The sequence below is a fragment of the Rana temporaria genome, chromosome 5 (assembly GCF_905171775.1).
Source record: "Rana temporaria chromosome 5, aRanTem1.1, whole genome shotgun sequence".
Classification (NCBI taxonomy): Eukaryota; Metazoa; Chordata; class Amphibia; order Anura; family Ranidae; genus Rana; species Rana temporaria.
The window spans coordinates 277,423,294-277,711,651 of record NC_053493.1 but is presented as its reverse complement, the minus strand read 5'-3'; the positions used below and the strand labels follow the sequence as shown (position 1 = coordinate 277,711,651).

The 288,358-nt window shown below is 44.5% G+C and overlaps 2 protein-coding genes across 2 annotated transcripts; one reads left to right on the top strand and one right to left on the bottom strand.

The window, feature by feature from the left end:
* Positions 1 to 49,753: 49,753 nt before the first annotated feature.
* Positions 49,754 to 93,156, bottom strand: LOC120940820 (cytochrome b5). The gene is made up of 5 exons (XM_040353891.1): positions 92,942 to 93,156; positions 62,104 to 62,232; positions 54,687 to 54,716; positions 53,437 to 53,471; positions 49,754 to 51,088 (listed from the first exon to the last, which is right to left on the bottom strand). The coding sequence occupies exons 1-5, from the start codon at positions 93,065 to 93,067 to the stop codon at positions 51,007 to 51,009; spliced, it is 402 nt and encodes a 133-aa protein (XP_040209825.1). The 5' UTR covers positions 93,068 to 93,156; the 3' UTR covers positions 49,754 to 51,006.
* A 9,165-nt stretch (positions 93,157 to 102,321) lies between these two features.
* C5H18orf63 (chromosome 5 C18orf63 homolog) lies at positions 102,322 to 258,580 on the top strand. The gene is made up of 14 exons (XM_040353890.1): positions 102,322 to 102,492; positions 110,743 to 110,894; positions 111,003 to 111,081; positions 125,379 to 125,435; positions 155,844 to 155,955; positions 158,852 to 158,893; positions 166,291 to 166,367; positions 169,480 to 169,589; positions 191,447 to 191,543; positions 198,132 to 198,217; positions 201,807 to 201,990; positions 208,142 to 208,912; positions 229,827 to 229,916; positions 258,206 to 258,580. Exons 2-14 carry the CDS (start codon positions 110,761 to 110,763, stop codon positions 258,326 to 258,328), a joined length of 1,962 nt encoding a protein of 653 aa, XP_040209824.1. The 5' UTR covers positions 102,322 to 102,492; positions 110,743 to 110,760; the 3' UTR covers positions 258,329 to 258,580.
* The last annotated feature ends 29,778 nt before the right edge of the window (positions 258,581 to 288,358 follow it).

The following is a 288,358-nucleotide window of genomic DNA, read 5'->3' as shown; positions in this document are numbered from 1 at the left end:
GCCTCATATCTAAGGAGTCACTAGGGAAAAGGAAGGGGGAAGGGAAGGAAAAAGAAAAAAGAAAAAGGAAAGGGAAATATATTCTTTTTTTTTTGTGTGTGTGGAGGGGGGGGGAGAGCCGCTGGGAATAAGTGAGGGTGGGGGGAGAATTTATCTCCCTTTTTATTTTATTTATTTATTTATTTTTTATCTCTAAACTTTTTACCTCTCTTTATTTCCCTGGGGGGGGGGGGGGGAGTACGGGATATAGATAGGGATGTTTAAAGTATAATGGTGTGATATAATGTAACATATTGCTAAATGGAAATGTTGAAAAATTAATAAAAATTTTGATAATAAAAAAAGGAGCACGCCAAAATTTGAAGATGCACACATTCAGTGTCAATTCGCCAAATCTCATTGGTTCAACAGACAAATGGCCACATGTGCTATCTGACATCATGGGTGATCAATGTCTGTGTTTTGTGGGAGCAAACCCTTCCTCTCAAATACTTGAGGATCGAGGAGGGGGTTGTACCCACAAAGCAGAGACAATAGATATTCTGTGATGGCAGATAGCACATGTTGGCACACTGTGTGTGCATCTTCAAATTTTGGCGTATTGCTGATTCAAAAATTAAAAAGGGTTGGGGGGGCGGGGGGTGTTTCAGTCTTTGACAAGGCCCATCATGTCAATTATATTTTTATAATTCTGTTCTATGACCATCATCCTTTGCCGCATATTGTCCATCTCTGTGCTGCACTCCAAAATGACATTTCTAACATTCTGTTCCATGACCATCATACTTTGCCGCATATTGTCCATCTCTGTGCTGCACTCCATAACCTGCTGTATAATTATTGCAGCACTTGCATGCGAAAAATGTGCAACACCATCTTCATCCCCTAAAAAAAATTTTTTTTCAAATCAAACATTTTTACTTTTTTCAGGCCTATCTACATATGTTTTGCCCTATAAAGCTGGGGTGACACTGACCTGATGGTGTGCTCATTTCCACCTCCACAATTTCGCCATCTTCAATCACTCCACCTTCTTCCACCACTTCACCCTCATCTTCCACGACTCCTCCTTCTTCAACCACTTCTCCCTCATCTTCCACGACTCCTCCTTCATCTTCCAAAAATTCTAAATCCAAAATTACTTCTTCCTCCTCTCTTCCTTCCTCCTCTCTTCCTTCCTCCTCTCCTTCCACATCCTCCTCCTCCTCCACATGCCGAGATGGACGATTTTCGGCGTGTCTGGCCCTCTCTGCCTCCTCCAAATGCTGGCGTCTTCTTTCCCCTAAATAACACAAAACAAAAGGTAGACTCATCAGCACACAGATATTGGAGAGCAGAAATCGCACACATTGCTTAGAAGAGGCTATCAATTTTTTTTTTTGTCTTCTTCCACCAAACCTACATTTTTAGCAGACTTCTAGGCCAAGCTCTGATCCTGCCCCTTTTTAGCTAAAAGTGACACACATGGATGTCCCCCCTAAACTTTCTTTCTGGGAGACCCTACAAAAAAAGGAAAATTTTTATTGTGGAGACACAGGTGCTCTGCATTCCAAATGGGAAAACAGCTGCTTTATGATCACTGTTGAGAATGAATCCTGTTTGCCTTTCACATTCTCTCAATTTTATTTGTCAGAACTAGCTTTTACACAATGTTTGCAAACAAAGTTTTTGGCCAGTGAGCCATGTTCAGGTGTGTTGTTCCTGGACTAACCTCGCATTTCTGAGAAACGATGTGATGTTACGCGGTTTACTATTAACGATATTTGCAAAAGGTAGGTATTTTCGGTAAACACATACAATTTAAACATGTGTTCAAAAGTACAAGCAGGCCAAGGAGGCAGATGTCGAAATATACATGTCAACACATTCTTGAAGACAATTGCCCCCCCCCCCCTAAAAAAAATAAGGACTTACTTTTCCTCAGAATTTTCAGGATCTTCTTCATCTGATGTGGCTCCCGCAATTTCAAGTCTGACCAACGTTTCCTGAGCTGTTCTTTGGACCTGGTGACACCAAACATGTCTTTCATTCTCCTCACCACCTTGTTCATAATGTGGGCCTTTCTGCGGTTAGGGGTCTTGTATGGCCCATATTCCCCGTCACAGTCCTTCCTCCGCATGATATAAACTAACTCCACCATTTCGTCGAATGCCATATTAGTGGCTTTGTATCGTTTTGGCCTGGATCGGGACGTTCCTGCCTCTGTCCCTTCACTTGCGGCCTGAGAGCTTCGTGCACGCTCGTGTGACATCACCATTTTTCCTTCCCACAGAGATTATGGGCGTGGAAAAGAGCAAATGTTCCGTCATGGGTGGAGACGAGGGCGGCGTTTCAGACATACGCGGAGTGTAGAGAATGCCAACAACGGGTTTACGTAGGTTACGCGGAGACTATTTGAGCGATTTCAGAACCTACACAGTTAACGCCATATTTCCGTTTCACATTGATTAGGGGCATGGCAAAGTTGACGAGGGCGGCGTTTCATACATACGTATAAAAGGCAAACAACGTGATTACGTAGGTTACGCGGTAATTATTCGAGCGTGATAATCAAGGAGCAAGAGAGAGGAAGGTAAGAAATTTCAACATGGGATCAGCAGAGGCCTAGAAAATGGAGAGCCATGGGATGGGGGTTTGGTCTGTTGGTTGCACACTTTTTAAGCTATTATGTCTCTTGGGTACCACAATGGTATTTTGGTATCCAAATGCTTTTGGACACATCACAAAATATAGATGGGAACAATGCTCTACCTCATTTAAATTTTTGTATGGTGTATTCAGATCAGGCCAAGTATTGTTCTGTGTTGGTTGGACAGAGGTCATTAGGAAGTGTCTTTTATGTCATCAATGCTGAGGGGCAGGATATCTACACATGAAATAGTGCCTTGATGAATGCTCTCATTTATAATAATTGTGTATGGTTCTAGATTCCACGTATTTTCTGCAATGTAACCAAAGGATCTGCATGTATAAAATCAATGTTTGGTACAACCAATGGGGCAGAGCTGGCCAGCATTTTTGCAACAGGAGACACTGTGTTTGTATTTATATATAGATCCTACATTTTGGGCCACATATTCGATCAATGTCAACGCTGAGCCTTTTTTAAATCGTGTTTTTTGTTTCTTTTTCTTTTGTTAATCTAGAGTATAAACTAATATTACTTCAATTGACCAAGTAATGGACCTACTCCAGTCACAGGACAATATCCAGCGCTTGTTGGATAAATTTCGCGAAATGCCCATCCTGTGGGATTCAAAGGAGGCTAATTACCATAACAAAGACGTACGAGCGGCAGCACTTGAACAGCTAGCAAGCTACATGAAAACATGGGTGCCAGAATGCACTGCCAACATGGTGAAGGATAAACTTGCCAACCTCAGGGGCACATATAGAAGAGCTTACAAAGCTCATCAAAAACAAAAATCTGGAGCAGCAGCAAGACAACCAAAGGAGCCCAAGCTGTGGTATTTCAAACAGATGGCTTTTTTGCGGGATCAACTGGACGGCAGGCAATCAATGTCAAGTCTGCCTTCCAGCCTTCCCTCCACGCTACCTTACAGCGGAAATTCCCCAGATCCACACAGCCCTGCAGAGTCTGAAGAAGAGGGCCTGGCTGACAGAGACGCAGATCTGCGAATCTTCGATGATGAGGTATAGTAGTTTCCCAAATATTTCTGGGCTACTAATTATTGTTGGATTATTGACTTGATATTGTAAAATAAAAGCCAAGCTGTGAAAAAAAAACAGTCGTGGGCAGACAAATATGTGTCAGGGATGACAACTGCAGGGGTCAGAAGGAGAGTCTGTTCAAGTTAAAATGAACCAAATAAAAAAAAATATATCAAGCATGAAAATGTGTGTGATTTGATTGGGGTAAATATTAAAACATGTCCCTTTTTTTGACACAGGAAGAAGAGACCAGCCAGGAGGTGGCAGCTCCTCCGGTCAATGTCAGCCAGGCGGAAGGGGTCAGTGGCAGCCAGGAGGAGGCCGGGCCCAGTGGCAGCCAGGAGGAGGCCGGGCCCAGTGGCGTACAGCAGGTCTCCAGGCCCAGGACAACCACCACCAGCCAGGTTCCTCCCCTCCAGATGAGGCCACCAGGCCGAAGGAGGCAGTTGAGGCTAGTGGAGGACGCGAGCCTCCGCTTGATACTGGAGGCCAGTGCTATCATGAGGGCCCCCCTCAACACCCCAGAAGCCTACAGTGCCTCCGTGGCTCATGATCTTAACCAAGGGGGGAGGAGCAAAGGAGACTGGCAAAGGGCCTGATCAATCAGGTCCTTTGGTGGATGGAGAGGGACCTGCTGACCAGAGACACTGGGCTATGTGACCCGGCCCGGCTTGCTGAACACCATCCTCCTGCTGCCACATCATCCCCACCTGCAAGGAGCCGTGGACGGGTCCGTGGAAGATCCGCTGTAAGGCAGCCTGGAGGGAAGGTTGGAAAGAAGAGGAGACGGTGATTCCCTGCCTTCCATTTGATTCCCCACAAAAGTCATCGTGTTTGGACTACCACAGCTTGTGTTCCTTTGGTTATGTGCTGCTGCTTCAGATTTTTTTTTGGGTGCCTCCTGAGGTTTGCTAGTTTATCCTTCATCATGTTGTAAACGCAAGTCTGCATGTATTTTGCTATCTGTTCAAGTGCTGCTGTTCTGTTTATTTTGATTTTTTGCATTTGCCCAAATAAATGGTGTTTTGCTTTAAATTCCAACCTTGTCTATTGTTTGTTATACTGTGGGGATTATTAGGCATCAAACATTAAAAACAAATACAATGGGTCAGTTACAAAGGACATAAACTCCTTGGGGGGAGGGGGAAATTTGGTGTGCCAACATAGTAAACAATTTAAAGCGGGAGTTCACCCATGTATTAAATTTTTTTTTTCTCCCCTTAGATTCCTGCTCGTTCGGTCTAGGGGAATCGGCTATTTGTATTAAAATATGAGCAGTACTTACCGTTTTCGAGCTGCATCTTCTTCCGTCGCTTCCGGGTATGGGTCTTCGGGAGCGGGCGTTCCTTCTTGATTGACAGTCTTCCGAGAGGCTTCCGACGGTCGCATCCATCGCGTCACTCGTAGCCGAAAGAAGCCGAACGTCGGTGCGGCTCTATACTGCGCCTGCGCACCGACGTTCGGCTTCTTTCGGAAAATCGTGACGCGATGGATGCGACCGTCGGAAGCCTCTCGGAAGACTGTCAATCAAGAAGGAACGCCCATTCCCGCAGCCCATACCCGGAAGCGACGGAGAGGATGCATCTCGTAAACGGGTAAGTACTGCACATATTTTAAAACAAATAGCCGATTCCCCTAGAGAAAACGAGCAGGAATCTAAGGGGAAAAAGTGCCCTCAAAGGGTAAATAACCAAAAATAAGAAATAAATAAAATAACTTGCCCAAAACCAAAAAAAGAACAAGTACCAAAATGAAGAAAATGGTGACATAACTAGAAACACCTAAAAAAAATTGAGAAGATGAACATTAACTAAAAACAATATTAAAAGATATACATGTGGAGGACCAACCAAAAAAATGCCACGTCTGGGCTAGAAAACATTTTCAAAATATTACATCACAAGCAACAAATGTCACATTTCAGTATGGGACAACTAAGTTGAAATAGCATCAGCAAGAGAACGGGTTTATTCTAGCAAGAGAACAATTAAGAAAACAACGCAATAAACTGTTGTTTATTGCGTAGTTTTATTCATTGTTTTCTTGCTAGAATAAATCTTTCAAATGACGAATGTGCCATATCCCAAAGAAACGCGAGTTTTACCTGAACGAGCGCTCCCGTCCCCTCATTTTGTCTGAGCATGCGCAGGTTTTTTGTACGATCCTTTTGTGTACTAACCAGCGAACATGTCCGAGCGGACAGGATTCCAGCAGGCTGTTTTAAAACAGAAATATTTGCCCGCTGAAAAAAGGCCTGGCGGGCAAATGTACGCTGGAATCCTGTCCGCTCGGACCTACACACGACCGAACATGTCTGCTGAAACTGGTCCGCGGACCAGTTTCAGCAGACATGTTCGGTCGTGTGTACGGGGCCTAACAAGTCACAATACACCCGGGAGGGAAAATGGCTAATTGGGCACAATGTGGACACTTTCACTTAGGGGTGTACTCACTTTTGTTGCCTTCGGTTTAGACATTTATGGCTGTGTGTTGTTATTTTGAGGGGACAGCAAATTTACACGGCTATACAAGCTGTGCACTCACTACTTTACATTGTAGCAAAGTGTCATTTCTTCAGTGTTGTCACATGAAAAGTTATAATATATTTACATAAAATGGGAGGGTGCACTCACTTTTGTGAGATACTGTATATTCACACACACTTCCTTTAAAGTGGAAATCCAGTCTAAAGGCCCGTACACACGGTCAGACTTTTTGCCAACAAACTTCAAAATCTGCAAGTTTTCAAAATAGTCTGACCGTGTGTACGCTCCATCGGACCAACTTTTTCGGGTTTCATCAGACAAAAAGTTTGGTCTGCAAACGGACAAACTTTACGTCAACAAAAGTCTGATGGTGCCTAGTCCGACCGTGTGTACAGCAAGCAATCGGACTTTTGTACAAAGTACAAATGCGTATGCTCAGAAGCAAAGACCAGCTGGAAGCGTTCTGTCTGGTAGAACTAGCGTTCGTATTTGAAAGAGCACATTCGTGACGTGGCAAGTTCTTAAATCAAGAAAAGCAGCGCACATTCTCTTCTTTATAATGTGATAATACTAAAAGCTGCTTTGCTGGTGATACTGACGGAGTAAAAACAAATGTCTTTACTTTGGATTAGTGTATTTTGGTTATATGATTCAAACATATTTTATATTTTTTTTTTGTGGGTCAAGTTAGCACAACCCCATTGCGCAACATGTCTGCTTGATGAACGGACGTTCAGAAACAAACAAAACTGAAAATCGCGAATGCACACAGACGAAACCTCTACTAACTCTCAATTAGCAGAAGGAGCCAAAAGGGTGACTCCGGAGAATTGAACTTCCTCTTTTAAACTCAATACATTGAAACGTCACTACGTCCGTGTTTGTTGCCGAAAAAGTCAGAGTGTGTGTATGCTATGGGTGTGACTGGACAACTCCCTTCAGACAAAAATCCAAGGGAAAGTTTGTTTGATGTCCGACCGTGTGTACGAGACTTAACACTGTTTAAATATGTTCTCTCCCTCCTGCTACCTATCCTGCCTACCCTTTGTATACTTACATATTTTTAAGTTTGCTCTGGTCAAATCATGTGATCATACAGCTCTGGTTCCTCTGTGTCAATAAACTGCAGGGGAGAAGAGGGAGTACCAACAACAGCTGGGATATGAGAGCTTGAGTAACGCCAGACCTCTCCCAATTTCCAACCGGTGTTGTGCTATCTCCTTTCCCCTGCAGCTGCCACTCGCTGGCACAGAGGATCATGTGACTGGTCCAGAGTGGACAAAAAAGAATAAGTATACAGATCTTTTTTTTTACACAGGTTAGGTAGTATAGGTAGCATTTTTATCCTTAGTGGAATTTCACTTTAAACGTAATATTTTCCCAAGAAACCAAAATTCTATTGGTTCTGGTCTACATTATAAAAAAATGTAAACCGATTTTTAGCAAATTATACATTTATTTTCATATAACACACACTCAAAACAAAACTAGTGAAAAGAAAAGGTTTCAGAAGGTTAAACATGTTTTTTATTTATTAGACCGGTTTAAAAGCCTGCTTCTGAAGTATCCATAGGTATAAAGGGCCAGATTCTCGTAGAACTGCGGCGGCGTAACGTATCTCCTTTACGTTACACCGCCGCAAGTTTTACGGGCAAGTGCTTGATTCACAAAGCACTTGCCTGTAAACTTGCGGCGGCGTAGCGTAAAGTCCACCGGCACAAGCCCGCCTAATTCAAATGATCCATGTAGGGGGCGTGGATCATTTAAATTAGGCGCGTTCCCGCGCCGATCGTACTGCGCATGCTCCGTCTCGAATTTTCCCGTCGTGCATTGCGCGAAATTACGTCGCAAGTACGTCATTGGTTTCGACGTTAACGTAAATGGCGTCCAGCGCCATTCACGGACGACTTACGCAAACAACGTAAAATTTTCGAATTGCGACGCGGGAACGACGGCCATACTTAACATTGAGTACGCCACCTAGGGGGCATGTTTATCTTTACGCCGCGTAACTCTTACGGAAACTACGTAAAATCACTACGACGGGCAATCGTACGTTCGTGAATCGGCGTAACTATACATTTGCATATTTTACGCCGACCGCAATGGAAGCGCCACCTAGCGGTCAGCGTAGATATTGCACCCTAAGATACAACGGCGCTGGCCGTCGTATCTTAGGCATGTTTAAGTGTATCTCAGTTTGAGAATACACTTAAACATACGACGGCCTTAGATTCGGACTTACATCGGAGTATCTGCTGATACGCCGGCGTAATTCTATGTGAATCTGGCCCAAAATGTTTAAACACAATTAGCAAAAACAGTAACCACAAATCAATGCATTCCAAAAAAGGACAATGTCATTAATATGCAATGGATGTGTGTGTTTCACATAAAACAGGCTAATTCACATGTTTTACTATTTATTGTACATATTGTATATAATTTTGGTCAAGAAGAATTATGTATATAAAAAAAGGATTACAGGGAAAAAAAATAACAATAATAATAAAGGACATGCTGCATTACAAATTATATTTAATAGAAAGAAATGCCATAAAAACAATACTTTTCCTAATTCTTGTTAAAGCATCATTGTCTAATAACCTACAACATACTATCAGATTTTAGATTTTTAGATTTATTTACATATGGCTTAAGCAGTTTTCAACAAAACAAACCTATTAGGGCAGTTATGAGAAGTCCAGTTCTCCCTGTTTGATTTTGATTTGTACTTGGTTTTAGATTTTAAAGAATTCAACAGAATAAGTGAAAACAGACAAATCTTCACAATGGGCATGCAGATCCACCTACAACTAAAATACGTTTTGGATAGACTGATATTTTACTTCTTAATGATCTAAAGACAGACAAAGGAATTTTAATTGGACGAAGACTAACATTCAGCAAACTAGAAAGACAAGGCTATCAAAAGACAGGTTATTTTGTATGTGAAAGAGCTTATAATAGTTTTTACAGGTGTATTCAAATTACAGCTTTGTTGGAAATGAGTATAGCAGGAATTTCTGCATTTCTTCAACTATCTTTTATATATATATATATAAAACACAACAACACAGGGGCAAATTGGTAATGCTTTGTTCACATATCACCATTGAAAAAATCAGTTCAAAAATGATCTGCAGTTTTTGCGTGGTAAAAGGGCCAATAAGAGAGCACCAATCACTGCACTCTATGTCAGACGCAGCAAAACCGCTACATCTGGGCATGGTCCTTTTCACAGTGCACCATTTATATTGGATCGGTACTATAAGGCTACAGAACGAGACTCTTGATGTGAATGCGGTACTATGAAAGGCACTGCAGGGCATTTGTTTGCGTCAAAACAGCTTTTCTTCCTATATAATTCAACGGAAAGGTCAACACATTTTGCAGCAGGCCAAATGCACATTAGAGAGAGGCTAATGGAACCTGTTATGGAATTCTGTAGGTCTTCCAAGTTTCTCAAAGGATGTCTAAAGAAAGCTGCATTCGCCAACGGACAAGCCCATAGCTTGTCAACATAGGTGTTAGTTATCCAGGAATAGCTGATATCCAAGAAAAATGGAAACATACAAGTGTACTTTACTATGTAAGTAGTAAGAACTAGTACTCTTATGCCTCTTACACACCGGATTTTCAGAGAAAAAAAGTCAGACTGGCTTTTTTTCTAGGAAAGTCCGGTCGTGTGTAGCCTCCATCAGACTTTTTTTCCCAGAAGTCCGACGGACCTTAGATAGAGAACCTGTTCTTTTTTTTTACCGTTGGACTTACAGCGGACTTTTGCAGTCAAAAGTCCAACCGTGTGTACAAGGGATTACAGAGATTTGTGAGGAATTTCATTTAAGTACCATTTTTTTGGTTCCGACTTCCTGGCTTTAAACTTTACATGACACCTGAGTATACTTCCTAGCTGGATAGGCATGAAATCCATACTAACAACATACTTCAATATGCCTGTGCATAGAAGAACAAAAACTCAGCGATCAAGGAAAACTATATACTATACATATTTATGATCACAAAAATTTCAACAAAAGTAACCTTGAATACGAACTGGTGTAATTTGATGTAGAAGTAATGAAGAAGTTTACTATTAAAGGAGTTGTAAAGGCAGAAGTTTTTTTGTTATCTCTATGTATTAAGATAAAAAGCCTTCTGTGTGCAGCAACCGCACTAGCACCCCTAATACTTATCCCGTCTCTATCCAGCGATGTCCACAGGTCACTTAGCCGTCCGGGACGCTCCCTCATGATTGGCTGAGACACAGCAGCGGCGTCATTGGCTCCCGCTGCCGTCAAAGTCAATTAGCCAATCAGGAGAGAGAGGGCGGGGCCGAACGGCAGATCCATTTATGAATGGACACACGGAGCTGCAGCTCGGCTCAGGTGCCACTATAGCAGGCTGCTTGCCCTGGGGGCATTAGTCAGGAGGGAGGGGCCAGGAGCAGTGAAGAGGGACCCGAAAAGAGGAGGATCCAGGCTGCTCTGTGCAAAACCAGTGCAACAGAGCAGGCAAATATAACATGTTTGTTATTTTAAAAAATAAAATACATGAGACTTTACAATCACTTTAAAGATGAAATAATGATGTCAAATATGTATAGGCACACAATGTGGTTTTCAGTCCTATTTCCAGGCCCCTAATCGGATGAATTTTTTACATTGTAAAACAAATATCTACACCTGTGTTTTCTTCTTCATGCAACACAAAAACACCTACAAATAACTATGTTGTCACCTGTTGTTCCCTACTGCCAAATGTCCTTTAAAGCCCAACTCCAGGTAAAGTAAAAATCCTCCCTTGCAGTGGGTCTGTCCCTGCACTGCAAAGATTAAATACTTGTTTGGGTCTAGGGGACAAGAAAAGCAGATTTACCAGATCCATCACTCCCCCTGCAAATCGATGCCCCCTTTGCTCTGGCAGGGGACTGTTCCTTGGCATCCTCATGTCCAATGAAGAGCTTCTTGCATTGGACTTGATGATGATGGGGCAACTGCCATAGGGGAGTACATACCGGCCATACATCTTGCAGCACAGATGAGAATGTGGGAAAAGAGGATCAGGTAAGTAAACTGCTTTACCCTGTCCCCTATATGAAAATAAGCTTTTGAGCTTTACAGTAAGGTGGCAACCCCACTACAAGGGAGGATTTTTTCTTTACATGGAGTTCAGCTTTGAACTATGAGTGAGTGTGTGTACACAAACATTATTCCAAGCAAGATACTTGACACAAAAATTGAGTCCAAAGACTTACTAAAATAATCATTAGTAAGCAATGCTCCAGTGAAAGTTAGTGTTGCTATATTCAGTCTCTAGTTCATGTAGAAGACATAAATACATTCTGTTTTTAAATCACTGGGACTTTAAGTGTTGGACTAAACTCATATTAAAAAAAAATAAAAAAAAAATTATGAGATATAAAAATCCATATCATACATCATAAATACAAAGAATAAAAAGGATGTAAAGTTTAGCTTGCATTTATTCCCATCTAGCCCACCTCTGACTTCAATAATATTTTTAGCTTCTGTGCCATTATGTGTTAATGTCATATGATAGATTTTTTTTTTTTTTAGATGATTATCATTTTTATATGATGTAACAATAACAACATAGGAGTTTTACATAGTTACATAGTTAGTCAGGTTGAAAAAAGACACAAGTCCATCCAGTTCAACCACAAAAATAAAAATAAAAAAACACAGTACAATCCTATACACCCAACTCCATACCCACAGTTGATCCAGAGGAAGGCAAAAAACCCCAGCAGAGCATGATCCAATTTGCTACAGCAGGGGAAAAAATTCCTTCCTGATCCCCAGAGAGGCAATCGGATTTACCCTGGATCAACTTTACCTACAAATCTTAGTACTCAGTTATATTCTGTACATTTAGGAAAGGCCTTTCTTAAAGCAATCTTAAAGCAATCTACTGAGCTGGCCAGAACCACCTCTGGAGGGAGTCTGTTCCACATTTTCACAGCTCTTACTGTGAAAAAACCTTTCCGTATTTGGAGGTGAAATCTCTTTTCCTCTAGACGTAAAGAGTGCCCCCTTGTCCTCAGTGTTGACCGTAAAGTGAATAACTCAACACCAAGTTCACTGTATGGACCTCTTATATATTTGTACATGTTGATCATATCCCCCCTTATTCTCCTCTTCTCAAGAGTGAATACATTTAGTTCTTCTAATCTTTCCTCATAGCTGAGCTCCTCCATTCCTCTTATCAGTTTGGTTGCCCTTCTCTGCACTTTCTCCAGTTCTCCGATATCCTTTTTGAGAACTGGAGCCCAAAACTGAGCTGCATATTCCAGATGAGGTCTTACTAATGATTTGTACAGGGGCAAAATGATATCTCTGTCTCTGGAGTCCATACCTCTCTTAATACAAGAAAGGACTTTGCTCGCTTTGGAAACCGCAGCTTGGCATTGCATGCCATTATTGAGCTTATGATCAACTAAAACACCAAGATCCTTCTCCACTACAGATCCCCCCAGTTGTACTCCCCCTAGTATGCATATTCTTAGAACCCAAGTGCATAACTTTACATTTATCTACATTAAACCTCATCTGCCACTTAGTCGCCCAATTAAACAGAGCAATGAGGTCGGCGTGTAAATTGGCGACATCCTGCAAGGACGTTATTCCACTGCATAGCTTGGTGTCATCTGCAAAGACAGAAATGTTACTTTTGATCTCAGACTCAATATCATTTATAAATATATTGAAAAGTAAGGGTCCCAGCACTGAACCTTGGGGTACACCACTGATAACATTGGACCATTCAGAGTAAGAATCATTAACCACGACTCTCTGAATTTTGTCTTTCAGCCAGTTTTCTATCCATTTACAAACTGATATATCCAATCCTGTAGACCTTACCTTACATATGAGCCGTGTGTGCGGAACTGTATCGAACGCTTTTGCAAAATCCAAATATATCACGTCCACTGCCACGCCTCTGTCCAAGGTTATATTTACCTCTTCATAAAAGGAAATCAGGTTTGTCTGACAACTTCTGTCTTTCATGAATCCATGTTGTCTGCTGCTTAAATAGTTTTTTTCCAGCAAGAACTCATCCATGTGGTCTTTTATTAAACGTTCCAGTATCTTCCCAACTATAGAAGTTAAACTAACAGGCCTATAGTTACTTGGTAACTAGGCTTTATTAGTCCACTTGTGGTACCTGAAAAGTCCTAGTGATTCAAAAAAATTGATACGGGTCTCTGAAAAGGATGTGGTGTCTATGATGACCCATCAATCAGCTAAATAAAATAAAAATAGTAGTTTTTTTATGTAGGGGAATGTTGTAAAGGTTCACTGAAATGGTCTTACCATTAATACGATTGATAACAGTCAACTTCTATTTCACAAAACCAAAAATTTGCAAGGACAGAAGAATAGGAGCTGCTACTGCCAACATATTTTTAAATAGGTTGTCCTGCTGATTTGGCATCACTACCTATTTAGCCCCTCACCTAGAACAAGAACGCATGATGCAAGCTCAATCTTTTCCAACTTTCTGGCTAACGTTTGTTCCAGGTTCCTGACTCACTAGGTATTAATGCCAGAATCGGGTACAGTCATGGAGCCTGCACCTTCAAAAAACAGCTACCACATCTTTCATTCTCCCTTTAGGCTCGGTCCACACTGCAGTGACCTGGAAGTCATGCTACTTACGGTGCAACTTTGCCAGGCGACTTGAGTACTACTTAATGTGACTTGATGTGACTTTGAAGCAACTTTCAGGGAATGCCTGGGTAATCTTCCTGTAATATTGGATCCAAATCGCATCAATTAAGATAAGGATTGAACTTGGAGGCGACTTCCATTAAAGTCTATGGGCACAAGTCAAATAGAAGAAGTCGCCTTGAAGTAGTACAGGAACCTTTTCTGAAGTCGGAGCGACGTCAGTAGTGCCAATTAAGACAGCTCTAATTGACCAACATGGGATATCACATGTCACGTAACTTGGGGGTCTCACAAGTCAGATCCCAAGTTGGGGCAACGTGAACAAAACCTTAGGGGTAAAGGAGAAAGTAAATTGTGCATTAACCCCAGCATCCATTCAGAAATCATCCATACAAATCCAATGACAGTAAACCAACCTGTTCATTTGGGCCCATCAGCCGATTATAGGTTTTATTTTTTAAATCACATTGTGCATATCATTTATTATCTTGCCCAATACCAGTCTACCTATGCTTAACGTGATGCCCTTTTTTCTGAATATACGTCTATTTTCAATAAACTCAGCTTAAATAAAACAAAAAAACAATGAAACCTGTTATGGGTTATTGTACATCCTCTGCCATTACCTTTCCTTTAAAAGCCAAAGCCCTCAATATACAGTATAAATGAGCAGGGCACACTGCAGATATGGATAGATCTGACAGCAGCATTTCTCAAATCTGCCCTCAAGCAGGGGTGCATTTAGGTTTTGTGCTGCCCTAGGCCTGGTAAAACTCGCGCACCCCCTACTTTATATATGATGCACCCCTTCCTTTTTAAGACCCGCCCTGTCATTTTCATGGGAGGACAGAGGGACAGGATAGGATGAGGACAGGGTGGGATGAGCACAGGGGGACAGGATGAGGACAGGATGGGATGAGGACAGGGGGGGCAGGATGGGATGAGGACAGGGGGGACAGGATGGGATGAGGACAGGGGGGACAGGATGGGAGGAGGACAGGGGGGACAGGATGGGAGGAGGACAGGGGGGACAGGATGGGAGGAGGACAGGGGGGACAGGTGGGACAGGATGGGATGAGGACAGGGGGGACAGGATGGGATGAGGACAGGATGGGATGAGCACAGTGGGGACAGGATGGGATGAGCACAGGGGGACAGGATATGATGAGGACAGAGTGGGATGAGGACAGAGGGACAGGATGGGAGGAGGACAGAGGGACAGGGACAGGATGGGATGGGGACAGGATGGGATGAGGACAGGGGGACAGGATGGGATGAGGACAGGGGGACAGGATGGGATGGGATTTTGCCGCCCCCCGCAAAGTGCCGCCCTAGGCCTGGGCCTTGTCGGCCTAGGCCATAATACATCACTGCCCTCAAGCACATGGGTTCCACCCTCAGGAGAGGTCAGCTGATTAGATTGTAAGACAGCAAGAGTGTTTTCACCTATTATACAATAAAGGATAACAGAGTGTGTATGGCATTCAAATATGGATGCCTCTAATGCTGGCTTTGATCTGATAATGCTAGTTCCCTGGCTTCAATAAATTAAAGGTCACTGACCTGGAAAGTGTATGCAGATCATGGCAGTCTGTTCTAAGTTAGGGACTCAGAAGTTGTGAAGCAACTGTATTAGTAGGACATTGGGGAACTAGCAATTTCAGAAAGAAAGGTCAGCAATTATATAAATGGCTCAGATGTCTTAACTGCAATTTATTATCTGTACTCCTTTTAATGCAATTTTAAAGGTAAAAGTCCTGCAGAAATCACATGATGCTTGCTTTTTAGTGTTCAGAAGCTCCCCTGATGTACTTTTGCTTTGTTACTGCGGCCTGACTATCCATGACATTGGCAAACGGTCCTACATTTCACTGGCCAATGGGACTACCATTTGCTGGAGCTTGTCCATGAAATCGGGAAACTCCAGGCCCCAGTAAGAAAGTACAGCTAAATCAGAGGCAGGCACAGAGAACGCACTTCTGACTTATAAAAGGTAATAGCACGTATCTTGTGGTACCTGCTTTAGAACATACTTTTTTTTAAAGTTTAAAACGGACTGCAGGTTAACTTTAATATAAGGGAATCAATGAGAAACAGCAGGAGATGGACTTGGTTGGCACAGTTCATAGACTACATCGGATTTTGCCATCGTAAAATTATGATCTTATTTTTCAGGTCGGAAATAGCATTTCTTTCACAATTCTTGTCGAATATCTTATTCTTCTGCCATGTAAAAACGATACATTAAGGCAACAATAGCAGCTGATATGCCGGGAATGATCCAGTTAGAGTCGGTTCACACTGGGGCGACTTGGGATCCGACTTGAGGTCGCCTCAAGTCGTCCCAAGTCACGCTGTAGAGAAAAACAATGTAAGTGAATGGGAGCGGTGGTAATACACACTACTCAAGTTGCTCCGACTTCAGAAGAGGTTCCTGTACTACTTCAATCCGGCTTGTAGGCGATTTGTACCCATTGATTTCAATGGAAGTCGCCTCCAAGTCTGACCACTGTCTTAACTGAAGCGACTTCCCAGGAAGATAACATACATTTCTCAGGCAAACCTCTCCCCCCCCTCCCTCCCCTAGAGCTGATTGTTGTTTGATTGGCCACTGGAAAGTCTCCTGTCCTGGAGCCTCTGAAAGTCGCGCTGGAAGTCGTGTCGCCCTAGTCTAGTGTGAACCGACTCTTACTCCACCAACTGAAAAAAAAAAAAAAGAGAAGAATTATCAGCTGTTAAAATCAAATACAAAACATGCTGAACCTGCTGGTTTTGTTACCCAGTAGAAAGTCAGGTTTCATTCATTCTAATGAGCCAAGATCTCATGATCTTCAAGATAAGGGCTCTGTTTTAGAACCACCCTTATGTTTGCTATTAGACATCCTGCATTGGATACTGTATAATACAAAATGTCTTCATTATTTTACTTGTGGGCCCGGATTCAGAAAAGAGATACGACGGCGTATCTCCTGATACGCCGTCGTATCTCTGAGTGTGGTCAGTCGTATCTATGCGCCTGATTCAGAGAATCAGTTACGCATAGATATTCCTAAGATCCGACAGATGTAAGTGTCTTAGGCCCCTTTCACATTGGACCTGTAGCCGCGGTGGCGGTATATCGCCGCTAAAAATAGCGGCGCTATACCGCCGAGATTGCCGCGGGAATCGGCTGCTAGCGGTGCGGTATTAACCCCCGTTAGCGGCCGATAAAGGGTTAATACCGCCCGCAATGCGCCTCTATAGCGTTTTTACCGCGTTTTTAATTCATTTCAATGGAGAGGGGCATGGGGAGCGTTTTAATAGCGCTATTTTTACAGCGAAAACACGGCAAAAACGCACCAGTGTGAAAGGGCCCTTAGGCTGCAATTTCAGGCTGGCCGCTAGGTGGCGCTTCCGTATTTTTACGCGAGGAATATGCAAATTAGTATTTACGCCGATTCAGAAACAAACGACCGCCCGGCGTTTTTTTTTACGTCGTTTGTGTTTGGCTTTTTCCGGCGTATAGTTACCCCTGCTATATGAGGCGTAGCTAATGTTAAGTATGGCCGTCGTTCCCACGCCGAGTTTTGAATTTTTTACGTTGTTTGCGTAAGTCGTTCGCGAATATGGCTGGACGTAATTTACGTTCACGTCGAAAGCATGACGATTTCCCGACGTCATTTGGAGCATGCGCACTGGGATATGTCCATGGACGGCGCATGCGCCGTTCGTTGAAAACGTCAAAAACGTGGGGTCAGTACTATTTTACATAGTACACGCCCCCAACCAGCCTATTTTGAATTAGGCGGGCTTACGCCGGTCCAGTTACACTGCGCCGCCGTAAGTTTAAGCGCAAGTTGTATGTGAATACACAACTTGCTGCTCAAACTTACGGCGGCGTAGTGTATCTGAGATACGCTACGCCCGCCTAAAGATAGGCGGAGGTATCTGAATCCGGGCCTTGGACTTTAGTACAGGAATAATTTTATTAATGCAGATTAAAAGCACTGAGCCCATCTATCCCAGGCTTTCACTATGGAAAGAAAAGAAACTCAATAAGCCTTGACTCCAATTTCCCAAATTCTAACCATACTGGGACTTACAGGGGGGATTATTCACTAAAACTGGAGAATACAAAATCTAGTGTAGCTCTGCATAGAAACCAAACAGCTTCCAGGTTGTTGTTTTTTTTGTTAAAGCTTAAAAAAACTGGCAATGACGGCCCCCCCAGCCCCCCCCCCCGTTTTACTTATTAATCTGCTGCGCTCGCCCCTGACGTTCTCTACACCCAGATTGGCTAGATTGGATGGATTGATAGCAGCACAGCCATTGGCTCGCGCTGCTGTCAATCACATCCATTGACACTGCGCGATGGGGGGTGGGGTCGAGTGATACTGTCTGCGGCTACAGCCGCTGGCTATATCACAGGAGCATGCCCGCAAGGACTAACCCCCAGGGGAGAGAGCTCCCATAAAGAGGGTTAGTTCTTGCGGGGAGGAGCAGAGACAGCCGCCGAGGGACCCCAGAAGACCAGGATCAGGGCCACTGTGTGAAAAATTAGGTTCACAGTGGAGGCAAGTATAACATGTTTGTTATTTATTTTTTTAAACAGGAACCTTTAGGCCCCTTTCAGACTGGGGCGTGAGCCGCGGTGGCGGTATAACGCCGCTAAAAATAGCGGCACTATACCACCAGGATTGCCGCGGGAACCAGCCGCTAGCAGTGCGGTATTAACCCCCGCTAGCGGCCGATAAAGGGTTAATACCGCCTGCAATGCGCCTCTATAGAGGCGCATTGCGGGCGGTATTGCTGCGGTTTCCCATTGTTTTCAATGGGAAGGAGCGGTGAAGGAGCGGTATACATGCCGCTCCTCTCACCGCTCCAAAGATGCTGCTGACAGGAGATTTTTTTGTCTCCCGCCAGCGCATCGCCTCAGTGTGAAAGCCGTCCGGCTTTCACATTGAGTCTGCAGTGAAGGAGTTTTTCAGGCGGGATAGCAGCGCTATTTTTAGCGCTGTACCGCCTGAAAAACTCCTCAATGTGAAAGGGGCCTTAGTGTCCCTTTAATTGAACAAGCTGAAGTTAGTCAATCAGCTTCTATCATGCACAGCTGCACCAGATTTTGCACTCTCCAGTTTTAGTAAATCTCCCCCACAGAGCCCACCTTTAATAATCCTTGCCCTTTTAGAACAAAAAGCTGCCCGATTAAAACAAGATTGTCATGACAATTATGTAGGTGGTCTCTGCTGACCTCTCCTAGTTATTTGGCTCTTTTGCTGATGCTTTTGGTTTCAATGATTTTGGAGTTATTGACCAGAAACAAGTACAGAGATAAGACAACTACGTAGTGTTTATAGAAGAAGGCCAACAATGGAAGCCTGTGTACTTTTGTCCATGACTGCGCTATGGCAGGAAAATGTGTCAGTGCTATTAAAGCCTCGTACACACGATCATTCCATCTGATGAGAATGGTCCAAAGGACCGCTGTCATCGGTTAACCGATGAAGCTGACTGATGGTCTGATGTGCCTACACACCATCGGTTAAATAACCGATCGTGTCAGAACGCGGTGACGTAAAACACAACGACGTGCTGAAAAAAACTAAGTTCAATGTTTCCAAGCATGAGTCAACTTGATTCTGAGCATGCGCCGGTTTTTAACCGATGCTTTTGCATACTAACGATCGGTGTTCACCTATCGGTTAGGCGTCCATCGGTTCAATTTTAAAGCAAGTTCCTACTTTTTTGACCGAAGGTTAACTAACCGATGGGGCCCACACACGATCGGTTTGGACCGATGAAAACGGTCCATCAGACCATTCTCATCAGATGGACCGATCGTGTGTACGCGGCCTAATACATAACAGCAGGCCCTGACACACATCCTAATGGTAAGACTATCTGCGACGATTATATGCTTGAAATGGTGGTCAGACAGTCCAATTAAACTTTTCTTCTAAAGAAATTGTCTTGCTGGAAATTCAGGATTTCCATCTGAACTTGTCAAATACATCAGAAAATTGTCTTTTTAAATGTATAGTTTATGTGAGGCATAAATAAGTTTAGCTACTTAAAAATCCTTTTCACGCTGGGGTGGTTTTCAGGTGCTCTAGCGCTGGAAATAGTCTCTGCCAAGCGCCTCACAATCATTCAAGTGTGCCTGAAAAGCACTTTGGAAGCGCCACAACAAGGGAGTTTTAACCCATTCTTTGGGGTTAAAAGCACCCCACTAGTGGCCGAGAAGCGCCGCTTAACCACTTTAGCCCCAGAAGAATTTACCCCCTTCCTGACTAGAGCACTTTTTGCTATACGGCACTGCGTCGCTTTAACTGACAATTGCGAGGTCGTGCGACGTTGCACCCAAACAAAATGTACTTCCTTTTTTTCCCACAAGTTGAGCTTTCTTTTGGTGCTATTTGATCACCTCTGCGGTTTTTATTTTTTTGTGCTATAAACAAAAAAACAAATTTTTTTCCCTCAGTTTAGGCCGATATTGCGTAAATCGCAATAAGCATATGCAATGTAGATCACTGTAATGTGTTAATGGCACATGGCACAGAGATCAAGAGCACCTGAGAGTCTACGGATTGCAGACAAAAAAAGACAAAACAATATAAATACCCGGATTCTCATTCAGTAGTAGTAATAAAGGTTTCCTAGGAGAAAAATAAAAAGCATACCATTACAACAAATACAATTTTTGTTTTTACTAATACAGTGCCTTGCTTAAGTATTCGGCCCCCTTGAACTTTGCGACCTTTTGCCACATTTCAGGCTTCAAACATAAAGATATAAAACTGTATTTTCTTTTTGTTTGAAGAATCAACAACAAGTGGGACACAATCATGAAGTGGAACGAAATCTATTGGATATTTTAAACTTTTTTAACAAATAAAAAACTGAAAAATTGGGCGTGCAAAATTATTCAGCCCCTTTACTTTCAGTGCAGCAAAATCTCTCCAGAAGTTCAGTGAGGATCTCTGAATGATCCAATGTTGACCTAAATGACTAATGATGATAAATAAAATCCACCTGTGTAATCAAGTCTCCGTATAAATGCACCTGCACTGTGATAGTATCAGAGGCCCGTTTAAAGCGCAGAGAGCATCATGAAGAACAAGGAACACACCAGGCAGGTCTGAGATACTGTTGTGGAGAAGTTTAAAGCCGGATTTGGATACAAAAAGATTTCCCAAGCTTTAAACATCCCAAGGAGCACTGTGCAAGCGATAATATTGAAATGGAAGGAGTATCAGACCACTGCAAATCTACGAAGACCTGGCCGTCCCTCTAAACTTTCAGCTCATACAAGGAGAAGACTGATCAGAGATGCAGCCAAGAGGCCCATGATCACTCTGGATGAACTGCATAGATCTACAGCTGAGGTGGGAGACTCTGTCCATAGGACAACAATCAGTCATATACTGCACAAATCTGGCCTTTATGGAAGAGTGGCAAGAAGAAAGCCATTTCTTAAAGATATCAATATAAAGTGTCGTTTAAAGTTTGCCACAAGCCACCTGGGAGACACACCAAACATGTGGAAGAAGGTGCTCTGGTCAGATGAAACCAAAATCTAACTTTTTGGCAACAATGCAAAACGTTATGTTTGGTGTAAAAGCAACACAGCTCATCAGCCTGAACATACTATCCCCACTGTCAAACATGGTGGTGGCAGCATCATAGTTTGGGCCTGCTTTTCTTCAGCAGGGACAGGGAAGATGGTTAAAATTGATGGGAAGATGGATGGAGCCAAATACAGGACCATTCTGGAAGAAAACCTGATGGAGTCTGCAAAAGACCTGAGACTGGGACGGAGATTTGTCTTCCAACAAGACAATGATCCAAAACATAAAACAAAATCTACAATAGAATGGTTCACAAATAAACATATCCAGGTGTTAGAATGGCCAAGTCAAAGTCCAGACCTGAATCCAATCGAGAATCTGTGGAAAGAACTGAAAACTGCTGTTCACAAACGCTCTCCATCCAACCTCACTGAGCTCGAGCTGTTTTGCAAGGAGGAATGGGCAAAAATGTCAGTCTCTCGATGTGCAAAACTGATAGAGACATACCCCAAGCGACTTACAGCTGTAATTGCAGCAAAAGGTGGCGCTACAAAGTATTAACTTAAGGGGGCTGAATAATTTTGCACGCCCAATTCTTCAGTTTTTTATTTGTTAAAAAAGTTTGAAATATCCAATAAATTTCGTTCCACTTCATGATTGTGTCCCACTTGTTGTTGATTCTTCAAAAAAAATTACAGTTTTATATCTTTATGTTTGAAGCCTGAAATGTGGCAAAAGGTCGCAAAGTTCAAGGGGGCCAAATACTTTCGCAAGGCACTGTATCTGGCATGCACAGTACTTCTCCAGTATTCATTAAAAAGATAAAAAAAAGGGGGGGGGATAGCTTACACTATTGAATAGTTTAATATATATACGTGTGTCTACAATAAATGTGCTTAAGAAAACCTGTGGGAAAATAAATGCTCAGTTCACCAGTGTCAACCGCCAACCTTCATCTAAAAATGCTACTGATCAGGTTGATCTTTAAATTTTGTTAATTAGTCATTGACCTGGAAAAGGTAGTTGCAGTATTTTTTGGACTTGTACACTTGTCACAGGTCAATGACTCAAAAAACATTGCAACAATTACTATTGCATGACAGCCAGGCAACTGGAAGTTCCAGAAAAACAGCAATATCAGCCCCTGTATTTCTTTCAGGGTAAGTTTCTTCTAAAACAAGAAAAAAATAAAGTGTAAAAAGTACAAATAAATAGTTATAAGGCCTCATGCCCATGGACACTTTTACAGACACTTTTATGAGCATTTTTTGCAGCTTAAAAACGCCTCTCCATGTTAGTCTATGGCCTCATGCCCACCATGATGTTTTTGAGCTGTAAATGGCATAGCCGTTTTTTAAGCTGCAAAAAAACAAAACAGGACCAGTGCGTTCTGAAGCTCCAGCGTTAGAGCTGTAAAGACGTCAGACTCCGGCAAAGGGTGTTAGGCGCGATTTAACAAGGCTTAAAGCTGTGTTGAGCCTCGTTCTGGGTTTCTTTCTCTATTCAAAAATCAATGGTTCTCTATGGGAGCCCACTGATTTGAATAGAGGTCGCACCAGAAGTTGGATCAAGAGGATCCAACTTGCGGTGTGACTTGTGTGCTGAGAATCTTGAAGGGGAGCGCTCTCTCCCGCTGTAATGCCGTGTGCGCAACGACTTATATAGGCATGGGGCAGAGTCACCGGGTGAGGTCATCTGGTGATCCCGTGCCTTATCACCCAGAGACTCTGCCCCATACGTATATAAGTTGTTGCGCACCACGCACACAGCATTACAGCAGGAGAGAGCGTTGAGTCAACATCGGAAGAAGACCGGAGGGAAGAAGATGACAGGGAAGACTGGGCACCCGCTAGTAAAAGAGCAGAAGATAACGATTGAGCCCGGCAGAACACACCAGAGAGCGGGAGAAGAACCAAAGAGCGGGAGAAGAACCGAAGAGCGGTAAAAGAGGCCGGAGAGAGCGGTAGAAGTCAGAAGAGATCCCCCCTCCGATGTCACATTTAGCACCTTTCAGGGGGGAGGGGAGTACAGATACCTATATAATACGGGTAGATACCTATAATACAGGTATTTGCACCCACTTCCGGGAATAGACTCCCGCGGGAGTCACACTCCTTCGTGTCACCCCCTGCTGTCTTCTGGGAAACCCACTGGTCCCAGGAGACAGCGGGGACCAGTGAGGGTGCGCCACGCGGCTCATGCATGAGCTTCACTTCCTGATTCTCCTCACCGAGGATGGTGGCGGGGGCAGCCGAGAGACGAGCGATTGCTCAGCCTCGGCTGCCAACATCGCGGGCGCGCTGGACAGGTAAGTGTCCATTTATTAAAAGTCAGCAGCTTCAGTATTTGTAGCTGCTAGCTTTTAAAGAAAAATAAATTGGGGTGGACCTCTGCTTTAAATCTCAGTTATTGCTCTCTAGTTGATTACTTGATTATATACTGTTACAACCCGACCCACCTGTCAGCAGTTGATCCTTTGTGTGTGTGATGCCGAGGAGAGGTCAGCAAGCACGATCAAATCAACATTATATGATGATTGTCCAGCTTGGTCTGGTAAGAAGTGAATCTATAGGGTTTTTTTTTCTCCAATCTTCACTATTGGACAAACTAATGGGCTGTCTTTATGCCATTATTTGAATGACTGCTTTGCGCTGAGTGATCTTCTTATATTCCAATTACCATTGGAGATATAATAAACCATTGCATGTTTAGAATGAACTTTAATCCCGATGATTAAGTCCTTTTTATATTATTATCAGCTTTATTTTAAAATGGTATTTGTGAGCATACCATGGGTCATTGCCGGTATATGTAGCGCTGCCTACACAGAATCTAGGTTTTGTGTTTTTTTATAACATTGAGTCTGCTTGCTTTTAGTAAGTGTCTATGGTAGCAGCCCAGCTTGATTTACCTTAAATTAGTGTATTTAATACGCACTGCACTTATTTCGACTAATTTAGCTTATTTTGACTAATTTCAGAAGCGCTCAATAGTTGTAGTACAAGGTTTTAGGGCATCTACAATTATTTTTTCAAAAGAAAAACATAGTGTGTTTTTTTAGTTTTGTTTATGTTGTTGTTAAAGTTATATGTAATAAGCCCTGCCAGATGTCACCCCCCCACAAAAAGGGGAAGAAGGGGAACTCCAGGGCCGCGGTGACCGGCTCATCGCCCCAGCGGCCTCAACTCTCTACTCCGCAGCCGGACCCCGTATTGATTGACAGGTTCCCGGGCCCTATTGGCTGACTTGGAGATGGATCCGGGAGGTGTTCCAGTGGCGGAGGCGCCAACCCAGCAATCGCAAGATAACACAGCCACAATCCTTGCTGCGATCGAGCAGAGTAAGACCTCACTGCTTGTGCGCATCGATCGTCTTGCGGAGGAGTGCAATCTTATCAGGAATGACCTCGACAAAATAAGGGGGAGAATGGCTGAAACTGAGACCAGAATATCCGCTACTGAAGATCTTACTACCACCCATGCCTCCTCCATTGCTGAGCTGCAGCGCACAGTACAGTCCCTTGTCGCAAAATCTGACGACGCTGAGAACCAGCTCAGGCACAACAATGTTCGAGTCCTGGGGTTGCCTGAGAGGGAGGAGGGGGAGCACCCAGCCGAATTCGCGGAGGAGTTCTTCAAAAACCTCCTGGGTCTCACAGATGTCCCTCCCACCTACGTGGTTGAAAGGGCTCATCGGGTGCCCACTGGCCGCGCCATCCCGGGGAACCTCCCCAGGCCCTTCTTAGTCCACTTCCTCAACTATCGGGACAGGGACAAGATCCTATCCGAAGCCCGCAAACATCCCACTCTCAATTACGGCAACGCCTCCATTCTTCTCTTTCCTGACTTTTCGGCCGATTTGCGGCGGAAGAGGAAGACCTTCAACGATGTTTGTAGACGACTCAGAGACAAGAACATAAAATATAGCATACTGTACCCCAGCCGCCTGCGAGTCCAACACAATGGAGCGGTCCGATTCTTTGACAACCCAGCGGATGCCGACGACTGGCTGACCACCTTGCATTGAGGACCCCTCCCTATGAAGCCTTCAGATGCACGAATTTCTTTTATCCTTGCCTGTTACATCCTACAATACATCGTCAAGAGTTTCGCATTGAACCCCCACGGTTCAGCTGTTTCACAAGCAGCGGGAGGCCTGGTGTTTTCTACATATTTAGCGGACTGCTTACCAGGCCCCGCGTGCCAAGCGGGGAATCTCGCCCCCCACCTTCGCCTACTGTTTTAGGCCAACCCAAGCTGGCAACCACTCTGAGGACCTAGGTACAGCACAACGTGTTGTTACCAACTTGTACCAGCTTACCCCCCGGAGAACTCCCACGAGTTCTCACGTGCAGCACTGAACTGTTGCCGAGAAAAGTTTAAGGGGTTACATTGTTATTTTCTGGGTATAGGCCCAATCTGTTCACTCCTAAGTTCCCAGGGATGCCATCAGATAAGGGCAGGGTTAACACCTTGCTGTCAGCAAGGGTTCTTTTGTTTCTTGTTATTGTATGTTTTTTTTTTGTCTGTATGGTTAATGCTTTGTCATGACTCTTCCTACAGAGGGCTTTTTGGATCTATGCAGCTCTTGCTACACACTGTTGACGTCAACACATGTCTCCTTAATGTCATAATGACATGACATGACCACCTTCAATGTCTTATCCTGGAATGTCCGGGGGCTCAATTCCAAATTTAAAAGGGCAGTACTGTTTAAGTATCTTAAATTGCATTCCCCCCACATGATACTGCTCCAGGAGACGCACCTTACGGGCAGTAAACTACTGGCGCTAAAGAAGCCGTGGATCCAGAGAGCCTTTCACGCCTCATACTCCTCTTATGCCAGGGGGGTCTCGGTGTTGGTCAGCAAATCCTTTCCATGTGTAGTGGAACAGATTCACACTGACCCTCAGGGCAAATATGTGTTAGTGGTTTTCACAGTCTGGGGAACGAGATATGTTGTGGTTAGTATATACATCCCTCCTCCCTTCTCTGCCTCCACCCTATACACTATCCTAGAGAGAGTTACCCCATACTGCCCTGCCAAGATGCTACTTATGGGTGATTTTAACGCCATCCTAGCTCCAGACTTGGACAGACCTGTCCCCCCTAAACATTGCTCATCAGACCTATCCACTTGGGCACAAGCAATGGGTGTGTCCGAGGTCTGGAGGTGGAAACACCCCTCGACTAGGGCCTACTCCTGCTTTGTTCCGCCACCTACAAAACGTCCTCACGCATTGACTTAGCTTTTGCTAATCCGTCCATGCTGACGGACGTGCTAGATGCTACATACCTGCCTAGCGGGCTGTCAGACCACTGCCCGCTCCTTCTTACCATCCGCTCCCCCGCCTCCCGAACCTCCGCCCTTTGGCGCCTGGGAACCCATTGGCTCTCCCACGCCGACTTGACTGACTCTATCCCACCTCACCTCACCGACTACTGGGAATTCAATGCAGGTTCCTCCTCCCCTGAGATCACCTGGGACGCCTCCAAGGCCTTCACTAGGGGCCAGTACATCTCCTCAATAGCTGGGATCCGTAGGGAACAGGCCACCACCACAACTGAGCTACAGAGCAGGGTAGATGACCAGGCTAGGGCCCACGCGGCCGACCCCACTGACTCTAGCTTTGATGCCCTCGCTGCAGCAAAACGAGAGCTTCATCTCCATCTGACAGAACTTACTAGGTTGGGCCTCTACCGCAACAAGCAGAGATTTTTTTAACAAGGGACCTCCTAGCAATGTTAGCACAACATGACCTACCCCTGACAGTGATACCCAGCGTGGTGTCTCCTTCGGGTGAATTGGTCTCTTCTCTCCCGGACATACTAGACGTATTTCGGCAATACTATAGCTCCCTCTACACCTCCGTGTTGCCCTCGGACTTCAGGCCACAGGACTTGGTGCCTTGGCTGGACCCCCTGGCACTCGGCTGGTTTTCTGATGCTGAGAGAGAGACTTTAGTGAGACCCATTAAGCCAGAGAAGGTTATGAAGGCCATTGGATCCTTTCCTGCTGGAAAATCCCCAGGCCCAGACGGCCTCCCAATAGAGTTCTACAAAGCACACGGGGACCTACTTGCTCCCAAACTAGCCCAGCTTTATTCTCACTGTCTGACGGAGGGCGCTCTTCCCACATCAATGAGCCACCCACACATAATTCAAATCCATAAAGCCCCTAAAGACCCCACTTCCTGCGCCTCTTATAGGCATATCGCCCTACTTAATGCGGACTTCAAAATTCTTACCAAATTGCTGACTATGAGACTACAACCCCTGTTGCCGTCTGTAATTGAGACTGACCAAACTGGTTTTATGGCTAATAGAGCCACCGATGTCAACCTGCGACGCCTATTTACCAACATACACGCACAACACCTCAATGAAGGTTCCCGTGTGGTGACCTCCTTAGACATAGAGAAGGCCTTCGACACTGTGGAATGGCCTTTTCTGTGGGAGGTCCTCCGTAGAATGGGGTTCCCCATGGTATTTATCGAGTGGTTACAGACACTATATAAGCATCCTACATCGGCTGTCAAGCTTGGGGGGGGGGTCTGTCACAGCCCTTCCCTCTCTCCAGAGGCACGCGGCAGGGTTGCCCTCTCTCTCCGGCCCTTTTCGCCATTGTGATGGAGCCGCTGGCGGAGGCCCTGCGCACCTCCCTGCACATCAGGGGCCTGCGCGTCGGCTGGCTGGAGGAGAGGGTCGCCCTGTATGCAGACGACCTCCTTCTTTTCCTCAATGATGCAGACTCTTCGCTCACGGGGGCACTGCAGATCCTGAACTCCTTCTCCGCTGTCATGGGCCTCAAGGTTAACTGGTCTAAATCTCTTTTGTTCCCTATAGACCCGCAGCCCTCACCACCGCCCCTTCCGATATACCCCTACAATGGGTTGAGAGCTTCAAATACCTTGGAGTGGTGATCTCGAGGCAGGCTTCAGATTTTTTGCCCCTAAATCTATCCCCTGTGGTTTAGGAGACACGGTTGAGACTGAAGGCATGGGAGTCACTTCCCTTATCATTGCTTGGTCAGATAAATCTCATAAAAATGAAAATCCTGCCCAAATTTATTTACTTACTCCGCCAATCTCCACAGTGGATTCCTAAATCCTTTTTCACCTGGCTGCATAGCCTCTTCGCCTCCTTTATCTGGGGGACCCAGTCCCCCAGGTATGGATGGTCAACGTTAACACGCCCGTCCTCCCAGGGAGGTTTGGCGTGCCCTGACCTACATAAATATTTCCTGGCCGCCCAACTAGTTACAGCGGCCTGGTGGCTTACTCCTGACATGACAAACCCCGCTACCTTGGTTAAGGCGGCAGTGGTGAAATCGTTGGAAGCGCTGAAATGTTTGCTTTTTCGCGGTCCCAAGGCCCCATACTCATTGACCCCCTCCATGCGCACCACGCTTCTTGCTTGGGGGTGGGAATTAGAATTGAAAGATACCCTAAAAATGCACTCTCTCCAGCTGCCCCCTTGTGGTTGAACCCCACCCTTGAGCACATTTAAGATTGCCTGAACCCCACGCTTGGACCAAATTTGGTGTTAATTGATTGGTGATCTCCAATCAATATAATATAAATAGAGGGCGCTAGGCCCATACAAAATAAGTATAGTGCCGTGAAAAAGTATCTAATTAGCAATAGAATTGCAACATAGATAACAAAAAATATATATATAATAAGTCCCAACAAATTGCAGTCGGAGCTGCACTTGAAACCACACACAGTGAATTCAGATATGATCAAGTATAAAAATAAAATGAAACAATGAACAAAGTCCAATTGTAATGATACAGTAATTCTGTGAAAGAAGAAATGCCACCACCGCTTCTGTGTAATTTTCAATTCCACCCAAGGTGCTTTAGATAAAGTTTTGCTCTTACCAGAGCTCGTTGACCCCTTTAGTGAAAAAGATGGTCAACTGAGCTTATGCAGGATTGTGCCTGCACACATGTAGATACGGACAGACCACTTTGCAGATTCAGGAACCTCACACGGGATTGTATGCAAAAGAAGAGAGGCCAGGAAGCCAAATAGCGTGATACCGTTTAATTAAAAATTTTAAAACATACATAAAAAACAGCCAAATGGCTCCTTACATTGGGGGGTGCCCACCCGGCACTGAGGCTGCGGACCTGTCACCGCTCAAAGCGGTTCCTATAATGGGATTCGCTGGGGGATGGAAGCCGCCGCTAACATGTTAACCAAACGATCTCTCCGACAGTCCAAAGCACGGGGGGTACGTCACGTGACCAAGCTGCCTCCGACGTACGTTTCGTTATGTTAACGTCATCAGGGGGGCGTGCCTAGTCACAAAGCATGATGGTATATGTAGTCGAGAAAACGCAATGATTGGTGGACTAAAACCAATTGCAAATACAGCCTCGGTGCCGTGTGTCATCCATTGAGTACAACACCGTAGGTAAATTACATTACATTATATTAATCATATCGAACAAGAAATTTAGAGAGATGCACAAAAGTTTAGGATTGGCAAACAACATTAATTCAAGAGTATTACACTGTTGAAATACATATTGGATAAAGTACAGATCTCGCATCCCTCCGGACGTGCAAATTCAATAATCAGTACCAAAAAAACCCAAACCAATACTCAATATAAATTAACTCCACAAAGGTTAGATCGTGGTCACTAAAAGTGACTAATAATAAAAAATAAAAAATCAAATTAGTTAAACCAAAAATAAATTAAGCTGAAAAATTTGCTTATCGTTTGGGTTAACGAGGGACTAGAAAGAGGTATCTTAAACCCTAAAGAGGCGGATTACATTGTTTTACATGCACCTAAAATTCCAGTCTTATATACTCTACCTAAGATCCATAAAAACAAGGTTAACCCTCCTGGTCGACCGATAATTAGTGGAATAGGTTCCCTTTTTTCCCGTCTAGGAGAGTACCTTGATGTTTTTTTTAAACCACTGGTTTCAGCAAGTCCATCTTATTTAAAAGATAGTAGGGATCTGATTGTGGCACTTCAAACTTTACCAGCCACCCAAGTTACCATTATGGCTACTGTGGATATCGAATCCCTATATACAAATATCAAACATTCTGATGCCCTAACAGCCCTTCGATGGGCTCTAGGTAAATTTTCTAAGCTAAAGAAGGTACAAATAAATTACCTGATAAGGGGACTTGAACTAGCGATGAAAAATAATTACTTTTGGGCCAACAATCAATTTTTTAATCAGGTGGGCGGTGTAGCAATGGGAGCCAGATATGCTCCAAGTGTCGCAAATATTGTTCTGAATAAGTGGGAACATGAGACAATCTTTGGAAATAGACCAGAATCTTTGCATTTTTACAAACGCTACATCGACGATATTATTCTTGGGAAGGTTCTGAGGAATCTCTTGAGATATTTATAGCCCAAATGAATTTAAATAACTATGGACTCACCTTTGTAGCTGAAACCAGTAAAACTTTGGTAAACTATTTGGATCTTACAATCAAAAAGAATGACTTGAAATTTGAAACCCTTACCTACTTTAAATCTACGGACCGGAATGGGTTTGTACCCACTCATAGTTGCCACCATCCCTCCTGGATAGGAGCAGTCCCGAAAGGGCAATATATGAGGTTAAAACGGAACTGTGATAATAATGATGATTTTGAGACTCAGGCTAATATACTAACCACTAGATTTTTAGAAAAAGGTTACTCTGAAATTACACTAAACCAAGCTTACAATCAAGTGGCAGTTCTCGATAGACAATCTTTATTGGTCCCCAAACCGAGAAAAGAGTATAAAAATGAAGTACCTTTTATTAGTGGATTTCAAAGGCAATATCGACAGGTAGAAGCTGTGTTCAAACGACATTGGCATATTTTGAGGAAAGACAAAGACCTGATCACATCCATCCCAAAGGTGCCCAAGTTCATCTATAAGAGGGCTCCAGGCCTCAGGAACAAAATTGCTCCCAATGTTCCTGATCCACCAAAGAAATTGGTGACCTTTTTGGATGGATCAGGTTTTCACCATTGCACCAGGTGCAAAGCGTGTAGAACTACACGTAACCCTGGCGACAAGAAGAAAAACATCGAGTTCAGTTCTAATGTAACAGGCGAATCTTTTAAGATCAAACCCCTAATCACATGTGGATCTGATCATGTTACTTATGTGCTCGAATGCCCGTGTCATTTACAGTACGTTGGCCGGACCACTCGCCAACTTAAGATCCGCATTAACGAACACTTAACAAATATTAGAAAAAGTTTCCCTAATCATAGTGTCTCAAGACACTTCGCTAACCATCATGGAAGTGATCCTAGTTTATGCAAGTTTTATGGCATAGACAAAATTGAAAGGAACTGGCGAGGCACCCATATGTTACGGAGTGTTTCCCAGAACGAAATGAAATGGGTACACAGATTACGTACCATGCAACCTTTGGGACTGAATGTGGAGTTGGACCTCAATTGTTTTTTGACTGATGATTGAGTGTTCTCTCCTTTTTTCAGTCTCCAGTTCTATACCCCCCCAGATCCATCTCCCTTTTCCTCATTTGGTTTATCTATGCATAATTTTCGTATTTTCGTTATTTAATAATCTATAGTTGTCAGTGACAATTTAGGATTGTTAGATATCCATTAATTGTTTTATTTATATAATTTATTTTTGCACTCTGGGATTCGGCTGGGGTTGTCTAATAGTTAGATTCTCTTTTTGGAGATCATTATTATATCCAGGTGTTCCATATCTTAAATTGTAGATATGACTCAATCATCTTGAATACTTTTATAATCTCTATTCACTCACATTACACGTCCGGAGGGATCCAGTGACATTCGTGATATATCACCAATGATTGTGAGATAATCCTTCCTACCCTGTTTGAGTCCGGCTTTTTTATATATTTTTTTTTTATATTTATATTTTTTTATATTTATATTTATTTATTTTTGGTTTAACTAATTTGATTTTTTATTTTTTATTATTAGTCACTTTTAGTGACCACGATCTAACCTTTGTGGAGTTAATTTATATTGAGTATTGGTTTGGGTTTTTTTGGTACTGATTATTGAATTTGCACGTCCGGAGGGATGCGAGATCTGTACTTTATCCAATATGTATTTCAACAGTGTAATACTCTTGAATTAATGTTGTTTGCCAATCCTAAACTTTTGTGCATCTCTCTAAATTTCTTGTTCGATATGATTAATATAATGTAATGTAATTTACCTACGGTGTTGTACTCAATGGATGACACACGGCACCGAGGCTGTATTTGCAATTGGTTTTAGTCCACCAATCATTGCATTTTCTCGACTACATATACCATCATGCTTTGTGACTAGGCACGCCCCCCTGATGACGTTAACATAACGAAACGTATGTCGGAGGCAGCTTGGTCACGTGACGTACCCCCCGTGCTTTGGACTGTCGGAGAGATCGTTTGGTTAACATGTTAGCGGCGGCTTCCATCCCCCAGCGAATCCCATTATAGGAACCGCTTTGAGCGGTGACAGGTCCGCAGCCTCAGTGCCGGGTGGGCACCCCCCAATGTAAGGAGCCATTTGGCTGTTTTTTATGTATGTTTTAAAATTTTAAATTAAACGGTATCACGCTATTTGGCTTCCTGGCCTCTCTTCTTTTGCATACAATCCCGTGTGAGGTTCCTGAATCTGCAAAGTGGTCTGTCCATATCTACATGTGTGCAGGCACAATCCTGCATAAGCTCAGTTGACCATCTTTTTCACTAAAGGGGTCAACGAGCTCTGGTAAGAGCAAAACTTTATCTAAAGCACCTTGGGTGGAATTGAAAATTACACAGAAGCGGTGGTGGCATTTCTTCTTTCACAGAATTACTGTATCATTACAATTGGACTTTGTTCATTGTTTCATTTTATTTTTATACTTGATCATATCTGAATTCACTGTGTGTGGTTTCAAGTGCAGCTCCGACTGCAATTTGTTGGGACTTATTATATATATATTTTTTGTTATCTATGTTGCAATTCTATTGCTAATTAGATACTTTTTCACGGCACTATACTTATTTTGTATGGGCCTAGCGCCCTCTATTTATATTATATTATGTCCACATATCACTTGTGTTATTGAGGAGCAGCTTATAATCTATTTATATACACTTATTAATATTTTCATTTTTTTATGTTTTTTAGTTAGGCGCGGAATTTCACCATACACAGATCTCCAATCAATCTCTGGCCCCACTCCCCAAACTGATTTTGGACTTCAACATCCCGCTGAGTTATTTTTTTAGATATTTACAACTCTCCCATGCCTTCGGTCATCAATCCTCCAGTTCCCTCCTCCAGATCGTTCGGTCCTCATTAGAGACCCTCCTCAGGTCAGGGTGTGCAGATAAACCCACCTCGCCACTGTACTCTCACTTAATAATGACCTCCCTCCCTACTCTGGGAAAACTCAGAAACAAATGGCTACACGACATTCCTGACATTGACAACGACGATTGGGATGACATATGGAACTTCCCTTTTAGATCCCTGATCTCCCTGAGAGACCGACTAATACAGTTCAAGATAGCTCACGCGCATACTTTACCCCGCACAGATTACACAAAATGAACCCGTCTCCCCCCCAGGGTGTTGGCGTTGTGGTACAGTACCAGGTGACTTTACCCATATTTTTTGGACCTGCCCAGCCATTGTCGATTACTGGAAGGAGATATTACGGGTCATTACGCACATCACCACCATATCGCTTCAACCCTCCATAGCAGTATGTATATTAGGTCTGTTAGAACAACTGATTCCCACTGTGGCAGGTCGCACCCTTGTCGGGTTGCTTCTCTTTTATGCCTGCAAGGCCATAGCCCTTAGCTGGCGTAAACCTACTCCTCCTCCTCCTCTCTCCCTGTGGAAGCAATTGGTCAACAACAGCCTGCCTCTTTACAAAGATTGCTATGCTAATAGGGGTTGCCCTCAAAAATATGATAAGGTTTGGTCCAAATGGCTGGCGGATGCTTCCACAGCCGCAGACCCACACTCTACTTAATCCTCTGTTCCCTGCTGTTGTATAGAAATCTACGACTGTAATATGAATAGGGTAAGACTCCTGTGCTGTCTGTGAATGGGGAAGGGAGGGGGAGAGGGAGGTGAAGGGAGCACTGCTGCAAACGCTAAGAAGGTCTACCTTAATAGACAAAAAAGAGATAATGAACAGGTGAAAAGTGTCTGCGCTGTGAAAATGTATCACTGGGGCTGTATATGGGTAAAAGGAAAGGGCACAAATAACTGGGCAACCCAAAAAAACAAGTGAAGACAAGTGAAGTGTTACAACATAAACAATCTCTATATATTGGTGGCACATATATGATATAAGGCAGAAAAGTCCAAAGCAAAAAACACACAGTCACTAATAAGTCTGAATCCAACGGATGGATGGAATAAGAGAAAAGATATATCAAACGGTAGAGGACCCAGCAACGAATCTTGTGAGAAAGGCAAGCCGCACACCTCGGAGTGTCACACACACCTCTGGTGGTCCCAGCAGCTCACCTCAAAGCTGACATGTAAAGCCTGATCAAAAACTTGTACACAGGGGTCTAGTCTTGTAGAGGATGCTATTCTCAAGGTCCCAGTACCAGGCAACACATGCGAGGAATAGACACACAGCAAGATAGCGTAATACTGATATGACAGGGAACTTGGCACCCAGCCAGCACTGGATGCACTTACATGAAGTAAAGGGATAAAGAGCTTATCTCCACGAGCAGCGAGCTAGTCAGTGTCCTGCTTATCCTTCTCCTCTCGCTCCGAGTCTTCTGTGTGTCACGCTAGGGGTGCTAGATGACTCCACATTTGGGGTAGGTGACAATCAATAAATCATCATCTCTGGCTTCAAATGTTTCCAGTGCCCCAAACATCTCCTTTCTGCAGTCCGACCGTGTGTATGGGCCTTAAGAGAAGGAAGAGAGAGAAGTGCTGCTGCAGACAGGCACAGTGCTGGGTCGAGAGAGGACTCGGTAAGTGTTGAATGGAGTGGGGGGCATTTGATGGAACAAGTAGTGGGACATTTTTTACCCTAACACAAGGAATACATTAAGGTAAATATGTTTTGACTTTAGACCCACATTAAAGGAAATATTTTTATTTTATCACCACTATGTTAAGGTCATATTTTATGATTAGGTGCCCTTTTTCATTTGTTGGCTGCTCTGTATTTCCTTGGTCTTGTCATTTTAAAGTGTATGTTAACACCCAAAAAATAACTTCTAACTGGTCTGCTCACTTTTGCCTCTTGATCCTGCAAAAAATCTTATAAGATAACTTCATGTACTCTCTGCCTGTTCTGCAATTGTATTTCAGTTTCCTTAGTTGTCTCCAAAAACTAAAGAACACCTACCACCTATGTTCTTGGGGGGGGGGGGGTTCTGCAGTCCTGTTTTAGGGTAACTCCACTTCTTGTCCATAGAAGAGTTTGTAAAAATACATACACATCTACATAATGTATACACACATAGACATACAGTATATCACCAAAGTTAATACACCCCTCACATTTTTGTAAATATTTTATTATATCTTTTCATGTGACAACACTGAAGAAATGACACTTTGCTACAATGTAAAGTTGTGTACAGCTTGTATAACAGTGTAAATTTGCTGTCCCCTCAAAATAACAACACACAGTCATCAATGTCTAAACCTGCTGGCAACAAAAGTGAGTACACCCCTAAGTGAAAATGTCCAAATTGGGCCCAAAGTGTCAATATTTTGTTTGGCCACCATTATTTTCCAGCACTGCCTTAACCCTCTTGGGCATGGAGTTCACCAGAGCTTCACAGGTTGTCACTGGAGTCCTCTTCCACTCCTCCACGAGGACATCACAGAGCTGGTGGATGTCAGAGACCTTGCGCTCCTCCACCTTCCATTTGAGGATGCCCCACAGATGCTCAATAGGGTTTAGGTCTGGAGACATACTTGGCCAGTCCATCACCTTTACCATCAGCTTCTTTAGCAAGGCAGTGGTCACCTTGGAGGGGTGTTTGGGGTCATTATCATGTTGGAACATTGCCACAGTCTCCGATGAGAGGGGATAATGCTCTGCTTCAGTATGTCACAATACGTGTTGGCATTCAGAGTTCCCCCAATCAACTGTAGCTCCCCATTGCTGGTAGCACCCATGTAGCGCCAGACCATGAAACTCCCACTACCATGCTTGACTGTAGGCAAGACACACTTGCCTTTATACTCCTCACCTGGTTGCCACCACACACGCTTGACACATCTGAACCCAATAAGTTTATCTTGGTCTCATCAGACCACAGGACATGGTTCCAGTAATCCATGTCTTTAGTCTGTTTGTCTTCAGCAAACTGCAGGCTTTCTTGTGCATCACCTTTAGAAGGCTTCCCTCTGGGATGACAGCCATGCAGACCATTTTGATGCAGTGTGTGGCGTATGGTCTGAGCACTGATAAGATGAGCCCCCACCCCTTCAACCTCTAGAGCAATGTTGGCAGCACTCATATGTCAATTTCACAAAGACAACCTCTGGATATGACGCCAAGCATGTGCACTTAACTTCTTTGGTTGACCATGGCGAGGCCTGTTCTAAGTGGAACCTGTCCTGGTAAACTGCTGTATGGTCTTGGCCACTGGGCTGCAGCTCAGTTTCAGGGTCTTGGCAATCTTCTTATAGCAAAAACACTAACAAGTCACATTACACCGGGGAGGGAAAATGGCTAATTGGGCCCAATTTGGACATTTTCACTTAGGGGTGTACTCACTTTTGTTGCCATCGGTTTAGACATTTATGGCTGTGTGTTGAGTTATTTTGAGGGGACAGCAAATTTACACGGCTATACAAGCTGTGCACTCACTACTTTACATTGTAGCAAAGTGTCATTTCTTCAGTGTTGTCACATGAAAAGTTATAATATATTTACATAAAATGGGAGGGTCCACTCACTTTTGTGAGATACTGTATATTCACACACACTTCCTTTAAAGTGGAAATCCAGTCTAACACTGTTTAAATATGTTCTCTCCCTCCTGCTACCTATCCTGCCTACCCTTTTGTATACTTACAGTGGGAATCGAAAGTTTGGGCACCCCAGGTAAAAGTTTGTATTAATGTGCATAACGAAGCCAAGGAAAGATGGAAAAATCTCCAAAAGGCATCAAATTACAGATTAGACATTCTTATAATATGTAAAAAAAAAAGTTAGATTTTATTTCCATCATTTACACTTTCATAATTGCAGAAAACAAAAAAATGGCGTCTGCAAAAGTTTGGGCACCCTGCAGAATTTATAGCATGCACTGCCCCCTTTGCAAAGCTGAGACCTGCCAGTGTCATGGATTGTTCTCAATCATCGTCTGGGAAGACCAGGTGATGTCAATCTCAAAGGTTTTAAATGCCCAGACTCATCTGACCTTGCCCCAACAATCAGCACCATGGGTTCTTCTAAGCAGTTGTCTAGAAAACTGAAACTGAAAATAGTTGACGCTCACAAAGCTGGAGAAGGCTATAAGAAGATAGCAAAGCGTTTTCAGATGTCAATATCCTCTGTTCGGAATGTAATTAAGAAATGGCCGTCATCAGGAACAGTGGAATTTAAAGCAAGATCTGGAAGACCAAGAAAAATATCAGACAGAACAACTCGCAGGATTGTGAGAAAAGAAATTCAAAACCCACGTTTGACTGCACGATCCCTCCAGAACGATCTGGCAGACACTGGAGTTGTGGTACACTATTCCACTATAAAGAGATACTTGTACAAATATGGTCTTCATGGAAGAGTCATCAGAAGAAAACCTCTTCTACGTCCTCACCACAAAAATCAGCGTTTGAACTTTGCAAATGAACATATAGACAAGCCTGATGCATTTTGGAAACAAGTTCTGTGGACAGATGAGGTTAAAATAGAACTTTTTGGCTGGAATGAGCAAAGGTACGTTTGGAGAAGAAAGGGCACAGAATTTAATGAAAAGAACCTCTGTCCAACTGTTAAGCATGGGGGTGGATCAATCATGCTTTTGGGTTGTATTGCAGCCAGTGGCACAGGGAACATTTCACAAGTAGAAGGAAAAATGGATTCAATAAAATTTCAGCAAATTTTGGATGGTAACTTGATGCCATCTGTAAAAAAACTGAAGTTAAAGAGAGGATGGCTTCTACAAATGGATAATGATCCTAAACACACCTCAAAATCCACGGGGGATTACATCAAGAGGCGTTTTGCCATGGCCTTCACAATCTCCTGACCTCAACATAATTGAAAATCTATGGATAGACCTTAAAAGAGCAGTGCGTGACAGACAGCCCAGACATCTCAAAAAACTGGAAGCCTTTTGTAAGGAAGAATGGGCAAAGATACCTCAAACAAGAATTGAAAGACTCTTGGCTGGCTACAAAAAGCGTTTACAAGCTGTGATACTTGCCAAAGGGGGCAGTACAAGATATTATGTAAGCAAAAGTACTGAAAGCTGGCCCAACCTATTGAGTACAACTCAGTGCTTAGGATGCTATTACCCAAATATAAGAATTACAATAAATCTTCAAATACAAAAAAAACAAGCAGCTACTTAAAGAAAACAGTCCAATGAAATAAGCAGAAAATGTAGAAACAGAATCGCACAGAATCTGACCAAAATCATGCAGCAGCGCTGCAAACTATACGTTTGTTGTAAAGACAGTGGCCCAGATTCAAGAAGCGGTTGCGCGGCGCAAGTGCTTACTTGCTCCGGTGTAACGAGTGCTCCTGATTCAGGAACCTCGTTACACCGACTGCAGCCTAAGATATGACAGGCATAAGCCTCCTTATGCCTTCATATCTTTGGCTGCATTCTTGCGTTGGCCGCTAGGGGGCGCGGCCATTGTGATCTGTGTATAGTATGCATACTAACACCGATTCACAAAAGTTGCGCGGGCCCTGCGCACGCAAGGTACGGAGTTTCCGTACGGCGACTTTAGCATAAGGCTGCTCCTACTCATAGTAGGCGCAGCCAATGCTAAAGTATAGCCACCCTTCCCGCTCGTGAAATTTGAATTTCACGTCGTTTACGTAAGTGATTCGTGAATGGCGCTGGACGCCATTCACGTTCACTTAGAAGCAAATGACGTCCTTGCGACGTCATTTGCCGCAATGCACGTCGGGAAAGTTTCCCGACGGAGCATGCGCTGTTCGCTCGGCATGGGAGCGCGCCTAATTTAAATGATTCCCGCCCCCGGCGGGATCATTTACATTAGGCGCCCTTACGCAAGGCAAATTAGCATAGCGCCCGCGCAATTTACGGAGCTACTGCTCCGTGAATCGCGGGCAAATCGAAATATTTGCGTGGGCGCAGAGCAAAAATCGTTGCCCTTTGCCCACGCAAATATTGCGCGGTTCTACCTGAATCTGGGCCAGTTAGTGTTAAATGACCAGATTAGGTGCACTTCTAATATGAGTGCTCCATTCACCAAAGATGTTCACCACGTGGGGGGATATGGGGTCCCCTTCGGGGGATACACTCACCAGATGGTAGAAAAAAATCAGCATTCAATACACATCCTTAATCTCCGTCTGCAGTTTACCACTTTCACAGTATTTAGATGTTCAATTCGCAAGCATACAGGAAAGAAAAATCCATATAGAGCAGTATCGTTTTGATGATTTTAATGAACCCCCAAACAGATACCCCCTTATACATAAATGCGTACCATAATGATAAAATACCAGGCATAAATGTGTGCATAAATTTCTCACTGGTTCTGAACCCTGAAGACCGCCACGGATCACTTCCTCTGGCGATTTCCTGGTTCGTTCCCCATGGAACATACACACGTCACTTTCGGTTTGGATGCTGGAGAGTCACGCCCTGACGTGTTTCATCACTTACGGACTTTGTCTGAGGGCGTGACTCTCAAACGCACCAACCGGATTTATACGTTGCAACGCCCGACTCCAATTGACGTCAGACGCGCACATGCGTCATCCGCATCACCGCTCGCATTCGGCCGCGATTGCTCGCTTTGCTCAAGTGAGGGCGGAAGTGCCTCCGTCTCTCTGTACTGCGTTACCAATGCCATGACCTGCTCCCACCATAGGTTACTGTTGCAGCGAGCAGAGGCCGCGCCGCACATCCGGACCTGACAGCACCATTGACTGGGCTTGTGAATTAAGATAGACCATAAAAACAACATTTATTATTGATACAACCTACATATAAAATATGTATGCAAGCTATATACAAATACTTATGCCTCTCAGGTGGTATTAAAAACATAAAAGTAATGTAAATAATCAAGTCCATTGTAAAATCAAGTCCATTATAACATCTGTGACAGGAAGTCAGGTAGATCTGTGGGTGTTGTCACAGACGGGAGATACATTTCTGCCTTGTTTGGACAATACACCAATTATTATCGGGTGTCGGCTGCAGAAGTAGCCAGAAAGGTTTAAAGGTGTTGGAAAACTTCAGCTGTTCAGAATGAGGCAATTAAGACCTCTATAAATAATCCAGATGATTACTACTGATTGCTGCATCCTGAGGCTTTCTGAGTGAAGGAGAGCAGTAGCAGAAATACTTCTGAAGAGGTGAGGTGCTGTTGATTTTTCTGTGTGATAAAAATCAAAAAGAGACTATTGTTTTCTGCTGTAGGACCAGCAGTGTCTGCCCACCACTAGGCTGTGCCAGACTCCATAGATAGGTTCCTGTGTGGTGAAGGTAGACGCCCCAAGTGGCCAGGGTTTATTTTATGTTTGATTTTGTTTATGATGTTTCGATGCTTGCACTTGTTTCCAGCAAGATGGAAGAATAAACCAAAATCTTTGTTTTCAACCGTCTTCGACTGCCTTTCTGTATAGTTCCGTGTGTAGTGAACCCATCCAGAGGGTCACACACCCCCGCTACCGAGCTAACCCCTTACACATGGTGGAGAATGCGGGCAGTCTAGACGGTGGAATCCGGGTCCTTGATCCGTGGTGAGTTGCAGCAGGAACTACTGCTAGCTGTGTGTGGCAGCCAGGTGAACTTCATTGCGCAGAACTTTATTTTGACAGACTGTGTTGCATACAGGTGGTGCACCTGTGAGATTTTTTTTCCTTTTTATTGCTATGAACTGTGTAACAAGCTGCTGTGCATGCGACTGCAAGGATGAGGCAGTCAAAACACAAGAAGTTCATGTTAAAACAAGTTAAAAGAGAAGTGAGCTGAGCGTGGCCTGAGACGTCTCCACCTAGGAGGGCCAGTGGTGTATGAGACTGTGAATGAGTGGTTCAAGTGGAACCAGACTAAAGAGTCGGATGTGGGGCAAAGGGCTGAAATAGTGGCCTCTGACTATATGCAACCCATGCTACCTACAAAAGGAGGTTGGAGACTTCCTGGAAAAATTTGAAAAAGTTGCTGTAAGGAGGAAATGGCCTAGAGACCGGTGGCCAAAATTGCTGCAAACTTTATTACTGGTAGAGTACCGGTCGGTTTACCATTTGATGGACAGTGACCACGATGATTACTGCCAGTTTAAAAAGGAAATCCTTCTTAGAGTCCCCTTCTCAGGAATATTTCGAAAGGTCAGATTATGAGGGTAAAACGCAACTGCTCTGAAACCAGCAATTTCCTCACCCAACCCGAGTTCTAACAGTGAGGTTTGAAGCGAAAGGATACAATCCACAATTCCTCAACAAAATTGTGGAAGAAGTAGGAACTGTTTCAAGAGACCTATGTCTGAAAGAGAAAGAAGATAAAACAGAACAGAACAGAAGTCCACCCCAAAAAATTCAAATGAGTGGAGCTTTATCTCCCAGTTCCATAGCCAATACAAAGAAGTGGAGGCCATTTTTAATCAGCACTGGCACATTTTATTATTAGATAAAAAAACTTGGCCCTCTAATACCTCTAAAACCTCAGTTCATTTATAGGAAAGCCCCCAACCATGGGGATTTAGTAGTGAAGATCTTGGATTTACCAACCAAACCCCAAACATTTTGGGATAGAAACTGATTCTTTGCCTGCAGAAAGTGCAAACCATGCAGAGAAGTTAATCAACTACAAAGGGGACTGGATCATTTTACTTCACCTTCCAATAATCTAGAATTTGAGATCAAGCAATTCATTACTTGCAACAGTAGTTTTGTTGTATACGTCCTTAGATGTCCGTTTGGTCTTCTATACATTGGGCGAACCAAAAGATTTTTAAGAATAGGAATTGCGGAGCACATAAAGAATATTAGAATCGGATTCAAAGACCACAACGTGTCTCTTCACTTTAAATTACAGCATAACCAAGACCCGTCGGGTCTAGAATTTTGGGGGATCGAACATTTGGAACCACATTGGAGGGGCTCACACAGAGTCTGGGAAATATCGAAACGCGAAACCAAATGGATATATACTTGACAGATGTATTAATGCCTAAAGGTTTAAACGTTGAACTGGACATTAACTGCTTTATCAGTGACACATAACTGCCAATTCAATACCTGAACACTGCAGAATATCATGCAAGATTTTAAACACATTCCCCAACTGGTGTGCTTTCGCCCTATTCATATCACCTGTGATTTTCTTTATCATACCTAGCTTTCTACTAGACCAATCTTTGGATTAGACCGAGTTTGAATCACTTGTCTGATCTGAAAATTGATTATTTATTTATATTTATAGTGAGTTTTCACACACACACACATATATATATATATATACACACACTAGCCATCCTAACATTAACCCAGCCTGCCGGTTTTAGAGTAGGAAATTCATCTAAGTACGGATTCTAAATGTGATGTACTCAAATGGTTAACGCTGAACTTATGAGGCAAAGTGAAGGGTTGGAATAGTATCCAGACTCATCGCTTGGTTAATCGGGTCACCATCACAACCTATTAAGAGCACAGGAGAAATCAAGGCTTAGGCAAGGTACTCGTGGAGTCTTTCATTAACCAAAGATGATGTGATCCTCTCGGGATCCTTCTACATTTACCTTTTAGAAGTATACTGATATTTTATATTTATGTTCACATATGCATATATATTTATTTATATCTATTAATATGGATTGAACATTAATATTTGAGCTATTCAGATTGACTGGATGGTTCTACATCAACCATTTATACATATATAGATGAGTGCTAGTTTTTATACAATACATTACGGATGGCATTTTGACCATTTTCTTTATATGCAAGTCTCATGGTATAATGATTACTGAATCCAGTATGATGTTATAATGGACTTGATTATTTACATTACTTTTATGTTTTTAATACCACCTGAGAGGCATAAGTATTTTTATATAGCTTGCATGCATATTTTATATGTAGGTTGTATCAATAAGAAATTTTGTTTTTATGGTCTATCTTAATTCACAAGCCCAGTCAATGATGCTGTCAGGTTCGGATGTGCGGCGCGGCCTCTGCTCCCTGCAACAGTAACCTATGGTGGGAGCAGGTCATGGCATTGGTAGCGCAATACAGAGAGACGGAGGCACTTCCGCCCTCACTCGAGCAAAGCGAGCAATCGCGGCCGAATACGAGCGGTGACGCATGTGCGCGTCTGACGTCAATTGGAGGCGGACGTTGCAGCGTATAAATCCGGTTGGTGCGTTTGAGAGTCACGCCCTCAGACGAAGTCCGGTATTTTATAATTATGGTACGCATTTATGTATAAGGGGGTATATGTTTGGGGGTTCATTCAAATCATCAAAACGATACTGCTCTATATGGATTTTTCTTTCCTATATGCTTGCGGATTGAACATCTAAATACTGTGAAAGTGGTAAACTGCAGACGGCGATTAAGGATATGTATTGAATGCTGATTTTTTTTCTACCATCTGGTGAGTGTATCCCCCGAAGGGGACCCCATATCCCCCCACGTAGTGATCATCTTTGGTGAATGGAGCACTCATATTAGAAGCACACCTAATCTCATTTAACACTAACTGTCATTGCAACAAACGTATAGTTGGCAGCGCTGCTGCAGGATTTTGGTCAGTACAAGATATTAACTCTGCAGGGTGCCCAAACTTTTGCAGACGCCATTTTTTTGTTTTCTGTAATTTTTAAAGTGTAAATGATGGAAATAAAATCTAACTTTTTTTGACATATTATAAGAATGTCTAATCTGTAATTTGATGCCTTTTAGAGATTTTTCCATCTTTCCTTGGCTTCGTTATGCACATTAATACAAATTTTTACCTGGGGTGCCCAAACTTTCGATCCCCACTGTACATATTTTTAAGTTTGCTCTGGTCAAATCATGTGATCATACAGCTCTGGTTCCTCTGTGTCAATAAACTGCAGGGGAAAAGAGGGAGTACCAACAACAGCTGGGATGTGAGAGCTTGAGTAACGCCAGACCTCTTCCAATTTCCAACCGGTGTTGTGCTACCTCCTTTCCCCTGCAGCTGGCACAGAGGATCCTGTGACTGGTCCAGAGTGGACAAAAAAAAAAAATTATAAGTATACAGATCTTTATTTATTTTTTTACACAGGTTAGGTAGTATAGGTAGCATTTTTATCCTTAGTGGAATTTCACTTTAAACTTAATATTTTCCCCAGAAGCCAAAATTCTATTGGTTTTGGTCTACATTATAAAAAAAATTAAACTGATTTTTTAGCAAATTATACATTCATTTTCATATAACACACAATAAAAACAAAACTAGTGAAAAGAAAAGGTTTCAGAAGGTTAAACATGTTTTTTATTTATTAGACCTGTTTAAAAGCCTGCTTCTGAAGTATCCATAGGTATAAAATGTTTAAACACAATTAGCAAAAACAGTAACCACAAATCAATGCATTCCAAAAAAGGACAATGTCATTAATATGCAATGGATGTGTGTTTTTCACATAAAAGAGGCGAATTCACATTTTTTACTATTTATTGTACATTATTGTATATAATTTTGGTCAAGAAGAATTATGTATATAAAAAAAGAAGAATAACAGAAAAAAAAAATAATAATAGACATGCTGCATTACAAATTATATTTAATAGAAAGAAATGCCATGAAAACAATACTTTTCCTATTTTTTGTTACAGCATCATTGTCTAATAACCTACAACATACTATCAGATTTTTAGATTTATTTACATATGGCTTAAGCAGTTTTCAACAAAACAAACTTATTACGGCAGTTATGAGAAGTCCAGTTCTCCCTGTTTGATTTTGATTTGTACTTGGTTTTAGATTTTAAAGAATTCAACAGAATAAGTGAAAACAGACAAATCTTTACAATGGGCAGACAGATCCACCTACAACTAAAAAATGATCGCTTTGGACAGACTGATATTTTACTTCTTAAAGCAGAGGTTCACCCTAAAAAACATCTATATACCATTACATCCAGCATACTTCTGACATCTACAGTATGCCGTCTTTTTTTTTTTTGACGTACATATCATTTTATTGTTATTTTCCCCCCGGCTTTCCGGGTTTTGGCTCCCGTGGGAGTGGGCGTTCCTAGTCAGAGCTTATCATTAAAGTGGAGGTTCACCCTAAAACAATTATATACCATTACATCCAGCATACTTCCAACATCTACAGTATGCTGTTTTTTTTTTTGCCGTACATACCGTTTTTATTGTTATTTTCCCTCTGGGTTCTGGCTCCAGCGTGAGTGGGCGTTCCTAGTCAGAGGTTAGATGATTAACGACTGGTGAAAAACTTCCCCTGGCACATAAGGCGCGTCACAAGTTTTCCGTAAGTAGCCGAACTATATGGCGCCTGCGCAGTCAGCTCTACACGGCGGGCGCAGGCGCCATATAGAGCCGACTCGCAGGTCGGCTACTTACGGAAAATTGGTGACACGCCTTATGCGCCAGGGGAAGTTTTTCACCAGACGTCAATCATCTAACCTCTGACTAGGAACGCCCACTCACGCTGGAGCCAGAACCCGGAGGGAAAATAACAATAAAAACGGTATGTACGGCAAAAAAAAAAAAAAAAAAAACCCCAGCATACTGTAGATGTTGGAAGTATGCTGGATATAATGGTATATAATTGTTTTAGGGTGAACCTCCGCTTTAATGATATAAAGACAGACAAATGAATTTTAATTGGACGAAGACTCACATTCAGCAAACTAGAAAGACAAGGCCATCAAAAGACAAGTTATTTTGTATGTGAAAGCGCTTATAATAGTTTTTACAGGCGTATTCAAATTACAGCTGTGTTGGAAATGAGTATAGCAGGAATCTGCATTTCTTCAACAATCTTTTATATATACACCGGTATATATATATATATATATATATATATATATATATATATATATAAAAACACAACAACAACAACACAGGGGCAAATCGGTAATGCTTTGTTCACATATCACCATTGAAAAAAATCAGTTCAAATATGACCTGCAGTTTTTGCGTGGTAAAAGGGCCAATAAGAGAGCACCAATCACTGCACTCTATGTCAGACGCACCAATTTATATTGGATCGGTACCATTAGGTAGAAGACTACAGAACGCATTTATAGGTGTGAATGCGGTACTATGAAAGGCACTGCAGGGCATTTGTTTGCATCAAAACAGCTTTTCATCCTATATAATTCAATGGAAAGGTCAACACATCTTGCAGCAGGCCAAATGCACATTAGAGAGAGGCTAATGGAACCTGGTATGGAATTCTGTAGGTCTTCCAAGTTTCTCAAAGGATGTCTAAAGAAAGCTGCATTCGCCAACAGACAAGCCCATAGCTTGTCAACATAGGTGTTAGTTATCCAGGAATAGCTGATATCCAAGAAAAATGGAAACATACAAGTGTACTTTACTATGTAAGTAGTAAGAACTAGTACTCTTATGCCTCTTACACACCGGATTTTCAGAGAAAAAAAGTCAGACTGGCTTTTTTTTCAGGAAAGTCCGGTCGTGTGTAGCCTCCATCAGACTTTTTTTCCCAGAAGTCCGACGGACCTTAGATAGAGAACCTGTTCTTTTTTTTTACCGTTGGACTTACAGCGGACTTTTGCAGTCAAAAGTCCAACCGTGTGTACAAGGGATTACAGAGATTTGTGAGGAATTTCATTTAAGTACCATTTTTTTGGTTCCGACTTCCTGGCTTTAAACTTTACATGACACCTGAGTATACTTCCTAGCTGGATAGGCATGAAATCCATACTAACAACATACTTCAATATGCCTGTGCATAGAAGAACAAAAACTCAGCGATCAAGGAAAACTATATACTATACATATTTATGATCACAAAAATTTCAACAAAAGTAACCTTGAATACGAACTGGTGTAATTTGATGTAGATGTAATGAAGAAGTTTACTATTAAAGGAGTTGTAAAGGCAGAAGTTTTTTTTTTATCTCTATGCATTAAGATAAAAAGCCTTCTGTGTGCAGCAACCGCACTAGCACCCCTAATACTTATCCCATCTCTATCCAGCGATGTCCACAGGTCAATTAGCCATCCGGGACGCTCTCATGATTGGCTGAGACACAGCAGCGGCGTCATTGGCTCCCGCCAATCAAAGTCAATTAGCCAATCAGGAGAGAGAGGGTGGGGCCGAACGGCAGATCCATTTATGAATGGACACACGGAGCTGCAGCTCGGCTCAGGTGCCCCTATAGCAGGCTGCTTGCCGTGGGGGCATTAGTCAGGAGGGAGGGGCCAGGAGCAGTGAAGAGGGACCCGAGAAGAGGAGGATCCAGGCTGCTCTGTGCAAAACCAGTGCAACAGAGCAGGCAAATATAACATGTTTGTTATTTTAAATAAAAGTAAAATACATGAGACTTTACAATCACTTTAAATATGAAATAATGATGTCAAATATGTATAGGCACACAATGTGGTTGTCAGTCCTATTTCCAGGCCCCCAATTGGATGCATTTTTTACATTGTAAAACAAATATCTACACCTGTGTTTTCTTCTTCATGCAACACAAAAACACCTACAAATAACTATGTTGTCTACTTGGTCACCTGTTGTTCCTTACTGCCAAATGTCCTTTGAAGCCCAACTCCAGGTAAAGTAAAAATCCTCCCTTGCAGTGGGTCTGTCCCTGCACTGCAAAGATTAAATACTTGTTTGGGTCTAGGGGACAAGAAAAGCAGATTTACCAGATCCATCACTCCCCGGCAAATCGATGCCCCCTTTGCTCTGGCAGGGGACTGTTCCTTGGCATCCTCATGTCCAATGAAGAGCTTCTTGCATTGGACTTGATGATGATGGGGCACCTAACTGCCATAGGGGAGTACATACCGGCCATAAATCTTGCAGCACAGATGAGAATGTGGGAACAGAGGATCAGGTAAGTAAACTGCTTTACCCTGTCCCCTATATGAAAATAAGCATTTGAGCTTTACAGTAAGGTGGCAACCCCACTACAAGGGAGGGTTTTTTCTTTACATGGAGTTCAGCTTTGAACTATGAGTGAGTGTATGTACACAAACATTATTTTTTTTAGATGATTATCATTTTTATATGATGTAACAATAACAACATAGGAGTTTTACATAAGCTTTATTAGTCCACTTGTGGTACCTGAAAAGTCCTAGTGATTCGAAAAAATTGATACGGGTCTCTGAAAAGGATGTGGTGTCTATGATGACCCATCAATCAGCTAAATAAAAAAACTACTATTTTTATTTTATGTAGGGGAAGGTTGTAAAGGTTCACTGAAATGGTCTTACCATTAATACGATTGATAACAGTCAACCTCTATTTCACAAAACCAAAAATTTGCAAGGACAGAAGAATAAGAGCTGCTACTAACAACATATTTTTAAACAGGTTGTCCTGCTGATTTGGCATCACTACCTATTTAGCCCCTCACCTAGAACAACAACGCATGATGCAAGCTCAATCTTTTCCAACTTTCTGGCTAACGTTTGTTCCAGGTTCCTGACTCACTAGGTATTAATGCCAGAATCGGGTACAGTCATGGAGCCTGCACCTTCAAAAAACAGCTACCACATCTTTCATTCGCCCTTTAGGCCCAGTCCACACTGCAGTGACATGAAAGTCATGCTACTTACGGTGCAACTTTGCCAGGCGACTTGAGTACTACTTAATGTGACTTTGAAGCAACTTTCAGGGAATGCCTGGGTAATCTTCCTGTAATATTGGATCCAAATCGCATCAATTAAGATAAGGATTGAACTTGGAGGCGACTTCCATTAAAGTCTATGGGCACAAGTCAAATAGAAGAAGTCGCCTTGAAGTAGTACAGGAACATTTTCTGAAGTCGGAGCGACTTCAGTAGTGCCAATTAAGACAGCTCTAATTGACCAACATGGGATTTCACATGTCACGTAACTTGGGGGTCTCACAAGTCAGATCCCAAGTTGGGGCAACGTGAACAAAACCTTAGGGGTAAAGGAGAAAGTAAAATTGTGCAATAACCCCAGCATCCATTCAGAAATCATCCATACAAATCCAATGACAGTAAACAAACCTGTTCATTTGGGCCCATCAGCCGATTGTAGGTTTTATTTTTGAAATCACATTGTGCATATCATTTATTATGTTGTCCAATACCTATGCTTAATGTAATGCCCTTTTTTCTGAATATATGTCTATTCTCAATAAACTCAGTTTAAATAAAACAAACAACGAAACCTGTTACGGGTTATTGTACATCATCTACCATTACCTTTCCTTTAAAAGCCAAAGCCCTCAATATACAGTATAAATGAGCAGGGCACACTGCAGATATGGATAGATCTGACAGCAGCATTTCTCAAATCTGCCCTCAAGCACATGGGTTCCACACTCGGGAGAGGTCAGCCAATTAGATTGTAAAACAGCAAGAGTGTTTTCACCTATTATACAATAAAAGATAACAGAGTGTGTATGGCATTCAAATATGGATGCCTCGAATGCTGGCTTTGATCTGATAATGCTAGTTCCCTGGCTTCAATAAATTAAAGGTCACTTACCTGGAAAGTGGCAGTCTAAGTTAGGGACTCAGAAGTTGTGAAGCAACTGTATTAGTAGGACATTGGGGAACTAGCAATTTCAGAAAGAAAGGTCAGCAATGGCAATTTCTTTTAAAGGAAAGGTATAGAAAATAGAGAGCTGAGAAAGAGCAAAACAAAAACTCAAATACCGGTATGTGAAAACATGTCACGCTTCGTAGTTTGTTGTCAGGACACCTATACGTACATATCAAAGTTATAAATGGCTCGGATGTCTGAACTGCAATTTATTATCTGTACTCCCTTTAATGCAATTTAAAAGGTAAAAGTCCTGCAAAAATCACATGATGCTTGCTTTTTAGTGTTCAGAAGCTCCCCTGATGTAGTTTTGCTTTGTTACTGGGGCCTGACTATCCATGACATTGGCAAACTGTACTACCATTTCACTGGCCAATGGGACTACCTTTTGCTGGAGCTTGTCCATGAAATCGGGAAACTCCAGGCCCCAGTAAGAAAAGTACAGCTAAATCAGAGGCAGGCACAGAGAACGCACTTCTGACTTATAAAGGTAATAGCACGTATCTTGTGGTACATGCTTTAGAAAATACTTTTTTTTTTAAGTTTAAAATGGGCTGCAGGTTAACTTTAATGTAAGGGATTCAATGAGAAACAACAGGAGATGGACTTGGTTGGCACAGTTCATACACTACATCGGATTTTGCCATCGTAAAATGATGATCTTATTTTCAGGTCGGAAATAGCATTTCTTCCACAATTCTTGTCGAATATCTTATTCTTCTGCCATGTAAAAACGATACATTAAGGCAACAATAGCAGCTGAAATGCCGGGAATGATCCAGTTACTCCACCAACTGAAAAAAAAAAAGAGAAGAAGAATTATCAGCTGTTAAAATCAAACACAAAACATGCTGAACCTGCTGGTTTTGTTACCCAGTAGAAAGTCAGGTTTCATTCATTCTAATGAGCCAAGATCTTATGATCTTCAAGATAAAGGCTCTGTTTTAGAACCATCCTTATGTTTGCTATTAGACATCCTACATTGGATACTGTATAATACAAAATGTCTTCATTATTTTACTTGTGGACTTTAGTTGAACATACAGGGATAATTTTATTAATACAGATTAAAAGCACTGAGCCCATCTATCCCAGGCTTTCACTATGGAAAGAAAAGAAACCCATTAAGCCTTGACTCCAATTTCCCATATTCTAACCATACTGGGACTTACAGGGGGGATTATTCACTAAAACTGGAGAATGCAAAATCTAGTGTAGCTCTGCATAGAAACCAAACAGCTTGCAGGTTGTTTTTGTTGTTGTTAAAGCTTAAGGAGGTTGTAAAGGTTCGTGTTTTTTTTTCACCTCAATGCATCCTATGCATCAAGGTGAAAAAAAAACCCGGCAATGACGGCCCCCCAGCCCCCCCCCCCCCCGTTTTACTAACCTGAGCCCGTTCACCTGCTGCGCTCGCCCCCGACGTTCTCTTCTCCACCCAGATTGGCTAGATTGGATGGATTGATAGCAGCGCAGCCATTGGCTCGCGCTGCTGTCAATCACATCCAACGACACGTGCACTGGGGGGTGGGGCCGAGTTATACTGTCTGCGGCTATAGCACAGGAGCATGCCCGCAAGGACTAACCCCCAGGGGAGAGAGCTCCCATAAAGATGGTTAGTTCTTGCGGGGAGGAGCAGAGACAGCCGCAGAGGGACCACAAAACACCAGGATCAGGGCAAATGTGTGAAAAATTAGCTACACAGTGGAGGCAAGTATAACATGTTTGTTATTTTTTTTTTTAAACAGGAACCTTTAGTGTCCCTTTAATTGAACAAGCTGAAGTTAGCCAATCAGCTTCTACCATGCACAGCTGCACCAGATTTTGCACTCTCCAGTTTTAGTAAATCTCCCCCACAGAGCCCACCTTTAATAATCCTTGCCCTTTTAGAACAATCCAATAAAAAAAATAACTGTAAAAATGTATTCTAAAGCTGCCCGATTAAAACGAGATCGTCATGAGAATTATGTAGGTGGTCTCCGCTGACCTCTCCTAGTTATTTGGCTCTTTTGCTGATGCTTTTGGTTTCAATGATTTTGGAGTTATTGACCAGAAACAAGTACAGAGATAAGACAACCAGGTAGTGCTTTTAGAAGAAGGCCAACAATGGAAGCCTGTGTACTTTTGTCCATGACAGCGCTATGGCAGGAAAATGTGTCAGTGCTATTAATACATAACAGCAGGCCCTGACACACATCCTAATGGTAGGACTATCTGCGACGATCATATGCTTGAAATGGTGGTCAGACAGTCCAATTAAACTTTTCTTCTAAAGAAATTGGGGTTGATTTACTAAAGCTGGAGAATGCAAAATCTGGTGCAGCTGTGTATGGTAGCCAATCAGCTTCAAACTTCAGCTTGTTCAACTAAGCTTTGACAAAAAAACTGGAAGCCGATTGGTTTTCATGCAGAGCTGCACCAGAATTTGTATGCTCCAGTTTTTGTAAATCAACCTCATTGTCTTGCTGGAAATTCTGAACTTGTCAAATACATCAGAAAATTTTCTTTTTAAATGTATAGTTTATGTGAGGCATAAATAAGTTTAGCTACTTAAAAATCCTTATCACGCTGGGGTGGTTTTCAGGTGCTCCAGGGCTGGAAATAGTCTCTGCCAAGCGCCTCACAATAATTCAAGTGTGCCTGAAAAGCACTTTGGAAGTGCCGCATCAAGGGAGTTTTTAACCCATTCTTTGGGGTTAAAAGCACCCCACTAGTGGCCGAAAAGCGCCACTTAACCACTTCAGACCCAGAAGAATTTACCCCCTTCCTGACTAGAGCACTTTTTGCGATACGGCACTGCGTCGTTTGCGCGACGTTGCACCCAAACAAAATTTACGTCCTTTTTTCCCCCACAAGTTGAGCTTTCTTTTGGTGCTATTTGATCACCTCTGCGGTTTTTATTTTTTGTGCTATAAAACAAAAAAACAGCGACAATTTAAAAAAAAAAAAAAAAAACACACAATATCTTTTACTTTTTGCTATAATAAAATATCCCACTTTTTTCCCCCCTCAGTTTAGGCCGATATTGCGTAAATCACAATAAGCGTATGCAATGTAGATCACTGTAATGTGTTAATGGCACAGAGATCAAGAACACCTGAGAGTCTACAGATTGCAGACAAAAAAAAAAAAACAATATAAATACCTGGATTCTGATTCAGTAGTAGTAATAAAGGTTTCCTAGGAGAAAAATAAAAAGCATACCATTACAACAAATACAATTTTTGTTTTTACAAATATCTGGCATGCACAGTGCTTCTCCAATATTCATTAAAAAAGATAAAAAAAAAAAAAAAAAGGGGGAGGGATAGCTTACACTATTGAATAGTTTAAATATATACGTGTGTCTACAATAAATGTGCTAAAGAAAACCTGTGCGAAAAGAAATGCTCAGTTCACCAGTGTCTCATTCACATAGGGTAGGGGGCTGGAATCTGATGGCCCCCTTCTTAAAGGGGGCTCCAAAATTCTGATAAGCCCCCGCGTGCAGACCCCCTTTCCTGACCTGCCTAGCATTAAATTAGGCATAGTAGCGCGAGCTACAGTATGCCTGTATTTATTTTTTTAGCCCCGTACTCACTGTGCAATGGTATAGATAAGATTCCGACTCCCCGCGGGGAATGGGCGTTCCTATCCAGAGGGAGCATGATTGACGGCCGGCTACGGCGCGTCACGCTTCTCCGGAAATAGCCGAAATAGGACTTGGCGCTTCACGGCGCCTGCGCATAGTCTGTGCGCAGGCGCCGTGAAGAGCCGAGACCTACTCCGGCTATCTTCGGGGAGCGTGACGTGTCATAGCCGGCCGTCAATCATCCTCCCTCTGGATAGGAACGCCCATTCCCCGCAGGGAGTCGGAATCTTATCTATACGATTGCGCAGTGAGTACGGGGCTAAAAAAATAAATACAGGCATACTGTAGCTCGCGCTACTATGCCTAATTTAATGCTAAAATGTTGGTAATGAGGGTGAACCACCGCTTTAAGATCCATACCAGACCGAAGGTCTGTTATCGTCTTGGGGGGGAACCTCACGCAAAAAAATAAAATAAATCCGTGGTGTTCCCCTTCAAGATAATCAGCACACAAGTCACACCGCAAGACGGATCCTCTTGATCCGACCTCTTTTCAAATCATTGGGCTCCCATAGGGAACCAATGATTTTGAATAGAGAAAGAAAAACGTGTCTGAAAGCTAGCGAGTCGAAAGATGCATTGAATTCAATACAAAAAAAAAACGCGGAAACAAATCACGTTCAAAACACCGGCGTCTATACTAGCTTTACAGCTCGTTTTTTTAAAACGTCTGTGGGCATGAGGCCTTAAGCTCAACTAATCGAGTATGGCTGTCTTATGTCCTTGTCTAACCGTTAGCTTACAGGTAAAGGTGGACAACTTACTGTAGGCTTTTGAATTTTGGATCGGTCAGCCTAGGGAGAAAGAGAAAAAAAGGAAAATATTAAGGTTTTGCAGCCTGTAGATCTTAGCAGATATGTCTTGTGTTAAACCCCCCCCCAACAATAAAGTGTATTTATTTGCTTTTGATACAAATTATATATATTATATATATATATATATATATATATATATATATATATATATATATATATATATATATATATATATATATATATACACACACACACACACACACACACACACAGCAGAAATGGTTTTGTGGACTGTTCTCTTGCTGCACTGGAATCCCCTGGCAGTTTTGTAAACCCTGCCCAGTTCTCCTATCCGGGCTACAAAACGCATTCTTTATTATAGATAGGAGAGGGTGTGTGTTCTGTAGTCTAAATCAGGAGAGCAGCCTAGGACTACAAGGCTGCTCCTCCAAAGATATAGTATAATGAATGAGCGTTGTCAGATTAGGACAGGAAATGCATTACTGGCAGGATTACCAGGTAAAATTAAACCACACAAAAGAAGTGCACGATCCTTTTTTTTCTTATATTGTCTTGCACCAAAACACATAATACTTTGTCACCATGCATTTTGGCGTGCATTTCGGTAGCTGTGTTAGGGTACCATTAAGAATTAACAGCACAGCCGTGCATTTGCAAAAGGGATGCACTTTTTGTTGCGCATTGCAGGAACACATGCAATTTTTCACACATTCCTGCAACACACAAATGTGAACCTAGCCTTAAGCATGTTGCTTATCAAACTCCTAAGATTTGCCCAGAAAAAAAAATTAATAAAATGTAACCTTGTTCTTTCCATCATAATAAAAAGATTTTCTCTCCCCGACTTCCTCCTCACTCCCTTTCACATTTACAGACTTTTTTCTCATAGTGAAAACTAGGGTTGTCCCGATACCGATACTAGAATCGGTATCGGGACCGATACCGAGTATTTGCGGGAGTACTCGTACTCCCGCAAATACCCCCGATACCAAAATAGAATACTCCCCCCCAAGGATAGCAGATTGGAGTAGACAAGGGGATTATACATTGTGGATCACTATAGAGCAACAAATGTGCCCTGTACCGTTAGATAGGGCAATATGGTGCTATTCTGCGTTACCCCTTACAGTTAAAACTCACCCAACGATAGGACCAACTTTATGGACTGGAAATAAAGTATGTCATAACCCGAATTTCTCAACTAATAATTCCCCCCTCTACCCAATAATAGGAAATCCAGAATTCCAGCCCGGTTTGGAATCCCATATACTCAAGAAATTAAAAGAAAAGGGTAGATTTCAAGCATCCCACTTTCTGGGTGAAAGGGGGTGGATGACAATAGGAGAAATAGCACAAGGGGGAGGGAGCGGTGGGATACCGATATGGCAAGCGCGACAGGTACGACACTTTCTGGAGACTCTGGATGGTGCAGAAAAGTATAAACGGGCACTTACAAAGTTTGAGGAGTATTGTGGAGGAAAGGAACCACTAGCCCATATGGTCTCTAAAATGTATATATTATTGACTGCACCACCAGAAGACTTTAGAATGTCGAGCCTAGTAAAATGGGAGAGAGATTTAGGCCAAGTTTTTTCCCCAATACAAAGCCAAAATATTATAAATTTAGCATTAAATTCTTCAAGATGCACGAAAATACAAGAATTAAATTATAAAATATTAACAAGATGGTACTATACGCCAGCGCGTTTAAACACATTTTTTCCTGAAATGTCAGATAGATGTTGGAGAGGCTGTGGGGAGAAAGGGACAATGCTACATACATTCTGGGGATGTCCAATAATACAACAATTCTGGGAAACAGTACGGAGAATTACACAAGTATTTACGGAATATCATATTCCAGATGACCCCTCGTTTTTTCTACTACATCATGCTGAAATGTATCCGGTGAGATATAAGGGATCAATGATGTGTCATTTGATAAATGCGGCGAAAAGTTGCATTGCAACAAAATGGAAAGACCCCGAGGCACCTCCAATATCTATGTGGCTGAAAAAAGTAAGGAAAATAGGGATAATGGAGAAACTCCTCCCAAAAACAATAGATAAGAAAGAGCAAATTAAAATGATATGGGCACCTTGGGAATTATTTTTACAGTCGGAGGAAGGTAAAAAGCTATTAGGAGAATAAGATAAAGGGTAGTAGATGGAAGAAAGAAGGAAAATAGGAGAGAGAACATTTTGCGCATGGTGGGAGGACAGCGGAGGAGGGGAGGGTTGTATTGTCTTATTAATTTTTTTTTTTTTTTTTTTTTCTTCTCTTCTCCTAATTCTTCTCTCCGGCCTGAGGATATAGACGGCTGGAGGAGGGGAATGGGGGAAGAAGGGGGTCTAGAGGTAGGGATAAGGGGGAGGGAAAGGGGGGATAAAATGAGGAAGGAAGTGCTGCGGGGATAAGGAGGGAATTAGTATTTTAGATAAAGAATAAATGGATATTTAGTGGGAGATGGAATACTCGGGTAGTCTGAAATTTAGTTTAGAAGTAGAAAGTATTTGGTCTATCATAGAGGAATGGATTGAAACTAGTAGTGATACAGATATTATGAACAGTAAATAGAGTTGAAGAGAGAGAATAAATATAATTTCCATATATATGTTGATGTATAGGACTGTGTTTAGTCCTCTTCTTATGTTTCCTGTATCACTTTCTTGCTTTCTGTTTTCTTGGAAAAGAAACGAAATAAAAAGGAAAATTTGAAAAAAAAGAATACTCCCCCCCGCCGCCGCCGAACGAATCCCGCCGCTAAAGCCGCATCCCCGCTTGGTTAACACGGGCGGGGAACATTACAGCATTCATTTGAATAGCTGTAGTATTTCCCGCCGCGCCGCGTAAAGACACTCCCCTTGCTCGGGTGAACTGTCCAATCCCGAGCAAGGGGCAGTGTCTATACGCAGCGCGAGAGACTACAGCTATTCAAAGCTGTAATGTTCCCCGCGCGGCAGCATGTACGGTAAGGGGGGACATGGCTGATTTTTTTTGGGGGGGGGACATGGCTGGTATGGGGAGGACATGGCTGCATATGGGGGGTCATAGCTGGATATGGGGAGGACATTGCTGCATATGGGGGGGACATGGCTGGTATGGGGAGGACATGGCTGGTATGGGGAGGACATTGCTGCATATGGGGGGGGGGGGGACATGGCTAGTATGGGGAGGACATGGCTGCATATGGGGGGGGGGACATGGCTGGTATGGGGAGGACATGGCTGGTATGGGGAGGGGACATGGCTGGTATGGGGAGGACATTGCTGCATATGGGGGGGACATGGCTGGTAAGGGGGGACATGGCTGCATATGTGGGGGGGACATGGCTGGTATGGGGAGGACATGGCTGGATATGGGGGGGGACATGGCTGCATTTGGGGACACATTTAAAAAAAGTATCGGTATTCGTTATCAGCGAGTACTTGAAAAAAAAGTATCGGTACTCGTACTCAGTCCTAAAAAAGTGGTATCGGGACAACCCTAGTGAAAATACCTCTTATTCCTCAGCACAGCCTCCCAACCCCCCCCCCCCCCCGTCACTTTCTGATTCCTTGATTAGACAAGGATGGTGTAGCTCACCCACCTGCTGCCCCCCAGGATATCAACACCACACATCCCAGGAAGTGGTGGGACAAAGAATTGCGCAATTTGTATTTCAAAACGTTTATTGGATTTTACATTCAGATACAGGAGGAAAAAAGCAGTAATCTCGTACATATATTTCTACATACCGGTGATATTCCTTTCTTACTCTCCAAAAGGTACATTAAAAACTAATTTTAAAACATCCAATCTGAACAGAGTAGTAATTTGTAGCATAGGCTATGAATTGCGCAATTTTAATGTGAGGTGTCTGCGCATGCATAGGCTATCCCAAATACATGGCAAAGATCTATACCTGGGAACTAAAGGCCAATCAGTCTAACATCAATAGTTTGTAAATTATTGGAGGGGACCTCAGCACTGCTTCTTTCACTTTGATTCCTTGTGTAGACGAGGATGGCGTACATCAGCCACCTGCTGCCTCCCAGGATATCCACATCACACATCATAGGAGGGGGTGGGACAAAGAATTGCGCAATTTTAATGTATGCATGGGGTATCCCAAATACCTGGCAGAGATATATACCTGAGAACTACAGGCCAATTAGTCTAACATCAATAGCTTGTAAATTATTTTGAAGGGGTGGTTAAGAGACTATATCCAAGAATTTGCTGATGAAAACAGTATAATTAGTAGTAATCAGAATGGTTTTATAAGATCGTTCTAACCAGACCAATCTGTTTACATTCTATGAGGAAGCAAGCTGCAATCTAGATAGGGAGGCCTCTGGATGTGGTATATCTGGATTTTGCAAAAGCACTTGATACAGTTTCCCATAAAAGGTTTCTTTACAAATTGAGGTCTGTCAGCATGGACATACATGGAGTATGTACCTGGATAGAAAACTGGTTACAGGGTCAAGTCCAAAGGCTGGTGATAAATAGTGAGCACTCGGAATGGTCTGGTGTGGCAAGTGTGGTGCCCCAAAATCTGTCTTCGGACCAATTTGGTTACATTTTTTTCATAAATTATATAGAGGTTGACATAAATAGCTCAATCTCAGTGTTTGCTGATGATACAAAACTAAGCAGGGCAATAACTTCACAGCAGGATATAGAAAACTTACAGGAGGACCTCAATAAAATAATGGGGTGGGCAACAACATGGCAAATTAAGTTTAACGTGATTGTAAGGCCTCATGTCCATGGACGTTTTTACAGCCACTTTTCCGATTGTTTTTGCAGCTTAAAAACGGCTCACCAGTGCGTTCTGAAGCTCCAGCGTTAGAGCGGTAAAGACGTCAGATTCCGGAAAATGTGATTTAACAAGGCTTAACGCTGTGTTACGCCTCGTCCGGCGTTTCTTTCTCTATTCAAAATCAATGGTTCCCTATGGGAGCCCATTGATTTTAATAGAGGTCGCACCAGAAGTCGGATCAAGATGATCTGACTTGCGGGGCGGCTCATGGGCGGAGAATCTTGAAGGGGAACCCCCGCGAAAAAAAAATAAAAAAAAAATAATAATAATTTGCGTGAGGTTCCCCCCAGGATGATGCAAAGCCCTTCAGCCTGGTATGGATCTTAAGGGGAAACCTACACCAAAAAAACACAGCGTGGGGGTTCCCCCAGGATCCATACCAGACCCTTATCCGAGCAGTCCGGCAGGTCAGGAAGGGAGGCGAGCGTTGGTTGTCGGGGTCTTCGGGCGGTGGGCTTATCGGAATCTGAGAGCCCAGCACTCCACCCTATGTGAATGAGTATGGGGTACATCGTACCCCTACCCATTCACCTGGTGGAATAAAAATGTCAATAAAAAAAAAAAAAAACACTACACAGGTTTTTAAAGTAGTTTATTAGGCGACTTTGGGGGTCTTCTGCCGGGCACCACCGCTGTCTTCTTTCAGCTCTTTTACCAGCGGCAGCCCGGTCTTCTCCCTTCTTCGGGAGGGTCTTCTTCCGACTTCGGGGGTCTTCCGACTTCTCCGCTCCCGCTCTCCGGTTCTTTTTCTCTTCTGCCGGGCACCACCGCTGTCTCCTTTCAGCTCTTTCACCAGCGGGGCCCAGTCTTCTGCGTCGTCGTCTTCTCTTCTTCAATGTTGCCACAACGCTCCCTCCCGCTGTAATGCCGGGTGTGCGGTGCGCGATGATTTATATAGGCCTCTTATGACGTCACAGTCCCAGCATGCTCCTGGTGGTGACACCACCCTTTATTTTTATTTTAGTTCCCTTTATTTGTTGCCCTTCTCTGGACTCTCTCCAGTTTCAGCCATAGGTGTGCTCAGCCTATTGCATTAGGGCAGTGTTTCTCAACTCCAGTCCTCAAGGCGCCCCAACAGGTCATGTTTTCAGGATTTCCCTCAGATGAAACAGCTGTGGTAATTACAAGGCAGTGAAACTGATCAAATCACCTGTGCAAAATAATGGAAAGCCTGAAAACATGACCTGTTGGGGCGCCTCGAGGACTGGAGTTGAGAAACCCTGCATTAGGGTGTGCACCCCAAATGTATTAAAACAAGGACAGTGTCAGTAGAGCAGTGGACTTGTCAGTAGAGCAGAGGTTGTTGTTAGTAGGGCCGTGGATAGTATCGGTAGCTTTTTATTTTTACCCTTTTTGGGGGGGGGGGGGGCCTTGGTGCATTATCAGCAGGGGGAATCTTATATTTATATATATATATATATATATATATATATATATATATATATATATATATATATATATATAGGCAGAGCGAGGCTCTGTCCCGATAAAAATAGTGTTAAAATGGACACAGGGTATGCACATTTGCTGGGTGCAACTCTACAGAGCGTAGATGTGGACTGGAGGAGAAGACTGCTGGTGCAGCCTTCTCCAGGTTTTGGTACTGTGTCATGGGGCACTGTAGTTTGGAGATTCCACAGTGTCTGGGGTGGGACGGAATCTCCAACCCTGTATCCAGACTTTGTGATTACCAGCAGGGTGTGTGCTCAGGTGAGCACAGCCCTTATAATGAGAGTGTGCTAAGACAGTGTTTCTCAACTCCAGTCCTCAAGGTGCCCCAACAGGTCGTGTTTTCAGGATTTCCCTCAGATGAAACAGCTGTGGTAATTACTAAGGCAGTGAAACTGATCAAGTCACCTGTGCAAAATAATGGAAATCCTGAAAACATGACCTGTTAGGGCGCCTTGAGGACTGGAGTTGAGAAACACTGTGCTAAGACCTCATGGCTCCCAGTTGGAGACAGATCCAGAAATCAGAGAGGCTGTAGGAGACAGCCAGAAAATTGGTAACTGCAAGAGGCACAGCTATAGATGCTGAAGGGAAGCCGCCTATGTTGAGGAATCCGCTGGTCTGGGTGACCAGGATAACGTGCAGAAGTACTGCTACAGAGAGACAGGTGGGCTAGCATTTTCTGTTTGCATCTGATGGAGAAGAACCCCCTGCGTGGGAAACCTTTGATTTAACTTTTTATTTTTTCCTGTTTAATAAAAATGGGCTACCATGCCCTTAAAACATAGTTCCTGACAGGTGCGAATCACTGAAAAAAAAAAAAAAAAAAAAAAAAGCAGCTTACCACGAGAGTTAACAACCCCCAATCTTATATATATATATATATATATATATATATATATATATATATATATATATATATATATATATATATATATATATATATATATATATATATATATATATATATTTTTTTTTTTTTTTACATTATATATACACACACACCTGAAGGAGCTTCCACTCAACCAACAGTTGAAACATTAGGACCATGGACTGGTATAGATTATATTTTATACTCTAGTCTTTCAATTACTACATTTGAATATGAAATAAACATTTTTAAAAAAAGTGCTGCAATTAATAACTCACTGGATGAAGTTCTCCTATAATAAACTCTTTTGACATATTCCTGGCATCTGTGGAATGACCAATGTCTTCAAAGGTCTCTGTTGCATCCCCTCCAGCTTGTTCTCGTAGAACCTCTTCTCCACCTGGATGCTAAAATCAAGTAAAACAAAGCATTCAATCATTGGTTACAATGGAGAGCAAACTAGTAAAAAAAAAAAAATATATAAAAAAAAAAAAAAAAAAAAAAAAAAAAAAAACTTAATGTTGGAGGAAACATGTTTTTGAACTACTGCTATAGCCATGATCTTTGCTCTTGTATATTATGCATTGGCTAATGGACAACCTCAATTATAATCTTTTTTTTCCAAACAGGTTAGAGGAACACTTAAACTAGGCATCAACTCGCAAAGGCAGCAAAATAATAAAATGACTGGTTGGTGCTCTTTGCACATTGCTCTTTGGCACAATTCATAGACTTAGTTGACCTGCCCATGAAAAAGGTACAGACCTGCCTGTGACTATTACACATTACATGCAGTGCTAATCAAATACTTCAGCCATACATACTTTAATTAAATGTGAAATCTAGAAATCCACACATTGTATTCTAAAGGACAGGTACGCAGGAATAAAATAGTCTGTGCCAAGTGTTAAGGGAAACAAAAGGACATATATAATCCTGTAATAAAATCTAATGGTGTATATGTCATATAAAACGGACTCGTTTAAAAAACCATTCAACAAAGAGTGCCATCATTTAGTAAAAAAACAAAAAAACAAAAACAAAACACACACCACACCCAACTTGCAGCTGACCATACTAGTTTAGCATGGGAATGCAGCTGCAGGGGAATGCAGGAATGTATAGCCAGACCGGTTATTTTCAACTTTGTTTTAAATCCCCAATTTAAATCAGACAAAACAAAAAAATATGAGACCCTGTGCAAATACGGTTATCAATTTACTGCTCCGTTTTGAATATCACCAACTCCCCACAAAGCAGATATTTCAGTTTTGGATGAATGCGGTTTAGTCAATTATGGTGGCTTATAAGTTTCTCGGAAAAGCCAATAGTGGCATTTTGTAACAGCAGTTTTTGGCCTCATGCGCACCTTTGCTCCAAGGGAAGGAAAACGCACCTAAAAAACAATAAATTAATAATAAAAAAAAAGAAGCGCAGGGGGCTAGCTCCTTTGCAGCAGTCTGTGATTGCCTGTGTCCCAAGGGTTGCAGGTTCTATCCCGGCGGGGTCCACGCAGCCTTTCATCCTTCCGAGGTCGGTAAAATGAGTACCATTGAGTTGGGTAATAATGACAACCATTATCAGCGCTTGGACACAGTGGCATCGCTGTAATTGGCGCTATACAAGTGTAAACATTATTATTATTATTATTATAAAGCTGCGTTTTGCTTGCATGTTTGGCCAGATTATTAAAGAGTACAGCATGTTACCCCAACATGGTCTCTGAGCAGCAGATACACAATAAAAGCTATATGCATTCATTTTGTGAACAACCTCTAAGTATAGGCCAATTTTCCCTTTACTCTCTCGTTCTCCCCAGCGACCCCACATTGGCAAATTCGATATATTCCTGGATCAACTTCCTACCGAATTTAAGAATTCCAAAAGCCTTGTACACATGATCTGATTTTCCGCGGATAAAGCGTAGGGCTTTTGTCCGAGAGCGTTGGCTGTGAACGTGTATTGCATACTGTAACAGAATGGCCCGGGACACCCAGAGACTTTGGAAGGATGGGGTGTACTCCTGTGCCAGCATCACTAATGACTCTTGGGTCTAGGGTCATCCTGTGCCCCTTTTGGGCATAGGGTGACTGAGAAATATTAATTATAAATGACATGAGATGGGACATTACTGATAATTCATGTTTTGCAGGATATCTTGGAATTTTACAAGTTGTTAAAGTCTGACTCCAAATGGAGTGTTTTCATTCAATGGGGGGGGGGGGGGGGGGGGAGACGACGACGACACATGCTTTTGAGGTGATAATTGCGTCTGCTCCTAGACATTCCATTGTGTGATGCTAATGACACTGTTGATGTGAGAAGCCTATTGATGATCAGGTGTGAATAGCTTATTATTGCGGAGACGGGACGTCTGGGGGATGACTAATAATCAACTCAACTGAATGTCATGGTCTAAGAGAGTGTGTATTAAAGTGCCGTTTGGGTGGAGTTGATTCATTGTTCACTTGGTTTCTAAAACTGTATATAAGAAAGCTAAAGTTACCATTAAAAGTGTTCATACATTTTGAAACCAGTAACAGAACGTAGGTCTCGTTATTTTGGGAAATGAGATGGATCGTGTCTGATGTCTGCTGGCTTGTCGGATAAGCTGACGTGGGCGATGGAAGGGAAATCATAAACGGTGGTGACCGATACACATACAAATGGCAAAGAATTGTTGGCCAACAAACACAAAATTACGTGGTTTTTCAGCTGTTTAGCACCACCCTTTTGGCAACTTTGCGTTTTGGTGAGCATTGCTTCTGAGCATGAGCGTTTGTACTTTGGAGTTTCGTCCGAAGGACTTGTGTACACATGATCGGAAAATCCGACATCACACATTTGTTGTCAGAAAATTTTAAAGCATGCTATCCAACATTTGTTGGCGGAAAATCCGGCAACAATTGTCCGATGGAGCATTCAAACGGTCGGATTTTCCCACACCAGACGGTCATCACACTTTTACAGTCGGAAAATCAGATCGTTTGTACGGGCCTAAAGACTTCAATAGAAAGTGCACAAACCACCAAGATAAATCCCCTCCCTTTGATGGGAGCAGAGTGGGTGGATGACACTTCTGCGTCTGCTCAGTATCTGCAGAGCACACACAGACTGAGCCCATTGTGCTCGATGGGCGATTGGGAGTAGATTGACTCTGCCATCTCTGATCCACTCTGCCTAAAATGAAGAAGCCAGAGTCCTCTTCTAGTTTTTTTTTTCTTTTAGCTGGCCTGATCGAGCCCAGATGTAGGTGGGTGTAAATGGACATAAGTCAGTTTACATAAGCCTGTCAATAGGGATGAATGGACATTCTGATCAGGTGTACCTAATTGGAACGTCCATCTGAAATGGGCTTATAAGTGTCAGTAAACACAAACATTTTATAGAGGGCATTGTCTCTAAAAAGTATTAGCTTTTGCGGTGTGCTCAAAGTTTTTGTGCATTACTCAAATCCTTCTTAGAATAGCTTTTTTATGTGATCTTTCATCTTTTGCGTTTCCACTCTCACTGCGCGGCACAGTTCATCTTGCAAAATAGCGAGAATAGAGGGGTTGGGAGTTCTACATAGCGTTGAGTGTGGTGGGATGCTGGCAGAGTGGCAAGGACGGGTAGTGTGGTGGGTTTGGCAGAGTTTGCAAAAGCTTGGGGGCATTTGGCAGAGTGTTAAAAGCCGGGGGGTGGTTGAAGACCAAATCATGAGGTACAGTGCACCTGTACACCTACTCTGACCAACCCAATGGTCCGGTACATCTCGATATCAGCGGGTAAAAACTGTAAGGTAGCAGTCGTCTCGTCCTTCAACAGCAGTGGCAGCGACTGCCATGGCAAAATGGAAGTCACTACCACAACCTCTACTGGACTGTATCCTGGTTTTCCCAACTGAGCATACGTGAACTTGTTATCAATCATAGTAAATAAGGCAACGAAAACATGTGCAGCAGCAACTTCACATACCACTGCTTTACCATGCATGCATCATTACTGAAATATCTGCTGTTGTCTTTGACAAATCTACACATGTGCAGCTGAAGAACCAGAAAGTCTGATTCTCTACCATGCATGGGTCTTCTGGCATATGCACAAAGCTGCACTCAGTATTTGAGACATACTACCGTGCACGGGTGGGTAGGAAGTGGGGACAAAAGCACGTTCCGGCGGTGTGGAAGTAAACACCATTATTATACACTGTTGCCTAAAATGATATAAGCAAAGAACATACATTGAGATGACATGCACAACCTTAAAGTGCTCTTAAAGTGGAGGTTCATCCTAAAAACGATTTTTTAACATTAGAGCCAGCATAGTAAGGGCATATACTTTAGGCAGTTTTTTTTTTTGTTTATCTCCGTATTTACCTTCATATTCTGATTTGGTCCAGGGCTTCCGCGTTCTGATGACTCCGGGACTGGGCGTTCCTATCCTTCGGTTCGATGATTGACGGCTTGTGAAACAGGCGACCTGTCGCACAACACGCGTCACCAGATTTCCGGAAATAACCGAGCTGCGAGTCGGCACTATACGGCGCCTGCGCCCGCCGTGTAGAGCTGACTGCGCAGGCGCCGTATAGTGCCGACTTGCAGCTCCGCTATTTCCCGACATCTGGTGACGCGTGTTGTGCAACAGGTCACCTGTTTCACAAGCTGCCAATTATCCAACGGAAGGATAGGAATGCCCAGTCCCGCAGTCAACGGAAACCGGAAGTCCTGGACAAAAACAGAATATAAAAAGGTATGTACAGAGAAAAAAAAATAATAATAATAAAACGCCGAAAGTAAATGCCCTTACTATGCTGGCTCTAATGTGTGTAATATTAAAAAAAAATTGTTTTGGGTGAACCCCCGCTTTAACAATCTTCATATTTATTAGAAAAGCCACCGTGTACAAACACAAAAAAATTAAGCGACGTGTTTCAGCCTACAAGGCCTTAGTCATAACGAATTCTGACTAAGGCCCTTTTACACTGGGGCGGGAGGTGCGGTGACAGTATAACGCTGCTATTTTTAGCGGCGCTATACTGTCGGAATTGCCGCTAGCGATGCGGTTTTAACCCCCACTAGTGTCCGAAAAAGGGTTAATACCGCCCGCAATGCGCCTTTGCAGAGGCACATTGCCGGCGGTATAGCTGTGGTTTCCCATTGAAGGAGCGGTAAACACACCGCTCCAAAGATGCTGCTAGCAGGACTTTTGGAGCGGTCCTGCTAGCGCACCGCTCCAGTGTGAAAGCCCTCAGGCGTTCACACTGGAGAAACAGCATCAATAGCACCTGCAAACCGCCCCAGTGTGAAAGGGGCCCAAGACAAACCACTGTGGCTCGAGCACCTCCAAGCTCTGCTGATATGGTGTTGTATGGGTAGTAGCACTGAACCTCGGTTTGAAATTAAGCAAAGAACATGCATGCATAGTTTATCAGCGCTGAACAGATGACTGCAATTTGCTGCTTACCACACCGTCATCATTACAGAACCCTCATAGCTATGATACTGAAGGCCAGGTGTATAATTAAACTTACTTTATTCTACCTTATTTTAATGTCAAATTTTACACTCATATGTACACAAAATATTTAGCTACTGTATAATTTTGACTCACACATCGCTTTTTCAACTTGAAGCCAAGGGCAAAACTAAAACTTAATTTTAATTTTTCTTTTATAGAGTTAAGGATTAGTAGTCGGCAACCACTGACATTGTCAAATAAAGGAGTTGTCCGAGGCTAAAGAAAAAGATCCCTGATAGTAGTATGAATGATTTACACTCCAAGGCCAAGCTGCGTGACTCAGCAAAACTCAAACCATCAAAATTAAAAACACACACAGAAAAGATTAGGCAACATCTAAACCTGAGCTGTCACGTGGTATTAATCTCCCTTGAACTGTAGAGATAACCAGTGTGCCAAAGAACAAAGGTTTAAAAGTATACGAAAAAAAAATTCAACTGAAAGATACACTTTATGGTCGCAGGTGACCCAGTTTATTGCCGATACATTTGATATTCCAAATATTTGTAGTCCACTACTGAGACTTCTAGGTATTATTGAGTATGAAGTTATGAGTAACTAACAATACAAGAATATTATTACGATTACTAGGGTTGTCCAGATACCGATACCAGTATCGGTATCGGGACCGATACCGAGTATTTGCGGGAGTACTCGTACTCGCGCAAATACCCCCGATACCTAAATAGAATACTTTCCCCCCCCTTCCCCCCCCCCCCCGCCGCTGCCGCCGCATCGCGCCGCCGCATCGAGGGACATGGCTAGAGGGACATTGCTGCATATGTGAGGGACATGGCTAGAGGGACATGGCTGCATATGTGAGGGACATGGCTAGAGGGACATGGCTGCATATGTGAGGGACATGGCTAGAGGGACATTGCTGCATATGTGAGGGACGTGGCTAGAGGGACATTGCTGCATATGTGAGGGACATGGCTAGAGGGACATGGCTGCATATGTGAGGGACATGGCTAGAGGGACATGGCTGCATATGTGAGGGACATGGCTAGAGGGACATGGCTGCATATGTGAGGGACATGGCTAGAGGGACATGGCTGCATATGTGAGGGACATGGCTGCATATGGTGGGGACATCGCTGCATTTGGGGACACATTTAAAAAAGTATCGGTATTCGGTATCGGCGACTACTTGAAAAAAAGTATCGGTACTTGTACTCGGTCCTAAAAAAGTGGTATCGGGACAACCCTAACGATTACTATTCTTCTATGTTAGAAAGCAGATTGTTTTCAACTGGATTAAAGTGGATGTGCCATGAAAAAAAAATATTAAAAGCCAGCAGCTACAAATACTGCAGCTGCTGACTTTTAATATTAGGACACTTACCTGTCCTGGAGTCCAGCGCCGTCCGCAGCAGAGGACGAGTCACTCTGCTGCTCCCCCCGCCATCCTCAGTGAGGGAACCAGGAAGTGAAGCGCTCCGGCTTCACTACCCGGTTCCCTACAGCGAATGCGCGAGTTGCGCTGCGCCACTGATTGGCTCCCGCTGTGCTCTGGGAGCCGAGTGTTCCCAGAGCACAACGGGGGGAGGACGGGAGGTGACGTTCTGCCCACAGTTTACCCGAAACTGAGTACTAAGTACTATATAACTGAGTACTAAGATTTGTAGGTAAAGTTGATCCAGGGTAAATCAGATTGCCTCTCGGGGGATCAGGAAGGAATTTTTTCCCCTGCTGTAGCAAATTGGATCATGCTCTGCTGGGGTTTTTTGCCTTCCTCTGGATCAACTGTGGGTATGGAGTTGGGTGTATAGGATTTGACTGTGTTTATTTTATTTTTTTTATTTTTTGTGGTTGAACTGGATGGTCTTTTTTCAACCTGACTAACTATGTAACTATGTAACTATGAAACTGTGTGTGTCCAGAAGTGGGTGCAAATACCTGTCTTTAGACAGGTATATGCACCCCTCTCCCCCTGAAAGGTGTCAAATGTCACACCGGAGGGGGGGAGGGTTCCGATCAGCGTGAGTTCCACTTTAGGGTGGAGCTCCGCTTTAAGGAGGGACCATCTCACGTTCGTCACCTGGAAGGGCCTGGTCAATGCCAATGTAACATTATCTAAAATGACTTATGAAGCCATTTCAATAAAATGGAAAAAATCTAGTGAAGCCGTACAAACTGACATTTAAAGGGGTTGTAAACCCTTGCATTAAGGGGAAAAAACTTCTGGCAGTCACCCGCCCCCCAGACCCCCTGTTTTAACTTACCCGAGCCGTGGAATTCAGTAGGCGGTGACGCACTCTGCCTCTCTCCACGATTGATAGCAGCCCAGCCATTGGCTCCCACTGCTGTCAATCAAATCCAACGATGCGGGCACCGTGGGTCACTTTTTTTTTTTTTTTTTAACATGTTACACCCATATTCAGGTTGTAACATTTTACAAATGCACCATCCCCCACACCCCTCCGATCCCCTGTTTTGACAGCAAGCAGGGGATCTTCTACCCTTCTACCCAGCCATGATTAAGCACTAGCTCAGTGCGAAACGCGTCGGCTGTTCCCCTGTTCCTTTGCTGTGACCTTGTGAAGTGATGTATTTGCTGTTCGTTTGAATAAAAAGACAACCTTTTTGGTTATTGGAGTGCAGCTATCCATTTCCTCTCTTCGTATCTCATGCAGGATCTTCTACCCTTGCTCGCTGTCACAATCTAAAGAATATGCTGCCATGTGGGGCTCTGCCCACACTATTTATTCAGAGTGTTCTATGTATATGAAAACTACAAGTGCCAACAGACTTTGCTGCTGTCGGCACTGTTAAGCACTCAAGGTAGTTTGAGTCTTCTTATCACAGTGTAACTGCCTGCCCATATTGGAAGTAAAAGCTATACAGACAATCTGCAGGACTGTGGCATTACACCCATTATCTGCTGATTGTGAGTGCATTGATTTACAGGTTCCTAAAAAAAGAAAAAAAAAAAAAAAAAAGCATATTTTTTACCTGCAAAGAGAGGTGCATTTATTTTTTTATAAAGGTGAACTTATCCTTCAAACTCCCCTGCATATAAACTCCTGTAAACCCCAATAGTGTGGATGGACACAAAGCCAGAGAGAAGAAAAAAGCTCAAATGCTTTTTTGAGCTAAGGGGTGCATGGGACCCAATGATTCGAAAATTCTAAAACATTTCAAAACAAAAATTTTACTAGCATGTGGCCAAATTTAGTTTTGAGCCATTTCTTTGCCGATGACTTCACTATAGGTCTGTGACAGTCATGTTACTGAACTAATATATACATGAACACCCACACTTATATTCTTAGAAGACTGCATATACAGTACGTCAGTGGGTTCAAAGTCCATGCTCGTCCTGATTAAAGTTACTGTTTGTTCAACACAGACCAGATAGAGTATAAAAACGCCCACATGCAGAAACCATACATTCAAACACGTGAATGCAGTTTGAATGATTTACAAAAATGGCAGCCGCCAATTACAATAAATAGCTTGTAAAGAAGTTAAGGAACAATATTGCTTTCTAGGAATAGCTACATAGAACAGTATACCGTATATACTCGAATATAAGCCGAGGCACCTAATTTTACCACAAGAAAATGGGAAACCTTATTGACTCGAGTATAAGCCTAGGGTGTCCATCTGCATGCCTCACTGTGCACATGTGCATGCCTCACTGTGGCAATGACTAGACTGACATTTAACATGGGAGTCTATGGAAGGGGTGCCCAGCTTTGAAAAATTGGTGCTCCCCACCATAGGTACCCCAACAACAAACTTTGCACACTTATAGGAGGATAAATGGTGCTACGTGTGTGCCAAGTTTGGGGTCCAGGGGACCTACGGCCGGCAGTGGGTCCCCAAAGTCCGGGAGATCAGGCGCAAAAAGGTGACTCGAGTATAAGCTGAGGGGGGAATTTTCAGCACAAAAAAAAAAGTGCTGAAAAACTCGGCTTATACGGTACGTGTTCAGGCCGTATGCCCCGACCGTAGAATTCTGGCATATGGGACATATGCGCTTAATGCATACAGCCCTTAACGCGACTACCGCTAGGTGCAGCATCCAGCTACAACATATTTCAACCTGTTGTAGATTTTGACAGGCTGCTGGCATTGGGGCTGGATGCTGCACTTATGCCTCTCAGATACCTGTAAGGTCAAGATTTGAGGCCAACAGGCCAAACTGCCTATATGCATTAGGCCCCTTTCACATGTACGGATCCCGTGAGGATCCATACATGTGTATCTGCTTTCTCTGCGGGGATCGCTCCGTTGATCCCCGCTGAGCCGGCAGATGACAGGGCGGTCCCTGCAACTGTCTTTTCTCGGCTCTCCCCTATGGGGGGGGGGGGGGGGAAATCGGATGAACACGGTCTGTCTGTCCATGTTCACCCGATCCTCTCTGCAGATGGATGGAAAAATAGGGTTTTCCTCTGTCTGCAGAATCGGAGGATTGCGGACACTGATGAGATCGGGTGTCAGCAGATGTTCATCCGCTGACACCCGCGATCTCATAGGGATTAATGTCTGTCCCTTTTTCATCCGTAAAAGGTGTGAAAGGGGCCTAAGGCCTCAATCTTCCAATAGGTACACCTGCTCAGATGACAACAAGTGTCTTGACGGAAAAAACCTTCACTTTGTAAAGATTTCCTCTCACTGCCTGTTGCATGTCCATGACAGGAAGTGAAAGCAGATCTTCCCAACATGACATAACAATAATGGAAAAGTACCATGTTTGCTATTATCTGACTAAAAGGGACAATTTTCATTGGCAAATGGGTTCTGCCAATTTGCCAATAGTAAGCCCACACCTCTAAAACCAATAGGTGGGGGGGGGGGGCAGCTTAGGTGCGTTGTTGCGATTTCTCAGCCTTCTGAGTAGACATCCTTGGTGTTTAAGAAACCTGCTCACCACTCTCACATAACTACAATCTGATGGCCAAATATTGTAGTCATGAGACTGATGCTGTCTCCTGAGTTTTCCATTATTCAAGCAAAAAGTTTTGTGATTATATTGTGTGTACGCGCAAATCACAAAATATTGGCCTACTGAAATAAATACTGTATTTATTGGTGTAGAACACTCACTTTTTTACCATGAAAATAGAGGGTAAACTGTGCCTGCGTGTTATACTCAGGGGGCTGTGGAAAGTTTTCTTCCTGAAACTTCCCTCTTAAAGTTAGGGTGTGTGTTATACGCCTGTGCGTGTTATACGCCGATAAATACGGTAACTTTCATTCTGACATACATACTGTAAATAAGTTCAGATAAGAAATAATTTTAGTTTTTTTATATTAGCATTTCTCCTCACAGAAAGTTGAAGCTGTGGCTCCCAGATAATTGCAAAGTACCCCAAAAAAATTAACACAAACAGACGCCCATACCCCATCCCTAAACTAAAAAAACAAACAAAAACAAACACACACGAGGCATTTAAGGCTGTGTTGTACAAGGCCCACGCTACAATCTAGCATAGATAAATATTGATATAACCTTGTACTCTACTGAATTTTCTTTTGTACCAAACAGAAGACAAGGTCTCCTCTGTAGATTCACAGTTTTACTTGATTGCTCATTTGATTAGATTAAAATTATACAAGAGCATTTGCAGCATCCTAACCCACCCTGTAGAAATGCATACTTACCTTTATCTGACAGCCACAGCCTCCAATATTTGTTTACATCAAGTGCCACATGGGAACCCAGATGAATATCCTCCGTTGCAGACAACTCAGGTGCAGGCAATGCACTTAGCAAAGCAGGAACACAAATTGTCTCTGGACAGCCGCACTCTGAACAAATTGTAGCCTTTTAGTAAGAGAAGGACAGCACTACAAGTCACAGCAAAATAAAACCTGACTGCTGACGCATTTTGTACTGAAACTAGTGCTTAGTCATAGCTGAGATAAACAAACAAAGAAGAATACAAACATTGGATTGAGACAAGTATTACGCCTGTGGTGGGACAGGGTGGGTTAGGTCAGGTCAGGGTAAAGGGGAACAAGCATGCTTTGTTTTAACCACTTGCATACTGCCTCACGCACGAGTAAGGCAGCACAGTGGTTCTCCTTTGGCGGATCACATACCTAGTACGTGATCCAGCACTGCCGGTTAGTATGTTTTTCATAGAAGGCCCCAAGTACAAACAGGTCTCTAATGTGGTCCACCCCACCCTACTCTCCTTGGCTCCCTACTGGGAAGGGGTGTTACCCACTCTTTCTGGTCAGGAAGGTTTTTTTTGTTAGTTTAATACAGGGTTCTGGATATTAGGGGTGTTCTGGGAAAATAAAAATAAAAAACACACACACCTACAACCCCGAATTCCCAAAAAGTTGTGACCCTGTAAAATGTAAAAACAGAAGGCAAGGATTTTCAAATCTTATGAACCCATGTTTTATTCACAATTGAAAACATCAAAAGTTTAACAACTGAGAAAATATGTCATTTTAAGAAAATAAATTACCAAATTTTGAAATAGTTGGCAGCAACACATCTCAAAAAAGTTTGGACAGGGCAACAAAAAGCTTGAAAAAAAAAATATATGGTACTAGCAAGGAAGAGCTGGAAGAACATTTTACCACTAATTAGGTTAATGCGGAGTTCCTGATTTTTCCTGAAGTTTTCAAACTATTTCAGAATAATGGTCAACACAGGGATCGACAAAATCCGGGTGTTAGTTCGCAATTGCGACAAGAAATTGTGACCTAGCGCCTGGGGAAGCTTAGGCCTGCAGAGGGCCGCAAAGCCGCGGCCTCAATTACCGGCCGGCGCGGGGCGTTACGCCAAGTAACTTGATACCCAATATGTCACACTTCAAAATTGCGTCCGCTCGTGGAATGGCGACAAACTTTTACCCTTTAAAATCTCCATAGGAGACGTTTAAAAAAATTCTACAGATTTGAGTTACAGAGGAGGTTTAGGGCTAGAATTATTGCTCTCGCTCTACCAATCGCGGTGATACCTCACATGTGTGATTTGAATACCATTTACATATGCGGGCGCTAACATAGCTTGGCTGGACGGGGTGCGTTTTTTGGCTGCTAACTTTTTTTAGCTGGCTCCTAGATTCCAAGCAAATTTGTCAAACCCTGGGTCAACATACAAATTGCAAAAGGCTTTAAATGTATCATCATCTACAGTACATAATATCATCAAAAGTAAGAAAAAAATAAAAAATAAATCGGGAGAAATCTCTGTGCGCAAGGGATAAGGCCGAAACACAATATTGGATGCTCATGATTTTTGGGCCCTCAGGCAGCACTGCATTAAAAACAGGCATGACTCTCAGGGTTTAAGAATACTTCCAAAAATTACTGTTTGTGAACAGTTCGCTGTACCATCCAAAAATGCAAAGTAAAGCAACATCAGGCAAAAAAGAAGCCATATCTCAACATGAACCAGAAACGCTGCCGTCTTTGCTGGGCCAAAGCTCATTTAAAAAATGGTCTGTTGCAAAATGGAAAGCTATTCTGTGGTCAGATAAATCAAAATTTTTACTTTTTGGCAGCCGTGGGCACTGCATCCTCTGAACTAAAGAGGAGAGGGACCTTACGACTCGTTATCAGCACACATTTCAAAAGCCTGCATCTGATGGTGTGGGGGTTCATTAGTGTGTATGGAATCAGCAGCTTGCACATCTGGAAAGACACCCTGGGGTTGATTTACTAAAACGAGAGAGAAAAATCAGGGGTAGTTGTGCATGGTAACCAATCAGCTTCTAACTTCAGCTTATTCAATAATTGAGCCGACAAAAAAATAAATATAAAATGGAAGCCGATTGGCTCCTATGCACAGCTGCACCAAATTTTGCACTCACCAGTTTTAGTAAATAAAACCTCATGAATGCTGTAAGATCCAGTAAGAATATCCACGTCCTAAGAGAAGCATGTGCTCAGGAAAGAATGGGACAACATTTTTCTTCCAAAAATCCAGCGAAGGGTCTCCTCAGTTTCCAGATTATCAGTGTTGTTAAAGCGGTTGTAAACCGCATATATCATTTTTTTTTTTTTTTAAACCTGCAAGGCAAAAGACATAATCAGCTAGTATGCACCGCATAATAGCCGATTATGAAATACTTACCTCGGAACAAGGTGAAGAACACTTACCTGGTCCACGCCGAGCGAGATGTCATCTTGCTCCGGCGTGTCTTACGGGTATCGCCGCTCCAGCGCTGTGATTGGCTGGAGCGGCGATGACGTCATTCCCGCGCGGGAGATTTAAAATCGGCAAGGTCCGGCGGCTGCCGGTCCTTTCGCCGTGGATTCCCCCTGCGCATGCGCCGCAGCGGCACATTGCGAGGGGAATATCTCCTAAACCGTACAGGTTTAGGAGATATTCTTTATACCTACAGGTAAGCCTTATTATTGGGTTACCTGTAGGTAAAAGTGAAAAATAAGGGTTTACAACCACTTTAAAAGAAGAGGGGATGCTACAACATGGAAAACATGGGCCTGTCCCAGCTTTTTTTTTTAGATGTGTTGCTGCCATCAGTTTCAAAATTACCTTATTTTTTCTCTTTAAAAACATTTGATATGTTTTAAGTTGTGAATAAAATATGGGTTTATGAGGTTTGCAAAGCACTGCATTCAGTTTTTATGTAGATTTAAACAGCGTCTCAACTGTTTTAGAATGGAGGTTGTACAGTGCCTTGAAAAAAGTATTCATATCCCTTGAAATTGTTCACATTTTGTCATTTTACAACCAAAAACGTAAGTGTATTTTATTGGAATTGCATGTGATAGACCAACACAAAGTGGCACAGAATTGTGATGTGGAAGAAAAATTATAAAATGTTTTTTAAAAGTTTTTACAAATAAATCTGAAAAGTGTGGTGTGCATTTGTGCTCAGCCCCCTACTCGGATACCCCATAACTAAAATCTAGTGGAACCATATGCCCTCCTAAGTCACCTAATTAGTAAATAGAGTCCACCTGTGTGTACTTTAATCTCAGTTTTATATAAATACAGCTGTTCTATGAAGCCTTCAGAAGTTTGTTAGAGGACCTTAGTGAACAAACAGAACCTTGACGGTCAAGGAACACACCAGACAGGTCAGGGATAAAGTTGTGGAGACGTTTAAAGCAGGATTAGGTTATAAAAATAAAAAAAATAGCCCAAGCTTTGAATATCTCACAAAGCACAAGAGGCCCATGGTAACTCTGGAGGAGCTGCAGAGATCCACACCTCAGGTGGGAGAATCTGTCCACAGGACAACTATTAGTTGTGCACTCCACAAATCTGGCCTTTATGGAAGAGTGGCAAGAAGAAAGCCATTATTGCAAGAAATCCCATTTTCAGTTTGCGAGAAGCCATGTTGGGGACACAGCAAACATGTGGAAGAAGGTGCATTGGTGAGATGGGACAAAAATTGAACTTTTTGACCTAAAAAGCAAAATGCTATGTGTGTGGCGGACAACCAACATCGCCCTGAACACACAATCCACTGTGAAACATGGTGGTGGTAGCATCATATTGTGGGAATGCTTTTCTTCAGCAGGGAAAGGAAAGCTGGTCAGTTGATGGGATGATAGATGTAGCTAAATACAGGACAACCTTAGAAGAAAACCTGTTGGAGTCTGCAAAAGACTTGACTGAAGCAGAAGTTTACTTTGCAGCAGGACAACCCTAAACATACAGCCAGAGCTACAATGGAATGGTTTTAGATAGAAGCATATTCATATGTTAGAATGGCCCATTCAAAGTCCAGACCTAAAGCCAATTGAGAATCTGTGGCAAAAATGCTGTTCACAGACTCTCTCCATCCAATCTGACAGAGCTATTTTGCAAAGAATGGGCAAAAAAATGTCACCCTCTAGATGTGCAAAGCTGGTGGAGACATCCCTAAAAAGACTTGCAGCTGTAACTGCAGCAAAAGGTGTTTCTACAAAGTATTGACTGAGGGGGACTGAATACAAATGCACGCCACACTTTTCAGATATTCATTTGTAAAAAAAAAAATTTAAAACCATTTATCATTTTCCTTCCACTTCACAATTATGTGCCACTTTGTGTTGGTCTATCACATAAAATTCCAATAAAATAAATACATTTACTTTTTTGGTTGTAACATGACACAATGTGAAACATTTCAAGGGGTATGAATGCTTTAAGGCACTGTGTATAGGGCTTTAATGATGCTAGTAGTAGATAGTATATTGGTTGATATCATCTTATTAGCACCCTCGATATTGGTTTTATGATCACATACAATATAAGCATAGCTACATCCTGACCCAGGCCTGTTGGCAGAGGCTAAAGTCTGGTGCAAGGCAATGGAAACCCACTCACTTGGCATCTTTTAAAAATGATTTGCGTTTAACTAATATTGCCTATAGAAAGCCATGTTCACCTTCCCAGGGTATATTATATACAGTGGAACCTTGGATTGTGAGCATAATCCACTCCAGGAGAATGCTTTTAATCCAAAGCACTCGCATATCAAAGCAAGTTTCCCTATAGAAGTCAATGGAAACAAAAGATAATTTGTGCCGCATTGACTTCTATGGCATGCAATACCGCATGTGGCCAGAGGTGGGGGGGCGCAGAGAGTCTTGTAAAGGCTCGGGAACAAAGTATTCCCGAATGGCTCCGGCACCCCCGCACCTCTGACCAAATGCGGTACTGCACGCCCCATTAGCTTGAATTCTGCTCTTTTTGAGAGACACTCGCAAACCGAGTCAGATTTTTTGGGGAAAAGTTGCTTGTTATTCAAAACGCCAGAGTTACTCGTAAACCAAGGTTCCACTGTGAGTATGTATATATATATATATATATATATATATATATATATATATATATATATATATATATCTGCTCGCTGCTTTGTGCACAAAAGTCATAGTAGGCATTAGTAGAAACTTGCTTTAATCCTGTCATCAAGAACTTGTCTTACCTATGACTAACCATGATTAGCATGCCAAGTTCACCTTTGTACAGAATACTCAGTTTACAGGTCATGGACTGATGCAAGTCGTGGCCACATTAGGGTTTAATCTTTGTAGTTCTTCTGTAAAGAGTTTGGATCTCTAAAGCAAACCATGTCGCAATACAAGTAAACTGCTTCCAAACCAAAAAATAAATAAAATCCAAAAGAACACAAGAGCTCTGCCACGCAGCTATTATATGATACATTAACAACACAGTTCAAGGAAATCTATATCTCAACTATTTATTATAACTGTCAAAAGTGTGAAACATGAAATGGCAAAAACAAAAATCTGAGTTTCACCCCTGAATTTTACCCTAAATACGCCAACTTCCCTACATGTTTTTCAATTTCCACAAATTTCTTTAAAAATGTTGTTGCGCGTGTCCAATACTGAACCTCTGTTGACTCCTGCAAATTGAGATTGATACCTCAGAGCTAAAATGGCTTTAGCCCCATAGTCATACTTGAGTGTATCATACATAGGCGATTTTGAGTATTTTTTGTGCCCCCCCCCCCCCCCCCCCCCCATGTGCTTTTAGGAGTGACGTACCTTCTTTGTACTGGAAGTATGAGGTAATCAGACTCCAGCAGTAGGTGCGTTTTTAGTGAGTACGCCAGTCCAGAACTGAATTTTTAAGGGCCTGGTACCATTACTGTATCTTGCATACTCAATACTTTAGCCTCCTGGCTTTCATTCTTGCCATCCGGCTTTTTCAGGCCTTGGGTCTGCTCCTCAGAACAAACAGTTTCCTAGAGTTAAGCTCTCTCCTAGCTTACGCCTGATCAGCACCTTGCTGCTCTATTGAGTGAGTGAGAAACTTGTATAGCGCAACACATGCGAACTGAATCGCCTCTGGGCGCTTGGTCTTCATTCCCTGGGCCCTCAGAAGAGATGGGTCTTGATCTTTCTCCTGAAGGCCAGGTGGTTTACCTCCAAATCGGATGGTGGTTGGTAGAGCGTTCCATAGTCTGGGTCCTTGGACCGAAAATCTTCGTTCTCCTTTGGACTTGTTGTATCTGGAGTAGATTTTGATTGGTGGATCGCAGAATGAGATTGGTGTTGTGAGATTTTAGTTTCTCGCATAGATATTGGGGGGCATTTCCCAGAATACACTTATGCGTTACACAGAGTGCTTTGAAAGTGATTCTGTCTTCTATTACCAATGACATCTTGCTACTGCAGACATGCATGCTCTGGCTGCACCCATGCAGCTTTGGACTCCTCCCAGAGGGATGGGAGTCCACCTGACTCCCATGCACAGACTTCCTGCCTGTTGGGTGGAGCCCTGAGCCATAGTCAGAGTACAACTAAATAACCCAACACACAGCTGTGCAATCAGCGTGCCTTTCTCTCCCAAATCTGGCATAAACCAGCAATCTTTCAGGTAGCACAGTGTCCCACCGCCACAGTACCTATTGATGTCAAAGGAGACAAAAAAAGAAAAATGCCCCATTCTCATTTATAGGGCTCATGTACATTTTTGAGCTTCAGGTGTGGATTTAGAGGCACTTGAATGGTCAATGTGAATAGAGACAAATTTAAAAGCATGAGATTTGGCTTGTTAAGCATTGTGGAGATTGGATTTTCGAGCTACAAAACAATCAGGCACCATTTACATAAACATTTTGTGGCTCAAAGCTGGAAGCTCCAAAATCCTCAACATTCAAAATCCCATGCATTTCAGTGGTGGCTGTTCAGATGAGCGCTCAGATGCCTGAAGTTCCAAAAGCTACATGAGATACCTTCAGCAAATTTGGGTGTTTTTTGGCCCCATAGACTTCAATAGGAATGCCTGAAACCGTTTGAATCAAGCATTTTTCAGGTGTATTTCAGGCATTTTTGAGCCTGTAAGAATTGGTCTCCTCCTCCTAGCGCTTTTTACTGGCTAAAACAAAAGCACCTGAAGCTTGAATCCACAAGTAAAAACACTCATATATGCATGCAAAAGCACCTAAAAGATCACTCTGCTCAGGTATGTATGAGGGCTTAGGCTGTCCCTCCTTGTAGACAAGTTCAAGCAGCAATCTCTCATAACCACAATACCTAGAACAGCGTTTCTAAACACTGTTCTAGGTAATGTGGTACAGCTCCCTTTAAAAAAGTATGCAAAATCTCGTGACAGTCCAGTCTAAAATGTAAAAAAAACCTTAACCAGAAAACTGAGCCTGGGACAATGCATACAACCACTTGATGAAATTAACATCAGAGTTCCCCCATTTCATCAGAGACCCCCCCCCATCCTTGAGTCCCCTAATCACATCCAGTCACAGATTTCCCTTAAACACAGTCCCCATCAGAACCCTACCTTTTAGATCCAGCAGAGAGGCAGAAGGTGGGAGGTGAATACCGTCTGCCCTGGATAAGCATCATGTGTTGCTATAATGTTGGAGACCAGCGCACCCGAACCATGGCAACAAAAGACGCATTGTAGCCATAGTGTGTCATTGGTTGTTAAAGCAGAAGAGGCTCGCCCAACCACACCATTAACTATAATAGCGGAAGCAAGCAGGTTGCTTCCTGTATAGCGCCAGCTCCTGTCATGGGCAAAGTGACACCAAATGCACTCTTGCCTGGGACAGCAACAGCCGGCAATACCTGAATAGTAGACTGTTAGTAAAGGTAAGTTTACTACTAAAATTTTATAGTTGAGCATTAAGTGTATATTTTGGCATATGTGTTCTGCAGTGGTTACTGGGCTGCTTACAAACTAATCTGCAGGTGCACCGCAGTGCATCTGTGGGTTACCTGCACTGAGCCATAGACTCCTGTTATTACCTGCACCACACCTGCATAATAAAATAGGAGTCTATGGCAAAGTGCAGCCAACTCGCAGGAAAGCCACAGGTGCTGCACCCTTGGTGTGGGTAAAGCGGAGCGCATCAGTATGAAAGCAGTCTTAGGCCTCTTTCACATGATCAGTCCGACCCAATCGAACCTCTTTGGAGCGGCAACCTCTAATTTGATCTGCTAAAAAAAACAAAAACACACACACGGGAAACCATCCCTTTCTGTCTGGGGAAAATCGGAGGGCCCATAGAGTAGAGGGGGCTGTGTCCATGTCCGCTCTGCCTACACGGACCTGTCATATGCCCACTCCACTTATTGAGGCGCGCAACCGATTACCAAGTCGCTTAAGTGGCCCTCGCTAAAAGGTTGGGCACATCTACCCCCCCCCCCCCCCAGGAAGCAGCTTGCTTTGGTAGCAGACAAAAATGAGAAGGAGCTGAGAGTGCCAGTGGGGGGCTCCAGAAGAGGGGTTTCGGGGGCACTCTGTGCAATACCATTACATAGAGCAGGTAAGCAGAACATGTTTATTTTACGCAAGAAAAATAAAGCTTTTTAACCACTTTTAAAACAGTATTTCAAACCTTTTTTTAGGTAATTTTTATTATTAGAAAGTTTTCCATGGTTACAATACAATAAAGAACTTGTGATATAGACTATACACACACACACACACACACACACACACACACACGAATAAACAGCAACCATACAGTCAGGGAGTCAGCAGTCTCAGAAAAAGAGTTACTATAGATGTAACAGACAAAATAATAGATAAACAGGAAAATCACCATTCTCAGGTGACTGGTCAGCAGTCCGTATAGCCTTCTGTAATAAAAGAGAAGAAAAGGTGCTGCTCATCAACCCAGTGCATTTGTATATAGACAAATGTGGCTTCTACCAGCGCCGTTCCAGAATGCACCGCCCCGACATGTTTCGCCCTGCTCATTCGTCTACATACTAATGCACTGGGTTGGTGAGCAGCACCTTTTCTTCTGTTCGATTATGCTCTGAACCACCGGTGCACTGATGCCAGCTCCCTTTACTGCAACTGGCGGGGAGCTGTCTCAGCTTAGAGAGGCACTGCAAGTTTCATTTAAACATCTGTGATAAGAGTCACACAACCCAGAAGACTGCAAGCCCATAGGTGCCAAACTCTTGCAAGATCTCCTGACACTATGACAACATATATTGTGAAAGACATAGTGCCAGATCTCACGTACCCGTAGACAGGGATCTGACTTTTATATTACATGTTACTATAGTGTTGGGAGATAATGCAAGTTTTTGGCTCTTCAGCTTTCTGTGTTGCATAACGTGTATCCCATGAGGCCCAAACAGAGGAAGTATATGTCATTTTCGTCAATGCAAGGAATAAGAACAGGGCAAAAGGTATTTCCAAAAATATGCAACAGTGTCAAATGAGGTGGTTAAGAGTAATATTATGCAGCGTTAAAAATGAGCTGAAGTGCGGCTTTAACGCCTCCTTTACACGGGTATCTGCAAACAGTGGATTCCAGCAGCAAGAATCAGCAGAACCCTAGGGCTGGGATCACGCGTATATGGAAAGCTGTGCTCGCCCACTCTGTACAAAGAAATGAAAGGCTGAGTAAAGCAGTCACTTTTCGATTGTGTCTGCATTCTCAGCAGCCACTTGTGGTTAGGGCTGGATGAGCAACCCTGGACGCAGGCAGTGCGCTATAGTGTGCATACGCCACAATGCGCTTTTTCATTTTTTTTTAGGCTGGCTGTGTTAAAGGGGTTGCAAAGGTGCAATTTATTTTATCCCTAAATAGCTTTCTTTACTTAGTGCAGTCCTTCTTCACTTACCTCATCCTTTGATTTTGGTTTTAAATGTCCTTATTTCTTCTGAGGAATACTCACTTCCTGTTCTTCTGTCTGTAACTCCACACAGTAATGCGAGGCTTTCTCCCTGGTGTGGAGTGTCGTGCTCGCCCCCTCCCTTGGACTACGGGAGAGTCAGGACGCCCACTAACACACAGCTCCTTTCTCTATCTGCAACGTAGAGAGCGTCCTGACTCTCCTGTAGTCCAAGAGAGGGGGCGGGCACGACACTCCACACCAGGGAGAAAGCCTTGCATTACTGTGTGGAGTTACAGACAGAAGAACAGGAAGTGAGGATTTCTCAGAAGAAAAAAGGACATTTAAAAGCAAAATCAAAAGGATGAGGTAAGTGAAGGAGGACTGCACTAAGGTAAAGGAAGCCATTTAGGGAAGAAAAAATAAATAAAAATGTACCTTTACAGCCCCTTTAAGGCAGTTTAATAAAGATTTCAATAATAAAAAAATATATATTGAAGAAACTCTCATAACATAGTCACAAAATATAGATACATATATGCAAGGGGATAAATGTGAATCATACAACGTGTAATTACAAATACAGTTCTGTAGCAATGTCACAATCTTGCATAATATTTAAAGGGTTAGTTCTCCTATACCAGTGATGGCAAACTTGGTACCCCAGATGTTTTGGAACTACATTTCCCATGATGCTCAATTACACTGCAGAGTGCATGAGAATCATGGGAAATGTAGTTCCAAAACATTTGGGGTGCCAAGGTTCACCATTACTGTCCTATACCAAAAAAGCTGCCTTTGCAGATAAGGGGCACCTGTAGATGAAATCAAACTGTGTATCTCTGACTAAAATTGAATAATGTCCTTGCTATAGGTGTAGGCCATTTACAAACATCATGAAGCCTGACCTGGAAACTCCCAGGATGTTGCTAAGCAAGGCCCAGCTATTACTGTTCACCATCACAGGAGTCAGCTCTAAGGCAGCACACGTCAGAGTTATGAATCGCGGGCAGATTTTCCGCAAATCTGCCCACGATTTGAAAGTGCCGATTTGCAAATAGCCAATCGTGGGACTCCCATTTGAGATTCCATTCATTTGAATGACACCTCAAATCGTGGCGCGGGTCAGCCGCACAATAAAACGCATCACGGGAAGCGCGACGACCAAAAGTAGCTCCTGAACTTTTGGGCGACATGCTTCCCGCGATGCGTGTTGCTGCGATTGCAACATGATTTATCGTGCAACAATCACGGCCGAACCAATGCCGTGATTTAAGGTGTCATTCAAATGAATGCCGTCTCATATGCGAGTCCCTTGATTTGTCATTTACACATCAGCACTTTCAAATTGCTGGAAGATTCGTGAGAAATCTGCCCGCGATTCGAAACACTGAAGTGTGAATGCAGCCTTAAAGTCTGAGTTCAGAGCTACTGCATCAGAGGAAAAAGCGAGCATGTGAGGAGGTTTGAATCAGAGAAAGAGCTCACTCCTGTGATAGTAAATAGTAATAGCTGGGCTTTGCTTAGCAACATCCTGGAAGTTTCCAGGTCAGGCTTCATGAGGTATGTAAATGGCCTACACCTATAGCAAGGCCATTATTCAACTTTAGTCAGAGTTAGGGTTGTCCCGATACCACTTTTTTGAGACCGAGTACAAGTACCGATACTTTTTTTCAAGTACTCGCCGATACTTTTTCTAATGTCATGTGACAGTGGCAGCATTTTTTTTTTTTTTACTATTTTTTTTTTACTATGTTTTTTTTTTTTTACAGTGATTTTAATTTATTTATTTTTTTAGGGGGGGGGGGGGTGAATTGTCAGTGTGTTTTTTTTTTATTTATTTTTTTACATTTTATTTATTTTTTAATATTTATTGCAATTTTTTATTTTAATTTTAATCAGCCCTGTTGGGGGGCTTTGGTGAGATTTCAGGGGTCTTAACAGACCTCTGGCATCTCCCCTTTAGGACAGAGAAAGGGACTAGGGAAACAGATTCCCCAGTCCCTTTCTCAGCAGCTTCAGCTGAAATGAATGGAGGGAAGCTCCTCCATTCATAAACTGAAGCATCGTAAACACAGGAGGTTACGATGCTCAGTTATATGAATGGACATAGTCGGTAATCACCGACTCTGTTCATTCAGAAAAGGTAGGAGCCAGGCTTAGCGGCTCCTACCTCCGCTCTCCCCCCTGACAGATTGAGGGGGGAGAGCGGCACGGACGGGGACAGGAATGGATGGAGAGAGACTGCAGGGACGGACGGACGGGGGGGGGGGGGGGGAGAGAGAGAACGGGATGGACGGACGGGGAGGAAAGAACACTGCATGGACGTGGGGGGGAAGAGAGACCGGAACGGACGGGGGAAGGGGAGGAAAGAACACTGCATGGACGGGGGGGAGAGAACGGGACGGACGGGGAAAGGGGAGGAAAGAACACTGCATGGACGGGGGGGGGGGGAAGAGAGAACGGGACGGACGGACGGACGGACGAAGGGGAGGAAAGAGCACTGCATGGGGGGGGGAGAGAGAGAACCGGACGGACAGGGGAAGGGGAGGAGAGAGAATGGCACGGACGGACGGGGGGGAGGTGAGAGAGCAGCACGGACAGGGGAAGACAACACTCACCATGGGGGATAGATAGAGAAGATTTGCAACTCCCCTGCCTGCCTGCTCAAGTATCGGCTGAGGCATCGGGAGCATTTCCCCGAGTACAAGTACTCGGGGAAATGCTTGGTATCGGTATCGGGACATCCCTAGTCAGAGTTGCAGTTTATTTTTATCAACGGACACCCACAATATTAGCCACTTGTCATCAGCGACATACTAGTATGTCATTGGATTAAGAGAGTAATATCTAGGTGATCGCTGCAGCAGTTTCATACATTTTTTACAGTCAGCAATTTCATTCAACGTAAAACATAAAAGTAATCCTAGCGGCTAAAAAGCCGCTGGATTACTTGTACAGACAGCAGAAGTGTGTCCCGCTCCCCTCCCATGAAATCAGGAATCCGGGCATGGAAGCAACCAATGGCATTCAGTTCCTGGGACAAAGTGAAACCCCAAATCCCACCATAAAAAGGACCAGTCACACCTCATGCTAGCATTTTTTATAAAATAAATAACACAAAATGTAAAGTGCCCCAATCACCCCATACTCACATGCAAATGCATTGCCACTGAAATAAGTGAAAGCTCAAGCGCTAAATGTGCCCAGCGATTAGACATGTTTAGGCGCGTCATGCCCTGTACACACGATCGGACCTTTGTCCGACCAAATTCACATTGGAATTCCATCGGAGGAAAAGAGAACATGTTCTCTATGTAAATTCCGATGGAATTACTCCGATGGGGCATACACACGGTCGGAATATCCGATGGAAAAAGTCCGTCAGACTTTTTCCATCGGAAATTCCGATCGTGTGTACGAGGCATTAGACTATTTTTCTGGCAAACACACCTCCCCTGAAGGCACAAGTGATGGCTTTTCTTTCTATCACTAAAAATCTGTAAACGCCTATGTGTGCGCACATAGACTAAAGGCCTGTACACAAGATCAGAAAATCTGAAGTTAAATTTCATCCGATGAACGATCTGCTGATTTTCTAATCGTTAAAATGCTGCTTTTGACAGCAGATTACAAATTTTCATCAGACAAAAACTTTGTGTCTGATGTGACTACAATGATTTTCTTTTCATTAGTACGGTTTTCTACTCCAAAAAAAAAAAAATCTGAAAAGACAGACTACGCATGCTCAGAAACTAAAGAACACATACAAAACAATTCAACACATTACGTCACTTCCGACGTTGAATTCTGTCGTAGGAAAATTTTGTGATGGCGAGTAACCTCTTCACTTTTAATTTGAGACTAAGGCCCCATTCACACGAGAGGATTTATCCGCGAATACGGTCCAGCGGACCGTTTCCGCGGATAAATCCTCTCGAGGATTTGTGCGGATTTCCATGCGATGGAGTGTACTCACCATCGCATTGAAATCCGCGCCGAAATCCTCTGGCGATGACGTGTCGCGCCGTCGCCGCGATTATGACGCGGCGACGTGCGCGACGCTGTGATATAAGGAATTCCACGCATGCGTCGAATCATTACGACGCATGCGGGGGATCCCTTCGGACGGATGGATCCGGTGAGTCTATACAGACCAGCGGATCCATCCGTTGGGATGGATTCCAGCGGATAGATTTGTTTAGCATGTCAGCAAATATTTAGCCGCTGGAATCCATCCCAGGGGATAAATATCCGCAGAAAAAGATCCGCTGGAGTGTACACACCATAGGATCTATCCGCTGAAACCCATTCGCTGGGATTTATCTGCGGATGGATTCTATCGTGTGTATGGGGCCTAACAGGCAACAAAAAAAAACTGATGAAAATTCGTCCAATAATCTGTTCGTGTGAAAGGGGTGCGTAGAGGCAGAAAAACGCCCTCAAAAGCGGCATTTTCGATGCAAACTATGTATGATGCCTTAGAAATCTATTTGTTTAGTAAAAATGTTCAATCCTGTTCTGAATTTTCTCATCACTGCCGTTAAAAGTTAACAAAAGCAAAATTTTACACCACTAGATATATATATATATATATATATATATATATATATATATATATATATATATATATATATATATTTTTTTTTTATTACTAAACCGCACGTTTTTTCTGCAAGACAATGGCATAATGGGCCGATATGCACTGCATACTAGCACATTATGAAATGCTTACCTTAGAACGAAGCCCTCCCGCGGTGTGCTGTCACCGCTGACAGGGGTTCCATCTTCACCCGGTTTTCCTTCTGAAGAGTTTACTACCACTGTTACCACTTTAGCTCCGGACCATTTGGCTGCCCAAAAACCAAAGCACTTTTTGCGATTCGGCACTGCGTTGATTTAACTGACAGTTGCGCGGTCGTGTGACGTGGCTCCCAGACAAAATGTATGTCCTTTTTTTCCCACAAATATAACTTTCTTTTTGTGGCATTTGATCACCTCTGCGGTTTTAAATTTTTTGCGCTATAAACAAAAATACAGCGACAATTTGAAAAAAAAATTTTTTAAATTTTTGCTATAATAAATATCCCCAAAAATCTATATCTAAAAAAAAAATTTTTTTTTCCTCAGTTTAGGCCGATATGTAAAAAAAAAAAAAAAAAAAACACACACCCTCAATAAGCATGTATTGATTAGTTTGAGCAAAAGTTATAGCGTCTCCAAAGTAGGGGATAGTTTTATGGCATTTTTATTTTTACTAGTAATGGTGGCGATCAGCGATTTTTATCGTGACTGCGACATTATGGCAGACACATCGGACACTTTTGATGCCATTTTGGGACCATTGACATTGCTGTATCAATCAGTGCTATAAAAATGCACTGATTACTGTAAAAATGCCACTGGCAGTGAAGGGGTTAACCAGTAGGGGGCGCTGAAGGGGTTAAGTGTGTCCTATTGATGTGTTCCAACTGTGGGGGTGTGGCTACGTGTGACACGACACTGATCACCGCTCCCAATTACAGGGAGCCGTGATCAGTGTCCGGTCACTAGGAAGAATGGCGAAATGCTTGTTTACATCATAATTTCTCTGTTCTTCCGCTCCATGAGACGATTGCGGGTATCCCCGCGGACATTGAGTCCACGGGACCCGCGGTCGGACTCACGGTGGGCGCGCCCCTACAATGCCGCATTTTAAAGGGGACGTACCTGAACACCCATATGCCCAGCCGAGCCATTGTGTCAGCGTATATTGTCGTGGCCTGGTCGGCATGTGGTTAAAGCAGTATTTCACCTCCTTTTCTATTTTTGGCACTTTTTTTGGAAGGGAGGGGGGAAGTGGGTACCTGCACCCACTTTTGGTGATTCACTGGAGGTTTTCCCCAGCAACTGTCTGGGACATGCTACAGGTCCCAAAAGCCTGTGAAACCATTCACAAAGTGCAGCATGCACAGTGGGCAGCCGGCTGTGAAGTCACAAGGGATCACAGCCATCTGCCCACAGTACACATGCCAGTGCTGGGAACCCGAACACTGGTGAAGAAGCGGCTCAGGTGAGGACAGCGCTGAACCGCAGGTAAGTGTCCTTTTATTGAAAGTCAGCAGCTGCATATTTGTAGCTGCCGACTTTTAATTGCTGTAGAAACCTCTTTAAAAACAGAAATTTCCCAAGGCTGGGTTCACATATATGTAAATTGGATGCGTTTTACATAACATGCGAGTGTGACCGTCTTTCAACGTAGCCGCTTCACACATGTCCGGGGTGGCTGCAGTGCAAATTTTAAAAGGGTCCTGTGCGTTTTTGGGTCTGGTTACGGTGCAAATTCAGGAACAAAAATTGCACCTGAACCAGTGAACAGAAACACACAGAGGACACCAGACTGCAAACCACAGCTGGACCTGTGTGAACCCAGTCTAAACGGAAGTAAAATTTTGACGCTTTTCGGATTGTTAGTATTAAGGATGAGCTCAGGCGTGTTCACAACTAGCACGTGCAGAGCCCGCCAGGAAGTTGGCAATGCAAAGCGCTAATTGCAGGCAGCAAGACATTTTCCCGATGCGTGGCTGCACAGATCGAGAAACGTCTCACTGCCTGCAATTAGCGCTCTGCAGTGCCGACTTCCTGGCGGGCTCTGCACGTGCTAGTTGCGAACACGCCTGAGCTCATTCTTAGTATGATGCTTTCGACAGCCGATTCCGAATATTGGTCCGACAAAAGCTGGATGTGCAGACTATAAAATGTTTTGTCGTACGTGAACTCAACGTCTGATTTTCATTTAATTAGTACGGTTTTCGAGACTACGCATGCTCAGAAACAAAAGAATACAAACAAAACCATTTAACACGACGTCACTTCTGAAGTTGTATTCTGTCATACGAGAAATTTCGTATGGCGAGTAACCTTTTTACGTTCCATATGAGACTAGCATGCTCCAAAAAATAGACGAACGGTCGTCCGAAAATCTGATCCTGTGTACGAGGCTTTAGTCTTACTAATGTATGGCCAGCTTTACTGACCTCCTTCTTGCACTGTTTGGCCAGTTCAAGGTGTATGGCCAGTTTAAATATGACTAACTTTATTAGTTGCATTAAACAGATGGCATTCATATAGTCAGGTTAATTAAGGGGGGGTTGCTTTAACTACTTACGGACCGCCCGCCGCAGAAATACGTCAGCTGTTTGAAGAGGAATACCGTTGTTATCGTAGCAGCTAGCTACCATAACCCCGGTATCCTCTTCTTCAGCGGGCGGGCCACTTTCAGATAAAAGTGGTCTCTGCGGCTGATACGCCGCTTTTCTATTGGCGGTGGCCGTGCCCGCCGACGCTTACCGGAGCCGTTGGCAGCAGCGGAGGCGAACGCGTCTGTCCCCTGCCTGGGTATGGAGGCGAGTGAGGGGGGAAGATGGCCCCCACCCATCTCCATTTTACTGACAAAAAAAAAAAAAAAAAAAAGTTTAGGTTTTTTATTGCATTTTAGTCTAAATATGAGATCTGAGGTCTTTGTGACCCCAGATCTCATATTTAAGAGGACCTGTCATGCTTTTTTTTTAGCTTACAATGGATGTTTACATTCCTTGTAATAGGAATAAAAGGTGACCCAAAAAAAAAAGTAAAAAAAGAAAAAAAAAACATTTTTTTTCGTTTATGCGGTTGTTAACCGCATAAACATATTTTTTTTTTTTCAAACCTGCAAGGCAAAAGGCATAATCAGCTAGTATGCACCGCAAACTGGCTGATTATGAAATACTTACCTCGGAACGAGGTGAAGAACACTTACCTGGTCCACGCCGAGCGAGAGGTCATCTTGCTCCGGCGTGTCTTCCGGGTATCGCCGCTCCAGCGCTGTGATTGTCTGGAGCGGCGATGACGTCACTCCCGCGCGCGCGATTTAAATTCGGCAAGGTCCAGCGGCTGCCGGTCCTTTCGCCGTGGATTCCCCCTGCGCATGCGCCGCTGCAATCAGCGGCGCATTGTGAGGGGAATATCTCCTAAACCATACAGGTTTAGGAGATATTCTTTATACCTACAGGTAAGCCATATTATAGGCTTACCTGTAGGTAAAAGTGAAAAAAGTGGGTTTACAACCACTTTAAAGCGCCTCATTCCAATGAGCTTGCACGCAGAAGCGAATGCATACGAGAGCAGCGTCTGCATATGAAAAAGTGTTTTCAAACCACACGTGAGGTATCGCCGCGATCGTTAGATCGAGGGCAATAATTCTAGCTATGGATAAGCTCCAGCGTGTTCGCATAGTACGCCAGGAAGTCTGCACGGCGCTGCGCTAATCACAGCCAGGGAGACATTTTCTGATCTCTGCAGCCGAGCATTGGGACAATGTCTCCCTGGCTGTGATTATGGCAGACTGGCGGACTCTGCACGTGTACTATGCGAACACGCTGGAGCTCATCCTTAATTCTAGCCCTAGACCTCCTCTGGAACTCAAAACATGCAACCTGTAGAATTTTTTAAACGTCGCCATAAGGGTATACATTTGTTGCTATTCCACAAGCGGGCGCAACTTTGAAGCGTGACACGTTGGGTATCAATTTACTCGGCGTAACATAATCTTTCACAATATAAATAAAAAAAATTGGGCTAACTGTTTGTCTTCTTTTTTTAATTAAAAAAAATGTGATTTCTTTCCCCCAAAATAAGTGCGCTTGTAAAACCGCTGCGCAAATACGGTGTGACAAAAAGTAATGCAACGTCCGCCATTTTATTCTCTAGGGTGTTAGAAAAAAAATATATAATGTTTGGGGGTTCCAAGTAATTTTCTAGCAAAAAAAACTGTTGTTAAAGCGGGGGTTCACCCTAAAATACAACTTTCTACCATGCCATTCAGCATACTAGCGTGAGCTACAGTATGCCTTTATTTTATTTTTTTTGCGCTGTACTCACAGTTTAATCGATTAGTTTAGTTTCAGACTCCCCGCGGGGAGTAGGCGTTCCTATGAAGAGGGGAATATGATTGACGACCGGCTATGGCGCGCCACGCTTCCCGAAAATAGCCGGAGTAGGACTCGGCTCTTCACGACGCTATACGGCGCCTGCGCACAGACTAGGAGCTGACTGCGCAGGCGCCGTGAAGAGCCAAGTCCTATTTTGACTATTTTCGAGAAGCGCGACATGCCATAGCCGGCCGTCAATCATGTTCCCCTCTTCATAGGAACGCCCAGGGCTTTTTTTCAGGTGGAACTCAGTTCCACCACCTCTGGATCTGACCCTTTGGTGCCTGCTCACCACAATCACTTGTAAACACAGAAGTCTGGTTTCTGTGTTTACAAGTGACAGCTCTGTAACCCCCTGAACTCTGCACTCTGTATGTAATGCAATTCTGGTATTTAATGCCCCTTTAAGACCCTCCTACTGTTTGTGAAATCTGAAAGGGTCGTGGTTGAGTTCCTGCACCTATTTTCTGAGAAAAAAAGCTCTGGGAACGCCTACTCCCCGCGGGGAATTTGAAACTTAACTAACGGATTAAACTGTGAGTACAGCTAAAAAAAATAAAAATAAAGGCATACTGTAGCTCACGCTAGTATGCTGGATAGCATGGTAGACAAAAAAAAAATTTTTTTTTTTTAGGGTGAACCCCCGCTTTAAACTTGTAAACACCAAATCTCAGATAGAGGCTCGGTCCTTAAGTGGTTAAAGGCTGTGCATAATCCAAGCTCATTCTGCAACACACCTCATTTACTTCTACAATAACTCACTTGCCAAACAAGTTTAGAAGGTAGTTGGGTCGTTATGATGACTATCAAGGTAACAGCATATTAGCGTGCGGCTTTAATCACTGCTCTACTACAGAAAAAAATATAATGATAATAATACTGTATGCAGCATAGATTGTGAGCGGTGTGTGTTATTGTGGGAAGATCTGCAGGCTCTGTTGTCAGATGCTGACAGACAGGAGACATAGAAATGACAGGTGTAAACAATACACAGGTAATAAGAGGCATGCTGTCCTGTGTGATCACAGCTCCCTCCAGGGTCATCTAGACAAGATCCCCCCCACATACATGGTGGAGGGAGGGTGACACTTGGGTGACCTATCACTGGATCTAATGGAATCCCTCCACCCTATAAACAAACAGAGAGATCCCAGGCAGGCCCACTCACCTCCTCCAGGAACTTGGTGACATCGTACACTTTGAAGTGGAGGATGATCCAGGTGCTCTTACTATGATTGTGTTTCTGTATCTCTTCCAGGGTGTAGTACTGGACTTTCTGCTCCTTGTCAGCCATGATGTATCTGAGACACTGCTACTGATTCCTCCAGCACTCTGCCCTGCTCTGCTCTCTCCTGTCTGCCAGCACTGGAGGTATATGACAGCGGCATCCCCGCATCCCTACAGACGTGCAGGCTGCTCGCCCCGCCCTTTTAGTCATTGCAGGCTGCTAAGCTGTTCAGGAGGAGAGAACCCCTCGATCACAGTGCTGGATGGAGAGCAAGACCATCTTATATGTAAAACCCCAATCCGACCAAATAGGATTTAACCACTTCAGAAGATTTTCCTGCTTAACCACTTCAATACAGGGCATTTTCACCCCCTTCCTGCCCAGGCCAATTTTCAGCTTTCAGCACTGTCACGCTTTGAATAATAATTGCACGGTCGTGCGACGTGGCTCCCAAACAAAATTGACATTTATTTTGGTGGTATTTGATCATCTCTGCAGTTTTATTTTATTATTTTATTTATTTACTTTTATTTTATTTTGCGCTATAAACAAAAAAAGACTGACAAAAAAAAAAAAAACACAATATTTTTAACTTTTTTGCTATGTAGCGCCCCCTTTACTTTCAGTAAGGGCACTACGCTAAAGTTAGTGGGAGAATGAGAGAGGTAAGTTGCTCTCATTCTAAATGTTGTTAAATTTGGCTGTCGCCAAATCCTGGATTGTCCTGTGGGTCAGTCTGTGCGTCCAGAGATATGGTCTCATGTCTGGACGGCAGATGGCGCCAGAGGGATCTGGACGGAGCCGCTTCTTCCCAGCAGCCAATGAGAGGAGTTGAGCCTCGCTGTGCATGCTGGGAGGGGGTATTTCTGTGGCGGAGGCTGTTGTTCTGGGTTTTTCGCGGGTTCCTGGTTCCGGGTGCGGCACCCACCTTTGGGGTGTGCGCACATCGCGGGCCCCACCACTATGGCCTACCTGGCCTGGGGTCGCACGCAACGCGGAGTTCCAGACTCTGGGCCCTCCTGGCCTGGAGCAACTTATGCCACAAAGGGGCCCCAGTGATTTACTGGGTCCCCCTTCTACTTAGAAGATCCCAGGCTGTATGCCGGTCGGTGGGGGATCGGCTTGAGGAAAACCCGGAGGCAGGTTATCCAAAAGGGCTTGAACGAACCATCGGGGATCTGGTGACCGGACATTGACAGGTACACTTGCACTGTCAACCAGTGACCCTGAGGTGATCTTTTGGGAAGATTCGCTCTGCTGTTCACATTGTCAGCATTGAGCCTGTGGCAGAGGTTTCATCTGGCATCCTAATTTAATCAGAGCCAAGTCAGTGGCAGAGACTTGTTCTTCCCAGCAATCTAAAGTGACATCCCGGCTGCCAGGCCTGTGGCAGAGGTCTGTCCGGGGGCACTTCACCCACTCTGGCTAGAGTGGCGACGTTCGTTACAGCTGTAGAGAAGCAGGACTGCTTTTCCTTATCCAAGGCCTGATACTGCAGAGTTTCCTTTATTTCATCAACCTTTACTGTCTACCTCAAGTTGATGTTGGTCGTGTTGGACCAAGAAATAAAGCATTTAGAAAACTTCATCTGCAGACTGGACATTTAATTACTGCACTACTCACTACCTTCACCTAGTCTAGACAACACATCGAGGTAACTTAATACGCCAATCCCAAAACAATCAGCGGCTTCTGAGGAGGTAGCGCTACAGCTATAATAAATATCCCAATTATTATTTTTTTTTAAAACAATTTTCTTCTCAGTTTAGGACGATACGTATTCTTTTTCATATTTTTGGTAAAAAAATCGCAATAAGCGTATATTGATTGGTTTGCGTAAAAGTTATAGCGCCTACAAAATAGGGGATAGATTTATGATTTTTTTTTTTTTTTTTTACTAGTAATGGCCGCGATCTAGAATTTTTTGCGACATTGTGGCGGACAGATCGGACACTTTTGACATATTTTTGGGACCATTGACATTTATACAGCGATCAGTGCTATAAAAATGCTCTGATTACTGTGTAAATGTCACTGGTAGAGAAGGGGTTAACACTAGGGGGCGATCAAGGGGTTAACTGTGTTCCCTCGTGAGTGTTTCTTACTGTGGGGGATGGGACTGACTGGGGGAGGAGACATATGGATGTTCCTACTTACTAGGAATAAACAATCTGCCTCCTCTCCCCTGACAGAACAGGGATTTGTGTGTTTACACACAGGTCTCCATTTTGGCTCTCGTGCCCGTTATCGTGGGTGGCCGACAGCGATCACCCTCGCCGGCCACGCGCTTCTGTTCCCCTGCCGTGCAGCAGGCGCAGCTCTTAAGCGGGACAACGTACCCTTACGTCATTTTGCAGGAACGTGCCACTTTGCCAACGTATATTGGCATGAGCCAGTCAGCAAGTGGTTAATGCCCAGGCCATTTTTTTGCAATATGGCACTGCGTCGCTTTAACAGACAATTGCACGGTCATGCGACCCTGTACCCAAATAAAATTGATGTCCTTTTTTTCTGACAAGTAGAGCTTTCTTTTGGTGGTATTTGATCACCTCTGTGAGTCTTTTTTTTTTTTTGCGCTATAAACAAAAGTGACACTTGCAATTTTGAAAAACAACAACAATATTTTTTTACTTTCTGCTATAAAACACATCCAATAAAAAAAATTGAAAACATTTTTTATTTTTTCATTAATTTAGGCCAATATCTATTCTGCTACATATTTTTGGTAAAATAAAATGTCAAATAAGCGTATATTGATTGGTTTGCACAAATGTTAATGCGTCTACAAACGATGGGATAGATTTATTGAATTTGTATTATTTTTTTTACTAACAATGGTGGCAATCAGAGATTTTTAGCAGGACTGTGACATTGCGGCAGACAGATCTGACACTAAGTGACACTTTTTTGGAGACCAGTGACACCATTACAGTGGTTAGTGCTAAAAAAATGCATTGTCACTGTACTAATGAGACTGACAGGGAGGGGGTTAACATCAGGGGCGATCAAAGGGTTAATTGTGTTTCCCTACGAGTGTTTTCTAAGTGTGTGGGGGGGTACATTTTCTTATTTGAAGAAAGAGATCCATGTTCCTGCTTATCAGAAATACCAGATCTCTCAAAGAACAGCGATCTGCCGTGTTTACACAGGCAGACCGCCGTTCTGCTGATCCCTGGAACCATCGGCGGGATGCAGGCAGACATCAGGTCCGCCGCACCGACTGATTGGCTCCCGCTGTGTCCAATCGCTGTGTGAAAGAGCTTGAAAAAGGTGCAGGCTTTGATTCTCATCATCTTACGGCGCAAGCACGGAAACGCACTGCATCCTGGTCCTGACGTCACTCCGCCTCACGCCGCATCCCAGAATAGACCTGCCGCTTGCGTTCCAGCCCTCTGTCTGGTAGCCACAGTGACACCCGGAAACCCTCGCTTTGACTAGTTTACTGGCACCCCCACATGCAGCGAAGCAATCATCTACAGCTACAAGGGACCATCCACACGAGCTGAGGACTGACCGGCATTTGGACTTCTACACATGCCTGCATACAGTAACTAATATGTGAGTGCTTTAATGCTATTTTACTATTACTATTAAAGTGTACAGTTTTATCTTAGTGGCGCCTGCTTTCTGTTTTTGTCTTGTATCATGTATAGAACCTGCTGCAGCAAAACTGACATTTGTAGAGTGAAAAAAATTATATTTAAAGCGGTTTTCCAGCCTCAAATTTTTTCTTTCAAAAGTCAGCAGCTACAAGTACTGTAGCTGCTGTCTTTTAATAAGGAGACTTACCTGTCCAGGGAGCCTTCAGGCACTGCCATTACAACTACGGGAAACCTGTAGTGGAGCCTTCAGACTTTACAGCCGGTTTCCTACTGCGCATGCATGAGTCGCGTAGGGCTTTTTGAATGGCCTCCTCGTCTTCTGGGAAACACACTGGTTCCAGAAGGCAGCGGGGGAGGAGGAGGAGGGCTCGCTGCAGAAGAGGAAATTGAGTATATATATATATATATATATATAAAAGTTTAGTTTAACCACTTAAGGACCCCTTCACACCGATATACGTCGGCAGAATGGCACGGCTGGGCACAATCACGTACATGTACGTGTCTCTTTAAGCCAGGCCGTAGGGTCGCGAGCGGTCCTAAGCTCCGTGACCGTGCCCGTGAGACCCGCTGACCCGTTCGCCACCGGTGTCGAGCGATTGGTCACCAGAGCTGAAGAACGGGGAGGTGTGTGTAAACACACCTTTCCTGTTCTTCACTGTGACATAGGTAAAGACGATCAATGATGTCACATGTCCAGCCCCACCCCCCTACAGTTAGAAACACACTTGAGGTCACACCTAAACTGCAATTGTCATTTTCACAGTTAACATTGCATTTTTATAGCACTTTTTGCTGTGAAAATGACAATGGTCCCAAAAATGTGTCAAAATTGTCCGATGTGTCCTCACAAATGTGCTTCTGGAAGAATGGTCAAACATTCCCATAGACACACATTTCTAAACCTTTGAAGCTGTTATACCTGCAAAGAGTTGGCCAACTAAATATTGAACCCTACGGACTAAGACTGGGATGCCATTAAAGTTCATGTGCGTGTAAAGGCAGGTGTCCCAATACTTTTATTCTATGATTGTGAAAGACTTATAAAAGTAAAAGATAGGGTTAGATCATGTTCCGCCTAGCTTAAAGCAAAAACTAAAAAATTTAATTCAGCAGCTACAAATACTGTACTATACACATAGAGACTACATAGAGGGAGACACACCGAGCAAGAGGAAATAAAGAAATCCACTAACAGAAACCAAAGGGGATATAACTGCACAGCCAGAGGAAAACACAGAACAAAGACTGGATCAAATAACACACAGAATCAGGGAATACTCAGCAATAGGAATCACCAGAGGAACAGGCGAGACCGGCTTCAGCGTGGAGAGAGACACGATCTCCAAACACTAAGCCACAGGTGCACAGAGGTGCACAGAGTTCCTGCCTGGGGGAGAAAAAAAAAGTCAGCAGCTACAAATACTTTAATATAAGGACACTTACCTGTCCAGGGAGCCCGCAATGTCGGCACCCAAATCCGACCTGTCCATTGGCTCCGGGTGCAGGCGCTGGCAGCCTTACTAAGGGAAACAGGCAGTGAAGCCGTACGGCTTCACTGCTTGTTTCCTACTGTGCATGCGCGAGTTGCGCTGCACTTTCTGAATGGTCCTGTGTGTCTCCCAGAAGGCAGGGGGGAAGGCAGGGGGGAGGAGGAGGGCCGGACATGGCGTAGTTCACTGCACAATATTGCTGCGATCTTTCCCCAGAAGTGGGAGCAGAGGGGAATTTGCACATCAGACATTTGCTGTGCACCATTGCATATTTGCATATTCTTGTAGAATTTTAAAAGGTGTCATATGCCCCAACCAGAGCTCATATTTTAAATGCCTATGTGTCCAGTTTACATTGTTATTTTTCAATAAAGTCTGTGTAAAGTCTAGTCTAATCTGTGTAATTTTGCTGTGGAAAAATCTCATTAGGGGAGACTTTTTCATATTGCAAGTGTAGCGCTACCCCCGCAGGAGCCGCTGGTTAGATTGGGTCGGCATGTTATGTTACCTCTGTGATGTGTCTAGGGATGATGATGATGATGATGATGATGATGATGATGAAAGCAAATGACAGAATGTCCAAACAGCAGAGTGTCTTTTTCTGTGCTTTTATTCTTGCCCAACACGGCAAACAGTGAACTTGAGGTAGATAGAATAAAGGTTGGTGAAGAAGAGAAAGTTGGAGATTCAGGCCTGGATAGAACAGAAGCAGTCCTGCTTCAAATAACATTCTCACTTTCGTCGCCCCTCAGCCAAGGCGGTATAGTGTACCTGGACAGGCCTCTCACACCGACCTGGCAGCCATGGTATCACTCGGAACCTTGAGAAGAAACAAGTCTCTGCCACAGACTTGGCTGAAACGAGGATAGAAGTGGTACCCCAGCGAATCCTTCTCAGTACTGTAATTTGCCTGAATCTCCCTCAGGTAGTCTCTCAAATGGTCATCGACTGACAGCTTGCCATTAAACAAACTGTCAGTGTCCGGTCACCTCGATCCCCGATGGAGCTCACCTCAGACTGACTCCCCATTGAACAGCACAACTCGCTTGGGATCTTCTTCAGAATTTTGGGGACCCAGTGGATGACTGGGGCCCCGCCACAGCTTCAGTTGCTCCGGGCCATCGTGGTCCCGGAACTAAGGACACCGCGTAGCATGTGCGCCCCGTCCTGGTAGGCCATATCGCCGGGGGCCGGTGTTTTGTGCGCACATCCTAAAGGTGGGTGCCGCACCCGAAACCAACAGGAGAACGACCCCTAAAACTTGGTGTCCGCTCTAGAAGTACCCTCCCCCAGCATGCCCCGCGAGGGAGAAACTCCTCTGATTGGCTGCTGGCAAGAGGCGCTTCAGAATGAGCTCCACTGCTGCCACATGTCACCCAGAGATGGAAAGGTATCTCTGGAACACAAAATGAACTGGCAGTACAGCCCAGCTAGAGTAGAGGCCTAATTTACATAAATTAGTTGGATGAGAGCAACATAACTCTCTCATCCCCCTCTAAATTTAACATAGCACCTGGACTGAAAGTACACAGGCGCTACACACTCCCCCCCACTTGAAATGACACTGTCCCCAGTGTCCTAACAAAGGCTGAATGCCTGGCCTGATTCTGCGTAACAGCAACAGAGAGAAAAGTAGGAAAGCATAAATGTAAAACTTTGAGATACAAAACATTAGTTTCATTGAATACTACAGTAAGAACCATGAAATACACAATCCTAGCTATCTATTCTGCCCCATTCTCCGACAGCGTTGATAGAAGGTCAAGAACCTGCAAGACAAAATAAAACACACACAGAATATATACACTCTCATATATAAAATAACTCCTATATACAATCTCTAAGATCAGAGTTAAAACTACACCCTCCAGCCGGAGTGTGAAATTTCCCTTCCTCCCAAAGAGATACCAGTTAGGCCCCGTACACACGATAGAATCCATCCGCTGAAAAATCTCAGCGGATCGGTTTTAGCGGATAGATTCTATGGTGTGTACAATCCAGCGGATCTGTTTCCGCGGATTTTTATCCCCTGGGATGGATTTCAAGCGGATAAAAATTTGAAGACATGCTTTCAAATCTATCCGCTTGAATCCATCCCAACGGATTGATCCGCTGGTCTGTACAGACTCACCGGATCAATCCGTCCGAAAGAATCCCCCGCATGCGTCGTAATGATTCGACGCATGCGTGGAATTCCTTATATGACAGCGTCGCGCTCGTCGCCGCGTCATCATCGCGGCGACGGCGCGACACGTCATCGCGAGGGGATTTCGGCGCGGATTTCGATCCTATGGTGAGTACACTCCATCGGATCCAAATCCGCTGAAATCCTCGAGAGGATTTATCCGCGGAAACGGTCCGCTGGACCGTATCCGCGGATAAATCCTCTCGTGTGTACTAGGCCTAAGTGCTAGACATTTTCCTGAATTGCAAGAAGGAGATAGCATCTCCTTCGCTGAAATTTTTCCTGGTGCTGTGAAGAAACTGGCAAGACCCTATTCTAACTGACTGAAATAAACCCAACCCAAAGTTCTGCACATGCACCAAAATGTGGATCCGGTGGGAAAAAGAAAAAGGAAAAACAAACACAACTTAAATAGGGGTAACAACTCTTGTCCAAGTCTTCTTAGAAAGCAACAGCAGGCATGGAAATATAGGCATGAGGCCTATCTGTAGAGCCGCGGGTCAGGTAGAAAAACAATGTCCCCTCTTGAATTGGTGGAAGACACAGAAAACACCTGATCCGTCCTTCCCGGACACTTTAGAACCACACGGTCACTGTAAATATAATGACCCGGGCTTCATTCTCTCAGACAACTCTCAAGACGATTTCCCACACATAAGAAAGTGTATTCGGTTTCACGGTCCTTTGCTGGGACATTCAAGTACTCCCAGATAGCATCTCTGTACCATTTTTCTCTCTCCCGGTCAATCTCAACAAGCAGGGCTGGAGGTACGTATGGGTACTCCCAGCCATAGTCAGTGGCCACTTTGCGCATAACAATACGCTGAAGACGGGCCAGTCTGGGCAACATGCGAGAATCCCCAAGTCCCGGCAGCACAATAGAGTCAGGTGCCCTTTTCAGCATAGGCACTATGGAAGGTGTGGGGTTGGTGGCATTAGGGATAGTAGACTCACCAACTCCCCAGGTCAGCTGCGGAACACTCAGATTCAAAGCGCTGGATGCACTCGGTGCACTCCGGGCGGAGCATTTTTTTCTTCTCCTCGATCGGTGGGCCCGAAATCCCCCATAGCCTTGGGACTCAGGAAATTCTGGTTCAAACCAGTGGTCATCGCCCTCGTCCCACATGGACTCCAACTCAGAGGAGTTGTACTCCTCTGCGGGCAAGCAATTATATGTCCTGTATGGGACAGTAGACAGGTCCGGCAAACGGGCAGGCAGGCCTCGACCGCAGGCACGGGAAGCCTGTGCAGGGCCCTTTCTGTCAATGGCATGCCATATTGAGACTACGTTAGCGGTGGTAGCCTCCGACACAGCTTCAGTTTGCGTCACACAGTCTGTCTTTTCAGTCTCAATCACTTCACTTTTTTACATTAAAGTTACATTGGATTGGAGTGCGGCTGTCCTGATCATTTTTTGTTCTTATTTGCCATGTGCATTGCTAGCACCCTTAGTTCCTGAGAAGAAGATTGCACCCAACAAGACCTGCCTGGAGCGGCAATCTCTGTCTCTCTGTGAACAGCCCTAGGGTTATAATTCCTGTCAGGTTTATTTTTGCCACCTGTATCAGCAGGAGCTTTCCTTGTCACTTCCTGTCCCATAGCCAAAACAGGAAGTAAGAGGAAAGTGAGGTTATCCCAAGGTTTTCATGGTCACTAGTACTAGTGTCTCCATTGGAAGGTTCCCCTCTATTGCTCTTCTGCGGACAGCCCAGTATTTGGGATTTTCTTTCACTTTTAGTGATATCGCTAATCAGGACAAATAGAGAGGATGAATTCTCCTCACAGACAGCATTAAAAAACCTGACAGTGGTTTTAATCCACTGGATCTAAAGCTAAGAAAAAGGTTTGCCTTTAGTTATGCTTTAATGAAATATGGATTGTGTGTTTGAACTGGATGGGGACAATTGTTTGTAGGGTGCTTCTCTGGTCATGAACTATTCTGTGGCTCAGTGTGATTGAATAGGCGTCACCCTGGTAAGAGACATGCACGTCTATAGGGATTCTGAGGATGCCTTATGTCCTATATCCTCATGAACTTTGCTTCCCTCTCTGGGCTGCTTTTCCATTGGCCCCTCAGACTTGCTATCAGTCCAATGGATGCGGGAGGAGCTCCGTCCCTGATGGTAGGGGCGGGAAAGTGAGTGCGTGACTTAGAAGGCGAGTGTGTGAGAGAGGAGGAGGGAGAACGGAGTGAACGGCTGAGGGAGCCATGTGAGTTCACACTTATTTGTCCGTGCTCTGAGCTCAGGGCCAAGGGTCACTCACCGAGGTGGCACTCCATGCTGCTGCCTTTGGACTACTTACAGTAAATGTTCTTCTGCAGGGTGTCATACTCCTAGACGGCACCTTTCCTGTCATGATAATGTAGAAGTGCCATGTCTGAGGAGATTCTTATGTAGGAATGTCTCCCTGGTGTTTTTATTGTATATCTGTCATATAGACTGCCACCAGTCACCACATTGTCCCTATAAACGACATACATGGAGGCCATACTACTAGATATGGAATTTAATCACTTGAAGAATAGACATTTTCTGGCACTTTTTGTATATTTTTTGCTGAAAAATTATTTGGAATCCCCAAACCTATATAATTTTAAAAGCAGCCCTAGAGAATAAATTGATGGGTTTTGCAATTTAATATGTCACACAGTATTTGTACAGCAGAAGAAAAACACGACGATACCTCACGTGTGTGGTTTGAACACCGTTTTCATATGCGGGCACAACTTACGTATGTGTTCACTTCTGCGCGTGAGCTCGGCAGGATGGGGCACTTTAATTTTTTTATTTTTATTGATTTTACTTTTTATTTTTACACTGTCCTTTTAAAAAAAAACGAATTTGGGTCTCTTTTATTCCTATTACAAGGAATGAGACATCCCTTGTATTAGAAAAAAAGCATGACAGGTCCTCTTTAATGTGATATCTGGGGTCAAAAAGACTCCAGATCTCATATTTACACTAAAATGCAATAACATTTTTTTTTAAATTATAATAAATACGTAATAATTTCCCCTTTAAGACCATTGGGCGTAAGTGAGGTTTGACATCGCTTCCGTCATCCAATGTTATGGAGCCGAGTGGGGGCCATCTTTCCCTCACTCGGCTCCATGCTACTGAGGGGATATCATCGATTGTCTCTGCCACTACCGGTGGTTCAAGTAAACGGTGGAGACGACCATAGCACGACCAGCGATGCGGCTGCCCAAACCCTCGCTTCTCTCCCTTGCCTCTCCGTGGCGTGGGCATTGCAAGTGTGGGCACCCGGCTGTGACAGCTTGCGGCTTCACAGCTAGGTACGAATGCACGAGTTGCACAGCGCCTCCCTATTGGTTAAGCAATCTTCTGGAACCTGTGACATGTCTAAGAAGATTGCATGGAGGGAGGGGGAGAGGAGAACTTATGCTCGAGTCGCCTAGGCAGCCCTAGCGCAAGTGGTAGCAGGTACCTGCTCCCCCTCCCCCATTTAAAAGAAATAACATGCCAAATGTGGCATATTTGGGGGGGAGAAGTGCTTAAAACTAGGGTTGTCCCGATTACCCCTTTTTAAGACCGAGTACAAGTACCGATACTTTTTTTTCAAGTACTCGCCGATACTTTTTTTTTTTTTTTTTTATGTCATGTGTCAGTATTTTTTTTTATTTTACAATTTAAATATTTCACTATTTTTTTTTTTTTTTTTTTTACAATGCTTTCTTGGGGGGGGGGGGGGGGGGGATGGGTGGATGTATTATTTTTTACAATGATCTATTTTTATTTATTGACATTTTTTTTTCTTAGCCCTGTTGGGGGGCTTTTGTGAGATATCAGGGGTCATAACAGACCCCTGAAATCTCACCTTTGAGACAGAGAAAGAGACTAAGGACACAGATTCCCCAGTCCCTTTCTCAGCTGCAATGGAAATGAATGGACAGGAGACAGAGGCTCCTATCCATTCATAAACTGAAGCATCGTAAACACAGTTTACAATGCTCAGTCATATGAATGGACAGAGTCAGTGATCACTGACTCTGTTCATTTGGAAAAGGTAGGGGGGAAGCAGCGGCACGGAGGGGGGACACAGATCACGGAGGGGGGGAAGCAGCGGCACGGAGGGGGGACACAGATCCCGGAGGGGGGAAGCAGCGGCACGGAGGGGGGACACAGATCCCAGAGGGGAAGCAGCGGCACTAAGGGGGGAGGGGGAGAACAGATGGCGGCAGCGGCACGGAGGGGGAGAACAGAGGACGGCAGCAGCACGGAGGGGGAGAGCAGAACGGCAGCGGCACGGAGGGGGGACACAGGAGCATGGAGAGAGAGTCGGGTATCGGTAAAATAGCGGAGCATTTTCCCCCAGTACAAGTACTCGGGGAAATGCTTGGTATCGGTCCCGATACCGATACTAGTATCGGTATCGGGACAACCCTACTTAAAACAAAAATTCCCCTTTTGGGTGGAGCTCCACTTTAATATATGATTATCAATCGCATCTTTCCCCTAATCTGATTACCCATAATGTGATTGTTGGAAATACAGTCATATTCATAAACCTTATCTCTGTGTTTGAATCCAAATCTATCGGGAGGGAGGTTATGGCTATTCAATTGTTTGCAGTAGGGTTGTCCCGATACCACTTTTTTAGGACTGAGTACAAGTACCGATACTTTTTTTTATGTACTCGCCAATACCGATACTTTTTTTAAATGTGTCCCCAAATGCAGCCATGTCCCCCACATATTGCAGCCATGTCCCCCACATATTGCAGCCATGTCCCCCACATATTGCAGCCATGTCCCCCACATATTGCAGCCATGTCCCCCACATATTGCAGCCATGTCCCCCACATATTGCAGCCATGTCCCCCACATATTGCAGCCATGTCCCCCACATATTGCAGCCATGTCCCCCACATATTGCAGCCATGTCCCCCACATATTGCAGCCATGTCCCCCACATATTGCAGCCATGTCCCCCACATATTGCAGCCATGTCCCCCACATATTGCAGCCATGTCCCCCACATATTGCAGCCATGTCCCCCACATATTTCAGCCATGTCCCCCACATATTTCAGCCATGTCCCCCACATATTTCAGCCATGTCCCCCACATATTTCAGCCATGTCCCCCACATATTTCAGCCATGTCCCCCACATATTTCAGCCATGTCCCCCACATATTTCAGCCATGTCCCCCACATATTTCAGCCATGTCCCCCACATATTTCAGCCATGTCCCCCACATATTTCAGCCATGTCCCCCACATATTTCAGCCATGTCCCCCACATATTTCAGCCATGTCCCCCACATAATGCAGCCATGTCCCCCACATAAACCTGACATTTTTACAGGGATGTGTAGACTTTTTATATCCACGGTATGAGCATCCATCATAACAAGGTTGAGTACTCTTAAGAGTACCACTTATTCTTGGACTTTGTAGAGTCTCCCCAGTTGATAACTAAAAATAATGTATATTGCAGTGAATCAGAACTAGAATCTCCAGTAACCTGTTTAAAAATGTTCAAAACAAGTCTAAATTTCCTGTAACTCTGGTTCATCTGCTGAATCCAGGCAAGAAACCTCGACTTTTTCAGATTTTTACATAGCAGTTTCCAGTAATGTGCTTGATGGGTCTGAAGTATATTTCATTACCTCCATCATATTTAAGGCAGGTCCTGCAACAGAGCACATTTCAAGCCCTTTGTATTTCAAACCGAGAGGAATGGGAAATCCATCTACATGATAGTAAAAAAATTACAAGCACTTAGTACCTGCATGCGGTATGATAGAGTGATTTCTTCAGAGGCATGAAAGTGATGACTTGTTTGCAGGCTTTTATCCGACCGCTCTATGAGCCGGCAGAAAACTAATTTTTGGCCATAAAAGGAAGTGCGCCCACATAATGCAGCCATGCCGCACGTGCCGCTGTAAAGCAGCGTGCGGGGAACAGCTTTCGTTTGAATAGCTGTATCCCCGCCGCGTATAGACACTCCCCCTTGCGCGGGATTGGACAGATCATCCGTCCAATCCCGCGCAAGGGGGAGTGTCTATACGCGGCGGGGATACAGCTATTCAAACGAAAGCTGTTCCCCGCACGCTGATTTACGGCGGCGGCTTTGCGGTCTGCGGCGTAGGCGGGTTTGCGGCGGTGGGGGGGGACCAGTATTCTATTTTAGTATCGGGGGTATTTGCGGGAGTACAAGTACTCCCGCAAATACTCGGTACCGATACCGATACTGGTATCGGTATCGGGACAACCCTAGTTTGCAGATTTAATCATTTTGAACAAATGTATAAATTGCAATGCGTACAGCTACTATAACTCTCTCTTGGTTGAATCTGACAGAACCTGGCTAAACTCATTTAGATTTTAATGGGAAATTAAATATTTCTTATTTTACCAACTTCTCAGCACCAAAGATTATTGCTCATATTCGCTACTCATGTGGAAAACAATACAATAGATCAGCCCTTCTCAACCTTTATAACACATGGATTTTCAGGTTTCAGTAAACCCTGCTAATAATTACAAAATCTACTGCTCAATGTTGATATGTTATTTGCCTGAATAGTAAGTTGATATAAAAGGCTAAGGCTACTTTCACACTGATGCACTATAGGGATAAAAATTGTGCCTCACCTGCTTTCACACTTGATCGGTGCGCTGGGAGGAACGCTAAGGCTTGATTCACATCTATGCATGTTTCTTTTGAGCGTTTTTGCGGTGCTTGCTGCGTTTTTCGACACACGTTTTTACCGGGATTTATTTTTTATTTTTATTTTTTTAGCCGGTGTGACAGAACCCACTGTCACTGTGTGTTTTGGAAGGGACTGTGGGTGGGCCTCTAACGCACAGATTATGGCCCAGAAGAGACTGGAGACAAGCTGGCATTGAGATAATGTAATGCTACATCCCTTCTCCCCCCATCCCCCCCCCCCTCTTGTTGCTGTGTCTAATTGTGTTGGTAAATGGCACATAGCATAGACAATGGTCTGGACTGGAGACATCTCTCCGCAGGGGATGTGTATTGAGAGGCTGCCTGCTTACCATAATCTCATTATGTTTATCTGTAGTCTCAATGTACAAATGTTCCATCCCATTGGTTGTTCCTTGTCCCCTACCCCCTCCCCTCTATGACAAAGCTAAGGGGAGCGTCCCTAACTGTGTGTAAAAGTGTATGTCTTGTAGTTAATAAACAGTTTATGCTCTGCATGTTTAACCCTCAACACCTGTGTGGATTGTCTCGTGATTGAGGGGTTAAGGGCTGGTTATGGCGAATCTGCAGGCTGCGGGTGCGTTTGGAGGACAGGAGACACAGGTCTGGCGGATGTGCCCACATGGGGTATCCGAGATCCGTCATAGCCGGCAATTTTATTTTTTTTACATTTCCTTTAGCAACCAGCTATAAACGCAAACGCGGTACTTGCGTTTTGGATGCAGGCCCATTGAATTCTATTACATGCAAAACGCTGCTTTTTGCGGGGAAAAAAGTCCCTGATCCTTTCAAAAACGCAGAGGCACAAAAAGCATTGATGTGAACATCTTCCATAGGAAACTATGTTAAAAAATTTCCCTGCATTTCTGCAAAATGCATCAAAAAACACATTAGTGTGAATGGAGCCTAAAAAAAGTCCTGCAAGCAGCATATTTGAGGCGCTGTAGGAGCAGGGTGTATACTGAAATCAATAGGCAGCGCAGCCGAAGCTGAATACCTGGGTAGTGCTGTTAAAAGCGCCCCGCTAGCGGCCAAAAGCAATGCTAAAATAGCGGCGCTTTACCGCCGGTGCCCACCCCAGTGTTCAAGTGCCCTAAATGAAAGTAAGGAATGTGGTGTACTTGGCATATTTGACACCCAGGGCTGTTCAATACAACAACAATTATTTTTAGTAATACAAATGAAAAGAATTATAATAGTTATAGCAAGAAAAGACACCGGGTTCCCTCACATTGTTGGCCGGTAAAGAAGTCCCCCCTTAAAATGTGGTCTCTGAAGTGCCCATTATACTGATGGTCAGTGACAAGAATGCCCCCTTACAGATAAAAAAGATCATTGGTGTCAGTGGTTACTTATCTGCAAGTCAAATTGTTAAAGTGTATGTAAACCTGAGAAAAAAATAAATAAATACTGGTACAGTAGAGGATGTCAAGTCATTTGTGCCCAGTTTTGCCACAAAGAGTTAATCCAGCTCTGAGCAACCCTCTTGTCTTTTTACAGTAAAATAAAAAGGACACAGATGAGTTTGTGTCGCCCCCCCCCCCCCCCACTACTGTAACTGACATCTGATTGCTTTATCTCATACATGAACATGAGAGCAGAGATTGTGTTACGATTCCAGCTTCACATCCCCCTCCTTTCTTCTCCAGCACTCCCAGGATTGGCTGCTCCACACCTCAGCATGATTGGGCATGCTGAAGTCATGTGGTGCCTTTCCTGAGTTTTGACTGGATGTTACTCATCATGGGGTGTTATCAGTATGACTGAGGAGGATATTAATGGTGCAGTCAGCTTCCAGAGCCAGCAGAAAGATTAGAAGTGTGTAGAGGTGGGCGGGAAGTCTTGTGACATCACGACTTCACCCACTGAGCTATGGCAAAGAGACCCAACCACTAATTCCAGATTTTTGCAAAGCTCCTACTGCTGAAGGGGGTGGCATTTGCAAGGTAGGGATATATGCAGGAGGCTTGCATGTGTATACATACATTAATACTAAGAGTTGCAACGATACCAGTATTGGTGCTGATACTAAGCATTTTCGTTACTCGCGAAAATGCGCCAATACAGGAAGTGGCAGCTTGGAAGTAGTCTCCTCTGCTATCCTCGCCACTGCCTCCCAGCGCTGTCTTTTTTGTTTCTGCCTCCTGCAGACAGGGGGAAGAAGGGGCGAACTCAACTCACCTTGGCTGTGCTCAAGCGGGGGCCGTCTCGGTTCGGCTGTGGGCGAGCGTGCTTGGACGTGCTCAGGCAGGGGGCGGTATTTGCTCGGATCATCGGATGTGCTCGTGCGGGGGGCGGTCGTGACTCAGCTGTACTGGGGCAGGCTCGGCCGTGCTCAGAGGGGACGGGCTTGGCGTTGCTCGGGGGAGGGGGAGGTTGGAGCCGGTGTCAATTGGCTGGTAACATGAAGTGCACTGCAAAGGTATTAGAAGAAAGAGGATGATCATGTTGCAGGAAAGTATAGACCAGAAGTTTTCATGTTTTTGAACTTAAGCTGTTCCCCACTGTGATTACAGTGAATGAATGGCTGGATACTTTTCTATTCCCTATGATGAATATGGGGAGTCATGTCTACAGTCTCTGACTGTCTTGTGTACCAAGTCCGCAGCCTCTGATAATGTCCAGTCTCTGACTGTCTCCTGTACCATGTCTGCAGTCACTGCTGTCACTTCTGCCTGTTGCCTCCTCCTTCACTCCACTAGCTGTCACCTCTGCCCCATGTTTCCCAATGACCCTCCTATCCCCATCCTTATCCCCCACAATCCCTATTTCTCTTTCGTTCATGGACGGACACAGCAGCATTGACCTTAGGGTTATATAACCTTCCTTTCAGGAGAGACTAGGCAGAAAAACAGCACTTCAAGTGTTAAAACACTTCTCTCAGTACAGCACCTCCCAGGGGGCGGGTCCCCCGGGTACATCCCACTCTCTGGAACATCCAGCCTCAGTTCGTAAACAAGCAGTACAAACCAAAGGAGGTGCTGTGTCCGTCCATGAACTCAGAGAAATGGATTTTACGGTGAGTACAAAAATCCTATTTTCTCTTTCGTTCATGGACGGACACTGCAGCATTGACCTTAGGGACGTCCCCAAGCAGTGTCAAAAAATTTCGAGGGGTGGGAAAAAACACAGCAAACCAGGTTACACCCCAAACAAACCAGAGTTCCTCAACGGAGGAACTTTAACCTTAAACTGCCGCCCGTAAAACCTTGCGGCCAAAGGAGGCATCCGAAGATGCACTCACATCCACCTTGTAAAATTTTGAGAAGGTGTGGATTGACGACCAGGTCGCCGCCTTACATACCTGTAAGACAGACGCTTGATGGCGGAAAGCCCAAGAGGCACCGATCGCCCTGGTCGAATGCGCCGTCACCTGAAAAGGGAGGTGCCCGCCCCTTTAGGGCATAGGCCTGGAGCACGACCTGTCTGTCGGAGGGAGAAGTATCAGTACTCAGTGTTAAAGAAAAGTAGTATCGTGCAACCCTAATTAATACGGTGCCATTCGTTTATACTGGGTGAGTGGTGGGTTTACATCCACTTTAATTGTGCAAGGAATCTCTAGCAACCTCTATGGGAACCTAGTGTTCCAATGAAACCATGGTTAAGCAAAGGCTGCAATAGAACATGTACCAATACTGTTGAATTGGCACTACTACTACTGATATGCTGTTTGGCTAATGGGTGTAATTGTAGGATTGGATTGTGAACAAATTTAGAACTACCAATGATAAATATAATTTAAGAGAGATTCGCTTTCTTTCAGTTTCTCATATGTAGAGCTATGGATGTGAAAACGCCTGAATCTCTGTTTTTTATGGATTTGCCGGATCTAAGGGAACTTTGTGCTGTAAAGATTTATTTGAATCCTGGAACTTTAAATCCTTGTATTAGAGATGCACAGATTCAACTCTGCAGGTATGCACTTATTCCAGCTAACCTCTTGGGCACACTGGACTCAAGTGATGATTATTATTATTATTATTTTTACTTTTACCCTTAATTTTTTTAATTGCTGTATTTCAGACATTTGTTATTTCTTAATGAACAAATTGTCGCTTCACCAAATCCAGAACAGTTTGATCAGATAACAATCATCATGGCAGTGAGTTAACATATTTCATTTGTTATTGGGAATTAACCAATATGTTTGTTTTTAAAGTAGAAGTCCAATTTTGTTGAACGTTAAAACGATTCTCTTTTCAATTCAGGATAATCATGACACAAAAAGACTTATAATACTGCAAACATTCTACACATTTTACATTGGCACTCTTCCTAGGTAGTCTTTATTTTTATATGGATGCATGGATTCCCCTCACCTGCTACTTCATGTGTGCAGAATGGTAGGGTCTGCTGTAATAATTTGATCTGTCTCTACGTTGTAATAACTGAAAAACTGCAGAGAGCATCAGTCTGCCACCCAGGACGGGTCAAGGTGAAGCGGCACATTCCCCGGGCGCCAACTCTACCTGCAGGTAAAGGTGGAGCGCTAGGAGATCCAGTAGCATCTTTCTCCCTGCCCTTTGCTTACAGGAGTGACTGTATTGCCACTGATGTCAATAGGGCTTTTATTTACCTCTGACACTAGCCCAGTGCCACCTATTGCACTTGTTCATGTGCAATTTTGTGTTTACAAATGACTGCACACCTCAAGTAACGGTGCCTCCTCAGTTCAGCAGCTGCCAGGAGACTTGATATGGAGTTCTGCAGAGGGAGCTCTGTATTTTGGGGGCAGGGGGGAGCTCTGTACTAGAGGAAGGATGAGGGGTGAGCTTTGTAGTGAGGAAGAGGGAATTGAGGGAAGAGCTCTTTACTGTGGGTGAGGGAGGAGCTTTGTAGTGTTTCTTCCAATGACACCACCGACACAGGGACATATTCTCAAGTCATCCTCCAGGATGGTAACACGAGATATACGCTCATCCTATTTTCCATCTATTGCAATGCATGCTGGACAGGCATGTATGTGTACAGAAAGAAGGCCAACACATTGTGCATGGTGAGGCGGATAACCATGTGGTCATTCAAGGCTGCTGTGGGGGTCCTGGTGGTTGGGTAACAGCACTGCTTAGCCAGCACTAGCCCTACTAGCTACTCTCAGGGGCAGAGTGACTCCCACTTTTTTCCTTGTTGGAGTTCTACCCTATGCGGTTTCCCTCGCCGGGTTTGAAAGGACTCGTCAAATCTACAAAGTCAGGCTTCTGTGCCTGGGAGTTAAGAGGGGAGTGTGTACTCCTTCAAGCGAAGGTCCTCTACTTCATTGTATACATATTGTGTGTACTAGAGGCCTTCCTTTAATCAGTAGGTCTGAGCTGGAAGTTTTGTGAAGTTCTCTAGTGAATCTGTTATTGAAAGTGAGTGAGAAACTTATATAGCAAGGCAAACTAAATAGCACATGCAAACTAAATCGCCTCTGGGCGCTCGTTGTTCCTGTCTCTCTTGATATCAAAAGAGATGAGTTTTGATCTTCTGAAGGCCAAGTGGTTCTCCTCCAACCGAATGCTGGTTGGTAAAGCGTTCCATAGCCTAGGGCCTTGGAACGCAAATCTTCTTTCCCCTTTGGATTTGTATCTGGCTTTGGGCATCTGGAGCAGATTTTGGTTGGTGGATCGCAGAATGCGATTGGGATTGTAAGTTTTTATTTTTTTGCATAGGTATTGTGGGGCCTTCCCATGGATGCACTTATCCGTCAGACAGAGTGCTTTAAAATCAATTCTGCCTTTCACTGGCAACCAATGGAGGGTTCTTAATGAAAGTGAGATTGATTCCCAGGGTTTTTTCCCGGTCACCAGTCTGGCGGCCGTATTTTGTACAACTTGCAGACGAGCAATTTGGTACTTTGGGAGTTCAAGGTAAAGGGCATTAGCATAGTCCAGTCTGGAGTTCACAATTGTTCCCACCACGACTGCTATGTCTTCTTTGGGAATGAAAGGAGTAAGTCTGCGTAGTAGGCGCAGCAGATGGTGCGATCCGCTGACTACTGACCCTATTTGTGCGTCCATTGTCATGTAGGTGTCGAAGATGACCCCCAGACTTTTGACTTTGGTGCTAGGGGTGATGATTTGGCCCAAAATGGGCGGGGGTATCCAAGTTGTTGCAGGTTGGTTCTTACGACTGGCATGAAACAGGAGAAGTTCTGTTTTGGAGCTGTTGAGTTTAAGATAACTCTTTGTCATCCAGTTTTCTATCAAAGAGAGACATGTCTCTAGCCTGAGATGATGATCCTTTTTGTTGCAGATGCGAAAATACAGTTGTGTGTCATCTGCATAGGAGTGGTAAAGTTGATTTTGGCTACTGATGATTTTAAAAAGAGGGCGGAGATAGATGTTGAACAGCACCGGCGACAGTGGGGATCCTTGAGGGACCCCACATGACACCGTGCGTTTTTCAGAAGTGAAAGGTCCCAGTTTCACTATCTGTGATCGGTTTTCCAAAAAAGAGGAGAACCAGGAAAGATCATTTTCTGCGACTTTGGCTACTTCCGCTAACCAAGCCAGTAATAGTTTGTGATCTACCGTATCGAAAGCTGCGATAAGGTCCAACAGAACTAGAAGACAAGATTCTCCTTCGTCTGCGGCCTTGAGAGCATCATCCCATATTTTAAGTAGTGCTGTTTCCGTTCCATGACCAGGACAGAAACCCAATTGGAGTGGATCGAGTAGATTGTGGGTATCTAGATGCTGTTGCAGCTGTTGTACCACTACTTTCTCCATTACCTTGGAGAGGACGTTTAGGCCTGTTATGGGGCGACGGTGAGTTGGGTCTTTAGGGTCATGAGTTGGTTTCTTTAGGATCGGTTGGATTATGCCTTGTTCCAAGTGTGAGGGCACTATGCCCTCCCTGAAGGACTGATTTATAAACGGTGTGATGGGAGGAGCCAGAATATCAGCACATTCCTTCAGCAGTTTGGTGGGGATGATATCATTGGGCGCTGTGCTATTTCGCAGAGCGCCGATGATATTGTTGGTGGTATCGATGGAGATGGGTTTGAGAGTGAACTTTGGTGATTGCGGTGAAGTTTTGTGGGAGTTGGGGGAATGGTTGAGGGGGGGGGGTTGGAGGGGGTGTTATTTTGCTTTAGAATGCTTTGACGAATTCCCTCAATTTTACTGATAAAATAGTTTGACAATTCATTGCAGAATTCTTGACTATGTGTGTTGGGGGCTTCAAGACAGGCTGGATTCATGGCCTGGGTGACAAGCCTGAAAAGTTCTCGGGGGCGGTTTAGGGCATCGGTGATGACAGTTGAAAAGTGTTTTTTTTTTTTGGCTTTAAAAATTTCTTTATGGTATTTATTTGTTATTGACTTGTAGACGGCATGGTTTTCCTCGGAAGAGCTTCTTTTCCAGGCGGCTTCGGCCCTCCTGCGCTCTTGCTTCAGCAATGACAGCTGATCGTTGAACCAGCTGGAATTGTTTTTTCGGATGCAGATTTTGCGTTTTGGCGCTGCTGAGTCAGCTGACTGCAGCAGAGCCTTGTTGATGGCATCCAGGGTTTCTGTGGTTGTTAGGTGTGGTTGGATTGTTTTTATTTTATTCTTTAATATTGTTTTGAAGAGTTCCGAATGGAGCTTCTTCTGCGATCTCGTCCAGTGCATTGTTGCTGGTTTAGATCTTTTTGTTAAAGGGGCATTTTTGGTAATAATGAACTTGATTACATGGTGGTCAGACCATGGTAACGGCTCATTTTTGAGGATCTTTACTTCCAGATCTTGTCTGAAGATAAGATCAAGTGTGTGCCCTGAAGCATGTGTGGGCCCACTTACTAGTTGCTGCAGACCCAGTCCTTCCAAGTGGTCAATGCAAGCGTCGGCGATGGGGTCCTGTGAGGAATTTGCCCACAGGTTAAAATCTCCAAGCAGCAAGAGGTGTTTGCTGCTTAGGGTATAAGTGGAAATGAATTCTGTTAAAGATGGGAAAAACTGCGATTTTTGGACCGGGTGGTCTGTAGCAGAGTAGAATATGGACGGTCTCCTGGGGGTTTGTTTGAAGTTGTAGAGAAAGGGTTTCCATGAATGGAAGTGGGTTTTGAAGGACTGGTTTAGTGATCGCGAGGTGAGTCTTGTGGATCACTGCCAGGCCTCCTCCTCTTTGCCCTACTCTATTTTCTGTTATGATGCGATCATTTTCTGGCACCAGTTCGTCTAGAATGGTGTTACAGTCCGCTGTAAGCCAGCTTTCTGTAATAAAGAGACAGTCTAAATCACATTGTAGGATGAGATCATGGATTTCTAAACGGTGTCTGACTGCCGATCTTGTGTTAACCAGAGCGCATGATATGCAATTTGGTTGGGATTTTGGGAAACGGTGTTTGACTGCCGATCGTCGATCGATTCTAAACAGGTGTTCGCTCCTTAGGGCTTTTTTGGTGGCGGCTGATAATATTGAGGCAAACGGCTTTAACCACTTACCCCCCGGACCATATTGCTGCCCAAAGACCAGAGTACTTTTTGCGATTCGGGACTGCGTCGCTTTAACAGACAATTGCGCGGTCGTGCGACGTGGCTCCCAAACAAAATTGGCGTCCTTTTTTTCCCACAAATAGAGCTTTCTTTTGGTGGTATTTGATCACCTCTGCGTTTTTTTATTTTTTGCGCTATAAACAAAAATAGAACGACAATTTTGAAAATTAATATTTTTTACTTTTTGCTGTAATAAATATTCCCCAAAAATATATAAAAAAACATTTTTTTCCTCAGTTTAGGCCGATACGTATTCTTCTACATATTTTTCGTAAAAAAAAATCGCAATAAGCGTTTATTGATTGGTTTGCGCAAAAGTTATAGCGTTTACAAAATAGGGGGTATTTTTATGGCATTTTTATTAATATTTTTTTTACTAGTAATGGCGGCGATCAGCGATTTTTTTTTCGGTATTGCGACATTATGGCGGACACTTCGGACATTTTTGACACATTTTTGGGACCATTGGCATTTTTATAGCGATCAGTGCTATAAAAATGCATTAGATTACTATAAAAATGCCACTGGCAGTGAAGGGGTTAACACTAGGGGGCGGGGAAGGGGTTAAGTATGCCTGGGTGTGTTCTTACTGTGGGGGTGGCCTCACTAGGGGAAACACTGATCCTCGGTTCATACATTGTATGAACCGAAGAAAAGCATTTCCCCTGCTGACAGGAACGAGAGCTGTGTGTTTACACACACAGCTCCCGTTCCCCGCTCTGTACCGAGCGATCGCGTGTGCCCGGCGGCGATCGCGCCCGCCGGGCACACGCACGGGAGTCGGGGGCGAGCGGGGGGCGCGCGCGCCCCCCTAGTGGCGGCTAAAAGGTAGGACGTCATAATACGTGATCTCGCCTAGGAGAGCCACCTTGTGGACGTATTATGACGGTGCGGCGACGGCAAGTGGTTAACCCCAAAATGTTTTTTGCAGAGTATCTCAGATTAGTCATGATATTACTGTACTGGGGGCAGATTTCTGACATGGGTAGGGGATTTTGGTGATGGGGGGGGGGGGGGGGGAGGAGGTTATGCTAGAACCTGCCTCCCTGTTTGATCCAGAGGAAGGCAAAAAAACCCTGGTCCGTGCGATGTCAATATGCCGCGTCCGGGGAAAAAAAATTCCTTCCTGATCCCCTGGGGGCGATCGGACGAGTCCCTGGATCAAAGAGCAAATGTGAAATAAGTAGGGAGGTGGGGGGGCCAGATTACAGGGGGTGTAGCAAGATGGATGCAGGAGTGAGGATTTCAGGGCCCCAGCCAGGGGTGTGTGGCTGGGAGGCCCGAGTCCCCACTCCTCAGGTAGCCCAGGAATGCCAGGTGGTGGATGGGGACCTGCTGGGGGTACAGGTGGGCTGGTTCAAGTTTGTGGTTTATTATGGGGTTGCTGGGGAGAATTGTGCCGCTAGGCCGCGGGTGAAGCCGCGGTCTTTCCTAGATTCGCGGCCGCCGGATGGTTCCACAAGGTGACGCGAGGGTCACCACCGCGGCTTATCCTGAAAAGGATGGCCGCCAGCTGTGCGCAAGGAGGTAAAAGAGAAGGCCCTGTAGCAGGGGCTTACCTTAAGGCTCCGTCGGATGGATTTTCTGGGAGACAGGGGAGAGACCAGGGGGAGATCAGGGGATCCAGGGATCCAGGGAAGGCGGATCGTGGGGCAGAGTGAGTCTGGCAGTGGACGCTGAGGCTGAGAGGTGGAAAGCCCTGCCTATCTGGCTCTGGGAGCCGTACGTCCTGCAAAGGCTGCGGTGGAGGAGGGGGGGGGGGAGCAGCGGGGAAAAGCCAGGGGGAAAAAAACGGGGAGAGAGGCTGCCGCGGAGGGATGGGAGAGCACTGGCCTGCCTAGCTTGTCAGCTACTCGGAGTGCGAGAGGGGTGAGTCACTGGAGGTCAGTTGAGAGGAGCTCACAGGCACACGTCCGTCTACTAGACCAATGTGCCTGCTGAGTGTCTACAGGACTCGCTCGCTATGAGACTGTGTTTTCACTTTAACCCTTTTGCTGCCAAGCCCTGTGCTCCACTTTTAGGTCTCATGCACACTGGACGTTAAAATAACATAAAAAACGTCAGTAGCTTTGCAGTGAGTTTTTCAACTTTTTTCAAAGTTTTTGCAATAGCGTTTTTAGCATTTATTCTCAGCAGTTAAACTCAGCTGGCCAGACCATTTTTTGCAATTTTTTTCCATTGCTTTATTTTTTCCCTTACAGCTTTCAGAGTTTGTGCAAGTCCCACCAAACCATATATTTTCTGAAAGCACATGACCAGTAGAATAAAGAAACATTTCTATGGATCATTAAAGTCATTCTTAGCAAATAAAAACACAGCATATTTTACAAATTTCCTGCTATAAGTAAAAGTTGTATTGAGTAATAAATAACAAATATTTAGTAAATTTTAAATTGCACTTTTTTGCAAAATGCTCAATTGCAAATGCGCAAACATGTAAATATCCAAATTTCTCAAAAAATCTGGAGGTTTTTACTTACAGCTTTCAGAGATTGTAAAAAAAAAAACATAGATGGTGCTACTGATTTTTTTTTTTTTTTTGTCCCGTGATATTTGTGTAAATGGGGATGCGTCGGCACCAAGAGTTTTTACCAAGGTGCTTGCACCGATCCTAGCTTTGCTGAGACAGAAGGGGGAGCATTTTAGGGGCCAGGGCAGCAGGTTGGGTAGAGGGAAAGAGATCAGTAGGAGACAGGCAAGCAGGAGCAGTGAGTTGAATGGGTCAAATTTTAGGTTAATTACTCTGATCAACGGATTGTAATTGGCTGATCAGAGCTATAGGATTGTTCAGCAATCTGCTGGACAATTTTCCTAAAAGTTTATGGTCACTGACGTGACCACGCACTTATAGCAGAAGGAGAAGTGAGGTCCGTAAGGCGTACAGACCTGGGCAGCTGGAAGCAGTGCTGTAGGACTGTATTCCATATGGACCTGACAGTGAAATGGTTAAACGGATGTGTTTTGAAGTAGCCAGGGTTTCTTTCAGTCATATGTGTAGTCTAGGGAGGGGGTTTTGACTGATGCAACAACCTTGTAATCTGTCACTAGGCTCCTGTTTGTATTGCATTGCCATGCGACAATGCAGTGATTTGCAAATATCATACAGTAAACCCATTTTGTTCACAAAAAAAAAAAAAGAAAACCTACCAAATGTTTAACCACCTGCTTACCACTCATAGTAAATATACTGCGAGCTGGTGGCAGGTACAGGCACTGTCACGGACATGTACCTAACCAGCCTTCTTCTGGGTTTGGGGTGCACATGTGTGCTTCCCCTGACGATCCGCGCCGTAGTTTGACACAGCATGAGTTTGTCAGCGGATTTCAGCCAATACCTACTGATTGGTCCAATCACACACAGAACTCTGTGTACATAGGAACAGCGATCTGGCTATTCTCCCTAGAAAAGCAGGGAGAAAAAACGGCCAGACCAGAAAGTAAAAGCAGCACACAATACACATTGTTGGGCACACAGTTAACTTCTTGATTGCCCCTAGATATTAACTCTTTCGATCCAGTGTCAGTACAGTGTCCATGTACAGTATTATCACTGTATTAGTGTCACTAGCAACATCAGTGACCTTACCAGCCAGTGTCGTTGTCCGACGCCCTATCACAATCACACTATAAGTTGCTGATCACCGCTATTACAGTATAGCATCTATAGCTGTGTCAATTCTAGTTTTGTAAACTCTATCTTTTGCACAAACCCATTAATATACACTTATTTTGATTTTTCTTTTACCAAAGACATTTAGCAGAATACATTTTGGCCTTAATTTTATGAAGGAATTTTTTTTTTAATGTTTTTATTGGATATGTTTTTTAATAGTAGAAAATAGCATTTTTTTTTGGTGTATGTGTGTGTGTGTATAGATATTATAGATATATCTATATCTGTCTCTCTCTATATACAGTGGGTACGGAAAGTATTCAGACCCCTTTAAAATTGTCACTCTTTGTTATATTGCAGCCATTTGCTAAAATCATTTAAGTTAATTTTATTCCTCATTAATGTACACACAGCACCCCATATTGACAGAAAAACACAGAATTGTTGACATTTTTGCAGATTTATTAAAAAATAAAAACTGAAATATAAACATGGTCCTAAGTATTCAGACCCTTTGCTCAGTATTTAGTAGAAGCACCCTTTTGATCTAAAACAGCCATGAGTCTTTTTGGGAAAGATGCGACAAGTTTTTCACAACTAAATTTGGGGATCCTCTGCCATTCCACCTTGCATATCCTCTCCAGTTCTGTCAGGTTGGATGGTAAACGTTGGTGGACAGACATTTTTAGGTCATCCAGAGATGCTCAATTGGGTTTAAGTCAGGGCTCTGGCTAAGTCATTCAAGAACAGTCAAGGAGTTGTTGTGAAGCCACTCCTTCGTTATTTTAGCTTTGTGCTTAGGGTCTTGTTGGAAGGTAAACCTTCAACCCAGTCTGAGGTCCTGAGCACTTTGGAGAAGGTTTTTGTCAAGGATATCCCTGTACTTGGCCGCATTCATCTTTCTTTCGATTGCAACCAGTCGTCCTGTCCCTGCAGCTGAAAAAACACCCCCACAGCATAATGCTGCCACCACCATGCTTCACTGTTGGGACTGTATTGGACAGGTGATGAGCAGTGCCTGGTTTTCTCCACACATACCTCTTAGAATTGAGGCCAAATTTTTTTTTGCCATCTTGGAGTCCTTTAGGTGTTTTTTTAGCAAACTCCATGCGGGCAATCATGTGTCTTGCACTGAGGAAAGGCTTCTGTTGGGCCACTCTGCCATAAACCCCCGACTGGTGGAGGGCTGCAGTGATGGTTGACTTTGTACAACTTTCTCCCATCTCCTGACTGCATCTCTGGAGCTCAGCCACAGTGATCTTTTGGGTTCTTCTTTACCTCTCTCACCAAGGCTCTTCTCCCCCGATAGCTCAGTTTGGCCGGACAGCCAGCTCTAGGAAGGGTTCTGGTCGTCCCAAACGTCTTCCATTTAAGGATTATAGGGGCCGCTGTGCTCTTAGGAACCTTAAGTGCAGCAGAATTTTTCTGTAACCTTGGCCAGATCTGTGCCTTGACACAATTCTGTCTCTGAGCTCTTCAGGCAGTTTCTTTGACCTCATGATTCTCATTTGCTCTGACATGCACTGTGAGCTGTAAGGTCTTATATAGACAGGTGTATGGCTTTCCTAATCAAGTCCAATCAGTATAATCGAACACAGCTGGACTCAAATGAAGGTGTAGAACCATCTCAAGGATGATCAGAAGAAATGGATAGCACCTATGTTAAATATGAGTGTGACAGCAAAGGGTCTGAATACTTAGGACCATGTGATATTTCAGTTTTTCTTTTTTAATAAATCTCTGCAAAAATGTCAAAGTTGGGACATTGCAACAAAAAGCTGGCAAAGTGGTACTAAACTAAGAACATTTAGCAGAAAATTGTGTTAATTGGCAACGGAACGTTCATTAATGAGAAGTTGACAGTGATTCTTACCATGTCTCAAAAGCCATTTCGCTTCTTGGAACTAGCTGCATCTGTCTTACTGTTCTGACAAGAGTCCCCAGGGTACCTCCCATCTCCCCCCCCCCCCCAATCCTTTTCTTACTCCTGGTTCCTTCTCTCTTTTCTTTAGACAAACTTTAGTCTTAGATCGCCGCTGTTATCTAAGCCGGAAGCTGGAGCAGGTATGTGTCACAACCAGGTAAAAAAGTGCCAAATGTAGCAGTGGAGGTGGGGAGGGCGCAAACAAGCAGCGCTTCCCCTTTTGGGTGGAGCTCCTCTTAAGTGCCAGTTCGGCCATCGATCTTTATGAGATGCTGCTTTGATCACTGTTTGATTTTTTTTTTCTTTTTCTGCCATTATGTTTTGCACTTTCTTTGGATGGAGACCATTCCTCAGTATCTATACAGTTTAATGCTGACAATATTTCATCCTGGCGGTATTGTAATTATATGATACTGTTTTGTCGCTAAGGGTGAAGGTCTTGTATATTCGTTTACTGTCCCATACCTTCTTTTTTTTTTTTTTTTTACACTAACTGTGTACTATTTGTTTTGTTCAAAACTGCAATAAAAAAAAAGTGAAAGAAGTTGTCGGTTTCAGAATAATGTTCTTCAATGTAAAATTGCAAAGACTTTAAATATATCATCATCCACAGTACATAATATTAAACTATTCAGAGAATCTGAAGAAATCTCTGTGCTCAAGAGACATGACCGAAAAGCAATAATGGATGCCCGTGAACGTCAGACAGCAATGTATTAAAAACGGCATGATTTTGTGATGGACATCACTGCATGGGCTCAGGAATACTTCCACAAATCACTGTCTGTGAACACAGTTCGCTGTGCCATTCAAAAATGCAAGTTAAATGTCTATCATGCCAATAAGAAGCCATATCTGAAAATGATCCAGAAACACCGCCGTCTTCGCTGGGCCAAAGCTTATTTAAAATGGTCTGTTGCAAAGTAGAAAATTGTTCTGTGGTCAGACTTCTTTTTTTTCTTTTCTTTTTTTTTTTTTTAACAACCATGGGCGCCATGTCCTAAAAGACTAAAGAGGGGGACCTTCTGGCTTGTTATCAGCGCTCCATTCAAAAGCCTGTATCTGTGATGGTATGGGGGTGCATTAGTGCATATGGAAAAGGCAGAATGCACATCTGAGAGGCACCATTAATGCTTAGATATATCAAGATTTTAGAGCAGCATAGGCTCAAGCAAGAATAGGTCAACATTCTTCTCCCAAAACTCCAATTAACTGGTCTCAGTTCCCAGATGCTTACAGAATGTTGTTAAGAGGGTATGATGGAGTGTGCTAGTAGGGGTGTCTGGTGAGGAATCCTTCTAGAAATGAAAATGTCCATAAAGGCTTCTATCTCAAACCCTAAAAAAGGCCTGGGATATGAATGTACCCTCCCTGCAGCAGGTCCTAGTTATACCGCAGGATATACAGCTAAATTATAGCCCAAGTTTAAACTGCAGTATTTTTAGTTTTGGCCAGGATCAAGGGAGATGAAGAGTGTAGAAGAAGCAAATATGAGATGGTGAGTGGGTTAAAAGTGAGGAGGGAAGGAGGGGTCAAAAGGGTAGACCTGGATGGGGAAAAAAAAGGTTTGGGTGTTGGAAAGGGATAGGTAGCAAGAGCATAAGGGGGATAGGGTGGTTACCCTTGTGCTAGTGTACACTGACCCAAGTATAGTAGCAGGTACTCTGTCAGTACAGGGTCGTCTATGGATAGGGCAATTTTGGAACCCTAGTGGGATAAGTGCAATTTAAAAGCCTCCCCCCCTATTTGACAGTATGCTGTGACATACACAGGCAAAAAGGCAAAAATTTATTTGCTTACATCAATAGCACAACATTCAAAAAAGATCATGTTGGGTTGGTGAAAAACAAAATAGGCACAAGGGTGTTATTTTCCCAGGTTTACAATTACAAAGTGCTGAATGACTTTACTGCATGAGCATCAAATGCAAAAACACAGCCGGTCTGGATCTGGTAAGTGGCAACCTGATGCAGGCTGCCATGCTGCTCTGCAGTAAGGATGAGCTCCGGCGTGTTCGCAAAGTACACGTGCAGAGCCTGCCAGGAAGTTGGCGCTGCACTAATCACAGGCAGGGAGACATTGTTCCGATGCTCGGCTGCAGAGATCGGGAAATGTCTCCCTGCCTGTGATTAGCGCATCGCCGAACTCCTGGCGGGCTCTGCACGTGTACTGTGCAAACACGCTGGAGCTCTGCAGTAATGGATCAGAGCTGTATCAGACATGTCGTGGCCTTCATATTTACAGGAGATGCAATGACTATGATAATCCATGTAGCACCCTAGATGCTAGAAGGGAGAGTCTTGGTGAGTGCAGGTAAATTTAGGCATACCTAGCTGAGAACTAGGCCTGTTTTGAGCTGTGTGGGCTGGGAGTGGCTCAGAGTAGGCTGGTGATTCAGACAGTATCGCTTCACGGTTATCTGCCTCTTGCTTCTAGAGGATTCTGGAAGAGGGTAAGTGGGGGGAGCAGTTTGGGGTTTTTCAGGGAGACCTGACCAATCCACAACTAAGATTGGCAGGGGCAGGCCTCCTTAAATACCCAGAGTCAGCCCAGCTGGGGGGTTGTTGGGTGGAATAACTGAGAATGGAGTGCTAGGCTGTCAGGGCATTTGAAGGTGCGTCGTCCATTCTGGGGGGTGACTTTGGGCCTGGGACTCTGGTGCAGTACGGATCCCTTCCAGAACGCATAAAGGATCTGAACAGGAGGCACAGAGAGGAGTCAGAGGACAGCGGGAGCTAGTACTGCCGGGCAAGTCTTTAGGAGGGAACCATTGGTGTGTGCAGCCAGGAGGACTGGGAGGAAACAAAGATGGAGCTGGAGCCAGTATGGATTGCAATGTTACCGGCAGTGGAGTCAGGCAGCTGCAGCCAGGAGGGCTGTCAGGGCCTGAAGAGAGATTGCTGGGAGCAGTAGTCCACCATAGGTCAACTCGCACTACAGAACTCCTATTCTTTTGCTACACTAAAGGGACCCGTGGTCCCTGCCTGTGAATGGCAATTTCTAGGACCTGACTGAGTCAGTCTTGGGCCTAATGATCTGCTAGCTGTACCTGGGAAGTGAAGTGTTGTGCAGGAGAGCGAGAAACAGTCTACAAGCAAGTGTTGTGTTGGAGACTGGAGCTGTTAAGTGTATATAGTGTCTCAACTGCAAAAAACAGGGTGTGCAATCAGCACAAAAATATTAATGAAATTAATAAATAAATAAACCCCCCCCCCCCCCATTGCAAGCTGGACACTATAAGAATAACACAAATTCTGGTAACAAAGATAAAAAAGAAAAGTGCAGCGCAAAATATAAAACAAGACGCGAATAATCGCAATAATAAAACCCCCCCCAAAAAACTAATAAGTGAAAATTAAATAAATATTAAGCATGTAGCCAGTGAAAAAGTCCATCAGAGATGATCCACCAGTGTAAAGGTCCACAGTAAAAGTGACAATCCCTCCACCACAAGTCTCTCTGGATACTCTCACCTCCAGGAATGGACCCCTGAATTACCAGGAAGTCATACACGCAGTGAATGAAAAATGATCGAATCCTCATAATAATCCTCCCAATACAGGGTTGCTTTAAACTCCACAGAAACAGCCAGTATTTCTCTAGGCCGATTTTCCAGCCTCTAGTCTCCTCCAATTGCAGTTTTCATGCTGCAGCTGCACACACACCTAGCACCATGGTGCTATGGAGGGAGCATTATTTTGAGGATTTGATCATTTTTCATTCACTGCGTGCATGACTTCCTGGTAATTCAGGGGTCCATTCCCGGAGGTGAGAGTACCCGGAGAGACTTGTGGTGGAGGAATTGTCACTTTTACTGTGGACCTTTACACTGGTGAATCATCTCTGATAGACTTTTTCACTGGCTACATGCTTAATATTTATTTAATTTTCACTTATTTGTTTTTTTTGGGGGGTTTCATTATCGCGATTATTCGCGTCTAATTTTATATTTTGCGTTACACTTTTTTCTTGTTTATAGTGTCTCAACTGATTGAAGATTTATTCAATCGATTGTTCGTTTTATTGGGTATCCCATATACTCCTATCCCCATCCAAGTTCAAATCCCTCAATAAAATAACAAAACAAACATCTGTTCATTGTCTCCAAGGTAGTTGGGAAGTAAGTGCCAGGGTGGCAGGTGGTCCACAACTTTCAGCAGCCCTTACGGGGGTACTGCTACATCCATTTCCTTCATATTTACGCTTTGTATTTTAAAATACCTCGTATGGAGTGTTCTGTAACAGTGACATTTCAGCTCCTGGGCTTGGTCCTGGAGTTGAATGTAAACAGAGAGAACCTCAGAGTCCCATTGCTCTTTTATAACAAAACTAAGACAAATGGCTGTTGACTCAACTGGTTAAAGTATTGGTTCAAGTTTCAATTTGTTTTTATTCTGCTTTTAGATCTCTTTCTATAGAACAGGAAAAGTTCAGTCAGTTGCTGAAAAATATACTACTAAAGTAAGTATTTTTAATTTTGTAACTATATATACTGTGGATGGATGGCTAGACTGAAAACAAAACCATTCGGTCCCAGCTCTTCTCACCTCTAGAAGCCAAGTAATTTTAGATTCTCAATTTTTTGCAAAGCTAATTGGTGCAAAGTGCTGAGTTTTCCTCAGCTAGAATGAGATCTGCTGTGCTACTGATTACAAGATGTTGATATTAAGGCAGATTCAGGTTCTGCATAGGCATTAGGATTTACACGATTGTGTCCTCTGTGAGCCAACATCTTAGTCTACGACACAGATGCTTACCCTGGATAATGTCTGAATAAAAATAGTGCCATGCTCCTGAAGAGAAAGCAGATGATGTCCATTGTCGATTAAAAGGGAGGGAGGTACTGTGATATTTGTGGGAGGTAATAAATACCCGTAGGTGTTTAAATATACACATTGCGTAGGATGAATGCCACTAACTTGAGATAAAATGATGGTAGGCCAGCTTGAAAGGATAAGTTCACATTTGTTCATCCCCTTTTCCCCTTTCATCTTTCAGAACCGCAACAATGAGACATAGGCTCCTCCCCTTCCTCTGGAAATACTGCGCCAGCCCATAAATTTCTCACTTCCCCTGCCGGACTTCAGTTGTTAGTGTTTTCTCCGGAGGGGAGACACTGTGCTTGGAACCAGGCCGGTCAGTCAGGGGACTGAGGCCGCTTTTAGAACCTGGAGAGAGGCAGGGGCTTCTAGGGTACTATAGGTGCGGTACTTAACCACCATCTGGAGCCACCCCATCCTCGTCAAGAGCGGCAGCAGGCTGAGGGGGTCCCCTATCGCGTCCACAGGGCCGCAGCAGGGAGGCATCCTAGCTCTCCCTCTTTTTTTTTCTACAGGCCACATTTTTTGGAACCAGCGGGCTGGATGGCGAGTGATGTCATTTCTGGCGGAGGGTGGATATTTCCCCTTTGACCCGCGACTTCCGGTTCCGGGTCGTGGAGCTGATAGGGGACCAGGCACACACTGGAGAGAGTCGGGAAGGCGCACAGGAAGCGTGAGACTCCGTAGCAGCAACCACCTGCGGTCATGTCGGAAGCGGACGCTCAATCGACACCCAGTGACACTACCTCCAGCCTTCCTAAGACAAGAGTACCCTGGGGTGGGTTCCTCTCTACTTAGGAATGCCCGTCCATACATGGTTCCTGTCTATGGGGGGGGGCAATCCCCCTGGGTGGGATTTTTTTTCTGTCCTTTTTTGTACATGTATTTCAGAAAGCTCCTGAGAAGTCAAAGTCGTCCCATACCTCCAGAAGGAAGTGTGCCTCCTGTAGGGATGTTCTAGGGGGAGTCATGGACAAAAGTCCTATGCAGGAACTGTATAGACACCCTAGTTAGAGAGAGGGATTCAGAGCGGGAGTCAGGACTAGCTGCTTCCGTAAAGGAACTCTCGTCCACCTTTTTATCCTTTTAAGAGTCTCTTTGAAAGATTTCAACTCCCTTCTAATCCCGTCTCTCAGGATACAACCCCTCCGCTGGTTCAGGGCTCTGCACCTGCCACTACACAGAGGAGGCTTCAGGTCCTTCCGGTGTTGAACAGGCCCGTCCAGATAGTGCTACCTCTGATTCTCAGGGCTCAGAGGAGGAGGGCCAGGATGGGGAATCCGGCAAGCCCTCCAGATATAAGTTATCCCTGGATGAGGTAGAGGACCTCTTGGGTGCAATTAATACGACCCTCAGTATCCAGGCCGACAAAAAGACCTTAACCCTCCATGACCAAATGCATCGGGGTCTGGGGGAGCAAGAGAAAAGAGTCTTTCCAGTACATAAGGTATTGGTTAACAAAGTTAAGGAGGAATGGGAGGATCCCGAGAGAAAACCCTTCTTTTTCAGGTCCCTTTAAAGAAGGTTTCCCTTTTCAGAGGACCCGGCGTCTATTTAGAAAAAGACCCCCAAATTAGACGCAGCCTTCTCCCAGGTCTCGAGAAACACGGACCTAGCGTTTTGAGGACATGGGGTCCTTAGCTGATGTGATGGACAAGAGGATAGACTCCCTTCTTAAAAAGACATGGGACTCTACAATGGGTAATTTAAAGCCTAAGAAGGCTGCTACAGTTGTGGCCCGCAACTTAGAGCACTGGCTCAACAAGATCAAGGGAGCACATTGAGGCAGGTATGGCTAAGGATACCATCTTGTCCTCCTTTACCACAATCCTGTGAGGTATCGCTTATATAGCTGACGCCTCAGCGGAATCTATTTGCATGTTGGCCAGGTCGGTGGCCTTGGCTAACTCTGCCAGAAGAGCCCTCTGGCTCAAAACTTGGCCGAGTGACAGCGCCTCTAAGGCCAAGTTATGCGGGATACCCCTGACTGGTGACCTACTCTTTGGCCAAGGTCTAGAAACCATTCTAGACCGCATGACGGATAAGAAAAAATCCTTTCCTCTCAAACGAAAGGCCCCGGTACAGTCAAAGAGGGGGTTTCGTCCGCAAAGACAGAGGGGGGCACCAAAGCCTGAGGGGCAGAAAAAGCTTTGGACCACGAAAGGCAGGGGCAGAGGAGGGGCGCCCTCCTGAGCAGCCCGGCAAAAAGCAATGACTCTCTAGTCAGGGTGGGAGGAAGACTGGGGACCTTCCTCCCACAATGGGAGGCATCGCCTAGAGTTTGCAAGTCCCCTCCCAGAGATACGTGATTACACAGTTACCCAAGTGCAGAGAAAAGTCAGAAGCCTTGCTTGGGGTCCTAAGGGATCTGGAAGAACAGAGCGTGGTCCGCAGAGTTCTGGAGGCAGAAAAGGGGAAGGGATTCTATTTACACATTTTTGTTGTGAAGAAGACTTCTGGAAAATTCAGACTAATCCTGAATTTGAAACCCCTGAACAGGTCAATTACCTACAAGCAGTTCCCTATGGAGTCAATATTCACAGTCAGGGCCCTTCTCCCCCACAACTGCTTCATGGTATCTCTGGACCTCAGGGACGCGTACCTACACGTTTCAATCGCAGAAAACTCAGTTTCTTGCGACTAGCAGTAGACCTAGATGGAACAATTGTACACCTGCAGTTCCAGGCTCTGCCATTCGGGCTATCCTCATCTCCCCACATCTTTACCAAGCTCTTGGCAGAACCTGTGGCGTTTCCGCGCCTCCAGGGAGTGTCCATCATAGCATACCTGGACGACCTGCTCCTGTTCGCGGCATTCCCCAGAACAGCTTTCCAAAGATCTGGAGATGACGATGAAAATCCTAACGGACCTGGGGTGGCTACTGAACTTGGAGAAATCCAGTCTCATCCCCTCACCACATATCACATACCTGGGATTCTGGTTGGACTCAACACTCTTAAGAGTGAATTGTTGTGTCCTCTTTTAGATCAGGCACCTCATCCCTATAAATTAAGGTATAAGATTGTGAAGGGTGAGAGGGATTATAGCGGTGCCATTAAACAAGTCATACAGAAAAGTCAAAGCAAAATTATAGATATAAATATTTTTATTTGTAATAGAAAAATAGAAGATAAAAACAGTAACGTTCGACTAAGATTGACATAAGTTGTTACATAATCCCGACATGTTTCGGCAAATCGTTGCCTTCCTCAGGGATATGAGTCAATCAGTGTGTCTTTGTACAATCTAATGGAAGATATACATGCATAATTAATACATTACAGTATAAACAGATGAATGTCTCAAAACATGTCTATATTCTCAAAAGACTCAATGCACACAAAATCATCTCCAGTGTGGAGGTGGCCAGATGATGACCAGAGTGGGAGTCATACAGAGCCAAAATGCAGCAAATGGCAGCGCCAAACACAGCAACACTCCAACCTTGGTGCGGTTGCAGGGGGCTAATATTGCACAGTAGAGTATAGAAAATTCAAAAAAAGAAAAACAGGGGTTAAAAAACCACAAAATAATAATTTGCGGTAACTTCTCCTCTAACAAGGACTAACCTAATCAATACACACCTATTTGGATTTATTTGAAAGTGCTAAATGGGTGGGTGCTGAATAAGCTGCCACTGAAGGAAACAATTATAGTGTGAGCGTGAGGTGATTAGCTCAGTCCTAAAGCATCACACGGGACTTGTAAAAAAGGCAAATAAAGGGAAAACCTTAAAAATATAAATGAAATAGAGACCATTCAAAAAAGAAGGTCCTACATTCTCAAGGATGACAATACAGTCAACCAAGAGCATAAAATATAACATTGGAAAAATTAGTACCAAAAGGTAAGAGTAACAAATATTTACCTTTTTACCTTTTAACCCCTTAAGGCCCGCCGCACGACTATTTACGTCCGCAAAATGGCACGGACAGGCAGATGGGCGTATATATACGTCCTTGCCTTCTAGCGGGTGGGGGGTATGATCGGGACCCCCTCCGCGGTGGGCGGATTCCCTCGGGGAGCGATCCGGGACGACGGCGCGGCTATTCGTTTATAGCCGCTACGTCGCGATCGCTCCCCGGAGCTGAAGAACGGGGAGAGCCGTATGTAAACACGGCTTCCCCGTGCTTCACTGTGGCGGCGTATCGATCGAGTGATCCTTTTTATAAGGGAGACTCGATCGATGACGTCAGTCCTACAGCCACACCCCCCTACAGTTGTAAACACACACTAGGTGAACCCTAACTCCTACAGCGCCCCCTGTGGTTAACTCCCAAACTGCAACTGTCATTTTCACAATAAACAATGCAATTTAAATGCATTTTTTGCTGTGAAAATGTCAATGGTCCCAAAAATGTGTCAAAATTGTCCGAAGTGTCCGCCATAATGTCGCAGTCACGAAAAAAATCGCTGATCGCCGCCAATGGTAGTAAATTTTTTTTTATAAAAATACAATAAAACTATCCCCTATTTTGTAAACGCTATAAATTTTGCGCAAACCAATCGATAAACGCTTATTGCGATTTTTTTTTTTTTTTTTTTTTTTTTTACCAAAAATAGGTAGAAGAATACGTATCGGCCTAAACTGAGGATTTTTTTTTTTTTTTTATATATGTTTTTGGGGGATATTTATTATAGCAAAAAGTTAAAAATATTGAATTTTTTTTCAAAATTGTAGCTCTATTTTTGTTTATATTGCAAAAAATAAAAACCGCAGAGGTGATCAAATACCACCAAAAGAAAGCTCTATTTGTGGGGAAAAAAAGGACGCCAATTTTGTTTGGGAGCCACGTCGCACGACCGCGCAATTGTCAAAGCGACGCAGTGCCGAATCGCAAAACCTGGCCTGGGCATTTAGCTGCAAAATGGTCCGGGGCTTAAGTGGTTAACAAGCAGAACCGATACACAGCACCCACCAGGCTCAACAGCAAACAAATGCTGAATGAGCCTGTTTGAATAGCCCCCCCAGCTGGTCAGTGATGATGATCACTGACCAGCTGACAAGCAGAACCAATAGGCAGCACTCAACAGCAAACAAATGCTGAGTGAGCCTGTTTGAATAGCCCCCCAGCTGGTCAGTGATAATGGTCACTGACCAGTCGCGGACATCAGGTGGCCACGGTGCGTGCGCCGTCACACGCCTACAGTCCCCATAATGCTGTGCGGCGCAAGGTCTTCCGCCAGCAAAAAAAAAAAGGGGGGGGCATAGCGGCCACGCATGCGTCAGTCAGCAAGATGTAACGGGAGGCGATGGTGTTTACAGACAGCAGAGGGCAAACAGAGCGTGGCCAGGGATGGGCTGTGTGTCAATAGAACACACAGCTCTTGGGTGTCCATACAACCACGGGTAGGAGGCCGGGATAGCACGAACAAGACGCCGCATAGAAGCAAAGTTAATGTCGGAACAAAACAGGGTGACTAGCAAACATAGTCAAACATCGATGTTGCCACACAGCGATGTAAAAAGAGATCATTGAATGGACACGAAGCCAGAAGGACAAGCCATGGATGGGGCATTCAGCGAATCTAATGAAAAACACAAAAACATTGTTACATAGTTGCAGTTTACATCTAGTTACAACAATAACAGGTAAAATGAATGATCAATAATGAGTCATTTTCAAAAATATTCAAATCAAATGATGATTATGTTGGGACTAATAAAGAGGGAAGGGGGAAGGAAAGAGTGTTTCTCCCAACAGAGAAGGTCTTAAAGTTAGACAGAGTGGTGGCCCTCCTACAATGCAACCAGCAGGTCCTGATAAGATCTCTATTGTCAACACTAGGTCTGCTGACATCCACCCTCCCAGCAGTCCAATGGGCAGGGCTGCACTTTTGCCCCCTGCAGGCCTTCGTCCTAAGGGTGTGGGACCACAGTCTAGAGGCTCTAGACACCTTGGTTCACGTTCCAGATCAAGTAAAAAGATCCCTCTGGTGGTGGAGGAAGGTTACAAACCTGTCGCAGGGTCGGCTGTGGCTTATCTCGGGTAATAACCAGAGACGCAGGTGGCAAGGGCTGGGGTGTTCACCAGATCTAAAGCGATCGTCCAATTGGAAGGAACTGAGGGCAGTGGGGCTGGCCCTCAGATTTTTCCAAGAGGAACTCCGGGGACACCACACTCGGGTGTGGTCGGACAATTCCTCGGCCGTAGCCTACCTAAACAAGCAGGGCGGCACGAGGAGCGGAGTTCTGTCGGCCCTAGCAACAGACATCCTGGGCTGGGCCGAGATCAACACTCTCTCACTCTCAGCAGTCTTTCTGAGAGGCGAGAAGAATGTGTTGGCAGACTTTCTCAGTCGGAAGCAACTGAGAGAGCGCAAGTGGGTCCTCAATCAGGAGGTCTTCAATCTCTTGGTCAAGAGATGGGGACCTCCGGAGGTGGACCTCTTTGCGTCAAAAGAAAATGCAAAGGCCCTCTCCTTTTTCTCTCTAAACAGAGGAGAGGGAGCTCTGGGGGTGGACGCACTGTCCCAGAGCTGGCAGTTCAGAATGTGTTACGCATTGCCACCACCGGTATTATTGCCCGCAGTGCTGAGGACGTTTCAGTTGGAAAGCACTTCCCTGATCCTAGTGTCACCACATTGGCCCAAGAGGGCTTGGTTCACAGTGCTCAAGCAGCTGGCTGTAGAACCTCCCCTTCTCCTACCACCCGAGAGGATCTCCTCCTGCAGGGCCCAGTTCTCTGCCCTCAGGTACACAAGTGGAGACTAGCGGCCTGGCTACTGAGGAGGGCTTCCTAAGATCCAAGGGGTTTTCAGAGAGGTTAATTACCACCTTCCTTAATAGCAGGAAGAAGGAGACTCGCCAGATCTACCAGAAGGTTTGGCTTTGCTTTAAGTGGTGCATAGGACGCTCCTGTTCTGTGCAGAGCTCCACAGCCATTCTGTAATTCCTGCAGTGTGGCGCAGATAGGGGTCTTTCTGTAAGTACCCTCAAAGGACAGATCCCAGCACTTCGTGCATACCTAGAAAAACCCTTGGCTTCTAACCCCTGTGTAGTCAGGTTTTTCAGGGCTCTCTCTAGGCAGAGACCAGCTCAGGGCCCACCGTTCCCCAGCTGGGACCTGTCCTTAGTTTTGCAGGCCCTCACGGGTCCCCCCTTTGAACCTTTAGATAAGTGTTTTCTAAAGGATCTGACCTTAAAGGCAGTTTTTTTGGTTGCAGTGACTACTGCTAGGAAGGTCAGCGAGATAGAGGCCTTATCTGTTAGACCCCCTTTTGTGTTGTTTTTCCAGATTGGATCATTTTTAAGACCGATACAGCATTTTTACCCAAGGTTACTTTGAAATTCCACAGTCAGGAAGTTGTTCTACCTTCCTTTTGTCCCAACCCCACAGGTGAAGGGGAATTGGTTTCATACCTTGTATGTCAGGAGATGCATCCTGCAGGTGCACCACGTCGATGTAGAGGGGCGGGGGCGTTTTTGCAGCGCTTTTGGTTCGTTTGAATGGAGAGGGGCGATTTTTGGAGCGTTTTTATTTTTTATACTTTTTTTTTTTCTTCGGCGCCCTTGGGCTGCTCCATGGATGCTGCTGGCGGGGGTCGGTGTGGGGGGTCTATTGGGATGCATGGGGAGCGTTTTGGTGGCGCTATTATTGACGCTTGATCGCTGTGGGGGCGCTTCAGCGTGGAAGGGGTCTTCGTGTCTGATGGCATTTCTCTCATTCACTTTAGCATGTGATTCCTCTCCCCTCACTACAGTGTCCCTTATTGTTTCGGTTGTTGCCTTTTTCCCTCATGCAGTGGGCGGGTTCATACACCCGCTCCCTCATTAGCTAGCAATTTATCGTTGATAAGTGCAATATTTATGCGCCTAGACGTTTTTTTTTTGGATTGGAGGCCCTTGCTGTTTAGCTGTAGTATACACCGCTGTGTGTGTGTGATCTCCAGGCAAATGGCGGCTCCATTCATTATCATTGAGGACCACAACAATATGGCCGCTATGATTCTCTATGGGAGGCTTCTAGAAAATGTCCGACGGCCGTCCTGTCACTGGAGACTATTTAAGTACATTCACTTTTACCCTGTGTTATCCCCTGATGAAGTCACGTGATGTGACGATACGTAGGGATTGGAGCACCGGGTACAGACAGTCTGAAGTTTTAAAATGAGTTCGGCGCTCGTGGATGTTTTATTTTACTTCACTACCTAAATTAGTTTTTTTATTTGTTTTTTTATTAAATTTATCCATTATATGGAGTTACGCTATGGTCTTTTTCGCTCTTCTTCTTAATGGTCCCATGATACATTGAGCCTTGCTATTTGGACGTATGAGGATCAGATCACACACTCGCGTGTATAGCTGACACTCTGAGGGGGATACAAGTTCGGCACTCGTGGATTTATGCCCGCTGTCCTTTCATACATGTGAGTGCATTTTCTCAAATCTTTACCTGTTCGAGGTACCCCCACAGTGTCACGCTATATGCATTGCATATATCTTCTCTTTTCCATGACACACATTGGCCGCTGAGAGCTGTCTTAGGAGTCAGGAGGAGGTGTTTTATCAGCTCACACATCCAGCTGCGATCAGGATCTCGGTTAGCTGTTTGGATAAGCAGCCGTGAGGTGAGTTGCCAGCACATCAGAGGTGTCATTACTGAAGATTTCATTTGTGCACATTGCAATTTTGGTGGAGGTGTTTATCTAGACACTGTTCTGTGGAGGAATTACTGAACTGCTAGATTTGATCCTTATTTATGGACAGGACTTTATCACATGTGTGATTTTTTTGTAGTTTTGCACATTTTTTTTCCCACTTATTTTATGCTATTTTTGGTGTTTGTATATGAAGTAGCCATTTTACTTTTGTATTTTCACTGTTAAATCTTTACAGGATTATAGGTGTTTGTTCACTTTTATCTATATTGTTCATTGTAGTATCATTGGATACATTAAATATTTTTTTTTTAATCTCACTGTTTAAGTTCACCCACGATCCCTTTACTTCACATTCCCTTTTCACTTCCATCTTCCCATTCCCTCCCCCACAGCGCAGCTACCATACTTCACTTTTTCTGTTAGGATCAGATCCACAGGTGCTGCTGCAGTCCCCCCAGTCCATCAGACAGCGCCGGAGTTCTCTATTTCTACATCCTGCACTACCTAGAGCTGACAAGGGAATTTAGGAAGTCAGACTCACTATTTGTTTTGTTTTCTGGGGCCAGAAATTACCAGGCGTCTCAACGCACTATTGCCAGATGGCTCAGAGCAACCATTGGACAGGCATATACCCTAGCTGGTAAGGAGATCCCTACAGGGATAAAGGCACACTCTACCAGAGCTTTGGCAGCTTCTCAGGCGGAAAAGGCTGGAGCTACGCCAGAACAGATATGCAGGGCAGCTGCAAGGTCCAACTACTCCACTTTCGTGAAACATTACAGAGTGGACCTGTTGTGGGCAGGTGAGCAAGCCTTTGGACGGAAGGTTTTGCAAGCTGTAGTCCCACCCTAGTTGGTAAGTGCTCGCTTATCCTCTCATTGTGGCTGTCCTGAAAGACAAAAGGGGAAAATTCGAGTTACTTACCGGTAACGTCTTTTCCAGTAGTCTTTCAGGACAGCCCTAGTTACCCTCCCTGAGATTTGGGGGGGTTTTGCTTAAGACCAGAACGCAGCATCGTAATGAGTTTTGATGGTATGTTACTAATGTGTTCTTGTGTCTCCCCAGCTAGCCGGAGATGATTTTGTAAAAACTGAAGTCCGGCAGGGGAAGTGAGAAATTTATGGGCTGGCGCAGTGTTTCCAGAGGAAGGGGAGGAGCCTATGTCTCTCATTGTGGCTGTCCTGAAAGACTACTGGAAAAGACGTTTTTTTTTTTTGTTTCCCTAAATTTCAGCTTCATATGTACCAATATAGCATTAATGTACTTTTTTTTTTTGCAAAAATATCAAAGCTTTTCAATAAATATATGGACACTTCACTTGTCCTCCATCCATGTTTCCAAACGTATCCATTAGTAATTAGGAAGCCTTACTTCCTGGACAGACTTGAGGGTATGGCACAGTAAGGAGCTGGACAGCTGATTAGCACACACTCTGCATCATCCACCCTCCTACCTAACCAAACATTCCCAGCTGCATGTTTTTCAATGTTGAATATGTTTTATTGATTTTCAAATAACAGGGGGTACAGAATGAAGAAATGGGGGGGGGGGGGGTAGTGGTAAATGAATACCACAATGTATAGCAAACGTTGCAAACATTTTGTATATGTGCTTGAAACAGTTCTCAATAACATAATTTGATATCCATATCACTTTGGGTTACAAACACAAGAACAATCAGTTGAGGGGGGTATAGGAGAGGGCAAAGAGAAAGATCAGAAAGGGGAGGGGGAATACAAACGGTGCATACAGGGTATAATCCCAGCAACCTGCATCCCAAACTCTGGAAGAAGATGTAGCTATCCAAATTAGGGACCTGATTTCACTGGAAGGGGGTAACAAGCATTATACATCTAGATCTAAGAAATCCTGCTCCCTATGTAGTTATCCTGTTAAGGAGAGGAGGAGTAATGAAGCCAGATGTACCACAGTTTGGTGTGTTTGTTCCAAGCATCTCCCACCTTTGCCTGCAGTTCTTCTATAAGCATGGTGTCAATAATGTCTATCCATTTATGAAGGGGGGGGTGTGGCTTATTTTGAATGCAGTGTTATGACATGACGAGCAGCTGACAGATTCTAAGAAGGCTCTTTTTTATGTGATTTAATTGGACCATGTAGAATGGATAGGAGTGTAACCTTAGGGGAGGGAACAAGAGAGTCATTATACATGTCGGCACACAACAAAAAACAAAAATGCTCTTGGGACTTTTAAGGAGCACACCTCAGGTAAAAATAATTTATTTAACAAACATTTAAAAACAACAATTAACACAAACAAAAGAAAACAACATATTAAATGTCAACATATAAATCAGTATTGCATTTTTGTCATAGACCTTTCCATGAGATCTGATTGTGTCATGCAGATGACTGTAAGTAGTCTAGGATGGGTCTTGCTTCTTCTAGAGAAGCACAGATAGATGTGAAAGATATGAGTCCTGGCCTACTAGCTGATATGAATGACTCTTTTCGAAGATCAAAAAAATATATAAAAATGAATATGTACACAGATGGGTATGATACCCTATACTTATAAAAAAGATTTCAGAAGATATATAATGAACTGTCCGTAAGAATGAGTGGATGAATGCATACACTGCCAACCATGCCAGGCTAATCTCACCCCCGGAAGCTGTGTAAGGGCGGGGAGATGGAACCAGTGGGAAAACGCAAAACCTGGAACCGGATCAAAATATGTATGTTTCACCCTGTGAAGGAGACGCACAAACGCAACAGTGACCGGGTCTATGGCAGTGACCGGAGTAGAGACCGAAGGTCCATTTGAGCCATGTCTTGCTCTACGGTCGTAGAGGATTTGGTCAAGGGGTGGGGGAACCATTCAAGTAGTCTAGATATTATGGCGGAGGCATGATAAACCTGAAAGTCAGCGAGTCCAATGCCCCCCTTGAGCCTGATAGAGCACAGCATTTTATGTTTCAGTCTGGAGGGGTGGTGTTGCCAAATGAATTTGATCGCTAGGGAGCAGAGTGTGTGAAAAAGGGCACTGGGGAGGGTGATGGGGAGGGCTTGTAATGGATATAATAATTTGGGGAGAGTGTCTATCTTGAGGACGTTCATTCGACCGAACCATGATCGTTTAAGATGGTGCCATGATTCTAGAGAGCATTTAATCTTACTAAGGGGCTGAAGTTCAGAGGATAGATGTCATGAAAGTCTCGAGGATCTCAGTCTCCAAGTACTTAATCGACTGGGATTGCCAGTGGAAAGGGAATTGCTGTTGGATTGTGGTCACGACCGTTGGAGGTAAAGATATATTTAGAGCCTCTGTTTTGGAGATATTCAGTTTAAAATTACTATGGGCTCCAAAGCGATCAAGCTCTTGGATAAAGGTGGCGATACCAATTTGTGGTTGTGTAACATAAAGTAACAAGTCGTCAGCATATACAGATAACTTGCTATGCGCCGAGGGTATGGGGATTCCGTGTATGTCGTCATTCTGACAAATCGCCTGGGCCAAGTGTTTAATTTTGATTGCGAACAGTAATGGGGACAGCGGACACCCCTGTCCCAGTACCATTCCTAATCTCAAAGGCCCCTGAGGTTTTCCCATTAGCCACGACTTTTGCCTAGGGGTTAGAGAACAGGGAAATTTTGTTTGGCCAATAGCTTAGGGCCTAGACCTATTTGTTGTAGGGATGCTTGAAGGAACGGACAGCTGACCCTATCAAAGGCTTTCTCAGCATCACATGCCAGTAGGCAGGTGGGAATTCTCTTACGTTGAGCGTACAATATTAGATGCAGTGTTTTAGTAGTTAGGGATAAGGGGGGACGTTGAAGTTATCTCCTAAGATCAAGTTGCTAAAAGGTATAAAAGACTTCAGGCGCACTGTCAGAGGAAAGAAAGTGGAGCTGCTCCTGGTTAGGGAGATAAACATTTGCAATTGTGAATATCGTTTGCATGTATTTCAATTTCAAAAACAAGATGCGTCCTTTTAGGGTCAATGTCTGAATCATCTACAACTTCTGGGATGAAGGAGCGGTAACGTGTTCAAAACCCCCTTTAGAGGAGGTAAAGTATCAGGGAGAGGTGGCACCGCATCCGAATGAAAGTTTCTTGGAGCAAGAGTATCTGCGTTTTTTTGGATTTGTGAAAATGATAGAGCAATTGCCTACGTTTCTCAGGGGTGCCAAATCCTCTGTACTTCTTTTTTTTTTTTTTTAAACCACATCAGACTCCACCTGAACTCAAGACCCGCTCATGCTTTTATTTAGCTTATATTGTCTCTGCTAGGGTTTCGCATCATTCGAGGTTTACTTATATTTATTTGTTTTATTTTATCAAAACTCCAATCATAATGGCCATTTCGCTTCCAATAAGGAACGGCCAAATAGGTATCCGTATAAAAAACTTTTTAGAAAATTCCTGCTAAGACCCTCCATCCTACCCCTCCCCCCCTACTATTTTTCTGAAGTTTTAAAAGCTCTCCATTTATCCCATATGTCTTTCGTCCCTCCCTAGCTACTCCATTTTTGCTATGTGGTCTACTCGATATATCCATTCTTTTACAGATGGTCTTGTTGGATGTAACCACTTTTTTGGAATTAGTCCCTTTGACACATTAAGCCGAAATCGGGACCAAAGTTTTTTCATATTGTGTTTTTTTTTTTTTTATTTGTACCATGAAATAGAAATGTCAGGGGATTTTGTGGGATCTTTTCCCCAGTTATTTCTTCTATGTACTCCAGTATCTCCTGCCAGTACTCATTCCTTTTTGTTTACAGGTCCTCCAGCATAACGGAGAGTTGTTTGTGTGAATTTTACTCATTCTCTCTGGCGTCAGGTGCCAACGTACCATGCACCTGTAATTTGCTTCAATTGTCCCAATATCAGAAGCATAGTTGAATACTACCCCTATCATGTCTGCTTCTTCCAATTTTTTACCCATATCTTGTCGAACCCCATCCGCTATTCTTAAATCTTGTTTTGGTCTTATTTTACCTTGTGTCCTATTTCCTGGTGTAAAAAAAATTGTGCCAGCTAGTGGAATTAAGGGGGAATTCTTAGTTATGATGTGGGTGTCTGTATTTAGTGTCCTATATTTAGGCGGTATCCAAATATTTTTGTGTAATTGTGTCTTACTTAATGTGTCTTCCTCTGTAATTGAGCGAGGAAATCTTTAGTGCGAAGGTGGATGCCATGTGATATGGGGAAAGGAGCAGCAGGTTTGGTTATATCGTAGGATAGCTTGATGCAATACAAAATCATAACTCGGGTGGGGGGGGGGGGGGAAGAGAAGAGATTAGAAGGGAGAAGCAAGGATAAAAAAAAAAAAAAGCACTGTGAACCTGACTGGCTGCATTAGGTAGGGAATATTGGACAATTTCGGTGTGGGTAGAACAGAGCAGAGCAATACACGCCTTAGCCCCATGGAGCCAAAGATGTTGATCTTCAGAGTGAGGGAGCTGCTCCCTCTAGTGACCATTACGGGGAAAAGCAATGGACACTATAATAAAGAACTAAGATAAACACTAAATACAGAGACAGTAAAGGCTCTGCTAACACTAACGTGGGGAACTTGGCAAAACTTACTTGGGGGGTTTCCCGCCCCGGTCAAAAGATTAAATAACTATGTGCAAAGTGGTCACTGATGGTCGTGGACCACCCAGGGGGTTCTAAAGGAAAGTCCAACTCAGAAGTGGCACAGGTGTCTCTAGGGGTGAGCTGAGAGCCTGAGGGATCCCCCCCCCCGCACATTCGCGCACATTCGCGCAGCATCAATAACAAACATTAAATTGACCATTAGATGAACCAACCAAGGTAAACTTATAGCAATGATACAGATGAAACATAACCTTTAGGGTGGCCTCGGGGGCTGCCATGTCTATCAAATCCCAGGTGTCTGGGTTAGATGACGGGAAAAAAGGGGGTCACTCTCACCTCTCTGAGAGCCCCGGGTACAAAAATAGAAAAGAGATGGTCACCCCAGCAGCCATGGGGGGGGGGGGGGGGCAGGAGGTTTTTTTCTAGCAGAGGATTTGGATGCATTTGAGCGAGGGACGTGTCTTTTTCTAAATGTTTCCCATCCAGTGAAGAGGGAGGCCGGGAGTCGCTGATTGTAAAGGCCAGTCTGGCACATGTATTTGGGGTCATTCAAAAGTTCCCAGAAAGTTAGCCAGGTCTCCAAGCATGCGGAAGTCAGCCGATTTGCCATTGTAAGATGCTGAGAGTTGGAACGGAATCCCCATTTGTACTTGATCTGTTTTGCTTGCGGGGCGTCTCTAACTGGTCTCAGGGCTTCCCTCATATGCAAAGTCTGTTTAGAATCTTGAGTGAGCTACCTGCATGATGTCAGCTTTAATGTTGAGAAAATGGATCCTAGAGATGACATCTCCTAGAAAAGGCTGGGTTTGGGTTGCGGGGTCCCACAGGTCTGTGAATACGGTCTATTTCTATCACTGATTCTTTGGGTTAACCCAGAAACTGGTTAAACATGGTGGTAGCTGCATTTGCCAGATCTTTATTTTCCACAGTCTCTGGAAAGCCGCAAATTCGAATATTATTGTGTATAGTGTGTTCCTGTAGGATCTCCTCATGCTCAGAGATTCTAGTGACTGTCTCTTCTACAGAGATTTCAATATCCTTCATGCAGTGACCTACAATGGAACCTCAGATTGCGAGTAATGCGGTTAACCGGTTGCCGACTGCCGCATGTACATGTACGTCCACAGAATGGCACGTACAAGCATATGGGCTTACATGCACGTCCCCACCTTTCCGCGGGTCGGGGGTCCGATCAGGACCCCCCCGGTACATGCGGCGGTCGGTAACCCGCGGGGAGCAATCCGGGACGACGGCGCGGCTATTCGTTTATAGCCGCCCCATCGCGATCGCTCCCTGGAGCTGAAGAACGGGGGGAGCCGTATGTAAACACGGCTTCCCCGTGCTTCACTGTGGCGGCTGCATCGATCGAGTGATCCCTTTTATAGGGAGACTCGATCGATGACGTCAGTCCTACAGCCACACCCCCCTACAGTTGTAAACACACACTAGGTGAACCCTAACTCCTACAGCGCCCCCTGTGGTTAACTCCCAAGCTGCAACTGTCATTTTCACAATAAACCATGCAATTTAAATGCATTTTTTGATGTGAAAATGACAATGGTCCCAAAAATGTGTCAAAATTGTCCGAAGTGTCCGCCATAATGTCGCTGTCACGAAAAAAATCGTTGTTTGCCGACATTAGTAGTAAAAAAAAATTAATAAAAATGCAATAAAACTATCCCCTATTTTGTAAACGCTAAAAAAAATTGCTCAAACCAATCGATAAACGCTTATTGCGATTTTTTTTTATTTTTTTTTTTTTACCAAAAATAGGTAGAAGAATACGTATCGGCCTAAACTGAGGAAAAAAAGTTTTATATGTTTTTGGGGGATATTTATTATAGCAAAAAGTAAAAAATATATATTTTTTTCAAAATTGTCGCTCTATTTTTGTTTATAGCGCAAAAAATAAAAACCGCAGAGGTGATCAAATACCACCAAAAGAAAGCTCTATTTGTGGGGAAAAAAGGACGCCAATTTTTTTTGGGAGCCACTTCGCAATTGTCAAAGTGACGCAGTGCCGAATCGCAAAACCTGGCTTTTTGAAAATCCTAACTCGGTTTGCGAGTGTTGTCTTGCAAAACAAGTAGGATTCAGGCCAAAGCAGTGTGCAGTACCGTGTTTGGCCTGAGGTGGGGGGTGCCGGAGCCGATCCCAGCCGCTTGGAAAGACATTGAAATACTACATTCCCCAGCCTTTCCGAGGTTTGCCAAGGTCAGCCATGCTGTCCTCGGGCCTTTCCGGCTGTTTCCGAGGCTCTCCGGCACCCCCCCCCACCTCTGGCCACATGCGATATTGCATGCCATTGAAGTCCATGCGGAACAAAATATTTTCGTTTCCATTGACTTCAATGGGGAAACTCGCTTTGATATGCGAGTACTTTGGATTACGAGCAATCTCCTGGAACGGATTATGCTCGTAAGCCGAGGCTCCACTGTATATCCTTGCGGAGGTCAGTGATTTCCTTTTTATGTGATCTGTCCAGTCTGTCTATATAGGACTCAATGTCCTGCTTTGTGGGGAGAGATTGGATGTCAGCCTCCATGTCACAGCTGTCTTTAGGGCTGTGGGAGGGGGGGGGGTAGGAGAATGGCTTCTGGCATGGCTGGGATCTGGGTCAGAGGCCTGGGGAGAGTGAGGGAGCTGTGTGGCCTGTACCTGAGAGGCAGCGTGTGCTGCTTGTGCAGCCACCGAGCTGGTCGCCGCCATCTTGGAAGCTGGTGTGGTCTTGGGATCCAGGCTGTTTTTGGTGAAGGACTAGCCTATTTTTTTTTGGGTCCATGGAGCTCCGTGGGTAGTGCTGACGCCTCGCTTGCTCATGGGGGTAAGGTTGGAGTGGATCCATTGGTGGTGCTCTGTTGTGAGAGAAGGACCGGAGCGGGAGCTGATCAGCCACATGTCCTATCCCGCCATGTGTCAAGCCACGCCCCAGCTGCTGCACGTTTTTTTTTTCAATCAGTGATCACCCTTCTCGCGATGCTCTGTGATGACTTGCGATGCTCTGCTACAGGCTTTGGGCCTAGTGGCGGGAAAACTAGCTGGCTGCAGTACTTGGCCTCTTCGTGGGTGGCGGTGCAGGCACTCTAGGTCTGGACTTTGGTCTCCCACCATGCGTCTTTTTCTCTCTCTAGGGATCGCAGGAGGGTTGGCGCTTTTTCCGTGACTATCTTGCCTTAGCCGTTCTGTCGCTTTAAGAGTCGGCTGCAGTTTGAGTAAACACGCTTCTATGGCCTCTATGGTAGCTCCGCTGAGGTGTCTTTACTTGCTCACTCAGGGATCGGTTGCTGCGCGGCGGTATATGCCGGCGCTCCGCTGCTCAAATGCGCTCTTTACTGTGCAAGTTGAGGAGCGCTATCGCCTTTCCCTTAAAGGGAATAATAGTTCCACTGTGGCAGGCGCAGCACTATAAAGTGCCTCATGCGCTGTGGCATTAGAAGAATTGTGAATTCTCTGACTTTTCAGTCCAACAAGACTGTCTATTACTCTGAAATTCCTCTATTGCCGTTCTATGGAAGCAGTAAGGTAAAAGAGCACACCAAATGCGTAAAATAACTTCTTTATTAACTTATTAACTTTTCTTCATATATATAACACTGCTGCTTTGCAGCAGACAGTCCATGTACAAACACGTGTTGAATAAGTATCACAAAATGGCGGTTCAAATATTCAATCTTGTCATTCAACATAAAATGGTGGATATATTCTCTCCCTCTCTCCCTCTCTCCCTCTCTCTCCCCCTCTCTCCCCCTCTCTCCCCCTCTCTCCCCCCTCCTCTCCCCCTCTCTCCCCCTCTCCCCCTCTCTCCCCCTCTCTCCCCCCTCTCTCCCTCTCTCTCCCTCTCTCTCTCTCTCTCTCTCTCTCTCTCTCTCCCTCTCTCTCCCTCTCTCTCCCTCTCTCTCCCTCTCTCTCCCTCTCTCTCTCTCTCTCTCTCTCTCTCTCTCTCTCTCTCTCTCTCTCTCTCTCTCTCTCTCCCTCTCTCTCCCTCTCTCTCTCTCTCTCTCTCTCTCTCTCTCTCTCTCTCTCTCTCTCTCTCTCTCCCTCCCCCCCCTTTAGTTTCGTTAGCTTGTTAAAGTGGATGGATGTGCCTAAGGGCCAGATTCTCGTACGCTCGCGTAACTTTGTGCGGGCGTAACGTATCTGATTTACGTTGCGCCTCTGCAACTTAGACGGGCAAGTGCTGTATTCTCAAAGCACTTGCTCCGTATTGTTGCAATCCAAAACGACCTGTGGCTTCATTACATCTTTTCCACCTTTTGTGTGTAGCATGACAGTAGAGGTGTTGTGAATGGTACTCCTAAGGCACACGTCTTTTTTGTCACGCCATCTCAGTGCCATAATTTTTCCTTTCTGCCAAGCAACTATTTCTCCTGCCTTGAGCTTTTTATTGGCAAAGGTTGGCATCATGTCACGTCGGTTAGCCCTAACGGTCCCATATGCAGTGATGTATTTAGGTTTTGTGCTGCCCTAGGCCTGATTTAACTCATGCAACCCCTAATTTAAATAGGTCCCACACCTTCCTGTCAAGGTCACACCCCTTCCTGTTTAAGACCTGACCTGAAATTTTCCAGTGGGGACACTAGTCCTGGGGGGGGGGGGGAGATTCCCTTCATCTGCAGAGATTTACTCACTTCCTGTTTAAGGAAACTAGGGGAAATGAATGGAAGGCAAAAACTAAATTTACAGGGTCTATAACCATCCCTTACTCTATCCAAAAAGTGTTGCCTATAGTTCTACTTTAAGCATAAATTTCTACTAAATGTATGGAGGACTAAGAGGATATAACCATGCCAGTGGTGCAGCAGAAAACATATAGCACAGTGATGGAGGTATGTGGTCCACGCAGTGAGCAAAGGAAGGATTGGGGGCAGGAACAAATAAATCCATCTGTTTATTTTTCTCATCAGCAATCAACAGAAATAACATTAAGATTCCCTAATATGTACAACTGACACAAGCAAAGAATTGCAGGAGAGTCCTACTACCTAACTGCCAAGTATAGGTGACCATGTCAGTGTCCCTTGTGTCTGTACCATCCCTATCATACCGGCAGCAGTGTGGCCGCTTTATGGGATCGCCAGACAGATTTGTCTTGTGGACAAGTCCACCTCATAAGACTGGTGCTACACTAAAAGTGTAGTGCAAGCCGGCGGGGACTCTTTTCATGCTGCCCCCCCTGCAAAGTACTGCCCTAGGCCTAGGCCAAGATACAGCGTTGCCCATATGCATCCATCTTTTTCAGAAGAAGGAACTCGTAAAGTTCTGGGGATGTGTTAAAATTGTTTGTGGTTACACAGTAGCCCTGGTTCAGCAATGTCTCAATCAAAGAAAGAATGGAAGCGGTTGCCATTCCAAAACTGCTGAATCGTTCGATAAATTTGGTCCCTTTCCCAGTGTATAGGACCGAATTCCAGATGTACCCAGTGCTGGATTCACACAGCATAAATGACTTTATGCCAAATCGAGCTCGCTTTGATGTGATAAACTGTATCCAGCTAAGTCTTCCTTTTGTAGGCCATTAGACTTTCGTCAATACTTATGTCTCTGTCTGGAACATAGGTCTGCTGGAAATTCTTCAGAATTAGTTGATAAATCTCCCAATTTTTTTCAGCTTTGGAGCTGGATGAGAACTCTCATCAAAGTCTTCATTATTTGCAAAGTGCAAATATTTAATTATGAGCGAAAATTTGTATTCCGACATAACTGTGCCAAAAAAAAGGAGTGGCTAGTAATTTGTTGGTTGTCCAGTACCATTTCCCACCACTCCCTGAAGAATTATAAGGCCCAGAAACTTCCAGATGTCCTCTCTGGTTACCAGTTCCCACTTTCTGCTCATTGGTGGGTATCGGCTTGTTGCTCCTGGTAGCGATTTGTCTCCATAACAATTTTTGCAATAACCTCATCAGTCAAAAAGATTTTGAGGTATGCCAAGGGGTTGTCATCTTCAACATCCACTTTGATCCCAGGTGCTCCTGTAAATGGAAATCTTGGGTGCTCCTGTAAACGGAAATCTTGGGGGCGCTATGTGCTTCATACCGCCATCTATCGAGCACCAAGTCCGCACATCCCTGGGCACAGTTGCAGGATAATCGCTTTCTGCGTCTGATGACGAACTTCCCCACGAGTCGCTATCACTTAACTCCTCTGCAGGCGATTCTGTATCGATGTCACTGTTTTCCAGCAGGTCATATAGCGCTTTTGAGGTGGAAGCACGCTTTTTTGATGCCATGGTCGCTGTGCAGTTTACAGGCACAAAGTACAGTAAAACTGCAGACAAGGGCACTGGAGAAAGCCCTGGGGGGCAATCTAAGGTCACTTTATTTTGTATTATATTCCAATAGGATTCAATTGTATCAGTGTGTTTGTGCTTTTATACATTTGAATTTGCCGCCGGTTCCACCCCCCTGCGTCGCGACGCTCGCAGGGAAGGGAATCCAGGGCACACCGTGTATCGGGCGGAAGATCCGGCCGCTGTACACTGCGGAAATACATCGCGGGATCCCGGGGACACGGTAAGTAACCTCTTCCAGGATCCAGCGATGCAAACCCGAGTGTGGCTCGGAGTTACCGCTAATGCCACTGAAATTCCACCCCGAGCCACATTCGGGAATACCACTAGGCTGGTTAATGCTATATTGGTACACTGGGGAGCCGATTTTAGAAAAAAAAAGGTGAACTTGGCCTTTTTATTTTGTAATGAAAACATAACGGAGTTAAATGTTTGTTTTAATACATGTCTGACTAGCATCTACCAAAAATAGTAATATCTGTGTTTTTGTATGCAACTGCTTCTTGGCCAGCTGGAAATCAATCATAGATTCCATGCACTCTAATTTTGTATGATCTCACCAAGGGTGGGCATCAGAGGAATAATTCTAGTACAGCAGGATGCAGCAAATTGTCTAGACCGGAGCAACATCTTAGTCTCCTCTCCTGGACAAAACTATGATTTCATTGCACATGGGGTGCAATTCTGAAGTGCAATTACATCCATGCTATAAACCGGCTGAAGAAAAAGTAAGAATCTTTTAGATATTGTGTATCCTGTATAAAGTTTCATGTAAAGCATGACTTTTTAAACAGAAATGTTGCTTTCTTGTTCAAATTGTCATTCTGCTGTAGGTAATTAATAACTTCTGTTTATTTCTTGTTCATTGAAGGAACACAGGAAGTTATTCACCTTTTGGGTTATATTGCCGCCTACAAGAGGATTGGAAAACAAAAAAAAAAACAGTTGGACAGCACAGGAATAATCCCTCTTTTCTTCAGCTCTGCTTCGTAAAGCGCCAACCTATTTTTGCCAGCACTTTTTTATTCTTCAACAATTCATCTTCAGTTTAGACTCTTCTCTACACCGCTGTTAGAGCTGGTCTTTTTGATTGCAGTTATCCAGCTAAAAGTTACCCTCAGGCACTGGGTACAATGTAAAGTGCTTTTCATGCGATATGCCAGCAATAGGTTAGGTGTGGAGGACTTTCTTGATTCAGAGGCATTGGCATTGCCTCAGCACTTGCTCTGTATCCCAAGTAGGTGAGGCAAGCTGATCACCAGGAGCTACCTCATCTACTAAAGTACTTGGGCACCTAAAATTCCTGCTTTTCACTGGATTCAGCAAAAAGGGGCTAAAGTTGCTGTATTGAGTGATGATGCCATTCCCTGGGTAGAGTGTCACAGGTGCAAGCTCGGTGCTCTTTTTCACTATTCAGTGTTGAAAAAGCTTCTTCCCACTGTTGCTCCTGCATCACAAAGAGTCATGTGGAATGCTAATCTTTGTTGTGTTCTTGCTACTTGCCTAGAGTGGTCACCTCCAACTATTTTCTCCTTCACTGATGTGCACTGATGGACTGTTCTTATAGGCTGCACTGATATGTGGCACTGATAGACAGCAATAGGCGGTACTAATTGGCACTGATAATGCATTTTTTTGCACACGTCTGAAGATTATGTAAAACACCCATACATTAAATATTTTCTGAACGCAGACACCCTGGTGAATAAAATAGTCCCAAGGTAGTTCCACTTTGTTATATTACATGATATTCGTGCAAAATCTCAGTAAAAAATACTCTAAAACCTGTACAGGTCATCATTTTAGAGTTACCCAGGAGCTCTGGTGCTAGAATTATTGCTCTCACTCTGGTGTGTAATGTGTAACATGTGTAATGCAATCAATGTTTTTGTGTGTAGGTACCCACACGTGTACATGTATGGGGGGGGGGGGGCAACCCCAATGGTTAAGAGTTAGGAAGTATTCTCCTAAGGTATATCAACAGATAATGGGGGCATACTTGGTTGGTCAGTGTCTCAGAGCTTCTACACACGGAGATTCTCTGTGGAATGAACTTTCACCTTTCACCTTCACTCTCGGCATTATGAAAGATCTGGTGTCTGCCCTATTTAAGAGAACATTGGCCTCTTCTATTTTATATATATATATATATATATATATATATATAAATTTCTCTAGTCGTCTTCCAGGACGGCACCCTGAGAGATGACTGGCTTCTCCTGACAGGAAACACAATCAAAAAAGAGGTTAAAAACCCCGCCCCTTCCCGTGCTCCTCAGTTCTTGATTGTGTTTCCCCACAGCGAAACGTTTATTTTTTTCCTGACCTAAGGCCTGGGGCTGGTGGTCTCCCCCTGGGAACTAAACCGCAGGCACTGGGTAGCCTTTGGGTTTGGCAAATTGTTTTCCTTCCTAGGGGGTCCCTTTTTATGCTCAGGAGGGCCTCACCATGTAAGATGAAGAAACCCCCCTGAGTACTGGAGTCTCCTGGGGATAGGTGGCTATCCTGGAGCTCCAGGGGCGAATCCACTCTCTCCCTGAGCTTTCCCCTTACCTTGGAGGTTTGAGGGTCACGCTCTCTCCGGTGATGGGGGCCTTTCTGTGCGGCTGGGGCTGTAACTGGGCCGTCCTGGAGGCATCATTGCCGTTTTTTCGAATTCGGCGCCAAATCCGGCGTCCCTCAGAGCCGGCGGCGCAGGGCGATGACGTCACGCGTACGCGTGTCACTTCCGGGTCGGCTCAAGTGAAAGATGGCGCGCTCCAGCACCAGCACGCCAGTCTCGGCTTCCCTACAGCACCGGAGACACCCGTGTACACACGGCAGCAGCCAAGAGAGAGCGGCGCCTTCATCCTCACGCGATGGAGCGAGAGGTTCGGTCTGCTATGGCCCTGGCTGCGGAGGAGGCCACAGGGGGTGAGTGCTCCTGATTACAGGTATGATGGGCTGGGACTTTGTAATGGTTTCCTTAGTATTACAAACATGCCTGTGTACTCTTCCTTTTTCCTTAGGGGAGGAATGTGTTGCCCAGGGGGGTGCTAGTCGATCGGCTAAGGACACTAGTCGCTCCAAAAAATGTGGCTACTGTAGTGGCAAGCTACCCTCAGATTATTCCAAACCCTTTTGTGCCAAATGCATTGTTAAATTAGCAGGGAAGGAGACCTCTGAAATTCTTAAGGGGTTTCTAGAGGTCCAATCTGAGATGCTCTCTACACTCAAAGAATTCAAGGGGTCTTTAAAGAGCAAAGAACCTGAACCCCCTATCGCAGGGCCCTCCTCGCAAGCGAGTTCCTCTTCACAGGTTTTTAGAGTCCGTCAGGAATCCCACGGTTCCTTAGTATCGGACTCTGAGGACTCAGATTCCTCCTCAGGAGGATGGCTCTGTTGGCCAGGCAGAGGAAGAAAGCGAGGATGCTAGGGCAGGCAGATATGTCTTTGCTGCTGACGATATGGAAGGCCTCCTAGAGGCAGTGTACGCCTCTGAGGAGATTCCTCAGCCTGCGGAAATAATTTCTACACAGGATAGGTTATACCAGGGCCTGCTTAAACCTCAGGCCAAAGCAATTCCGGTACACCAGTCCCTGAAGGATATCATCCTTAGGGAATGGGCAGAGCCAGAGAAAAAGCTTTTAAGGTACAAGACCTGGAAACGGCGTTGCCCCTTTAAGGAGGAGGAGGAATCAAGATTTTTCAAAGTTCCTAGATTAGACGCTCCACTCGCGCAAGTTTCCAAGCAGTCGGACCTCTCCTTCGAGGACACAGGCAATTTGAGGGATCCTATGGATCGGCGGGCAGAGACCTCCTTGCGTAGGGCCTGGGAAGCTAACGCGGCTGCCTTGAGCCCCGCCTTGGCTTCGGCCTGTGTTGCTAGGAATGCTAATTCCTGGATCTAAAAATTGCTGGAACATGTGTCCCAGGGGTCAGATTCTAAGGAAATTTTAGAATCCCTTCAGCTCATAGGGAGCGCAGTAGCCTATCTAGCGGACGCCTCTGTAGAAACAGTCCGTTCTACCGCAAAGACGGGAGCCCTCCTCAATTCTGCCAGAAGGGCAGTGTGGGTCAAAATGTGGAACGGGGACCTGGCGTCTAAAAACCGCCTTTGTGGTCTTCCCTTCGAGGGCTCCCTGCTCTTCGGTTCAGGCCTGGACCAGGCCCTGACCAGATCCTCAGAAAAAGGGGTACGTTTTCCTACCAAGCCTAGACAAAACAAGAAAAGATTTTTTTCGAGGCCCCCAGGGGGGATTTGGAGGTAAGAACCGTCCCTCAGAGAAGAAGCCCCCTTACAACAGACGTTGGGGTGCTGGGAAGGAAAAGCAAAAAGGAGGTATCCTCTTTTCCAATCCCAAACCCAGCGACAAAGACGCCAAATGACGTGAAGGTCGGGGGAAGACTCTCCCAGTTCCTTCCCAGGTGGGAGAGTATTACTCAAAGTCCCCATATTCTCCAGATTGTAAGGGAGGGGTACAGACTAGAGTTCCGTCAGCCTCCCCCTCCCCCTCCCAACTTTATTTTGACTCATTTACCCAAGGACCCTCTCAAATCAGCAGGCCTTCTGCAAAATGTCGCAGAATTGGCACAACAGGGGGTCATAGTTCCAGTCCCTGTGTACCAGAGAGGGTTGGGAGTGTACTCCCACATCTTTGTGGTTCCCAAGCCCTCAGGCAAATTTCGTTTAATTATAAATCTAAAGCCCCTGAATACCTCCCTTCTCCACAAGAAGTTTCGTATGGAGAGTATTTACAGCCTCAGGAGGCTCCTACTGAAGGAGGTATTCATGGTCACCATCGATCTACGAGACGCGTACCTCCATGTCCCGATTTTTTTGGGGCATCAGAGGTTCCTCAGGTTCGCGATCACCTCCGCCCAGGGAGTGCAGCATTGGCAATTTGCTGCCCTTCCTTTCGGACTGGCCTCCAGTCCAAGGGTCTTTACCAAGGTCCTGGCGGAGGCGATCGCCTTCCTACACCTACAAGGGATAGCGATAGTCCCCTATCTCGACGACTTGATACTATACAATCAAAGTCGTGATCTCCTTCTTGCGGATCTGGCCACTGCAATGACTACCCTCGAGTCCTTGGGGTGGATCATCAACAGGGAGAAATCCTCTCTCCTTCCAGAACAGCAAAAATTCTATCTAGGTTTTCTGATAGATTCCTTGGAAAGGAAGCTCTTTTTACCCAACGACAAAATCCGGGGTCTCATGTCAGTGGTCAGATCAACGTTGGAAAGAGCAGAGTCCTCCTTCAGGGACATCATGAGAGTCTTAGGTCTAATGACTTCCTGTATTCCAGCAGTCCCGTGGGCTCAGCTCCACTCCAGACCCCTCCAATTTTTCCTTCTTTCCTCCTGGGACGGAAAAAGGGAATCCCTAGAGCTCAGCGTCAGTCTCCCAGAACCAGTGAAGCTCTCACTGGACTGGTGGCTCATCCCACAGAACCTACAGCAAGGTCTGTCGTGGGGCCAGACCAATCCGGTCAGGATTACCACGGACGCCAGCTCATGGGGGTGGGGCGCACATCTGGACGATCTCCGTGCCCAGGGTACCTGGGGACAACGACAGAAGGGGGCCTCTTCAAATTACCGCGAGCTATTAGCGGTCGGAGAGGCTCTGAAGGCATTCGAGGACAGAATCTTGGACCAGGAGGTCTAGATCATTTCCGACAATGCGACCACGGTGGCCTTCCTCAACCATCAGGGGGGCACCAGATCTCGCACCCTTCTAGACTTGTCCCTAGAGATCCTGGGCTGGGCCGAGCAGAGAGTTATCTCGCTCTCGGCAGTACACCTGAAAGGGACCCTCAATCTGGAGGCAGACTATTTAAGTCGCCATCCCATTCTCCAGGGGGAATGGGAACTAAATGCAGAGATTTTCAGTCTAATATGCCAGCACTTTGGCAACCCAGAGATAGATCTCTTCGCCCGCAGGGCAAACCGGAAGGTGAAGAGGTTCTTCTCTCTCTCCCGAGAAAACGGCTCGGAGGGGGTGGATGCATTGGCACAGATATGGAGGTTTCAGCTAGCCTATGCCTTTCCTCCGTTGAGCCTGATTCCGAGAGTCCTAGAGAAGGTAAATCTAGCAGTAGGGAAGTTCATTCTCGTCACACCCTGGTGGCCCAAGAGGGCCTGGTTTCCCGCTCTAGAGCGAGGGTCAGTGTCGCCTCCCCTACTTCTCCCTGTCCGGGTGGACCTTCTTCGTCAGGGTCCGATTTATCACCCAGAGCCCAGCTTCTTCAAACTGACGGCCTGGTGCTTGAGAGGCGGAGCCTGAGGGAGAAGGGCTGCTCCGAGAGAGTTATTGACACGCTTCTAGCCAGTAGGAAGGTAGTCACTAGACGTATTTATGCCAAGACCTGGGGCATCTTTTCTCGCTGGTGCTCAGCGAGACAGGTTTCCCAGCAGGAGACCTCAGTCATCTTAGAATTTCTCCAAGATGGAGTAGACAAGGGGTTAGCCACAAGGACTCTAAGGGTTCAGGTGGCAGCCTTGTCGTATTTTTTGGATAGACGTCTATCCCTGGACCCCCTGGTCAAAAGGTTTCTTATAGCCAGAGACAGGTTGTCCCCAGTTCATATCCCTAGGGTTCCACCCTGGGATCTTTCTTTAGTGTTGAATCAACTTACCAAGGCTCCGTTTGAGCCAATTGACACTATCCCCATCAGGTTACTCACCTTTAAATTCGCCTTCCTCTTGGCAATCACAACGGCCAAGAGGATAGGTGATATGCAGGCGCTCTCTATTAAAGAGCCATTTTTTCGTTTATTTGAGGACAGGGTAGTTCTAAGTCAGGACCCCCTTTACCTTCCTAAGGTAGTGACAAAGTTCCACAGGTCACAGGAGGTAATCCTCCCTTCTTTTTGTTCAAACCCCCAGAATGAAGGAGAAGCTTCCTTTCATTGTCTGGATGTAAGACGATGTCTATTAACTTATTTAGAGAGCGTCACGGCCTTTAGACGTTCTACTCATCTTTTAATTTGTTTTTCGGGACAGAAAAGAGGCCTTCAGGCGTCCAGAGCCTCTATTGCAAGATGGATTAGGCAGGCTATTTCCTTAGCTTATGTACAAGCCTGTAAGGTAGCTCCTAATATTAGAGCACACTCCACACGGTCTCTAGCAACCTCCTGGGCAGAAAGGGCCGGAGCTTCGGTGGAGCAGATTTGCAAAGCAGCGACGTGGTCAAGTCAGAACACGTTCCTGAAGCATTACAGAGTCGACCTACTGTCACCTCAGGACTTGGTTTTCGGGAGAAAGGTCCTGCAAACAGTGGTCCCGCCCTAAGGTAGGCCTGAAGCTACTTGCTTCTCTCTCAGGGTGCCGTCCTGGAAGACGACTAGAGAAATAACCAGTTACACTTACCGGTAGCTGTATTTCTGGTAAGTCTTACAGGACGGCAGGCCTACTTCCCACCCTTGTGATACATTATTGGTTTGTATTATATTTTTTTGTGTTGTTTTTTCCGTGCACTGGTGGGTTCATACTTTATCTCAAACTGAGGAGCACGGGAAGGGGTGGGGTTTTTAACCTCTTTTTTGATTGTGTTTCCTGTCAGGAGAAGCCAGTCATCTCTCAGGGTGCCGTCCTGTAAGACTTACCAGAAATACAGCTACCGGTAAGTGTAACTGGTTATATATATATATATATATATATATATATATATATATATATATATATATATATATATATATATATATATATATATATATACATATATATATATATATACACATTCCTTTTTGTATAGGGAGTCTCCCATGCTCCCCCTGTTCATTTTTCTGTGTTTGCCATTTAAACCCATCAGGCACAGTACTCTCCATTCTTTCCCACATTCTTTGTACCTATCACCTCTGCAAGGCGAGTGTCTCAACTGGCTGTCATATCTTGCAAGGAAGCCTTTCTAGTTTTACATAGGGACAAGGTGGAGTTGAGGCCTAGGACTTCCTTCTTGACTAAGGTAGTTCCTGCCTCAACCAGGACATTGTTCTACCATTCCTCTGTCTGGCTCAAAGTCACCCAAGGGAAGTTTATCTCTAGTGTCTGTATGCGCTTCTTTCAATGAACTGATTTCCTTTTTGCATCAGACGGTCGCTTAAAGTGGATGCAAACCCGATTCATGAAACTTGAGCTGGGCACATATATCTGCATTGTTTTTTTATCTCTCTTCAAAACACTAAGTCCTGTGGCCTTCTCCTGCTCTGTTCTTCTGTTATCAGCATGATAACTTTTGACAAGTTCTCCAACACGTGATAAAACCAGCCTGAATTTTGTGTCAGGGTGTGTGCTATAAATTTGCAGAAAGCAGCTTTACAGGACAGGACGGCTCTGAAAGTCTCTGCCTATCTGGAGGGGGTTGTGTGTGCCTTTCCACCAATCAGTTGTCTCCCAGTGTAATCCAAGACTTCTCTCACAGTGCAGAATGAGGAAGTGAAAATTCTAACATGATCTGCACTTTCTAAAGTGTATATCAAGCTAAAGACAGCAGATATACATGTAAATCGTATCTACTGAGATCTGTTTCATACCTGTGTATCATCTGAGGCTGTTCACTTCACTGGATATATGTAAAGGTTTACACCCACTTTAAGTGTGCACTTGCTTCTTGTTCAACCATCTCTAGGTAGGTGAGATTATCCAAGCTCATTTTCTTAAAGATTGGGTTCCTGTCAAGGTGCACTTTGAGTCCTTATTGGACTTTTTGGCATCGTGCATCTTTTTCCAGATTTGCAAGCCTGCCACCTGGTCCTTTATTTGAAAGCTCTACCAGGTTGATTTTTTTCATCTGATGCCAGCTTTGGCATAAGGTCCTTCAGTCAGCTCTGCTGCAAGTAGTTCCTAGTTTTCTTGGACCTTTTCTTGTTTGCTGTGTTGGCCACCCCTCAGACTGCTTTTGGACATTCAGAAGGTGAATGACTTCCAGTGTCCCTCAGTGGATAAGAACGAAAATAGTATTTTTATACTTTGCTGTAAAATCCTTTTCTTGGAGTTCATTGAGAGACACAGGTTTACAATCATGCTCTTGGTACTGCTTTGCTACAAAACAGACATGCAGGTAGGAGGGGTTATCCTGAGATGGATTATAATTTATTTATTTTTTGTTCAATCCTCCTTTAGGCGACCATATAATCTGAAGGTGACTAATGCCCCGTACACACAATCCGAATATCGTACAACAGATCGTACAACTTTTTTCGCTTTATAGTCGCAAATAGAAATTAAATAGTCAATTAAAGTCATGAAAATTCTCGTACGACAGAAGAAAAAATCGGAAGTGATGTCATGTGTTGTAATGTATTTGTATTGTATATTCGGACGACAACTGTACTGACTAAATGAAAATCGTGTGATCTGGCATCGTACGAGGAAAATTTTCGTGCATGTCTGATAAAATATCGGATGAACTGTCATGATCGGCTCTCGAAAGCTCTGTACTAACGATCCGATTATCGTACGATTCATCCTCTGACCTTTTTCGTACGATATTCGGATCGTGTGTACGGGCCATAACTTTCCATGTCCCCAAATAGACTCCAAGAAAAAGAGTACAACAATTATATTTTTCTCCTTGAATTGAGAGTACTAAAGTAGTATGTATTGTTTTTTCGTAGATGGAGAGTCCTGAAAGAGTAACTCCAGCTTTACTTCAAGCTTGTCTCTCTTACACCATCGCACTACGGCTTTCTCCACAATGGAATAAAGCTGGGCATCTTCTAATTCAAGGTCACACTGTTATTCTATCAATCCAACATCCTCAAAATACAATTCCAATTTTATGTTTTGATTTGCTGGACACAAAACCTAAAAATACAAATACAGTGGAACCTTGGATTACGAGCATAATTCCTTCCAGGAGAATGCTCGTAATCCAAAGTACTCGCATATCAAAGCGAGTTTCCCCATTGAAGTCCTTGCAAATGAAAATAATTTGTTCCGTATTGACTTCAATGGCATACAATACCGCATGTGGCCAGAGGTGGGGGGCGCCGGAGAGCCTTGGAAACGCACGGAAAGGCCAGAGGACAGCTCGGCTGACCTTGGAAAACCTTGGAAAGGCTTGGGAACGGTATATTGCCGAGTCTTTCAGAGCATTTCCGAACAGCACCGATTGGCTCTGATTGGCGTCATTCGGCTCCGCCCGGCTCTGGCACCCACCCACCTCAGGCAAAACGCGCTACTGCACACCGCTTTGACTTGAATCCTGCTCGTTTTACGAGATAACACTCGCAAACTGAGTAAGGATTTTTTTAAATACAGTGCTCGAATTGCGAAATGTTCGTTAACCGTTACTCGCAATCCGAGGTTCCAATGTACATTTATATTACATTTACGATTAGTAGTAATCATTTAAAGTGGAAGTTCCACTAGAACAATGCACAATGGTCCCACATAATCTGTGCAAATGTTGCTGCAGCCCCCCAACTCCCCTTTACCGCAGCTATCCGCCAACAACATAAGACAAAGGAGTTGGCAGTTCTGATGATCAGGGCAGCCATCAATTTTTTGGGCCCCTTACACAGCTTTGGGCCTAGGTACCCCCCCCCTCCGAGTCTGACCACCAACATTCCCCATGGCTTGCCCACGGGCCATCCTACCAAATCCGCTCACCGGCCACCTCACCTGTACGCACTCAGCCCCGCCTCAATCATACATATAGATAGATATCTATCTATCTATCACCCCCCCCCCCCCCACACACACACACACACCTGTATGTCAACCCCCCCAAACACACACCTGTATATATGCCAGCCCCCCACACACACCTGCGTGTGTGTGTGTGTGTGTGTGTATCCGGACAAGAAATTGTGACATGGCACCCGCCGGTAATTGAGGCCGCAGCGGGGGAGGTGGGGGCGCACGGAGGCACAGGATCCTGTGTCTCCGTGCGCCCCCGCGACCGCCGGTAATTGAGGCCGCGGCTTTGCGACCTTGTAAAGTCCCAAGCTTCCTTCTGTGACCTGGCGCCATCTAGTGGTGGCCGTTGGCATTACAAGTAAAACCAGTTCTAATGTGTAATTTTTCACTGCCATCTCCTTCCCTCTAATTAGAACCCCCAAACATTATATATATTTTTTATTCTAACACCCTAGAGAATAAAATGGCGATTGTTGTAATACTTTCTGTCACGCCGTATTTGCGCAGCGGTCTTTATAAGCGCACTTTTTTTAATAAAAAAATAAGGCAACAGTAAAGTTGTGCCAATTTTTTTTATATTGTGAAAGATAATATTACGCCGAGTAAATTGATACCCAACATGTCACGCTTCGAAATTGCGTCCGCTCGTGGAATGCCGACAAACTTTTACCCTTTAAAATCTCCATAGGCAACGTTTAAAAAATTCTACAGGTTGCATGTTTTGAGTTAGAGGAGGTCTAGAGCTAGAATTATTGCTCTCGCTCTATCGATCGCGGTAATACCTCATATGTGTGGTTTGAATACCGTTTACATATGCGGGCGCTACTCACGTATGTGTTCGCTTCTGCGTGCGAGCTGGTCGGGACGGGGCTCGTTTTTTGGCTCCCAACTTTTTTAGCTGGCTCCTAGATTCCATGCAAATTTGTCAAACCCTAATATATATATATATATATATATATATATATATATATATATATCGGCCCCCCAGAAAAAAAGCACCTGTGCCCTCCTCCCGCACGCAGTCAACAGCGGTGCTCAGTAGTGCTAATGACAGGGCTGCTCCATTTACCAGAGAACTCGGCAGTGGCGCTGTCATAGGGGAGAGCTGTGGGTTGTCTGTGTATTTTTCCCGCTTCCCCCTCCCCTTTTTCCTTTCAGCCGAAGAGAGAGCAGCTCTAATTAGGGACACAGCCCACTCAGAGAAGACTGCACGCTCTGACCTCCCTACCGATGGACGTGCCTACTAACGATCATTTTTTTCCCATCGGTTAGGAATCCATAGATTCATTTTAAAGCAAGTTGGCTTTTTTTTAACCTATGGTTAAATAACCTATGGGGCCCACACGATCGGTTTGGACCGATAAAAACGGTCCATCAGACCGTTGTCCTCAGGTTAACCTATCGTGTGTACGAGGCCTATGCCATATAGTCTTACAGCCATATAGATTACAGCATAGAATATTTTCTGTATGTGTAAGCAGAGTGATGTACCATGTTAGCCATCGACAAAATGGAAGATTGAATTTAGGGTGACACCATTTATTGGCTAACTAAAAAGTTTGCATTGCTCACAAACATTGTGCTAATGTCTTTAAAGATTGTCCTCCATGTGGTACAATTTTACTCTGAATTTAATAGATTGACTGACTGTATATTTCTAGAAAGCAGTCTTATCTTTTATTAGTCTCTTCTCAGGGATGAATAAATTCAGTTCCATAGAATTTTCCATACAACTGAGGTTCTCCATGCCCCTTATTAAATTAGTAGCCAAAATACCCTCACTTCCCTTTGTTACTTGGACAGAAAATGAGAAGAAATCTTTAATAGGATGCAGAAGGCAATAACATCTAATATTCTGAATCTTCCCCACTAAAACTGAAAAGAGAACCGGCTTTAGTTCCACCTAAACATATTTTATTAGCCAGTCATCCTGTTTTGTAATTGGAGTTATATATAATTTTGTATTTTATGGTATTTTTAGGGGAAGCTTTCTTATCAGAATCCGGAAAGCAGGATGCGGTTGGTAAGTCACCTGCTACAAAATGGTCTATATACAGTTACATATATTATTATCAGGGATTTATTTTTTTATTTCTCATTTGAACCACTTGCTGACCCACTCACAGTAATTATACTCAGGGCCGCTGATAAGCCAGTACAACTGACCCTTTTGTACTGGGCCCCGGCGAGCAGGGGGGCCCGGACAATCAGAAAATAAAAGAATGCAGAATAAAAAAATAAAGTCCTTCTCCAGCCAGCACCCCCCCAACCCCCACTCCCCTCTGCTCTGACTTATCTGAGGGTTTTTCTTCTTTCTGAGTACCATCCTATTGATGTTCTTGTGGGTGTGTGGGAAGGACTATTTTCTCTTCCATTCATGGACAGACACAGCAGCATTGACCTTAGGGGTTATATAACCTTCCTTTTAGGAGAGACTAGGCAGAAAAAACAGCACTTTAAGTGTTAAAAACACTTCTCTCAGTACAGCACCTCCCAGGGGGCGTGTCCTCCCGGGTACATTGCACTCTCTGGAAACATCCAGCCCCAGTTTTTTTCTGCCTAGCGTTAGGAGAAGACATGACCTTTTCTGGAGTCCATGTGCTCTGGAGATTTTTGGGGATTTTTTGCTTTTTATTTGATTTTTCCTGCATTTTTTTTGGATCCTGGAATCTACTATCAACTGCCGACTGGGTGACAGGCTGGATCTTGATCCTTACTACCCCCATGTTCGGCCATCGAGCATGTGCCGGCCTTTAGCTTGGCCGGTGAGCTTTATGCTACAGGGCACACATATGACCGGTCTCTATGGCTGTGTCACAGTGTGCCGGGCCGACAGCCATGCCGTATCTACCTGCGGATGTTGGTCTGTCTAGAATGCCTCCAGCCGGTGGTCGCAGGATGGTTAAGTAGTATCCCCTTGCTTCGGCAGGGTTTTTTCGGCTGGTGCATTCCTGGGGAGGTCGACTGAGGGTCCGCCCTGCTTTCCTCTCTCCCTTCCTCTCCCTCCTTCCCCGTTCTGGGTGGCGGCTGTTAGGTGGGGGGTCCACCTGAGGGGGGCTCAGTTACTGCCGGGGAGGCTGTGCTGCTGTGGGGGCTGTTATTTTTTTTATTGTGCTATGTGCTGTTATGCTTGACAGTGTCTGCTGTGTGTTTTCTGGTGTTTTTAAACACGTGTACGGCCGCCATTTTAGCGGTGACGAGGCTCATTGTCGGCGGCCATTTTCCTGTAGCCCGCATGCTGTTTTTTCTGCATGTCGGTGGCCATCTTGGAAAAGTCTTGGCCTCTAGTGTCTGGAATAGCGGCGCAAAGCCGCGGCTTTTCTTCCTGAGGGACGACACAGCACGGACAGCGCTCTCGGCTCTGCACACCAGTACAGCCTGTTCTCAGGTGGTGAGTCCCCTGGGGGTGCCCTGCTCTCTGTGACAGCCAGGATGGTGACTGCTGGGTCCCGTTTTTCTGCAGTACTAAGGTGGCATATACAGGTGGGTCAGCATGGAGTCTGAACCAGAGGCTTCTACCCCGACCATGCCAGAATTAACCCTTAGTGCCCCTGCTCCTGCGGCCTCGATGGATGCTATGGCGGCAGTCCTGGAGGCGTTTGTTGCCAGGATTGAAGCGGCAAGTGGCCAGAAGGGGGGTAAAAAGCACCCCCTCCCTGCGCCTGCTTCTGGGGATGTGTCTGACACGGAATCGGGCCCTGCTATTGCATCTGGCCCTGGTTTTGTCATGTCAGATGATGCAGACTTGGCCCACACGGACAGTGAGGATGACTCTGCTTCAGGGTCTAAGCATGATAAAGAATTTGTTGGAGCTCTTATCACTGCGGTGCGGGACACTCAAAAACTTGAGGATTTGGCGGAGACATCAGACACGCCGGTCCCTTTTGGGTTCCGCAAGCCACCCCGCACCGCAAAAGTGTTTCCTTGTATTCCATATCTGGACAAACTGTTATACAAGGAACGGGAACGGCCGCAGAAAGTTTTTTGCAGTGCCAAAATACTTTGCGGTCCGTTACCCACTTTTTTAGGAAATCCTCCTCAAAAGGGTATCTCCTCCGTCAGTGGACCCCCCTGTGTCCAGGCTGAACAAGGCCACCACGTTGCCTGTGGAAGGGGCTCCCGCATTTAAGGACCCCGCAGATGGGAGGGCTGAGGCTGTGGCCCGCTACATATTCACAGTGGTGGGGTCGGCGGTGATACCGGTTTTGGCCGGGGCTCTGGTGTCAGACACTCACCGAACGGGCTAAGGCCCTGGTACAGGACCTGGAGGCGCAGAATGCTTCGGAGCGCTCTCTGGACCTGGCCGACCAGTTGGTGCAAGGCCTAAAATTTGTCTGTGAGTCGGCACTGGATACGCTCTCCAGGGCCTCCGCCTACGCAGTGGTACTGCGCCGCCTTATGTGGCTAAAGTGTCCTCTAAAAAGTCCCTGGTGGACTTACCCTTTAAGGGTGAACGGCTTTTTGGGGCGTCCCTGGATGACATCATTAAAAGATGCCACTGGCGGTAAGAGCACTCTGCTCCCGCAATCTGGGAAGGGTAAAGAGCCTTGCCGCAAGCAGGGGCCCTCTTTTACTAACCCCAAGCGTTTTTTTCGCCCGCCAAGCGCGGCAGGAAAACGTTTCCAGGGTGCCAAGTTGTCCGCTGAAGGGCAAAAGCGCACCTGGTTCCGCAAGTCCAACAAGCCTGCCTCCGCATGAAGGTCTGCCCCGCCTGCATCCCGGGTGGGGGGCCGGCTTCGCGGCTCAGTGAAGGTCTCTCCTTTCCGTTCGTTGGGTTTGCTAAGTAGTTTCCTCGGGATACAAGATAGAATTTCTCTCTTGTCCACCAAACAGATTTTTTCCCTCCAACCTCCGGCTTCCTCCGGGTCGCCTGAAGGATCTGTCAGGGGCTGTCCTGGATCTGCTGGCCATGGAAGTGACGGTTCCCTCAACGGAACGGTTTCAGGGGTTTTACTCCAATCTGTTTGTAGTCCCCAAGAAGGATGGGGTCCATCCAATCCTGGACCTCAAGGCCCTCAATTGCTTTGTCAAAGTGCAAAGATTCAGGATGGAGTCGATTCGCTCAGTAATAGCAGCGCTCCATCAGGGGGATTTCTTAGCGTCCTTTGATATCAAGGAGGCGTACCTGCATATCCCAATATGCGCAAAACACCAGAGGTTTCTGCGCTTTGCGGTCGGGGAGGACCACTTTCAATTTGTGGCTCTCCCGTTCAGCCTCAGCACCGAGAGTTTTCACCAAGGTGCTCGTCCCGATTCTGGCACTGCTACGGCAGCGCAGGATCGCTATCGTGGGATACCTGGACGACCTTCTTCTCTGAGCTATCTCAAGCTCCGAGTTAGAAGAAGACGTGTCTATCACCTGTCAGACCCTCTGAGAATTCGGTTGGCTGCTGAATATCCAGAAGTCAGTACTAGTACCGTCTCAGCGGCTGGAATATCTGGAGTTGGTCCTGGATTCCTCAGAGGCGAGAGTTTTTCTCCCAATGGAAAAACTGCAGACTCTGCAATCTGCAGTGCAGCGGTTGGCGACCCAGAAATGGGCGTCGCTTTGCTTTTGCATGAGGGTGCTGGGTCTGATGGTGGCCTCTTTCGAGGCAGTTCCGTATGCCCAATTCCACACTCGGGTGTTGCAGAAAGAGATTCTGTCACGTTGGAACAAACTTCCTTCGTCTCTGGATTACCAGATTCGGGTGAGTCGACTGGTCAAGTCCTCCCTAGTGTGGTGGCTGACATCCCCGGTGCTTCGGACCGGAAAATCGTTTCTGCCATGTCATTGGATTGTGATCACGACGGATGCCAGCCTCTCCAGGTGGGGGGGTGTCTGGGGTGTCCAGTCAGCCCAGGGGCGCTGGACTTAGGAGGAGTCCCGCCTTCCAATCAATGTACTGGAGCTTCAAGCGATCAAGTTGTCTCTCCAAGTGGTCTCTGGGTCTGCAAGGTCAGGATCCAGTCCGACAACGCCACGGCCAGGGGGGCACACGAAGCTCGGCGGCAGCGACAAGTCGCGCACATCCTCCGGTGGGCCGAAAGTTACGTTCCGGCTCTGTCGGCGGTGTACATTCCGGGGGTGCTGAACTGGCAAGCCGATTACCTAAGTCGCCAAAAGCTAGACCAAGGAGAATGGTCGCTACACCCGGAAGTGTTTCAGAGCCTGTGCCAAAAATGGGGCACTCCAGACGTGGACCTTCTTGCGTCCTGTGTCAATCGGAAGGTGTCACGATTCGTGACCAGGTCAAGAGACCCATGGGCGGACGCGTCTGACGCGTTGGTGGCGCCTTGGGGTCACTATCGCCTAATATACGCCTTCCCTCCTCTGCAGCTTCTTCCTCGCCTGCTGCGCAGGGTGGAAGCCGAGGGGATACCAACAATTCTGATCGCTCCGGATTGGCCGTGCCGTCCCTGGTACGTGGACCTGGTGGCAGACGTCCCTTGCCGTCTGCCCCTGAGAGAAGATCTTCTGTAGCAGGGTCCGATCTTTCACCCTGCTTTATAGTCGCTGGCTTTAACGGCGTGGCTGTTGAGAGCCAGGTGTTGAAGGACCGAGGTCTGTCGGGCTCGGTGATATCTACCATGCTACGAGCACGGAAGTCCACTTCACGAAAGATTTACCATCGTACGTGGAAGGCCTACATCTCTATGTGTGAAGAGATGAAGTGGCACCCCTATACATATGTGATGTCCCGGATTCTGCTGTTTTTACAGCGTGGAGTGGATCAGGCTCTCGCCTTAAGTACGGTTAAGAGTCAGATCTCGGCTCTAGCTGTCTACTTTCAGCGACCCTTGGCAGCGCACTCCTTGGTGCATACGTTTGTGCAGGGAGTTCGGCATGTGGCCCCTCCTGTGCGTCCTCCACTGCCTCCATGGGACCTGAATTTAGTTATTTCGGTGTTTCAAGAAGCTCCGTTTGAGGACATACGGAAGATTCCTTTGTTGACTCTGTCCCAGAAGGTGTTTTTTCTGGTGGCAATTACCTCGGTCAGATGAGTATCTGAGCTGGCAGCCTTGTCTTGCAAGGCTCCTTACTTGGTCATCCATGAGGATAAAGTGGTGCTGCGGCCGCAGTTATTCCTTCCAAAGGTTGTTTCGGCTTTTCACATTGAGGACATTGTTTTGCCATCCTTATGTCCTCGGCCGAAAAACCCGAAGGAGGCCACGTTGCATTCCTTGGTTCGGGCCCTACGGGTGTACTTTTCTGTTACGGCTCCGTTTCGGAAGTCGGACTCACTGTTCGTGTCGGCGACTGGTCCTAAGAAGGGCCTGGCGGTCTCATCGACCACTATTTCTAGGTGAATCAGACAGGTCGTGCTCCAGGCCTATGCCCTAAAGGGGCGGGCGCCTCCCTTTCAGGTTACGACGCATTCGACCAGGGCGATTGGTGCCTCTTGGGCTTTCCGCCATCAAGCGTCCATCTTACAGGTATGTAAGGCGGCGACCTGGTCGTCAATCCACACCTTCTCAAAATTTTACAAGGTGGATGTGAGTGCATCTTCGGATGCCTCATTTTGGCCGCAAGGTTTTACGGGCGGCAGTTTAAGGTTGAAGTTCCTCCGTTGAGGAACTCTGGTTTGTTTGGGGTGAAGCTTGGTTTGCTGTGTTGTTTTCCCACCCCTCGAAATTTTTTGACACTGCTTGGGGACGTCCCTAAGGTCAATGCTGCTGTGTCCGTCCATGAACGGAAGAGAAAATAGTATTTTTGTACTCACCGTAAAATCAATTTCTCTGATATCATGGACGGACACAGCACCCACCCCTCCTTTGTTTGTACTGCTTGTCTACGAACTGGGGCTGGATGTTTCCAGAGTGGGATGTACCCGGGGGGACACGCCCCCTGGGAGGTGCTGTTTTGAGAGAAGTGTTTTTAACACTTAAAGTGCTGTTTTTTCTGCCTAGTCTCTCCTAAAAGGAAGGTATATAACCCCTAAGGTCAATGCTGCTGTATCCGTCCATGAACTCAGAGAAATGGATATAACGGTGAGTACAAAAATCCTATTTTTTCTATTTCGGGTGCATGTCACCTGTGCGCAGCTCCGCATGCTGGTTCAAGTCCCAGTCTGCATATTTCCTTCCCTGGGAGTGATTCATATCCCTCCACTCATGGCAGTGGCATGACTGTGACATATACAGGACACAGAAGTCACCATTGCGACTGGGCTCCATGCTGCAGGGGGCCCTTGTGCCCCCCCATGTCTGAAATGTTAGAGAGGTGGCTGCCAGATACTCGGCTGGGGTGTAAATCGTCAGTGCAGGAGCTGTTTACACTGAAAGTGAAAGCAAAGGGAGAGATGTCTTGCAGTGTGTGCTGTGCTCTCTGCCTCCCCCCTACAGTGCAGTACCCAGCATGGAGAGTGAATGTACAGTGCTGCTGCTGCTGCTGCTATTTTTTCAAAAAGCAATCTATTTTATATGTTTCTATGTATGTATGTATGTATGTATGTATGTGTTAAAAATCAGGAGGCAGAGAAGAGGCATATAACAGACTATTGTAGATGGCAGATTCTCACAGTATCCCTCAGGAGAGGAGACCATAGACCCTTCAAATGCACAGATTTTGTATATACATTAAAAGTGAGGGGCCTTTTGTGTTGAGAAAGCATGGCCAGAAATCTGACATTTTTGTCCCTGTTCCAAAAAAAAAAGTTGCCTGCTGCAGATAGGCTGTACGGGGCTCCATTATTTCTGTCAGCGGCTCTGATTATACTGCAAGCGGGCAGCAGCTGCAGGCTCAGCGATGTACTGGTGCACAAAAATTTATTTCTAAAAACTCACCATGCCTCTTAAAGACCTTGGACTGTGTACTTTCCAAAAAGGGGTTATTTGCACGTTATTTGTACACTCCTGGAATTTTAGGGCCTCAAAAATCTATATATACAGTAGTTTGTAGACTTTATAGCTGTCATAAATAAATAATAGACACTGAATTGGGTTATTTTACCAAAGAAATGTAGCAGACTACATTTTGGCCTAAATTTTTTATGAAGAAAAGTTATTTATTTGCTACATTTTTAAATCGGAGACATGTTTTTTTTTTTTTTTCTAAAATTATCTGTTTTTTTTGTTTGTTTTATATAGTAAAAAATGTTAAACCCAGTGGTGACTAAATACCACCAAAAAGGGTGAAAAAATGCTAGAAATTTTCGTGCAGTGTTGCATTACCAATCAATTGCCAGTTAAAATAGCACAGTGCCGAATAGCAAAAAATGCCCTGGCTAAAAGGGGGGTAAAACCTTCCAGTGGTCAAGAATACATGCTTCTGTTTTTACCATAATACTAATATATCAAACAGACCTTTGGGGCCTAGTTATAAAAACAAGAAAAAAAAAATTTCTTCACAAAAGTGGGGAACATTCCTATAGTGACCACTCGGATTCCTTTTTGTCTCTTTTCAGTCATTTTGTAAAAATATATCACTCTTTTGTTTAGACTTGCGCATCAGTGTATCAGATGGCCAAATTTGCATTTGTGTACATGTTGAAAAAATTTGGCTTCCACCTCCTAAGGTATAGTATGACTACATTTTATTATTGTATTGCTTTTTGTATTGATAGATAGAAGTATACCTATTTTGCATGTGTATTTAATCTGTTTTCCCGGTATATTGACTGAGGATCGTTTTACTATGCAGTGTTCAGTTGAAGGCTAAAGCTACCAAAGATGAAGTGTTTGAGTTACTAAAAGTAATAAAGGGTGTTCACTTTGCAAAGTGAACTTTAGTTTTGCTTAGTGAATAAGTTGAACTTAAAGCGGGAGTTCACCCTAAAAAAAATTTTAACATTAGATTCATGCTCATTTTGTCTAGGGGAATCGGCTATTTTTTAAAAAAAACGAAGCAGTACTTACCGTTTTAGAGAGCGATCTTCTCCGCCGCTTCCGGGTATGGTCTTCGGGACTGGGCGTTCCTTCTTGATTGACAGTCTTCCGACAGGCTTCCGACGGTCGCATCTATCGCGTCACGAGTAGCCGAAAGAAGCCGAACGTCGGTGCGGCTCTATACGGCGCCTGCGCACAGACGTTCGGCTACGTTCGGAAAATCGTGACGCGATAGATACGACCGTCGGAAGCCTGTCGGAAGACTGTCAATCAAGAAGGAACGCCCAGTCCCGCAGCCCATACCCGCAAGCGGCGGAGAAGATGTATCTCTAAAACGGTAAGTACGGCTTCGATTTAAAAGAAACTACCCGATTCCCCTAGACAAAATGAGCATGAATCTAATCATAAAAAATTGTCATTTCCGGGTGAACCTCCACTTTAATGAAAACTGAGTGACACAGCAATTCAGAAACTATTGCATTATTTGGACTTTGGATACTATTTTCTTAGCTAGTGTCCAGGAGGGTCACTTTGCTAGCTACTTTTTCTTCAATCAACATCATATTCTGCTTCAGCTGGTCTCTAATCAGTTCTCCAGATTGGCATTTCCCCAGCATTAACTGCTGGACTAAATATATAGCGGGGCAAAGCTTTGAATGTGACCCTCAGGCCCTGGGCTCTATATTATGGTGCTTTCCAGACCTGAGTGTACTGTGTTAACCGCGGAGCGATTTCCTAGTTCAGAGCTGTGGCACAACCTCAGTTCTCTGATGGCTCGCTTTGTAAGTATGCCGTGCCAGAGCCATCTTGATTCTGGGACCACTGAATGCCATCTAATATACCGTATTTATCGGCGTATACCGCACACTTTTTTGCCCTGAAAATCAGGGCAAAATCGTGGGTGCGCGGTATACGCCGATTTTGAATACTGCGCCGACATATACCGAGCGCAGTACACTCGTGTATTGTCGGGCAGTCTCGGCTCCTCCCGCGCTGACGTCCTGGACGTACAGGACGTCAGCGCGAGAGTAGCCGAGCATTGCCGACAATACACGAGTGTACTGCGCTCTGTATATATCGGCGCAGTATTCAAACTCGGCGCGGCGAGGACGCCGCGAAAGGACGCCGGACCCAACGAAGAGGACACCCGAAGCCGCAGACGGATGCCGGACCCGACGAGGCCGCCGATGGACGCCGCGCAAGACACCAAAACTGTAAGTACAAAAAAACTTTTTTCCACAGGAATTTTGGGCAACTTTAGGGGTGCGCGCTATACGCGGGAGTGCGCTATACCCCAATAAATACGGTAACCATTTTTCATCATTTTACCAAAGATCAGGTTAAAGCTGAGGGATTGAGCACTGATGCCATCCGCTCTGCCCTCTTCCCTGTCATTCAGCCATTAGGAAGATTTCAAGTGACATTTAATTCGATTCATCTCTTCTGTCGCCTCCGGCCATCTAAATCTCTTCTGCTTTTCACTTCTCGTTCATGATTTTTTAAGGCCTAACCTTGTACCCTTCGCTACATTGCTCCCAACTTCTGGTACAACATGCAACAGAGAGCACGTACAAATATGAGTGCGATAACAATCAAATGCAACATGTATGCAAACCAAGGAAATTGGTTGGTATAGATGACATACAATACAGAATAGGTTGTAAAAATAAGTAATCTATAATGAATAAGCAGCATCATCCGGGTATCGGGTAAACAAGGAAAAGGGGGGGGGAAAGGAAAGAGGAAAGGCAGGGGCTTTCCAGTTCCAGTGCTGACTTTAGGCAACCCACTGAAGGCCTGACACTGACAGCCTTAACCACTTAAGCCCCGGACCATATTGCTGGTCAAAGACAGGCCACTTTTTGCGATTTGGCACTGCGTCGCTTTAACTGACAATTGCGCTGTCTTGCGACGTGGCTCCCAAACAAAATTGGCGTCCTTTTTTTTTTCCCACAAATGGAGCTTTCTTTTGGTGGTATTTGATCACCTCTGCGGCTTTTCGTTTTTGCGCTATAAACAAAAATAGAGCGACAATTTTGAAAAAAAATAATATTTTTTACTTTTTGCTATAATAAATTTCCCCCAAAAATATATAAAAAAAGTTTTTTTTCCTCAGTTTAGGCCGATATGTATTCTTCTACATATTTTTCGTAAAAAAAATCGCAATAAGCGTTTGATTGGTTTGCGCAAAAGTTCTAGCATTTACAAAATAGGGGATAGTTTTATGGCATTTTTATTAATATTTTTTTTTACTAGTAATGGCGGCGATCATCGATTTTTATCGGTACTGCGACATTATGGCGGACACTTTTGACACATTTTTGGGACCATTGGCATTTTTATAGCGATCAGTGCTATAAAAATGCATTGATTACTATAAAAATGCCACTGGCAGGGAAGGGGTTAAGTATGTTCCCTGGGTGTGTTCTAACTGAAGGGTTCCCTTGAAAATTCTGCCTTCTGAATTGAGGTCCATGTCACACTAGCAGTCCTCTTATTGATGATAAATTTGCCAGTGACAGGATCTTCCAAAGAGCATTGACAATACTTGCTGCACCTATAGCATCAGTCTCTCACTGGCTAAACCAGAAAAGTTTCACTTTTATCAATTCTCCCTCTCTTGCATGAAGATTTCGCGACATTTCGGCCAGTGAGTGATGTTGCAAGAGGATTAAATTTGAATTCTGCTACAGTTAGATCATTCACTGCTATATAAATATTGAACAGATAGATTCCTATTAAAGATATTATATATCTAAGGAGACCACTAAGCTTATTCTTCATTTTTTCTTTTTTTTCTAGCTGTCCGATTTTAATGTTTCAACTGGTACTTTGCAGAGCTTTGTAAATGATCCAGGCTTCGTTATTCAAAGGCACTTCATTCCAAATAACTGGTGTTACGTCTTACCTAGGTACAGCTTACATTATACACAGGAATTATACTCGACACACAACGGATTTTGTTGCAGTATACAGTACAATGACCAAAAATAAGAAAGAAACAGACTGCTGCACACCCTAAAGAGTTGACTACAAATTTTATTGAAGCTATAAGCTATATCAAAAACATATATAGGACATAAAAACTGGTACCCTATAAATAGGTGGACCTACCCAGATCATTCCCCATTAAAAGAACCCCAATAACGGCATGTACTGGTAACTAAACAAACTTGATTCCCCCGCAGGAGGACCGAGGTATATGAATAGCACACCCACCCTCCACAAAATAGACACCCCCCCTAGATGAAGAGCCTAATTGCTAACTAAATGTACCCCTGATGGTTCCCACACAGGACAGTGATTCCCTGTAATAACAGGTGCTAAATGTCCACTATGTGTGGAAACGCAGCACTGAAAAGACACCTGGAAATATACAAACCACGTGAATGTGGTAAAAAGATATGGTACTCCACTCCACTCGGATGGATAGCTTATAACAAGCAAGATTATCAATGAAAATAACAGAGGGACAAGGAGCCTGATGTGTAGATTAAAAGTCTTTCCATAGAAATCACCATGTCAAACAGGTGTAACCTCCATATGGGTCTGATCTTTTATTTTTTTATAATCAATTTTTTTTTATTGTTATTGACAACAACATTCCATACAACATTATACTTTCTTATTGTAACGGAATTACCCGTGACAAACAGACTTTGGAAGAATGAGGGGTACTCCTGTGCCAGCGTCACCAAGGAGTCTTATGTCTAGGGTCACCTTATGTCCGATAGGGTGACTGAGAAGTTATATTCTAAATTACAGGACAGGGGACATATGTTGGATTGTTTTAACATGGAGAGTAATCTACAATATATTCTTTAATGTCTGCAAAGAATATTCTATGACTCCTCTCTCTGTGAAGACTGTTGACATGTTAAATGAGGCTGGCTCTTGGAAGGCCTTTCATTGTGTGATAACACTGTTTAAAGCCTATTGATTTGAAGCTCAGAGGTGTGAATACCTTTCTGTCGGAGACGGACCGTCTGTCTAAAGATGTGGATTGAGAAGGAATCATTGTGTGATGGTGTTTTGTTTGAATTCTGTTAATGAAGGAATGTGACTTCTCAGGTGCAGGTGAATGACTTATTGTCGTAGACGTAACGTCTGGGGGATAATTAACTCCTCTATGTAATTATCTAAAAGAATGTGATTGAAGCTCATCGTGTGATGTATGGGTGGGGTGTGGTTTTGTTCATGTGATTACTGTAACCTGTTGTACTGTATATAAGACTGAAAGTAACCATTAAAAGTGTTCATACATTTGAAACCAGTAACGGAGCAAGTCTCGTTATTCTGGGAAACGGGATGTCTGATGTCTGTTGGACGGTTGGAGTGTCAGATGAGCTGTCGTGGGTTGATGGAAGGTCGTAAACGGTGGTGACCGTTACACTTATGTTCCATCATTTACATAATAAACAACCATACATTGCAGGAGAAAAACTAGACAGAATTGTCTTATCAAAAGCATTATCGGTTATTTTACCCCCCCAAAACAAACGAAAAAAAAAAAATTCAACAAAAAATAAATTTAAAGAAAAAGTTAAAGGGATAAATTAAGATTCACATCCCCTCCTCCACATCTCCCCTAGCTACGGTGGAGTATGTCTGTTCTGACCCTATACACTATACCCCGAGAAAAAAGAAAAAAGGCAAGAGAGAGGGAGAGAACGGGGAAAAAAGGGAAAGAAACCTCCACCATATGGGTCTGATCTCATTGATTCTTAGAATTATTTGGGCGACATAGAGGAGATGGCAAAGCGCTGTAGATGTTCACAATATTATTCACCAGAAATGTGATTAGTAAAGTCGCAATAATGTGGCCACAGTTAAACGGATTCCCATATCATACGGGTATAGTCCATTCAATCAAAGTAATTGTGATGTAGAAAACTGTGTCCATAGAGCTGTTCACTATATTACTAGCAGCTGTTACTCATAGAAGATCTGAATCAATCCATAAGATATATATCCACAGTGTTGGGTAGGCAGCTTGTAAACAGACAAGTAGCGTGATGGTTATAAGGAACAGTGATTGCAGTAGTATTCCAAAGCAATGTAACACACAGGTTTACTCACTGTTGGCTGTCACAAATAGCTCAGAATCGCAGCTATTCCATCCAATATGTTATCACAAGTTGCTCAAAGGGATTGCAGTCAATCCATCCATCTGTGTATATCCACAGCACTGAGTGCACTGCTCATTACTAGTAGATGTAGTAAATGTCCGGTGAAGTTATAATTAGTGCTGATATCTGGTGAAAACAACGGTGGATGCCAATGTGTGGTATAACAATGGCTGATGCCAATGTCCAAACAGGATATATAATAATCTCCAATCCAAACCGTTAAAGCAGCTCCATGCAGAGGGCGGTGATTGTCTTCAATGTAGACAATTCATGTCTCCATATGATGTCCTCCAGTAAGCTGCATAACGGCTCAAAGTGTAGATATCACTGAGCTAAAGGGGGTAGCAAAGCTCAACATGTATACAGTACAATCACTGGAAAACATAAGGGGCCAGATTCAAGAAGCTATTGCGCCCGCGCAACCATAGGTTGCGCGGCGCAATAGCTGTTTTGCTCCCGCGTAGCGAATGCCCCTGATTCAGGAACATCGCTACGCGGACTGCAGCCTAGGATATGACAGGCATAAGCCTCCTTATGCCTTCATATCTCAGGCTGCATTCTTGCGTTGTCCGCTAGGGGGGCGCGGCCATTGTGATCGGCGTATAGTATGCAAATTGCATACTACCACCGATTCACAAAAGTTGCGCGGGCCCTGCGCACGCAAGGTACGGAGTTTCCGTAAGGCGACTTTAGCGCAAGGTTGCTCCTGCCCTTCCCGCTCGTGAAATTTAAATTTCACGTCGTTTACGTAAGTGATTCGTGAATGGCGCTGGACGCCATTCACGTTCACTTAGAAGCAAATGACGTCCTTGCGACGTCATTTGCCGCAATGCACGTCGGGAAAGTTTCCCGACGGAGCATGCGCTGTTCGCTCGGCTCGGGAGCGCGCCTAATTTAAATGATTCCCGCCCCCGGCGGGATCATTTACATTAGGCGCCCTTACACCGGGCTATTTAGCATAGCGCCCGCGCAATTTACGGAGCTACTGCTCAGTGAATCGCGGGCATATCAAAATATTTGCGTGGGCGCAGAGCAAAAATCGTTGCCCTTTGCCCACGCAAATATTGCGCGGATCTACCTGAATCTGGCCCAAGGGGTTTAGTAATCAAAGAATCACTGGAAGGGAAAAGCAATGTTAAAAATGCGCTAAAGCCATGTTTTGAAAATGTGTTCAGGCTCGGAAAGTGCTTGGGCGTTCGTTCCATTTGCCAGAATAATAATTTACTCTGGCCATTGAAATGAATGAATGCCCAAATGTGCCTAGCACTTAAAGCCGAGTACACACTGTTTTTATTCTTTCAACCTTGCAGGTTTATCGGGAAAGTTGGAACCGCTGTACTAACCATGCAAGGTTAGTTCAGCGATCTTACCCTGCTGAGCTGTTGTGTTCTGACAGGGGTACCCCCCCCCCCCCCCAGAACACTCCGATAAGTGATCTTTGTCATTGGCTGATCAGGAGTCTGGTTTCCCAGCATGCACATCTGACAGAAGTCGGCTGTTTCTATCGGACTGACTGACATACACACAGGCTGAATGTCGGCTATTTTTTTTTTTTTTATCGGCTGTTGTCTCCTGACATTCAGCACGTTTGTACAGGTCTTAAGTGTGTTAAGGCACATTAGGCTTTTTTTGTGGCAAAATGTTATTTTCCTTAAGGTGGTGGCCCTGGGTTTTTTGTTTTCTGCTTTTAAACGCCTGTGTGTGCATGGGGGAAAAAAAGCCTCTAAAATATGTTTATTAATGCTTTGTGTGCATGAGGCCCAAATCCTGAAGGAAATGTTTGGGCAAATCTTGTTAAATAACAGAAATGTCCTTCCCTTTTTTTTTTTTTATTCATTTGCAGACATGCTTTCCATGCTCCTGAAAATGAGTTTATTCAGTTTGATCACTAGAAGGGTTAAATGTATTCTTGCACATCACAACTCCTATAACGTACATTTTGGTGTTCTGCATTGCTGAAAAGATGATCATTTATTCACTTGCATCCTATTCATTGAGAAGCTGCCCTAGCCCAGCAAACATTAACACATGCCCTAACACATGTGAATCAGCCCTATAATTATATTAAAAAAAGGGCCCCACCTCCCAGGACCAGTCAGTATGCCAGTCATGCAGTGATGATTTCCTCATGTCAAGGCAGTTCTCTTGGTGCCCTTCTAGCATTGTCAGGTTCATGTTGGTACAGTAAGGATTTTCCCCTGCTGCCCATAATTTTAAGTGCCAAGTGCAGGAATTCCTCATTGCTCAATACTAGATTTACACCTGTGCTCCTCTATGTTGTGTGTTTGTTGACATTCCTTGTGAACTGGTTTGGGGAACCCATATAGAAACACCCCTGCAATGTTAAATGTCATGAAGGCTCCTAGCAGCATAGTGGGGGGGAGGGTGCACACTCATTACTCCCTTGATATGGGGATACAAGCCTATATGCTTGGTGTCAGGCTGGTTAGTTCAGGGAAACAAATGGCCTCTGCCCCACCTATAAGTGGCCTTCACAGCATAGACCACATGGAAGGGCGACACATTTCAAACAAAACCAAAGAAAATTCCCAGATCAACTTACCAACCACCCGGCAACCAACTGAAGGAGATAATACTGGGGTGCCGTGAAGTGGCTCTCCAGCTTATGCATGTATCTGCAAATGTGTGCAAACTAAGCTCTTGTTGCAGGCTGGTTGGCAAGTTGAGCTGGGAATTTTGTTTGGTTAGTTCAGGGAGCATGTTGTGTGTTTGTTTTATTTAGGTAAAAAATATCTTTTCTCTTATCGTCCATGGACGGACACAGCTCCTTAAATCTTGACAAGTGGGTTATGTTCCCTGTTTACAGGAGAGGAATAGGTAGAAACATGTTAGATAATTAAATACATGTTACATTAACAGAGTTGAACAGCCCCGCCCAGGGGGCGGTCCCTCCAGACATAACCCTCCTCACTGCAGCCTCAGTTTCGTTCTGCCTAGCAAAGGAGAAGGACGTATGGCTCCCTTTTGGGCCCAGCGCCCTGAGGAGAAATTTTATTTTATTTTACTTTTTCTTGTAGAATCTTCTTTCAACTGTCGGCTGAGAGACAGGCTGTATAATATAGATCCTTGTAGTCTACTCAGTCCGACCAGCAAGCGTGGGCACACCTTTGCAATGAGGCTGGGTCTGCCACGCCATACCCCATGACTCCTGGGGTGGCCGGTGAGCTTTGCTCCGAGGTCCACATATGACTGGGCTGTGGTGTTGTCTCACTCACAGTGGCCTGGGCCGACAGCTACCTCCATTGCGGTTGTAGTTTTGTCAGGAATGCGTCAAGTCCCTCCTGCTTCGGTGGGTTGGTACGGCTGGGGTTCGGGGGTCCTCTTCTCCTCCCTTCCCTGCTCCTTTTCCCTTGCTGCATTGCCAACATTGCCGCTGTCGGGGGAGGGGGCCTTCCTGAGGGGACTGTGTTATCTGGCCTGTGATGAGCACAGATGTTTATGATTACCCTGTATTATACTTCAGCGAGTAGTTAGACGCTGACTGGTGATCTTTACCCACCTGTAACGGTTTTGTATGGTCATTATATCTCATATGCTCATTGCAATGTATCTTTTTTTCTTATCCCCAAAAAAAAGCCCTAGGAGGCTTTTCCTGTTTAAACGCGGCATTTTGCCGCCATTTGGCACACAGGTCCCTGCAGATTCCGCACAGTTACCTCCCGGTTCTTTTCCTCTCACACGCTGTGTGCTGAGAGCGGACGGCAGCACTGGGCAGTCTCCTCCTGAGGTAAGTCCCCTGGTTACCCCTGGTCAGCGCAGCAAGTGGGTGAGAGGCCCTGAATGGGGCTCTAGGAGCTTTTGTTTATTTGTAAGGACAGGTGTGCATATTATAATACACACTATGTAAATATTATTAATATCTGGAGTCGGTATCTGGGTCCTTCCCCACATGCTGGTGGTGGCAGCAGGTGTTAGCACCTGGGATTCCCACAGAGGTTTTATTGTAAGTCCTGGACACGTTTGTGCCAGGGTGGGGGTGGACTGTGGACGGGCGGTAAAAGAGTGCCCCCTTCCCCCGTTATCCCCCTGGGGAATGCTCTGTTATGGAGCCATGGACCAGGTACCTGGGTAGTAAAAAAAAAAGAAGCATTTATGGGTGCGCTTTTTACTGCTGCAAGGGACTCTCTTAAGCTGCATAGTGCAGCTGGGTTTCCGCCTGAGGCCTCGGTTTTTTTTTGGATCACACAAATCAGACCCCTCTGTGCAGGTTTTTTTTCCCCTTATGTGCCCTTTGATAATTTCTGAGATGCGGAATGAGAAAAGCCGCTGAGGGCTTTTGTAGTCCCTCCCCGCCGGGCGGGAAACCCTGCTTGTATGGATCTGACTGATAGAAGATCCGAAGTACTGACCCGTTCCAGGTTTACCATGCTGGGGTCTGACTTGCGGCCTATTGTGGCCACTACTCTGGGGTCTCAGTCGGCGCTGGCGCCATTTTTTTGGACGTTTTTCAATTACATTGAAAACTCCCATTGGCGGCCATTTTGTCGTAGCTGCGCTATGGCGCAGCTTACATTACATTGATTTTCCTGTGGCCGCGTTCTTAATGCTCGGCGGCCATCTTGGAGTAGTCCTGACCCCTAGTGCTGTATACAACTCACGGAGTGAGCATTTTGCACCAGACAGTGGAAGAGCACCGACTCTCTCCCGAAGTTATTAGGCTAGCAGACCAGCTGGTCCAGGGCCTCATATAGGTCTGTGATGCTTCATTGAATGCTGCGCCCTTGTTATCCAGGGCTTCTGTTTCAGAATGGTTTTATGCACACGGTGGTGTAGTGGTTAACTCCATTACTTGGCAGCAAGAGTCATTGGTTTGAATCCGGACACTGACGCCAATCTGCCTGGAGCTTGCATTGTCGCGCCCTGTGTCTGCGTGGGTTTCCTCTGGGTACTCCGGTTTCCTCCAAAGGCATGTGTGCATACACCTACATAATGTACATACACACTAGGGGGTAGATCCACAAAGAATTTACGCTGGCGTATCTATTGATACGCCAGCGTAATTTCAAAATTCCTGCGTTTTATCTTTGTTTTGAATCCTCAAAACAAGATACGACGGCATCTCGGCTAGATCCGATAGGCGTATGTCTTCGTACGCCATCGGATCTTAGATTCAATTTTTCGGTGGCCGCTAGGTGGCGTTTCCGTCTAAATCAGCGTTGAGTATGCAAATTGGCTATTTACGGCGATCCACGAACGTACGTCGGCCCGACGCTTTTTTTTCCGTTGTTTGCGTAAGTCGTTCGCGAATAGGAATTTGCGTAGGATGACGTCACCGTCGTAAGCATTGGCAGGTTCCGGTTTAATTTCGAGCATGCGCACTGGGATACCCCCAGGGACGGCACATGCGCAGTTCCATAAAAACATTGTCACGACGTATTAACATAAAACACGCCCCCATTAGATCCATTTGAATTCCGCGCCCTTACGCCGCGAGAGATACACTACGCCGCCGTAACTTATGGCGCGGATTCGTTGTGGATTCAAATTAAAAAAGATAAGTTACGGCGGCGTAGCGTACCTTAGATACGCTGCGCCCAGCGTAGATGTATGTGGATCTGCCCCTATATGTGTGTATTATTTAGGGGCAACAGCCGGGGGACTAATCCGTTCCTGGGTGCGTAAGCCGATCACGCCGGCACCCAAATCCTGCCAATGTATGTAGCCTTCCCTCCCTGTCTCTAGGTGGGAGGGGCAGCTTGCAGGTTCACAATTTGGTGAAACCTCCCTGCTCTCTGACCAGTGGGTCTGCGAGGTGGTCTCTTCGGAGTACTAGATAGGGTTTCCTCCTATCCACAGAACAAAGTTCTTTCCTTGTGTCTTCCTCTTCCGGCCCATCGGTCTGCCTTGGGCAGTGTGGGATTTGCTAAGCTGTGCGGGAAATTTTACCTTTCGTGCAGGACGAGAGGTTTGGGGTTTTCTATGGGCCTCAGGCCCTAAATACCTTTTGTGAACGTCGGGTTGTTCCGCATGGCATCCATTTGTTCGGTGGTAGCTGCGCTCCATCCGGGGGACGTCCTCGGACATTAGGGACGCATACATGCATGTCCCGTTTTGCGTATGTCAGTGTTTTTTTCTGTGCTTCGTGATGAGAGAGGGTCTCTGTCAGCCTGTGGCCCTCCCTTTTGATCTGGCATCGGCACCATGGGTTTTCAGCTAGGAGCTTGCACTTATCCTAACTTTGTTGGGACAGCGAGGCTTTGCCTCATTGGATACTTGGACGACTTTCTTCTGAGAGCAGCTTCTGTCTCCGACCTAGTGGAGGTGTTATTCCCATTCAGACCCTCCGAAGATTCGGGTGGGTGTTAAACGTTTAGGCCAGAAGGTGTAGGTCGGTGGCAGCAAGCCTGCCCTCCATGTGTGCGACCCAGGGTTCAAATCCTGGGCATGCTAGGTTCAGACTCAGCGTTGGAGTATCTAGTGTTGATCCAGACTCCTCGGTTGCGAAGGTCCTTCTTCCCCTGGAGAAATTGCAGACTCTTCAGTCTGCGGTGAAGGTATTGGCATCACGCAATCGGTCTTCTCTCCGCTCCACACTTTGGTTTTCCAGGGGAAATACTGTCCAGGTGGTAAAAATCTCTTGTCTCTGAAATCATCAGATTCCGGTGCGTCACCGGAATCTCTCTGAGTTGGTGACAGAAATCCCAGACTCTTCGGTCCGGGAGGTTGTTTCTTCCTTCCAGTGGTCGGTGTTTACAACGGATGCCAGCTCACGGGTTGTAAAACCTGGGGGGTTCACAAACCTGGGGGGTCCAGTCGGCCCTGAGTCACACTCCCTGAGTGTGTCTGGTCTCGGTAGCTACCCAGGGTCGGGCCTGGGTGGGAGACCGCCTGGGAATACCAGGTGCTGTTCATATGTTAGGCGATCAGGCTATGCTTCTCCTCGTGGTCGACCGATCTGGTTTCAGCCAGACAACGCCATGGTCGTGGCTTCGGTCTACCATCAGGTATACCGGCAGGCGGACTCCTGGAGTCGCCAAATGCTGGACCAGGGCGACTGGTCTTTGTGCTTGGTGTTTCGGCTCCCTTGCAGGAGGTGAGCCTCACAAAGCATGGATCTCCTGGCCGCTCGTCTCCGCCGCAAGGGTGTCGAAGTTAGTGGCCAAGTCTAGTGATCTGGTACAGACGCGTCAGTCACGCTGGTGGCCCTGTGGGGTCTGTATCGGCGACTTTTTGCCGTTTCTCCATGGTAGTTGCTTCCTCGGCTGCTCCAGAGTGGAGGCTGAGATGATCCTGATGATTCTAATCGCTCCAGATTGACCTTGGCGTCCTTGGTACGCCGATATCGGGCGCCTGGTAGCGGAGGTACCCTGGCGGAGGTACCTCTGTCTCAAGATCCCATACTTCCTCCTGTTGTACAGTCACTGACTTGCTCAACATGGTTATTGGAAGCCAGACTTTAGGTGACCGGGGTCTGTCTGACTCGGTCATCTCAACAATGCTGAGGGCACCGTAGTCTTCCGGAGGATCTACCGTCGCACCTGGCAGGCCTACATCTCTTGGTGTGAAGGGATGGAATGACGTCCACGGACGTACTCAGTGTCCAGGGTCCTGCTGTTTTTAAAGCTTGGAGTGGATCTAAAAATTGCTTAAAGCACCGTTTGGGGGCAGATTTCAGCCTTTGGCTGTGTTCTTTCAGTGGCCTTTTTGCGGCCCGTTCCCTGGTGGGCCCCTTTTTGTGTGCAGGGGGTTTGTCATATACTTTCCCCTCTTGGCCCATCTCTTCCCCCATCAGTTTTTGACTCTGGTGCTCTCGGTTCTTCAGGAACCTTCCTTTTGGAAACAGAGATTTTCTCTTGACACTATCTCAGAAGGTGGCCCCTTTAGTGGCCTTTACCTCTGTTAGAGGGGTTTCTGAGTTGGCGGTCTTGTCTTGCAAGCCGCCATGCTTGATCCTCCATAAGGATTAGGTGATGGTGCGCCCGCGACCTTCCCTTCTTCCGAAGGAGGTTTCGGACTTTCATACTTTAGGTGTGGTACACGCTTTGCGGGTGTACCAGCCTACTACGGCTCCGTTTCGGAGTTCTGACTCTCTTTTGTGTCGGTGTCTGGTCCACAAAAGGGCCTGGTGGTCTCGTCTACCACCATTTCTTGGTGGATCAGGCAGGCTGTCATACAGGCCTATGCCCTTAAGGGGCGGGCCCCCCTTTCCGGTCACGGCACTTTTGACCAGGGCAATTGGTGCTTTGTGTTTTTTTTTCGACATCATGCGTCGGTCTCAGGTGTGCGAGGCGGTTGCTGTGAGTGCATCTTATGTTTTTTTCGGCTGCTAGTTTTTGCCGGCGGCTGTTTAAAGTTGCACTTCCTCCGTTGAGGAGCTCTGCTTTGTTTTGGGGTGAAGTTAAAATTGGTTTTACTGATATATTTCCCACCCCTCGTTTTTGACACTGCTTGGGGACGTCTCACTTGTCAAGATTTAAGGAGCTGTGTCCGTCCATGGACGATAAGAAAAAATAGGATTTTTTGTACTCACCGTAAAATCCTTTTCTCTGACGTCCATGGACGGACACAGCACCCACCCCTCCATTTTAGGTTTGTACTGCTTGTTACAAACTGAGGCTGTAGGCTGCAGTGAGGAGGGTTATGTCTGGAGGGACCGCCCCCTGGGCGGGGCTGTTCAACTCTGTTAATGTAACATGTATTTAATAATCTAACATGTTTCTGCCTAGTCCTCTCCTGTAAACAGGGAACATAACTCACTTGTCAAGAGCTGTGTCCGTCCAGTGACTTCAGAGAAAATGATTTTATGGTAAATACAAAAAATCCTATTTTTTTTTTTTTTTTTTTACATGCAACAAACATTTTTGGCATGAAGCAATGAAAGGCTACTGGCCTTGCAATTTCTCATTTTGCCCACAAGATGGAGATAAGGAGATGTTGACTTTCAGAAAACAGGGGAGTTTCAGGAAGGACAGAGGAGGCTGAGATGATTCTCAGAGGAAGGATATCTAGGAGCCCAGAAAAAAAGGCTCTGACAGGACAGTGCAGCTTTAGTGAGGCAAGAACTGTGCCCAAGATTGTCAGTCGGAGAAAGAGAGCCTGAATAAACAGAAACCCCCAGCTATTTGGGGAATCTCCCAAGTCTGCATCGAGTTATCAGAGCCATTGTGGTGAGAGGACGAGGCATGGGATGTCACTCAGAGTCCAGAGATGGAGGGAGGCCATGCCGTTAGCAGCTACTACAGTGTGGGAAAGAAGTTCTGGAACCGGAAAACATGCTGCCTGCCAGTCGCCCTAAGCAACCTAAGTGAGTGAACACCTGATCGAAGGGGCAATTAACAGTGTTGCCGGAACTGGAGAGCGGGCCTTGTATCCACTACTTGCTACCACTGCTAGGGAATAAAGCCACTAGGAGCTACACAACAAGTGACCCCACAGCTCTAATACTGCCCACAGGCCTTACTGATGGCCACAACGCGTACCAACGAGCTCCTATGAAACATATAGGACTAAAGACTGCCCCTAGTTGTAACTACTTTGAAGCTCTATCTGCTGGCCAGTAAAGGCGGTGTCCTGCCCCTGTCTATTCATATGAGTGCACTCAGAACTAGTATAGAGTTGCTATAATTCTGAATGCATTTACAGTTCTATATTGCTTTTAGCCAATTCTATAGAAGTATACTGTTTTTTTTTTTTTTTTTAACCGTGTATGTGTTTTTTTGGTTTTGTTTCTACTCTCAATACCTCACAGCTAGGTGAAGGGTATTTTACATTTGTGGTGTTACTTGTGGTCGTAGGAGGTGTCAGAGGGGCTGAGATTGTTCTTGGAGTGGAACAAGAAACCCAAAATTACCAAGTGGCTCTTTCCACGTGGGGGAACTCATCCGGGAACCTCTTTTATACTAACAAACCTCCAAGATAATGCCCCAGAGAGTGTCCAGATGGATCAGCCGCTGCAACCCAGTGGTGTGAGGAGGAAAATGGGCAACAGGAGTTTAGTATTGTAATTGACATCCCTGCGGTGGCCTGGACCGAGGAAAACATCAGGCAAGCTGTGAAGATGCCGGCCGGCAATTTACCTTTTATGCTGTTTTAACACGCTCGTTTGTGAGTATTTTTTTACCCTTTTTTAAAATAAAAGTGTACGTTACAGAGTCATGCTATGTGCGCCTGTCTTTTTTCATTTATATTTCCATGGTGATGCTGAGACATCACGCTCAGGGGACGGAGAGCTTCCTGGTGAAAATCTGAGGATTAAAGGGCTGGGCTAAAGCCACCTGCCTCAAACCGCTTGCCTTCTGGTAAGCGGCTTTCCATTTTCTGGTGGAGGGTCACCATATGCATATGTGTCACTGGGTGGTGTGGAACGTAGGATCTACCATTACAAGGACTGTATCATAATATCTGTGAACATATGTGTGTCATCTGATCAGCCACGGATCCATCACATCTTTATTGAGTGTGATTCAATTGACTTTTGTGGCGCGGCTTTTTCTTTTGTTTATTTTGTATTGTGTTTTCGCACGCCTGCTGCTGCCGGGGACTGGAGGGCGGGGGGGGATATTAGCACGTTTTTTTGTTGTTTGTGAAAGCTGTGAAGACATTAGTCCCAGATCAGAAGGTGTGGGTGAAGAACGTCAAGTCCAATCAAGAGAACGCCCACACTTATGCCCTATGGAGTGGAGGCAAGGGATCCCCACTTGTTTCCAAAGGGAGAGGTTGCGGTTGACTGGCGATGTTGAAGCCTGTCTAATCCAGCTGAATGTGCCCAACATGTGTAATATAGCTCAAGCCAAGCAGCCCTGGCAGAGGAAGCCACCTTACAGGCACCAGGAGCCACAATTGGGCCAGAGTTAATTTCAGCCTTGGGAGATTTTGTGACAAAATGTCAGAAGAAAATCCCAATATGCATTGGGACCGAGTATCAGAAACTGAGCACTTTTTCACATAAACAGCCAGTCCCTGCTGGGGAAGAGGAGTATGGAACTTGGATGGAGCAAGCCATGCAGGTCCTGGAAGAATGGGATATTCCAGAAGCCCAAAAGAAACCGCTCATCAGTGAGCTTGATAGGAGCTGCTGCAGCTCCCATCAGAAATCTCAAGTTCAGTCGAACGCACTGCACAGCCTATGACTACCTCGCCATGTTGCGGGAGGAGTTCAGACTAATAGAGAAGGCTGTAGACTTGATTTACCAATTTGAGCATGCTCTCCAATGCCAGGGTGAGCCCCTGTCCTAGTATATCTGGCTATTAAACAAAATTCTAAACCAAATTGCAGAGCCAAAATTGGGAGATGGCCACTCTGAAATCCAGATGTTAGATGATGGAAATGTTGAATCTGTTAGCAGCCAAAACCGCCACATTGTCCAGTGAAAGTAATCTAGGGTCCACCCACACTCCAAATCCTACCATTGTCTCCACCACGAAACCAGTGAAGCAAGGTGTTTTGTTTCAACTGCGGAGGAATTGGACATTACCAACATATTTGTTCAAGTCTGAAAGCCAACCCCAGAAACCAGCGGGAAACTTATGAGGACCCCGGTAAAGGAGCCAACCGGGTGCCCATCCTCAGTAGTTAGCTGGACGCAAATAAATCACAGTGGAAGCCCAAACCTTTTCAGAGGGCTCCCATTGCTGTTTCTGGGTGACCAGACAAGCGCTCCCATCGACCTTGAGTGACCAACTTCGGAAGGTCAGTGCACACCAGCCCTTCGGGGACCCACTGAGACACAAAACCGGAAGAGCATCAAGAAAGGGGCACAAATACAGACAACAGGACAGACTAGCTCCACTACTCCTGGTAAATTCCCTGACAAACTAGTGAGATCTTCTGCGATTGTGGCATATATACAAAGGCCTTTCTAGACTCGGGGCACAAGTGACCCTGATATATCAAGGCTTTTACACCAGGCACTTCAAACGCTTACCCCTGCAGAAATTGGAGGAACTAGAGATATGGGGTATTGGAATCCAGAATTTACCATACAATGGATACTTACTGGTCAAGTTGACTTTTGACCCCTCTGTGGCTGGACAAAAAAACATTTGATACCCTAGCCGTTTTATGTCTTCGCCCATCAGGAGCCAGCAAGAGTTCTCTGATAATGGGAACTAACACTGACCTTGTCAGAAGGCTGCTTACTCCTCTTGTCTCAAAGCACGACACCCCAACCTATGCTGAGGCAAGTCTATTAGCACCTAGTTCAAGAACAGAGATCCCCTGCTGAAGGAGTAGGAAAGATTTGTCGATTTAGACAGAAGTGAAAAGATACCACAGCCTGGAGAGGTGGCTTGTCTAAAAGCTTCAGTCAAACTCGGTTGGGAACAGCTGGTCCCCTTTGTTGTCCTTGAAGCTGACTGCCAGGGAGAGGAAACAGGAGTATAAGTAATCCCGGAAGTGATATCAATTAGGGCTCTGAAACAGAGTAGTGGAAAGATCCCTATCAGCGTCCGGAATGTTACGGTCTCGCCATTGAAACTGCGGTCCTGAATGCTGTTAGGACAAGTGAATCCAGCCACCCAAGTGTCACCATCTGATTTGGAGAAGGACAGACTCTCCACAGTAGGGTTTTTTGTGGGTAAACTGTTCTAACACCGGAATGGAAAGGAAAGATCAAAGCCCAGCTCTTGAGATGGCAGGATATGTTTTCAAAAAATTAGTTTGATGTGGGGTGTGCGAAAAGTGCCCAGCACCGGATTCGCCTTCAGGAAGACAATCTATTCAGGGAAAGAGTCAGACGGATCGCTTTGTGGTATTTAGAAGATTTACATGAGCAGTTGGAAGAATTGAAGTGTTCGGGCATCAGGGAGTCTAGGATCCCTTATGCCTCCACATAGTGGTAGTGCGGAAGAATGGGTCCCTGAGGCTGTGCATAAATTATCAGATGCTCAACAGGAGGACCATCCCTGATCAGTACACCACTCCAAAGAAGAAGATGTACTGCAGAGCCTATCACGGGGTGAAGTGGTTCAGTGTGCTGGATCTGAAGAGTGGGTGCACCCTGAAAATAGAGAAAATAAAGCGTTTATCACACCAGTAGGGTTCTTTGAGTTTGACAGGATGCCTCAGGGTCTGTCTGGCGTTGAAGCAACATTTCAGAGACTGATGGAAAAGACAGTAGGAGACATGAACCTGATTGAAGTGCTGGTATACCTAGACAATCTCATCATCCTCTGCAAAACCCTCGAAGAGCATCTGGAGAAAGTCCTAAAGAGACTCCATGATGAGGGTTTGAAGCTTTCTCTGGAAAAATTTTAATTTTACTAGCTTCTACAGTTAATTACCTCGGCCATATTGTCTCCGCTGAAGGAATAGCTACTGACCCTCAGAAGCTGGAAGCTGTCGCCTCCTTGGCTAAGGTCTACCAATGTGACTGAGCTTGGGTCGTTCCTGGGATTTTGTTCATAATATAGGTTTGTCAAAGGATTTGCTAAAATAGCTTGGCCCCTTAATGAGTTGTTGAAGGATGACGACGAAATCTATGGACCGAGGAAGCCTCGAGAGTCGAACTGCGTGTCGATGCCAGCCGAGATGTGCTAGGTAGGGTACTCTATCAGGAACACAATGGACACCTGTGGCCTGTTTATGTGAGCCGAAGTCTTGCACCTGCTGAGAACTACCCTACTCCCAAATTGGAATTCTTGGCTCTGAAATGGGCAGTGGTGGACAAGTTGAAAGGCTACTTGTATGGTGCAGACTTCATAGTCAAGACTGATAACCACCCCCTCACATATGTTCTTACCACCGCAAAGCGGGACGCCACTGGGCACAAGTGGTTGGCCGCCCTATCAGGATTCCGTTTCAGCTTAAAGTACTGCCCAGGTTTCGGGAACTGGGATGCTCATGCCTGATCAAGTTGAGCCTATGATGCAGGGGCTTCCTATAAAGAGTGGAATCAACTGACACATGTAACGAATACAAGCCATGTGTCAGGAAGCGGAGCATCATGTAGAGGAACAACTGGGGCCGAAGCCATTGGAGTCTCAGTGGCAGGTGTCCCCAAATACTAATATCTTTCCCAAGCCAGGGACGACGGTCTGCCTAAGCTTTCAGACAGGGACTTAAAGGACCAGATGGAAGATCCCCTCTGAAGTTTAACACTGAAGGCCCTGGGCGGCCAACACCCAGATCTACTGCTAACAGACTCTTCAAAAAAAGCATGACCAGTACACAATGAATGGGATCAACTTCAGTTACGCAAGGGGTGGTCTACCGAAAGGGCCCCTCCGATGATCCAAGTGGCAGTTGTTCCTGCCGAGAAAGCATAGCGAGACTGTACTGACTGCCTTACACAACAACCATGGTCACTTAGGGAACATTCAAACTGGTGCAGGATTGTTTCTATTGGCCCTGTATGCGGGCTAAAGTTTTGCAGACAGTGTTAAAACATATGCTGTATACTACTTCATTCTCTTTCCACCCCTTTGCTGCCAGACATTCCCAACAAAAGACCAGCAAGCCTCTACAGTGACCAAAGTATTGGTAGAGAAGTTCTTTGTCCATTATGGCCTACCTTAACGTATTCACTCTGACCAGGGGAGAGATTTTGAGAGATTACTCCTCATCAAAAGACTCTCTTGGACATTTTGGGTATTCAGAAATTGAGAACAACTCCCTACCACCTTCAAGGGGACCCTCAGCCGGAAAAGTTTAATCACACCCTCTTAGATGTGTTTGGGACACTTAATTCAGAGCAGAAGCAGCATTGGAGTAGGTATATTGCAACCATCGTACATGCCTACAATAGCACGAAAAAGTATGCCACAGGCTACTCCCCTTACAGGCTGATGTTTGGAAGGGAAGCTTGACTGCCAATTGAGTTAGCATTTGGCACATGCCTGGATCATACTTCGATGATGCCCCAGAGAGGTTATGTGAAGCGTTTGCAAAAGAGTCTAAAAGCAGCATATGAGAGCTCAGGCTGCCTCAGATGCTCAAGGGCAGCAAAACGAAAGATATTTTGACTTGAAGGTGAGGGTACATGATCTGCAGCCTGGTGACAGAGTGTTACTGAGAAACTTGGGTGTCCCTGGGAAACACAAGCTGGCTGATCGCTGGAAGTCACAGCCTTATATTATCGGTAAGCAGCTGCCAGGACTACCAGTTTGTCAGATCCACCCAGAAGGAAGTACGGGCCCACTAAAGACCTGGCACCGTTATCATCTACTGACACTTTCAGACGCATTTAGTGTGCCTCAACAACCAGATTCACAGCCTACTTAAACTACCTCTCAGAGATCATATCCAATAACCAGGTCTCAGTCTGTGCCACTGAACACCGATGAAGAGGATAGTGAGGATGAAGAATTGGGCATGGACTGGCTGTGGCAGTCTGCCCTATCAAACTGTCACTTCCCTTTCTTCCAGAGAAGCAGATATGGGAACCCTCAGGCCTGAGGCTCCGGAGTTCACTCCTCAGAGCCAACACTTGGCAAGCCAAAGAAATCTTTCGAGTTCCCTGACTGTAGAGAACAAAGAAACTTCTCAACCTTCTGTAGCATCAGAGCGGAAGATGCTACTATACCTGAAACACCTAAGCCCAAAGAGCAGAGAGGAAAGCAAACAATTCACCCACCAAAAAGGCTGACTTGCAATACTTTAGGCAAAAGTTCTAAAGATGTTCTCACATCTCGGAGAACTCACAACCTGCCAACCCTTCCCACTACAGATTCAGCAGAGGGAGACTCCAACTCAACCCTTGGCCCATCTAGGTGGCCCACTCCAATATCTGTGGCGTGTGGGCAAGACAACCTCACCTCTCCCATTGTATTTTGAAAGCATGTAACATGTTGTGGACATTATATGTTGATGGACTCTGTCTCGCCTTTGGGGACCAAAGGTTCTTTGGTGGGGGGAAGTGTGTAACAAGCATGTTTGTCATTAAGCAATGAAATACTATTTTTCATGTAATTTCTCCTTTTGGCCACAAGATGGAGATAGGGAAATATTGGCTTGTCCTGAGAGACGGCGAGGGAGCGACAGCTATTTGGGGAATCGTCTGAGTCTGCAGCAAGTAATTGGAGCCAATGTGAAGAGAAGACGAGGCGTGAAGTGTCACCTACAGAGTCCAGAGACAGAGGGAGGCCATGCCATTGGCAGCTACTACAGTGTGGAAAGCGGTTCTGGGATCGGGAAAACGTGCTGCCTGCCAGTCGCCCTAAGTGAGTGCACACCTGATCGGGGGGGGGCAACAAACAGTGTTACTGAGACTGGTGAGTGCTTGCAGCCATTACTTGCTACCACTCCTAGGCAATAAAGCCACTAGGAGCTACCTAACCAGGGTATAGTTATTTTACCATGTGCCTGTGTCTGAATTTGCCTGATCTGTTTAATTCTGTTGAAATTGCCATTTATGCTTATCTGCATTAATAGAGTAAGCAAGTTATCTCTAACCTGGTGTGTGTGTGTGTGTGTGTGTGTGTGTGTGTTTTTCTACTGGAAATACCTCACAGCTAGGTGAAGGGTATTTTACATTTGTGGTGTTACTTGTGCCTGCAGAATGTGTGTCAGAGGGTCTGAGATTGTTGTTCGAATCATGGTGTGGAACAAGAAACCCAAAATTACCCAGTGGCTCCTTCAGGGGGTAGTGCTACATAGATTATTGAAAATGTAACCGCTGATCGTGTCTTTCTTATCCCCATAGAAAGTGAGTGGTGAGCATGCAGGCCTCCAGCTTTTTGTATATACCAGTTTACAGCTTTTCATCACTGGGGGGTTCTTTAAAAGTGTGGTTAACAACTAATGCACTGTGCCTAATGCTAAAGGACAGTGGGCATGTTCTTCCCTACAATGTATTTTGCGAGGATATCTTCTGCCCCCCAATGTGATGTTCAGGGACATCTTCCTGCCGCCACCTCCTCCTCCACCTCTTCTTTATGACTTATCTTGTGCCTGGAAACGTGTCAGAGGGATAGTTCCCAGGTTTGTTTTCCAGTGTACACATCTAAAGCCTTAAACTTTTTTGAACATGCTGAGAATAATGGTCTTTGTGATTTTATCCAGGAGAGAATGCTGGCAATGTGGAATTGTTATAAAATTAAAATTTCGAGCTAGGTGTGTTGTTAAAAAACAAAATGTTGAAAAAATGTTGTTTCTGTGATAGACGTCCTGCAGCTGACACTATAACCCTGATATTGGGCAAGATAGAAGATGGAAATAGGGAATGTGTAGCGCTGGAAAATAATTTGTAAATAAAAATAATTTGTGAATGACAATTATGTGGTACAAAAAATATTCACATAATTGTTACTGAGCAATGTCCATAAATACAGTGTTCTTGACAAACATATATGAATAATTCAAAACGACTGTCCAGTGAAACACAATGCTGTAAAAAAGTAAAGTCAAACAAATCTTGTGCTGCCCGCCACCACTGGTAGAAATGAAGGCTTACCGAAAAGCCTGTGACCACCCTTACTCAGGGTAGTCAACAAGGCTTGGCAGAATGGTATCCTCGCTGGATAAAAAGATGCTACTCTCACAGGAAACCAGCTGCACACAATCAATATGTTTGTCAAGAACACTGTATTTATGGACATTGCTCAGCAACAATAATGTGAATATTTATGTAATAAGGCACCATGGCTGCTCACAATACATGTTTCCATAACACATAACCTGAATGTTTGTTTAGGGAATGGAAGTGTTTTCCATCCCTGTAAGCTGCCTACTGTTGTTAAGTTCAGATGCTATATGTATGCAGTTAATTGCATTCAGTGTAGAATAGAGTGCACTTTATTGGCTCACTTTCTTGAGAAAGGTGTTCTGCGCAGAGGTCTTTAACAGCAAAAACTCAGCTTCATAGCCTTTTATTTTTTATTTTTTCAAATGTAGCAGTGCCGTATTAAACCTTCTTCTTTTGGAATATTAAAAGAATCAGAAGAGATATGTAGCTGATTTTTTTTGCTGTTAACCACTTGAGCCCCGGACTTTTAGGCAGCTAAATGGCCAGGCCAGGTTTTGCGATTCGGCACTGCGTCGCTTTAAAAGACAATTGCGCGGTCGTGCGACGTGGCTCCCAAACAAAATTGGCGTCCTTTTTTCCCCACAAATAGAGCTTTTTTTTGGTGGTATTTGATCACCTCTGCGGTTTTTATTTTTTGCACTATAAACAAAAATAGAGCGACAATTTTGAAAAAAAATCAATATTTTTACTTTTTGCTATAATAAATATCCCCCAAAAACATATATAAATTTTTTTTTTTCCTCACTTTAGGCCCATACGTATTCTTCTACCTATTTTTGGTAAAAAAAATTGCAATAAGCGTTTATCGATTGGTTTGCGCAAAATTTATAGCGTTTACAAAGTAGGGGATAGTTTTATTGCATTTTTATTAATTTTTTTTTTTTTACTAGACAATTTTGACACATTTTTGGGACCATTGTCATTTTCACAGCAAAAAATGCATTTAAATTGCATTGTTTATTTGTGAAAATTACAGTTGCAGTTTGGGAGTTAACCACAAGGGGGTGCTGTAGGAGTTAGTGTACACCTAGTGTGTGTTTACAACTGTAGGGGGGTGTGGCTGTAGGACTGATGTCATCGATTGTGACACGATCGATACGCCGCCACAGTGAAGCACGCCACAGTGAAGCACGGGGAAGCCGTGTTTACATACGGCTCTCCCCGTTCTTCAGCTCCGGGGAGCGATCGCGACGGAGCGGCTATAAACTAATAGCCGCGCCGTCGTCCCGGATCGCTCCCCGAGGGAACCCGACCGCCACATGTAGCGGGGGGGGGGTCCCGATCGGACCCCCGACCCGCGGAAAGGCAAGGACGTACCTGTACGCCCATTTGCGTGTACGTGCCATTCTGTGGACATACATATACATGCGGCGGTCGGGAAGGGGTTAAAGATCTTTTCACAGATCACCTTGTTTGAGAAAGCTAGTCATTTACACCCAGCTCATGTGGCATCTCATCCAGGCAGCAAAGGGGTGGCAAGAGAATGAAGTAGTATACATCATATGTTTTAACACTGTCTGCAATACTTTCGATGTAATACATACTGGAAAAAGCTTCCTGACTCATGCCAAATGCTTGAGCACTCTCAAACTGGAATAAGCCATTACCCACAAAATGCAGGAATGCTATGACCTTGCATAAAGCAAGACATCTGCTTAATTTGGGCTCCAAATATTCCCAACCAGTTGTAGCAGCTTTAGCATGGCATGGTGAAACAGGCAATACTCACCATCTCTGCATCGGGCAGGACATCAAAGGGATAAAGACAATCTGAATGTGGCAGGGTTGTCAGCCTTTGGGAAGGCAATATATCAAATTCAGCAGAAGCCCATCCCACAAATGAACAGCTATACACACCAGATTTAAGAAGAGCAGGGTAACCTTACCACAGCATGTGAATTGCCCCAAATTCTCAGCTCCCAACCCCAAAAAATCACTTGAAAACCACAATTCAAAAGTAAAAAGCATTGACGAAATGTGAAGGAATGGTATTTTCACCATTCAGTTTGCTGGGCAAATGCTCATTGAAAATTGACCAAATCCATTGTAATAAGTTAATGTTATAAGCTGAATTTTGAACAAATGATGGGTGAATGTCAGGTGATTTGCCTATTGAATCTTTGATGGATAAACCTCATGTTGTTTTCTTTTATACATTATAATAATTTATTTTATTATTGCCTCTAATTTATATGTTTTTCTTTGATTTTAATGCAGTATGAAAATGGGTCAAATTGTAAGCATTGGTCATAACATCTCACTAGAGACTCCATTTAAATCCTACAATGATTTTCAGATTCATTGGAACATGCTGGTAATAAAGACTATATATTAAATGTCTATTTTTAGTGCTACCTAACTATTTTGAGAGGCATGATTATATTTATGGCAACTATCTTCAATTCATTGCCATTAAAATGTTTTTAATTTTTTTATTTTAGAAGCAAGGTCTCTGTGAGAGCATTACTAGATTGCTGTTAAAGTCATAATTGGCTCATTAGGCAGCTTACAGTTAGCACCTACAAACTGTATTTGCCCAGCACATGCTAACATCAACTACTTGACCTCCTTTTACCCCCTTCATGACCTCAGCATTTTTTGCTTTTCAAGACTGTGCTAACTGACAATTGCATGGTCATGCAACACTGTACACAAAATAAATTTATATCATTTTTTTTCACACAAAAAGCGCTTTCTTTTGATGATCTTTGATCACCACTGGGTATTTTTATTAATAAAAAAAAGACCAAAAATTTTGAAAAAAACACTATTTTCTAGTTCCTGTTTCAAAAAACATCCAATCAAAAAATTAAATTTCTTCATAAAAAAAAATCCAATATATAATATTGGTTATGTATACAGGCAGTCCCCGAGTTACAAACATCCAACTTACAAACGGAGGGAGACCACAGAGGAAATCTACCCCTAGGAAGGGAAATTCACTCCTTTAAGAATTGCCTTAGGAAAAAGGTTTATCATCAATCATTGTTTCCACAACCCAACATTTTCAAAATCCAATTTGTCACAGGGACAGAAAGTGAGGTGAAATCTTCTGAACAGGGACACCAACGGCAAAACAAATGTTACAGGGGTGTCAATCTTTCCCTATACCATCCAAAAAACGTAAACATAATTTTTTGGGCTGAATTTGCACTTTAAAATGTACCTGTTCCAACTTGCATGCAAATTCAACTTAAGAACAAACTTACAGACCCAATCTTGTTTGTAACCCAGGGACCGCCTGTAATGGAATTTACACAGCTAAAGACACTGGGGTTTGGATACCCCAGTGGAAAAACACATGTTCTAACACACAAGTGTTCTATTGGCACCAAGATGCAGGAAACGGCATACAAATTGCTAACAAACTGGTACTCTACCCCAGCAAAACTGAATATATGGAACCCACAGACTCCTAGCACCTGCTGGAGATGCGGGAGCGATGCAGGCACCCTTATACACATTTGGTGGCGCTGCCCACAACTGGCCTTATTTTGGAATAGGGTCAGGTAAATAATTAAGCAAATTACAGAAACCAAATTGGTACTCAATGCCGCCTGCTGTTTACTACCTATCTCAAACTTTACACTAAAACATTACAAAAAATCGTTAACCAAACACGTGTTGAATGCTCCTAAAGCACTGATTCCAATTTTCTGGAAAACTACACGAGCCCCGTCTGTATCAGAGTGGCTGAGCTGAGTCTCGGACATTTGCACAATGGAGGAGACTCTGACACAGGCATCTGACAGAGTTCAAAGGTTTCATAAAACCTTATGAGTCGCTAAGAATTGATTGACACAGAGAAGGATCGAACTTCCCTCCCCACTTTTGGGCCTGATAGGCCACTCTGTATTTGAATGTGTCTTATCTAAGCTCATTGACCACCAGACCTTACTACTAGGTTTGTCCCGATACTAGTATCGGTACCGAGTGCGCGAGTACTTGTTCCCGATGCCTTTGCCGATACCTGGGATGGGAGAAGTCAGCGGGCAGAGTCGGCAAGCGGAGGGCAGCACGGGCGGAGCGGAGAGTCCTCAGGCGGGTAAGCTTGCAGCCACATCATGATCCATCAGCGACCGGAGCTGTCACATTCGGTAAAGGAAGTGACTGTCCGTGCTTGAAAATCTGCGACGCCCATCTTTGTACACCCTGCACTCTGCCTCAATAAAGCAGCAGTGGACATCTTGTTACACCCAGCCCATGTAGTTGGGGCTGGGTGTAACAAGATGTCCGCTGCTGCTTTATTGAGGCCAAGTGCAGGGTGTACAAAGATGGGCGTCACAGAGACAGCATAGAAAAATGAATCCTCTCGTGCCTATAAGTGCCCGCCATCTGTCGGTGCCCGCTATCTATCAGTACTCATTAGTGCTGCTTAATTAGTGTCACCTATTAGTAATTAGTGTCACCCATTAGTGCCAGCCACCTGTCAGTACCATCTATAAGTGCCAGCCACCTGTGCCCCCTGTCAGTGCCAGTCATCAGTGCCACCTGTCATTACTCATCAGTGCCACCTAATCCTATCAGTGCTCATCAGTGCTGCATATCATTGCCACCTAATCTGTATTGTGTTTTAAAACTGTCACCTGACATTAAAAAAACGTATCGGTAATCGGTATCGGCGAGTACTTGAAAAAAGTATCGGTCTTAAAAAGTGGTATCGGGACAACCCTATCTACTACTATGGTAATTAACCACTTCAGCCCCAGACCATTTTGCTGGTCAATGATCGGGCCACTTTTTGCGATTCGGCACTGCATCGCTTTAACTGACAATTGCGCGGTCGTGCGACGTGGCTCCCAAACAAAATTGGCGTCCTTTTTTTTCCCACAAATAGAGCTTTCTTTTGGTTGTATTTGATCACCTCTGCAGTTTTTTTATTTTTTGCGCTATAAACAAAAATAGTGTCAATTTTTTTAAAAAAATGAATATTTTTTGCTGTAATAAATATCCCCCAAAAATATTTAAAAAAACGATTTTATTCCTCAGTTTAGGCCGATACGTATTCTTCTACATATTTTTCGTAAAAAAAAATCGCAATAAGCGTTTGGTTTGCGCAAAAGTTATAGCGTCTACAAAATAGGGGATGGTTTTATGGCATTTTTAGTAATATTTTTTTTTTTTACTAGTAATGGCGGCGATCAGCGTTTTTTATCGGTACTGCGACCTTATGGCGGACACATCAGACACTTTTGACAAATTTTTGGGACCATTGTCATTTTTATAGCGATCAGTGCTATAAAAATGCATTGATTACTGTAAAAATGTCACTGGCGAGGAAGGGGTTAATTATGTTCCCTAGGTGTGTTCTAACTGAAGGGGGGTGGGACGGACTAGGGGAAATGACAGATCGCTGTTCATACATTGTAGTCATTTCTCCCCCTGACAGGACCGGGAGCTGTTTGTACACACACAATTCCCCGTTCTCGCTCTGTAACGAGCGATCGCGGGTGCCCGGCGGTGATCTCGCCCGCCGGGCACGCACGTCGACACCAGGGGCGAGCAGGGGGCGCGTGCGTCGTTTCGTGCAGCCGACCTGCCGCCGTAAAACTGCGGCGGCTGGTCGGCTAGTGGTTAAAATGCTGAATATGGTTATACTTGCTGACTGTAATTCAGTTCAACAATGCTTCCCCCCTCATGTCTGCTTAAACCCCTTTGCTCTATCTTCTCTGATCATTACTTTTCTTTGCTATGCAATATAATATGACTAAAATGTCTCAAGAGTAATTTAAGGATATATATGCGATAACCGATAAATGTAATCTGACATGATCTTACCAACACCATGCTGGTAATGTTCCCCCAGAGACTTTTTGTGATAACCTACTAGAATGTGTTTTATGGTTTTGATGTGTATTGTTATACTCTTTCTTCAGAAACAAAGTATTGAGAGGTTCCTGATTTACTAATTAAGTTATCGTGATATAACGCTCTGTACTTTTGTATGTTTCTGTATACGGTTGTGAACAATTTTATTTAATCTTTAACTGCTTGCCCACCACCATCATATGACGGCCGGGCTGTGCATCTCTTATTCTGGGCAGCCGTTGTATATGACGTCCTCGCCTTCCCGGGCCACTAGGGGGCACGCACTCTCCTGCCACGTCACTGGGAACCGGGTGCCCGGCGGCCGCGATGTCCGCCGGGCACCCGCAATTGCCCAGTAATGGAGCAGGACCGTGGATCTGTGTGTGTAAACACAGATCCACGTCCTGTCAGATAAGAGGAGACCGATGGTGTGTTCCTTGTACAGAGGGACACCGATCGGTCTCCTCCCACAGTTAGAATCACTCCCTAGGACACATATTTAACACCTTAATCGCCCCTAGTGTTAACCCCTTCCCTGACAGTCACATTTATACAGTAATCCGTGCATTCTTATAGCACGGATCGCTGTATAAATGTGAATAGTCCCAAAATAGTGTCAAAAGTGTCCGATATGTCCGCCTCAATATCGCAGTCACGATAAAAATTGCAGATCGCCGCCATTACTAGTAAAATAAATAATACAAATGCTATAAATCTATCCCCTATTTTGTAGACGCTATAACTTTTGCACAAACCAATCAAAATACGCTTATTTTGTTTTTTTTGCCAAAAATATATAGAATACATATCGGCCTAAACTGAGAAAAAAATTTGTTTAAAAAAAAAAAAATGATTGGATATTTATTATAGCAAAAAGTAACGTGTTTTTTTTTTTTAAACTTGTCACTCTTCTTTTGTTTATAGCGCAAGAAATAAAAACCACAGAGGTGACCAAGTACCGCCAAAAGAAAGCTCTATTTGTGGGGGAAAAATTATAAAAATGTCATTTGGGTACAGCGTTGCATGACTGCGCAATTGTCATTCAAATTGTGACAGCGCTGAAAGCTAAAAAATGGCTTGGGCAGGAAGGGGGTGAGAGTGCCCTGTATTGAGGTGGTTAATCATTAAAAAATGACTGTTAAAAAAAAAACAAAAAACACTGGGGTTTATTTACTAAAGCTAGGGAGTGCAAAATCAGACTTACTTCTGCAAAGAAACCAATCAGCTTCTAACCTCGGCTTGCTCACTTTAAAGGGGTTGTAAAGGTTTGTTTTTTATTTTCTAAATAGTTTTTTAACCACTTAAGGACCGCCTCCTGCACATTTATGTCGGCAGAATGGCACGCGACCCGGTCCAAAGCTCCGTGTCCCAGGGACCTGCGGACCCGATCACCGCTGGAGTTCCACGATCGGTCCTCGGAGCTGAAGAACCGGGAGAGCTGTGTGTAAACACAGCTTCCCCGTTCTTCACTGTGGCGCCGTGATCGATTGTGTGTTCTCTTTTATACGGAAACACAATCGATGACCTCACACCTACAGCCACACACCCCTACAGTTAGAAACAGACATGAGGTCACACATAACCCCTTCAGCGCCCCCTTGTGGTTAACTCCCAAACTGCAATTGTAATTTACACAGTAAACAATGCATTTGTAATGCATTTTTTGCTGTGAAAATGACAATGGTCCCAAAAAATGTGTCAAAATTGTCCGAAGTGTCCGCCATAATGTCGCAGTCACGAAAAGTAGTAAAAATTTTTTTTTTTTATAAAAATGCAATAAAACTATCCCCTATTTTGTAAATGCTATGAATTTTGCGCAAACCAACCGATAACCGCTTATTGCGATTTTTTTTTTTTTTTTTTACCAAAAATAGGTAGAAGAATACGTATCGGCCTAAACTGAGGAAAAAATATTTTTTTATATATATTTTTGGGGGGTATTTATTATAGCAAAAAGTAAAAAATATTGCATTTTTTTTTCAAAATTGTCGCTCTGTTTTTGTTTATAGCGCAAAAAATAAAAACCGCAGAGGTGATCAAATACCACCAAAAGAAAGCTCTATTTGTGGGGAAAAAAGGACGCCAATTTTGTTTGGGAGGAACGTTACACGACCGCGCAATTGTCAGTTAAAGCAACGCAGTGCTGAATCGCAAAAACTGTCCGGGTCCTTTTAGGTCCGGGTCTTAAGTGGTTAAGCTAGTGCATTGTTGGTTCACTAACCTTTTCCTTTAATTTCTCACTTCCTGTTCCTCCTCAGTAAGCTGTTCTGGCTGACTAACCCCCCCCCCCCCCCCAGCCAAAACAGCTCGGATGATGGGGGCAAGCTTACTGAGGAGAAACAGGAAGTGAGAAATCCAGACAAAGAAAAAAAAAACATTTAGAAGTGAAATCAAGGAAAAGGTAAGTGAACCAACAATGTACTTACTTAAAGGAACCCATTTCGAAAATAAAAAACTAATCTTTACAACCCCTTTAAGCTTCGACAATAAAACCTGGAAGCTGATTGGTTTCTATATTAGCCTGATTTTGCACTCTCCAGCTTTAGTAAATAAACCCTAGTATGCTGTAATGGCGGTGATCAGCGACTTATAGCGTGACTGTGATGGCACCAGATTGCCCGCCACTCTAACAGATGCTGCGTGAAGGGTCGCTAACTGACACTGACGTCACTAGTGACACTAAAGCCGGCCATAGATGGTGCGATTTTGGTACATTTTCTCAGTCTAAACATTTGATATATTTTCTATTTGGAATAAAATATGGGTTTATGAAATTTGCAAATCATTACACTCTTGATAACATTTTCATTTTTGGGGAATAAGGGTTGTACGATGCAAGGGCGTTTTTTTTTTCCCCTGTTGGTGTGTCTGTCTCCTCTGACAGCAAGGTGTATGACGTACATGTGTAAAGTAGTCCTCAATTGAATGAAGTGTCAGCATGTGCAGCAGCCTGGAGTAGTACAAGTCTGAATTTTATTGTAAACATTTAGTATATCTGCTAAAAGCGAAAGGTTTCCAATGCTCACAAAATTAAGTTCTGCAAATAAAATATAAATATCTTTTTCCAGTATTAATTCCCTTTTCTTTTTCATAGTATGGTTATGAGCTTCCCAATGTGTCCGAAGATAAAGTAATATATTGTAATGTTTACTTCAAGTTGATTGGAGAGAAGCTATTTACGTATCCTTTACCGAGCATTATACACTGTACAAATTTATGCAGAGCAGTATAAATAAAACTACAAGCAATCACTTATTTGTTTCAGTTTAATTACACTGCAATAGAAATAAGCATGAAGTTGAACTGACTATAGTAAAGGAACTTTAGTTATTTATACTGGTTTGGCAAAGCTGGTGGATAACTGTATTTGCACATTATACAGCTTTGAACATTAGGATTGTAAATCAATCAATATGGATGATTTATTGAAAGAATTTAAATTATTTACTTAGCTTAGTAAGGTAAATCCGTTCAAGGTACTCAGTTATGTGCAATGGAAGGGTTTTGCTTTCATACGATTAATTGATTATTAAATAATTACTTATTTACTTAATCAACATTCACTTAGACACTTTTGTAAGTAGACAGTCTTTATTCCTTCAGTAAATATACCCCAATATGATGAACAGCTTTTAGGAGCCAGTAAAAAAAATTATAATACAGTAGTTGTATAGCTCCAACAGTTTGCCCAGCTCAAATCAACACGCTGATCCAAATACTATTACAATCATAATGTCTCTTTTAGAAAGAGAACCCAGTACCTACTTTAAGCTGATCAGGTGTCAATTTTATTTATGCCCGTTAAATAAGGTCTTTAGGGTTTAAGATCACACTGGACTGACTCGATTGGTCACTGATGGGTGATACTGTGAGCGGGTAGGAAGAATTTCCTTCCAATTTATGTTCAGGTTGAAGGAAGGTGGCTGTGGACCTGTTTGGGGACCTGGGCAGCTGCCTCTAGACCTTAAGGTCATTCCTGCATATGAACTTGAATAGGTAGAAAGGAGCCCCGGTATCCAGTAAATTCAAGTTTGAAGGTGAGTTTAAAAATGTTTGAGAGTAGTAACAAATCAAGCCAACTTGTTTCAGGGGAACAGAGACTGTAACATCTTCAGGGCTGTTGCTAGTAGGTGGGGAAAGATCCCAAACAGGTGTGTCTGCACATTAAAGATCAGATCGATCGCCAACTGGGCTTGTAGAGGCAGCATAAAGCTCTACACTCTGTTCCCGCGAAACGTGTTGGCTTGATTTATTTGTTACACTCAAATGGTTTTAAACTCTCCTTCAGACTTGCATGTAATGGATACTGGGTGCATGTTTCCACTTATTCACATTAAATAAGGTGCAAGTGTAACACTGGATGTTATACTCAAAGAGATTGGCATTCTCTTGTTAATGCCATTATCTTCCTTTGGCTTGTGCTGTTCTTTCAGGCATCAATCAGGGCATAGATCACTAAACTAAAATCCTTCACCTAGCTGTCACAATCATGTACACACTGGTGCCTGAACATTACTCTGTAAACGTCTCCCACAGATCAGATCCCTGCGACCGCCTTTTACTTTGACTTTCTACAAAATCACAATTAAAAAAAATTGCTCTGTTTGAAAAATCATGCAGTGTTTTGTGACATGTCAATAATTTGTTCATGCAAGAGATTTACTGATAGATCAACTTTAAATAGTTATATGTCCACTTTAAAACACCAGCAGTAGGTTGCTTATCCACAAATCAAAAATAATTGTGTTACTCCATGTGATGTACATAGGTTTAACCCCTTTCTGCTCACAGTCTGTAGATTAATGTTCCCCTGCATAATTCCCTGTACTGAGAGTAAGTTAATCGTTGTCCCCTGGCTGCTGCTAGTAAGACCAGGCTTTTCTATGTCTACGTTTTTGTGTATCTGTCATGTTAAAATAAAAATAGAAAATACAGGGATTGTATTAAAACTTATAAAGAAAGGGTTAAAAACTCACAGAAGAAAAATAAACCACTAACTTTACCCCTTTCTAACTTCCTCTTGCACCAGCAGCTTTATGACCTTTTTATAACATTATGATTTTTCATGTCAATAACTTTAACTCATAAACTGAACCTTTACCGTATATACTCGAGTATAAGCCGAGGCACCTGATTTTACCACAAAAAACGGTGAAAACGTATTGACTCGAGTATAAGCCTAGGGTGTCCATGTGCATGCCTCACTGTTCCCATGCCTCACTGTGCCCATGACTAGACTGACATTTAACATGGGAGTCTATTGAAGGGGTGCCCCGGGTTTGAAAAATCTGTGCTCCCCAGCTATAGGTCCACCAGACAACAAAATTTGCACACTTGTAGAGGAGAAATGGGGCTACATGTGTGCCAAGTTCCTGGGTCCAGGGGACCTAAGACCGGCCAGTACCGGGTCTCCAAAGTCACTGGAGAAATTACTGTTTAACATAAGAGTCTATGGAAGGGGTGCCCGGCTTTGAAAAACCGGTGCTCCCCGGCTGTAGGTCCCCCGGACAACAAACTTTGCACACTTATAGAAGAAGAGTGCCGGTACCGGGTCCCCAAAATCTGGGAGATTATGCGCAAAAAGGTGACTCGAGTATAAGGGGCATTTTCAGCACAAAAAAAGGCATTTTTTCAGCACAAAAAAGGCTTATTCTCGAGTATATACGGGTACTTATATATTTTAGCACTTGTGAGGAAAATATTATATATGTTTTAAGGTCCCACTGAAGTTCCCTGTAAGATTATTCTTGCTGCATTCCTAAGACTAATAGGCTAATTAGGAAAATTAGTGAGTTGTATTTACTGCCATATCAAATGCAGAAAATACAATTATATTCACAGGTATAGTAACCAGTGGCAGCCCGTAATGCAGTTGGGCTGCCCCCTATCCATATGTCTGGTCCCCTAATCTACGTGTGGTGCGCCGGACGCATGGATTCCAATGTTTTTTTTTTGTTGAAGCACGTGATTAGAGCCAGAGGCTCTCAGGCTTGGTTCACACCTAAACCAGCCACGGATTGCACAGGAATGCTGTGCATCCCTGTTTTCTGTTTCAGAGATGGATCAGGGCCGAATCTTTGCCTGAATATGGACCTAAAACAGCCATGCCGCCCCGGAGATATGTGAACTGGCTCTGTAGAGAAAGGGTCAAATTCTCCTGCTATGTGAATTGGATACAGGGAAACCCTGATCCAATTCTCATAGGTGTGAACTCTGCATAATAGGCTTCAAAAAAGTGTGGGTTCGGGGCGCAGAGCGCCACTTATAGTAACCTGAATTTTTTGCTTTGCTTGCACTCATTTCTAAATGTCGATTGCCTACTAATGGACACCCCTTATTATGCTGCTTATACAGGCATTTGGCATTTCTTCCAGCCTGTAAAACAACTCTGTTTGCCTATACACATTTGGACTTTTACATGCATATTTGAAGCAATGCCTTTACACTCAGGCTGAAAAAACCTGCATCCCAAGCATGTTTTTGAGAGGAGTTTTCGAGCAGAAAATCAATTGACATAAATGAGACATTTTCAAGTGTAAATTGCATATAGTGAAAAATGAGCAGAAGGGAATGTTTTTTTTGGGGGGGGTGCTTATCATTGCAAACGCACACAACTGCATGTGCAATATGAGCCCTTATGGGCATTTTTATGCTGCTTTTTTTTTAGGTGCCTGGTGTGCACTGACCCTGAAAAACAACTGTGGGTAAATTGTCTTTTAGCTTTGTGCATCATGTTACATTTATATCAGATCTTAACTTTGAGATTCAGGTATCCATTTTTTTGCCTAAGAAGTCAGCCCATCCAATTTTACCCACGCGCAGATATGGCAAGAATTACAAATGCTTTCATCAGTGACCTCAAGTTTAAAATGTCTCATCTTTGTGGTTTTCCTATAAGGATAAGTGAGAATCCTGTTTACACAGTTATGGCATTAACAAGACCTCAGTCACAGGTAGCTGCAAGATGTCACTAAACATCCACTAGAGGGTGCTTTGGGATTACAGAAAGAGACTTTTAGTTGGTAACAAGAGTCTGTCTCTAATGTCTCTAGCCTTTTTTTTATTAGGTTCACATGCTCATTTATACCTACAGCCAAACAGTGAATTATGTGTCTAAAACTTAACAATATATAAACTTAAAAGCAAACACCTACACTCAGGATTATTTGTTGTCCAAGCCAATCATTTGAATGGGAAAATACATAATGAAGGTGAATTTGATTATTGGTGATGTGTCAGACACATTTTAATCTTCTTGGTTTATTTCACACTGCAGTCTCAGGAGTTTTCAGGGAGTAATGTAAAAAAGAAAAAAGAAAACGTTCAGCTACATTTTCTCAAGTAAAAACATCTTCCTAATGAGAGAGGGCAAAGGACAATGTCCTGATGTTTTGAAAGCACAAAGTCCACAGCTGCTGGTGGGTAGAAAGTAATGGAGTATAAACTGCAGTAGAAGAAGGCCACACAAAGTTCCACATCCTTGTCAGCTAAGAGCGTGGAAATGAGACTAAAATTAGCAAACAATTAAGTAATCTGGACAGTGAAGACAACAATGACATTGTCTGGTATGCCAATCTTATGAATTGTTTTCATGAGGTGGAATGTGAAGATTACAGCATTACAGTCTGGCTAACAAATATATAGGATATGCATAATGCTTTCAGTGTAACCCCAGGTCCCTAAAGTACATCTCCATCACCTCATTGAATTAATTTTGTGAGAAGTTCAGTTTGTTCTAAAGACAAAAGTGTGTTCCACCAGTTTGTACATGGATATGAAAAAAGTTGTCACTGTATTTCCTTAATTTCTTTATTATTTTGTTTAATATAGCAACCCATGCCAATACATTCTGAATAGCTTACAGTCAAGACATCTCTGTCACTGCACTGATATTTGGACATACACTGTACTGCACTTTTAAAATGATATTTAAAAAACAGAGCTAAAGAGAAGCTAATCAGTGAAAGGATCAGGCCAAACCGATTACTAGTGCTGTCTTTTCCAGTGAAGGACAACACATACATTTTTATTTTACCCACTTTACCTTTTGTTTTCTTTTGGACCCACCAACATGCATGCCCAAACATCAGAATCGCATTTATAGTATTTAAATATTCTGTTTTACTATATTGAGCTTGAATTTTAACCACTTAACCCCCGGACCATATTGCTGCCCAAAGACCAGAGCACTTTTTGCGATTCGGTACTGCGTCGCTTTAACTGACAATTGCGTGATCGTGCGACGTAGGTCCCAAACAAAATTGGCGTCCTTTTTTTCCCACAAATAGAGCTTTCTTTTGGTGGTATTTGATCACCTCTGCGGTTTTTATTTTTTGCGCTATTAACAAAAATAGAGCGTCAATTTTGAAAAAAATGAATATTTTTTACTTTTTGCTGTAATAAATATCCCCCAAAAATATATAAAAAAATATTGTTTTCCTCAGTTTAGGCCGATACGTATTCTTCTACATATTTTTCGTAAAAAAAATCGCAATAAGCGTTTATTGATTGGTTTGCGCAAAAGTTATAGCGTTTACAAAATAGGGGGTATTTTTATGGCATTTTTATTAATATATATTTTTTTACTAGTAATGGCGGCGTTCAGCGTTTTTTTTTTTTTCGGTACTGCGACATTATTGCGGACACTTCGGACACTTTTGACACATTTTTGGGACCATTGGCATTTTTATAGCGATCAGTGCTATAAAAATGCATTGGATTACTATAAAAATGCCACTGGCAGTGAAGGGGTTAACACAAAGGTGTTCTATTGGATTGAGGTCAGATCTCTGTGCAGGCCAGTCAAGTTCCTCCACCCCAAACTCACTTATCCATGTCTTTATGGACCTTATTTGTGCACTGTTGCAACAGGAAGGGACCATCCCCAAATTGTTTCCACAAAGTTGGGAGCATGAAATTGTCCAAAATGTCTTTGTATGCTGACTCCTTAAAAGTTCCCTTCACTGCAACTAAGGGGCCAAGCCCAACCCTACGCCATAATCCTCCCTCCACCAAATGATTTCATGAATTAGACCAGTGCACAAAGCAAGGTCCATAAAGAGTGGAGACTTCGAGCTAGGCCTTCTCATCCACAAATGCGCTTCTGGAAGAATGGTCAAACATTCCAATAGACATACTCCTACACCATCTGAACAGCCTTTCTAGAAGAGTTGAAGCTATTATAGCTGCAAAGGGTGGGCCAGCACAATATTGAACCCTATGGACTAAGACTGGGGTGACAGTTCATGTAAAGGCAGGTGTCCCAATATTTTTGATTATATAGTGTGTATATGTGTAATATACAGTGCCTTGCGAAAGTATTCGGCCCCCTTGAACTTTGCGACCTTTTGCCACATTTCAGGCTTCAACATAAAGATATAAAACTGTAATTTTTTTTTGAAGAATCAACAAGTGGGACACAATCATGAAGTGGAACGTAATTTTATGGATATTTTAAACTTTTTTAACGAATAAAAAACTGAAAAATTGGGCGTGCAAAATTATTCAACCACCTTAAGTTAATACTTTGTAGCGCCACCTTTTGCTGCGATTACAGCTGTAAGTCGCTTGGGGTAAGTCTCTATCAGTTTTGCACATCGAGAGACTGAAATTTTTGCCCATTCCTCCTTGCAAAACAGCTCGAGCTCAGTGAGGTTGGATGGAGAGCGTTTGTGAACAGATCTTTCCACAGATTCTCGATTGGATTCAGGTCTGGACTTTGACTTGGCCATTCTAACACCTGGATATGTTTATTTGTGAACCATTCCATTGTAGATTTTGCTTTATGTTTTGGATCATTGTCTTGTTGGAAGACAAATCTCTGTCCCAGTCTCAGGTCTTTTGCAGACTCCATCCGGTTTTCTTCCAGATGGTCCTGTATTTGGCTCCATCCATCTTCCCATCAATTTTAACCATCTTCCCTGTCCCTGCTGAAGAAAAGCAGGCCCAAACCATGATGCTGCCACCACCATGTTTGACAGTGGGGATGAGCTGTGTTGCTTTTATGCCAAACATAAAGTTTTGCATTGTTGCCAAAAAGTTCGATTTTGGTTTCATCTGACCAGAGCACCTTCTTCCACATGTTTGGTTTGTCTCCCAGGTGGCTTGTGGCAAACTTTAACCACTTAAGGACAGAAGGTGTTTTTCAGATTCGGCGTTTACAAGACTAAAACAATTTTTTTTGCTAGAAAATTACTTAAAACCCCCAAAAATGATATATATTTTTTCTAACACCCTAGAGAATAAAATGGCGGTCATTGCAATACTTTTTGTCACACCGTATTTGCGCAGCGGTCTTACAAGCTCACTTTTTTTGGAAAAAATTCACTTTTTTGAATTAAATAAGACAACAATAAATTTGGCCCAATTTTTTTATATATTGTGAAAGATAATGTTACGCCGAGTAAAATGATACCCAACATGTCACGCTTAAAAATTGCGCCCGCTCGTGGCATGGCGTCAAACTTTTACCCATAAAAATCTCGATAGGCGACGTTTAAAAAATTCTATAGGTTGCATTTTAGCATTTTAGCTACAGAGCAGGTCTAGGGCTAGAATTATTGTTCTCGCTCTAACGATCGCGGCGATACCTCACTTGTGTGGTTTGAACACCATTTTCATATGCGGGCGCTACTCGCGTATGCGTTCGCTTCTGCGCGCGAGCTCGTCGGGACGGGGCACTTTTAAAATATTTTTGTTTTTGTTTTCTTATTTCTTATTGATTTTATAATTTTTTACACTGAAATAATAATAAAAAAAATAGAAAAAAGCATGACAGGTCCTCTTAAATATGAGATCTGGGGTCAAAAAGACCTCAGATCTCATATTTAGACTTAAATGCAAAAAAAAAAAAAGGAAAATTTGTCATTTAAAAAAATAACAAAAAAATTGTCTCTTTAAAACGCTGGGCGGGACTGACGTTTTGACATCACTTCCGCCCAGCAAAGCTATGAGGACGGGTGGGGGCCATCTTGCCCTCACTCGAGTCCTCACTGAAGAGCCAGCAGCACCCGATCTCCTCCGCCGCTACCGACGGCTCTGGTAAGCGGCGGAGGGAGGGAGGGAGGGGGGGTCCTCTCCCGCCACTGTTATCGTTTACACGCCTGCCCACAGAAGATTGATTGATTGATTGATTTATTGGATTTGTAATGCGCCAAATACTGACCCGTCAGGGAAGCGTCTAAGCGCAGAAGACATACCTGTAAATAGATAAATCAAGTCAGGGAAAGAAAATAGAAGGAAAAGAAAAAAGGAGAGCACAAAAAAGCAAACTACCAAGGAACAACAGGGAAAACTAACGTGACTCAGCCTGCTTTTCCCTCAAAAAACCAAGTTTTTATCCTTTTACGAAAGGCCATAATGGAGGGGAGAGACCGGATAGAAACAGGGAGACTATTCCATAGGGCCGTTGCTCTCACAGAAAAGCGTCTACCCCCGAAGGTAAGCAGGCGAGCAGATGGACAAGTGACGAGACCAGCTGTAAGTGATCTAAGTCCTCGTGCAGGGGTGTATCGCGTTATCAAGGAATTCAGGTATTGTGGGCCCGTCCCATGATAAGCGCGATAGGCGAGACAGAGAGCCTTAAACTCAATGCGATCTACCACAGTGAGCCAGTGCAGTGATCGCAGGGTAGGGGTAATATGCTCCCGCCTATTTAAGCCGGAGATTAGTCTAGCGGCCTGGTTCTGGACGAGCTGGATTTTCCTCAGCCACTTTAGAGGCATACCCAAATACACAATATTGTTGAAGTCAATCCGGGAGTTGACGAGAGATTGAACCAAGACTTTCCGGTGGTACTGAGAAAACAAATTTTTGACCTTTCTCAAACACCTGATGTAATACAGTGCATTGTGGATACATTGATTGACTTGGGGTATCCAATTCAGATTACAGTCAAAAATTGTCCCCAGGACGCGGACTTGATGGATACCTCGGTTGTGGCAGCAGCTGCTGCCGTTACCGAGATATCCGTCTTTAAAAAGAGGACGTATATATACAGTGGGCGGGCGTTAAGTGGTTAAACGACACTTTTTATGGATATCTTTAAGAAATGGCTTTCTTCTTGCCACTCTTCCATAAAGGCCAGATTTGTGCAGTGAACGACTGATTGTTGTCCTATGGACAGAGTCTCCCACCTCAGCTGTAGATCTCTGCAGTTCATCCAGAGTGATCATGGGCCTCTTGGCTGCATCTCTGATCAGTCTTCTCCTTGTATGAGCTAAAAGTTTAGAGGGACGGCCAGGTCTTCATAGATTTGCAGTGGTCTGATACTCCCATTTCAATATTATCACTTGCACAGTGCTCCTTGGGATGTTTAAAGCTTGGGAAATCTTTCTGTATCCAAATCCGGCTTTAAACTTCTCCACAACAGTATCTCGGACCTGCCTGGTGTGTTTCTTGTTCTTCATGATGCTCTCTGCGCTTTAAACGGACCTCTGAGACTATCACAGTGCAGGTGCATTTATACGGAGACTTGATTACACAGGTGGATCTTATTTATCATCATTAGTCATTTAGGTCAACATTGGATCATTCAGAGATCCTCACTGAACTTCTGGAGAGAGTTTGCTGCACTGAAAGTAAAGGGGCTGAATAATTTTGCACGCCCAATTTTTCAGTTTTTTATTTGTTAAAAAAGTTTGAAATATCCAATAAATTTCGTTCCACTTCATGATTGTGTCCCACTTGTTGTTGATTCTTCAAAAAAAATTATAGTTTTATATCTTTATGTTTGAAGCCTGAAATGTGGCAAAAGTTCGCAAAGACCACACTAAGCAGGAGAATACAGCATGGTCTGTTTTCTGGCTGTGCTGGAAACTCAGCCTGCTATCCTCCAATGATCAGACTTGTCCTGAAACACATACCCTGCACAGCCTTTCACTGGTGAGATTAGTGTACTACAGTTTCTCAGCTCGTTTGCAGCTGAGAACAGAAGGAATATGATCACTTATAAAAAATAGGAAAAATTGTATGTTTTTTTTTATACACAAATTTTTTGCTTTTCATTTCTATTTTAAACTGAATGGGATGATTTACTGTACAAGGTGATTGGTAACAATCACTTTAAGCATTATTAATTCATCAATTACAATTTTATATTTTCAGGGCAAAACAAACCTAGTCAACCTAACCGCAAAACTACCCTCAGGATCACTTTCTCAAGATTCAAGGTACAATGCAGCAACAAGCCAGAAGATCCTGCCTGTGAAGCAAACAAAAGAGACATGTGTATTAGAGAAAAAACATCCTGAAAAATCTACTTTATCAACATTACAAATGGAGCCTTTTATATCACCTTTTCAGCCATTTCAGGTTTCCCACTCTTCTGTAAGGCATGAAAGACCTGTACAAAGATATGTGCCAGTGTTCCACAGAAAAAATGAAGCTAATTCAAGTCATTTCCAGCTTACAACACAAGATAAAAGAATGTTCAGTTCTTGCATTACCAATTCTTTAAAAGAGCATAACTCCAAATCTATGACAGTCAGCTCTGTGATGGTCCTTTCTAAGCCTACCCAACCTTCATTTAGTCAGATTATAGATGCTAGAGCTAATTTATCTGTGAAAAAATTAACAAATCCATCTATGATTATGAAAAATCATATAAGAGAAATAAACAGGACTATGAATGTTACACAGAATCAAAATTCAATTGCTGTTGGAAAACATCAGTTATGTTCTGCTTCCTATCAAAAAGAAGTAAAGCCCAGGCCTGTCTCGAATCCAAAGGGTGCTGAACCATCACAGTTGCACACAAATGCTAGTGAAATAAACTGTATCAAGCAGATACCTGCCAGCAATGCACATAAAAATCAGAATGCTGGGAATGTAAACCCCAGAAATACAGAATGCTTAACTCGAGAAGTCAGCATGCAGGTAAGGCTTTGTTATCTGCATAAATTGCTTCTCTAGAAACACATTTATCCAAAATGTTGTGTAGATTTTGGTAATGATTAAACCACCTTAGGTCGTTTTTGCAGTTCGTGTCACATTGGGGAGATTTCCCCTTTCTTTTTGGAGCTCAATTGTCCACTTCTGGGATGTAAACAGCCGAGATACCTCTTTCAAGGCTGCCTAACTCTTGGTACCCCCTGGTGATTTATATAGGCCAATGTCATAGCAATGCCTTACACTCTGGGTGTCCCTGAAGAAGAGGGGTCCAGTGGTGCAGAGCCAATTATTTTTGCTCTGAGCTCCAAGATGTTAATGGAGTGTTTTACTTTCCTGGGTGCCCCGGTTCACTAAACTGTAAGATTGGAACACTAATCCCCAGCCTGTGAGGCTGACATCGGTTATCACATTCCATGAGTGTGGCAGAAACCACTTTCTATTTTCCAAGGCTGGGTTAGTAATCCACCAAGCTAGGGAGTCGCTTGCTTGATTGAAGAAAAGCATAGGGAAGTTGACACATGGAGTTTTTGTTCCAGGCCAACAGAATGTGGGCTTGGAGTGACCTTGAGTACAACTGAGCCTAAGGGAACAGCCTCACATCAGGCAACCATAAGGCCTAGCACTGTCGTGGAGAATCTCATAGAGGGCTTTCGAAGCGTGAGATCTTGGAGAAAGTAGCTTGTTTGCCAGAAGGAAAATGTTTGGGCTATGTCTAGGAGAGCCTTTTTCAACAGGGGTGCCTTGGAAAAAATGCCCATAAATAATTGCCCACAAATTATCAACGAGCCAGCCTGTTTGCTACACAGAGCCACAGGTTTTTATTGTGCAGCATTACAGCCTTGGGCAGAGGCGTAGAGTTGCTGGGAGGGGGAGATGGAGCGGAGCATGATGAGGGGGCGGGCCCCCGTGCAATAGCAAGTCCTATTACAAATTGTTCTGCCATCAAACGCATCCACTGTGCCTGTCAAATGCAGGCACTGTGCCTGTCAAATGCAGGCACTGTGCCTGTCAAATGCAGGCACTGTGCCTGTCAAATGCAGGCACTGTGCCGTCAAACGCAGCCACTGTGCCAAACGCTGCTTCGCTGTGCCCAGCAAATGCAGCCACAGTGCCCATAAAACTCAGTCACTGTGCCTGTCAAACATATCCACTGTGCCCGTCAAATGCTGCCTCCGTGTGCCCGTCAAATGCATCCATGTGCCGGGGGTGATGCGATTTGGCGGGGGATGATGCGATGTGCTGGGGATAATGCGATATGCTGGGGCAATATAATGCAATTTTGCAGGGGGAGATGCGATTTGGCGGGGGGGGCGATGCGATTTGGTGGGGAGCAATGCAATGTGCTGCGGTGATGCAATTTGGCAGGGGGTGATGCGATTTGGTGGCGGGGTGATGTGCTGGGGCGATGCAAAGCAATTTGGCGGGGGGTGATGCAATTTTGGTGGCAGGGCAATGTGATGTGCTGAGGGCGATGCTATGCGATTTGGCGGGGCAAAGCGATATGCTGGGGGCGATGCTATATGGCGGGGCGATGCGATTTGGTGGGTGGGTGATGCGATGTGCTGGGGCAATACAATGCGATGTGCTGGGGTGATGCGATTTTGATTGGTGGGCAATACGATGTGCTGGGGCGATGCGATTTGGCGGGGGACAATGTGATTTGGCGGGGGGTAATGCGATGTGCTGGGGCGATTTGGTTGGTGGGCAATACGATGGACTGGGGCGATGCAATTTGGCAGGGGGCGCTGCGATGGAGGAGATGCGATTTGGCGGGGGCAATGCGATGTGGCGGGGGGGCAATTATTTTATGTTACAGGAAACTCTGATGGGCACATTTTATGTTAAGGGGAATGCTGATGAAGACAACTGATGTAAGGGGGCACTCTGACGCAAATACCTGATATAAGGGGACACTGTGATGGGGACACCTGATGTAAAGGCACACTCTGATAGGCACACCTAATGTAAAGGAGCACTCTAATAGGCACACCTGATGTGATGGAGACACCTGATATTAGGGGGCACTCTGATGGCGACACCTGATGTAAAGGCACACACTGATAGGCACACCTAATGTAAAGGAGCACTCTAATAGGCACACCTGATGTGATGGAGACACCTGATATTAGGGGGCACTCTGATGGCGACACCTAATGTAAAGGGACACTGATGGGGGAACCTTAAAAAAAATGGGGCATCTGAGTAAAGGAGCACTTTATATAATGGGACACTGATGTGATGGGGACACTTAATGTAAGAGGACACTCTGATGGGATAATCTTATATAATGGGACTCTGATATGATAGGCACACCTGATGTGATGGTGTCAAATAATGTAGGCCACACTGATGGGAGCCACCAAATGTAAGGGGGCCTTCTGATTCAGAAACCTGATGTATGTGGGCACCCTTATGGGGACACCTATTGTAAAGGAGCACTCTGATAGGCATACCTGAAGTGATGGGGACAACTGATGTAAGGGGGCACTCTGATGGCAATTTCTGATGTAAGGTGGCACTCTGATGGGAACACATTACTTAATTGGACACTCTGAGGGGTACACTTGATGTAAGGTTTTTTTTGATGGTGGCAACTGATTTATGGGGGTAGTCTGATGGGTGCACCCAATGTAATGAATTAATGTGATAGGGGCAACTAATGTAAGGGGGGAATGCTAATGGGGACATTTACAGAGTATTACCAGCATGTGTGGAAGAAACCATAATAAAAGTGCCAGAGAGCATGGCTTGCGCCAAAAAACGAAGGTAGACGCTGATAACTGAGCCTTCAAAGATGATTCATAATATTGAGTTGGCCCACCCTTTGCAGCTATAACAGCTTCAACTCTTCTGGGATGAATTGGAGCGGAGACTGCGAGCCAGGCCTTCTCGACCAAAATCAGTGCCTGACTTTACAAATGCGCTTCTGGAAGAATGGTCAAACATTCCCATAGACACACTCCTAAATCTTGTGGACAGCCTTCTCAGAAGAGTTGAAGCTGTTTTAGCTGCAAAGGATGGGCCAACTCAATATTGAGCACTACGGACTGAGACTGGGATGCCATTAAAATTCATGTGCATGCAAGATGTCCGAGATCGGATGTGATTCGCACCGCACTGCAGTGAAAATCACATGCAATGCGATTTCAGCCATTAAAATCGTATGGCTGAATTTGCATCAAACTCGCACAGGACCCTTTTTTTTTGTCTGCAGCAGAATCTTATAGCATGGGTGTTCACACCCATGCGATCTGATTCCTGTCTGAGATTGCAGATTACACTGCGATATGAAAACAGATTTGTGGGTGTCAATAACTTTTAACTGACACTCCCAGCAGTTCGCATAGGACAGTGTGAACTGCTGCCGTGAAACATGCGATGCGGGAACCAGCAGTGGATTCACAGGGTTCCCGCATTGCAGCAGTGTGAACATGCCCTAAAGGCAGGTATCTCAATACTTTTGACAATATAGTATATGTTCATTCTTCCTATGGGATGTTTAAAACCATTTTGGCTCATTTGTAACAAAACCTTGGCGATAACCACTTGGCTACTGGGCACTTATACCCCCTTCCTGCCAGTCCAATTTCTTTATCGTACATCACGGGACACAGAGCGGCATATTCATTACTATATGGGTTATATGGAGTACCTTCAGGTGATGGACACTGGCAATCTCAAACAGGAAGTCCCCTCCCTATATAACCCCCTCCCATAGGAGGAGTACCTCAGTTTTTACGCCAGTGTCTTAGGTGTTGGTCATGGTTTAGCTTGCCTCCACATCCTTGGGATTAAGGTGGGCTAACCGGTTCTGTCCAAAGGCCTCAGCGCTAAAGTGGTCAGTAACCAGACCCCAAACCAATGGGGTATAGCCCATAATGCTTTCTTTTTAGAGAGCTGGACCCTGGGCCCAGAACTTAGAAACCTTTGGGGGCCTAATGTTTCTGTTGCCAGAGTGCTATATGGGCCCAGGACAGTGGATCCTTCATAGGAACCCAGGGCCTGAAGGTCAATGCCCCACGGAGATGGGGGAAGATTGGGCCTCTTGCTGTGCAAAGTCCTGCGGCATGGAGCAGGTAAGTGAGGGGAAACTTGCGGAACTTGGTTCGCAGCAGGTTTTCTGGGGGGGGGGGGGTCACAGTGGGACATGCCTAAAGTTATGCGCTGCATCTGGCAAAGTGAGTCACATGTCTTAAAGATAGGATGGCTCTATGTGTATTTCCCCATAAAAGGTGACCTCCCTGGTAGTATTGCAAAGCATTGAGAAAGAGGCCTGTATGTGTGTGTAAAGAGAGCTGTGCCTACCTGCAAAGCCTCCAGGCGATTGCTGCCAAGGATTCTTCCTCCTAGCCTGGATGACAGGACAAACTCTGGCCTCCTCGTGTGGCCCCCTTCCCTCCCACCCCCCCCCCCCCCCCGCCGGCGGGCGCGCGCGTCCCCGTGATATGGGCGCAATTTCGCGCCGTTAGCTGAGGGGGGAAGGGCGGGCCAGTATGTTAAAGGAAAAGGAAGGGGCGGCCCTTCCATTTGTTCCCAGCTCAGTGTATGCTGGAACTGAGAGAGGAAGAGACCAGAGCGGCAGCGCGGGGCGCCGAGGACACACAGTGGCCAAAAAAGATTATTACAGTCTTGAAAGACTGTCCTGGAGCCTATAAATAGGCTGTTCTTCTTTTTTTTTTTTTTTTTCTCTCAGGGGACAGAATGTTCTTTCTCTCTTTGGTTTGAAAAAAAAAAAAAAAGAAGAACCATTAAAAGGAGAGAAGGCATTTTTTATCCCCCAAAGGGTTTTTGGGTAATAACTATTTATAATTCCAAACACCGTTAAGTTAGCGGGCGTACCTTGGTATTGTACCATGGCATCTGGTTCAGAGGGTACAAGAGGTGGGGATTCCCCCAGAGAGTCTGAGGTCTCGGACAAAGTTATGCCGCTGCTTTCCCGAGAGGGAGCCTTGGTGGGACCATCGGGATCTGGGGCTGGCACGGGTCAGTCCAACCCTAGGGTGGTCACGGACGAGGTGCTGTCCACCTCTTTAAAAGAGATGGAAAAAAGAATGGAAAAAATGATAGCCAAGGCTATGCGGGGCAGAAAACGGAATAGATCTCCGTCGCCCGAGCGTGGACCCTCAGAGGAGGAGGTCCTTTCCGCAGGGGAATTGGACGACCTCTTGGACAAGGACCAAGCAGGTTCGGGGATCGAGGACCCGGATACGGAGGAGTCTGGGGCAGCCTCCCAAGGGGAGAGCTGGTGGGTTCAAGCCTTAACGGACTTGGTCCATAGAGCATTCAACTTGCCAGTACCAGATCTCCAAGTATCGACGGTTTCAGCTTTGGGCTCACTAAGAACGCCTCAAAACAACGCAGTTTTTCCGATCCATCCTCTGCTAGAGGAAGTTATGTTCCAAGATTGGACCAAGCCAGATAGAATCTTTTTACCACCTAAAAGATTCTCTGCCTTATATCCTATGGAAAAGAAATTTTCCAAGAGATGGGCAACCCCGGCGGTGGACGCAGCCATCTCATGTGTTAACAAATCTTTAACATGCCCTGTAGAAAACATACAGGTGTTCAAGGATCCGGTTGATAAACGCTTGGAAACGCTACTTAAAAACTCCTTCACTACTGCAGGGGCAGTAGTGCAGCCAGCTGTGGCTGCGATTGGGGTTGCACAAGCATTATCGGATCAAACTAAGCAGATGCTTAAACGTATTCCTGCCCAGCATTTTCGGATGTCCCTAGGGCCATACGCTTTACGGTAGATGCGATTAAGGATTCTATCCAGCAAGCGTCACGTTTATCGTTATCCCTTATCCATATGAGAAGACTCTTATGGTTAAAGAGCTGGGAGGCAGAGCCCCCATGCAAGAAGCTCCTGGTAGGGTTCCCCTTCCATGGAGGACGACTCTTCGGAGAAGACCTGGATAAATACATTCAGACCATTTCAAGCGGCAAAAGTACTCTTTTGCCAACCAAGAAAAAGTTTTGAGGGCCTGCGTTTAAACGACAGTACGCCCCTGGGCAGGGGCCCTCCAATACCAAACAGTATCGACGGCCTCCTACAAGATCAAACTTTAACTTTAACAACAAATCGCAGGGACAGGCCGCTGGAGGCAAGAAGCAGTGGTTTCGCAAACCAGCAAAACCAGCCCCCAAGCCGGCCTTATGAAGGGGCGCCCCCACCCACGAGGGTGGGGGGAAGGCTGCGTCTCTTTTCAGAGGTTTGGGAGGCCAGCATTCCCGACAGATGGGTACGGTCTTCCGTGGCTACGGGCTACAAACTAGACTTCCTAAAGTTTCCTCCTCCTCATTTCCAAACGATCCGGGGAAGGGAGCCGCATTAATGGCGGCATTGAATCATCTACTCTCCCAGGAAGTAATAGTAGAGGTACCAGTCCAAGAACAAGGGCTGGGTTTCTACTCCAACCTATTTATCATCCCAAAGCCCAACGGCGATGTCAGGCCAATTTTGGACTTAAAAATGGTAAATGCATACCTAAAGGTCCGCTCATTTCGGATGGAATCCGTGCGGTCAGCAGCTGCCACACTCCAGAAGGACGACTTCATGGCATCCATAGACATAAAGGATGCCTACCTTCATGTTCCAATTTATCAGCCACATCAAAGATTTCTACGCTTTATGGTGGCTTCGCGTCATTACCAATTCGTGGCGCTTCCCTTTGGGTTGGCTACGGCCCCCCGGGTGTTCACGAAGGTCCTAGCTCCAATCCTAGCCAAGCTAAGGATCCAAGGGGTCACGATCCTAGCGTACCTGGACGACCTCCTAGTCATAGATCACTCGTCTCCTGGCCTGGAACGAGCAGTGGCCCTCACGGTCCAGTACCTCGAGAGGTTCGGCTGGGTCCTAAATCGAGAAAAGTCAGCATTCCAGCCCACAAGGCAGTTGGAATATCTCGGCATGAGGTTAGACACAGAACAACAAAGGGTGTTTTTACCTCGGATAAAGGTCAAAGCCATCAAGGAGTTAATCCTACGGGTTCTAAGCAAGAGAGAACCAACTGTTCGCCTATGTATGCGGTTACTAGGCAAGATGGTGGCCACATTCGAGGCGGTACCGTACGCCCAGAGCCACACTCGCATCCTGCAGGCAGCCATCCTGTCAGCATGGAGCAGGAGGCCACAGGCCTTGGATATCCCTTTACCGCTCTCATCAAGAGTCCGACAAAGTCTGTGTTGGTGGTTAGACCCTCAGAATCTACTGAAGGGGAAGTCTTTCAGCCCAGTGGCTTGGAAGATAGTAACCACAGACGCCAGCCTGATGGGCTGGGGAGCAATTTTGGATGGTTGCACTCGCCAGGGTACTTGGGCAAAGCCAGAGAAGCAGTTGCCCATCAACATCTTGGAGCTCAGAGCTGCTCGACTAGCCCTCAGGGCTTGGACGTCCAAATTGCAGGGGTTCCCGGTGAGAATTCAATCAGACAATGCCACGGCCGTGGCATACATAAATCACCAAGGGGGAACCAAGAGTCAAGCCGCTCAGAGAGAGGTGAGCTTGATTCTCCTATGGGCAGAGGCTCATGTGCCCTGCATATCGGCAATATTCATTCCAGGAGTGGACAACCTTCAGGCGGACTTCTTAAGTCGCCAGACTCTGTTGCCGGGGGAATGGTCTCTACATCCACAGGTCTTTCAGACACTCTGCCAAAGATGGCGAGTGCCGGACGTGGATGTCATGGCATCGAGACTCAACAAGAAGCTAGACAGGTTCATATCCCGCTCAAGGGATCCGATGGCCTGCGGAACCGATGCGCTGGTTTGCCCTTGGTATCAGTTCAAACTTCTTTATGCATTTCCCCCGCTCCAGTTACTACCCCGCCTGCTGCGCAGGATCAGGGTGGAGCACATACCAGTTATCCTGGTAGCTCCAGCATGGCCCAGAAGGGCATGCTATTCACTAATCCTGAAGATGGTAGTGGGAGACCCTTGGACTCTTCCTCTACGGCCAGACCTGCTATCGCAAGGTCCGATCCTCCACCCTGCCTTACGGCATCTAAATTTGACGGCCTGGAAGCTGAATCCCTGATTCTCAGGGGTAGAGGTCTGTCTCAGAAAGTAATCTCTACCCTAATCAGAGCCAGGAAAGCGGTCTCTAGGGTGATTTATTACAGGGTCTGGAAGGCCTATGTAGGCTGGTGTGAGTCCAAGCGATGGCTTTCTCGCAAATTTACCATCGATAGAGTATTAAGTTTTCTCCAGCTAGGAGTGGATAAAGGACTGGCATTAGGCACAATCAAAGGGACAGATTTCAGCTTTGTCTGTGTGGTTTCAGCGGCCGCTGGCCACCCACTCGCTAGTTAAGACCTTCATTCAAGGGGTCTTGCGTATTAATCCTCCAGTTAAATCCCCACTTTGTCCGTGGGATTTAAATCTTGTTCTGTCAAGTTTACAGAAACAACCTTTTGAGCCGTTGGCTGAAATTCCTTTGGTTTTACTGACAAGGAAGTTAGTATTTTTGGTTGCCATGGTTTCCGCCAGAAGAGTATCGGAACTGGCAGCCTTATCCTGTAAGGAACCATATCTTATTTTGCATAAGGACAGGGTCGTTCTCCGCCCTCATCCTTCCTTCCTACCAAAGGTTATATCCAGTTTTCATCTAAACCAGGATTTGGTATTACCATCCTTCTTTCCTAAACCTACTTCCAGAAAGGAAGGGTTGCTGCATACCTTGGATATTGTCAGGGCCATGAAGGCCTATCTTAAAGCTACAGAGAACATTCGTAAAACAGATGTGTTGTTCATTTTACCGGATGGGCCCAAGAAGGGGCAGGCAGCTGCAAAGTCCACCATCTCGAGGTGGATTAAACAGTTAATCACTCAGGCCTACGGCTTGAAGGGGTTGCCTCCTCCGTTATCATTAAAGGCTCATTCTACTAGGGCCATGGGCGCCTCCTGGGCAGCACACCACCAGATCTCTGTGGCTCAAGGTTGCAAGGCGGCAACCTGGTCTTCTGTCCACACGTTTACAAGATTCTACCAGTTGGACGTAAGAAGGAATACTGATACAGCCGTGCTGCAGGCTGCAGTTTGAGACCCTCGGATCCGGGGGCTCCCTTTTGAGTTAAATTTAAAAATTATTTTTCTCAACTAAGTTGGATTTATTATGATTTGAATATATCTCTAAATTAAATCCTTTTGTCTTGGGAAGATGTTCTCCCTCCCCTCATTGTAAGCATTGCTTTGGGACATCCCATATAGTAATGAATATGCCGCTCTGTGTCCCGTGATGTACGATAAAGAAAAAGAGATTTTTAATACAGCTTACCTGTAAAATCTTTTTCTTGGAGTACATCACGGGACACAGAGCTCCCACCCCTCTTATAGGGACCATTTTGGGAGGCATACTGCTTGCTACAAAACAGAGGTACTCCTCCTATGGGAGGGGGTTATATAGGGAGGGGACTTTCTGTTTGAGATTGCCAGTGTCCATCACCTGAAGGTACTCCATATAACCCATATAGTAATGAATATGCCGCTCTGTGTCCCGTGATGTACTCCAAGAAAAAGATTTTACAGGTAAGCTGTATTAAAAATCTATTTTTTCAGCTTTCAGCTCTGTCACACTTTGAATGTCATGCAACACTGTACCCAAACAAACTTTTTATCATTTTTTTTAGAGGTTTTTTTTGTTGTATTTAATCACCATGGGTTTTTTATTTGGTGCTAAATAAACAAATAAAGACCAGAAATTAAGAAAAAAAACTTTCTTAGAAAACTGCAATTTTGCAAACGGATCATTTTTCTCCTAATGTGCGCTGATGGGCACTGATGAGGCGGCACTGATAGGTCACACTGAAAGGCAGCACTGATGGACATTGGTAGGCGGCACTGATAGGTGTCACTGATTGGCAGCAATGGTGGGCACTATTGGGATGGCACTGATAATCTTCTCCTCCTCATGCTGTCAGCATGAGGAAAGGAGTGTCGATAACCGACTTCGGTTTTGATCTGTGATCAGCTGTGATTGGACACAGCTGATCATGTGGTAAAGAGCCACTGATCAGCAGTGTCCTCCTGACACTGCGATCACAGAGTGCGCCACCCGCGTCCTGCAGCGGGTGCGATCACGGCACACCGTCATATGACAGCGTCCCAGAACTGGCCAGCCATGCTGTAGTCGTCATTTGGATAATAAAAAGTATCAATTTGAAGCGCTACTATGAAACAAAACAGCAAACATATCGACAGCATTTCAAGGTGAGGGCACGTAAGATAACTGAACTGAGAGCCTAGTATGACATGACATGACAGATCCACCAAAGTCATCTCACATTCATTTACAGCACAGCAGCAGCATGCAAATGAATATTCACTTAGTAGCATGGATTTTGGGGCAACACAAGACCATTTATCGATGGTGCATTGTAGGGCCGAAACAACTAATCGATTAATCGACAACTAATCGATTATGAAATTAATCGATTACAATTTTCATAATCGATTAATCGGCCAGTAACATAATGGGGTTAAAAAAAACTAAAATTAGCCCTTTATAGTACAAAAAAGCAAATCGCTACTGTAAATATTACTTTCACTGTCCCGCAGTAAAAAAATTAACCCCTTACAGTAGTGATTATTTGCTCTTTTTGTACTTATTTTTGTTTTTTTAACCCCATTATGTTACTAAACATCTCAGGTCAGGTGCTTTTTGCAGAAACACACTACAGTGCATTTACATGTTTTCCTATGGGACACGTTCAAATCCATGATTTTTTTTTCAGCTGCTGCGTATTTGGAAAGGGCAAGGACTTTTTAACGCAAAACGGTGCTATTTTTTTTGGTTCAATATACTTCAATGGAGAAGCTGCAGAAAAGCATGGAATGTGTTTTTGTAGCAATTTGTGTTTTTGTAATCTGCCCAACAACAAATTGGCCCAAAAAAATATAAAAATGCAAATTTTTTTTTTTTAAGGCTATTATGCGATTAGTCGATTAATCGAAACAATAATCGGCCAATTAATCGAGTTTGAAAATAATCGTTAGTTGCAGCCCTAGTGCATTTGTAAAGGAGTGCTTGAATGCTGTTGCTGAAACTACTTGAGGATAAACAAAAAGATGAACCGTGTAAAAAAAAAAATCAACCAAATCCCACAGCCATTTAGAGTGCAGTATGCGTTTCTTTAGCCACTGACGAATCAACAGATATAACTGATAATGCCAAGATTTTGGTTTATGTAAGATTTTTGTCACAAAGAAACAAATAGGTGGATTCAAATAGACCGTTGCATCTTTGCGGCGGCGTAGCGTATCGTATTTACACTACGCCGCCGTAAGTTAGCTAGGCAAGTACTGTATTCACAAAGTACTTGCCTGCTAAGTTACGGCGGCGTAGCGTGAATAGGCCGGCGTAAGCGTGCCAAATTCAAATGAAGATGTGGGGGGCGTGTTTTATGTAGATTAACTGTGACCCGACGTGATTGAAGTTTTTTTACGAACGGCTCATGCGCCGTCCGTGTACATATCCCAGTGTGCATTGCGGCAAAGTACGCCGCAAGGACGTATTGGTTTCGACGTGGACGTAAATTACGTCCAGCCCTATTCACGGACGACTTATGCAAACAACGTAAAATGTTCAAATTTCGATGCGGGAACGACGGCCATACTTAACTAGTCCAGCTATTTGATGGAATAACTTTACGCCTGAAAATGCCTTACGTAAACGGCGTATCTTTACTGCAACGGGCGGACGTACATTCGTGAATAGGCAGATCTAGTGATTTACATATTCTACGCCGAACGCAATGGAAGCGCCACCTAGCAGCCAGCCTAAATATTGCACCCTAAGATACGACGGCGCAAGCCGTCGTATCTTAGATAGGTTTAAGTGTATCTCAGTTTGAGAATACACTTAAACTTAGGTCGGCGCAGATTCCGAGTTAGGTCCGCGTATCTACTGATACGCCGGCCTAACTCTATGTGAATCTAGCTAAAAGACTTCTGTGAGGACCTGTTGGGTATAACACCACTTAGGACACATACAAGAGGACAAGACATACACGGCTCAAAAAAATTGAAAGAACACTTTTGAATCAGAACTCCTGGGATATTGTTCTGGTCAGTTAAGTATCAGAGGGGGAGGGGTGTATTCAGAGGGGGTAGTTAATCAGTTTCAGCTGCTTTGCTGTTAATTGAAATTAACAACAGGTGCACTAGATGGGCAACAATAAGACAACCTCCAAAACAGAAATGTTTTTTTCAAGTAGAGGTGTCTGATTTTTTTTCCCTACTCCTCTTTTCTGACAGTTTTTCACTAGTTTGACATTTGGCTAGGGTCAGTGTCACTATTGGTAGCACAAGGCGATACTTGGACCTTATAAAGGTTGCACAGGCAGTCCAACTTCTCCAGGATGCCACATCAATACATGTCATTGCCAGAAGGTTTGCCATGTCTCCCAGCACAATCTCCAGAGCATGGAGGAGATTCCCGGAGACAGGCAGTTACTCTAGGAGAGCTGGACAGAGGCGTAGAAGCACCTTAACCCATGAGCAGGACCGTATCTGCTCGTTTGTGCAAGGGGGAACAGGATGAGCACTGCCAGAGCCCTACAAAATTGACTTCCAGCAGGAGAACTTTATGCTGCCTGTAACATCGTTCAGCATGACCGGTTTCGTGGTGGGTCAGTGATGGTCTGGGGAGGCATATCCATGGAGGAGCGCACAGACCTCTACAGGCTACACAATGGCACCTTGACTGCCATTAGGTATCGGGATGAAATCCTTGGACCCATTGTCAGACCCTACGCTGGTGCAGTGGCTCCTGGGTTCCCCCTGGTGCACGACAATGCCCAGCCTCATGTGGCGAGAGCATGCAGCCAGTTCCTGGAGGATGAAGAAATTGATACCGTTAAATGGCCCCTACGCTCATCTGACCTAAATCCAAAAGAACACCTCTGGGACATTATGTTTTGGTTCATAAGGTGCCGCCGGGTCGCACCTCAGTCTGTTCAGGAGCTCAGTGATGCTTTGGTCATTATCTGGGAGGATATACCCCAGGACACCATCTGTTGTCTCATTAGGAGCATGTCCTGATGTTGTCAGGCATGCATACAAGCACTTGGGGGCCATACAAACTATTGAGGACCATTTTGAGTTGTTGCAATGAAATTTCAGCAAAATGGACTAGCTTGTTGCATAATTTTTTCACTTAGATTTTCGGGGTGTCTTTGAATTCAGCCCTCTGTAGGTGGATAATTAACACATTACCCAGTCCATATCAGTATAGATATCCAGCATGAGATTTTTGCCCGTTGAAATCTGATATGTTTTCGAAGTGTTCCTTCCATTTTTTTTGAGCAGTGTATATGCGCTCATTAAGGAGATTCTAAGAAAGAGAAGAATAGATCTGAATAAAAGTGGTCTTCTTCACCACAGATGGTGCCTCTGCCATGGTAGGAAAGCAGAGCGGAGCTGTGGAATGGCTGAAAGAGGACAATTCGGATGTTTTTACATACCACTGCAACGTTCCCCAGACTGTCCTGTTTGCCATTTTATCAGAAAAGTTTGCAGAAATAATGGATAAAATCATCAACCTCCTAAGGGTATCCTCATCCCATCAACATTTGTTTTCAAAGAGCGTTTCTTAGTGAAGTTGAGGCAAATGCAAATTACCTTTTACTGCGCAACAATGTTAGACGGCAGTTTATTGAAACACCTTTGGTCCATTTGAACAGTAGATTTTTTGGAGGAATTCAAAAGTCACAAAGCAAAAGAGTTTTCACTGTTTTTACAAGATGTGAGCACAGTGGGTAGTATTGATTTCCTAGTGTACATAACATCACACTTTAACTAAATTTAAAGCCCCAGGGCAAGAACAATTCAATCTGTGATTTGATAATCCCTGTACACTCCTTCCAGAGGAAACTAGATTTGTTCAAAGAAGGTCTTCAAGGAGAGTGCTTGCATTTCAAAAGGTGAAAGAGCAGATTCAAGGAAAGAGAGATGTTTCTCCTTGTGTTGACTTCATAAAAAAAAAAAACAGATTGGAAACTTCAATAAACGGTTTAACAGCTTTAATCTTAAGCCTCGTACACACGATCAGTCCATCCGATGAGAACGGTCTGAAGGACTGTTGTCATAGGTTAACCGATGAAGCTGACTGATGGTCCGTCGTGCCTACACACCATCGGTTAAAAAAACGATTGTGTCAGAACGCGGTGACGTAAAACACAACAACGTGCTGAAAAAAACGAAGTTCAATGCTTCCAAGCATGCGTCGACTTGATTCTGAGCATGCGTGGATTTTTAACCGATGGTTGTGCATACTAACGATCGGTTTTGACCTATCGGTTAGCAATCCATCGGTTAAAATTTAAAGCAAGTCGGCTTTTTTTTAACCGAAGGTTAAATAACCTATGGGGCCTACACACGATCGGTTTGGACCGATGAAAATGGTCCATCAGACCGTTATCCTCTGGTTAACCGATCGTGTGTACGAGGCCTTAGACAGCAGCTCCTCCTGCTCACTCACAATCCATTCCTTATAAAAGATATGAGTGTTTTCAAAGGAGGTTATCCAGACCTTCAAGTGGACACATGAGGGATCTCTACAGACAGAAATTATTGATCAGCAAACAAATGTTTCACTTTGGAGGAACAGATCCTGCTAACTTATGGCTACAGATTGTGCCTGAGACTGGTTTCATACCTTGACCATGTTTGGATCTACATACAGCTGTGAATCGGCTTTCTCCACTATGAACATTATTAAAATCAGTGGTGGCTGGTGCTCAATATTGTGGGGGGGGGGGCGGCGGCGGCAAATCAATGCCGCCCCGCAGAAGGTGGCGCTCACCCCCTGCATGAGACGGATGGGAAGGCAGCGATCATAGTCCTCCTTACCTTAGGAGGCAGATGACAAGGATCCAGGGTAGGGCTGCTGCTCCTCGATCCAGGGCCGTTGCTCCTCCTGAATGGGAAGTGGGTCTAAGAACCGATTGGCTGGGAGTCCTAAGACTCCCTGGCCAATTGGGTCTCAGGACCCACTTCCTGATTGGTCGCAAGGAGAATCAGAAACACAATAGCAAATATGAATTTGTATTTGTCACACAGTGCTCTGCGCCCCAAGCTCACCGTTTTTTTTATAGCAATTAGAGCCTCAGGCTCTAATCATGTGCTTCAAAAAAACAAACAAACATTGAAATCCATGTGTCTGGCACCCTGCATGTAGATTAGGGGCCGGGAGCATGGATCGGGGGGCAGCGCCCTTTTATGGATGGACAGCCACTGATTAAAACTAAGTATCGTTCCAGGGTCACCAATGAGCACTTACATATGTGAATGAGTATGTCAGAAACACAATTTTAAGCCAAGTTTCATACTACTGGCAGAACCATCAAAAGCCAATTTCTCTCACTAGACACAGAAGGTAAAGGTTTTTGGAAGGACAACATTTTTTAAAACCGAGGATAATTTTGACACCTTTAGATATTTAACCACTTCCCTACCGTAGGACGTCATATGACGTTCTGTACTTTGTGTGGGGATGTCTGAATGATGCCTGCAGCTACAGGCATCATTCAGATATCCTTCTTTTCAGGCGGCGATTCTGCGTACCATAAGAACGATCATAGCGGCGATTCTTCCACTTGATCGTTCTTATAGGCGGTGGGAGGGGATGCCCCCCCCCCCTCCCGCCGCCATCCGGTGCTTCTCTGGGCTCTCCCGTGCCATCGGAGGCCCGGAGAACGAAACGACCGCCGTTGGATGGGGAGGATGGAGATTTCCGGTGACCAGATGGTTATGACGTCACGCCCGGGTACCCGGAAGTAAACAAAGCCACAATCGTGGCTGGAAGCATGAGATCTGTGAATTTTTTTTCACAATCTCATGCTTTCCAGCCTGGAGGAGAGATGTGGGGTCTTATTGACTCTGCATCTCTCCATAAAGAGGACCTGTCACACACTATTCCTATTACAAGGGATGTTTACATTCCTTGTAAGGAATAAAAGTGATAAAAAAAAGTGTAAAAATAAGTACGATTTAAAAAAAAAAATGTAAAACGCCCGTCCCCAGTAGCTCGAGCTCAGAAGCGAAAGCACACGTAAGTCCTGCCCACATATGTAAACGCCCTTCAAACCACACATGTGAGGTATCGCCGCATGCGTTAGAGCGAGAGCGATAATTCTAGCACTAGACCTCCTCTGTAACTGTAAACTGGTAACCTGTAAAAAAAAAAATTAAAGCGTCGCCTATGGAGTTTTAAAGTATCGAAGTTTGGCGCCATTCCATGAGTTTGCACAATTTTAAAGCGTGACAAGTTAGGTATCTATTTACTCAGCGTAACATCATCTTTCACATTATACAAAAAAAGGCGTTTGAAAAATTATTGCGCGAATACTGTGCGAGATAAAAAGTTGCAATGACAGCCACTTTATTCCCTAGGGTGTCTGCTAAAATACATATATATAATGTTTGAGGGTTCTGAGTAATTTTCTAGCAAAAAAAATATGATTTTTACATGAAGGAGAGAAGTGGCAGAATAGGCGCGGTGTGGAAGTGAAGGTGCTTTTTTTTACCTGTAATAAAGATGTGCTTTTTATGATTTATAAAAGGGTTATTTATTTGTTTCCATTTTTGTTTCTGTTAAAGATGTTTGCATTTCATACAAAGACAAGAGTAAATGGAAGCTATCCACATGTATATTGTCGTAACTGAAACTATTGTTGAAATGCAATGAAAATTGTACATTTCTCATTTTTTGATAGACATACAGTGACTACAATCTTTCTGAGTCATAGCACAAACTGGAGATTCGGATCTCGACCGTAAGAAAATTTTAGTGACCGGACCTGTAAATCTTAGGCCCCGTACACACGATCGAACATGTCTGCTGAAACTGGTTCGCGGACCAGTTTCAGCAGACATGTTCGGTCGTGTGTAGGCCCGAGCGGACCTAATTCTAGCATACATTTGCCCGCCGGGCCTTTTTCCAGCGGGCAAATATTTCTGGACTTGTTTTAAAACAGCCCGCTCGGACATGTTCGGTCATCTGTACAGACCTACCGTACATGTCCGAGCGCCCGCCATCCCTCGCATGCGTCAAATGACTTCGACGCATGCGTGGAAGCATTGAACTGGCAGGGCCGCCCACGTCGCGGCGGCGCGGACATGCCCCGCGTATTGTTTACGCGCGGATTTCTGTATGATGGTGAGTACAGCCACCATACAGAAATCCCCGGGCAGACCTGTACGGTGAAAACGGTCCGGCGGACCGGTTTCATCGTACATGTTTGTTCGTCTGTACAAGGCATTACTGTCCTGGAGCAGAATTTAGTTGGTTTTGGGAGAAAAAAACTGTAGCCCTCTGTTGTGGAAGGAGAACCGTTCTTCTGTGACCTTCTCTATGAACTTGTCAAGTACCTCACCAAAGGGCATATGTAACGAGCCCCTTGCTCGCTTGGTTGCACTGTCCTGACACTCCACTGCTGCTATTGGATCAGATTGCAGATCGCAACGTCTGATGGTTTGGTCATCCGATGCTTCGGGAGTCGAACTACAGCTATATGCCATTCAAATCCAGTTGTGATAGCTTAGAACAAACACCAGGCAGGCTGTATGTAAGTTCAAACAGGAATCTCTCTTTATTGGATGCACACACACACACTTTTATACATAGCAGTTTAAACACCCTGCCCCCACAACCACTTTCCTATTGGTCAATTGTAAAGTACATTGTAGTTCTCAATTAGGTCCTCTTGGCCATGCAAATGAGGACTTGAAACAGGGTCAGCAGGGATTGGTCCAATAGCTTGAATAGGAGGACTGATATGTGTAATGACACACAAGCCCCAGGGGGTAATTAAAGTACATAAACAGTCAAACACAGAACAAAGCTTTCCTTCCAGACCATGGAGCCGTCTGGAGGGGGGGTTAGCTTTAAGACAGGGCAGAAGACCCACAACTGTGTAACAGATTCAAAGGAGAAATACTTCAGTATTCCAAGGTTCATGACAATCCTCCCCCTGGGAAATAGTCCAACAGCCACAGTGGGACGCCGAACATGTCAACTCGAGGATGTTGGAAAAGTCGTTTTAAGGTTCCAGGTCCGTCTGCTGGTATAACCCATCTGCATTCCCGTTTTGAGGCCCTGGCCGATATTGTATTGTAAAATTGTACGGTTGCAAAGCCAGGCTCCACCTTAGTAATCGGCCATATCAAGGGATTGTGGTCCATCATGCCAGCAAAAGGGTGTCTGTACACGTAGGGCTGCAATTTCAGACTAAGGCCAAACACTTTTTCAACGGCAGCATATTAGAGCTGCACAATTAATCAAGATAAAATCGCGATCTCGATTACCCCCCCCCCACAATCTCCATGCCGGATGACACACGATTTTCGTGTCATTGACGTATCAATGACTTTGGATCGGCACACACGTGATCCAGGATCGCAGAGCGTTAAAAACACACATTGAAACTGTCTCCGCTCTGCTCGCACTCACAGCCCCACCTCCTCCTAACCCCCTGCGCTGTGATAGACAGAATGCGGGTCCAATGCTGGGCTGTGTTTATCACAGCGTGGGGTTAGGAGGAGGCGGGGCTGTGAGTGCGAGCAGGGCGGAGACAGTTTTAACATACGGGCTGTGAGTTGCTTTCTAGCAGAAAATGTGTGCTGCTGTCCGCCCTCCCCTCTGTCTCTCTCCCCATACACATACATCTCTCGGCTGGCTCTATCTTCAAGACTCCGTCACCCCCCCCCCTCCTCCCCCCGGCCGCCGAGTCTGTTTCCTGTCCCTGCCGTCTATGTTCACAGTGAGAGGGGTGAGCTGTGCTCTTCCCATCTCAGCTGTCACAGGAGTTCTAGCACAGTGCTAGAACTTCTGTTTTTGGAGGTGACAGGGTCAATAAAGAGAACCTGTCACCTCCAATTGCTATCACACAGGGAATTGTTTTCTCCTGTGTGATGGCAATAAAGTTAAGTGAAAAAAAAAATGATAAAATAATAAAATAAAAGTTTACCATTTTAAAGAGTTGTGAGAGAATCGTGATCTTTGTTCTAAGGAAAAGAATCGCGATTCTCATTTTCCCCAGAATCGTGCAGCTCTACATCATATCCAACTTCACGGGGTAACAACTTGCTGCTGAGATACTCCACTGAGTGCTCTTTCCCGTCATCACCAACTTGACTTGGCACAGCTCCCAGCCCGAACATGGAGGCGTCTGGGTTCCTATAGGAGTGGAGTTGCCTTGAAGTTGGCTCAGACGCAGGTGGTCACAGCCATGGCAGCCTCTGGGGCATATGAGGAAGTTAAATGCCCCAAATCGTTCCCCAAAAGTACTTTTGTGGGTAACACATAGTAATTACACTCGCACTTGTCGGTTCCCTGAGCCCCAATCCCCGCCGCCTTTGCACTGAGAACCGAGCAATCGAACACCGATGCCGCGGTGCCTGGACAATCACGGCTGATCACGATGTAAACAGGAAGCACCGCTGATCAGGTTTTCCTGACTGCCAGTGCCACTAGGGAGGCCTATCCGTGCTGTATATCAGTGCCCAGCAGTGACGCCCATCAGTGCCAACCATAAGTACCCATCATTGCAGCCTTTCAGTGCCCATCAGTGTCGCCTACCAGTGCCACCCATCAGTGCCCATCGTCAGTGCCCCCTCATTGGTGCCGTCTTATCAGTGCCCATCACTGAAGGAGAAAACGTACTTATTTACAAAATGTTATAACAGAAACAAAAAAAAAACGTTTTTTTCAAAATTTGCTGTCTTTTTTTATTTGTTTAGCAAAAAATAAAAAACGCAGAGGTGATCAAATACCACCAAAGGAAAGCTCTATTTGTGGGAACAAACTGATAAAAATTTTGTTTAGGTACAGTGTAGCATGACGGCGCAATTGTCATTTAAATAGCGATAGCGCAGAAAGCTGAAAATTGACTTGGGCAGGAAGGGGGTGCAAGTGCCTGGCATTGAAGTGGTTAAGGGCTCTGAATACTGCTGCTTCCCTGATGGCACTTTTTTATCCCAAGTAGGGATTTTACATTAACTTCAACAACCATAGGCAAAGTTGTGTCGCAGTTACCTTGACTTTTATTGGTAGCATGCTGCCTGCCAAACATTACATGACAAATTAAAACTTCCACACATGATGCTGCATTGTGTATGGTGCTGTGTGGCCACATTGCATTCTGTAGACGAGTGGTCAAGAATTGTAAAAGCATAGTACTCATTTTCTGCTCGCATGAAAGAGGCCTAAAACTGTGCATCTATGAAATTGTAAAAAAAAAACACAAAGTTGTTCACAGATGATACTTTAAAACCCTTATAGTTAACATAAATGATGGGTCTAGAATTATTCCTCTCACTCTAGTGTGCACAATGATACTTATTATGTAGTGCACAATCACCATTCACACATGCATGCGTGTCCTACATGCACATTTGTATGTGTGTATGCATGAAGTGTGACTACTGTGCCCTTCTGCGTTCATTTATTAGAGAGGAAATTGGAAGACAGATGTCCTTTGAGTCTAGCCAACGCACTGCATTCTGCGACCTGCTTTTGTGTTGTTATTAATTTTTAATTAATACTTAATAACTAGAAGTCAATAATATTTAATGTACACTAAGTTTCTTTTTTAAATCTACTTCATCATGAAACATACCAAATATGTCCATGTCTGTGTAAGAGACTGATATAGTAATTTTTAAAAATGGTAACCATGGCAGTTGCTTAGAAACCGATGCTATACGGATGTGCACCCTGCTGTTCATGACTGGGTATGACATCTCTTTTTTCAGATATGCGTTTCTGCTCTGCAAGACACCTGTACTCATATAAAAACCTACTATAAAGTTAACATATTCCCCATACCAATCTATGTTCTACAATGATAAAATCTGTGCATTATAGTAATTATATATAATGTGTTTCTTTTGAATACAGGAACAATCCTTTGACTTTAGTTCTAAAAGGTGCAGAACTAAGCAAACCATCAAAGAGGTCGATGTATTAAAGCATGCAAAAAATAATGAGGTAAGTGTCATAGGAAGCAAGAGAATGCTGGTTCTGTCTGGGGGGTTTGGGAACTCCCGGGGTGTAGTAGCTTGATAGCAGGAGCATAGCAGAAATCCACTACAGAGCAGTGATAGAAATCTAAGCACGGTGCAACACACAAGAGAACAGGTACAAGATCTGGGTTAACAGGATTATTCTATTTTGACAACTGCAGAGCCTATGAAAGGATGACATTGTGCAGCAGGACAATTTCTTATTTATACATCACGGGACACAGAGACATTGATAATTAGTGGGTTAGTGGACACTGGCAACCCTAATTACAAGGCGAGTTCCTCCCCTATATTACCCCTCCCATATGGAGAGTACCTCAGTTTTTTTTGCCAGTGTCTAAGGTGGTTGGTCACGTTGAACATGTGCTAAGAAGGTTTTCTGCGGAGACCAAGGAGCAATACAACTGGATCCATACATTGGGCTAATACTAAAAATGCATAAGATGGATGGTACCCGAGCCTCGTGTAAAGAAGAAACAAGGTTTGCCTGTAATGTCTCTCTTCGGAGGTCTGGGCTCTGGTATCCAGGCTTTGGTGTACTAATACAACAGTGGTACGAAAAGTTCTGGCAGAGTCTTCTACAGGTCCAGGTAAGAGGATCCTGTAAAAGGGAACCCATGAACCTGAAGGTTGGCACAACGCTACCCGCCGTGATGGGTGAAGGCTGGATCTGCTATTTTTAGCAGCTTTCCTGCGGCGCGGATAAAGTGAGTGAAGATAATTTTGTTTTAAAATGTTATCTTCTGTGAGTAAGCATGTCTTACTTGGTTTCTCAGTGAAGTCGGTTAGTTTTAAGCACCACTCGCCACGTCCGCTGCAGGCTCTGCCACATACACATAAGAGGGGTCTCGAGAAGCCCCCCAGTAGTCTGTTCTCTCCCCCTTCACCCCTGGCTGCCGCCATGGCGGGCGGCGCACGCGCGCCAGGTGCGTGCTCTTTGCAAAAGATACTTGGCGGCATTTCCATTTTTTTATACTGAAGAGTTTTTATTGGATTATAATAGATCAATACAAAATGCACAAAATGAGCATACTGTAGACATGACAGGTAGGTTGAGGGATATCGTAAAGTACAGACATCTGTGAAATACATCGATAAAATAACAGATAACAGATAAAACATTCGTGAGTTAGTAACAAAAATCCACAGCAACCATAGTCTTGGCATCAGTCAGTGCAATTAGCAGTGCAAGAAGCAAAATATACAAAATTAACACTTAAAAAGAAAAGGAGAAGAAAAAAAAAAAAATGAAGAAGAATGAAATTTTGACAAAAATGACAGTCAAATGTCGCAGCTAACAGCGGATATAGCTAAATGAGAAAAAAAAATATCAAAGAACACTATATACCGAGAAAATCAGATTAGCTGGCATCTGAGATTCGGTACAAAAACCAGGGGTCCCATTTAGCTTTGTGAAGAGGCATGGTGTCTCTAAGTGTGTGATGGATCTTCTCTGTAAGCATAATTTGGTCAACCCTAGATATAACCTGCGCAAAAGGGACCGAGGAAGACTTCCAATGGAGCGCAATCGTCCACTGTACTGCCACGCATATAGTGTGCAAGAGGCGCAACAGGGGTTTAGGGGTATCGGGGATTTTCTCAAACAGCAGACAATGAGTGTGTGTCAGAACCATGCTACTCCCAGCGAGTTTATCCAGCAAATCCAAAACCGCCCTCCAGGTGGGACGCAACCTCTCACATTCCCAAAATAGATGTAGAAAGATCCCTTGTACAGGACAGCCTCGAAAACATAGTGGGGAGCATTGAGGAAAAATCCTGCTCAAACGAAGAGGGGTGAGGTACCACCGGGTAAACAGCTTGATGGCCGTCTCTCTAACTGATAAGGAGACGGAACACTTCCTCATATTTTGCCAGCAAGCATCCCAATTTTTATGTTCATAGTCCAGGCTCAACTCTTGATTCCATTGGGACATATGTTTTAAAATAGAGTCACCCGCGCTTCCCCCCAGTGAGCCGTAGAGTATAGAAATAAGCCCCCTCTGCCTTGGAGGTGGCACACAATGTTTCAAATGCCGTATTGGTGTCTGAGGGCGTAGTCGCATAGTGTGTCTGAAAGAAATGGCGGACCTGCAAATATCTATAGTGCTCCCGTAAAGGGATGTCCTTCGTTACACGAAGCTGAGAGAAAGGAATGAAACTTCCATCATGCTGCAGGTCGGCCAAAGCAGTCAGCCCACCATTTGTCCACCACTCGTAGCAAGCAGGCGTGTGAAAGGCTGTAGGAAACCTGGGGTCTCCTAAAAAGGATGCCCCAGGGGGGAACCTAGAGGCAAGGGCCAAGCGGGGGCTAAACTTCTCCCACATCCCCAATTCCTGGGCTACCACTTGATTTTTCTCTTTTAATAAAGAGGCACAGTGCTTTGAGGACCACAAAAGTCCCGGCAGGTGAAAGGGTTTAATGGAGTCCCTCTCAAATCGAACCCAAGGGACCCTAGGGTGTCTAATGTTCCACTGGGCCATCTGGGAGAGTCTGCTCGCCAGAAAATAGAACCAAAGTTGGGGAACTCCCAACCCCCCCTGTCTATATGGTCTATAGAGGACTTGTCTAGAGAACCTAGCTGGCTTATTATTCCAAATAAATCTATTCAAGAGGGCTTGTAACTTCAGGAGGAAGGTCGTGGCATTTCCATTTTATGGGGAACGCCTATTTGGGGATGACTTGGACAAATATATCCAAAAGATTACCGGAGGCAAATCTACACTGTTACCAGTTAAGAAGGTGAGTAAACTCAGGTGAGGGAATTCATAAGGTTTCAACTTATGCGGAAGATTTGTTGTTCTCCGTGACACATCCACATACTTCCCTCCCTAATTTGCTGGGAGAGATTGAGAAATATGGCTTATTATCTAACCTAAAAATAAACCAGACCAAATCGGAGGCTATGAGTGTGTCAATATCGCCCCTTTTTTGTAATACTATCCAATCAAATTTTGGTTTTAAATCGAGAACAACACTTAAATATTTGGGCACAAACATTCTATCAAAAGAGAAGGACATTTTTAAAATGAATTTTCCACCAATGTACAACCTATTACGATCTCTTCTTGACAAATGGCGACATGGTCTCCATTCGTGGTTTGGTCGTATTAACATAATTAAAATGTCCGCTCTCCCAAAAATTCTGTGTCTACTTCAGGCTTTACCAATTAAGATCCCAGTGATGTTTTTGCGTCAGATACGCAGTTTATTTATGAATTTTATTTGGGCAGGGAAACGCCCCAGGATCCAACGAGATCTGTTGACTATACCGAAGAATTTTGGTGGAATGGCGGTTCCTGATATATTTAAGTATTACCACGCAGTACATCTATCCATATTAGTCGACTGGTGTAGACATATTAGATTTAAGAGATGGGTTGACATGGAACAGCAGTTGAGTACAGTCCCCTTGTGTAGGGCACTGGTCTTTCTTTAAAAACCACCCTATAATCGGTACAACTCTTAAAATTACCGTGCGGATTTAGCGAAACAGGAAATTTTCTTCAATACAATCACCCCTGTTTCCTATTTTGGGAAATCCAAGTTTTAGTCCAGGTATTGAGAGTGGGGCCTTTCAGTCTCTTAAAGAAAAGGGAATATATCAGGCCTCACACTTTATTAAATCAGAAACTTGGCCAACTATTAAAACATCAACACAAGTAGGAGGCCCCTTTGAAGTCAATACCTGGCAGGCTCTTCAAATAAGCCACTTCATGAGATCTTTAGGACCTGGAATTAATTTTCACCGTCAGTTAACAACTTTTGAGTCTTACTGTAACGCTATAGAACCACTCTCTCGAGGGATCTCTAAAATGTATGGATTACAAAATAAACCCTTAGATCAGTGGTTCTCAACCTTTCTAAAGCCGTGACCCCTTGATAAAATTTCCCAAGTTGTGGGGACCCCTAACAGTAAAATTATTTTCGTAGCGTGGGTTGTCAGCACCCAAGGCAAGACAAGTAATTTGCGCTCCTAACTCACTGTTTCTCTTTGTTCACATGTCTTTCCCTTTCATCTTTCTCTATCCTAAATTCTTGTTTCCCCCATCCCTCTCTCTTGTCCTCTCCTTCTTTCTTGTTCTTTCTCCTATTCTTTCTATCCCTTTTTCATTGTTGCTCCCCCTCTTTTCCTCTCCCTTTCATATATTCTCTATTTTTATACCTTCTCTTACTACTTGGTGGGGGGAATAGGATGAGTGGAAGTGCTGGTGGGGGGTTCGGGATGAGTGGCAGTGCTGACGGGGAGTTCGGGATGAGTGGCAGTGCTGGCAGGGGGGGGTTTGGGATGAGTGGAAGTGCTGGCGGGGGGTTCTCTATTTTTATACCTTCTCTTACTACTTGGTGGGGGGAATAGGATGAGTGGAAGTGCTGGTGGGGGGTTCAAGATGAGTGGCAGTGCTGATGGGGAGTTTGGGATGAGTGGCAGTGCTGGCAAGGGGGGGTTTGGGATGAGTGGAAGTGCTGGCGGGGGGTTCGGGATAAGTGGCAGCGCCAGCGGGGGGTTCGGGATGAGTGGCAGTGCCGGCGGGGGGGGTTCGGGATGAGTGGCAGTGCCGGCGGGGGGTTCAGGATGAGTGGCAGTGCTGGCGGGGGGTTCGGAATGAGTGGCAGTGCTGGTGGGGGAGTTTGGGATGAGTGGCAGTGCTGGTGGGGGGAGTTGGGATAAGTGGCAATGTTGGGGGGGGGGGGGAGTTGGGATTAATGGCAAAGTTGGGGGGGGGATTCTGATGGGCCAACTTGGGTGCTCTTGATCAAGGTCATCTGCAGATCTGAGAACTGTAATGGGGACTTTTAATGGCAACTCTAATCACAGGTAGTGTTTCTCTCTGTGTCTCCGACTTTGTGGTGTCACTGCTACGAGACACCACAAAGTCGGAGACACAGAGCAGAGTCTCGTAGCAGTGACACCTATGCCAAAATCAGGACATAGGGTCTCCTCCAGCCCCTCCCACTTTACATTCCTCACCAGTCAGCTGACCTCTAGTCTCTGCCCCCCAGCCATGCCGTGAACTGAATGGGTGGCTGCGAACAGGGTGAGTGGGAGGCTGCAGGCTCTAGGAACAGCCCAACTGGGTGGCAGAAACAAGGCTGGGAAAGCGGTGCAGGCTTCAGGAACAGCCGAGGATTTGGTGACCCCTGGCAAATCATCATTCGACCCCCGAAGGGGTCCCGACCCCAGGTTGAGAACCACTGCCTTAGATGATCTCAAGATACCAGGTATTAATAAATGGGAGAAGGAGCTAGATAGGACTCTTACCCCACTCCAACGTAAACAGATTATCTACCTGACTCTAAACTCCTCAATCTGTACACAAACCCAGGAACTAAACTATAAAATTCTGATGCAGTGGTACTACACCCCAGTACGACTTAAAAAAATTTGCACTGAAAACTCGGATAGATGTTGATGTGGAGAAGAAAGCGGGACATTAATCCATATATTTTGGCTATGTAAAAAAATAAGATCCTATTGGACTATGATTCTGAGAATTTTACAAAAATTTTCAGATTTAAAATTACCCAATGATCCCGCATTCTTCTTGCTCCACTGCTCTCAGTTCCCAGTTCAGACCTATAGGAAGTCAGTACTTTGCCATATTGTGAATGCAGCTAAAGCAGGAATTCTCTTACACTGGAGAGATACTAGGCCACCAACGGTTTTAAATTGGATAAATAGAGTTGGAGACATAGAAGCCATGGAAGACTTATGCCGCGTACACACGGTCGTTTTTTGTGATGAAAAAAAACGTAATTTTTTCTCATGAAAAAAAACAAAGTTTTTCAAACTTCATTTTAAAAAACGACATTGCCTACACACCATCATTTTTTCAAAATGCTCTAGCAAAGCGTGGTTACGTTCAGCACGTACGGCTGTACTCTGTTCCATTCAAGCTTGCGTCATAACTTGCTTCTGAGCATGCGCGGGTTTAAAAACATTGTTTTAAACGTCGTTTTAGCCTTCACACAAAACAAAACAACGTTTTGAAAAACAACATAAAAAAATTGAAGCATGCTCGAATTTTTTTTTGGTCGTTTTTCAGAAGACATAAAACGACATTTTCCCCACACACGGTCATTTTAAATGACGTTTTTAAAAATGACGTTTTTTTTCATCACAAAAAACGACCGTGTGTACGCGGCATTAGTCCTCTCAGCGAAGGGTAAGAAAAATCATTATGAAGAAACGTGGAAGAGCTGGAATCTATTTAAGAATTCAGATGAGGGGAAGAGACTAATGGTCGAAATGGATCAATGAGGAGTAAGGGAAGTGTAGGGAAGCATAGCATGAAGGACAAATCTTGGCCTCTTTATTATGACATATGGTTTAAAAGGTGGCGAGTGGAGGGGAATTTTTTATTTTTTTTAAAAAATGTTGTCTGTTCGGTGGGAAGCTGGGATAGGGTGAGTTCCTCACCTGCCTCTCTGTGAGAGAGAGAGTGAAGATTAGGGGAGGGTTAGAGTGGAAAGACGTATTAAAGTTGGAAAGGGATGGGTCAGGGCGAATGTATATTTTGATAGAATGAATGTATATATTTTTTTTTTGTTGCATTTGTCCTGTCCCTATTTTTATGTATAATATGAAAAGAAACATAAATATATAATTATGAAAAAAAAAAAAAAAAAAAAAAGGTGCGTAAACCTCATTAAAGTGTTTTCTCTTTCCCCAGCCCCTGGAACTTCGTCTTCCAGGCATTGACGGCGTCCTCCCCAGTCTAATACTAGGGGAAAAGCTCAAAGCCAAGCCCAAGGGCAGAATAGAACTTGGGGTTCTGGGCCTGCCAAACAAAACCCCAAACCTTCCCTATGAAGTGGTGCTCCCGCTCGGCTGAGTGGGAGGAAGGCTGCTGCAATTTGCAAACCGCTGCAAGAGGTTCATGACAAGTGGGTCATCTCCACTGTGTCTCTCGGTTACAAACTGGAATTCCAAGAACTTCCGCCACCCCGTTTTCTGAGATCAAGGATTTCCAAGGATCCAGAAAAAAAGGAGTTCATTGCTCTTGGCCCTGGAACGCCTGTTGGCCCAAGGGGTGATTATGGAAATGGCCCCAGAAGATCAGGGCTCAGGTTTTTACTCAAACCTCTTTACAGTTCCAAAACCAAACAGGGATATCAGACCTATCTTAGATCTCAAAAACTTGAATCAGTTTCTGAACATCAGCTCCTTCCACATGGAGTCTGTCCATTCAGTAGTCTCCACCCTTCAGGGAGGAGAATTCCTGGCATCCATAGACATCAGAGATGCATATATTCATGTGCCAATATTTCCCGCTCACTAAAAATTTCTAAGGTTTGCGGTGGATCAGCGCCATTTTCAGTTTGTGGCCCTTCCATTCAGTCTGGCTACTGCACCTTGGGTATTCACAAAGATACTAGCCCCACCTCTGGCAAAGCTGAGGGCACAGGGCATAGCAGTAACAGCCTATTTGGACGATCTGTTGCTCATGGATCAGTCTGTAACACGCCTAGACCACAATGTATGCAGCACAGTGGAGTATTTAGAGTACCTAGGCTGGGTCCTCAGTCTGGAAAAATCCTCTGTACAGCCTCAAAAGGCTGGAATATTTGGGAATGATTATAGACACATCCCAAAGTAGGGTATTCCTTCCAGCCAAAGCCATAAAGCATCTGGTCCGAGTGATAAACTCAAAGAAAAAACCTCCCATCCGTCTATGCATGAGGTTATTGGGAAAGATGGTAGCCTCATTCAAGGCTGTTCCCTATGCCCAGTTTCACTCAAGGCCGTTGCAGGGCAGCATTCTGTCCACTTGGAACAGAAGAATCCAGGCCTTGGACCTTCCAATGGTCCTGGCCCCAAAGGTTTGCCAGAGCCTCAATTGGTGGTTGCTACCCCAAAATCTGCTAAAAGGAAAATCCTTTATTCCGGTTACTTGGAAAATTGAAACCACAGAAGCCAGCCTTATAGGCTGGGGAGTAGTTCTGGACGAGGCTTCTGCCCAGGAAAAGTGGTCCAGAGCCGAAAAGCTCCTGCCCATCAACATTCTGGTGCAGGAAGCTGTTCTGTAGTCCAAGCAAATTCCTTTACCAAGGACACAGAGATGAAATTGTCCGCTGCAACCAGAGTCAACGAATGCTTCCATTGAAACAATGGAAGTGGGAAAGTACAACTGAACTGTAATAGTTGGACGTGGACTTGTGGGGCAAAAATGATGGTCTAGAATACCACCCTCTAGATATACTAATGTAAAAATTCCTTAGGAAAAAACCAAAGGAAAACACTGCGCTAGTGCGTGATAATTGAATGAAAATAAGTGACAAAAGCAGCTAGTACCTATTGCTCATAATACCCAAAGCAAAAGAAACGTAAATAAAAAAGAAGTGTAATATTGGGGGTGTTTAGCTCAAGTGGGATATGCGATTTTAAGCGATTCACGCCAGTCCAGAACTATGTTTAAGGGCTTGTTGGCCCACTTTTATTGAAAAGGCAAAAATAAACAAAATCCAAACATAGGTTTCCCACGCAGGGGGTTTTCACTGTCCACACAGAACGGTACCTTCAGCCTCCTGGCTTATACGTGCCAAAGAAAATACCAAGCCATCTGGCTCTTGTCAGCAGTAGCACAACTGCTCAGGCTCCAGTATGGAGCTCTCCTGACTCCTGTCAGCAACCTTAGACTCAGGTCTCTGGGGTTTCACAGTGCAGCCTGCACTCTCCAGCTTCTCTAGCCACTTCACAGTGCACACCTGCACTCTCTGAGTTCTCCCTTGCAAGCCTGGACTCCTGGGGAGGGTGGAGCCCAGAATGCTGGTCCTGAGTCTCCTATCAGGCCCACACACACCTGCACAATCAGTGTGCTGATCAGCTCTAAAGCCTGAACCCAGGACTGGGGATTTTATTAACCATTGAGGAAACTTGAATGCCAGTTTCCTCTGTAAACTGCAAGCTCCCTGGAGCCCCTCAACCAGTCCAATTGAAAACCCTGGGTCACCACACCCCTGGGGTACCACACTACTACATATCTCCCCCCCTTGTTTCGACCCAGAGGGCGGAACACCAGCATACCTCATCAGGGTTGGGACACCTCTGTGCCGGCTGTCAGCCGCGTAGGCCCAACTCTTTTTCCGGGTGCGTTTCCAGGCACACCCTACCCTGGATCGGAACGGGATCCTACCATTCTGTATCCCCATCCTACTCCTTCTGTCCTTGGGGTTCCTGAACTCACATTTCTTTTCTGGTGGCCCCCTGCCTTTCCTGCTACTTCCTTTAAACTCAGTTTCTGGTTTCTGTAAGGAACCTGCTCCAGACACTACGCCTGATGAGGAACCACCTTTTCTCCAATTACCAATAGTGTCAGTCATTTCTTGCTCAGGGTTTGTTAGGGCCAGGCCCAAGGAGGGACAACACACAGGTGAGCAGCTATCCCCTATGGGACCTTCACAAGGCTTCACTTCACCTGTTGTCCAAATCTCTGTGGGCAGTTGTCCTAACAACTGACATTGAACAACGCATGACCCATTCCTAGCCGTACCAATTTTTGCCAGCTCACACTTTTCCATGTCACAATGTTTGTTCCTCTCCACTCTATATTTGAGAGTGTCTCCGGGTACCCCATCTTGTACCTCTTTATAGGTGAGAGACAAAATATCTGCTTTTGCTGCGTCCATATCTGGCCCTTCCTTCTTAGGAGGTGTAACAGGTGAGGCAGTATCCGCGCCATTTACTAAACACTGCTCAGCCGCACCTCGGACCGCACTAGCAGATATGTCCATCACCACATCAGGCGGAGAGACCTCTGACATCTCCAGCAGCCCCCCAGAGTGCCTTCCGTACTGAACTGTATGCGGAAGCACCCTCACAGGAAACCGGGAGATCACCTGCCACACTATCAGAAAGCACCGTACTAACCAGTTCCACTGGTGACTAATTTTAACTGGCACAGGTTGCACTACCTGGCTCCATCCATTGGTAACACACAGTACCACCACCGCCGACTGTAATGGAGGCACCCAGGTATACAAGGACTGTGCTTTCACCAGTTCAAGCAAATCCACTAGCATATCTGTAATTTCTACACACTCCACATCAATATGCCAAACATTTTTGGGGACCTTAACCTTATTAGAGACATGGAGGGGCTCATTCACTGCAGCTTGGGGGTCCGAGACCTTTAAAGGGGCATCCACCTCACTGGAGGTAGCCACCACAGTCGGATGCTCCCCTGGAACACTGTCCAAATTTAGCATCACTTGTTTCCCCATGTACACTGCATGCTTCATTCTGTCAGTTTCATCACCAACACCCTCATATGACTGCGGCCTCGTCCTAGTCTCCCTCTGAAGGACATCCTGACTGTCTCGCCACTCTGAGGTTTCTATGTCATGTGACACCTTGCTGCGCTTTGGGCCATTTCCCTCCAACCATTGTTTACCAGGATCCTTCTCAGATCCTAGAAGTTCCTCAAACCTCAGGAAACCTTCCCCAGAATTACCCTCCTGAACCTCTAGGGGGCCTACTTCTGCTTTACCTTTTACCTCTGTGTCAAACCCATCATTCCCTGTCTCGCTACAATTTTCAGGGTTTTCTACAACCAGATCAACTTGACCAAGACCATCATGTCTACCATTATTTTTGATGTCACCCATGGCAACCATACCATCAAAAATCGCCAACATGCTGCATTTTTCATCATGGTCAGAAACATCAATGCATTTGTCATATTTAATTTCACCCATGTTCCGCAGGGCAGTGTCTGGAGAGGAACTGCACCCAGCGGAGTGGTTGTCCACGGCAGCTTCAGTACACGCAAACTCCACTGGCATGAGATCCTCTGCCAGCAACTGTCCCGACCGCTGAACATCACATAACACAACATTTGGATCTTTGACTACAATCAGTTCACTTATTGCTGTGCCCTCTGGCACTTCCACCAACATCAGCTCATTTGGCACGGCACCATCCATTACCACATCATTAGAACCTTTGTGGATCACAGACATGACCTCTTCTGTGCGTTCGCCATTACTTGGCGCTTCCATCTTGTGAGCAACATCATCTGCAGCAGCAAATGCACCATTGCATACAAGTTGCTCTGCAGGTCCTTCATCTGGCACTGCAGAAATCATGTCTGCTCCACTTTTACCAACAGAGGCCTTTTCCAACAAAGCCAACAGGCTTTTTGTCCATCTGTCCCAATCTGTTATCTCTGCGCTACCAGAGGGACAGAGTGGCACAGCAACAGACACCTTGCAGACGTCACTTTTGTTTAAACCAGACTGTGGTAATACATTTTTAACCAGAGCAGGCTGCAATACCACACTCTCACCACCTTGCTCTGGTGGCGCTTCATTAAACACATGAACACCTTCACACCTGTCATTGCCAGACAGCATTAAGACATGTCCATCATGAGTGTTTTCAAACATATCAGTTTTAGCATTTAACATTTTGTCATCACCATGTTCAGGTACCGTCTTATCCCTCAGAGCAGCACCATAGCTGTCCCAGGCAACCTCCGGCTCCAAAACGCAGAGCTCCCTGGGGGTTTCTAGGGACACCTCTGTGGCATTCATTACAGTTGCTAGGGGAGATAACACATCTTTAACTGTATTCATAGCAACATTTATATCTCTAGTGAGCTGCACTAGCCCATTAGCAGCTGGGCCATCAACTTTAGACAACACAATATTATCAGCTTTACCAATCACACTGTCACATTCAAGTTTACCACTTGCCTCCCCACTGAACAGGGCACTGCAGCGAGGCAAGTCCTTTTCCACACAGACAGTGGATCTCCCATTTGGGGTCACTGCAACTCCAGTGTGCACATTCACATAGTCAATCTTTTCCATGCATTTACCAGCAACAGTCTTACCGATCACTGTAACGGGGGATGCCATGTTCACTTGAGTACGTTGTCTGTCCTTTATCGCACTTACACTGGCCAACTCTCCCTGGGATGAAACTGCAGCAGCCACTGCTGACTCCTTAGCACCCCCTGCAGGCACAACAGGTACTTCCTTACTGTTGCCAGAGGTGATTGCAAACACACTTGCACAAGGATCTGGGCTTGCAGACAAAGACTTCTGCCCAGTAGCCATGTCTCCAGCCATGTTCCATAATCTGGGACAAGAAAAAATGCCATGCCCCAGCTGACCACATTCCAGGCATGGTACATTTTTGCACACATCTTTAGTGGGACGCCTCTCCACATCTCCACTGTAGCTCCTCCTTCCGGTTACTATTTGATCTCTCGTTGCTGAGGGAGACGGCGCTCTTCCAGCTGTACTTTGCTGACTCTCCCAAACGCAGCGACTTTGCGATCCTTGACGCCTTGTTGCTTTCAATTTACTACGCTCCTCTGTCGGCAATACGTTTCTCACGTGGTTTACAGACCTGATATCACCACCGTTGCTACGGGCAACCACATACCTCTCAAACTTCTGATCCGCCTTTTGGACACTCCCGGCACTCAAATCAGGTTTTCCAAACATTGTTGCAGACCTTTGTCTGGCTGTGTCACCTTGTCTTGGCGACTGAGACAAAGGGCATTTGGAGACAACATGCCCCCACTCACTGCACCGCAAACAGCGCTCTTGCTTCAGAGCCTTAGCAGGGCTTCCCCAACTGCATCCTCTTGTAAGCATGGGACTTTTCACATTAACAGCTGTCCTGCTTGTACTAGCGTTACCAGGGGCGACCACATGCACTTCCCCTTTAACTGGAGTTAGTTTAGCAAAAAACTGTCTGCAATGCTCTCCAGCAGGCTCAAACCCTTGCATCATCTTTGCAGTCACTCCACCAAACTTTTGCACCGTCCAGCAAAAATGAAGCACTGTCACTTTAAAGCAAGTTGCTTTTCACTTCATGCAAGCTCTCCTCAGCTGCACACACAGATTGTGCTGTCTCAAGCACACAAACACAGTTCATATAACAGATGAACTTACTTTTGCAGAGATCTCCAGTTCTGCCAAGATTCTCCTTTCACAGGCACATAACCTGCAATGCCTTTTGCCTGGCTGCACTTCCACACACAGCCAACAGTTCCTGACGTGAACTCACTCAAGAGCAAGGACCCGGATACCACCGTCTTGTGCCCGATGAGTCCACCACTTGTAATATTGGGGGTGTTTAGCTCAAGTGGGATATGCGATTTTAAGCGATTCACGCCAGTCCGGAACTATGTTTAACCAGTTCCCGACCACCGCATGTACATATACGTCCACAATATGGCACGTACAGGCACATGGGCGTATAGGTACGTCCCCGCCTTACCTCGGTTCGGGGGTCCGATCGGGACCCCCTCCGGTACATGCGGCGGCCAGGAACGGTGTACGGGAGGTCCGGGAGGAGGGGGCGGCTACTGGTTTCCAGCCGTCCCCTCTCGATCTCCCTCGGCGAATCGGATTGCAGCAGAGCCCTCCCTGCCTGTGTAACTGTAAACACAGGCAGGGAGGAAGTGACGTTTTCTCCCCTCTGGCGGTCTTTTCGTTTGATTCCAGAGGAGAGAAGACGTCAGTACTGTGAGTTGCACCAACAGCACACTGACACAGCACACATAGGCACATAACCCCCCCCGATCACCCCCCCAGCACCCCCAGATCACCCCCTGTCACAGTGTCACTGATTGCAGTGATCATTTATTTTCTGATCACTGCTTTTAGTGTCAGTGTGACAGAAAAAAGTGTCAGGGCAGTTAGGTTTAGGCCCCTTTAGGTCCAGGGTAGCCCCCTACCCCCCCCCAATAAAGGTTTAACCCCTGATTGCCCCTAAAGTTAACCCTTTCACCCCTATTGCCAGTGTCACTAAGTGATCGGTTTCTGATCGCTGCATTAGTGTCACTGTTGCCGCTAGGCAGTTAGTTTTTTTTGAGGTTCGCCGCCAGGTTTATATAGCGTTAGGTACCCCCATAAATAAAGGTTTTAACCCCTGATTGCCCCTAGAGTTAACCCTTTCACCCCTATTGCCAGTGTCACTAAGCGATCGGTTTCTGATCGCTGTATTAGTGTCACTGTTGCCGCTAGGCAGTTAGTTTTTTTTGAGGTTCGCCGCCAGGTTTATATAGCGTTAGGTACCCCCATAAATAAAGGTTTTAACCCCTGATTGCCCCTAGAGTTAACCCTTTCACCCCTATTGCCAGTGTCACTAAGCGATCGGTTTCTGATCGCTGTATTAGTGTCACTGTTGCCGCTAGGCAGTTAGTTTTTTTTGAGGTTCGCCGCCAGGTTTATATAGCGTTAGGTACCCCCATAAATAAAGGTTTTAACCCCTGATTGCCCCTAGAGTTAACCCTTTCACCACTGATCACTGTATAAGTGTCACTGGTGACGTGGTTAGCCAGTTAGTTATTTAGTTATTTTAGGTTCGCCACCAGGTTTTTAGAAAGCGTTAGGTACCCCCATATATTACCGAATAAAGGTTTTAACCCCCTGATTGCCCCCTAGTTAACCCTTTCACCAGTGATCACCGTATAAGTGTTACGGTTGACGCTGGTTGGTTAGTTTGCTGTTTATAGCATCAGAGCACCCGCCGTATATAACCCAATAGGTTTAACCCCCTGATCACCCGGCGGGTGATATAAATTTAATTTTAGCGCCAGTCAGGGTCTGCGTCACCCCAGGCAGCGTTAGGTTAGAGCCAGTACCGCTTACACCCACTCGCTAAGCATACACCCCCCTTAGTGGTATAGGATCTGAACGGATCGATACCTGATCTGATCAGATCTATACTAGCGTACCCAGCAGTTTAGGGTACCCAAAAACGCATTGTTAGCGGAATCAGCCCAGATACCCGCTAGCACCTGCGTTTTCCCCCTCTGCCCAGCCCAACCCACCCAAGTGCAGTATCGATCGATCACTGTCACTTACAAAACACAAGACACATAACTGCAGCGTTCGCAGAGACAGGCCTGATCCCTGCGATCGCTTACAGTTTTTTTTGAAGCGTTTTCTACATTTGCTTTTCTATAGTCAGGTGCTTTTTTTACCTGTGAATCCTTACCATTGTACCACTAAATTTAGAGTCCAAAATGGCAAACCGAAGGTACAATGATAAGCAGGCCTTGGAGTTCATGTGCATGTCAGATAGTGAAGAGGAGGAGGTCACGCATCTGACAGATTCTGGCTCAGAATATGAACCCATTTACGACAGCGGCTCCATGTCAGATAGCTCGCACGACGAAGTTGAGGTCCCTGCTAAGGCCAGGCGTACCCGATCCCATTCTGATGTTGTTGAGCAGCAAGAACCGCAGGACCCTCGTATGGAGCAGAGATCCAGTACTAGCGCCGCTATTCCTTCTGGTGAATTGGCAAGCACCAGCGGCCTAGTACACCCTGGTCGTTTATCCAGCACTGCAGTAACACTTGGTGACGTGGCGAGTCCCATAAGTGCAGTTGAAGCTGGCGATGTGGCAAGCACAAGTAGTGTCCCGCTGCCACCAAGAAAAAGACAGAGACAGGCCCGTCGTGCCCATAGTGCCCTTCCTGTAGAATTTGCCTATCCTGATTGGGTCCCCACCACTTCTACAGCACCTGTACTTCCCCCATTCACTGGCCAACCCGGTATTCAGGTGGATACAGCGAACTTTATGTCACTTGATTTTTATTCGCTGTATTTCACGGAAGATCTCTATAGATCTATTGTGGACCAGACCAATTTATATGCTGGTACTTACATCGCCGCTAACCCCCAGTCTCGCCTTGCCAAAGAATGGAAACCTCTCGAGGTTTCCGAATTTAAGACCTTTCTGGGCCTTACCCTCAACATGGGCATACACAAATTTCCGTCATTGCGGATGTATTGGTCCACACATCCCATTGACCATATGTACATTTTCTCTGCTCACATGGCCAGGAGACGATACGAGGCGATCCTGCGGTTCCTGCATTTCAGTGACAATGCACTTTGTCGTCCACGTGGAGACCCTGAATTTGACCGGCTCTACAAAATTCGGCCCCTCGTAAACCATTTCAACGAACGTTTTGCAGCCTTGTTTAATCCCCAGCAGGTTGTATGCGTTGATGAGTCCCTGATTAAATTTGCTGGCCGCTTGTCTTTCAAACAGTTCCTTCCCAGCAAGCGTGCCAGATACGGGGTCAAGCTCTATAAGCTCTGTGACAGGGCCACAGGCTACACATGGAGCTTTAGGGTTTACGAGGGAAAAGATAGTCAGGTAGAGCCGGAAGGATGCCCAGATTACATGGGGAGCGCTGGCAAGATTGTTTGGGACTTGGTGTCACCCTTATTCGGAAAGGGGTACCATTTGTATGTGGACAATTTTTACAGCAGCGTGCCACTTTTTAGCCACTTATTTGATCAACAGATTGGAGCATGTGGCACCGTGCGACCTAATCGCCGGGGCTTCCCCCAGCGGCTTGTAGATGCCCGTGTTAGGCCGGGGGCGAGAGCCTGCTGCAGATGTAAAAATTTGCTCGCTGTGAAGTGGCGGGACAATAGGAATGTTTTCGTTCTTACCACCCTTCACGCAGACACGACAGTCCAAATTCGTACGGCGACTGGTGTTGTGGAGAAACCCCTCTGTGTCCACGAATATAACCTTAATATGGGAGGGGTGGACCTCAACGACCAGTTGATGGCGCCGTATCATATTGCCCGTAAGACGAGACGCTGGTACAAAAAAGTGTCTCTACATTTATTTCAATTGGCTCTACTGAATGCTCATGTCGTATACAGAGCTTCAGGACGGAATGAATCCTTCCTTCAATTCCAGAGGGATATCATCACAGAACTCCTGTATCCAGGCGGTATTGTACCTCACCATCTCCTACCAAATGCAGTAAGCCGACTGCATGAGAGGCATTTTTCTTATGTCCTCCCGAGTACCCCTACCCAACGAGCCCCCCAAAGAAAATGTCGTGTCTGTACCAAGCGCGGATTTAGGCGTGACACCCGTTATTTTTGTCCCAAATGTCCTGGCAATCCTGGTCTTTGTATTGGTGAATGTTTTGAACGCTTCCACACACACGTTAATTATTAGTGTAGGGTGAAACATTTCACAGGCTAGGCACACTCACACAGGGTCTCCCAAGATGCCATCGCATTTTGAGAGACCCAAACCTGGAACCGAAAAGTTGAAGTTACAGTTCACAGTTACAAAAAAAAGTGTTAAAAAAAAAAAAAAAAAAAGTAAAAAATAAAAACACACAAAAAAATATAAAATAAAAAAACCAAAAATAGTTGTCGTTTTATTGTTCTCTCCCTCTCTATTCTCTCTCTATTGTTCTGCTCTTTTTTACTGTATTCTATTCTGCAAAGTTTTATTGTTGTTATGTTTTTTCATGCTTGCTTTTCAGGTATGTAATTTATTTTACTGTTTTCAGGTACGCCATTCAGCTGTTGCGCGGACTTATTTATCTTGACAGCAACAGCGTTTGCTCCCACGATATATAAAGCCACGACTCCAGTGCTGTAGGAGGTGATTTCACCACCACAGTTAAAAAAAAGAGCATATATGCCGAAGCATGCGGGCAGCAGGGGCGGAGGAGCGATTTTGCTCCTAATGCCGCGTACATACGGTTGACATTCCTACGGAGGCTTTCCCGTGGAAAAGTCTGACCATGTGTACACGGCATAGAAAAGTCCGACCGTGTGTACGCGGCATAGAAAAGTCCGACCGTACGCGGCATAACTTTTTTGCGGGAGGATGCCCCCATGCTTTGGCATATATATATATTTTAGGCACAGGTTGCGTTAAAAAATGTTTTATTTTTTACTATGTTTTTTTATAGGTATTTGCTTTGCAGGTATGGTATGATCTTACTGTTATACTGGAATGTTACTTTGTTTTAATGTTAACCATCATTTGCTTAGCAGGTACGCCATTCAGTTGCAGTGCGGATTTATTTAGCGTGACAGCAACAGCGTTTGCTCCCACGATATATAAAGCCGCGACTCCAATGCTGTAGGAGGTGATTTCACCACTACAGTTCAAAAAAGAGCATATATGCCGGAGCATGGGGGCATTAGGGGCGGAGGAGCGATTTTGCTCCTAATGCCGCGTACATACGGTTGACATTCCTACGGAGGCTTTCCTGTGGAAAAGTCTGACCATGTGTACACGGCATAGAAAAGTCCGACCGTGTGTACGCGGCATAGAAAAGTCCGACCGTACGCGGCATAACTTTTTTGCGGGAGGATGCCCCCATGCTTCGGCATATATAAATGGTGCATGTATGCCCATCATTAGAAGTGGGTGGATGAAGGGAGGTATTCTAATGGTGGGCATACCCACCGATCAATCTTTTTTTTGTTCAGCCAACAGACTGCATGAAAAAAAAAAAGATTACAATACATGTCCAACAAGAACCATCAACGTACTGGTATGTTGCAGGACTTTGAATGGTTATACCAGAATGATGCCTGCGGGTTTAGGCATCATCTTGGTATCATTCTTTTCAGCCAGCGGTCGGCTTTCATGTAAAAGCAGTCCTAGCGGCTAATTAGCCTCTAGACTGCTTTTACATTCAGTGGGAGGGAATGTCCCCCCCCCCAGATATAAACGGCGCCATTGAGAATATGGGAAAGCATTTTATCACACCGATCTTGGTGTGGTCAGATGCTTTGAGGGCAGAGGAAAGATCTAGGGTCTAATAGACCCCATTTAAAAAAAAAAAAGAGTACCTGTCACTAACTATTGCTATCATAAGGGATATTTACATTCCCTGAGATAACAATAAAAATGGTAAAAAAATAAATAAATGGAAGGAACAGTTAACAAATAAAATAAAAAAAGCGAAATAAATATATAAAAAAATAAAAAAATAAAAAAAAGCATCCCTGTCCCCCCCTGCTCTTGCGCAAAGACGAACGCAAGCGTCGGTCTGGAGTCATATGTAAACAGCAATTGCACCATGCATGTGAGGTATCACCGCGAAGGGCAGATCGAGGGCAGTCATTTTAGCAGTAGACCTACTCTGTAAATCTAATGTGGTAACCTGTAAAGGCTTTTAAAGGCTTTTAAAAATGTATGTAGTTTGTCGCCACTGCGCGTTTGTGCGCAATTTTAAAGTATGTCGTGTTTGGTATCCATGTACTCGGCCTAAGATCATAATTTTTATTTCATCAATAATTTGGGCAATATAGTGTGTTTTAGTGCTTTAAAATAAAAAAAAGTGTATTTTTTCCCCAAAAAATGCGTTTGAAAAAACGCTGCGCAAATACTGTGTGGAAATTTTTTTTGCAACACCTACCATTTTAATCTGTAGGGCCTTTGCTTTAAAAAAATATATAATGTTTGGGGGTTCAACTTTACTTTCTTGCAAAAAAATAATATGTTTTTATGTAAACAAACAGTGTCAGAAAGGGCTTTTTCTTCAAGTGGTTAGAAGAGTGGGTGATGTGTGACATAAGCTTCTAATTGTTGTGCATAAAATGCCAGGACAATTGAAAACCCCCCCAAATGACCCCATTTTGGAAAGTAGACACCCCAAGCTATTTGCTGAGAGGCATCTTAAGTCCATGGAATATTTTAGATTTTGACCCAAGTTGCGGGAAATATAAATATATATATATATATATATTTTTTTTTGCGCAAAGTTGTCACTAAATGATATATTGCTCAAACATGCCATGGGCATATGTGGAATTACACCCCAAAATGCATTCTGCTGCTTCTCCTGAGTACGGGGATACCACATGTGTGAGACTTTTTGGGAGCCTAGCCGCGTACGGGACCCCAAAAACCAATCACCGCCTTCAGGCTTTCTAAGGGTGTAAATTTTTGATTTCACTCCTCACTACCTATCACAGTTTCGAAGGCCATAAAATGCCAAAATAGCACAAAAAAAACCCAAATGACCCCATTTTGGAAAGAAGACACCCCAAGGAAACTGCTGAGAGGCATGTTGAGTCCATTGATTTTTTTTTTTTTTGTCCAAAGTGATTGAATAATGAGAAAAAAAAAAAAAAAAAGAAAAATGTGTCACTAAATGATATATTGCTCACACATGCCATGGTTATATGTGGAGTTGCACCCTAAAATACATTCTGCTGCTTCTCCTGAGTACGGGGATACCACATGTTTGGGACTTTTTGGGAGCCTAGCCGCGTACGGGACCCCGAAAACCAAGCACCGCCTTCAGCATTTCTAAGGGCGCAAATTTTTGATTTCACTCCTCACTACCTATCACAGTTTCGAAGGCCATAAAATGCCAAAATAGCACAAAAAACCCCCAAATGACCCCATTTTGGAAAGTAGACACCCCAAGCTATTTGCTGAGAGGCATGTTGAGTCCATGGAATATTTAATTTTTTTGCCCCAAGTGATTGAATCATGACCAAAAAAAATTAAAATAAAAAAATGTACAAAACATTGTCACTAAATGATATATTTCTCACACATGCCATGGTTATATGTGGAATTGCACCCCAAAATACATTCTGCTACTTCTCCTGAGTACGGGGATACCACATGTGTAAGACTTTTTGGGAGCCTAGCCGCGTATGAGACCCCGAAAACCAAGCACCGCCTTCAAGATTTCTAAGGACATAAATTTTTGATTTCACTCACACAAATCTTGAAGGCAGTGCTTGGTTTTCGGGGCCCCGTACGCGGCTAGGCTCCCAAAAAGTCCCACACATGTGGTATCCCCGTACTCAGGAGAAGCAGCAGAATGTATTTTGGGGTGCAATTCCACATATAACCGTGGCATGTGTGAGAAATATATCATTTAGTGACAACGTTTTGTATTTTTTTTTTTTTGGTCATTATTCAGTGACTTGGGGCAAAAAAATTAAATATTCCATGGACTCAACATGCCTCTCAGCAAATAGCTTGGGGTGTCTACTTTCCAAAATGGGGTCATTTGGGGGGGTTTTGTGCTGTTTTGGCATTTTATTGCCTTCGAAACTGTGATAGGTAGTGAGGAGTGAAATCAAAAATTTATGCCCTTAGAAATCCTGAAGGCGGTGATTGGTTTTCGGGGTCCCGTACGCGGCTAGGCTCCCAAAAAGTCCCACACATGTGGTATCCCCGTACTCAGGAGAAGCAGCAGAATGTATTTTGGGGTGCAATTCCACATATAACCGTGGCATGTGTGAGAAATATATCATTTAGTGACAACGTTTTGTATTTTTTTTTTTTTGGTCATTATTCAGTGACTTGGGGCAAAAAAATTAAATATTCCATGGACTCAACATGCCTCTCAGCAAATAGCTTGGGGTGTCTACTTTCCAAAATGGGGTCATTTGGGGGGGTTTTGTGCTGTTTTGGCATTTTATTGCCTTCGAAACTGTGATAGGTAGTGAGGAGTGAAATCAAAAATTTATGCCCTTAGAAATCCTGAAGGCGGTGATTGGTTTTCGGGGTCCCGTACGCGGCTAGGCTCCCAAAAAGTCCCACACATGTGGTATCCCCGTACTCAGGAGAAGCAGCAGAATGTATTTTGGGGTGCAATTCCACATATGCCCATGGCATATGTGAGAAATATATCATTTAGTGACAACGTTTTGTAAAAAATTTTTTTTTTTTTTTTTTTGGTCATTATTCAATCACTTGGGGCCATAAAATTAAATATTCCATGGACTCAACATGCCTCTCAGCAAATAGCTTGGGGTGTCTTCTTTCCAAAATGGGGTCATTTGGGGGGGTTGTGTGACATCTTGGCATTTTATGGCCTTCAAAACTGTGATAGGTAGTGATAGGTAGTGAGGAGTGAAATCAAAAATGTATGCCCTTAGAAATCTTGAAGGCGGTGCTTTGTTTTCGGGGCCCCGTACGTGGCTAGGCTCACAAAAAGTCCCACATATGTGGTATCCCCGTACTCGGGAGAAGCAGCAGAATGTCTTTTGGGGTGCAATTCCACATATAACTATGGCATGTGTGAGCAATATATCATTTAGTGACAACTTTGTGCAAAAAAAAATCAGTTTGTCATATTCCCGCAACTTGTGTCAAAATATAAAATATTCCATGGACTCGACATGCCTCTCAGCAAATAGCTTAGGGTGTCTACTTTCCAAAATGGGGTCATTTGGTTTTTTTTTTTTGCTATTTTGGCATTTTATGGCCTTCGAAACCTTGATAGGTAGTGAGGAGTGAAATCAAAAATTTGTGCCCTTAGAAATGCTGAAGGCGGTGCTTGGGTTTTGGGGCCCCGTATGCGGCTAGGCTCCCAAAAAGTCCCACACATGTGGTATCCCCGTACTCAGGAGAAGCAGCAGAATGTATTTTGGGGTGCAATTCCACATATAACCATGGCATGTGTGAGAAATATATCATTTAGTGACAACTTTTTGTAAACATTTTTTTTTTTTTTTTTTTTTTCGTCATTATTCAATCACTTGGGACAAAAAATTAAATATTCAATGGACTCAACATGCCTCTCAGCAGTTTCCTTGGGGTGTCTACTTTCCAAAATGGGGTCATTTGGGGGGGTTTTGTACTGCCTTGCCATTTTAGCACCTCAAGAAATGAGATAGGCAGTCATAAAATAAAAGCTGTGTAAATTCCAGAAAATGTACCCTAGTTTGTAGACGCTATAACTTTTGCGAAAACCAATAAATATACGCTTATTGCGATTTTTTTTACTAAAGACATGTGGCTGAATACATTTTGGCCTAAATGTTTGACTAAAATTTAGTTTATTCGATTTTTTTTACTTTTTGTTATAAGAAAAATCATTTTTTTTTCAAAATTTACGGTCTTTTTGCGTTTATATCGCAAAAAATAAAAATCGCAGAGGCGATCAAATACCATCAAAATAAAGCTCTATTTGTGGGAAGAAAAGGACGCAAGTTTCGTTTCGGTACAACATTGCATGACCGCGCAATTACCAGTTAAAGCAGCGCATTGCCAAATTGTAAAAACACCTCTGGTCTTTAGACAGCGTATTGGTCCGGAGCTTAAGTGGTTAAGGGCTTGTTGGCCCACTTTTATTGAAAAGGCAAAAATAAACAAAATCCAAACATAGGTTTCCCACGCAGGGGGTTTTCACTGTCCACACAGAACGGTACCTTCAGCCTCCTGGCTTATACGTGCCAAAGAAAATACCAAGCCATCTGGCTCTTGTCAGCAGTAGCACAACTGCTCAGGCTCCAGCATGGAGCTCTCCTGACTCCTGTCAGCAACCTTAGACTCAGGTCTCTGGGGTTTCACAGTGCAGCCTGCACTCTCCAGCTTCTCTAGCCACTTCACAGTGCACACCTGCACTCTGAGTTCTCCCTTCCAAGCCTGGACTCCTGGGGAGGGTGGAGCCCAGAATGCTGGTCCTGAGTCTCCTATCAGGCCCACACACACCTGCACAATCAGTGTGCTGATCAGCTCTAAAGCCTGAACCCAGGACTGGGGATTTTATTAACCATTGAGGAAACTTGAATGCCAGTTTCCTCTGTAAACTGCAAGCTCCCTGGAGCCCCTCAACCAGTCCAATTGAAAACCCTGGGTCACCACACCCCTGGGGTACCACACTACTACAGAAGGTACAGCGCTGATGTAAATGAAATAAAAAGTGAATGAACCAGGTAACATATGAAAATTCAAAGAATTTGTGACGTGATAAAACAGCAGAAAATATTGAAAAAGGTTTCATATAATGTCCAAAAGTGAAAAAGAAAAAGAATTTATGAAAAAAGTTTTTTTGCTGCTGATCCTCCACCAATCAATGGTTGAATGTAGGTGATGATAACAATATTGAGAAAAATCTGTGAAAAAAATCCAAAAGTGAAACAAACGAAATTCCTAATCTTCCACCAAGAGAAAACACCCGTGTGATGGTATTTCAATCTGCTTACCAGATCCACTGACCGTTTTTTACGCGGTCAGTAAGGGCCCAGAGATGTTTTAAAGTCCTCTCAAGTGGACTATAAACCAGCAGGTTACAAAGATCGAATCATCAGCTGCTCCAAAACTTCAGATACAATGAGGAAGATGCGCTCATACATTCAAAGAAAAAGAACAAAGAATAGCTCCATGGTGAAGTACTGTATGTAAGGGTCTTTTAATGAAGAAAGAGTTGCATTTACAATTCAGTTGATATTAAAACAGCATGTCATAAATCCCAGCGCGTGCAGCGCGTACTGACAGTCGAATCCTGGTGGCTGTGCTCTGTGTGTATAGCTCTCTCCGTGCGAGACGTAAGACGTCGTCGGGGATTGGCCCATCCCCGACGACGTCTTACGACGAAACGTATGTAGGAGTGGCCTAAGCGTACCTTGTCATCGCTCGCACGGATGACAAGGCAGCCTTGCGGCTTCACTGCCTGTTTCCTACTGTGCATGCAGAAGTCACGCTGCACTTTCTGAATGGTCCCGCTGTCTTCTGGGACTTGTATGTGTCTCCCAGAAGGCAGTTGGAGGGGGGGGAAAGGAGGGGCTGCAAATTACATAGGTTGCTGTGCCCTTACACGAAAGTGGGAGTGGATACCCCCCAGAACGGGGGACGAAGCAGATAAGCGGAGCTTCCACATTTGGGTGGAACTCTGCTTTAATAATGCCTAGGTTTAAGGCAGGAACCCGAACAGGGGGTAAAACCCAGCGCTAGATCAATGAAAATGGAACCATGATACACTGTTGTCTATGGGACATTGCACGCAGCTGAATAAAGATCAGTAATACAGTGTTGAGTACATAGCAATAAAACAAAAAAATTGAATTTTACATTTGAGTGCAGTAATTTACTTGCATACACATGGTTACTTGTCTTTAAGTATGAATAAATGAGTATGTTACAATACTGGCAATGAAGGAAATTGTACTCATCTACAATCATCTGTACTCTGATGTACCTTTTATAGGTCAGTACACACAGTTTTTGACCCCTTGCACATATGTGTCACAAGTTCCTCAGTAAACATCAGTAAATTATGACGCCTGTGTGCAAGGGGTTTTAGTCAACTTTACAGAGCTCTTTCATCTTTATTCTGCATTCTACAACCACAGAGAAAGTAAATTGCATTGAGATTTATTAACTCCTCTGGTATTTATCAGAGCATAAGATCACAAATTTTCTCATATACTGAGTAGTTGGTTTACTTAATGTGACAGTTCATGCACAGAGTTTATAGCATCTTCTATGCCTAGTGTAAATTTACCAGCGCTTTCCCATGCCCAGGGAGCATAGGTGTGCGTAGCCTTTGGCATTAGTGTGTGCACCCCAAAGCTCAAACGCACTCTACCAATCACTCACGATGTTCATTCAGAAAGGGAAGGGGCCGGTAAATGGCATATTTACTGGCCCCTTCCCCCACTCATTCTAAAACATCCACAGCAACAACCGGTGGGAGAGGGGGGAAGCCGGAAGTGCTGTAGAAAGACAGGAGGGGGAGCCAGGTCAGTAGGGGGAATCTGTTCTGCACAGGGTGATTAGGGTGTGCCTGGGCACACCTGGCACACCCTGTGCGCACGCCTATGCCAGAGAGCCAAATGTGCTGTAGACAGCCTGTCAACAGATGGAAGGTGAATGGATGTACATCACCGCATGCATGTAGGAAATACATTGGATGTGCATGGGCAGATAAACGCCAATTCAAGAAACATCAGTGTTTACAGGAGTACAAAAATATTGCCATGTACAGCCATTCACTTGTATGGCAGGCTGTATGCAGCACGTGTGGCTAGCCGGGCATGGGAAAGCATCATAAAATTTACACTAGGTATAAAAAATATCTGTAACTCTCCATGTGTATAAACCTTAATGCCCTGTACACACGATCACTTTTTGTCTTGAAAAAAAATGTCATTTTTCATTATGAAAAAAACCGAAATTTTTCCATTTTCATCATTAAAAATGATGTTGCCCACACACCATCGTTTTTGAAAAATGATGAACAAAGCGATGGCACTCTAAAGGGGAAGTTCTATTCGCCTTGAGGCTGCTTTTAGCTGGTTACTTGTTAGTAAAAGACGATTCGTGCTTTTTTGTCTGTTACAGCGTGATGAATGTGCTTACTCCATTATGAATGGTAGTTTTACCTCCCGTCTCATAACTTGCTTCTGGGCATGTGCGGGTTTAAAACTTTGTTTTTGCCCACACACGATCATTTTTTACGACACAAAAAATGACATTTTGAAAAATTACATAAAAAATTGAAGCATGTTCGAATTTTTTTTTTGGTCTTTTTCCAGAAGACGGAAAACGATGTAAAGCCCACACACGATCATTTTAAATGACATTTTGAAAAATTACATTTTTTTTTTCATCACAAAAAGTGATCGTGTGTACGGGGCATTAAGCGGAACTCCACCCAAAAGGGAAAGTTCTGCTTTAAAGTGCATTTCTTGCATTAAGGTAAGCAATGTTTAGGTGTCAGCATCCCCCCTCCCCCTTTTACTGCGCTGGACACGTCTGCAGCTTTTATCTCTCCTCACTTCCAGGTCTCGCTGGCTTTGCTGGGGCACCAGGAGCCATTGGCTCCCAGTGCTGTCAATTAAAGAGGAAGTGGGGGCGGGCCAAGTCCCACTGTCTGTGTCAATGGATTTAGCAGCGGGGCACGGGTGCGAGCACGCACGAGTGCCCCCATGGAAACGGCTTTCCATGGGCATACTGGACAGAGAGCAGGGGCCAGGAGCGCCAATGGGGGACCCGAAAAGAGAATGTTCATGGCCGCTCTGTGCAAATCCATTGCACAGAGCCGGTAAGTATTAACATGTTTGTTATTTTTTTAAAAAATTACCTTTTACAATGACTTTAGGGCCTCCTCCCCCACTCCACTTAGACATTTGGAGGGTGCTGGATTCTGGTACAGGTAAGTGTCTTTTTGTTAAAAGTTAGCAGCTACAGCTTTTAATTTTCAGAAAACCGACTGGAGATCCTCTTTAAGAATCATTGTACATGTAATTGTCATATTTTTTTATTTTAAATGGTATCTTCACTTTTAAAGGTATCTTCACTCCCCAAATTCAGCTTTGCAGAAGGTCCTGGCATGGCATGAAGACCCCTGGGATTTGTTTTTGACAATTTATTTTAATACAGTGCTGAATAGTAGGATAAGATGGAGTTATGCATTTCAAATGTATATACTGCTCACATTCACCCAACCTCATGTCCCTAGGCCAGAGGTGTCTAAGCTTTTGACATTCCTGTGCCACATTGGAAGAAGGGGTATTGTTTTGGGTAGCACATAAAATACATTAACAATAAGGATAGCTGATGAGCAGAATAAAGTTTGGCAGATCACAAGTTATTGATCACTAATATAGATAATGTACCACAAGTTATTGATCACTAATATAGATAATGTACATGTACATCCTTGGAAATAGTTAATCACAAATATAGGCACTGCCGAAAAATACCCAAATCAACACATTTAAGTAAGTTTGTGTTGAGCCGCATTCATAGCCATCTTGGGCTGCAGGCTGGACACCCCTGCTCTAGGCTGTTATGTTTCAGTGGTGATGGAAGAGGAAGGTATATGTTTTTTTTTTTTAATTCATTAAAAATGGAACAAGCAGATCAAATCCTACTAAACAGTAAACAGGCTCATATGAGTGAGCTTCCAGGGGAGTGTGGGGGGAATATGTGTTCGTTCTTTGATTTTAGATTTTTCTGTTAATGCTGGTAATGTCTGGGGATTAGAACTGTATACAGTATGTATATGTTTTTTCACACAACACATCATTGTTTAAATATGATGCGCTATATTTTTTTTACTTATTTGGGCCAAATTCCTTTTTCCTTTCAAAGATTCAGCTCCGGTGGAAGTCAGTGTATTGTAGCCAAGTGTTTACTTATTACTTAAAGGGTCACTAAAGGAATTTTTTTTTTTTTTGCTAAATAGCTTCCTTAACCTTACTGCAGTCCTGGTTTCATGTCCTCATTGTTCGTTTTTGCTTTGATGTTGCTGTAATTCCTCTCTGTTCTGGACACTTCCTGGTTGTCTGTTTCCTGATCACCACAGTACTGGGAGATTTCTCACTGTGGTGACTAATCAAGGAGGTGTGATTAAAACCCCTTGGCACCAATCCATTTCGTTTTGCAAAACCTTCACTGCCCTCTATTGGCTGTGTGGCTCTGTACATCAGAGAACCAGGAAACAACAGCAAAACTAAACTGCAGGCACATTATATGATTGGTTTGTATCTATTTTTAATCATTTTTTAAAGGAATCAGTTAACTATTATGTCTCTATATCCTGTAAACAGTCATTTCAGCAAAAAAAAAGTGTTTCCTTTAGTGACCCTTTAATAAATGTGAATATAATTTCAGCATCTACTTTCATGTTGATGTCACAATGCTCATTCACTTATTTATACTGTATGCATCCTTAGTAATTTGTTTCCAACTCTGCAACAATAATATAAGGGTTTTATGTTTATTTGTTTTGTGCATTTTGTCTTGCAGTTGCACACACTGAATAAAGCCACTCTCCAGAACCTGCTCAAACAGCATGGGATTACTACCAAGGCCAGGAGCAAAAAAGAACAACTAGTGGCAAAAATAATGCAGATCCTTCAGGAAATCTAGTTTTGATTTTGTGTGTTTGAGGTTATTTTGGTGACTATTACATTCTATAGCTACTGCTAAAATGTATTAGAATAAAATTAGCTAAGTTTTGTATGTTGTTTATTTGAACATACAGTATATGAGCTTTGTTTGCTTAGACTGAATTTTAGTTATACCTATGTTCTAGAACTGAAACATCTAACTTTATCTCACTTTATTTTACTGTATGCCCTTTAAAGGGTAACTGCAACTTTTAACAGATTTTAAGTCCCCCCCCCCCCCCCCCCCCCCACACACACACACACACAAATACAATAGGCATCCAGTCCATAGACCTCATATCCACACTGTACATGGTCCTGTTGCCAACTGCCTGCCCACTCCAGTGTTACATTTCAGAACTTTGTGTCCTCTGTGGTCCCTGCTGCCTGTTAGAAAGATACATATTTGACTTGCACTACCATGAGCTATAACTGCTATATCAAATGCAGAATAAAACTTGTAATGGAAACACACAGGGAACAGGTAATGGTATCGTGTGGAGTCTACATCTGTGGTATGTATTATGTATGCCTGTTGTGGCTATGAGATCAAACCTTACTAAAAAGTAAGATGAATGTGTGATTGTCTCTTAAAGGGGTTTTCAAGTAGCACTGAATAAAGATGATTGGATTCCTTGCCTCTAGCATGTTCAGGTTTTGTGGACTTTCATGTATTTTAGATTTCACTTGAGGCACTGAGATTGTATAATCTCTTAAAATATAATGGTACTATGCAAGCACCACATATCTGGAAAAAGAGCATTTAGTTGACCAAAAAATATATATAAGCAACAAGGCAATATGCGCCAAGGGACAAAGGCCCGGAATGGTACAAACTCCTATCTTTAAATTAGCTCACATTAGAAATTCAGTTCAGCTGTTTGTTTTTCTGTATGATCAGAACTTGTTAGATTTACAAATATTAGTTTAGCTCTCAGGCAGTGCCCAGCTGTCTGTGCTTGTTACTTTAGAGCAGAATTAGCACTATTTTCTGTCCAATCTATGAGAAATAATCACATTTTTCCAAAATTTATGTTAGTGACACTCAATGATAACATGCAACAATAACCAATGCTATGTCCATTATCAGAACGTTTGTACTGTTTTATATTTGTAAAACATCAGTATGTTTGTGATGTACAGGCATCTATAATGCCATATCAGTAACTTCTACTGTGTGTTAGTAAAAATACATGTTTCTTGTGATATTTTGTGCTATTGTTTTAATTTTGCCGACTTTAGTTTTATGGTCCTTATGAATCCTTATACTCGTAAGTGATTTTGCATCACAATGTTAATCCATTGTTGGTGAAAGATTTAGGTCAGAAAGGCTTAGTTTTTGTTTTGTTTTTATCAAAAAAGTTCAGGTATTTAATTTTTTTTTAAGAATCATACTTTCCTAGGTAGCTGCAGCATCAGTCCGATGCTGCATCTATCCTCCTCCGGCTTTAATGCCGCGTACACACGGTCATTTTTTGTGATGGAAAAAAAACAATATTTTTAAAAACGTCATTTAAAATGACCGTGTGTGGGGAAAACGTCGTTTTATGTCTTCTGAAAAACGACAAAAAAAAAAAATCGAACATGCTTCAATTTTTTATGTCGTTTTTCAAAACGTCGTTTTTTTGTGTCATAAAAAATGATCGTGTGTGGGCTAAAACAACGTTTTTAAACCCGCGCATGCTCAGAAGCAAGTTATGACACGAGCTTGAATGGAACAGAGTGCAGCCGTACGCGCTGAACGTAACCGTGCTTTGCTAGAGCATTTAAAAAAAACGATGGTGTGTAGGCAACGTCGTTTTTTAAAATGAAGTTTGAAAAACGTCTTTTTTTTTCATGAGAAAAAAACAACGTTTTTTTTACAAGACAAAAAACTACCGTGTGTACGCGGCATTAGGCTTAGAACCAAGCAATAAAACACAGCTGATCATTCGGTTCTCAGTGCTCCATGAGTAGGGAGCTGATGTATGTCTGTCAGTCACCGCTGTCTTCTCTGCCCCCCCCCCCCCACACACACATTTACTGGAGTGCTGGTTGTGGAGGAGGGCAGGAGCGGCTGGGCAGTGTGCTTTCTTATCTAGAGCAGACCTGTGTTCTGGATGCTAGCTCATTGTTATGTAAATCTACTGCTAACAGACTTTTACAAATCAAAGTAATATTAAAGGTTTGGTTGTTTAAAAAATAAATAAAAAATTACAAACATGTTACATGTGGTTTTGCACAGAGCAGCCCCGATCATCCTCTATTCGGATCCCCCGCCAGAGCTCCTGGTCTTTCCCAATCTGCCTAGTGGCCCCATATCAAGCAACTTGCTATCAGGGCACCCAAACAGGCTCTGTCTCTGTCCTCATTGGCTATAATTAACAGTAGCGAGAGCCAGTGGCTACCACTTCTGTCTCAGACAATAAGGAGCAAGAGACACGTGAAAGCTGAGCCTGTTGTGCACATCGCTGAGTGGACATGGGGCTCAGGTAAGCATTAGAGGGGCTGGGAGTTCAAACCTTACACTTTTTCAACCACTTTAAATCAGCTTGCCATTTAAAAGTTGGGATCCCAAACTTTAGGCCTCGTTTACACTAGCAGTGCTGAGTGATCTGCACTCAGATTGCTCTTCAGAGAACATTTGACTGGGCGTGAAGAGGTGTTGTTTAGTCTCCTCACCACCTATTTTACCTCTCTAGTCCCCTGGCAGCAAAGATAATTTTTGCTGCGCCTTGATGCAAAGCAGCGGCTTATGTACCCCCCGCTTTGGAACATAAGGAGGGGTGGTGGGTGAAAGCACTCAAAATTGTCTCAACTGATCTTAGCTCACCCAATACTACTTTTTTATTAAAGGGGAATTTTAGTGTAGTTTGCTCAATTTGTGTTAAGTATACAGGTGTATACAACGGTGTGTGTAAAATATGATCTCAGCTGAGAAAAAAAAGCTTGAGTAAGCTGTTGATCTCCATTACCTATGTCGCGAGCTGTGGGTTACGACATTTACTTTGAGCTAATACGTTTTAATCGCTTGGACTTCTCTAAAAGCTACCCCAGGTCACCTAACAAGTAGTTACTGATGCAGGTGCTGGTGGTTTGGTGCCTGGAGAGCAGAGGAGTTGAAACAGACTAAGTTAAACAGGGACTGTACTGTGGCAGACTGGACTGTAGCAGGCTGGTCAGTAGTGGACTGGACTATAGCAGAGAAGACAATAGCAGATTGATCTGTGGCAGACTTAATAGTAGCACACTGTAGCTGAATGAAACTTGGCAAAACTGGCAGTGTCCAACCTAATGCTCGAGTGGAGACAGAGTCAACCTCAAATTAATACTGAGGCGATGCGCTGGCAGGAGAGAAAAAAAATCTCCTGCCAGCAGCATCTTTGGAGCGGTGAGAGGAGCGGCGTGTATACCGCTCCTTCCCATTTAAAACAATGGGAAACCGCAGACCAAGAGGCACATTGCGGGCGGTATTAACCCTTTATCGGCCGCTAGCGGGGGTTAATACTGCACCGCTAGCGGCCGCATCCCGCGGCAAATCCGATGGTATAGCGCCACCATTTTTTAGCGGCGCTATACCACCACCGCGCCTCCCGCCCCAGTGTGAAAGGGGCCTTATGGCCAAGGAAGCTGCTTCTGCTCGACCTGCGATTGCCATGGTGCTGCACATGTGATTATTTATGACTCCAGCAATTTGATTTAGTAAGACCCCTTTTCACACTGGGTCGCTTTGCCGTGGGCTTTCACACTGGAGCGGTGTGCTAGCAGGATGGTAAAAAAGGTCCTGCTAGCAGCATCTTTGGAGCGGTGAAGGAGCGGTGTGTATACCACTCCTCCACCGCTCCTGCCTATTGAAATCAATGGGCACCACAGCTATACCGCTGGCAAAGTACCTCTGCAGAGGTGCTTTTGCAGTGGTTTTAACCCTTTCTCGGCCAATAGTGGGGAGGTAAAAGTGCCCCACTAGCAGCCGAATAGTGCTGCTAAATTGACGGTAAAGCGACGCTAAAAATAGCGGCCCCTGCCCCAGTGTGAAAGGGGCCTAACTGTTTTTTCAAACCATTAAATTAATGGGTTTAGTTCCACTTTATGATTTACTGCTGGGGCTCTGGGCTTCAGCAAAATGGCAATCTCTGGCAAGAAGATACAAGAGCAATGCTGGAGGCAATTTACAGCACGCACTAATTTTGGTAGCATAATTATTATGTGGAATGTATGTTCCTTGCTAAAGAACATCATTATTTATCACGTTGTTATGGGTAAAGTTCTGCTTTTAAAGTTTCCCCCTCCCCCTCTCATTATGTGACACGACTGCAAAACTCTGGGCACTACCTGAAAGTGACTGTGGGTGGGGAGTAGATGAGGCACCAATGCTGAAGTGTGGAAGGTAAGTGACTAACAACCTGCTGCGTGCAAATGGTAAATATGAGAAATTAACAAGTTCTATTTACCTAACTTAAAAAAATATTTATATACCGGTATGTATTTTTAAACTGGACATAAATATATAAAAAAAAAAATATATATATATATATATATATATATATATATATATATATATATATATATATATATATATATATATATATATATATATATATATATATATATTTTGAAATACTTTACATAATTTTAAGCAAAATGTTGGAAATGGAATCTGCCTTTTTGGTTTCCTACTAGATCAAATATGTTAAATTGTGGGAAATTATAAAAAGGTCCATTCTGAATTTCTTGCAGGTGGTTTGAACTTCTGTGACAGTCAAATTATAAAGGGCACGGACTACCAAAACAGAAATGCCCAAAAGTGTTAAATCATAATTATAGGCTACAATGACAACTACTGAATTAAGCAGATCACAGGTCACAATACATGGCCTCTTGTCCATTGTGAGGAAACACTGTAGCCAGACATCTGTTGTGCATTGGCCTATATTGCCAGTCAGTTTATCACATCATAAATTCCTGTAAACTAGAATTGCTAAAGCACTTCTCTTCCTCCAGTATTACAGTTAGGCTGGCTATACATGTGTCTTTTGTTTTTCATTCAACCAGGAGGTTGAATAAAATAAATAACTCAGTCCCCACACTCCATGTGGATGATGCAATCTCCCCGCTATGCTACTATGCTCCGACAGCAAGGAGATTTCCTTACCGTCAGAATACACCAATCATCACTGCCAGCCATAGCTGATGGCGCTGATCAAGAGAACATTTTCCATCAGGCTGGTTGTACACAAGTTTATTAATTAACTTGTGTATAACCAGCCTGCCCATACATGGATCAGAATTTGGTCGGTCTTTGCTGAACCAGTCGAATTTCAATCCATGTATACCTGGCTTTAAGCATACAGCTGGCCATGAACTGTGCGCATTTCCAACCAGATGAAATTCACTCAGTTGGTGTCCCTGCCATCCCTGGTTTGTTAAATCGGCTTTTATCAAAGGAGCATGCTGGAAAATACAATAGCTGCAATGGGAGATGTATTCATCTGCGCTCTATAGTGTGCACAAAGGAATCTGCCAGTTTATTTCATTCAGCCCGCAAGCTGTATAGAAAAGACTATGGGCTAGATTCAGCAAGAATTTACGCCGGCGTATCTATAGATACGCCGCGTAAATTCAAAGCTGCGCCGGCGTATCTTCTTTCTGTATTCAGAAAGCAAGATACGCCGAAATTAGGCTAAGATCCGACTGGCGTAAGTCTCTTACGCCGTCATATCTTAGTTGCATATTTACGCTGGCCGCTAGGTGGCGCATCCGTCGATTTCAGCGTAGAATATGCAAATGAGCTGGATACGCCGATTCAGAAACGTACGTGCGCCCGACGGATTTTTTTACAACGTTTGCGTAAGGCTTTTTTCGGCATAACGTTACTCCTGCTATATGAGGCATAGCCAATGTTAAGTATGGACGTTGTTCCCGCGTCAAATTTTGAAAATTTTACGTCGTTTGCGTAAGTCGTTCGCGAATAGGGCTTTGCGTAAATTACGTTCACGTCGAAAGCATTGACTATTTGCGACGTGATTAGGAGCATGCGCACTGGGATACGTTCACGGGCGGCGCATGCACCGTTCGTTAGAGACGTCATTTACATGGGGTCATGTTTTATTTACATAAAACACGCCCACCTCTTCTCAATTTGAATTTGGCTCGCTTACGCCGAAAGATTAACGCTACGCCGCTGTAACTTAGGGCGCAGGTTCTTTGTGAATCCAGCCCCAGCCTCACTTGGTTACGGCGGCGTAGCGTATCTCTGATACGCTACGCCCGCACAAACTTACGGCGGGCTTTATGAATCTAGCCCTATCAGTGTATGGCCAGCTTTAGTATAGAAGTAGTTCTTATTGCAAAACACAAAAGTTTGATTATAACTACAATATCTTATTAACAAGGAGATTTTGCACATATTTCTTGGCACATTATCTTGTGGGCTGTGGAATATGTTTGCTATATATAAATGATTCAGGCTGGGTTCACACTTGCTGCGGCCACGGCTGACAGCAGGGGATACAGTGCGTCCATGTACACTGATTCAGGTGCAAATCAGGTCCGAATGTTTGCCTGAATTCACACCTGAAACTGAGCCAAAGACTCACAGGACCCTTTTACTGTGCGGACCGCGGCCGCCCCGGAGCTGTGTAAACCGGCTGCATTGAGAGCCAGTCACACTCTCCTGTCATGCAAATTGGATGTGTAAAAATCTGCATCCAATTCCCATCAGTTGTGAACCCAGCCTCAAGACTTTCCTTTTGTGATATATCTGCTTTACTGATCATCAAGAAATGTCATGCTTCTTCTTGCCGACTAACATGTTTTAGATGTCCTTGCCAGGAAAATAGCTGTAAGGAGATCACTCCTTCTTTCATGATACATCTTCCATTCTGTTTTATTAACCAGAGCAGTACTTTAAAAATATTGCAATCATACCAATGGAAAAAAAAATGGCTTTTAAATGGAAATTATAATTGGGCAATTTTATTTTCATTTTTTAGTAAGTTTAAATTTGAAGCTATTTTACATCTGTTTTAACTATTTACAATTAGTTTTACAGTAAGCATCTGATTCCTGACTAGTATACTATGGGTTAAAAAGGTAAAGCAAGTTGCTCTGTAACTTAATTTGTCTTACAGAAATCTCAGATTTAAGGCCCCTGCACATAGGGCAGTCCAAAATGTATAGGGCTGTAAATGCTGGTACCACTTGTTTACATCATTCAGCCATAGCCTGCCATATACACTATATTACCAAAGTATTGCGACGCCTGCCTTTATACACTCACATGAACTTTAATGGCATCCCAGTCTTAGTCCGTAGGGTTCAATATTGAGTTGGCCCACTCTTTTGCAGCTATAACAGCTTCAACTCTTGTGGGAAAGCTGTCCACAAGGTTTCGGAGTGTGTCTGTGGGAATGTTTGACCATTCTTTCAGGAGCACATTTTTAAGGTCAGGCACTAATTTGGATGGGAAACCTGGCTGGCATCCGAAAGGTGTTCTATCGAGTTGAGGTCAGGACTCTGTGCAGGTCAGTGAAGTTTCTCCTCCCCAAACTCATTAATGTCTTTATGGACCTTGTTTTGGGCACTGGTCCAAATGAATTGGTGGAGGGGGGATTATGGCGTGGGATTGTTTTTCAGGGGTTGGGCTTGGCCCCTTGGTTCCAGTGAAAGGAACTCTTAAATCATCAGCATACCAAGACATTTTGGACAATTTCAGGCTCCCAACTTTGTGGGAGCAGTTTGGGGGTGGCTTCTTCCTGTTCCAACATGACTGCTCACCAGTGCACAAAGCAAGGTCCGTAAAGATATGAGTGAGCGAGTTTGGGGTGGAGGAACTTGACTGGCCTGCACAGAGTCCTGACCTCAACCCGATTGAACACCTTTGGGATGATTTAGAGCAGAGACTGCCAGCCAAGCCTTCTTGTCCTCATCAGTGCATGACCTCACAAATAAGGAAGAATGGTCAAACATTCCCTTATATACTCCTAAACTTTGTGGACAGCCTTACCAATAGAGTTGAAGCTGTTATAGCTGCAAAGGGTGGGCCAACTCAATAGTGAACCCTACGGACTAAGACTGGGATGCCATTAAAGTTTGTGTAAAGAGTGTTAACCGCTTAACGCCCGCCGCACGCCTATATTTGTCCACAGAATGGCACGTACAGGCAGATGGGCGTATATATAGGTCCCTGCCTTCTAGCGGGTCGGGGGTCCGATCGGGACCCCCTCCGCTGCGTGCGGCGGGTGGCTTACCTCCGGGAGCGATCCGACTCGAGGGGACGGCTGTTCGTTTCTGTCCGCCCCCTCGTGGTCGCTCCCAGCCAATCCTGTGAGCCGCCGCCGTGCACCTTCCTCTGCCTGTAAAATGTATACAAAGGCAGAGGAAGTGATGCAGCTCTCATCTCGGCGGTATTTTCAAACCGCCGAGATGAGAGAAGAGTCACAGTAAGTCGCACCTAACACTACACTGACACCAGTACACATAGGCACATTTAACCCCTTCCGATGACCCCCCACCCCCCTGTCACAGTGTCACTGAATGCAGTGATCATATATGTACTGATCACTGCATTTAGTGTTAGTGTGACAGCCAGTTAGTGTTAGGTCCAGGGTAGCCCCGTACCCCCCCTAATAAAGTTTTAACCCCTTGATCACCGCCCTAGTTAACCCTTTGACTCCCTATTGCCAGTGTCACTAAGCGATCATTTTTCTGATCGCTGTATTAGTGTCACTGTTAACGCTAGGAAGCTATTTTTTTTTTTTTTTTGCGATTTTTTTTTTACTAAAGACCTGTGGCTGAATACATTTTGGCCTAAATGTTTGACTAAAATTTAGTTTATTCAATTTTTCTTATAACAAAAAGTAAAAAATGTTGATTTTTTTTTAAAATGTCGCTCTATTTTTGTTTATAGCGCAAAAAATAAAAATCGCAGAGGCAATCAAATACCATCAAAAGAAAGCTCTATTTGTGGGAAGAAAAGGACGCAAATTTTGTTTGGGAGCCACGTCGCACGGCCGCGCAATTGTCTATTAAAGCGACGCAGTGCCGAATTGTAAAAACGCCTCTGGGCATTTAGCAGCATATTGGTCCGGGGCTTAAGTGATTAATATACGTATAAAGGCAGGAGTCCCAATACTTTTGGTAATATAGTGTACTTTCACAAACTGTCTGCAGCATCTGTCCCTTTCCAGGTGCACTAAAACACCAGGAGGGACACATTGCAGCAGGATGGCCCCTTGTGCAAGATAATGGGTGAACCTATGCACATTCTGTAAACAGGCTTCCTTGGCCACAGCATAAAACAAATTATGCTAATGAAGTAAACAGGAGATTAGCACTCCCCCTGGTAGTTGCATAGAAGACTACATGAAGAAGACATCTTAACGTTTTTGAAGCTGTCGACACTTAGCTAGTACCACTTCCTAGGGGAGGGAATTTCACATATTAATTGCTCTAACAGTACAGAACCCTTTCCACAAATACTTCTTTCTTTTAAACGCAAATAATTTCTGCGTGTCCTCTTCAGGGACCTTAAAGTAAACCATTTATTACAGTTACTGAAGTCACCCTTGCTATATTTGTATGGTGTAATGAAATGCCTTCCTAAGAGCCTCTTCTCCAGAGTAAATAACTATAATCTATTGTGTACTTATTAATGAGAATGGGCAACATGACCATAAAATGCGCAAACATGCCATTGGGCTTTCACACTGGGGCGTTGCGCTTGCAGGACGTCTAAAAAAAGTCCTGCCAGCAGCTTCTTTGCAGCGCATTAGGAGCGGTGAATACAACGCTCCTGAAGCACCACCTGCCCATTGAAATCAATGGGCAGCGCCACCGAACCTTTTAACCCTTTCGGCTGCTAGTGGGGGTTTAAAATGTGCTGCTAGCGGCCGAAAAGCACCGCAAAAACGATGACAAAGCACAGCTTTACCGCCGACTCCCCGGTGCTGTGAGTGTGAAAGCACAAAGAATTGACCTCTGCTATTTTGACTGCTTGTGGCCAAATTTATTGATGGAAAAGAATGAACCAAAAGCACATCAACAAAATAATTTTTCTATTTGACCTCATTGCTGCCCATATCCTTTTGTTTGGTTTAACCAGACAAATCCTGAGATACAAACCATGCTTATAATTACTGTAACAATAACCTATAGAAAACAGTAGTGTTTTACACTATTATTATTCATTTTATCAATGATATTCATGTCAATATTTGGGACAAGCATCTCCTTGGCACTGACAGTACGCATATATGCCACCTCTCAACAGGTGGGCTTTAATACTGTGATGCCGCATATAAATGCGGCCCTGTGCTGAGAGCGCGCTCCCAGCATGATAGCCGGTGGGGATCGCTAAGCTCCCGATGCATACCGAGCTTTCCGATCATGAACTGAATGCCCACTTCCACCTCCCAGCTTTTAGAACTCTTAAGGGGCCTGGAGGTAGTCAGCGGGAAGGGGTTAAGGATACATTCCAAACAAGAGCCACTGAAGAATGTAGTACACATAAAATATATATTGTTAAAATGACATTAAAACCAAAATGTTGTATATTGCAGATTACTAATCCTTAGATGTGGTGGCTACATGCATTAGTTTTCTGTTTTATTTTAGGGTTTTTTCACCTGGTGATTGGGCCTGTAACACACCTCATGTTTTAGAGCAGGGATCCTCAAACTATGGTCTTCCAGCTGTTGTAGAACTACACATCCCATGAGGTATTGTAACACACTGACATTCACAGACATGACTAGGCATGATGGGAATTGTAGTTCCTGAACAACTGAAGGGCCGTAGTTTGAAGACCCATGTTTTAGAGTGTCTACACTCTGGATGAGGGAGCACAGGGGGCACCTTTTGAAAGCAGCAAGATTCCCAGTCAGTCTGGGAGGAGAGGAGTATTAGATGTACTAGCAGATTTAGATACAATAACAAATTGATGCCAAACTCCAGCTGATTATTTATTATTATTTACATTTTTGGAACAAAAGTTTTAAATAAATAAAAGCTGATTATTTTAAGCACCCCAGTCAGTGATTTTACAACTGCAAGAGAGCTTGTTCTTTTGAAAAACAGACTTACTGGCTGGATTACTAGTTGAAAAATAGGGGAAAGAAAGCCCAGAAAATAGAATTAATGCAGCCACCACATCTAAGAATTGGTAAGCTGCAATATAATCAATGTTTAATTTTCGGGCTTGATACCATTTTAAGGTTCTTCAGTTTTCCAGTTTCTCTTTTTACAGATGGGTACGCCTCCCATCTGTATTTCAGAGTTAATTTAGACTGGAGCCTTTTATTCAAGTTGTAGTTAATTCACGTATGTTTTCAATTACAGGTGACTGCAGGCCAAATGCTAAAGTCATCTCTCATAGAACAAGCTTTGAAACCTGAAATGTTAATCATGCTTGGCGAAATAGAAAGTAGAACTAAGCATTTGTATAAAACTGATTACTTATCAGAAACTAAACATTATCAAGATGTGAAAAAAATAACATTTATTTAGGTTTATTACCTTATTCTATTTTTAAAGTGATTGTAAACGATCACCTTGCAAAACAACCAGTTCAATTTAAAATAGAAATGAAAGGCAAAACATTTTTGCATAGATATAAAAAATAAAATTATAAATACATTTATCCCTTTTTTATAAGTGATCACATTCCCTCTGTTCTCAGCTGCATAAGAGCTGGGGAGGGGAGAAGCATCAGTACACTGAGCTTCCCAGTGAATGGCTGTGCAGCGGGGGCATGTCAGGACACGTCTGATCATTGAAGGAGAGTACACTGAGTTCCCAGCATAGCTAGAGAACTGACCAGAGTGCTCTTCTGCTTAGGCGTTGTGTACACTGCAGCTGGTAAACGGACATTTAGGTGTTTTTTTCAGCAGCCATGGAACTCTCCTCTATGTTATCTTATGTGTACATGTAGACTCAATCGTTTATATAGCAGATAAATCGCGTTCAAGATGGTAGTTTACCGGCACTTATACGCCAAATGACAGCTGATTGCGGGAATAAACAAGCTGGTTATCAGCTTTTTTTCTCGTCACGATCAGTGTGAGGAGAGAAGGAGAAAGCCGGTAACTTACTTCTGTTACAGGGACATCGGTCCCTGCCTCTGAGCCCGTTAGTGCAGCTAATCAGTCCCACCAGTGCCTCCTATCAGTGCCACCTATCAGTGTCCATCAGTGATGCCAATCTGTGTCAATCACTGCCTCACCATCAGTGCCACCTATCAGTGACTCCTCATCAGTGCTGCCTCAGTGCAGCTTCATTAGTGCCATCTATTAGTGCCGCCTCATCAGTGAAGGAAAAAAATTACCTTGTTGCAAAAAAAATTAACACATTTTATAAAAAATAAACAAACTTATTTTTTTTGTTTCTTTAGCAAAAAACAAAAAACCCAGTAGTGAAAATACCACAAAAGAAAGCTCTATTTTGAAAGAATTATATAAATGTTCGTTTGGGTGCAGTGTTGCATGAACATGCAATTGTCATTCAAAGTGTGACAGCACTGGCCAGGGCAGGAAGGGGGTAGAAGAGCCCAGTAGGCAAGTGGTTAAAGCCACTTCAAATTTAAACAGTGATGCGACGATTAAAGTGGAGTTCTGGCCTAGTCCTAACTAGCCTTAAAACTGTCCTCTGCTGACAATAATTATCCAATATGTGTAAGCAAAAAGTGCGTTTTCATTATTTTCTTTGCACATGACTGTTTATTCTTTGCAAAGTGAAATCTTACCAAATTCACTAAGCTCTGGGGCAAATCTCCTTCATAGTATAACTTCTGCAAACTGATCAGCTTTTTTACTTTATTAAATCAACCCTATGGAGATAAACTTTTCTGTTATCTTAGACGTTTTGCTACTCACTCAAGTAACTTTCTTGTCTAAAATGAGTGTCAAGAACCCTCACATAAATCCGTATCTACTTTTCGGCTCCCACCTTGGGACTACAGGTTTTTGGACTTTGCCTGAGATGGTAACAGCAAATGCAGTCTGAGGCTGCATTCACACCTGAGCGTTTTGACGCCTGAAGCGCGACGCCCCAAAACGCTAGAGGGGAAAAAATACATTATTCTCTATGGAGATGGTTCACATCTCCACTACAGAACGCCTGAAGCCCAAACAAGTTCTGGACCATTTTTTGTCGCTCGAATTTGGGCGTTTGGGCGTTTTACATTGGTGACCCTAGACCTGTAAAAAATTGCGGTAAAAAACGCTGCGTTTTGTCACGGCAAATCACGGCAAAAAACGCTGCGTTTTGGCGCTGCAAATTGCGGTAAAGAACGCCGCAAAACGCTACGCTCAGGTGTGAATGCAGCCTAAGTGGTTTGAAAGTTTGTGGCTACCCAGACTACTGTAGACTGTTTTTGCATCCACAAGCTCATGCAAGCACACTGCATCACTGAGGGAGGAGTAGAACAAATGGGGGGTTATTACGAAAGGCAAATCCACTTTGCACTACAAGTGCATTTGAAAGTGCAGTCGCTGTAAATCTGAGGGGTAGATCTGAAATGAGGGGAAGCTCTGCTGATTTTATCATCCAATCATGTGCAAGCTAAAATGCAGTTCTTTATTTTCCTTGCATGTCCCCCTCGGATCTACAGCGACTGCACTTCCAAGTGCACTTGTAGTGCAAAGTGGATTTGCCTTTCATTCATTTAGTCATCCTGTATGTGGCTGGAGTATCAGAAGGCAGAAGCGTGTACATCCAAATGACACAAACATAGGTAACTTGGTATATTCAGTGCAATAAAGACAACAAACGATCAGAGGGTGATCTCCGAGGGCCAAGATTTGGCAGTTCAGTTACTGGATACTTGAAATTGTATGGTGTTGAGCAAACAATGAAGTGGGCTAAATCATTTAAAGTAGATGTAAACCAATTTACTAACATTTTATATAAGCTTTAACATGCTAATGTAATTTATTAAAATTGTTTTAATCTGCATATTTTATTAAAATAAAGAACACAAATCTTCACCAAGCTCGACTGTTCTATTCAAGAAGTGAAGGCAGGAGACTGGTGCTCTAGCTAAGGCTTTACAGTATAGATCCACAATATTGTTACTCCACCGCTCTGCTCTCCAGAGCCAGCATGCCTTCCAAAGCCCGGTGTTCCGTCAGAATCATCAACCGGTCAAATTAAGTAATGGAAGTAATGTTCCGTCAGCTTTGCATGCATCCACCACTACTAGGTTTTCTCATCTGACAGAACACCTGCAGTCAGAAGAAATGGCAGCGGACATCTTAGTACACCCAGCTACGTCTAGAATTACACAGTAATTTTAGCAATAAAGTGAGCGTATATAAATAAATATATTGTGTTGACATCTGTGATGCTGTTTGGATGTTAGATTTTAAAAAAAGCTGGACGCCAGCAGGAGAAAGGTGGCAGAGGCCATGTTGGTACACCCCGCACCGCTTAGAGCTAAACTTTTAGACTTTAAAAATTTTACATCCAAACAGCATCACAGATGTCAATACACTATATTTACTGACAGAACACTGGATGGCAGTTCCAGAAGTGACGTCGCTACGTTACTGGAAGTAGCAGATATAGTCTCAGTTTAACTTGTTTTGGCGTCCTCAGGAAGCTCTATGCCACCATCCTACTGAAGCCTTTTATAACCCAGTGTGAATCCTGATTGGTGGATTCAATTGGTAGAACAAAAATTGGTTATGGGCTGTATGCACTGCGCCTCAGATATTACAATGGGCAAAATAATAAACAACATTTTTTTGGGAAACAAGAACAAACACTAAAACAAATAAAAACACACAATTTAACCACTTTCCGCACACCATATAGCAATATGACATTCGAAAAGTGGTTCTGTTATCCTGACCGGACGTCATATGACGTGATCAGGATAACAAGCCGCAGGGTGCTCGCAAGCGGCGACTTTCCCACAGGAACAGAAGTGAGGCTGTCAATCAGCTGAAGATCCATCCCCCATCACCTTATATTCTCTTGGTGTCGGGAAACTTGGCAGAAGTGATTCATGCTGATAGCAGAGGAATAAAGCAGCAGACATAAATGACACTAAGGCCCCGTACACACGGTCGGTTTGGTCCGATGAGAATGAACCGAAGTTAATTTTCATCGGACCAAACCGACCGTGTGTATAGGCTATCGGTCTGTTTTCCTTCGGCCCAAAATTTTAAAACATGCTTCAAAACCGAACCAATGGACCGCTGCCCTATCGGACCAAACCGATGGTTAGTACAGAAAAGCATCGGTTCAAAACCCGCGCATGCTCAGAATCAAGTCGACGCATGCTTGGAAGCATTGAACTTTGTTTTTATCAGCACATCGTGTGTTTTACGTCACCGCGTTCTGACCCGATCATATTTTGAACTGATGGTGTGTACACACATCAGACCATCAGGCCACTTCAGCGGTGAACCGATGAAAACGGTCCGTTGGTCCATTCTCATCGGTTTGGTCCGACCGTGTGTACGCGGCCTTAGTGCTCTAAATTGAGACAAGTACACACTATGGAGGGATATGCTTTGTTCATATTTCATGTCTGAGGTTTACAACAACTTTAAGGAAGAAAGTGGAAGAATATTTTAAAAACACTATTATGTGGGACTTATTATATTTAATAGACCTGGACTTGTAGCTTTTTGTAATCTAATGGACTTACGGTAAGTAGTACTGGTTGTCTCATGAATGTTAATATGTGAAGCGCCTTCTTTATTTGTACTTGATTACCAAAACTTTAAACTGTTGTGCCAGTGCACTGGGCAACTGCCTCTTCTCTTAAAGCGACTTCAATTCAATGTTTTTAAACGTATCTAAGCTATTATGCATGTGTTATTTTTCCTTTGCAGTCATTTTTTTTGTCACAACTGTTATTTTCACCTTGCATTGACTCATTCCTGAGCATAATAGATTTTTAACAGCAAATAATTATTGTTAAATAAGTAAATTAAAAAAGAATTATTGGCGCACAGGGAGCTGAATGGAATTGGAGTAGAACAGGGCAAAGCCTGGAATTACAGTCCTATCTAACTGGTGTAATTCACAACACAGCCAGATGCATGTATTCCAATGGGGGGGTGGTGGTGTCAAGAACCTCATTAGAACCAGAGGCTCTAAGCCCACCCAGGTGTGTTACAATAACGTGAACCCAACAGGGTAAAACAAACCGTGAAGGAACAAACAGATTGATAATTAAAATTAGAGAACAAATTCCACAAAAAAAGCTGATATGATGACAGTGTCTGTCACAAATGGATGAAGAATTTCACGGTGAAGATATCACTGGAGTTGTATAAACCATCGCAGGGAATATGCCTTCAAACAAATGGTATGTCTAAACACTCTTACCGGAACCATTGGACCCGACTGTCAGCGACAACGGATCAATCAGACATGGGTGTTCCCAATCGGTAGGTAAACCGGATATCCCAGGGATCCAAAGGAACTTGGAGTACTTCTTATAGGAATCTGGATGGAAGTAACCACAAATGGAACCGGTGGACCCAGTTGTTCACGGCCAGTACTCAGTCAGGCATGGATATTCCAATTGTGTGGGAAAACCAAAAGGCTCAAAGGATCCAAGATTAGTCCAAAATTATTCGGTAGGTTCTTAATACTAATAGCCCCAACTGGGGTGGCGATGGCCAAATGGAAGAACTGGAAAAACTCACGTCCACAGAGCATGAAAGAAAGAAAAAAAGGGGGGCTTCCAATGGTGCAGGTCAAAAAAGTAGGCTTTTATTGATAAAAACCAACATACAGATAAAAGTGATCACTATGAAATAAAAGCAATATGGGGAACGGTGTACCTGGCCCGACACGTAATCGGACTTCTACTGGGGCATCCGTAGGGGTAAAAGGTGATCAGAAACTTGAATAAAGCTTTCAGGTCTCCTTTAACTCCTTCACGTTTAAGGGTAAAACAAATGTTAATGCCTAAGCAAAAATAAAATAAATGAAAATGACAAAAAAAATTCCCATCTTTCGCACTGTCATTTGTCTGCTCCCCTTCTACCCTGTGAATCATTCACAGAATACTAGTTCTGTTCATGGGCAAGGGGAGTAAGGAACAGACAAGCAACTGTGCAGCTTCCATGTATGAGAGCCACAGCATTCATAGATGCTCTCGCTATTCACCCGGCCTCAATTAATGTGGAAATATTGGTACACACTTCTAACAAACTAACTTATATTTACACTGCAGATTAAAAACAAATTGCCAAGAGTTTTGCTTTAAAAATGATGAGTATGACACTTGATGTCTAGTCTCTAAGGTTTATTGTGTGGCTTTTCTATATAAATGCCAATAAGATTATTCATGCAAATGCTGATTTTATACTTATTCCAAGAACATATGGTACTTGGCAGTCAGCATTTAATTGAAGTTATTTATTTATTGCTTCACTTACTGATGGCTACTTAATGAAGAATTATTGACTGCCAGGAAGTTATAGCTCAGGGGAAATATGCTTTTGCTCATGCGACACTTTCTTCTGTAATATCTGTGCACTTTTAACTGTACGCTCCTTCTTTTATTCTAGAGATTTGGGCATATACACAGTAGCCTTTTCAGTATGTGAAATTGTGTTTCATAGTTCACTGCAAGCTAAAGTTAATGAAGATTACATAACAAATGCGTGTCCATATCTAGGTGAATACTGCATATGGTGAAATAAGTTTTTGCAGGAATCTCTGTCCTGCAGACTACATTGGCTTTTGGAAATAGAATAACTACTTAGCAGCGGTAGAAAGCTGCCTTCGGTGCCACTCTGAAAAATCTGCAAGAACTCCTTAGGCTAAGTCTCAGAGACCGTATAACAAACCACCTGGCAAATGCCTGATGAACAATGGGGTAGATGAAGTGCTCTGAGAGGTATGGTTAAGTATACATGTGAGAAACTGGAAAGGACTGTGTTGTATAACACAGATGCCTGTATGTTATTTACAGAAATTTTGCTGTGGATGCCGATTTAATACACTTACACTGTCCCCCCCTCACTTTCAAGTGGATGGACCACCGCCCAACACAGGGAATGGATGCTCTTCTGCATCTCATAAGGGTTGGTAATTTTATGTTTTCAGAAAAAGCATAACTCAGGTACTTACAGTACTTACAGTATATCTAAAGGCCAAGACGTTTTATAAAATTTGGAATATAGTAGGGAAGGATAAAAACTGCTTTTAGTAAGGAGATTTTTGCTTCACTTGCTGTCCTGTAGACTAGGGATGAGCCGAACATCTCCCCGTTCGGGTCGCACCAGAACCTTCGAACGGACCGAACGTTCGCCCAAACTTTTAGAACCCCATTGAAGTCTATGGGACTCGAACGTTCGAATTCAAAAGATTATAAAGGCTAATATGCAAGTTATTGTCGTAAAACGGGTTTGAGAACCCAGGTCTTGCCTCAGGGAACATGTATCAATGGATTTTTTTTTTTAAAGACTGTTGTTTTTTCTGGAGCAGTGATTTTAATGATGCTTAAATTTTGTTTTTGAAAAATTCCTTTAAATATCGTACCTGCTGGGTGTCTATAGTATGCCTGTGAAGTGGCACGTGTTTAGAACTGTCCCTGCACAAAATGAGATTACTTTAAGAAAAAAGTAATTTAAAACTGCTTGCGGCTTTAATGTAATGTCTGGTCCCTTCAATATGGATGAAAATCATTGAGAAAAATAGCATGGGTTTCCCCGCCCCCTCCTCCCAGGTCATTACCAGACCCTTTGGCCCTATATACTTTGAACAGCAGTATACAGGCGGTGCAAACAAGAGAGGGACTGTAGGTTTGTTGTTAAGTAGAATCTGTTTGTAATTTTGAACTGGTACTTTTTTAAAGTGTAGCTCCAGCCAAAAAATTCACCCATGTAACATTTGTTTTGCTGTCTGTGTGCATCTGTTCAGAAGTATTGCATCAAAAATTGTAATTACACGCCACTGTTAAACAGGGGCAGAAAAATTGGGCCTTAGGCACTGGTGCCACAACACTGCAACCCCTCACAGATACTCTAGTTGGAGCGCAGGAATGAGCCGCTGCAAATGATTGCATCAAAAATTCGAGATTTTCCTAGCTTGTGACGGAAAATATTAATTATATGAAGACAGGAGGCGAGTATCTTATGCATTAATCTTTCTTTATTAATGCCCATAGCAGAAAAAGTTCATATTCAATTTTAATGTAAATAAAACAGAAAGAACTGTAAAACTACGATTCCCAGCAGTCCTAGGGCCACAGTAGCCACTCCCATCTTGTGCCCCTATATAAGGACTGCTCCGTCTTGGATCTTCCTCTTCTTTATGCGAATCTTAGACGTACCGGAACCAGGAACATCTTTTGAACAGTTGTCTAATCACCGGATTCTTCGGCCAGCCGGCCCGACATTCCAGCCTCTGGGGACAACTGGGGTAACTGAAAACACGTCCCAACGGGGACTAGCCAACCAAACATACTCGGCTAATAGGTCATCCGTACTCTCCACAATCAACAGGTCGCCAGCACACAGGAACCGTGATTGCGATCAATAACCTGAAAGAGGATGTAAAACCATGACAGGGTTGGGTAGGGAGGGAAGATACTCGCCTCCTGTCTTCATATAATTAATATTTTCCGTCACAAGCTAGGAAAATCTCGAATTATATATCAGACAGGAGGCTCATATCTTATGCAGGTTCAAAGCTTAACGTTGTATATATATATTAATATGAATAAGACAACATTATACAGACCCTTCGTCTATTAGCGACAAAACAATCATAAAACTGACACGGAGACATGGTCCTCCGGTCTAAAATAGAAGTGGCGAAAGGTGGTTTCAGAAGACCAATCGGCCGCCAGCAAGAGGTCTGCCAGAGAACCCCCTGCCGTAACCACCTTGGTAGCCATAGCTCCCCTGGAAGAATGTGCTCCAAACAGGGCTATGTCTATGGCCGCCATCTCCATGGTCGATCTAACCCAACGCGCCAGAGTGGCGGAGGAGACCGGGTGATGAGGTTTGACATACGATAGTAGAAGCTGGGAAAAATCAGGAGAGCGCAGGTCAGCAGTATGTGCTTCGTAGGCCTGTAGACATCTAGCCACACAGAGTCGCGGATGCGCCAGAAAATAAGGGTAAAATACAGACTGAAGGTCTGTTTTGGTCCTACGGACCACCGAGAACTTAATCCCTTGAGGCGAAAACTGACGCCTGGAAATGTCCAGAGCCCTAACGTCGGAGACTCGTTTGATCGAAACCAGACACAAAAGGATCGTTAGTTTATAAGACAGAAGTCTGAGAGGCAACGCATCGTTGTCATCCCATCTAGAGAACATGTCGAGAACCCTGGAAACATCCCAGGTGGATTGATATTTAGGGCGTGGAGGCCGCTTGAATTTTATGCCCCGCATCAATCTACATATCAGGGGGTGTTTGCCGACTGGCAAAGAATCCACCGGGTAATGGTAAGCCGATATGGCTGATCTGTACACATTTATGGAGCTGTATGCTTTACCAGATTCGAAAGAATCCGCCAGGTAGTTTACTATGCCAGTTACAGGGGCTTGTACGGGATCAATCTGTCGTTGATCACACCAACGCACCCAGAGTCCCCAGGCTGATCGATATGCCGATCGAGTCCCGGGGGCCCAGGCCAGGGCGAGAAGGTCCCTAGCTGACTTAGAAAGGTCGCTGTCCGTGTCTGGCACCCCGAAACCAACCACGCCAGGAGAGTTAGTGTGCCTTCCGCTACCAGAGGGTGAATGCCCTTGGTCGGATAGGAGAGGATGTGCGGAAAAGGAGGCAGGAGTCTGGGATAGTCTATGACCATCTCCAGCAGGAGGGGAAACCACGGCTGTGTTGGCCACCAAGGAGTGATTAGCACAACCGTCGCCTTCTGGTTCGCTATCTGTAGCAACACTCTGGGGATCATCGAGAATGGGGGAAACGCGTACTGTGTCTCCCCCGTCCAGGAGTGATGGAAAGCGTCCACTGCTGAGGCCCCTGGGTCCGGTCTCCAGCTGAAGAATCGGGGCAGCTGATGATTGAGGCAAGAGGCGAATAGATCTATGCCTAAGGGGCCCCAAAGTCGGTTCAGTTGGGTGAAGACTGATCGGTCCAGACGCCAGTCGCTGGAGTCTATAAGATAACGGGAATTCCAATCTGCTATAGTATTGGAAGAACCCTGGATGTATTCTGCCATAGGGATGATATTGCGGGATAGGCAGAAATGCCAAAATTCTTTGGTAATATCCGCTAGAATTTTTGATCTTGTGCCCCCTAATCGGTTGATGTATTGCACCGCAGCAATATTGTCCATGCGTAATAATACGCAGCAATTGGACCTCTCTGTTAAGAAACTCTGGATGGCGAACAAGGCCGCTAGAAGCTCCAATGCGTTGATGTGTAGGAGGGACTCCCTGTTGGACCAGGTCCCTCCCGTCGAGGTCTCGCCTAGGCGAGCGCCCCAGCCTCGCCGGCTCGCGTCCGACTCTAAGATGACTTCCGGGCACGAGTTGAAGATCGTTTTGCCGTTCCACTCGACGGCATGTCGAAGCCACCACTGCAATTCTGCTCTGGCTTCCGCCGAGAGAGGGACCTCGTCTGCGTATCTGAGACCCTGTCGCAGATGAAGGATCTTGAGCCGCTGGAGGGCCCTGTAGTGAAGAGGGGCCGGAAATATGGCTTGTATGGAGGCCGCTAACAGGCTTACCAGGCGGGCGAGTACGCGTAGAGACAGATAGCTCTTGCGTAGCACCGCTCTGATCTCTTTGCGGATCAGAGCTAATTTTGCCCTGGGTAAACGGAGGACAGCTTGGTTGGTGTCCACCAAGAAGCCCATGAATTCCATTTCTTGAGCAGGAGCAAGAACTGATTTTTCTTGGTTGATCAAGAAACCCAGTCTTTGTAGCAGGTTGATCGTCCAAACCATGTGGCGATAAGCTTGTGTTTTGAAGCATGCTATGATGAGGTAAATGATCAGACGTACTCCTCTGCTCCTCAGTGACGCTACTACCGGTTTCAAAAGTTTGGTGAAACACCACGGAGCGGACGACAGTCTAAGATTTGTGCTAAGATTTGGTGCCTGTTTGGAAATCAGGTCTCGCATCTCGTTGTCTATAAGAGCAACGTTTTGCTTTGCAAATCGAATAGGGGTGGTATCACGCCTAGATTTGGTGAGGACAGAAGTTCTATTTGGAACCCTATTATGGTGTTCAGTATCCATGTATCTGCCGTAATCACAGACCAAGCGTGGGTAAAAAAAAACATTAGTCGTCCCCCCACTGGAGTGTCGAAAGTACTCACCGGTGTACGGACGAGAGCGGGGGTATCCTCTGTTTCCTCGTCCTCTCCACGGTCTACCACGGGGTGGGAAAAATGGTGCCGGTTGCGCCATTGTGGTGTATGGAGGGGGAGCCTGGGTATAATGAGGTTGGGCAGCCGCCCTGTTAAATGGTCTGAAATTGCCATTGCGGCCGGCAGAACGGCCCCTACTTCTGCCGGCCCGGGGAAAAACCTTATGTGTTCCAGATTTTTTGAGTGAGGACTGGGCCTTATCGAGGCTGTTAAAGAGCCCAACAAATTTATTAATGTCCTTAACCAAGGACTCACCGAACAGCATCCCCTCTGCTGTTGGACCTGGTTCAGTTTCTGCCAGGTGTGCTAATTGTGGGTCAAGCCGCATCAGTATGGAGCGTCTACGCTCGATAGAGCAGGCGGTGTTAGCGCTGCCCACCAGACATATGGCCCTTTGGGCCCATCCCCTTAGCTGGGTTGTGTCGACTGCTTGGTCAGATGCCGCTGCTTGCTCTGAGAGATTTAAAATCTTAGTCAGCGGGCCAAGGAGGTCAAGGATCCGGTCCTGTATACTTTTAAAGGAGCGGTCTATCCCTTTTTTGGGGAATTTTCCTGTTTTCAACAGGTATTTAGATAGGATGGGGTATATCTCGGGTGTTAGGACCACCTTCTTAGGGATGTGTGGTCGAGGGCATTCTGCTCGCAGTTTGTTCCGATTAGTCCTCTCAAGGGACCTACGTGCCCAGAATTCCACATATTGTGATACATGGGGCAAAGGTGACCAATCCCCAGAACGGGGATGGGAGATGGCATCTGGATGGAACAGTGGTTCGCCCAGAGCATCTACTATAGTTGTGCCCTGAGTTCCAGGGGTGGCGTCTTGGTTGAACGCCAATGTCCCAGCATCCTCCTCATCATCGTATTCGGACTCAGAGACCTCAGTCTCACCCGAATTCTCGTCAGAATCGATTACAAACGAGTCGGGTTTTGTCCGCCTAGCGGACCTATGCCTCTTTGGTGACTCCCTGAGGCCCAGGGGTTGGAAAGAGTCCGAGGGATGCGTGGGGTTTCTTCCCCTGCCGGGTAGTCATGGGTCGCCCCAATGTGCTTCCTCTTTTGAGAGGATTTGCCCTTCTGTAAATGCTGCTCATCGCTGTGGGGTAGCGGAACAGAGGCAAGGGGCAGGACCTGCTGCAATCCAGAGGGTATGGACGCTGAAGCCAGGGCAGCTTGCACAGACTTGGTGATTAAATCTTGTATTTGAGATGTGCTCAAAAACTGCGCTGTGTCTAGCGCCAACTCCCCCTTTATGGGAACTGAAAACTCTTCGGCCATTATGTTGTTTGGGATGAATAATGATATTGGTGAAATTACAGAGAGCGGCTCCTACTGTGGGCAATCTAAGATGCTCTGTACTGCTGCACAAACCGCACAGTGCACTAACAAGTATCAGGGGATATCTACCACAGTGAGAAGAATAAATTCCTTCGCTCTGAACATTACCTAACTGGCTAATCTGTCAGGTAAATCCACCTATCTAACTAACTAACTAGTTACTCCAGGCTCCTACCTCCGCACCGTCAGCGCTGAATAGCGTTGCGGTGGGAGGAGAGCCTGGTGAGTATCTTCTCTCAGAGGCGAAGTCTCGCGAGACTACGCCTCCGGAGTTCCTATTGGACAAGAGAGCCTGGTGAATCTCCTCCAGAGGCGAAGTCTCGCGAGACTACGCCCCCGGAGTTACTATTAGATGGCGTGAGGGACAGCGCATCGGACACGCCCCTCCTCGGCCCGCGCGCGCGAAAACGCGGACCGAAGGAGAAGGGGGTGGAAGGAATGGTGCCTCAAAAATGGCGGCGACACCGAAGCAAGAGGGGGGATACCCGCGAGGCGAGGTTGCGCCCAGCGCCAGCCACCGAAGGGACAGCAGGGAAAAAGGACAGGGCCCGGAGGTAGCTAGAATAGGCCCGGAGGTAGGTAGAATATTAACAAGCCACAGCACAAGCGCAATGGCACTAGAACTTAAACAAGACAGCACAATCCTAGGAAAAAAACAATATAGCTGTATATTTAAGTAAAGTTATACTCATCTGAACATCCGTGCTGCTATGAGCAGAAAGAAAGAGGAAGATCCTTATATAGGGGCACAAGATGGGAGTGGCTACTGTGGCCCTAGGACTGCTGGGAATCGTAGTTTTACAGTTTTTTCTGTTTTATTTACATTAAAATTGAATATGAACTTTTTCTGCGGGCATTAATAAAGAAAGATTAATGCATAAGATATGAGCCTCCTGTCTGATATATAATTGTAATTACACGCCCCTGTAAAAACAGGGGCAGAAAAATTGGGCCTTAGGCACTGGTGGCAGTGCCCAGAACCAAAAATGTTCTTACAAGCTATCAGCATGATCATTGCGGAGGAAAAGGATAGTCACTCAGCATAACAGGATAGTCACTCAGCATAGGCAGTCTTAAAGCGATCTGACATTTCAAAAAAATTATTCAGTTACATCAGCATCAGGTGCTTGGTAGCTGGTGGTGATCCAAGCCTGATTCATTTTTATGAAGGTCAGTCGATTGACCGAGTCGGTGGAGAGGCACACCCTGTGATCAGTTACAAAGCCTCCAGCAGCACTGAATGTGCGTTCTGAAAGAATTCTGGATGCAGGACAGGCCAGTAGTTCAATTGCATACTGTGTAAGCTCTGGCCAGTGATCCATCCTCAAGACCCAGTAAGCCAGAAGATTTTCAGTGGGAAAGGTGTCCAAGCCCCTAGGTATTCACGCACCATGTAAAACAGACGCTGGCGATGGTTGCTGGAACCGGTCATACCTTAGGGCTGTGGACTAAAAAATTGTCTGAACGCATCGGTCAGACGGCCACCTTCTCCACCGCTCCTTCTGGGACTGACTGAAGCCTCAGCAACACGTTGTCCAGGACCAGGGTTTTGTAACCTCCCAGCCCCTGGGAACGCGTTGCACAGACCTTTCTGCGAGGCCTTATCTTGCGCCGGCAAGATAAGGTCCGCAACCTTACTCTTGTAACATGGATCAAGGAGGGTTGCCAGCCAGTAATGATCCCTCTCCTTGATAGCACGAACACGAGGATCCTTCAGCAGGCTTTGCAGGATCAGGGAGGCCATAGAGCGTAGGTTTGCTGAGGCATTCGGTGCAGAGTCCTCTGGGTCACTGAGGACGACAGTATCCGCAACCACCTCGTCCCAGCCATGTACAAGTCCATGGGTTTCTTGAGACTGTAATTGATCCTTTGAAGACTGCTGCTGATGCTGAGTGCTAGGCTCCACCTCCATGCTGACACAATCCTCCTCCTCCTTGTCCTCTTCCTGTGTGATAGGTGGGCAAGCAGAAAAACTCTCTGGATAAAGGGGGCCTTTAGAGGTAAGGAAAGTCCTCCTCTTCCTCCCTCTGTTCTACCTCAAGGCCCTGTCCATTATTCCACACAGTGTGTGCTCCAACAGGTGAATAAGAGGGACAGTGTCACTGATGCATGCACTGTCACTGCTCACCATCCTCGTGGCCTCCTCAAATGGTGACAGGACAGTGCATTCATCCCTGATCATGGAACACTGGCGTGGGGAAAAAAACAAGCTCCCCTGACCCTGTCCTGCTGCCATATTGGCACAGATACTCATTGATGGCGCTCTGCTGCGTGTGCAGCCGCTGCAGCATGGCCAACGTAGAGTTTCACCTGGTGGGCATGTCACAGATTAGGCGGTTCTTGGGCAGGTTGTATTTCTTTTGGAGGTCTGCCAGCCGAGCACTGGCATTATATGACCTTTGGAAATGCACACAGAGTTTCCTGGCCTGCTTCAGGACATGCTGTAAGCCCGGGTTAAGGACATGAGCAAAACAGGGCACATAGGTCAGTTGTCCCTGTCGCAGGGCGGAGAGGAGGTTGGTGCCATTGTTGCAAACCACAATTCCTGGCTTAACCTGGCGTTGCATCAACCACCTCTGAGCCTGCCCCTGCAGAGCTGACAGAACCCCTGGCCCAGTGTGGTTCCTGTCCCCCAAGCACACCAGCTCAAGCACCGCATGGCATCTCTTTGCCTGCGTAGCCCCTTAAACTCCTATGGAGCACCGCTGGTTCCGAGGACACATCAGCACAGGAAGAGGACACAGAGGAAGAAGAGGAGGGGGCGGAGGAGAGAGGTGTGTCACAACCAGTAGTAGCATTTTGGAGGCATGGTGGCGGAACAACTGCACTACTGTACCTTGTCCTGCGTCCTTCCCAGCTGCCAGCAGAGTCACCCAATGCGCCATGAAAGATAGGTAACGTCCCTGTTCATGCCTGCGGGACCATGAGTCAGTGGTAATTTGCACCTTACCACTGACCACCCTGTCCAGCGAGGCATTCCGTGAAAGTACTTGCAGAAATATCCCCTGCCTGTGGTATTAATATGAGCAGATCCCTGCCTCTAGGAATTAATATGAGAAACACCAGCTTTACGTAGCTTTAGGTGCACACTGTGCAGAGGACACAGACAGTACACACACCACGTAGCTTTAGGTGCACACTGCAGAGGACACAGACAGTACACCACGTGAAAGTACTTGCAGAAATATCCCCTGCCTGTGGTATTAATATGAGCAGATCCCTGCCTCAAGGAATAAATATGAGAAACACCAGCTTTACGTAGCTTTAGGTGCACAATGTGCAGAGGACACAGACAGTACACACACCACGTAGCTTTAGGTGCACACTGTAGATGACACAGACAGTACACCACATGAAAGTACTTGCAGAAATATTGCGTGCCTGTGGTATAAATATGAGCAGATCCCTGCCTCTAGGAATAAATATGAGAAACATCAGCTTTACATAGCTTTAGGTGCACAATGTGCAGAGGACACAGACAGTACACACACCACGTAGCTTTAGGTGCACACTGCAGAGGACACAGACAGTACGCCACGTGAAAGTACTTGCAGAAATATCCCCTGCCTGTGGTATTAATATGAGCAGATTCTTGCCTCTAAAAATAAATATGAGAAACACCAGCTGTACGTAGCTTTAGGTGCACAATGTGCAGAGAAAACAGACAGTACACACACCATGTAGCTTTAGGTGCACACTGCAGAGGACACAGACAGTACACCACATGAGAATACTGCAGCTAGCACAATCACCTGCCAGCCTGTCAGTATATTAGGAAGAGCGGATCTAGCTAAACTCAATACAGTGTATAAATAGATATACAACACCTGGGATGCATATATATCCTCTACACACTGTGGGCTAGATTCACATAGATCAGCGGATCTTTAGATCCGCGTGATCTATGTGATTTAAGATCCGCTGCCGCAAGTTTGAGAGGCAAGTGGGTAATTCACAAAACACTTACCTCCAAACCCCCGGCTAGGGGGAGTGTACTATTTAAATCAGGCGCGTCCCCGCGCCGATTTAAATGCACATGCGCCGTCCGCGAAAATTTCCGGCATGCATTGCTCCCACTGACGTCGCTAGGACGTCAGTGGTTTCGGCGTGAGCGTAACTTGCGACGTTCGGGTTTGAGAATCGGCATACACAAACGACGTAAAAAAAAAAATTGGCGCGGGAACGACGGCTATACTTAACATTGGCTGCGCCTCATAGAAGCAGGGGTAAGTATACGCTGGGGAAACCGCTGCGTAAACATCGTAACAAACTGCGTCGGGGCCACGCGAATTGGCGTATCTCGCTGATTTACATATTAATCAGCGAGAACGCCCCCAGCGGCCATTTTTAAATTGCAGTTAAGATCCGACGGTGTAACACAGTTACACCTGTCGGATATTAGGCATATCTATGCGTAACTGATTCTATGAATCAGGCGCATAGATATGACCGGCCTAAGTCAGAGATACGACGGCGTATCAGGAGATACACCGTCGTATCTCTCTGTGAATCTAGCCCTGTAACTCTAACTGACTAGCCTGCCTGCCTGCCTGCTCTATCTAACTGCAAAAAATAACACTCTCTCTCTCTGTCTCTCTCTGTCCTCTCTTAACCACCACGACACTCTACACAAGGTTGACTTCCAGACGGCCTTTTATAGTGTGGGGCGTGTACTAAACCCCCTGAGCCATAATTGGCCAAAGCCACCCTGGATTTGTGCCAAGCATAGTGCATGCTTGGCCAATCATCAGCCAGCAATGCACTGCGATGCCGCAGTGAATTATGGGTCATGACACGCCACTCTAATTTGGCGCGAACAGTCCGTAACGTTCGTATTCCGATGAACGGTCGAACATACGATGTTCGAGTCGAACACAAAGCTCATCCCTACTGTAGACCCAACAAGAAATGAGAAGACATCTTTCCATTGTGAGAGCAATCCCCTATGATCCCTTTCTGGTGGCAAAGAACAGAAGAACATTGTGAACAGAAGTTATGTCTCATTCCACTATATATGCTAAAAATAAATGGGATTATACCTAATTTCGGGATAGAGGTTGGAACCAAGCAAAATATTTATTTTCATCTCATGGCTAACTATATTAAAAAGCCTGCTGCAATGTAGGACAGATACAGCGCAATAATACAGAGCTATTTATTCTTAACCGCATGCAGATTTTACAGACTTACTGGCCATCATTACATCACTATATGGAAACTATGGCTTCTATAGTCAATGGTGTTGGGGTTGCGCCAAGACAAATAATTGAACAGATCCCCTACTCTAGGTAGAAGTAACAACAATAAAAAACGTCTGTGAGCTCTTATGCAGAGGCTAGGAATGCACTATTGCAGTACAAAAACACAAGTTCCATGTAGTGTGGCTCAGTATTGAAACGATGGATATAAATTTCTCCAACACCCGGTGACATGCATGCAGTTTGTGAAGTTCCTCCACCTGGAAATTAAAGCTTCTTACCAGAAGGTAAGAAATCAAAGCGGATGGCTATAACCCAGCCTCGGCCTTTTATTTCCCCAGGGATCTCAGATGCGGAGTCCACAGCGTCACGATCAGTAAAACCTCAGTCGCTCCATTGGAGAGAGTGTATGAAAAAAGAGGACGCATATAGCGTAATAACGTACGGTAACCAAATTTATTTAAAAGTAATCTTCTTACAGCAGAAACGATAAAAAACAGCCAGTGTTTTAAAATGTGGAAATGCCGGCCGGCATGTAGGAGCCCTTCCTCCCGAGCGTGGTGACGTCACTGACGTAGCCTCCCAGACCACGTTTCGTCACAAAGCGGGACGTTATCAATGGGGGGTCCGCTTTGTGACGAAACGCGTCTGGGAGGCTACGTCAGTGACATCACCACGCTCGGGAGGAAGGGCTCCTACATGCCGGCCGGCATTTCCACATTTTAAAACACTGGCTGTTTTTTATCGTTTCTGCTGTAAGTAGATTACTTTTAAATAAATTTTGTTACCGTACGTTATTACGCTATATGCGTCCTCTTTTTTCATACACTCTCTCCAATGGAGCGACTGAGGTTTTACTGATCGTGACGCTGTGGACTCCGCATCTGAGATCCCTGGGGAAATAAAAGGCCGAGGCTGGGTTATAGCCATCCGCTTTGATTTCTTACCTTCTGGTAAGAGGCTTTAATTTCCAGGTGGAGGAACTTCACAAACTGCATGCATGTCACCAGGTGTTGGAGAAATTTATATCCATCGTTTCAATACTGAGCCACACTACATGGAACTTGTGTTTTTGTACTGCAATAGTGCATTCCTAGCCTCTGCATAAGAGCTCACAGACGTTTTTTATTGTTGTTACTTCTACCTAGAGTAGGGGATCTGTTCAATTATTTGTCTTGGCGCAGC

What these genes read in the sequence shown, in the direction of transcription:
- C5H18orf63 (XM_040353890.1), top strand. Translation starts at nt 110,761, where the DNA reads ATGGATGTGAAAACGCCTGAATCTCTGTTTTTTATGGATTTGCCGGAT. An exon ending in ATTGGAGAGAAGCTATTTAC is followed by an intron (nt 198,218 to 201,806) that starts GTATCCTTTACC and finishes TTTGAGATTCAG; the next exon opens with GTATCCATTTTTTTGCCTAA. An exon ending in AGCATGCAAAAAATAATGAG is followed by an intron (nt 229,917 to 258,205) that starts GTAAGTGTCATA and finishes TTTGTCTTGCAG; the next exon opens with TTGCACACACTGAATAAAGC.
- LOC120940820 (XM_040353891.1), bottom strand. Translation starts at nt 93,067, where the DNA reads ATGGCTGACAAGGAGCAGAAAGTCCAGTACTACACCCTGGAAGAGATA. An exon ending in TTATAGGAGAACTTCATCCA is followed by an intron (nt 54,717 to 62,103) that starts GTGAGTTATTAA and finishes CTTTCTCCCTAG; the next exon opens with GCTGACCGATCCAAAATTCA. An exon ending in CCAAAATTCAAAAGCCTACA is followed by an intron (nt 53,472 to 54,686) that starts GTAAGTTGTCCA and finishes TTTTTCTCCTAG; the next exon opens with GAAACCTTTATTACTACTAC.